At 50.8% G+C, this 243,088-nt stretch overlaps 2 protein-coding genes across 3 annotated transcripts; one reads left to right on the top strand and one right to left on the bottom strand.

Moving 5' to 3' along the window:
* Positions 1-37,340: 37,340 nt before the first annotated feature.
* Positions 37,341-81,603, top strand: CTXN1 (cortexin 1). 2 transcript variants are annotated; one of them, XM_076359520.1, is made up of 4 exons: positions 37,341-37,466; positions 73,290-73,407; positions 79,313-79,441; positions 79,979-81,603. In XM_076359520.1, the coding sequence occupies exon 4, from the start codon at positions 80,112-80,114 to the stop codon at positions 80,397-80,399; it is 288 nt and encodes a 95-aa protein (XP_076215635.1). In that variant the 5' UTR covers positions 37,341-37,466; positions 73,290-73,407; positions 79,313-79,441; positions 79,979-80,111; the 3' UTR covers positions 80,400-81,603. The 2 variants fall into 2 exon arrangements, with proteins under 2 accessions (XP_076215635.1, XP_076215636.1); XM_076359521.1 differs by lacking the exon at positions 73,290-73,407.
* A 3,984-nt stretch (positions 81,604-85,587) lies between these two features.
* LOC143170643 (fibrillin-2-like) lies at positions 85,588-196,559 on the bottom strand. Its single transcript, XM_076359091.1, has 64 exons — positions 196,390-196,559; positions 179,104-179,186; positions 176,787-176,885; positions 172,018-172,113; positions 169,839-169,934; positions 150,122-150,319; positions 148,579-148,704; positions 137,122-137,247; positions 129,440-129,592; positions 128,581-128,778; positions 127,741-127,884; positions 125,127-125,246; positions 123,234-123,359; positions 122,597-122,719; positions 121,601-121,876; positions 121,156-121,209; positions 118,644-118,769; positions 118,139-118,264; positions 117,159-117,278; positions 116,236-116,373; positions 116,105-116,155; positions 114,698-114,823; positions 113,863-114,090; positions 113,590-113,715; positions 113,091-113,219; positions 108,325-108,450; positions 107,867-107,992; positions 107,381-107,503; positions 106,945-107,070; positions 106,677-106,802; positions 106,097-106,219; positions 105,217-105,339; positions 104,715-104,840; positions 104,157-104,279; positions 103,610-103,732; positions 102,739-102,900; positions 102,138-102,206; positions 101,707-101,832; positions 101,269-101,394; positions 100,616-100,765; positions 99,923-99,994; positions 98,702-98,827; positions 98,115-98,240; positions 97,468-97,593; positions 97,113-97,229; positions 96,755-96,883; positions 95,990-96,109; positions 95,494-95,619; positions 95,255-95,407; positions 94,733-94,798; positions 94,314-94,439; positions 93,965-94,084; positions 93,389-93,511; positions 93,001-93,132; positions 92,254-92,379; positions 91,808-92,014; positions 91,429-91,554; positions 90,144-90,266; positions 89,324-89,440; positions 88,932-89,060; positions 88,185-88,304; positions 87,465-87,696; positions 86,759-86,927; positions 85,588-85,962 (listed from the first exon to the last, which is right to left on the bottom strand). The coding sequence occupies exons 1-64, from the start codon at positions 196,557-196,559 to the stop codon at positions 85,588-85,590; spliced, it is 8,622 nt and encodes a 2,873-aa protein (XP_076215206.1).
* Between the last annotated feature and the right edge of the window lie 46,529 nt (positions 196,560-243,088).

The raw sequence follows: 243,088 nt of genomic DNA, 5'->3' as shown, positions 1-243,088 counted from the left end.
GATGGGATGGGAGTGGGAGCCTAGCTGCTCGCCAGGCTTTTGAAACCTCTTTACCCACGTCTTGTGGGTCATGACAAGCATCCTCTATAGCGTGTGGGAAGGTGTGTCTGTGGGCAGGATCCTGCCCGAGGAGGAACCCATTTCCCCCTCGCCTTGGGAGATCCCTCGTCCCCAAACCCCGACTGCTCTGCGCTAAAGGGACAGTGGAGAGATTTCACTTGCTGCGTCTCAGAGGGGAGTGTAACTTAATTATTTTTTTAGCTCTTGGGATAATGAATTACTTGGGATTTTTTTTTTTTTTTTTTTAAGTAATTGCAAGTAGCAACCTCCTGGGAGGTACAGATAGTTTGGATAGAAAGGCAGTGCTCAGCCTGCACATAGCAGGAGGAGGATTTTAAATTATTTTTAAATACTTCTCATGAGTGAGCAGATTTACAGTGGGCTGTAAATATTTTGCAGCACTGAGTTATAGTAGCACCGCACAGGCCTGGGCTTGCTGGCAGCCACCACAATGGCACTGCTGTAAAGGCATTGTTGTGTGGAGAGATCTTGGTGGTGCTTATAAATCTCTCCTAAAAAAAAAAAAGATAATGAGTCAAACTGGTACAGGGAGAGCACCCGGGACGGGGAGATCTGCACCCATGGGCTGCATCTCGGGGCTCAGCCTCTCCAGCCTGTTCCACTGGGGATTAAATACGATAATAGTAAGTTTCGTGGGGATGAAGGTCTTGCACGGGGCTCTCCAAGGTGGGGCTGGGGTTGAGACGGAGCCAGGTTAGCAGTGGTGGGGCAGGACCTCTGGAAGTGCTAGTCCAACCTCCTGCTTGGAGCAGCCTGGTGCAGTTTTGGAGATGCCAAAGGATGGATGTGGGACCTGGAATTGCTTAATCCTGGGGCCACGGGATCACCGTGGCACACTTGATCTGCCCGATGCCTTGCAAGCCTCATCTGTTGAGTGAAGTTGCTGGTACTACGCTAACCCTCCCCTTTCTGCTTTCTCCTACAAGAACCAACGCAAAGCCAAAAGTATGTACACGTAAGTGTCACCGTCCCTGGTTTCCTTCAGCGGTCACACGTGGGCTGTGCGTGGCATCAGGGGGTGCAGGGTCTGAGGGAAGGGTCACTGCAGAAATCTGACTGCTAAAAGAGTGGAAATACCTGGAAAGCATCGCATCATCCTGCCGAAGGGCTAGAAATGAGGCTGGGGGTGGCTCGGGAGGAAGGCTGGTACCCCGTGCCAGCACAGCGGTTAGGGCGTCCCTGTTGTTGCTTTGAAGCACCAAAGGTCCCTCTGCCCATTAACTACGAGCACGAGGGTCGTGGTGAGACCCAGGCACGTGCTCCCGATCCCGCAGCAATCTGTCCCCGCACGTGGGAAGAAGCCTTCCTTAGCCACAGGTTCGGTGTTTGGCTTCTAACATTTCCCTTATTCTTTTGCACAGAGGCGTTTTGAAAACTTTTCTGCTTGATAAAGAGATTTGGGATCATTTGGGATCATTGCGACACCACCGTGAATCTCCGAGTCAATACCACGTTACGCACTTCAATAATTTTACCACCACATTGATTCTGTATATCGAAAAAAGAGATTTATGTCTTTTCCTGGATTACCTGCTGCAGAGAAGCTGTCATTACTGCTGTTTCTCGCAACAAGACTCTTCCCTCAGCCCCAAATTTTCTTGTCCCTCCTCCAGCACTGGAGTCCCATTTCACAGGTCTCGCCGCACTACAACTTGTGCAGGGGTTTAGATAATTGCTATTTTTCTTGGCTACGCTCTGCAACCATATTTAATCACTTGCAGTAGTATCTTTTGCCAGAGTACCGCATGCGTGTTTGCGAAGCCTGGTTTAACTCCGCTTTAAATATTAAATACCACTCGTCGTGTAGCTGGTTACTCGCTGTACTCTGTCAATATGAAAACGTGCAGCTTGCTTGACGAGCGCTTTTCAAGTCGGAGACGCGTCGGTCGCTGGCTGAAACCGCGTGTCCCCGGCTGCTGTTTGCGTAGACGCACGTTCAGCAGCCTGCGTTGGTGGGGAAGCGGCAGTGATGGAGTCCTGGGAGAGACACTTAGCGGTGAACCCCTTGTGCCGGCACGCGAGACAATCATGGTGGCAACGGATGCTCTTCAAACCCTCCTTCTTGGGGAGAGGACCCCAAACCCAGATCACCCCGGCCATCACACTGGAAAGGCCAGGGGGAGCGGGTCCTTGTCACAAAGGATGTCACACCCCCAGGTGGCCACAGCCAGGGCCTCCCTAGGTCTTCGTGGGGCTTCCCGAGACGGACCGCCCTGGCACCGGACGGCGCTTGTAGGTGTCCTCGGCTCCCCGGAGTGATCGCAGCTCATGGCGATGGGATGCTGGAGCCAGTTTTTGCGGTCTTGGCCGGTCCGGGGCAATGTGGCTGTGGTCGCTAGGAAGCGTTGGAGCGTGCTTTAAACACGCCCCCTCCACCTAGGCTCTAGCTCCTGGGCTGAAGAGCCCGGCCGCTGCCTGAACACCTTGCTGAGCAGCGGCGCAGGGCTCGACCGCGGGACCCTGGCCCAGCAGGGACGAGGCAGATGGAGAAACAATTCTGGCCGGTGGTGCGAGTTCCCCGTTCCTCAAGCAGGGATGGGTTTGCACCCGGGTCAATGCTGACCCACTGGTGCCTTGCGGCGAGGGGCAGGCCTGTCCCTGCAGCGCACTGAGCTGAGCCTGTCATCTGCTTGAAGGTTTTGGCCTCGCAAAGGGCAACTTTTTCTCCTTTTCCCCACCGAGGAGAAGCAGCTGGCAGGAGAGGATGCTCGGCGGTGGGACGCGTCTGCTAGCAGCGGGGTCAGCGTGTCGCCAGAAGCACGTGAGATCTAGCATTGTGCAGCCCGTGGGGATATTGCGAGTGAATGAGGGTGAATTAACCCAGCTCCAGTGTCTGGGGACACTGCTGTCCTTGTCGCACGCCAGCCCCAAGCCTGTTCTGGTTCCTGGCAGCCCTTCGGAGCTGCCGCTGCATGGCTCGGCGCAGGGGGTTATTTAACGCGTGTCTCTCTATTAACAGGGTGTCAGATCAGGGCAATGGGAGTTACAGCCTCGTGGGATGAGCCTGCTGTGTCTGGGGGCCGAGTTCTGCTCCGCTGAGCCTGTTCCCGATTACCTGGACGTGATCTGCGCTGTAAGATGCTGGCAGACATGTTCTCGCCCTGTTCCCCGCCGGCCTCTGCGGCGGCACCGCACATCAGCTCCTTCCCGTGCTGCGGTGCGGGGGAAGAGGTGGCTGGAGGTGCTGGGGGGCTTTGGGCAGGCTGTGGGACAGGGGAGCAGGGTCTGCCCTGGGCAAGAGCTGGCAAGCTTGGACCCGTGGGAGGCCTGGGTGTATCCGCTCTGTCCTTGATAGAAACCCCCAGGCAGGAGGGTTGCTGCTGGTGCTGAGGATGATGATGGTGGGACCTGTTTAACCAGCGTCCAACCCCTCACCAGAGACACATCCGAGGAGGCCGTGCATCCTCTCTGGCCCTGAGCAGCACCCTTCTCCATTCTGGATGCTGTCTGAGGATGCTCAGCCAGCCTCGCTGAGAGAGGGAAGTCCTCCCTCACCTGCCGAGCTCCTTGCTCGCGTTCTGGGTTGGGGTACTTCGTGGAGCAGCTGCAGTGTTGCGGGGGACTCACTGACAGAGCAGCTTGCGGGGCTCTTGGGGGCCTAGCAGAGGGAGCGCTGCATTTTGGGGGCCAGTACTATCCTTCTTTGGGGAGAGGGAAGCAGAGAGTTGTTGGAGCCCGTGGTGCCATCGGCTCTCAGAGGACCACAGCTGAACCCCTCTGCCAGTCTCAGCCAGGCTGTGTCCCAGGCGCTGGATTTGCCCTCGGGGAGGGCAGTGCCGTGGCATGGCAGAAGGAAGGCGGCTTTGAGAAGGCAAAGCCCAAACTGGAAAGCGGAAGAGGGACTAGAGCAGCCCAAGGTGTGGACAGAAGGATCCGCGGGCGCCAGCCTGAGGGGATGGGGTGGATGGCTCTGGGCATGGAGCAGGGTGCTGGCAACGCTGCCGGGCCGAGCCTGGTTCCCCAAGCCTGGCATAGCCCCATCCAGCTGCCAAGATCTGCTGTGGGGAGAAGACCTCCCTTCCTTCAACGCCCTGGTGAGCGGCACCAAGACAGCGCGGCCCCAGCAGCCTGGCACCATGGCTCGGTGGTTTGGGGACACTAACCACCCTTCCCACCCAAGAGCTGGCATTAGGAGACACCGCAGCCCTGCAATCCTGAACCCCGGGGGACTGTTTGCTCCTGTGAATTTGCATTTCATTAATAATGAATGAAGGATAATTTGCTGTAATTAGGGCCTGAACCCTGCCAAAGTGGAGGGGTTTTGGGCTAAGCCAATTAACGGCGGCGCGTTGCAGCGTTTAACAAGCTTGGGGAGGCCGTGTGCTGCAGGGCACGAGGCAGCACTGAGGTTGCTGGGGGGGGGATAACAATTACCCTGGGTGATGAAGCGCTGCCCAATTACTCATCAGGTACAAACCGGCTCTTGCATTTATCCCGAGTGACTTCTGTAGGGCCTGGGCAGCAGTGAGGGGGAAGGAGTCTGCAGCAGACCGGGCGTGCAAGAGCCCGGCGGGGCTGTTTGACACCCTGGATGAGCTTCCCCCCCGCCCCAGCAAAGAGCCCCATCCCCAGGTGGGGGAGTCCTAGTCACCCCCCCCCCCCCCCCCGAGCCGGGATCCAGCCCAGGATGCAGCTGACCCTGCTGAGGACGTGCATGAGGGGCGCCCACAAACTTCTGCTCCCCATCCCTGAGCAGGGACATGGGGTGACTCGGTGCTGGTCCATCGCTCCATCAGCTGCAGCAAGCAGCATCCCGCAGCGGGGAGATGCAGGACTGCAGGCACGGCCCCTGCGCCAGGCTCTGGTTGTTGGTTTGTTTTTTTTTTTTTCTCCCCAGTATTTGCCAAAACTTTCAAAAGATGGCTCATTATTTTCAGGAAATTAAATAATTTTTATGGGCAGAGGCTCTATTTAGAAATCATAAAGAAACAAACAAATAAAAATGTGTCACTACAGCTGTTTGGAATTAGCTTTTCATATAAAACTTTGATGGAAGTGGCAGCATTTGTTACAGACATTTTGAGTGGAAAATTTCAATCTTTTGTAGAAAATAAACCCCACTTCCCTGCATGGATGTATTTGACCCAATACGGGAAATGTGTCGGTATTTTCTTGAGAAATGTTCTCATTCAGATACTCCCATGAGAACTGAACGATTTCAAGGCAAATAGGAATTTCAGGAGATGACATTAGGTTGGTTAGACCCCCCCCCCCATTTTCTGTCCTTCCCCAAAACGTTCCCTTGGCGCAGTCGGTTCTCTGTGGTGGATGCAGGTCCTCCTGCCCGGGCTGGGATGTCCCCGCGTCACCCACAGTCCCTGATGGTTTGGGCTGCTCAGGCGGCGGGCGCTGCTCGAGCTAAACCCTATCCAAAGCAAGGGGCGATGCTTTCCCCTGACCTGGGCCGTCTGGGGGAGGAGGACGGGCTGGGGCTGACGCCGGTCCCACACGACGCTCTGACCTTGGGAGGGAGAGGATGGGGCAAGACCACATCCCGCGTTAGCCCTGCTCCTGCTCAGAAACACCGCTGGCCTCTCTGTGAGGAGACCTTTTGCTCCCCAGTGTTGCCAGTGGCCACCGATGTGTGGAAGGAGCCGGCCGCTAATTAGACAGCTCGGGCAGATTGATTTGTGGGACTCATAGAAGCAATTGATTTCCTCGCTGGGAGACAGCTGGGATTGAAGCAAAACGCTCCTTGCGATAACTTCTCCACTGCTTTTCTCCCAAAGTAAGCTCTCTGGGCAGCTCACCCCCCTGGCTGTGCCTGCGCAGAGGTGTGTGAGCACCCGCCACCCCCAAAGCCCTGGGCTGGAGAGGGAGACCATGGCTGCAAGATCATAGAATCATAGAATCATTGAGGTTGGAAAAGACCTCTAAGATCATCGCGTCCAACCGTCAACCCAACACCCCCATGCCCACTAAACCATGTCCCTCAGCGCCTCATCTACTCGTCTTTTAAATACCTCCAGGGATGGGGACTCAACCCCTTCCCTGGGCAGCCTGTTCCAATGTTTCACCACTCTTGCAGTAAAGACATTTTTCCTCACGTCCAATCTAAACCTCCCCTGGCGCAACTTGAGGCCGTTTCCTCTCGTCCTATCGCTTGTTACTTGGGAGAAGAGACCGACCCCCCCCTCGCTACAACCTCCTTTCAGGGAGTTGTAGAGCACGATGAGGTCTCCCCTCAGCCTCCTTTTCTCCAGGCTAAACAACCCCAGTTCCCTCAGCCGCTCCTCATCAGACTTGTTCTCCAGACCCCTCACCAGCCTCGTTGCCCTTCTCTGGACACGCTCCAGCACCTCGACGTCCTTCTTGTAGCGAGGGGCCCAAAACTGAACACAGTATTCGAGGTGCGGCCTCACCAGTGCCGAGTACAGGGGCACGATCACTCCCCTGCTCCTGCTGGCCACACTATTGCTGATACAGATCTCACTGGGGAGCCCAGCTGGCACCAAACCCACCGTTCCCTCGGCAGGGGGTCTGCCAGGCTGCAGCCCCAACCCCTCTCTGGGGCATGCCGCGGTAGGGAAAAGCTGGGAAAGGGCTTTTCCCCAAGGCGGTGGTGGAGAGTATCGGTGCCATGGCTGGAGTCCCAGGTGGGGGGATTTGGCAGCCCCTCGTTCCCCTCCGCTGCCCATCTTCTGCCTTGGGCTTCTGCTGGCTTGTGGGCCCCATAACCAGGCGTGGGGTCGTGCTGAGCAGTAAGGGCACGCAGGGTTTAGACGGCAACGGTAGAGCTTGCGATGCTTGTCCCCCAAAGAGTGTCCTGGCTCCACCCCGCCTCGAACCCTGGCCAGAGGCGTGCAGGGCAGATCGACGGGGGAGGTTGATGCTGGAGGACCAGGCCTGGCGTCTTTCCTGGCTTGGCCAGAGCACAGAGCCCTGGCTGCTCTTCCATTTTCCTCCCTGATCCCGCCTCTCCGTGGCTGTCTCTGAGCCCGGCGAGAGCTGCTCTGAAATCTCGCTGCCCGACAGGGCACGAGCTTTGTGTCCGTTCCCGGGCAGAAGACAAACGCGCACTCAGGGAGTTTGCTGTCACACTATTGATCCAGCCATAAGCTGGCCCTGGAAGGCTGAACTTGACTTATTCCTGTTTTTTCTCATGACAGCAGGGTGATCGAGAGACCCTCCGGTAGCAGTGAGGTGGGAAGAAGGTGACAGTCATCCAAAGCGCCTTGGCTCCTTGGTGCTCAACAGGCTGTGGTGGGCTTGTTCCTCCACGCAGCTCTGCATTGCTCCAGCACGGCAGGCAGCTCCCTGCACCGCACACGGCGTCGTGCTTGGCAAAGGCAGCGGGGACCGAGCTGGGAGCGATGGCCTCATCCTCTGCATCCCCTGCACGGTCGGGCTGTCAGCGTGCGACTCCTCCGAGATGAATGGAATCACTTTGGCTCATCTCGGCGGTGTCAGAGTGATAAACACATCCCTTCGTGGCCTCTGACGAACCCGACCCCGTGAGGCGTGCCTGAGGAGCCGGCAGGATGGAGAGGAGGGTATTGGGTTCATCGGGAAGCTGCCGTCGTTTGGAGTAACTGGTGCCGATGAAGCTGGTCTTTGTGAGGGCCATAGTCAGAAATAAGCCAGGCTCAGGAGGTGGGATCACCTGGGGATGCGATTCCCCCACGGGGGCTCCGCGTGAGCAGGAGAGCTGGAGGAGTTGTACGGACACAGCAAAGCGTCGCAGTCACTTTGGACCTGGGGTGCCCTTTCTCCCTGGCACCGGGTTGCCAGAAGTCAGGCCAACGTTCAGGGACTTGGGACTCTGGCCCCAAAATTCACATGTGAGATTTGGTGAATACGGTCTGACTTTCAGATGCTGGGCGCTTCCACCTGCCTCCAGAAGTCCTTGCCGTCCGGTATCATCAGTACAGTTACAGCCTTCCATTCTTGACGGCTTTCTCTTTGGTGAAGATATTGAGCTTCAGGATGAAAACTTCCTTAAGAAATGAGTTCAATATTCTTTTTTATGCATGGAAAAATCAAACCCAAATTGGTTACTCACAAGCCATTCCCTCAAGATTTTGCTCTTTGGCCCCGGGCTATGAGGTTCTGCTATGAATATTCATAGCTCATCCCATTCCTCCTGCTGTTGTAACTCTGTGATTACCGTCGTTATAAATAAATCCCTCATTTGCTGGAAGCGGTGGCTTGTGCAGGATCCAGGACTGCCCAGGGAAGCTCTGGAGTTGTGCTGGCTGGATGCTGGCTCGCGTCTCTGGACCGGATCAGGGATGCTCCTGCCCTGTGGGATGGGTGTGAACGCCTCGGCTCAGATCTTGCTCGTGAGAGACTTACAAATCCAAAAGAAAACGGAATGACTGTTTCAGTGAGGTGACTTATCTCGGTCCTTGCCCCTTCCCTGTGGCACTCAAATCTGCTGGCGTTGACTGATTTCCAATGTTTAGCCTGATCTATCCTGAAGCTGACACACAGCGCTGCGGGGTTCTGGAAACTGGGGAGCTCTCGGCCACGTGCTGCTTGCTGGGACAGTCAGCCACGAGCTCCTCAAATAACTCCTCTGGCTTTCCTTGTGCGTCACCTGAAACTGAAAAATATTTTCCTTGGTCATCTCCAGACTCTAATCTTTCTTCATTTATCTTTGCCAGCTAATTCTTAGCCTGCCTGCAATGGCTCCTGCACTGTATATTCAGATCAGACACAGTCATGATTCACTGTAATAGCTCCTAAATACTCATTTAAGCCAGTTAAGTGACCATGACTGTAATAAACAACCTCTCGTGCTGTTTCTGCTCTGGCTTGCTACAGATCCAGCCATGCCTTGAGCCTTGCAAGGTGCTGCCACCACCCAGCGTGTGGGACCATATCCCATCGCTGAGTCAAGGGCTTTGGTGGGCTGGCTGCCGTGGGAGGGGAGGTTTGCCCTGACTCCGTCCGTCCTGGGCTAAGCCTGTTCCCCGCCGGACTCCTGGCTGTACGGGTGGGATAGCAAGCCCTGCGCTACCCTGGGACAGCGGAGTACACGAGCCTGCCCCTGGGTGAGAGGTCCCTTCCACCTGCTCCTCAGCCTGTCCTGCACCAGAAGATGATGTTGCTGCAGTGCAAGCAGAGCAGGGGCAGGCAGCAAGCTCAAACCTTTTCTGTCTGGCTCCTGTTCTCCCTTCTTGGCATTGCCACCACGTCCAGATCCTCTCTCTGTGGTCACAATCAACCTTTTCCAACTTCTGCAGATGACAGGAGACACTTCTGCTCTCCGAGATGAAGAGGCCAAGCAGGGGACCCTCTCTGCAGCCAAGTCAAACCCAAGCCCTTTGGGCTTGTCCTTTGCCTTTTCAAAGAGGGAGGAAGAGGATCCATTGCTGAAGGCAGTCACTGAGTCATTCCTACGCTGCCAAGGCTCATTCGAGGGCTGAGTAGGGCTCTCCTTTTTCTGTGTGCTCTGAGATGCTCTTCACACCCTACATCCCAAAGGTTTCTCTCTCCAAGCGGTGTTTGATGGTAGGTGGCTCATGGGCACCTCTCCTCACATGCTGCTCTACAGCTCCTCTGCAAAGGCTGCCGTGGCAGCTGATCCAGCTTTACGCCATCCCCCAGAGCTTTCTTTTTTCCTTCTGGACAGCTCTAGAGAGAATAAGCTCCTGGCCTTTGCAATGAATCTCAGTGCTCGGGACGGATTTATACCATTTGACCTTTCATATTTTCCTCAGTTCTTTGTTTTCAGCAGCGGTCTGACGTCCACCTGCACCTTTGGTGGGTTTCCAGCCTTCTCGCCATATATTAAGGTAGAAATCACATTAGAGATGAACAGTCACAGTTTGCCCTGTAAATTACAGATTTTCCATGACCAAATCAATTGAAGATGGTGGCTGTGGCTGCCCTTTGCTGGAACGTGGCTGGGTTTCCTTCTAGACATTTCCATTGACTGAGATGTTGTGCCAAGTTTCATGACTCATGAAGGTCAGTCCAGCTCCAATGACTGAGAGCCTACTCAGTGGTGTGATCTCTCCTGGTGAAGTCCAGCCTGGTCTTCTCTTTGATGTTTTACCTTTATTTTGCTTCAAGAAATGTTCAGAGGAGACCGTGTGTCCCTGCCAAGAGCCTGGTGGTCCCTGCTTTCACTGTTTCATTTTGCTGTTTGACGTCATGGTTCCTCTTGCTGTTGTCAGGATGTTTCGGGGGGGGGCGAGGAGCTCTTGCCATCACTGGTCTCATTGTTTCCAAAATGCTGACTTTGCCTTCCCATGCGACTTCCCTCAACCCCCTCGTCTGTTGTTTGCCTCGGGGTCAGTGTGATATTCCAGCTCCTTCAGTCCTCTGCAAACACAAACCCTTATCTGCAGACTTGGGGTCTATCACCTGGGGACACTTACGGGTCCCTTCCAACTTGAGATGTTCTACGATCCTGTGACACTGTGGTGCTGCCATCCCACAGCCAGGAGCAGCGTGGTGGGGCAGTGACTCTTGGGGCCATGGCCAAGCATCTTCTGGGGGATCTCTTTTTCACAGAAGGCTTCTCCAAGTACCAATGTCATCCCTGAGCCCTGTAAAGACAAAGTAGCTTTGGGACATCTAGTCTATTAGAAGAGCCCCGAGTTAAAAAGCTGTTCTCTGGCTGGGGGGACAAGAGGCCCAGTTGGACGCAAGGAGGTTTCGGTGGCCAGATGCCAGCTACCACACCAAGGCCAGCACCAGTCATTGTCCAGCAAGACTTGCTCTAGATCTGTGTCTCCTCTTAGATTGATCAGAAAGTTTAATTAAAAAAAAAAAAAAAAAGGTGTGTCCAAAACTGTTGACAGTGCAGTTGGGACAAAGCGCGAACAACTCGGATAGCTATGTTGGTGACTTGAGCAGGTTATTTACATCCCAGTCAGCCGTGTAGGATGTTATTTAATATACATCAACATGAGAGGTGCTAGGGACAGGAGGCGTGCACTAAAATCAGTTACTGGCTTGTCCCGGCTCACGCTGTGCTTGTCTTGGGAGTTGGGAGGTGGCGCCTCCCAGGGTCGCTGTGGGCTGAGCAGGGTGCTCCAAATCCTCACTAGCAGCCCCCATGGGGAGCCGTGATGGGTCAGGCTGAGTCTACCTGCAATGGTCCTTCTTTAGGCTGTGCCAGGTGTCTCAGAGCTCATTACTGGGACTCTGTTTAGCTCGACCACTCCTAGAACCCAGCATGGCCCAGCCAAGGAAATGTTAAGGTGTTGGGTGTCCAGGAGTGATACCGCGGCTACTTTAGTGCCAAGGCATCATGGAGGGGAGATGATGGAGTCAGGGAACTGGAGGGTGACTCTGGGAGGGTGAGTCCCCTTCCCAGAGCAGGCCCTCCGTGCCACTTTCTCAGCCTCCTTGGGTGAGTGTGGAGGAAACTGGCTCCAGCCAACGGTGCTCTGAATTCAACCTCCTTCGCGCTATAAAGAGTATCCTGGACTGCAGAACTGCTTCCCACGTGAGTGCTTCAGTGCCGGGGCCGTTGCTCTAAAGGGTCGGTTCACTGGGACGGCATCGCCTGTGCCAGGGGACTCTTGCTGGCTGTGTGCTGGGTTTGGCAGAGACGCTCAGGCTCCTGGAGCAGAGCAGAAGGAGACCTGGGCACCTCTCTGCCCATCTCTGGGGCTCAGCAGAGGTTAGTGCCTATGTCCCTAGAGAAAGACTGTCCCAAGTATATGCAGAAGCCTTCAGTTTTGGTCCTCAGGGAATTGTGTGACCCAAAGTGGAGGTGCCACATGATTTTAGAGGCCTCCGGGGCTAAATGATGATTGTGTGTTGGTGGTCCAGGTTTTTCTCTAAGCCTGAGGTGCCATCACCTGCTTGGGCTGAAATCTAGGTGAAGTGGTGTCTCTGGGACATGGCTCGGAGGCTGTATCTGGGGTGATGGTGGGAGCCCGTGTTTCAGTGCTGGGTCCCATGAGCACCTCGGAGCTTGCAGGGGATCTGTGTGGACCAGTTCATGTCTGGTGGGGGCAGGTCAAGCCACAAATAGCAGCACCAGCAGCAATGCGGCTTCTATCAAGAGGGAGATTGCCTTGAAAGCCATGCTGGAGGCATGCTTGAAACTGCCGAGCGCTTGGGCAGAGCTGGCAGGGACTGACGGAGGCTGGCAGGAATGGAGCTCTGGCAGGGACCTGCCAGCTGAGCCTGGGGAGAGCCAGGCTTGAGCTGCTTCGGAAAGAGCATCCAGACTCCTGGGGGAAAGCGAGGCCCTAGTCAGCCAAGACAACTATTTAAGTATGTGGTTACGGTTAAACAGACCCGGAGCAGGGTGTCGCTCGGAGGAGAGCAGGCTGAGTCAGTGGCTGCCGGCTCGGCTGGTGGGATGCCTGGGTCTCATCCCAGGCTTGTCTGTCTGCGAGCTGCGAAGCCTCCCCGGGGTTTTCTCTTCCTCTCTTTCTGCCTAGCAGACTGTAAGGGCTCAGCCCAACTGCCAAGTGTTGGACCAGGGTATCTGGGACATCCCTATGAGGCAGGTGGTCACAACAAGAGCCACCTGCAGATCCGTGACTTGTTGGATGGGCACCCGGTGGCTTGGCTCAATGTCCCAGGGCGTGAAGTAGCACTGAACCGTCGTGCTCAAGCTACTGCACTGAGTCCAAAGCTTTCTGTGAACACACCCGAGCCAGGGTCTTCATCCCCTTCCCAAGTGCTACAAACGAAATGGAAGCTGGTGGAAGGGCTGTTACATGTCTTGACGCAGCATAGCCCTGGGTGTGAGCTGGGGCTCTCGAGCACGCGGGGACAGGAGCCTGAGCAGCCACATCGGTGGTCCCTGCTCAAAAACGGTCTTTGCTCCTGGAGGAGCTCATGGGATGACCCTCCCGCCTGGGATCAACCATCTCCTAATGGATACAGCTCCTGTGCCACCCAATTCTTCCTCTGCCCGTGCAGCACCAGGACCACGGGCCCCGTTCCCGGTACCGACCTCGACACACGTGACACCAGCGCGTGCCGTGATCAGGAAGGGGAGGCATGGATAGGGAGGAGTATGCTCAGGTCTGCAACCCTTGCTGATTGTGCAGAACTGTGCCTGCACCCCACTGAAGAGCCATCGCTCTGCAAGGTACAGCGGGACCTGGAGAGCAAGGCTCCCCAGCGGTCAACCGAGTGGAGTGTTCCTGCAGAGCACAGCTTTGAAATTGCCTGGTGAGAGAGAAGGCACTGAGGCCTCTCTCCAGTGGGAATTTATGAAACGGCTCCTGATTGTTGTAAGTCAAAAATAGTGCCTGGAACCCAGTTGGAAGTTTGAGAATTTGAGCGCAATCCAAATGGTTTTCCAGCACAGAGTAACAGATTTATCTGATGACGCTGCATTGCAGCTCACGGCTGCTGCACAGAATGTGTTGCAGAAATGTCTGTGCCTCTCCCCCGTGATGTATGAATCAATTGGCTGCACATCCACGGCTCGAGAGCTTATTTTCTTTCATGGAGTAACAACAAATGAGGAAGTGTCTAGAGCGCTTGTGAGCCTCCATGAGCCAAGCAAAGTCCTTGGTGGCTCGGAGATGTGACCCCTTGTACTGACTAAACCGGGACTGAGCTGACAACGGTTGGGGTCCCCTTGTGTTTCCCATCCAGGAGACAATGATGCGTGCAGGTTAGTTATCGCTCACCGTGGTGGTTTACGTTGTCTCCTGTCCTGGTTGTAAGAGTGTGTTGCATGCTTCGGGTTCTTCTTCTGGTTTGAAGGTGTGTAGAACCGTGCTGTAATGCAGTGGTGCGGTGATGTCTGGGAAGTTCCTCTCCTCTGGGGTAAGACTGGTGATAAAATGAGATCCATTGTGAGCTGGGGGTCTCAAACACGACGTTGTAGAGCTCTCCCTGGGCAAGTGGAGGTATTTGAATCAGGATATTCAAAACCCAGCTGGGTAAAGCCCCGAGCAACTTAGTTTTAACTTCAAAACTGGCGTTGCTTTGGGCAGGACGGTTGGACTGGACGCTTCTAGAGGTTTCTTTCAATCTGTATGATGCTCTGAGTCCAATCCCAAGATGGTATGATGAAGTGCTCCCTGCTTTGAAGTTCAACTGACTGGTGGGCAGGGACCTTGCAATGTCGCACCGCTGCTGACGGTCCAGTTGGGCCAGGAATTTGTCATTGCGCTATAGCATCACAGCTCCATCACAGCTGTACTTTCCTGGCTGTCCCACGAGGTGTCCTCTGCTGACCACGGGCAGGAGCCCCAGCTCTGGGGCAGGTCTGGGGGAGCTATGAAGAATGCATTGAGAAAAAAGTGGGGGAATTGTTTCTACCTTTTCATTTCAACACTGAACTTTTCACCTCCTAACGAATTCCCATATGCAGTATAAAAGAGATGAAATAACGCCGGTGCAAGTTCAAAGTGACTTTTCAGGCAGGTCTAGGTGACATCTGGGGGGCTATTTCACAAGGAAAAGGTTTTTATTTTTCCAAAGTGACCTCGATCCTTCGTAGCCCCAGACTGGGACTGGGTTGGGAGCCCTGGGTTGCTCAGGGCCACATGCCTGCAGGGCGGCACTGTGCCTGTAAGTGGTGCACGGCCTGGCTCCTTAAAAGCATCTCACAGCCCTGGATACGCATTTAGATGACATTTAGACATTGCACATTCAGATGCCTTCTGCCCTGGATTGTATGCGCGTCACTTGAGCAAAAGCTTTGTCCATAATTATTCCATGCCCGGAGACTGAGAGACACCTGAGCCTCGCCACCCCGATAAAACCACGGGTAATTTGAGCAGGAAATATCTGATATGTCAGAATAGACCCATATCATCCGATGGGCCTGCGTGGCAGGACAGGATGCTCAAGGAATTTGACAGTCACTCTGCTGAGCAGTCTGTAAGATCCGGGGACGCTGGGAAAAAAGCTAACGCAAGCTTTTTGTGTTTGCTTTCAAATGAAAAAGGGAACAAAACCAGTCTCTCAAACTGCAGGCCCCTAAGTGTCATTTCTGTTACTGGCAAAATAATGGCACAAATATTAAAATGCAAAATCTCCACAAATAGCAAGAGTAACAGAAGCTGGAGCAACAGGCGGTTCAGGCCAACTGGGATATATTTTGCCGGAAAGCCCAAATACTTCAGTGAAACAGCTTTGGGGAGTCTGTGAGTGAGGAAAATGCAGCAGACATGGGAAATTCAGATCTGAGAAAAGCATTTGGTACTTCAGATGCAGAACACTTAACTGAGAAAATATTTTGGGCAGGAACCATTTGGAGTCTAAATTGGATGGAGGATGGCAAAAGGAAGGGAAAAGGTAATGGCAGCTTTTCAGGTGCTTGCCGGTGGGGTTTGGACTCTTCTCAGGCTGTGTCTGAAATCGTGGTACCCGGCCATCACCAGATCCACCATGAGAGACTCCCCGGAGGGAGAAGCTTTCCTTGGAGTCTCTGTCCATCTGCTGGTATTCATCGTCATCTCTTGTGTTGTCCTTGAGCATCTCGGTACACAGGTCAGGCACGCGTTTGTCTTTCTGCGCCTCTACAGTGCCCAGTACCGCGTGCTCCCATCCACGTGTGTGTGCTCCCGTCCATGTGTGTGTGCTCCCATCCATGTGTGTGTGCTCCCATCCGTGTGTGTGTGCTCCCGTCCATGTGTGCTTCCACCCGTGTGTGCTCCCATCCGTGTGTGTGTGCTCCCGTCCGTGTGTGCTCCCGTCCGTGTGTGCTCCCGTCCATGTGTGTGTGCTCCTGTCCATGTGTGCTTCCACCCGTGTGTGCTCCCGTCCATGTGTGTGTGCTCCCATCCGTGTGTGCTCCCATCCATGTGTGTGTGCTCCCATCCGTGTGTGCTCCCGTCCGCGTGTGCTCCTGTCCGTGTGTGCTCCCGTCCATGTGTGTGTGCTCCCATCCGTGTGTGCTCCCGTCCATGTGTGTGTGCTCCCGTCCGCGTGTGCTCCCGTCCGTGTGTGCTTGCATCACCAAGATGATGCAAATATATGTAGCAGTAAAAGACAAATAACTTGGATGCAGCCAGGAGAAGCTGCAAGAGCAGGAGCAAAGGGAGGACGCAAAGGCTGGTGTGAGGCCAGGCGGGAAGGGGAGGAGGAGCAAACATGATCCAAGCTTGATGTGTGAAGCAGCCGCTAAAAGACTGTGAAACTCTGATTATTCCTTGGCTGGGTTACAGAGGAGCAGCACGTCTCCAGCCCTGCCCTTGGCACCATCCTCAAGATCCCTGCTGGGAACTGCGACTCCTCCCACCTCCAGTGTCCCGACCCACAAAAGCTGGGGGGTGCATCTGTTGTAGAAATAAGGCGAGAGAGAGCAGCTGCCTTCCCGGCTCCCTTACGTGCTCCAAGTGCCAGGTCTGACCCGCTGGTGGGAGTGGACCAGCCCTCCATGCCTCTAACCACGAGGCCAGCTTACACAGCAACTGGTGCACTTGACGTCCTTTGGGCTCTCTAGATGAAAGACTTTTCCTGCGTTTGGCCGGGCTCAGCAGCAACTTCAGGGCTTGCTGCAGGAGTCTCTGCGTGTGGTTCTCCAGCCTGGCTCTACAAGCGAAGGGCAGACTTGGCAAAAAACTGGCGGCAGCAGTTGCCCATGATGATGGACCTACCTACAACCTACCTGAAAGGAGGTTGTAGCGAGGTGGGGTCGGTCTCTTCTCCCAAGGAACAAGCGATAGGATGAGAGGAAACGGCCTCAAGTTGCGCCAGGGGAGGTTTAGGTTGGACGTGAGGAAAAATTTCTTTACTGCAAGAGTGGTTAAACGTTGGAACAGGCTGCCCAGGGAAGGGGTTGAGTCGCCATCCCTGGAAGTATTTAAAAGACGAGTAGATGAGGCGCTGAGGGACATGGTTTAGTGGGCATGGGGGTGTTGGGTCGACGGTTGGACGCGATGATCCTAGAGGTCTTTTCCAACCTTAATGATTCTATGATTCTATGATCAGGTGGAGCAGTGTGCCAGCCCTGCCATCCCAGGAGGAGCATCCCCGTCCTGCTCTAGCCTGACCTCAGGTGTCTGGGGAGTTGGGGGTTCATCGCTCCTCCTGTGGGTATCTACAGCTGAGCTCTTTGCATGTGGCTCCTCCACCTTCAATGGAGGCCTCACTGGTGGAGTCTAGCTGTCTAGCCAGAGGTGAATCCCAGCCAACACTTACTGGTCAGGTTGACTAAATCTCACTGGTAAAGGCCCTGCTCCCTACATCCCCTCACTACTGGACGAGGAAAGATTAGGGAATCCGGCTCACACGCTTTGTAGACATCCTTGGGCGTCTGGGTGGCTCCACTGTTGGTTCCCAGGTGTGGGCTTGTGAATCCTATGCTCCCCCAGCTCTCTTTCATTTGAAGTAGCCCGCGGACTACCTTCCTTCCCCTAATTCACGTAGAGCCGACGGCTGCATTGTACGTGGTAGTAAGACATGCCTTGGCTGCATATAGTCAGGTGGGAAATGGGCAATTTAAGAGTTGTCCCAGGGACTTAAACCCCAATTCCCATTGATGTCCAACAGGAGATGCATGTAACGGCACAGGTTGCCGTGGCAGAGACTGACCCGAGCCAAGGAGCACAGGGGCCAGCTGCACAGAGCCAGGGGGTGTAATTAACTCCGGACAGCTCAGAATTCAGCATAGTCACTGACACTTAGCTTATTGATTTTTTCTTACGAGAAATCTAGTTATGTTTCATGAGATCAAGCAGGCACCAAGCCTGGGAGAGTGTAATTTGATCAAGCTGAGCCTTTCATGCCTGCTGTGCCTAAAGCTCTGTCTCTGGGAATTGCAGCCGCTGTTCTGCTGGGGAGGGAGAGGAGAGGGCTTGAGACTGACACGCTCTTTGGGGAGGATGCTTGGGGACATCATGCTGCACCCAGAAATGTTTTAAACCATTTCAGACCTACATCCTTCAAACGGTGCAAGAGAAGTCCTTTCATTTGTCATTGAAAGAGACTTCCCAAACTAAGGGCTTGTCCACCATGGGTTGTTGGGAACGATGTCCTGGCCATCGGTAGGTGTCTCTGGAAGAGGATATCTGTGTGTAACTGCTTGCTCTGGTCCAAAGGAGCTGCTGTGTTGTTGCATTGAGTGCTGTATTGCCTCAAAAGGAAGCCCTCGGCTTTTGGATCAAGCCCCTGAGTTGCTCGCTGGGGTGCAGCTGATATATGGAAAGAGAGCAGCGGTGGACTCACACCACCTCGTGCTCAGCAGCCTTCCTTAGTGACTCTGTTCAGCAGGAGAAGGGCAGCAGCTGCACACAGATGAATCTCGGTGTTTTCTGGAGGTGGTATCATGCCTCTGGACAAATCAAGGGCTTAGCGAGAGATATTCTGGGTCATTCTGATCTAATTAGCCCCATCTCTCCCTACTCTGGCACCTCCCTGGTGGCACGTAGATGCTTCAGCTGTAAAAGAGCTCGAGGGAGCCTGGCATCTTGGGTACCAACAGCTCCGGTGGGCAGCCAGGATGTCCAGTCTTGCAGACAGGGATCCATCTTTGGGAAGACTTTCGAGCCAAATGCCAAGAGCCAGGAAAATGCCGAGCCACAGGACACTGCCTGGGCTTGCTCCGAATCCCTCTTCAGCAGGTGCAGTGGCTGTGAGTGGGTTTCCTTGTTTTTCTACCCTGTGCCAGGCATTTTCTGCAGCAGAACAGCCACTTCAGAGTGGTATTTTTGGAGTCCATGCTGGGGCAGTCCCGTAGTGGGACACCAGCTGCTCTCTGTGCAGGCAGAGAGGCACTGAGCTGTCCTGCGCCCTGGATGTACACGCTGTACATCCTCCGTGCACATTTTGCACCAGCCTTGGCCTTCTGGCAAGGACAGGGAGCTCTGCCAGGAACGCCTTTGACATTATCCGTGCTGACAGTTGTCCCTTTGGCTGGGAGGACGCTCCTGGTAGGGATAAGGGCACTTGTGACCGCAAGAAGTGGCTGAGGTGCACGGGGAACTCCCAGCCTCCCATGTGTTTGGTGTCCCCTCTGCTACAGAGGGCTCTGACAGTCCTGTCTGCCTCACCCGTGGGAAGTGGGATGGGCAGCTGTGTGGGACGAGGGACGTGGGGTCGGATGCTTCCCCATCTGCAAGTGAAGGCAGGGCAGAGGTCCTAGTGAAGGGCGCAGGGGAGGGGTCCCTTGGTTGATGGGTGGAGGGGTTCCCACATCGCAGCTGTGAACTGTGCTTGACTGAATGTCCCTCGGTAACGCAGGTCCCTCTTCCCACCCTTCAGCTTCTCCTGCCTGTCTTTCCAGGATCTCTTCCCAGCTGCTTGGGCACAAAGATGGGTGAGGGAGGGGCCATCCTCACAGCCTGCATCCATCAGCATATCCCCCCCCCACCTATGCGCCCATAGCTTTAATTCTCCCAACTTGCTGACCACAACCCCCTGCTGCGTCCACCCTCCCTGCCTGCTCTGGCGGTCATTTTGCCTTTTCATGGAGGTAGCTGAAATCACGGACACCCTTTTTTTGTTAGGGGTCCTGAGTAGCTGTGCACATCCTTGAGCATTCCCCACCTCCCTACACTGCAAAGGATGCAAGAGCCACCAGCCACCGGCCCAGACACCCTTGGCAAGATGAACGGCCTTCGCTTTGCCAAGCTTCGTCTTTCACTCCATCTGCCTGGTAATTAAATAGCATGGACTTGCCACTGAGTCTCGTCTGGCCGAGACGCATGCGTCACAAGCATTTTGGCCTCTGCTCCGTCAGAGACAGCTCCGTGGCCAGATTTATCCCTGAGCAGTCCCAGGCAGAGGTGATCTCAGCAGGAGGCTGTTCAAGGGGACAACCAGAATAGGGACAGAGGGAGGCCGCAGGGATATGCTAACCGTGTAGACCAGTTCTTGGGCATTGGGGGTGTCAGATGAGAGAAAGAAGGGAGCAGGGGAGCCAAGGAGACCAGGGCTGTGAGACCCCACACGGTGTTCAATGCCGTGTTAGCTCTCCAGGCAACGCCTCTCCATCTCCCACCCAGCTTCCCAGCATCCCTTCAGTGCCTCCAGCGCCTGTCCTGGTGTAAATGCTTTGCTACAGCTCCTTCTTCCATCCCACTGCCCCTTCATCCCAAGGAAGTCTCCCCAAGTCCAGACTCAGTTTGGTAGAGGTCCCATAACCTTGCCGGGGTCCTGCTCTGTGCCTTCTGCTGGGTGGGACAAAGCCCGGGGGTGGCCGGGAACATTTCAGGAAAAGGAGCTGTCTCCGCATTGGTCTCAAGGACGTGCTGTTCCAGGAGTGGCAGATCCCGCTCGGTGGCTGAGCTCTAAAGGGTCCCTGGTGACTCCCTCGGATGGCTGCTCTGCTGGCAGTGCCTCTCTGTTGCCGTTAGCCTGGTGGGATGGGAATTGCTAGCTTTATGTACCGGCCGGTGGCTGTATCTTCCTGAAAAACGTCCTGCTTGTGACTTGCCCTGAGGGGGGAAGCACTGTCCAAATATCGTCCTGTGTTTGTAAGACTGCTGCCAGGGCTGCTGCCTGGGAGATGACCAGCTGTGTTGGTCCTAGCCCTCCGTCTTTCCTGTTGCTCTTCGTTGACAGCATGATCTGGCCTCCTCCCTGAGCAGCCCCCACGGGCCCCAGCACCATTACAGCATTACAGGTGGTGATCATCACCACCGCGGGACCCTGCCCTGCTTGCTTCTCTCATCCCCAGCAAAACCACCTCAAGCTTGAAACTGCAGAAGCGCCGGGTGCTGCTGACTCCAGGGGCTCCATCCTGGGGCTGCCTCCTTCTTCCCCAGCCCTCTCCCAGCAAAATCACAGAATAATATAGGTGGGAAGAGACTCTGGGGTCCCTGATCCATCCCCCTGCAGTTGAACTTGAATATCTCTGAGGATGAAGACACATACACCCCCCCCCCCCTTGACCTTTCTGGTCTCCCGTCTCAGCGTTTGGCCATTCTCACAGTGAAAGCTTTTTTTATATATAGTGAGAGTTTCCCATGTTCCAGCTTGTGCCAGTTGCTTCTTTTCCATTCACCCTGCACCTCCTCACCCTCCCGTTAGGCAGCTGAAGAAGCAGCAATCATAGAATCATAGAATAGTTTGGGTTGGAAGGGACCTCTAAGGGCCATCTAGTCCAACCCCCCTGCCGTGGGCAGGGACATCTTCAACTAGATCAGGTTGCTCAGAGCCCCGTCCAGCCTGACCTGGAATGTTTCCAGGGATGGGGCATCCACCACCTCTCTGGGCAACACAATCATTTTTGTGTCCCTCCTCTGGACCAGCTCCAACAGGTCCGTGTCTTTCTTACGTTGGGGGCCCCAGAGCAGTGCTCCAGGTGGGGTCTCAGAAGAACGGAGTAGAGGGGGAGAGTCACCTCCCTCGACCTGCTGGCCACGCTTCTTTTTTTGCAGCCCAGGATACGATTGGCCTTCTCGGCTGCGAGCGCACATTGCTGGCTCATGTCCAACTTTTCATCCACCAGTACCCCCAAGTCCTTCTCGGCAGGGCTGCTCTCAATCCCTTCATCCCCCAGCCCAAATAATCTCATCTCCTGAACAAGCCCGTTTCCCTCAGCCTTTCCTCATCCTTCCTGTGCTCCAGCCCTTGACCATCTTGGTGGCCTCAGCCAGACTCACTCCAATTTTTCACTGTCTGTCTTCTACTGTTCTTAGAGCTGCATCCTCCCAGGAAAAGCCCATGGCAAGACAGAGAAGAGCAACTCTGTCGGGATTTTCCTGCTTTTCTCCCCACGGGAGAGTGAACCTTGCAGCCCCTGCCCACCTCCATCTGCTCCCCCCTGGACCCACGGGTCCCCCGTGCTACAGGGCTGCGCGGGACCAGCCGGTGTGTCCTGTGTTTGCCCTCTGGTCCCAGCAGCACTGGGAGGAAGGGGTCCAGCTCCATCTTCCAGGGTGCTGGGCATTCACCGATCCATGATGGTGGCTCCCATCCCCAGGATGTCTTTAAGGTTGCCATGGGAATAGTGACTCACTGCTTTGCCAGCAGTCGGCTGCTAAAAAGCCGCTTCATGCAGGGGTCTGACATTCCCGTGGGCTGTCTCCCAGCGTGGGGGGGTGCCTTTGGTCCCACACACGTCACCAGTGCTGTGGGATTCGCCTGGCTGCAGAGGCTTGGTTGCCCCCCTCAGGGCTTCTGGGAGCAGAGGGCTTCCCAGCTTTGTCTCCACCTGGTTGCCCCATGCTCTCTTCCCTTTAAGCTGTGGGGTTTCTCCAGCAGCACCCCAACTGTCCAGGCACCCTACAGGGGTCTGCAGACAGCTGAGAGGGGGTGGAGGGACCAGCACAAAGTCAGGGCCAGACAGCGAAGTAAACCTGTTTTTTTTCCCTTAGCACAAGCTCAATGTGGCTGTCACTCCCGCTCGTGTGAGATGCCTGAGGCGGTGGTGGGATGTCAGCGTGAGACCAGAGGGCAGAATGAGAGACAGTGAGGAATGAAACACGGCCGGAGCAGTGTGGTAGGCAGAAGGTGGCCAATGTGACACACGTGTTCATTGCTGCGAGCAATTGCTACCACCTTGAATGGGTTGGGGAGCGTCAACATGACTGCCAATTCATGTGTCGTAGATGTTTGTGTGCTAGTCAAAAAGGAAGGAGAGACCTGCCACAACCCCTGGAAAAGAGACCAAAGCCATTGTGGAGGACACAGGCTTTGAACCTGGTGTACGTCCTGGGGACCCGTGGGAGCTGTGAAGGTCGGGTGGTCCTGAGCAGGCTGCCCTCCTACTGCTGGCGGTGAGGTCGGTGCCCAGTGTCTACCAGGGAGGCTTTGCCCTCACCTGCCTCCTGTCTTCAGATCGATGTTTGAAGCTGGATTGGTGACATCTCCCCTCCGAGTCCCAACAGCCTGCAGAGGGGAAAGCTCTGGGGTCTTCTGCATGTCCCTTGCAGGGACTTGTGGTTGCTCTGGCCACACTGGCACATCAGCCCAGCAAAGCAAGAGTCGGAAACCAAATAGAAGAGAAGATGACAAATCTTCAAAGCAGCAGAGTGTTCCTCTAGCTCCATGAGATATAGCTCAGCCACAGGAGCCAAAGGAATGACTCAGGAGCATTTTTCCTCCTCAGTGCTGCTCATCAGAGCCATGCTGGGCTTGGGTGGGTGGCTGGGGAATACGTCCTCATGTCCTGAGTTCTGATCAGAGCACCGGTCCCATCGCCTCGCCCTTTTGCCTGGCAATTAGAGAGTCTCCCCACCAGCCACCTGTACCCTTAGGTAGTCTGACACCTTTGAAAAACCCTTCCTCCATCTCAACCTTTTGAAAGGGTGAACCTGTCCATTTCTGTCCGCGCGTTGAACAGTGCAAGATGTTTGATGACCTCGAGCTCGGCTTTCACCCCAAGCAGCAGCTGCTGTTGGGTGCCTACCACAATCAGGCACCCAGTGCATGGAGTGTGGCCAGGACACGGAGGGTTTCTGCTCACGTGAACAGAGCGTCCTCTAAAATCTGCTGCATCGTAGCAGTGGGAGGCAGATGGGGACCAGCCCAAAGCAATGACATTCATTTGTTAGTGAGCCAAGGGAGTCCGGCTTGTGCACCTGTAGGCACGTGTGGTGTGGGAAACAAATGCAACGTGCACGGAGAAGTCTGAGGCAAAATCATTTGGGGCTTGGGGCCAGAATGGGGCTGATCAGTGAAAGATCAGGTCTCTTGTCACCGCGGGGGAAGGCTTGGCCTTGAGGGCAATTCTCCCCTGCAAGAAACTCTAGTTAAAGGAACTCCAATTAGCAGAGCCACTCATTATCCTGCCAGACTCCCAGTGCTGAAAGCAAGAATCATGCAGTCACCATGATTATAGACACAGTCGATTGCAAATTGCGAGCAATTTGCAGCAGGGAATTTGCCTGGCTCTGTAATGCGATGTGTATATTTACAGTGCCGTATACAGCAATACAGTCATTACGTGTTATTAATAACATGGCCTGCTTTTATAAATAAAAGTGAATCTCTCTCTCTGGGTTTTCTGCTTTGCAGTATAGCTTGAGGCATGGAGCTCTTGTCCTGCTGACGTCAGGAGTGTGGGGGGCTTTCCTGGTGCCCCCCAGACTCCCTCGGTGGGGTAGCCTCAGTTTTCTGGTGAATGGAGAGTCATGTACCATGTGCAGGGTTGGCAGATGGCTCCAGGCGTTGATGTGGGACGGTCGGGGCTGGCCGTGTAGGTGTCCGACCTCCCAGCCCCAGCCCCTGTCCTCCCAGCTCTTCACCTGAATGCTTCCTTGGATTGCCTCCTCCTCACCTCACCCGTAAGTGACGCTTCTCAGCCTTAGCTCCAGCCAGGCTGATCCCCGGGAAGAGCCATCCAAGGCGGGTCCTCCTGCCGCCAGGTCCTGCCAAGCCCCTCACCTGCCTCCCACCCCTCTCCAGAAGGTGCTGGGACTGCTGAGACCTGGGGGAAGATGTGGCAAACCTCCAAGGGGCAGCACTGTTGTGCATCACCCTCCCGGCCGTAAATGCCAAGAAAACCATCCCCAGCCATTTTATGACGCTGGTATTTCCTTCCTTCTCTGTTCAGCACCTCCTGTTGGAGCAGTTTAACTTTATTTGAATAGGGAAATACTCCTGGGACAGACGGAAAGCAGCTCTGTCACCGGTGCTCCTGTTCACACAGCAATGACTGATTTAGCTGTGCAAAGAGGAATAGTTCCAGCAGGACAATATATCCAGTGGCTGGTGCCTCGGGCGTGCCTGCAGACTGGGGGAAACGGGGAATATCAGTTTGGCAACAGCTTCACAGCAGGTTACACTCACACCCTAACCAAGCAGGTTAAAATCGGGGCAGACCTTCTCCCTTCTGCAAGCAAGAAGCCTTCGTGGCAGTAAGTTGGATTTGGTGAATAGCTCTTCTCCTGAGGTCCCAGGGGAGGAAACTTTTGAGGGTTATTCCCCGAGTTTGGCATGCAACCTTAGGTGAGGTATAGAGTAAGAAGTCTGGTCTCTGGAACTGCTACTCCTCTGCCATGGCCTGCTCGTGCAAGCGAGCTGCTTTGATAGCTCCTCCACACAGATGCCAACGCAGAGTGAGGAGACTCTCCAACGTGGAGCAGCTGCCCATGGGAAGACCGTGGAGGTTAACTCTCCCTTAGCTGTGCCCTGCTGTGGGCTGCTCCGGCAGTAATCTGCTCTCCAGGCCAGAGCTGAGTCTGTGGAGCTGATGCTCCTTGACAGTCCTCTGAGCACGTGGGCACTCGGACTCGCGTCGGCGGGGAGGAGAAGGGGGGTCGAGCATCCTGGCTTTCTGTGGTAGTTACAAGTAAATGAGTGGTTGTGACCTGCTGGAGAGGGAAGCCCCAGCTCTGCTTAGGAGCAGCTCGTTTACATGCTAATGAGGCCTTTCAGACAGGGTGTTTCTCTGCCGCAGGAAGACATGTCGGTGATGGATGATGCTGTGCTCCCCAACCTCCCTTCCCTGCTGCCTGCAGAGCAGCCTCGTCTCTGGGCGAGCGCGGGATGGTCATCCCGGCTGTCCTTGGTCGCAGAGGGCAGCTGGCCCTGGGACCCTCAGGGGACACAGCCCACGGGCGATCCTTTCCCACCACCCACGGAGCCACTTTCCTTGCACAAGAGGTGTGCAAAGCAGCCTCAGCCTCCCCAGCAGCGCTGTCCACAGGGAGACTCTGCGCCCCGATGCCTTGAGGAGGGGGGGGTGTGTGTATGTGGCTCTGAGAGCTGCCCCCACCCTGGTCTGGTATCACAGAACATCCCTGGCCAGCAAACACCCGCCTTTGGCACTGCAAGGTTGCGAGCAAGGCTCTTCACGGCTCGGGTGGGCTCCATCTGGGTGCGGCAGACACGTCGAGTGCCTCGTTGGGTCGGCACCCATCCCTGCTGGGTATCCCATGGCACGTACATTGCTGTGCATGTGGCCAGATGTCCTCTCATCACCCCCTTCCAAGGGAAGTGTAAATAATGATGGTTATTCAATAAACACGTAAACATTTCTCATCACATCAGAGCTGGTTCCTTTGTCATGTAGAACTTTGGAGCAGGTTTTGTTGGTTTTTTGGGTTTTTTTTTTTTAGGCTGCCTTTTTTAAGGCTTTGACAACAATTTGTGCACCCTGAACACAAATTAACCTGTTTAATATTGTACTCTTTAGACAAATATTGACGCTTTTAACAATCAAAATACTGTTTCTGCAGTTGACACCCAAGTCAGCAGATCCCAGCTGGACCTGTCAGCCAGTTTCTAGAAAGACCACTTCTGGGTTCTGATTACAATAGACCTGAAATAGGATGTAATTTTGTTTTTCTCTGTCAGCCCTCTAGCAGGGATCAGAACATGCGTATGAGCAACATTGCTTTTGCACTTTGCCCTTATTTTCCTTTTTCTGTATTGCCTCTTTCAAGTACCCTGAACATTTTCAGCCTCAGAATAGCTTTTTCCTTTCCTGAAGCCAAAGCAGGTCACGGTTTTATTTTACCTTCCCGGCTAATTCACCTATGCATGGCATCCCAGGGTATTAGTTAAGGTTTAGTTGGAAGATTTCCATGCGACTCTATTTTCTTTCTAGTTTTCACAGACTAACTTCAAGCAGGCCATTGACTCGAGCACCAGATCTAATGAGAAGAGTTGGTCTAATTTTGTAAGAATTATCCCATTTTTATTCAGTATAATTGTCCCTGAACATAGACATCTCTCCACCAATTCCAACTAATGAATCTTGTGAGGTCCTGCTGCTGCCACACCTCTCCGCATATTTTACAGGTACATTACACCCTCCTCTGATTTATTTCTTCGTATGTACCATCTGTTCACAACATCAGCCAGAAGTCTATGCTCTGTACGTGCTCATTGGAAATCTACCTGGACTGGTAAAAAGAGAAGACGCTGCTTCCATCCAGGTTGCTTCCCCACTTGATGCACTCTTTAATTCCTGCAGTGTTATTCCATTTGCCTTCATAGTTTTGTATTGATTTCTTCTTCAAGCCCTGCTTTTGTAATTCCGATTCAGGACCTTAAGTTGTCCCCCCCAGATTTGTCTGGCTCAGCTTTACGTGGCAGCATGCTTCTTTCTCTGCTTAAATCTGTCATTTCCCCCATCTCCGGTTTGTTGGGTTTTTTTTCCCAGTTTGGAGGTCTCTTGATCTGCATTACGATGTTGCCTTGAGGGTGGGATTCTACAAGTTATCTGAAATCAAGTATTCTACTCAAATCTCGTGTCCATTATGAACACTGTAAAATTTTTTCCTTTTTTTCTGGGAGCACGGTGTTCTCACTTTCTATAGCAAATACCAGTAATAACCGGCTTGTTTTTCATCACCTAATCTTCTGCTAAGCATATTTCATGCCCCAATTTAGGGATTTGATTAATTTTGACATTAATTAATTAGCAGACCTTGATAGAAAATCTATCTTGTGACCCTTGGTGTTGTCCATTTTGCTGTACTTGCTTTCACCCAGAGACAAAAATCTCATTTGAATCTTTTCTATTTAGCAGCTGCGTTCTTGGAGACCTTGACTTGCAGCAGAGTTTCAGGCGGCATCTCCACGTACTCGTCTTGATTTCAGACGCTGCCGGTTTCTGATGATTGATGGTCTCTTGAGTCTGTAGTTAATGTCAAGACTATGCTGGTGCTTAGAAGTAAGGTGAGTGCACATGCACTGGAATACAGTCTCGGGAGAGGGGACAGAGAGCCAGATCTCTCCATCTGGTCTTTCAGAGACCAGCAAATCTCTGTCAACAGCCCAACTTGTGGTACTGGGATGGTACTGGAGAGGCATGTCCCAGCACAGTCTGCTAGGCCAGCAAGCTGCATAGATGTGCACGGGTCAGGCACAGCTTTATCCTGCTCCGTTGAACTGTCCTAACCATGTACCGCCTTTTCAGCTTTTAGGTCGGCATCAGTCTTCAGGCTCAGGTCTCCCTTTGCTTAACCGGAAGGTTCTCCTGGCCTGTTTACTCTTGGTCCATGCTCACCCACTCTTTTGGCTCTTCTTCTTCTCTCTTCTCTTCTCTTCTCTTCTCTTCTCTTCTCTTCTCTTCTCTTCTCTTCTCTTCTCTTCTCTTCTCTCTTCTCTCTTCTCTCTTCTCTCTCTTCTCTCTCTCTCTTCTCTCTTCTCTCTTCTCTCTTCTCTCTTCTCTCTCTCTCTTCTCTCTCTCTCTTCTCTCTTCTCTCTTCTCTTCTCTTCTCTTCTCTTCTCTTCTCTTCTCTTCTCTTCTCTTCTCTTCTCTTCTCTTCTCTTTTCTTTTCTTCTCTTCTCTTCTCTTCTCTTCTCTTCTCTTCTCTCTCTTCTCTCTCTCTCTCTCCTCTCCTCTCCTCTCCTCTCCTCTCCTCTCCTCTCCTCTCCTCTCCTCTCCTCTCCTCTCCTCTCCTCTCCTCTCCTCTCCTCTCCTCTCCTCTCCTCTCCTCTCCTCTCCTCTCCTCTCCTCTCCTCTCCTCTCCTCTCCTCTCCTCTCCTCTCCCTTCCCCTCCCCTCCCCTCCCCTCCCCTCCCCTCCCCTCCCCTCCCCTCCCCTCCCCTCCCCTCCCCTCCCCTCCCCTCCTCCCTCCTCTCCTCTCCTCTCCTCTCCTCTCCTCTCCTCTCCTCTCCTCTCCTCTCCTCTCCTCTCCTCTCCTCTCCTCTCCTCTCCTCTCCTCTCCTCTCCCCTCCCTCCCCTCCCCTCCCCTCCCCTCCCCTCCCCTCCCTCCCCTCCCTCTCTCTCTCCTCCTCTCCTCTCCTCTCCTCTCCTCTCCTCTCCTCTCCTCTCCTCTCCTCTCCTCTCCTCTCCTCTCCTCTCCTCTCCTCTCCTCTCCTCTCCTCTCCTCTCCTCTCCTCTCCTCTCCTCTCCTCTCCTCTCCTCTCCTCTCCCTCTCCCTCTCCCTCTCCCTCTCCCTCTCCCTCTCCCTCTCCCTCTTTCCTAAGAACGGAGTTTGGCTCAGGGGTGTACAAGTACTCTATAGACAGGACAGCGTGGCCTCTGTCCCACCCATTGAACACTGAACTCCTCTATGTCACTTCCCTAGAAAGGGAGAACCGTTCCCCGCACTGTGTAAATCCTAAGTGGGGTCAGAAAATTGGCCTTTCCCAGCAGGTCCTGAGCAGAAGTTAGACACTACACAGCCTTAATCACGCGAAACACCGCGGGTCTGATGGGGAATGCCAGAACTGGGGATGGAAGGTCTGCCAGGAGATGCCGGGGGAGCCACAGGGAAAGCAAGGGGCAAGGGACTGGATTGCTGTCCTTGCCGGGCTCAGTCCGCAGCGGGGGAGCATGCTCCCAGGTACCCTGTATCCCTGTTCCGTATATCATTGCATCACATACGACACCTGCTTGAGGAAGAGGCGTTTGACTTCCCACTCACACCCTCCTGAAGGCAAACCAGGGGCCTGTGGAGGGGGGAGAGGGTCATACTCCAGAAACATGGCAGAAAGCTGGGCGAAGAAATGGAGAAGGGAGCAGAAACAGGGATGGGGGAACTTTCTGGAGCAAGTGAAGGTGAGCCTGGGAAGCCTGCGTGGAAGCAGCAGCAGGCCAGGCCAACGCGGGGAGGCAGCAGGCTGGATAGGGAGAGGTTTTTTCTACGTTCTGTTTGCCTTTCACAATATTATAAATTCAGGTCCTGTCTGGACCCGGAGATTGTCTGGAGGCCAGAGGGCACCGCGGCTGCCAGCAGACGTGAGGTGAAGGAGGGGCAAGATGGATCCTCCGTGGTGAGCCAGGTGCAGAAGGCGGCTCTGGCAGAGCAGATGAAACCCAACCTGGTGCCCTACTACGTGCTCACCCTTAATGCAAGAAGGGGCTGTCTCGGGAGGGCAAAATCCCTGGAGAAGAGGGTTGGGAGCGAGGGATATATGGGGCAACCAGAGGGCTCAAGGCTGCACAGAGGAGCGTTGGCCATGCCGGTCTTGGAGCCTCTGTCTACGTTGGGGGGAGTGGAGAAGCAGGAGGACCCCAGGTCTCTCTGCAGACCACGTCTCTCCTAGATCTGCTGCTGCCAGTCCCCAGCTGAAGTCTGCCCAGCTCAGGCCATCTTGGCGGGAACTGTCTGCCTCACTAATTTAATGAGCCCCTAGCTTAATGCATGGCAAATCCTGACATAAATAAAATAAAACATGTCAAAGTGGAACTTCTTTCCAATTACAATTCATTAGCGAGCTCTGAGCCGTGGGCCTGACCACAATCAATACTCTCGGTTGGGGAAAAAGCAATTTGTATCCGTCCCTGGGGACCTCAGGAGGAGGCAGGTCCACCCCACACAGGCACGGTTGGAGCAGGGCCTGCCTCCACAGTGGGGTCCTGCGTGGGTCCCATCTGGCCTGGGACCCCTGTGTGTGGCGCAGGGACAAGGACGTGGTCCTCCTTCCCTCACCTCGCCCCTTCATGGTGCAGGAACACACCTGCCGTTGGGGTCTTGGTGTGACCTGGGGTGGGTTGGCCATAGAGGACGTGAGCTCCTGACAGCTTAATGGGGACCTGCCTGGGCTCCCCACATCCCTCTTTTTGTAGGAGCTGTTACACGACTGAGGAGCTGGTGTCAGGCACTGCCCACCCCGATGCCTGTCATCCCCTGTCCGCTCCCTTCCCGGAGAGCCCTGGGAAGGCTTTTGGCCATTCTCCATTGCCATGGCCACTGGGTGAGGAGGACCCAGTGGCCTGATCTTTTATGAGTGGGGCCATTGCGTGCAGTGGCTGTGGCATGGACCTCTCTGCTTACCCGGGTTATTTGGAGGCTTTGGAGATCAGAGATGGGGCCAGAGGACCCAACGCTGCTCCGGCCAGGAGCTACTTGTTGCCAACAAGTGGGGATGTGTCTCCTTCTTGGAAAGCTACGGTCACTCTGTGGAGCACAGCGTGCCAAGGTGGGCTTGCGGACATGTAATTGCTGCCTGTCCCTCAGCGAGCACTGTCCCTGCAGACCAAGAGCAATGCTGGATCCAACCGAGGGCATCGTGCCAGTTGTCCTGGCTGTCCCCTGGGGTTCACTGCCCAGGGAGCTGGCATGTCTCTTGCCTGCTCCTGTCTCTCCTGCCTACAGACTCCACAAATGTTCCCATTAAATTCAGGGACAAAGTCCTTGGGAAATGGTGGTATCTCCCACTAAAGAGGTCTTCAGGTCTGGCTTAGATGGCTTTTGGGAACAGACATCTTGGCCAGTCATGAGATAAGTGGGTACCTGGCCCACATCGTATGGGAGGTCAGACTAGATGATCTGCCTGTCCCTTCTGGCATCAAGCACCATGACACCGTCAACGCGTAGGGGTGGTCTTGAGAGCTTGAGGGGAAACGGGATAGGTGGTCATCTCAGAGCTTCCCACGCTGTTATTTCCAGGCACTTGGGGCTTTGCCCCACTGACCCCGTTATCTTTGAGTGTAGACAGTGTATTTGCAGACCAAACGCTTCTCGCTGAAGATGTTGTTCAGCCATTTCCAAGGTTTATGCTTGATTTTGATGAAATGTGATGATCAGGATAGGTCTTGAACACGTCCCCAGTGACGCCCTCGGTGCACTTTAGTCCTCTGTTCCTCCACCAAATGGCATATATTAGGGATGCAGCCCATGCTGCCAGATGAAATTGTCCTCTCCGGGCTTTCTGGCACAGAGTTGTTTCTTTCCAGACTTTAGCATACAAAGCGTTCACTGCCAAAATTACAGCTACAAGGAAAGTGCCGTGCCAAGACCAATGCATCAACCTCGTTTAAGAACAGTTCATTAGAGGTGGAAGTTTTTTTGAATGAGGTGTATTTCATCTCAGGAACGTACCTGCCTGGCCCAGGTACAGGTCCATGGAAGAGAATTGTTCCGTGCCGCCTCTCAAGATGCTCATCTCATCTGCCAAAGCCTCCGAGATGGGTTCATTTTTGCGGTGAATGACTCCAGAATGATTCTTCTCCTTTATTAGATCAGCCCAAAGTGCTGTGAGTTCTCCCTGGGTGCTACTGAAGAGAACAGCAGTAGGTTTAGCCAAGCTCGTTGGAGGGATGAGTTACTGAGAAATGTGTGGATTCTTCTGACGGCGACTATACCCCCACATTTTAAAAAAAAAAAGCTTCTTTAAGGCAAACGCTGTAAGAACACTTTCCCCCTGCCAGAAAGCATGGAGAGGAAATACCACTTTGGAAGGTTCTTTCTGAAATGAAGCATTAGCGTGGGGGAACAACTTGAGGTGGGACGGTGTCTGACTTACATGTGGCTGAGCTCCGTGAGTGCAGGGAGACGGTTCCTAGTGCACCAGGGGGTTTTGAAGGTGCACGTGTTAAACGTGCAGGCTCTTAAATTGCCGAGTGACCACTGTGACTCCGGCGTGGCATCAGCAGAGAGCCGGTAGCACAACCGAGACACGGAACATCATTAAAAAAATAGCCACACTCCAATTGTCAGCTCTGAATTATGATCTGGGCAGCAGCTGCAGATGCCATCAGCAATTTACTTTCCAGAAGGGAAAGTGCTCAGCGCTTCCAAACAGCACATCCACGTTAAAGCGTCTGGAGGCAGATGCCCAAAACCAAAAGCATCCTGACACAGCGTGCCTAATCTGACGCAGGTTAGAGCATGTGGCTGAACATGCCGCAGCCGGTATCTGTCAGGAACAGGACACAAAAAGCTTGCGGACACCTTTGGGAAAACTCTCAAGGATGTCCCGGGAGCAGAGAGGAGGGTTGGAAGAGACTTGGAAATCCCACAGGGAGGCAGGATCCAGCACATCCGCATTACCCCTTAAAAGCCATCACACTTGCATGTAATTTTTGTCCTGCTGGTTTCCAAAACAACCTTTAATAGAGAAAATGACTACAGATTAATAGAGGAATACATTAGTTTTATTTTGTCCTTGATCTAAATCTTGTATTTCCCTGGTATGCTTTCAGCTGAGGTGTTTTTTAAAACGGCTTTCATTCATTTTCACTCTGCTGCTGCAATACTACCAATTGGTAACTGGAACTATTTGATGAGATTTACATATATTTTGAAAGAGAAAAAGAATAACACCCAAAAATATCACAGTTTTTGAAACGCAAATGCAGCAGAAACTTAATGAAACCATTTTCTTAAAATGTACTGAAAATATCCTATGATTTTGGAAGAATCCTTTCTCCCAGAAATGTTTGCTTTTGGAAAGGATGCGACGCTCGATTCAAACATCCTGACAAGCTCTAACTGTAGCGAGGTCTGTAACTGCGCAATAACTGCCCGGGCAGGAGCAGCTCTTCAGCACACGCTTAAATTTCCCTGGGAACACGTGCCAAGGGTTTGCGGCAGCGGGTGGTACTCGCATTTCCCTGCCAGGCCCACCTCGCTCTCTGTGTGTAGGACGGCTTCTTCTCCAAATGGCTGGCATTTATTTTTATCCCCATCGGTTGCTGTGTGGGTCTGCACCGAGGATCCAAACTCTGCCCTGACGGAGGATGAGGTCTCTATTGACACCATCACGTCTGATTTCCCCGGTAACGTCTTACATCCTCTGACACGATCTGTAACCATAGATACACATAAGCGGTGCACAGCAACACTTTTCCACCTTCTTCCCCCCCCCCCCCCCCCTTAGATGCTGTCAGCCTCCTCGGGTATGCGATGACTCGGGCTGTTCCCAGAGCAAGGGCTGAAAATTTTAAGCAAAAATACAAATGGTGATTTTCTTTTCTCTATGCAATGGGGGGGAGCACCCTATTAAAGCTTATCTTTACCCTGAGCACCCCACTGCCTGTGAAGCGAAGGTCTCTGTCTCACCAGTGGGCACCTCTTCCCGTTTAATAAGAAGTCTGTAACGAACTTCTGACCCAGGTTCTGCTTTGACACATGCAGCCCGGCAGCTTCTCTCCTGGGAAGCCGGTCCTGAGAGCCTCAGGGCAGGATGAAAGAGAGGATGGGGGAATACGCGTGGTGGGAGCTCTGCTGTGCTGCACGTGGGGTTTTAGGAGCTGCAGACAGCTGCCTTCTGTGATTTGAGGGGAAAATATCACCAGCGTGTCCCAGAGCTTGTGCCAGCGAGAACCTCCCCTCAGCTCTGCACCTGGGTCAGTCCCCTAAGAGCTTTGGAGGGTTTTCCAAAAGACAGGGCTCTTCGTGGTCCTTCCAGTGTTGGGGACAGAGGTTAAGGCTCCCCAGATCCCAGCAGGAATGGTTTCTCTTGGATATATCATGTGCCAAAGTATGCTCATTGGGTAAAAGCAGCAGGGACCCGCAGGAGGTGTGAATTTCGTAGCAGCTGTGACTCATCCTGACCTTGGCAAGTGCAACGGGGACTGATCTCAAATGGCTCCAGAGCTTGCGTGGAGCAGGTGCCAGCCCTCGAGGACACCTGCGAGAGGAGCCACACGGCTCTGGCGGGGTCCTGCCTTTGCTGTTTGCCAGTTATGTCTCATCCCCGCGCCTTCTCCTGAAGGTTGTGCAGCCCCTGCAATGCCTGGGAGATGCAAGAGGAACCACAGGAGGGGAGTGGGGTATGATTTGGGCTGAACACATGATGGTCACTCCTGCCCGTGGCTTCAGTGCCAGCCCCAGCCTCCAGACCAGGTTGGCGTGGTAAGTCCTTTGCAGCATTGCAGGATTTTCTTACCCTTCGTGGCACAGATGCAACCGTGTTGCTCTGAGATCATCTATTTTCAAAGCAGACCCTGGGGCTGCATCTACAGCCTCTGCACCCGGCGGGGGGAAGGCGAGGAGCTGGTGCTTTTGCCCACTCTCAAAGCTGCAGGAGTGGGAGGGAGGGAGACGCAGCCCGCCTGTCCTCCCAAAACCAAGGGTGCCCTCTCCGCTGAGTGCCCAGAGCATCCTTCAGGGAGCACCCAGGACCCATCCTGGCGAAGGGACCGACTCTGGGGAGCTGTGGTGCATCTGGCAGTGTGAGCCCACACCTCCCTGGGAGCTGCTGCTTTACAGAGGGGAAGCAGAGAGAAAGCGGCTCCCCTGCGACAGTCCCCTGCCAATGCGGTTGTGGCTTCATCCAGGCGCTGGTCTGGGAGGGTTTCAAACCCCTCCCCGTCCCAATTCATCTGCGCGTATCCTTCGGTTCCCCTGAGCTTGGTTGGCCGGACCAGGGGTAACACCCCACAGGTCCAGCATGCAGCGAGTGCTTAATCTGCTCTGCAGGAGCGAAGAGCTTAGAGAAAAAGGACTTTGCAGGAAGGCGTCTGTGCTAACATCAGAAGTGTCCCAAAAAGCACTGCACAGGCTATTGCAGCGACCTTCCCTGGGCGCAGCTCAGGCCCTCAGCACCCAGCACCACAGGGATAACCCCTGCGGTCCCCAGAGCCAGCGTCCCCCCGGGAAAGGAGCCGGTGAGAGGGACCATCGTCCACTGCTGTCAGTGGTGAGTCCAGCACTGTTGAGAGCGCTCGGACGGGCGCTGTGGCTGGGGGTCCCGCTATGGGGAACGTTAGAAGAAACTCGAATGTGTGTGTGCGGGGGACAGGCCCACAAGTGTGGACTGAGCAACAGCAGAAGCTATGCTGTCCCCATCCTGCCCACCAGTGGTAGCCCCAGCTTTGAATGCCCCTCTGACACATTTATTGCTCTGTATATCTATTCTGTACCATTGCAGAGGACAAAAGTCCAAGTGACACGTTCCAGCCTGAGAAGATGCCGGGACAGGGGACAGGAGCATGCACAGGAGGCTCGAGGGCTCAAAGCCCCTTTAGGCTGAAACAGAGAAAAGGGGAGCACGGTCACCTTCCCTGTGCTCTGCTCCTGCGCTCGTGCGGGAAACCAGAGCTGGTGCATTGCTCAGGAGAGCAGGAGGGATGGATCCAGCCAGGGGATGGCTGTGGTGCAGTAGCAGCAACTGTGCTTGGCTGCAGGGATGGTCTGAGGGTGTGTTGGTAGCACTTAGCTAGAGAGGACCGGCAGCTCCATCACTGCTTTCCTGTCCCTGCTGTCACCCCGTGCTGGCCCCGCAAGTCCCCTGGAGATGCCCCAGCGGGACAGGGCAGCTCTGCTAATCTTTGACAGCAAAGCATGCTCCCAGCTGTGAGGTGGTGCTGAGCACAAGCAGCAGCAATGCTGCAACTCCCATGCCGGCATTTGACAGGGATCTTATCCTGACCAAAAAATCCTGTGGGGCCTTAGCCTGGATCCCTCCTGCCTGTCCTAGCAAGTGGTCTACTTCAAGGCTGTGTCCCCCTCCCCGGCATCCCCTTGGCTCTGCCTCCTCCCTTGCCCCTCTGCTGCCCAGGGGTGCCACCCTCACCCTCCTGCTCTGACCTCTGGCAGCGACATCACCCGCTTTGGTCCCACAAATACTGTGGTACGCCTGGGACACCCCTCTGTGGCTCCCATGCACTGTCCACCTTGCACCGCCGCCCCTCCTGATGGCACCCTGCTGCCCTGCACCCTCCCTCAGGGCCACCATCCTCTCCACAGCACCATTCCTTGTGCCCCCCCAGCACCACCGAAATTCCCCTGCATCCTCAGAGCAGAATACACCCCCCAGCACTGCTCCCTGCTCCACAACCCCCACACCTCCCGTGTCCCCACAGCAATCCCTCAAATCCCCAAATCCCACGCTGCCCTGCATCCCTCCTCCTGCGCATCCCCACAGCGCTGCATCCCTGGCACCCCCAAGGCCATGCCTGCCTCCTGCATCCCCATGGTCGCTCCCCGTGGCACCGCCATCCCCCTGGGCATCCCCCATAGCACCGCATGCTCCTGCAGCCCCCTTACCCCCCCTGCATTTCCACGGCAGCCCCATGGCACTGCTCCTCCCTGCAGTCCCCACCCCCCACCCCTGCATCCCCGAGGTCCTCCTATGGCACCACACCCACTGCAGCCCCCTACCACCCTGCACCCCCCCGGCCCCCTGTAGTATCACATTCCCCTGCATCACCCCCCGCCCCCCCCCCCCCCCCGCATGATAGCATGTCCCTTTGCATTCCCCACACCCACTGCACCCCACCAGGGTACCACATCCCCCTGCATGTCCCACATCCCCTGCAACCCCCATTGCATCTCATCCCCCTGCATGTCTACACCCCCCCACACCCACCCCCCCCGCATCCCCCGGGTACCACATCCCCCTGCATCCCCAACATCCCACACACACCCCCTGGGTACCACATCCCCCTGCATCCCCAACATCCCCCCCACCCCCCCCCGGGTACCACATCCCCCTGCATCCCCAACATCCCCCCCACCCCCCCCGCATCCCCCGGGTACCACATCCCCCTGCATCCCCAACATCCCTCCGCATCACCAGGCGCCCCGTGGTACCACCTGCATCCCCCCCGGCACTACATCCTCCACACCTTCCTGCATCCCCACGTTATCCCATCCCCCTGCCACCCCCACCCCCCCTCCCCCGCATCCCCGCACGGCCCCCACACCCTCCTGCCTCCTCACAGCCGCTGCATCCCCCCCTCCCCCGCCTCCCCCCGCATCCCTCCAACCCCCCGCATCCACACTCCGCCCTCCCCCCCCCCTCCCCTCCCCAATCCCGGGCCCCACCCCGGCTCTCCCCCCCCCCCCCCCTCCTTCCGCAGCCCAATCAGGGCGGGTTGGACGAATTCAAACCCCGGCCCCGCAAGCGCCGGCGGCGGCTCCGCTCCGCTCCCCCGACCGGGGAAGGCTGCGCCGTTGGGCGGCCGGGAACGGGGCCGGTCCGCATGGGCTCGGGGAGCCGCGGGGCGGGCGCGGCCCCCCCTTGCCGCCCGGAGCGCAGGTGAGCCGGGAGGAGGCGGCGGCGGGGGGGCTCCCGGGAAAGTTTGATCGCGGTACCACCGGGGCGGCGGCTGAGCGGAGCCCGGGGCTGCACCGGGCGCCGCCCGCCAGCAGCTCCGCAGGGGCGGCGCGGGGGGGGGGGGGGGGAGAGAGCGCTCCCGGTGCCGGCTGCCGCTGCCCCCCCCCCCCCCCCCCCCCCCTCCGCCTCCCGCCCAGGTCTGAGCCGCCGCCGCCGCCGGGTGGGGCTCCCGGAGGCTTCGCCCGCCTGCGGGGCACCCTGCGGAGAAGGGGGGGGGGGGGGGGGAAGGTGGGGTGTCCCCGGGGTGGATGTGGTCCCGGGGGTCTGTGACAAGCCTGGGTGGGGGGAGAAAATAAAAGGGTTGGGGTTTGGTTTGGTTTTTTTTTGGAAGAAATGTGAGAAAAATGAGATGAGAAAGAGGAGAAAATCGGGATGGGCGTTCTGGGGAAGAAGAAGTCGAAAACAGGGAATTTCTGCAGCTGCTGCAAAACTGCTGATTTTAGAGTTCTTGTAGCAGGGAGTGATGGGGTGTCTGCGAAAGACCCCTTGTGCTGGGGGGCCTTGGAGGATGCCCACCCCCTGGCCGGTGCGGATTTGAGAAACTTTTGAATTAAATTGAGCTGATTTCTCCCTTCTGGAGCTGTGGGTCTGTGCAGAAGCAGGGGAGAATTGCACAGAGCCTTGGGACAAAGGAACAAGCCAAAGAGCCAAAGCAGCCCCGCGAAGGAGCTGGTGTAATTTAAATCTCAGCCCCCTTGGGAAGAGTTGGAGCTGCGGGAACTCTCCATGCGATGCTGGGAGTGTCGGTGAGCCCTGCCCATGGCAGAGGGAATTCAGCTCTCCCGAGCCCTGGGAAGACTGGGCTTGCCGGAGACAGTTTTTGGTGCAGAGCCTCATGTTAAACATGAGGATAAAAGCTGTTAGCAGCAGCAGGTGTGGATTTGACAATGGTTAGGGGCTCCCCAGCACTTGACTCCCATCTTTACCTTCCTGCCATTCCCGGAGATGTTCTGTTTTCTCCCAGCTATTATTATTTGCCATAAATCTGCCCACAAGCAGAGGAGGTAAAATCCTTAGGCTGGCAGGGCAGACCTGTTTGCAGTACGTGGGGAAGCATGACTCCGGTTCTGTCTACTTGACGAGTCGCCCTCCCTCTGCACGTACCGCAAGTGCCTCATCACCCCGAGCTCAGGCTGTGATGCTGTAACAAGGCACTCAAGGCCTCCGATCGCTTTGCCCAGTTTAGTACCTGTCAGCTTGGGGCACAGATTTTGAGCTGAACAGAACCACTGCACCCAGTGGGAACTTGTTGTCCCAGTAATGCTCAGTTTGGGGCTAGGCGGGCAAGGCCCCCTGCAAGATAAAAAAAAAATAATCAGTCTGGTGATGTTCCTCGCTGTTAATATCATTAGGAGCGTGCCGGTCCTTGGGTTTGCAGCTGGGAGGTGGCAGAGTTGCAGATATCCTCCGGTTTTGCTCTGTGGGTGGTTCTGGTGGTGCCTTGGTAGGGCTGGCGCATGGGATGGGCGGTGGGGAAGGTTATCGGGGCAGGTGGACTGGGTGGAAGCAGGTTCTGTCTTGCTGCACCTCTGGTCTTGCCTTTAGCAGCACAGCCCCAGGCCGCTCCTTGCAGGCAGTAAGCGTGCAAGTCTTTGGGCGAGGCTGTGCTCTTCCCTGAGCTCCAGGGAACCCCTGGGGACCCTCTGTGGGACATGTGCTCAGCACTGCTCCCCATGGCTCTGGTTCCAGGAGGGGAAGGGAAGAGACCCGGCATCACCTCTGCAAGCTGTAAGCACATTGCACGGGTAAGATGCCCGACCTGCAGGTCCCTCTGGAAAGGCTTTGGCACCGCTCTGGGAATGCACAACCATGCTGCCTGCCTGCCAACCTGCTCCCCAGGCTGGGAAGAGGCCGGCTGCTCTCGTCAACGTGCCGTTCACCTGTTGCAGGTGGCACTGGCAGGGCAACGTAGGCAAGTCCCGCTGCCTTCCTCGCTGTGCTTCTGCCAGAGAAATCTGCTCTTTTTTTTCTCTAGCAGTTGGCCAGCTCTGCTGCACTGTCTGCAGCGTTGCTGGGGCAGCCTTCCCAGTCCTCAGCGGGGATGAAGTGGGCTGCACACCAGTGACCAGCGCTTCCTTGCTGAGGAGAGGGCTGGAGCAACGGCAGGCCGTGGGCGGATGCCGGAAAGCCGGAGGGTTATAGCGGCAGACTTGCTCTGTCGGCTCTGCGGTTTGTTCATGGAAGCTGACATGGGTGACAGAAGCAGGCGGCATCCTCTGGGCTGTGGCTCTGAACTATCTCGTATTGCCAACTGTCAGTAAATCCTGAGCCGGTGTGTTTTCTGAACAGCTGCTCTTAGGAAGAAAACACTGTTGGGCTGTCAGGCGCCTGGGAGCTGCTCTGATTTTACTGCAAATATTCTCTACAAAGTAAAATTGATGGATCGGAATCTAATATTCTGAAGGGGAACTTAATGGCCATTAGGCTGTTTCTTTCCAGCTTTGAGTGCAGAGCTGCACCATTTAACTAAAGGATTAAAGGCATGAAGATGAATGAAGAGGGCTGCCAGATGGGTGGAGGGTGGCAGGGGGCTGGCTGCTCCGGGGCACGGGGCCAGGAGATGGAGCACAAGGACCTAGAGCAGAGTCGGGGAGGCTGCTGCGAGGTCTGTGGCAGGAGCGCTTGTGTAAGGAGGAGCTGCTACCTGCCAGGGCAGAGCTGTGGTGACTTGAAGAATGACCTGTAACGTGGGTCTGAAATGGCCAAGCCTCTAGGGAGCAGCATCCCTGAAGTCCCCGGTCCTGGCTCTGCTCTCAGCAGCGTTCTGCTTGTGGCTCTCAAGCCTGTCGACCTTTCTGGGGACAGGATTCAGCCCCAGACCTGCTGCCCAGCGTTGTCCTGAGGTCCTTTTGATTGCACTGTTGCGACAAGCAGACCAGCTCCTTGGGCAGGACTCGGGCTCTGCGTGTGCCAGGAAAGCCAGCATAAACTCTCTGTCCTGACCTGTCAGCTGGCCCCTTCCAGGCTGTGCTGTGGCTCCTGGAGCTGCTGTATGGTCGTCTTCCCTGCTTGGCTGGTTGCCGTTTAACTGGCTTCGAAGCAGAGAGCTTAGCCCAGTGTCAGGCATGTCTTTTGCTCACTCCAATCTGTCCCTGCTTGTTGACATCAGGCCGGTTCTTGTTTGTCCTTCCCCAACTAGAACTGAAACATGCTCCTGCTCCGTGAATTTGCTGTTGTCCCTATAAGTGTAATTGGGGGTCTCTGTCTCCCCTTCTCTCTACAGCATCCTGCAGTCAGGAGCAGACTAGCAGCACCCCATGCTCCTCACCTACCCCTGCGGTCACGCTCTTTCCCCTGGGGCTCACTGGCAGCCCTTCCCTGCACCCCTCCATCCCTCTGGGCTGCCGACCCTGCTGCAGCAAGTGTCCTGCTGGCAGGGCTGCGGAGCTGAGCTTGCAGCAATTTCTCTCCTGTTTAATCAGGAAGGGGCAGCGGCCATTCCCGCTGCAGCCTTTGCCACCCAGCGTGGTGCTCACAGCATCCATACGGTCGAGAGAGCAATGGTCTGAGTCTGAAGCCGGTGGGGAACCTCCGGGGGTCCTTGGCTGCCTACTGCTGATGGCTCTGGTTAGGCAAGAGCAATTCCCAACCCAAAATACCTTTGTGGGCCAAGGGCTGGCCTTGGTGGAAGGGCATTTCCCCAGCATTTCTGGTTGGGCAGTTCAGAGATTTGTGCAAGTTCATAGAAGCGCCGCAGGGTCATGTTGGAGACCTGGACATGGGGGGACTCGCACCCTGTACTGATGTCACGTTTGACTAGTGCGATGGAACCTGCCCACTCACGCTCCAGCAATGCGTGATGCTGGCTCCCAAACAGTTACACCTGTGATAATGCTACTGTTGGATCTGCCTTCTCCAAGGTCTGTCTAGAAGACCACTGGGCGCACCTTGGGCATCCTGAGTGGGGGACTTGTCAGACCATTCTGCACCTGCCCTCCAGCACAGGCTGAAGGTATTGCGCGGGGAGGCAGGATGCTGCTGTGAAACTGGGACGTAGCTGAGCCTGGGAAGCTGCCGGGATCCAGCAATACAGAAGTAGCCATGGATATCGACGGCCTCTCAAGCCCTTATTTGCCTTTTTCTTCCTATCCTGGCAGGGCTTAGTGCCTACTGGGTCTCTACATCCCAGACACTAAGGCAGAGCCTCCTTCGGGGAGGATTTTTGTACTCTAGAACACTGTATTTGGAAGCACACTTAGCTGCTGCTTGAATTACTCGGTTAATGTAAGTGTTTAAGAGCAGAAGGGGTTTGAGCAGAGATCACTGTGCCCACAGGAGAGCGATCACTTGAGCCCATGGAAAGGAACAAACAACTCCTGGGAGCTCCAAAATAGGCAGGACATGATTTACTGAGCTTCTCTTCCAGCCTTGTTTGGGCTCCGCAGCTCTAAATGCCTCTGAACAGCGTTAGCAGGCTGTAGAGCAAAAGCAAGCTCTGTTCTCCTCCCACGTTCCAAGGGTGTCACAACTCACATGCAGGATCTCTGGGAGAAGGGAGGTGCTTTGGGCATGGGATGCTGTTGGTCTGTCTGGCAGTGTGCTAGCACTGTTGTTGATCTGTTTGTCCAGTCTTGCTTTCCAACAGAAGGTGCAATGATGTGAGTGCACTGAGTTTGCTGCAGCTTCACCTGCTTTTCTCTACCTCTGGGTGGGATCTGAGGGTAAACTGCATCTGGTCTGGGTCCTCAGAGCTGGGGATCTGAGGAGTCTCCTTCACCTTTGGGTATGATGGGCTTCCTGAGGAACTTGGCCGTGTCCAGACCTGCATTAACGCTCCTGTCCCTTGCTGCAGCGGCTCTGAATGTGCAAGGTGGCAAGGCAGTGTGCGTGCTTGACACAGCTCTGGACGTGGTGCCATCAGGATGCTGACCTTATTCTGGGAGTCCCTCCAGCCCCACTTATGCCCAGAGGCTCAGGGAGCCATAGGGCGGTGCTGCTCACCGCTACTGCGATCCAAGGCTCTGTTCCCAGTGTATTCAGTATAACTTGCTAGAGCCTAAAAAAGGAGACGTCGCAATTGGGAAGGGATTCACGCCACAGTATGTCCTCTGCGAGCTGATGGTTGTCTTCAGACTCCTCTTGACAGATGCCGTGGGCTGGAGCAGCCTGCCTGATGGACGGGCTGGCGCTGTGGTGCTGCAGTGGGGACAGGCACAGAGGTATCAAGGACACTTTGAAACAGAAGGTGGTAAAGTGCTGGTGGAGCCCGAGATTTGGGGCAGGACGTGCTCTCCTGCCCTTCCCTGAAGCAGTGTGGCCTTTGAGAGCGAGGACCTGGGGATGCTCAGCCCCACTTCTGAACAGGGCCATGGATACCACACTGGCAGGACACCCACTCTTCGGCTCCACAGTGTCCCGGACGTGGGGTGAGGTCCAGGTCTCGACTTGCCTCTTTTCTGCCTGCTCAGCCCCATCTGCTAACGATGCTGTCCCAAAGCATCACCGGTCAGTTGGCACCGGGGCAGTGGTTGAGGGGTAAAGGGACGATGCTGGCCATGGGAATGTATTCCTAGCAGTTGTTTCTCTCCACAGCAGAGATCAGGGTTGGAGCTGCGGCTTGATGGGCTTTGGAGGAACAGGGCAGGAGTGTGGGACCAGGAGCCTGTGGCGGTGGGAGTTTGTCCTGCCTGCAGGAGGCTGGAAGATGTTGCCCACACGCTCCCAGGGGCTGGTGTCTGCACACCTTAGTGCCAATTTTGCAAGGGAGAAGGGCATGAGCAACAGGACCTGGATCTCTCCGTCTGGCCTCCAGTATGGAGATGCTGGACATGCCAGCACTCCTGTCATGCTCATCCTGGACGTGGGCTGTGCTGATCTCATCTTCGGGCTCTTCACTGAGATTCTGGAGCAGCCTCCAGTCAGAGCGCTGCTTGGGGAGGAACAAGCTGGTTTTAGGCTGGAGTGTGGAGTTCCCAGGAGGGATTACAGGGTATGGTGGCCGGTGGCCAGCAGCCCCTTCCAGGGCCAAATTCCTAACTTCCGACCTGGAGAGTGACTCGCGCTGGGATAGTATTATCATAGCACCTGGATCTCACCATGGGCCTCGTCTCCGTGGGCATTTCATGTGTCCTGGCTGACTCCTGGCAGCAGTAGCCCTTGGCCAGCTGGACTGGTCCCCTGGATGTGGGCTTGTGACCTGTACCCACCACTTGGGGAATGGGCAAGCTCTGGTAGCATCACATGGATGTCAACCACTCCCTGCCATGAAGTGCTTTATGCTGTGTGGCTTCACACAGTCGGAGCCCTTTGCCTGGAGGAGCTCTTCCTCCTGGTTTGTGGGGAGTGAGCTAAGACAGCGGGGATCTGGACACAGGGAGAGTCAGAGCTGTCACCCCTGGGCTGCCCATGCCAGGCTTGTGGTGCCTTCTTAACTGTGATGCTAGGAACTTTGCCTGGGGACGCTAGTGGCCAGGTTTGTGGTAAGGGGGACACCACGTGTACCCCGGGGACATATGAGGTTGGGGTCTGCGTGCATCTCTGAGGAAGGGCAGGGTAAATGACAGGCAGAGAAGCTCTCCTCTATCTACATTGGCTTGGCATAGCACTCTGCAAGCACAGCCTGTGCTTTGAGACAGGAACCTGTCCCCCTTTGGCCCCAGGTGCATCTGCAGGTTGCCTTTCTCCAGCACCAATGGTTGAAGATAGCACCAGCTCTGAGCAGTGCCAGCAGCTGCTGCTGCCCATGCTGAATCTGTCTGGGAAGGGTGCTGTCAGGCCTGATCTTTAAAGTAAGCAAGTCTGTAGAGCTCCGCTAGCTTCAGCACAGCTGGGTGGATTGATGGAGGAAAGATGCTCCTGACTGCTGGATCTGCTGGGATGGGCAGAGAGACCCCCATGGGATGACAGAGGGTGTGGGTACTGAGAGAGATGGGGTTAAAATGCAGCCAGTGCCAGGGATCAAACACGATGGGTTCAGCTCCCAAAATCCTGGGATAGGCTTAAAAAATCCTTTTACCTACAGAAGCAATCCAAGCAGGGTCTGCTGTCTCCGGCTGCTGCGATCATGCTTTTCTTGCCCAGCCATGAAACCCTCACTTTTGTAATGACAGTCGATATTCTTAGTACCAGGAGCCAGTATGGATGCTAAAGCATCAGCTCGATAGTCCTGGGAGCTGTCGGAAGCAGCAGGCTGACTGCTGTGTGGGGCAGATACGTGGGCTAAAGCAGCCCCCTCCTCCTGCTTTACGATCCTGCAATTGCCGTGGAGGGATGAGTGTTGGCCCAGCCTGTCCTTGCAGTTGCTCTGGTTTCTTGTGTTGCTGGAGTCGGGGGGGGATCCAAGTGACTTGTACCTCTGAGAACAAAGGTTCTCCTGCATCCTGTGCGATGCCTGCTGAAGGTGTGCCTACATCCTATGCTTCATGTGGGGACCTTCCCAGATTAGTCTAGGCTCAGCAGTGGGCTTGGAGCTCCCCGTGGGAGCCGCTCCACTGCACGGCATGGGGAGGCATCCCTTGGCATGACTTTGCACAGCCAGGCTCTTCTCCAAGCAACTACTTTTTGCTGTGCTGTGCCTTTTCATGTCCCAGAGGAACAATGATATTTCTTCCCCAGGTGTGTCCTTTCCCTTCAGCAGATGTTGCTGCTTCCCTGGAAAGGCAGGAGGGATGGAGGTGGGTGCAGGGAGTGAAGCCACAGAAGTGAGCGCGTCTCTCTGGGGATCCATGAAGACACAGGGCTTAATGCCGTAACAGATCTTGTGCAGCCTTATTTTCCTCTTCTGTAGATCCTGTGGGACCTGCTTGCTTGATTTTTTTTTTTATTTTTTTCCTTTCCCCTCCCAAGATCTGCAGTGATAGCAGCTTTGGTTTGTTAACTCGGATTAAATGCCTCTCTTTCACCTCCAAGCTTCTGGGTCCCCCGCAAACAGCAGTTACCTCACAGGCTATTTCTCCAAGAAAGGAGACCCGGAGGTATTTCTCCCCATAAGTTTTATCACTCACAGTCCTCATCTCCATGCTGTCCGACTACCTCCAAAACAGGCATCATCCCTGTTCACATCTCACGGGGGTGTGTGACCGGACAGTGCCGCTTCTTGCGGCAACGACCGCCTGTCCCCGTCACGCAGCTCTCCTACCCCAGCAGCAACAGCAAACCAGACCTGCCGCTGCAGCCCGCACAATCATCCGGCAAGGTGGCTCTGAAAGCATCTCTAAGTGCCGATGCTCTGAGCATATCAATTCTTCAATGCATTAAATAAAATAAAGAAATAAATCCAAGGGGATAATAAACCAGAAAGTGATAGGCCAAGAACAGCAACAATAAATGGATAAGCACTCAGCCTTCGGGGAGAAGCAGAGCCATTCATTGCTCTTCAGCGCACATCCGAGCAGAGGCAGGCAGGGCACGCGGGCAGACATACATACCCATAAGGATGTATATATGTATTTGTGGCAGTGCACGCGTATGTGGTCGCTCACCGCCTCAGCAGCGTGTGCAGAGGTGGCTTTGCCGTTCCCCCCTCCTTGTCCAAATTTGCGCTGTGGCATTGAGCTCCTGGGTGGCCCAGCTCAGGGGGATGTGGGATGAAGGCTCTGCTCGTGGGGTGCGAGGTCTTGGGGCGGTGCCAGCTCTGGCAATGCTCATGGAGTGAAGGTGAAAAAATCACTGTGAAGCCCACAGTGCTCTGCCTTGGAGGAGAGATTTTTGCCTGTCTCGCTGCGTCTCCCCCTTTCCTGCAGCCTGGTTTGTACCTCACAAGTCTGGTTCATGTTCATGCTCCCGCCTGCATATGCAATGAGGTGGACACAGAACCAGCCTTGCTGCTGCAAACCCGCGGCCTCGGCACTGCCTGGGGCTGCGAATGCCCAGCGGCACCCTGTTTCTAGCCCCTGCCAACATAAATGGTCTCAGATGGCTCTGCCCATTGAGCTGGTGGGCACCTGGGCGGGGTGGGGAGCTTGCATGGGTCAGCCAGGGCCAAAGGCTGCAGGTTCTTGGTGTTTTCTACAAAATGTGGTGGTGACGGAGTTGTTGGCACAGTTGCTTAAGGTACTGGGGGATGTGCTTGCTGAACATGTGATGCTTGGGTAAGGGGGGCCATGGACCCATCTCCCACCTCCTGGCAGGGACTGTAGGAAGATGCTGAGGCGAGATGTAAGGGCACTAGCTTCAGGCTGGGATAAACCTGCCAGCAAGTCGTTCTGGATCTTGCAGGGTTGCAGATTCTTAAGGCCACGTGGGGCTGCCCCAAAGAGCCGTTGTCTTTTGCTGTGGTACGTTGCTTTTTATTGTTGGTGTTGCCATGGTGTTTGGAGACTTAGCCGCAGCACAGGGTCCTACTGGGGAAAGCGTAAGATGGAGGCACAGAGGAGGCAGTACACCCTGGAGAGCTGGTGATCTAGAAGAATGGGGAGACCTACAGGCCACGATGGCAGAGACCACAGAGAGACCAAGCGACAGGAAAACCATCGCCTGCAACCCCCACCAGCCCCAGCACCCAGTCTCCTGTCTGCCCCGTCCTCATCGCCCTGTTCGTTTGCCCTGGCCTGTTCCCACCACAACGCCATCTCTCCTGGCGTTGGTCACACCTTCTGCATTCGTTGCCTGTACCTTTGCTCCTGCTGGTTGTGTGTAACCAGCTCCAGCTCTGCTTGCTCCAGAGACCCCCTGTGGCTCGGTCAGCCTGCTCCCGTCCCTCCTCAATGCTCGGGGCTCTTCCACAGAGCCCAGTCCCTGAGCGTGGGGGACAGCTGGACCTGGGGGCCAGCCCCATAGAGCTGCACCACATGGGAAATGCTCCTCGGCTTGGGAGATACCAGTTAATGCAGAGACGAGTTCGCAGGACCCTTTGGCGCAGACGGTCTGCATTGCAGATTTGGGAGTTTGTCTTTAATTGTATCGGGCATGTGTGCTAACGAAGGGATTAAGGCCTGGAAGGTGAGCAATGCAGGCCAACTTGTCCTCACCTGTTTCAAGGTCTTGCGTTTTATAATATTCTCCGTCTCTCCTCTCCTTGCCCTCCCTCATCCCTGCCCTCTGCCTGGAGCAGCCTCCTGATTTCTCCCCCCCCACTGGAATCCAGTGATGCTGATCCACGTGCTGGATATGGACCACTTGCCCCAGACCTCCTTCCCCCACCAGCTGGCCAAGCCTTCCTCCCATTGACAGAGGGCCGTGGGGCCACTTTGCTTGACTCTGGGCCCTGTGTCACTGGGGTGGACGTACCTGTGACGGGGGAGAGCAGGGTACAGCCTTGCTGTGGCTGCACAGTGGGTCAGAGCAAGGGTGAGAGAAAGGATTTACCGGACCCACCTACAGACAAATATCAGTTAGAGGAATAATGTGACCAAAAGGGTAAAGCAGGGAGGACGGAGGCTGCTCGGGCTGTCCTGCGTTACCTCCGCTGCTTCTAGCATGACTGTATTGGACACCATGCCCTGTTGGCTCCTGCTCTGCTCCTGCTGTTCGCTGTGTGAGCTGGACCTTGTTGTGGGAGAGGTGAGGACTCTCTTGTAGTGCCGCACTGAAGGGAAGGGGCTGTCTGGACGTAATAAGGTTCACAGCCAAATGCGATGTAATTTAGCTCGTCGATCCCTGCTGTAGAGTGCAGAGCAGGGGTCACCACGTCACTGCCCATCTCTGGTTCTGCAACCTGGGGAAAGATTAACTTGGAGCAGTGGCTGAGCACAGAGCTGGTTTCTGTTGGGAGCCACATTCCCATCTGTCCTGGGACCGCTCCTAAAGAATGTGGTGCAATATTTAACTCCTGCTTGGGTAGACCCAAATCCATTTATGTGCTTCTAACTTTGGCCAGCGATAAGCTAGATGTTCCCTTCTCCCTGGTTTCTCCATTGTGCATTGGCGACTTGGAGAACTTCTCCAGCAAAGATCAGGATGTACTTCAGGGCTGGACACGTTCCTGGGAGGGGGAGAAGTGGTCAGTGATGCTCTGTCTCCTTGTGGGGAGCAAGGGCTGCTGCAAAGTCTGCTATCTGCTGTGGAGAGCCGTGGAGCAGGGAGCTCTTCTTATTGTCCAGCCATGAGATCCTCTTCGTTCTGGGTTGGGAGTGCGTGGGATGCAACCAAGGCTAGGGGGAAGTGTCAGCTCCTCCAAAAAACCCACTAGGGAGGTGCATGGTGACTGAGAGCTCCTGCCGTGGGTACAGTTACACTGGTAGACCTATCTCTAGCCTGTCTTTGCTTGATGGGGTTGGCATAAATGACAGTGGAGACTCTGGAGCTGTGTGGGGGACAGGTGGATCAGTAACACTCCCCGGAGAGCAGAGCTCAGCTGATCACAAGGGAGAGAACCTCGTCCCCGTCAGCCAAGGGAACTCTTGTCCTTCCCTGGAGGCGCCAGGGTCTGGGATAGAGACCATGTGTCTCTGGGTTGTGACTCTCTTTTCCAGTAAGAGCAGTCTCGCCAGAGGACTTGGATCAGCCACCCTTCCTGGCGTGCCGACATGCTCCCAGAAATGAGCATGGGGTTGCATTTCTCAGCTGTTTGCGGGGAAGCAAATCAAGAAGCGATGACAAGTGCTTGGCACTGAGGTGGCACAAAGTGTCCTGGCACAAGGGGTCTTGTGCGATTAGCAAGGGGAGTACAGGCAGGACCAGCACTGCCCTGTGAGCTTAGGTATCTCCTAAGGCACTGCCGGAGCCTCGCTCAGTGGCAACCAAACTAGCTGCAGCCCAAAGCAGGTGGGTGGATGGGACACAGGTCTCCACTGAGCATGGTCCTTCTTCAGCAGGACTGATGTTTTGTAGTTGCAGACGGGCAGTCCTGTCTCTCCTGTCTGTCCCTGCCTGTTGTTCCTGCTCTGCACCCACAGGATAAGGCAGGCACAGTGGACGTGGGAGGGGGGAAGTGTTTCAGCAGTGGGCTGAAAGGATTTGGGGTCTCTCTGTTGCCTGAGGCTCTAGTCCTGGGGATGCTCCTTCCCTCCCACTGCGCCTCGTGCCCTGCTTCCCAGGCTCAGAGATGCAGGTTTGACCCTTGAGGAATACGGGACTGGATCCTGAATTTCCCCTCCCCAGTGGGAAATGGCAGCAGTCATAGGACTCAGGATAAAAAGCAGCACGACCTGCAGCAAGGCTCTCTGACAGTGAGTGTTGAACTTCGGGAAAGGGCTCCGGGTGGTGAACCCCACATAGAGGGAAACATCAGGCAGGAGCTAAGGGCCTTTGGGTGTTCTGTGACACGTGTTGGCTCCAGGGCAGGGTGTCCAATGTGATTCTGGTGAGCCTGGGCTCCTAATGTGGACAGCCTATATCTGCTGGGGGTCTGGTAGGCAGCCTGACATGGGGGTCCCTGACTTGTGACCCAGGTGAGAGAGGGCTTCAGCGATCCCCGTGCTGAGCTGCAGGGGTAATATTGCTGCTCTGGTCCCCCAAGCCGGTATCCCTACCCCTGAGAGGAGGGCAATGTAGACCTGTTTCCCCCTGATTTTGTATGCTGAGTTCCAGAGCTGCAGACTCCAGCTGTGAGAGCGGCAGTGGGATGCAGAACTGTTGTCTGTGGCAGCTGGGTGAGATATTCCTGGTGCCAATACTTCTGGGTATCAACCTGGGGAAGGGCTTGGTCCATTCTGAAACCCTGGGTTTTGCAGTGAAGAGCCTGCGTGTCTGCTTGGCTTCAGCGTAAGCCTGCTTGGCTGAGCTTTCTCAGCAGCGCTGACCTTGAAGGAGGCAGGAGGGCTCTGGCGGGGGGCTCAGGAATTGTGCAGGACCTTGTGCGCCAACCAACAAGTACCTGCAGTTTGAAATGTCTTGACAGTGCTCCTACCAGGTCTAGGGCAGGGGGGAGCGACTCAGTTGTAAGGCTGCCTTTGGCAATGGTAACAGGGCAGGAGCTAGCAAACTCTTCCTGCTCTGAAGGTGATCTTTTGGTGCCTCTAGAAGATCACCAGGGTTCATTAGCACCAAAATATCTGCCAACAGCAGATGAATATAGCAGGCAGCATCAAACATCAGGGCTGTCTTTTGTACTGCCGAATAAGTTCACAGGAGGGATTGGAGAGCTTTGCCCTGTGCTGGACATCTGAGCTGGTTCTAGTCAGTGGATTACAAAAGCAAGGTCCTGGGCCTCCATGAGCACTAAAAAGTCATCAGCCCAGGCAGGAGGGTTTAGCCTGGCTGTCCTCTTGTCCTCATCCCACCATTCCAGCACAGATGCATCCTTGGCCATGGTGTCATACGCTGGAGAATTTGTGGGCAGCTTTGCTACAGCCAGGGGTAAGGAGATGATGGATGGGTCAGAGGGATCTGCTCAAGCCCTTGCTATGATCCAGGGCAGTGCTGCGTCTGTAGCAGGTTCATGGTTGCCCGAGTTCTGTACGTCTTGCAGCTGGTTTCTCATGCTATATGTCAGCTGTGTCCACCCCCCAGCACATCCCTGGAGCAGGCTCTGGGTCTGGTTAGACTCAAGACGCTCAACAACCCCAGGGCAGCCACCTTGATCCACACAGTAGCTCCCAGTTCCGTTGTCTGCATAGCTAGTTTGCTGCTTGTTGAAATATAGGTTGGGCTAGGGGAGTGCTTCAGATGCTGGGAACTGTGGCAGATGCTGGGAACTGTGGCAGAAGTGAGATTTGATTAGCACCTTCCCTAAGGGAAAGCAGAAATGGGATACTGTGGCTTCCTGCAGCTTTGTGTCTCTTACTGCTGATGGTAGATAACATTACTTTGAGTTAGTAGCAATCTGCTCCAGTCACGGGAACAGCATCGATTTACACGAGCTGAAGACCTGGCCCTGGAATCGATCTGCATTTTTATCAGCTCATCTCAGCTGACTGGAGATGTTTTGACGCTGCTGCAGAGGAGCTCTGTTCGGGGGTTGCTGTTGTTGGTTGCCTCAGCTCCTCAGGTCTTCTGCTTGGTCCTGCAATGTCATGCACTTGCCTGCAAAAATTGGGAGGGATGTTCTCCAAGTTAAAACTCTCCCAGGGGACTGCAGTTTGTCTGGGCTGCCCTCATACCCAAACTTTGCAGGTCTGTTAACAGTTGTGATGCTTTGTGGAAGAGGTAGACCAGTTCCAGCAAGGTTTTGCCCTCACTTTTCTCCCCTCTTTCTCCTGCTTCCATTTGCCTCTGAACTGAATGGGTAGAGGGGATAAATTTGAGAGCATTCAACTGCCAAAGGCAGGGTGTTTGCTCTTTTTCCTGTGATGTTCTTAATGAGAGCAATTAGCCCATGTTGGCATCTGAAAACTTCATTCTCCTTTTGGATTTATTATTGTGTGGGGATGCTGGGTTGGAGACCACTTGTCGGTCCCATGGCAGAGGAAACCCTTAATATGCTGTTTCATCAGCTTGCCTCTTTGTAGGGCCCTGGCTGTGCAGTTTGTCTGCTGTGCCTCGTCCAGACCTGCCCTTTCCTGGCTGCTGTTTTCTTCTCTTCTCGCTACCTTCTGAGTTTGGCAGGAGCCGCTTGGAGCTGGGTTGAAGCCATTACTGTCCCTGTTGGAATAGATGGGATAGTCCTCTCCAGCGGAGAAGTCTGAACAGGTCTGTGAGCCAGCAGCAGGGCTGGACTTCTCATTTGGAGAGCGGGAGCTTTATGAATTTAATACCAGGAGTCCTGGGTTCAACCAAGGGTTGAACCCTGGCTGTGCCCTTTCTAATGCAGCCCAGGATCCAGGATCTGGATACAGGAGCTGAGTTACAGATGAGTTCCCCAGCACTGTGATGAGCTCTCCAGGTTGGGTTATGGCTTGGCCATCTGAAGATATCCTCAGGACAGGGTGGGCTGCAGCCGTGTGTGTCCTGAGCTGTGGATGTTTATATCCCACCACACCCAAGAGAAATGGTGGGCTGACCTGAGCTCAGTGTGGGCAGGATGGGGAATGGTCTTGGGTATCGGCTCTTCAGATGTCAGGAGCCCCAGGAGATGTTTCAGATACTGTGTGGAGGCCAGTAGTGGCCAGACCATGGCTTGGGCGGATGACATCGACTTCTCAGCTATGAATGTGGTGGAGCTGAGCTGCTGTGGTCCTTAACACGAGGACAGATGTTGAACAGCCCTCACCAGGGCACGTTCCTTCCTCCTCCTGGTGCCTGCTCACAGCAAGTGGCAGAAGGGCCAGCAGTAACCCTTCTAGCTGGAAACCAGCCCATCCAAACAACGGGGATTTGGAACAGCCTTGGCGAACAGAGGCTGAGCTGGGCTTGACAAAGCAGGATCCATTTCTGGAAGGGTTTGTACGACCTTTGATTGCACCAGGCCAGACTGGCTGGCTCCTGGGTCCCTTCCAGTCCCAGGTTCCTTGTCGTTGAGCCAAAGAATTACAAAAAGTCCCCAGGAGCTTGCTCTGTCACAGCCCTTGTTTTCGCCATTACCTCGGGCTGAGCTAAGGGGCGAGAAGGCACAGTCCTTGCTAGGAAAAGCATCCTGTGCAATTCTTCCTTGTTCCTTCTCCTGCGTGCTCTTGCCTGCCGGCAGACGGGAAGCCCAGGGCAGCGAAAGGGGATGGTTTCACACGCTGCCATTGCTGGAACAGATACATGGAGCAGCTTTGGGCAAAGCGTGAGCTATCTTGCCAAAATAGCTTGAATAATTCAAGTCCTCAAGGAGACGTTTGCTGATTTGGAAACATGTGCTGGTGCACAGGGCTGAGGGGGTACCACCCGAGGGGTGCAATGCATTAATTTAAGGCTGCCTCTGTTAATGTTATCTATTTCCCTCTGAAACTGGAGCTGCAGTTGAACACACTGCCTGGCAAGCGCTGGGGTTTAGTGGTGATGCTACTATCTGAGCAGGAGGCTTGTCAAGAAATGATCCAGTTTCAGCCCCAGAGCAGACTCTGCCAGGCTCCAACTCTTCCCCTCTGACTGATCTCGGAAGGAATTGTCTCTCCTGCACAGTGCGGTGCAATCCAGCCCTGCCTGGCTGCGTCCCAGGCAAAGCAGAGTCAGCCGTCCTTCCACGAAGCAGGCTCAGTGCTGTTTAGGATGGGATGGGATACTCCTCTTGCAATTGTTATCTTCTTCTTGGGTTGTCCCACATTCCACCAGACCTGAGAAATATGCTCTGAAACTGAGAAGCAAGGTAGAAGGGTGGGAGCAGGAAGCCTTGGCAGAGTTTTTTCTGGGTGGTCTGGCTCCCTGCCTGAGATGCATCCCTCTGCCATCTTTCTGCAGAGCCCTGTGTGTTCCCAACATTGCTCCCACCCTGCTGGAGAAAGCAGTGGGACTTGAGGGGGTTAAGAAGGACCAGGAGGGCTGACAGAACAAGCTGAATTTGATTAGCAAAGAAAGGGAGTGAACTCTTCCCAACCCATAAAGCTGTTATAAAGTCGTCAATTGTTCTTTGTGTCTGCTGGGACAAGATGAGAAGCGCTCAGTTTAATTTGGAGCTAATGAGATTTAGGTTAGATATGAGTGAGATGCAGATTGGTGACGAGGGGGTTCTGGGAGAATCCCCTTCAGCTGCATTTTAACAAAGCAAGTGACTGTTCTGAGCATCCTTGGCCTTATTTCAGTGCTGGGGGCAGGTGGTTTTTGGAGATCCTCATGTTTTCATGAATCCAGGACGTTCCTTGTTTAAAACCTTCCTGAAGATAGCTCTAGGGTAGCTTGTTGTGATTTGTTGATGCCGGCTGCACGTGTGGTACTGTGCAGAGCCACAGTGCTGCAGGACGGCAAGGGAGCTGGGCAGGCTGGGGTGGGCAACCCAACACTTGCACGTTTACAGCCAGCCTGGATTGTTCTTCTGCGGAATTCAGCTCCACCATCCACAGAAATACCCAGGCACTGCTGTGCGTGCTGTTGCACATGAATGGTGCCAGGCAGGACAGCAGCCCAGACAAAGAAATAATTTAAAATCGCTTAATTGCAGCAATGGATTTCTTTGGAGTAGCGTATTTGCTCACTTGCTAAATAATTCATAGGAGAGCCTGGTAATTAAATGCTAAAGACCGGATTTGCTTAGCATTGTTTGTACTTACATTACTATTTAAATGCAAGAAATTACCAAGTCATTTAATTGCTAATTAAAAATAATACAGTTACTTACCATCTTACAAGAATTAGTCAGCATTTCTGGGTATTGTTTGCACAAAGCATAAACACTCATACTCTTTTTTAGGCAGTTATCTTATAAACTTATCCCTGTATTTGTGCTGACGGAAGGCATGTACCCCATCTTCTTTTAATAGCTATTAAAAACATGAGGAAAAATGCTAGTTCAAAAAAAATGAGCAGCACAGGCTGCCTGTGGGGAATGCCTAGCTTTGTTTCCCATCTTCCTCCTTCATTTCCCTGCAGAAGGTCCCCTGGACACCAGCCCCTGCTGCACCTGCACTTTCACAAGCTCTCTCGCTGCGCGTGGCCTTGGACGGTGTGTAATGCACAGCACTGGGATGAAGGTCCTGCAGAGAGAGCAGTCCCGAGCATCCAAGGAATTGTCTTCAAGTTGGGGGTGACACCAAGGCTAAAAAGGCATTTTCTCATTCCTGAGACCTGAGCTTGTGGGGAAAGGCCCTGGAGGAGGCCGTGAGATGTTCTGGGATATTCTGTATTGTGCAGAGGCGTTAGGAGGGTGAATTAGGTGTAACCACCCAGGGACTGGAGGACTCAGTCGTATGGAAGACCCTCAGAAAGGGAAAAAAAACCCCAGGGCTGCCGGATCAGATGAGGGACTTGGGTGCAGATCAGTGGTGCGTTGGTCTGGGCTGTCCAAGGAGTAAAAATCTGTGCAGGCATACCAGAGCGCGTGTGTACTCATCGGGGTGAGTGGGAGGGAGAGGATGTATGTGTATGTATGTGGAGGTGGGGTATGTACTGCATATGTGTTGCATGCCTGCATGCAATATGGAGGCTGGTGTGCCTGCGTGGCGTATACAGCGAGTGCTCTGTGCATGTGTCAGGGGGTGTCTGGAGCATGCAGGTGCTCTCGGGGGGTGGATTTGGGTATTTGGGTAAGGGACCGTGTCTGTATTTGTATGCGATCCCCAAGAAATAATGACTCGTTCTCAGCTCTTCTGAAGGGAACTTGAGGGATGTGCTAAGGTCTTGCTCCGATGAACTCATCATTAAATATTTGTAATGAGTCACACGCTCCCAGTCACGAATGCTTACTCAATGTCAGTTCGTTACCCAGCTGCTTCAAATGATTCACTCGTAGCTTCTGACACTGGGAGGGGGACAGGCCACATTCACAAGGCCAAAGCAAGGCTGGGTCCCTGCAAGACGAAGTCTCCGTGTCCCCTTTCTGAGGTCTTCCATGCACGTATTTGCAGACACAGTTGGTACGGGGTGGCCTCTGCTACCTTTGAGAAAAAAGGGAAAGTTCATCCCTTCCTAACCTGGGGTGCCGTATGGCTGACCCGCTCAAGGGTGCCTACCCACAGGGCATCTTCCCCGCATTTGGTGGACCCGGTCCTGACCTGGAGCGGTGTCTCCAGGACACAGTGAATTAGCGGTAGCGCCGGAAGAGGGCCTGCATTTCCTTAAACCCCTATGGGTGAAAATTTCCTGGCAATATTTTCATCAGCATCCTGATGTTTTGGTCAATATTTTCCATGGGAAAATGTTAACTTTGAGAAAAAAAAAAATGCTGTTTTCTTTTCTAAATGAAAAAATTCAGTTTCAAATGTTGATTAAGATGACAAGGATCTGCTTTATACAACATTTTATTACAATGTTTCACGCTGAAGTGGAGACCAGTTTTATTCCGGTTAACAATGGGAACGTTTCATTCTGGGATTCTACATCTGGAAATATTTACCTCCCACCAGGCTGATTTCATCGGGGTCTCTGAGGACATCAGCCCTGTCCCCAGATGTACTCTTGTCCTGTCCTTACATGTCCTCCCAGATTCAGAGTTGTCTAGAGCAGAGAACACCGGTATCTGCAGCCCAAAGAGAGGCCTGGAAGGGGCTCTGAGTTGGCCAGGGCTCCAGTTTAGTCAAGGAATCAAATAATCACTAATAACAGTCTGCCGGTTTCGGTTAGGCTCGGTCTTTTCCTTCTGTTAAGTGATAATCAGAAATCTGAGATGATGACTGTCTTTTAACTGCTGCGTGCAAGCAATTTCTGCAAAAGACAGTTTGCTTTCCACCCTCTTGGACTCTGACCAGCAAAGAAGTGACTGTGACTTCTGGAAGGGGCAGGAGAATTGGTCCTGAGCACAGCGAGGTGTGCTGTTGTGTGTTGTCCCGGGGCAGTGGCATTTCTGGAGGTTTTAACTGGTTGTCAGAGTTCTTGGAAATTAGTCCTTTAGCCTCTGGCACCCTCTGCCCTTTCTACTGCTCCCTCATTTCACTCTCCAGTGGAGCTCTTCTCTTCACCTGTGTTTTGGTTGATGGGTTCAGCTGACACCTCCCCTACATCATACAGCAGTTGGCCTTCATCTCCTCAAGGGCATACAGCTGACTCCTGGCCAACTTGTCCACCAGGACCTCCATGTCCTTTGCTGCAGATCTGCTTTCCAGCCGTTCGGTCCTGGTGTACGGCGTCATTCTGGCTCGGTGGCAGGACTTTGTATCTGCTGAGGTTTCTGTTAGTTCTTTCCTTCAGCTTTCTGAGGTTTTGAGATTACATCTGTACCAGTATTGCCCTGTGAAAAACATCACTTGTAATCAACTGCCTGTTCCACCCAAACAATTGACCTTTGAGTCCGACAGTCCATGTAATTTTTCACCCACCCCACCGTCCACTATTCAGCCCACATCTCCTCAGTTTGTTTTCCAGGACGCAATGGGAGACTGCCAAAGATGAACCCTTCTCGTCCGCATTTCGCTGAGATTTAGCCCAGTCGGTGATGGTATCATACTACAGGTATCCCATGCGGTATTGCCTGGCTGCCATAAGAACCTGTGTCGGATGCAGTGAGGTTTAGGCTCTTTCACAGCTGGATCAGCTGGAGGACTTCAGAGACACCCCTGAACACGAGCTGACTGAAAAGAGAACCGATGGGCTTCAGGGGGCTGGGTTGATGCTCTTCTGGTAGGGCACCAAAAGCAGAGGATGGGTAGTTACTCTGGGCTGGACACTTGTGCAATGTATTGATACAGGCTGAGAAATAGGTCTGAGAGGTAATGACCACGGGTGGACCAGCACCGAAGACTCAGCTGGGTTCCGCAGGGCCGCTTCTCCTCGGTGATCAACGGCCTGGAAGAAAACCAGAATGTGATCTCTGAAAAAAATGTCTGGTGGATGTAAAGACTGGAGGAGCTGTATGTGTGTAATTGAGATGGCAGTTCAGTGATACAGAGCGTTGGATCGCTCGTTCAGCAGGTGCACCTAGCCAACGGTGTGTGTTTTGTTAAAAATGAAAGAGGTTTGGGGAAGCAGGGTGAATACTGAACGGGATCTGGACTTCCAGCGTGTGGCCGTGACTGACACTCAAATGAGGTCCTCGGCTGGAGAATTGCGGGCTTGAGCAATAGCGGGGCTATGACTTTACTGCCGTTAGTCACCGGGGCTGATCAGAAAGGTGTTAATAAATTGGAGAAAAATCAGTGAAGAAAGTGACTGATGAGTAAAGATGGGAAACAGAGGCTTTACAGTGAAAGCTTGGGTTATCAGAGGTGTCTTCATCACAGGGTACTAAAGCCTGGCTGGAGAACCACCTTGTTCTACCCAGCAAAGGTGTACCTAAGCCCAGTGGCTGGAAGGTGAAGCTAAATAAGCTCAGGCTAAGTACAGGTGCAGGTTTTAAGGATATTATTCAGTTACCAACAGCACAGGCAGTTTTCAAAGAATAAAGCAATTCTTAAATATCTGCTATGAAGAAGAATTACCTCAGGGCAGGTTAAGCACTTCAGCTTCATGACATTCACTTGGAAATAAGCATATACGGAAAACAATCTATTGAGTGTTTATTTGTGGTCTATTTAAGCTTTGTTTCATATTTCTAGCTGAACTCTGATGGCTGGTGCTGCTTTTTTTTTTGTTTTTAAAAAAACCATCTTCCTGTGACACCAGAGGCTTGGCGTGAGACTTCTGGCATCACAAGAGGTACGAGGAAGTGGTGAGAACTGGCGAGTGCTTCTTGCCTGAAGGACCTGAAAATTGGGAAGCAGCATGGGTGTGATTCTGGGCTTTTGGAGAACCCTGGCTTTGCATTTGCTTCCTCTTTCAGTGAGTTTCCTTTTCCCTTGCCAAGCTCAGCCACGGGCTGAGCAGACACTAGTTCTGCCTTTGGATTCACTCATCCCCTAAGCTCTCTGGATCTGGTTCCATCTCCCCCTTGTCCTCCCCTGCTCAGAGGGCCACCTGCCGAAACACTTTTATTGGCGTTGTGGGGGAGCTAATCTCCTCGTATTGCCTTGATCGCGCATCCCTCTTGCTCTTATGTCCAAGGTGCTCCCTTTAGGTGGGGCCATCTCTCCCTCTCCTCCTAAAAGCTGTCACTGCTGTAGGATGCTTGGGGTTGCAGCCTGAAAGACTGCCTCCTGCACTGCAAATCCGTGTTTCGGGGCTGGCGGGGAAGATCTGAGGTGGGCATCCCTCTAGAGAGCTCCTGGGAGCTCAGGAAGTGGATTTTGGCTCTCCTTATGCCAAGCCTGGGTGCCAAGGAGAGGACACTGCATCAGTTCCTCACCTGCAGTGTAGTGGCAGGGACCTTCCCTGCCAGCATGCTCATTAGGGTGTTTTAATTATTGAGACACTCATTCTAGTTGCGTCCCCTGGTTCCTGTTCTGCTGAGATTACATCTGCTTCTCATTTTCTGCATGCTGGCTCTTCTCCGAGCCACTCTGCCGCACATATGGAGCATGCACAGGGGAAACTCATCCATTAGACCAGGGAGTGGGATGCTCGTTGCCATCCTCCACCTGCAAGGAGAGCTGGAAACACTAGGGAGGGCCCCAATCCTGGGCCAGCAGTTTGCTACCCTGTTTGCAACCCTGGTCGCAGCTTGGTGACAACTGCTGTGTCCCCACAGTGGCCGTGCTAACCCACCCTGTGCTTGTGCATGCAGCAGTATAGTCCCAGTAGAGATGCAGCCATCCTTGAATGCAACACTGCTGTAGTACTAGCAGACCCTCAGGAGAGATGCAGCTTCTTCTGGACAAGGAGATTTTGAAGGTGCTTTGCGTATCCAGCCCTAGAACAAAACCAGGGTGGTTTCTTTTCCTCTGTGACCATCTACATTTTCAGTTCCACTGCTACAGTATTGTCGGCTAAGTTGTCAGCATCTGCTTTATGCTCCTGAGTGCCTTAGCTTTGCTGACAGAGGTTTGGAGTGCAGTCTGCTCTTGGACATTGAAGGTGGATAATGGGGAAACAGCTCAAACCTGCTGTCTGCTACAGGTGGTTTAGATGGGTCTATTGGGTTGATTCAGGATCTTCTGGGTAGCAGCCATCGTCGGCATCTCTGAGGCCTTGGGTGGTAACTAGAGAGACCCAGCAGGGTCCAGACAAGCAGCTGTATGTAACCACTGCTGCCACACCAGAAGATCTTTTTTGGTGAGTATATCAGGCTTCCTGTGCCCAGGTCAGGATGTCTTCAGGATGAGGAGGAGTACTGCCTGATTCCAGCTGAAATATTTCCCTGCCGGCCTAGGATGGCGTGTTTGAGCTACTCTTGGCCTTCATATTTAACAGCAGTTCACCCTCTCTGCTCCTTATTCTCTAGAGGGTTTTTTTTTTAGACGGCAGTCATTACCCCTCTGCTGTTTTTTCACTAGGCTGAGCTCTTCTTGTCTCTTATCATACAACTTCGCATCCCACTGATGACCTGCACAGCTTTCCCTGCATCCAGCCCTGTTTGAGACCATGTTTTGGACCTGCACACACTTTTCCAGCGAAGGGCTTGTAAAGCCTTACCCTTACTGCTTCTCTCACCTCATTATCCTGATCCTTCAGACCCCCTCTTCTTTATGGCTTAGGCTCCTTGATGACCCTATGATCTTTCCAGTGATGTCCAAGTCTTCCATGACCTCAGTGATGCCTCTCAAACGACCATCTTCCATTTTTTTCCCAGCACCTTTCTTACTTGGTTGTGTCTGGCCAGTAATAGAACCTAAATGCAGTCAGTCTTCAGGAATGGGCTGTGAGGAACTCCATTAGAAACATCTCTACACACTCCCTTTTCAGCAACCCCCTCACATCTTCCTCTCTGGCTGACAGCTCATCCTATTTCGTTCACCATCACCCCCAGCCTGACTACAGATTTCTCACCATACCAAGTGCTTTGCTGAAATCCTGGTAGATGACATTAATTGGAATTTCTTTCTATAAACAGTGATCTTATTAAAAAGAACTGTCAGCTTGCCTGGCGTGGTCATACGTTGTTAATGCTGCAGCATTTTATCTTATTTCACATATACGTCTTTGCTTTGTTCCCAGCTTACTTTAGAAACCTTGAGTGCTGTTGTAGCTGGACTATGTGGAGTCTGTAGTTGCTTGTGTATCTATTGTTCTTTCTTCAGTCCAGGAACCATATTTGCTGTTCTCCAGAAAGAGGAGAGTAATCAATAGCCTGTAATCACATATCCTGGCTCAACACAGTCATTAGCAATCCCAACTAAAGATTCCTGACTTTAAGCACTGGTTTTCCAAGGGAGACACAGCATAGATTATCTAGTCCTGCTGATTAAAATGTGTTAGATCTCAGACTGATGCTCAGCTTAACCAAGCTGTTCCCACTGGCCCAATGCCTGTCTCTCTTTCTGAATTGGCATCCTTTTTCTGTCCCTCTGGCTGCAGCTCAGGTTCCCAGAGCAGTTAAGGTGATTGCGCGAGCCCTTTGCTCCGAAACCCAGCAAAGCCAGGACATCTGTGCCTGCCGTGACCCAGCTGGTCCACCTGCCAGTGAGGTTTGCCTCTCCGGTGATTTCTAGGTAATCTGAAGCAAAAGGCAGCACCTTCCCTTCCCTTCCCTTCCCTTCCCTTCCCTTCCCTTCCCTTCCCTTCCCTTCCCTTCCCTTCCCTTCCCTTCCCTTCCCTTCCCTATTCTCTGACTTCTCCCACTGGTGTTGCTGAGCTTCTGGGAAAAGGAACCATAACCCCTAGAGCCACAGTTCTCTGGTTTCTGGAGTCCCCGGGACATCATAAGCAGATGTTGGGTGGATGTGTTGGGACCTGAGATTTTCCCTCGGCAGGAGGGAGATGCAGAGGAGCCCCACGGGAGCAGGACCATCACTGTTGGGAGAAGTGGGGAACACTGGGGCTGTTTCTTAGCTCCTCAAGCACGTTGCTCTATACATCAAGGCCCTTTTGCACGATGATACTTTGGTAGACACGTTCTGCTGGCACCAGCCCTCACTGTAATGATGCCCGCACCTCCCAGAGATGCAGTCCCTCCAGTATCTTTATATTAGGCACCCTCCTGTTCCTGGAATAGATTCCCAGACAAAACTGGGTTATGATGCAATTAAGACTGAGAATATGAATCAGTGATTTAAGGGGGGGGGGGGGGGGGGAGGAATCTGGTGAGGGAGGTGGCAGTGATCCCACACCGACCTTTGCTCACTTAAGGCAGAGTAAACTGTATAGAGAGAGTGGTTGGATCCGAGCACCTTAACTCTGCCCTGGAGCCGCGCCAGGCTATAGCCGGGCAATGAAGGCCACCGGGCTGCAGCAGCGCGATTAGAAAAGCCGTGCCATAACCTTGCGGTTAATGTCAGTGCAGTGAAGGTACGTTGCGGGTACCATGGCAACCTGCACTGGCCACAGGCTTGCTCTCGGAGTCAGGATGCTGTGGGAGCCGACAGGCTTAGAGGTAGATGAGCTGGGAGTGCAATTGCAGTGGTGAAGCGTCAGGAGGGTGCAACAGGCACCGTGCATGGGTTGATCTCCTCCGAGGTGGCTTTGTCTCCCCACTGATGCGGCTGCGCTTCTCATTCAGGCATGGCTGTTAAGTGTTTGAGGATAAATAGTTCAGAGCACTGGACTGGATAAGCCCCAAATTAATAGACAAGATGATGGGAGAGATGAGGCAACGTGGGCAGGTCAGAGCGGCTTGTAGCATGGAGAATGCCCACATGCTCCCCACTGGCAATAGTCCGGCAATTTCCCCCATGACATTAGGAGAGGTCATGAGGTTTTCAAGGTGATGGAATTGTCTCTGCTGTGCCTGAAGGAAGATGCTGAGGTCTCTGGTTGTATCAGGATACAGACAGAAGAAGACAGAGGAGCACAACTGCCAAAGCCGAGCAATTAGCATCAAGAGCTTGCAGTGCTCTCACTCTTCCAGATTGCCAGCACAGCCCCGGGCAGCCAGCTTGGCAGTCAGAGTCCCCGATCTACAGAAGCAGTGACTGTGCATCTTGGTTTCGCCACCGAGTTTAATGAGGCTGAGCGCACCCATCCAGGGCTGGAGCTCCCGTTACCTGGGGCTGGGTGACCCCCTGCTCCCCCTTGGCCCAAGACTTCTTGTTCCCGGTTAAGGCACAGCAAACAAAAGCTTAGCATCTGCAAAGCTCGCTCCTTCTGCTGGGGAACTTGTTAATGAAACGGTGAAGGGCTGTTGCTTTTCAGAGCAGATGTTCACTGGGAGCTTTTTTCAGCCAAGGAATTGCTGAAGTTGTTTTACACAGCCCTGCTCAGGGACATGGAGGTTAAAGGCAGGAAGGCTCCTGCAGGCAATTTACCCGCTGGTTTCAGCCAGCACGGGGTGGAAGTTAGCTGTTTTTGTACAAAAACGGTGGAAGATGTGTTCCTTGGCATTTATGGGGTGTTTCCATGCTTATTTGTGGGTCCTTGCTGGAGATGACACCAGCTCCAACCCTGGGCTGAACACTTCCCCAGGTTCTCATCCCTGCACCTCTAGGTTCAGCAGAGATAGATGCTGGAGCTGGCAGTTTTGATGAGATGTTGCCACAGTTTGTGGCACAAAGCCTGGTTAAAAGCACAAGCTTCCTCATCATGGGCCTCAGAGGCGCTGCTGTGAAGGAAAGATTCATTAAATTGTGCATGGGTTGGACAGGTGTCCTGCAAAAGCTGGCAAACTATCCTGAAGGGTTGGAGATGGCTGTTGTCCAGTGTGCCAGCAGTTAAATTCAGTGAAGTCTCGGAGGGTTGTTGCAATCCGGGCTCCAAGGCCAGGGCAAGTCAGAGGGTTGAGGAGAGTGAAATACATTTACGTAGTCTTGGATGAAAGACGCCTGGGGAGCCTGGAGCTGGGTTATCTTGATGTAGTCAAAGCTGTAGGCGTGAAGAAGAACATAAGTGATGTGCAAGACACGGATAACATTTGCTTATTCCCAGCTCGAAGTTACACTGAGCTGGTTTTTGTGCTGTCTAAGCCCTTCCATCTGCCCTTTTCCTCCTTTCATTCCCAAATAACAGACTCTAGAGGCACCTCAGTTCCTTCACGTCAGAGCCAGAATCTGAATTAATAATGTGCTAAGAAAATAAAGATAGTTCAACAGACTTTAAATTAAGAAGAACAGCGTGTTAAAGAGTTTGAACAAATCACATTACTTTGTGTGCAATTTTAGGGCTAGCAGAAATAAATCTCCCAGCAATTTATTGATGGTGACAAATTCTTTCAGAAAGAGCCTGCTCAGGGAATGCTTCTCTTTATCACTAGACTCTCTGCGTGAATTATCTAGGACCAGATTAATGTGTCCCAGTGAAGGTGTCAACACAATTTGTGTCCTGGAGCCTCCATGTCACCTGGGCTGACGCATCATTTGAATATATCTGTTGAAAACCATGTTGCTTTTCAGATGCTTCTCCTTCACCATTGTGTGGGCCTGGGTTTGACAGAACCATTTCCAGAGCCAGGCAGATGGGTCTCCCCAAGTGGAGGAGGATGGGTCAAGGACATAGCCCATCTTTGACTGGACATGAAACCTACTTGTGTAGACCCACAGCAAGAAAAGAGCAACCAGAAAGCTGGAGGGTTGATGGCTCACATGCTGCCAACGCGTGTCTGACAGAGCCAGTCACCAGGGCTGTCCTCATGTGGCTGGTGGGACCAAAAGCCTGGACCCCGGTTGACGTTGCTGTGCCCATGTCCTCCGGTGCTCTTCCTGCCTCTGCACAGCCAAGACTCAAGGACTGATGGTGGGGCTGGGGTGGGAGACACCCATGTAATATTCCAGCGTGCCACCGGGCACGGGGCTGGCTGGGGAGCAGCCTTGCATTCACTCTTTTTTGTTTACCAGCAGGTCTATCGGAAAACTACCCTGGCTCAACTAGAAAATGGCTGGTTTTGACTGAAAGCTGTAGGAATTTGTTTCGGAGGTTGATTGCAGCCGTGGGTGCATCCCCCCTCTGTTAGTCTCGCTTCAGCTCCTAGTTCCCCCTTAGCAGACTGTCTGAAGAGACCTCAAGAGTCTTCTCCTTGGGACTCAAGGTCTGGATTTCTTCCTTATGTTTGTCTGTGTTGCCTGGCCCCTGGAAATTATCGCTCCAGGACCTCTTTCCCCTTCTCAGCCTCCTCTGGACATCTTCCAGCCTCTCAGCCTCCACCCAGTGCTCACACCCCAGCCCAAGACAGACTCCTAAGGCGGGGACCCTTGCCCATCACATGAGGCCACCTCTGCGCCTCTGGGAGGAGTGCAGGGAGATATGGGGACAGTTTGGGGCAGCTCTCTGTGCTGCTCTAACTGGTGCTGAGCGTTTGGTCCGGTGTCTGAGTAGAAATGGGGAGGTAAACCCCATCTGCATGAATGAGTTTGGGCTGCAAGGCATGAGCTCTCCCGCGGCTTGAAGATGCCTGTTCAGGGTGGTGGTGGAGAGCATGTGTGCATCCACGGTTGTGACAACGAGGGACAGGGAGACCCTGGAGCTCTGTCAAGAGGTGCCCAGGTTCCTGCATGTCTGGACTGCAGACCTGCAGCACGGCTGGCCAGCGAGCTGAGGGAACCCAGCAGAGATCTCCAGGGAGCAAAATTCAGCCTTCAGCTGCTTCAGGGCCTGGCCACGGAGGTCTCAAGCTGGGCACTGTGTGCATGCCCAGATACCTCTATTTACTCAGCAGCTACACTCCAGCTTAACAGGGAGGAAAGAAGAGAAGTTAATTTATTACTGCAAATGACTTTGAAGTAATTAATTGATCTTGTCAAAGGCAAGGGATAATTCCACGGCTGTATAATCCCAGCAGAAAGATACTTCTTGTCCCCTGACAAGGCAGCTTTGATAGAGCTATTTCACTAACACATGCTGAAGTCAGGAAGGGGACACTGTATTTAAGGATTCACGCTAATTAGAGTGAAGCAAGTGTGCTCCCTCTCTGCCCCACAGCACAGCAGTAGCCAGGTGTTTCACCTCGGCCCCGTGGTGCCAGCCCCGTTCCTCGTCCTGCCTGCAGGCACAACGGCGGGTCTCAGCCTGTGCCACACAGCAGGAAAGGTCCCTGGTGACCAGCAGGTCTGGGCATCTGTGTATGGACCTGGTTGGGACAAAACGGAGCTGGAAATGAGAAGGTTCCTGACCATCCGATGAGGGGAAGGAGGATGAAAGCAACCTTCCATCTCGGGAGGAACAGAGCTGCTATTTCAAGGACTTCAGCAGGTCCATTGTGCAACGTGGCACATGCAACAGGGCTCCTGCAGCTCTGTCTTCCTCAGCAGTCACGTGCGCTAGATTTGGTGTAAAAAGACCAGGTCCTCCCTCATTTTCCTGTCTCTTGTAGAGCCAGGGTTGCCTGGTGGCTTCTGTTGTAAAATCATATATTGATTGCTTGTCGCTGTGCCCAGCTCTACCTGTTTACAAGAGCTTGCTGCGGATCTACCGCAGGGTATGGTTTTTTTTTTTGGAAGGAAAATTTTGGCTTAAATGAAATCGGACAAACCTTATGTTTCCTTCTTGTTGCAAATAAAACCTCTGTCTTTTAGAATAGAACCCGAAACAAAACATAGTGATGATTACCTCTTCACTGGCCCACATTTGTCCATGGGAAGAAAATGTCAGTTTATACGTCTGGCGAGATGAGACTGAAACCAGAAACAAATTCCTCCAAAACCCCTGTCTGCCCTCATCCTCTGTCCTGGGGGGTGATTCTTCAGCCCTCCTGGAGCTTGAGTTCACCGTAGTAATTGCGAAGGGGTTTCACGGTCTTGTAGTCCAAACAGGGTTGGATGCAGCACGTGGAACAGCAAGGCCAAACACTGAAAAAGGAAAATAAGCAGAGACATTGAACAGCTGCCCAGGCATGGGAAGAAATAGTGAGTGATTTTGCCATTAATTGCTGTATCATAATGCTGTTGCAGAAGGGGCCTAATTAAAGTGGCCGAGACAACCTTCTGTCTGGCAAATCCCAGCTTTCAAGTGGCTTGACCTTGCAATATCAATACCGTTCCTTAGCTGTGGATCTGGGGACTTAATCCAGCCGCTGCCAATGACCTGGCCAACCCCTTGGCATTGCTGCTTGGTGAGGAGAGCAGAGTCATTTCTCTGGCCACCTTCTGGGGGTGCGGGAAGGGCTGCTTTGGCTTTGGCTATGCTGAGTCCAAGGGGTCTTTTTCCCCAAGGAGGGTCTGCTTCAAAAGACAGCAAACATTTGCTTAAAGCCCGGTCTTTGTCTGGTGACAGCTCCAAATTTGCATCCCAGCCTTGGGTCGGGCACTTACACCGGCCCCATGAGCCCTTGTGCTCTTTCTCTTGGTTACTGGCAGTGGAGCAGTTTATCGTCAAGAGAATTATATGGACCAAGCTGGACAAACTTAGGTGATCAAGTAGGAGATCTTGATAGTCCATCATCAACAGTCTGCTGACCAATGCCAGCCATCAAAGCCACAGCAACCGGTGACACATCCATCCTGGATTTTCTTAAGACTAACTATGTCTCTTAGGCAGAAGTTGAGACGGCAGCAACCTCTGGGAGCAAAGAGGAATGACCTTTGAGATGCTTCTGTCTCACCCGATGCAAACAGAGAGGGAATGTGCAGGCTCGGGGCCCAGGGCAGCTGGTCTTACCACCTCTGCTTTGCACTGCACTTGCCTGTTCACCCTCCAAGACATGGCCTAGGAACCATAACCCCGTGCCCTTTCCCTGGCATGACTTGGTCCTCTCCAGGGCTGACTGTGACTGTTGCAGTCCCTGGCTGCAGAGGACTCAGAGATGACGCTGTCATGAACTCTACAGGTGCTGGAGTATCTGAAGGACCATGGTTCCTCTCCTCCCCTCTCTGTAACGGTTAAGGGAGCTCTTGGTGGCTGCTGGAGCCAGGAGGCTGCGCAGGGAGAGGTCACAACACTTGCAGACATCAAAGAACAGGTCAACTATAAAGCATCATTCATGTTATCCATAATAGCTTTGCAAAGCTGAACTTGGCTCACAGGGAAGAGTAACGAGGTGCAATTCTCTGCTTGATCAGCTGCCATTACAGAGGAGTCAGCTGCTCCCGAGTGCTCTGGATGGGCCCGGGGAAAGGACACTCTCTTCCCTCATTGTCACCCAAGCACGTTGAGAAATGCATCCTCAGCCCTCGGAAGGAAGGTTCAGGTCAGCACTCAGTACTTTCCAGGAAAGGAGGTGGGAGCGTGCCACCAGCCCTGCCAGCCTCAGGGGATTAAGAAAGGGAGTCCGGGCATCTGACCTGGCTCCGTCCTTACCGCCTCGCTCCTTGGCAGCTCAGCACTTTGCCTTCAGACCAGGGAGAGGCGAGAAGCTTTCCTGAGTTGTCCAGCCCTTCTGAAGCAGCAGCAGCGCTTGCTGCAATCCAGCCTCACAATAAGTCAGAAGTTAATTTTCGTTAATTGCCATTGGCAGTTAAATTAAAGTCTTTAATCGGTGAAACCTGCATGAATAAAGAATGGTTTTCACTGAGCAATGGGCAACTATTTTCGCCTTGAACTGAAGCATCCAAGTGTGCGTTTGCAGTCACTGTCCTCAAAGACAAAAACAGTCATTCCATGCCACAGGGTTTTACCAGTGCAACCACTGCAGTATTTTACAATATCACTTCGTCAGCACTAAAAAAAAAGCGCTTAGATCCCTTTCTGAGATTTATTGCTTTTCATAGGTGAATAGATTTTTGATTAGAGAAACACTCCGCTTTTTTTCTTTCAAAAGTGCTTGGCCGAGTGGTGAGATAATGCAAAGGCTGAACCTCATTTAATTATCAATTCCTTTAAGTCCAGGCAGAACAAACTTCCTTGCTGTCTCCACAGTGCAATTAGTTTAGCATAATCTAAAGCCTGGACCACCCCTCCTGGTGCTTTGCTGGGGCAGTGACTGCGCAGGCTGCGGTGCGGTATTAAATCTCTGCTCTGAAGTGCAGTCAGGATCGATATTTCTGAATGCCAGAGTCTTCCATGTGCCTCGGGGAACTTGTGTTCCGAGTTCTGAGGCTCATCCAGCTTTTTTTGTTGTAAGAGGCAAAATCTTCAGCAGAAGGATATCCTCCAGCTCTGAAACCCTTCCAAGAAGTGAGGGCAGAGTGGGAAGCTCCCCACATTACAATTCCCCCAGGCATATACTTTTTAACAGAGACTTAAGGAAGGGGGGAGGAATTTCAAGACAAAAGCATTAGAGCAGTTGGAATTAGGCTTCCAGCGCAGACACGGCTCGTCTTTGTCTGCTCAGGGACAGAGGAAGAGGGTACAGTGCTGGGAAGGGCGAGGATCAGTGTGGGATAGCAAATAAAACTAGGGGAAAAGAGGACTCTGCGCTCTCAAAGCCTGGGACACGTCCTCGTGCGCGCGGGCTGGTTGGGTGCCTGCAGTCGTGGGCTCAGCCGTGCTGGGGGCCGCGGGAGATGTGCAGATGGTGTGAGGGGACTGCCCAGGGGAGCAGGGGGTCAGGGGAAGCTCTGCATCTCTCAAAGCTCGGTGGGCCACGGTCCACATGTGGACTCTGAATGCTCCGGTGTTGCTTTTCTCTCCGTGGGGCTTTTTCCACCTCCTCTGGCACCATGCGGAGGAGCTCCCGGGCAGCAGCTCCCAGGATGACCTTTTTTTCTTAGGCTAGGTGTAGACACGGTGGCATTGTCCGCTCTTGGTTTCCCAGGCTCTAACATTTGCTTGCAGCAATTCAGGCCTTTGTGGTGTGCAGGTGACAGCACACGCTACCTCGGCTCTCAGCTGCAGTTCACAATGCAGCGTGCCTATCGCGCTGGTTCCACATCCTGGTTAAGATGTTTCATTGTTTTATTTCATTATTTTTTTAATGATAATTTTTTTAGATGTTTCCCGCCTGTCTGGAGCGTAGGTGGCCAGCTCAAGCAGTGATACAGCTGAAATCTTTACCTCCGTGCAATCAGTTTACACATATACCCATCCAACTGCCTGCAGGTGTCCTGGGAGACATAGGAGAGATCTCCTGCGTACAGGTCTTGCTCTGTGTCCCGTGGGGCTGGGATCCTGTGTATACTGGACCTGGGATCCTGTGTATACTGGACCTGGGATCCTGTGTGCACTATGGCTTGACTGTAAGGGGCGAATGCGTGACTTGCACAGAATCGTTGGTCTTGGGGTATCCGCGCATGTAGTCACTAAAGCCATTTTGGGCCCGCCCTGCTGCCAGTTCCTTGAAGGAGAGAGATCTGCTCTCCCCACACAGACCCCAGAGCTGGGGGGGTCCCAGCACAAGGTCTATTGCTTTCGTCAAGAAGCCTTGCTCTGATGGGCTCTTTGCCTGCGGTGCTGGAAACTTCTGGGCCAGAGGAGACCTGCTTGGTCTCTGCAAGATGCCGCCAGGCAGAACAGTCAAAGTTCTGTTGCAGCAAGGAGTGACCCCCATGCCTGGCGTGGTTTTGTGCTCCTCTGGGAAGACTCCAGGGCAAACCGGGTTGCAATAGTGAGGGTCTTCACTGCACCCAAGCTCTGCTGCTGCTCGCAGATACTCTATTCCCTGTGCTTTTGGGAAGGTGTGGGCCGGGACTGCTGCACACCTGCATGCTCAGCACTTTTCCTGCTCCTCCTGGCTCTTGCTCAGTGCGAAGAGACCAGTCTGTGTCACAGATGCAGCCTGCTCTGCTGGAGACAATCCCAGCAAGGGAAATCCTGTCCAACCCATAACATGGCTCGGCTCATGGAGAGCCCTCAGCTGAAGTAATTGTGTTTGCACAAACAACCCTCATCAGTTTAAAGGAGATAAAATCAGCAGGAGCTCATCGAAATGCAGCCACAGCCTCCACCATGGAGTAGGGCGGCTGTCACAGTCGGACACCGGAGCGGCAGGACGAGGGAGGATGCCCTGGGGCAGGGCACGGTCCTTTCTGGGCTGGTGCAGGGTGCTGGTTGCAGCCTGGGTCTCGGCAGCAGCTCTGTGCATTGCACCCAGCTGGCTTCTGAGAGAGGAGAAAGGCTGGGGGAGGCGCTGAGGAGCCCTCTCCACAGATTGGGCTTAGAAAGGGTAGCAAAGGCTGGAGCAGACTTCTTCACAGAAAGCATGCAAACTGCCAGGGCACCTGGCGCGGGGCTGGTTTGCGCTCCCTTGTCTTCACAGCCCAACAGCCTTGGGCAAAGGGTGATGGGGAATGACACAGTCGCTGGAGAGAGATGGGGTGATGGACAAATGAGCCACGGGGAAGCCCACAGAAATTTGGGTCTGAAAAACAAGCAACAGCTGGAAATGGTGAAAACTCGTGCCATCATCTCAGGGACCAGCTGCTGCCGTAAGTTTGGACACTGTGCTGGTGTGTGACCAGCTCAGAGGTCTCATCCTGGCTGGGGGCTGTGATGTTCAGGACGTGGCAAGGTTACTTGGCTAATCATGGTGCATGAGACACATGAAAATCACGGCTGTGGGGCCAAAGGGAGGGTTAGACGGGGCTCGACCGGGCTGGACTAGACTGGATTGGGCTAGGCTGGGCTGGAATGGACTGGGCTATACTGGGCTGAGTTGGGTTGGGGTGAGGTGGACTGCATGGAGGATGCTCTGCCAGTGGGTACCCATCAGCAGGGGGGCCCCGAGGATCCTCCAGACGAGCAGGTCCTGTGGCTTGCAGGGGACGCAGCCCCACAAACAGCGCAACCACAGAGCACAAAAGGCTCCCGTGACCCTTCCATGAGTGGATGTGAAGGCGGCCTTTAGGAACTGTTCATTCACGCGCCCCCAGTCCTGCTGGAGGACAGATGACTAGCAAAGCAATATTAATTTTGCAGGGAGGCCACTAATGTGTCCTGTCTCCCCTTTGCCCCAGGCAGTGAGCGTTCCCTGCACTGATTAAGTGTGAGAATGCTCTCTGTAGGCACCTTTCAGAAAAACCATTTCAATTAGCAGCTAGGATGGATCGCGCAGGAAATTGGGTGGTTATTTCCAGATATTTACAATGAATCACCTCATTGTAGGAAGGGGGCATGCTGCCCTGTGCTGAAGGGGCTGGGGATCACAATTATGCTCCTCTGGTACCGTTACACGTAGAGGAGTTTGCTTTTATGGTTTGGTGATTAATTTTTGCAGGATGAATGTTTGCACTGGGGAAACTGCTGAAATTGTAAAGGGGAAGCAACATGGGGAGGGATTGCATCAGCTCCCAGCAGCTACATGCAACCTTGGCATCTAATCCACATTTCTAGGTGCCTCCAACAGCCAGCTGGAGTCTTTTCTGTCCCCTCCTGAGCATCTGGATGAGGAGGGATGAGTCCATTTTTCTCCAGAGCAGGTAGCAGTTGGTGTCCCCCCTGGTTTCCCTCGCATGAAGTCTCCTCTTCCTCCTACTTGCCTCTATCCCCTGGTACACCAGGACCTGAGCTCTCTTCTGTTCTCTCTTTCATGGGGATTTGCGTGTGCAATGATCTGCTGTTCAGCAGGTGCCATGAGCCATATGTGGCCAAAGCAGTGATGACTTAGGGGAGAAACTGCGCTCAAAGGGGCATCCTGCACCCAGAGCTTGACCTGAAAACGTTCCTGGAGTGGCTGGGAATGGCCAAATCCTTCTTGCTGGGGCCCTGGGAGGAGCTCAGACAGCCGGGCTGTGCCAACATCTTGGGGGTTTTGGTGGCGTGACCGAGTAAATTTATTTGCAGGTCATTTTACACTTGCTGACCTCCTCTTGGCAGGGGCCTGGACCCCTTTAGTGCTGCATCTTTTAGCTTTGAGGATGTCCCTTGAAGCTGGGTGTGGATAATGACCCTATGGTCAGTCTGTCCTGGTTGTGGTGACCAACCACCTGGTGCTAGTTCTTCCTCCAAATTGCATCTCATCAGCCCAGGCTCCAAGGCTCCTGTTGTCTTTCTCCAGAGCGGAAAATGCATCCTTCACGTTTGCTCGTACAGATCTGGCTCACCGAGGTGGGCACGGCATGCAGGTGGGAGGCAGCAGCAGGCAGAGCCGGTGATGCGCGCTCGTCCTCCGGGAGCTTGTGCGGGACTGCTGGGCGGCAAGGCTGTGCTGGGTTCCTGGTTCAGGTCCAGGCATGTAGTCAGGTTCCTGGAGAGCTCCCAGAGCCTGGGCACATTTCCCTGTGAGCTGGGTGTGACTCCGTGCAAGCCTGGCAGCTCTTTGCATCCCAGAAGGCTGGATCGCTGCTTGAGCCTGGGGTGGGAAGGTGCACGCGGAGCTGCAGTGAGATTTTGCAGTCCCTTGAACATCTTCACGGCCAGCTGTGCTCCCAACCTCTCTTTGATGCACAGTCCCTTGTCCGGGGTGCAGCAGGCAGTGGCCTGAACAGCCGGGGTGTGCCTTTCCCGAAGGGATGCTGTGCTTGCTCCGGAGCATCTCAGGCTGCCAGGACCGGGGCTGTGGGTCTGGGACGGACACGGGCGCACTGTGGACAGAAAGGGATCTTGGATGTCTTGGAGGGGCAGTGATGCAGGTGCGTTGCCCTGGGGATTAGAGGGGCTTTTGTGGGGGGGACACAGGGATCCAGGAGCCGTAGCCCAGAGGTGGGCAGGCTCAGCCCCCAGCCCTGCGCTCTCCCACGGGCTGGCTTTCCCAGGCAGGCAGCTCACGAAACTTCTCTCGTCTCCAATTGCTGTGCTCCACCTTTTATTATAATTGATTCTGCATCGCCATAGGAACCCGCTCCAGCGTGAGTGAAGAGCAGCTGCCTTCCCTGTGTGTTCTCCAGGAGAGGGGCGGCTGCTCCTTCCCTCGAGATGGCAAGTGATGAAGCTGGGAGTCCGTGCCAGCCAGGTATTGTCCATGCCCCATCCCCTCTCGAGTGCTCACGCTGTGGGGAGCAGAGCTGGGGAGTGCAAAGGGGGGGGGGGGTAGTTCCCTCCGCGCTCGGCTGCCAGGGACCCCCCCACTCCTTGCAGTGGTGGGATCAGGAGATGAGGCTGGCTCTGTTTGTCTGGTGCTGAGGTCCAGTATATCTTCTGATGGCGGTTGTCAGGTCTGGATGGAGAGGGCAGGAGGCTGGGCTTTGGGATGGGACGGGTGGGAGCGACCTTTCCTGGGGGTTTATCTTCTTCCCGGGTGGCTTGGTTTGGCAGTGGTGGGATTTCCACGTGTGCTGGGATGACCCCGGAGAAGAGGCACGTGAAGGGTGTGCTGCAGAGCCCTGCACTTGGCTGGGCTTCCCGTGCCCCCCCAGGGGGACCAGGGATCACAGAGCCTGGGATCTGGGGGCAAGCATCTCTGCTTAGCTGGGGCTGGGCTAAACCTCCCCCTTGGCTGAAGGGTTACCCCCTTCACTTGCAAAAAAGTGGATGGGACGTGCCTCACACTCTGTCTCACGCTCCTGCCCTGGCCTGATCCGCTCAGTTCTCCCTTCCGTGTCCAGGGTCTGCTCATCTTCCTCTACTGCTGGGCTCAGCTGCAGTGGGTGGCTGCATGGGATTGGAGAAGCAGTGGTGGAGAAGGTGGCCTTCCCCTTAGCCGTGGGCTGGTTTAGCGGAAGACTGGCCAAGCTCTTGCATCAGGGTTTGGGGTTCAGACTTGCTGAGCTGGGCTGCAGTCCCAGCCTGTCCTGCCATTCCTTGTGGTGGAAAGTGCTTGAAGAGAGATGTTGCGAGCAGGCTTTAGAGTGTGAGGGGACATCCGTCTGCATCAGACCAACTGGGGGATCCTGCTGAGACTTGGGATCTTCCGTGGGCATGGGTCCTGGCAGCTGGTCCAGACCCATGGCGGGATGTTTTCTGGACCCCATATATCCTTGTCCGTCCACACGCTGAACCCTCACAGGGCCAGGTGATGGAGAGGGGTTCATGAAGGAGCCCCTGGGATCCAGCTGTAGGTAACAAGCATTAACAGACAGGGAGCCCAGATGTGGGCTGTGGTTCCTTGGTAGAGACTGGCACTGCCTGTCCCTGGGCAGCTGCCTGCTGTTTGCCTGTACGGCCGGGGTGAGATGCACCCCGTAGGTGGTTCAGACATGGCCAGGCTGAGGGTGGAGGGGGGGGTGTCTCAGCATCCCCTCCTGGGGTACAGCATTGTCTGTACAACACATGTACCCACCTCGGCGGGGGCAGAAGGGTCTCTTCTTGCCAGGGACGTTCAGTGGAGGGTGCTGGGGTTAAGGCTCAGGTGCCCCCCTGGCAGCAATGAGAGGGAAGCTGGGAAGGAGGGGTTGCAGGCACGGTTCTCCCGGCAGACTGGATTCCTGAAATGGGAAGCAACTTTGCTCCTGCTGGGCCTGGCTGTCTGCTGAGGAAGGACAGAGGAGGTGGCCCCTGCGTGAGCCCTGCACCAGCAGTTGGTGGCAAAGACAGGAGCAGATTTCCAGGGGCAATGCAGCAATTTGGCTTTGGGATGCGTAGGAAGGGAAGACAGAAATACATCTGGATAGTCCCAGCCCTGTTTGCTCACAGGTGCATCCCATAAAGCAGCTGAAGAACACAGCCCTGTGTTCTCAGCATCTGCCGGCCGGGAGGTTCACAACGTGCTTTAATACGGGGCAGAAATACTCTGAGGACACAGTCCAGCTCTTCGCTCCAGGGGTCTGCATCCCGTTGGAAGTTCAGCTTCCCCTGGCAGAGCCTCTGGCTGTGCTTACGCTGGCAGCCGTGCAGTAACCCAGTGGAATTCGTTCGTTTGACCCAGCAGCAACATTTACTGAAAAAGGCAACGTAAACCCTGCAAAGAATTCAGCTGCTTCATGAGCTCCATGTCACAGTGCCAAGCACAAGGGTGCACTTCCCAGAAAGGCGTCCAGCTGCCTCCATCCCAGCAGGGGCGAGCGGACCCGCCTCGGACAGACGGACCCTCTGCTTTGGAAGCGCAGAATTGGGACGACGGAGGGAGAACCACAGCCCTGCTGCACTTGCAAGTAAAAGCCTTTTCCCATCTCTAAGGAGCTTAGGTCCTAGAAATCCTCCTGCTTAGGCAGAAACTCGCTTGCCTGCAATCCTCGCGAGGGCGTTTGCTTTCGTATCTCCCTGGCGATCGCATTTACTGTCTGGTTGCAACAGGCGGTTGTGCACCATGCGCGGCGATGCAATGAATATTCACCAAGGGGAGCACACGGAGCCGGGTCCTGTGAGACCCCCGGCTCCCACGGAGCAGCAGATGTGCTCTCAGCCCTTTGCCGGAGCCCTGTGTTAGTGCTTACGCTACACTGCTCCCCTGCCCTCCTCATTTTGGCCACAGAACTATCTTTGTTAGACATTCCCAGGACCCTGGCTGCATCTATCGTTTGAATTTTTCTCCTAGATGTCTCAAATAGATTTGTATGGGGAGCAACAGTAGGGTTGTGCTTTTCAAAGCAGGGTTATTTTAGCACCGTCCTGATGAATTTGCTCCAGTTCTTATTCCGTGTGCAGTCATTTTATTCTGGTCTCTACGAAAGCTTCATTTGAATTTAAGCATTTTAGCCCCTCCTAGCTCTCCTCCATCAAAACTGGCTCCACTTTCTCCTTTTAAGACATTAGTCTCATTTCTCATTGTTATATAATTGTAAATGTCTATTTTTGGTTATAAAAGTACTAAGTTGGGTATATTTAAAAGTGTGTAAACTGAATAATTCCCTAGTTGTTGGACTGCATCCATGACACCGTGCAATTAAACCCTGCTCCACTGTGGCTCATGTCCTGTCATCTTCCAGTTTCGTTCTTTGTGTGGCACATCAAGCCTTTCTGGTGCAATTCTGCTTTATTGTGCAAATCACGTTGGTCTTTTTTAATTCCTGCTGATGGAAGGCACACCTTTCAGTGCCAGGTGTTGCAAAGCTGGCTTACCCTCCCAGCACCCTGAGGCAAATTTACCCATGACTTGGAGAGCTGCCTCATCACTTGGACCCTGGATCCAGAGCTGGGGGAGCTCACTGTCCCCTGCACACCAGCTGCACGGAGCGTGGACTGTGCACGAGCGCAGAGCGAAGCACGGCTGTGCCGAGGCTCCCGGCTTCATCTTTTATTTGCTGGTGGGAGTAAACTGTTTGAAGGAGGAACAGATTTTCTTGAGCAAGGTTACCCCACTGTAAATTGGAGGTAAGCAATACCCAAAATGTTAGTATCCAGAAATTGCTTTCTGGCTGACACAGAAGACTTTCTCCAGCTGCTTTCCCTAATTAGGCTTTGATTCTGCTTTGGACACTTCTTAGAATCATAGAACGGTTTGGGTTGGAAGGGACCTCTAAGGGCCATCTAGTCCAACCCCCCTGCCGTGGGCAGGGACATCTTCAACCAGATCAGGTTGCTCAGAGCCCCGTCCAACCTGACCTGGAATGTTTCCAGGGATGGGGCATCCACCACCTCTCTGGGCAACCTGTGCCAGCGCTTCACCACCCTCAGCGTAAAAAATGTCTTCCTTGTATCTAGTCTGAATCTGCCCTCTTTTAGTTTAAAACCGTTACCCTTATGCCCGTCTTTCTTATAAGCCCCCTTTGAGTATTGAAAGGCGGCAATAAGGTCTCCCCGGAGCCTTCTCTTCTCCAGGCTCTTGTGCTTTCCCATCCGCTACCTATCTCTAGGTCTTGACTCCTGGTCGAAAACCTGCAAGGGCTTAAAGGGTGGAATAAGCTGGTGCTAACAGAATTGTTTGGGTGTAGTCCAGAGAGCGGGCTGAGTCATGCCAGTGCTGTGCAGCCCCATCCCTACCGAGAGCCCATAACCTCCCTTCGCTGCCCACTCAGATTCTCAGTTTGGAGGTGTCTGCAGTGGGAAGGGTGAGCCCTCCGTACCAGATGGCATCCTGCATCGGTAAACGCCGCTCTGTACTTCTTTTTAAATAAATATCTCATCAGATATTTGCCATTCCTGAATTAACGTTTCATACCCAGAAAAACCTCACCACAGTGCTGCTGAATTGTTGACAGTGATCCTCTTCCTTTGTGAGTTCTGTCCCTGTGAAGCAATTTCCTTGCTCACGTATTCTTTTTAGTTACTAAGGGAACATGAATCTTAATAAAACTCAGTCAAATGTTCCTTAAATAACAGCTGCCTTCATTTAACTGTCTTATCAGCTGTTTTTTGCTCTGCTCAAAATTCCCGGGAAATTAAGATCTGATTCTTCACACAGTAGTGAAAAAGCAACACATCCCAAATGTGAGGGAAATCCTTTATCCTGAATACTATAGGATATAATACTAGGGATAATATTTAGCAGAAAATCTTGTATTTTCTCCTGAATGTGCCTGTTCCTCCCTGCACTTTTGATGTGAGTCAGTTGGGCACCTCCAGATACATGATTTGTGCTTGGGTCACTTATATTGCGGCAGGGCCTTCCCTGAGCATCTCTGGCACCGAGAACCATGGAGGGGGATTTTATTAACGCAGATGCGTCCGTGGGAAGCACGAATCTCCCCTGAGCACAGAGAAGGGCAGTGGAGAGGCAGTGGTGCCCCGGCAATGCAATGCTTCCAAAGCCCAGGGGCTTCCCGAGGGCTCCCAGGGCTGCGAGGAGATGGAGGCTGTAGAGAGCTGCGCCTGTCCCCAGAGACCTCCGTGGAGCCGAGCGGGATGCTCTGGCCCATCAATGCTCCTCCGTGGGTGGGTATTCCTCCCCTAGACAGGGCCACCCGGAGCCATCACCCGCTGGCTGGGGACGAGAGTCCCGAGCGCTCTCCGCCCAGGTGGAAGCTCCTCCAGATCAGTTCGCTCATCCCCATCCTCCTGCCCTCCCAATGTGGTACCCATGCCATGGGAACCTCATTTGACTTATCCCTGCACCCCCTGCTCGGGTGGGGATATATGGGGGGGGGGGAGGGATAAACCCCAGCATGATGGAACCTTGACAATCTGAGGGGCTTCTGGATGGAGTCACACTAGGGGTGGCCGACGTCCCCTGAACGTGACATGGGATGTAGGTACAGTTTCCCTTTGGGGAACTGCACTGGATACTTCCCTGCAATAGCGTAACTATGACAGACCGGGGCAAAGCCCCCGGCTCAGCCCCAAAGGACATCTGGAGCCTCAGCAAGTAACTGGGAAGCTGGTGTTAGTGGAATTGCCAAGACAGCTATTTTGGGGTGGTCAATGTTTGGGGGTTCAGAGATACCCTGGCCAAATATTGATGCAGGGATGCCAGCTCAGGGCTCGCCACCCCCATGGGCACGGGTGTTGTGGCGGCGTTTTGTCCCAAGGGAGGGCAGGGGTGGATGGCTCAGTGCTGTACAGACAGCTGTCGAGAGAACCTTGTTGCTGCTCTTGCCCTTTATTTTGCTGCTGTTATATGAAATTATTTTTAAAGCCTGCAAGGACTGTTTCTCATGGTGTCCCAGGAGCTGCAGATAAAGGAAAGCGAGCAGGTCCTCGGCGTGAGTCAGAGCCGTGCTGAACCTGCTCTGGTCTGTATCTGGGTGCCTTGGCCTTGGGACTGGGCTCTGCCTGTACTTTCCCTCTGATCCTGCTCCCAGGTGGAGACAGTATTGCTGCCTGGGAGGGCAGGGGGACGCTTTGGCTGTTTCCTGATATCTCCCAGTGGGTTGTTTGTTTTTTTTTTTCCTGGAGTCTCCACAGCACTGAGAGCACTCAGGCTCCAGGATGCTGCAAGGGGAGAGTGGTGTGGATGTTTCCCTAGGTGAACTCCATCCAGTGCTGGCCTGACAAGAGACACCGAGAACTTCAGAGGTGCCTTGCAGTGTTTTGCTATGAATCCTAGTGACTGTGGTCCTTTTAACCTCTTTCGCTATCTTTGTCCTTCTGCTTTGCATCCCTAGCCCAAGAAAGCTGGACCCTGGAGATCTTTCCTCAGTGACGCGGCTGTTTGGACACAGCCTCCTCCTCCTCCTCCTCCTCCTCCTTCTGCTGCAATAGCAATGCTAGTGTCCCCATGCAGCTGCAGTGAGGTAGGTGCCCTCCTTCTCCATGGGGACTCAGCCCCTTCTATACCCGGTGCAAAACCAAAGGCAGTCACTGTGCCAAGGGAAATACAGCAGCTGGACACACGTCCCTCAGTAGGAGTGGGCAAACTCTAAGCTTGTGTCCATCTTGGGAGAACTTCAAGACCAGGCTAGATAAAGCCCTGAGCAGACCGCTCCGAATCCACAGCTGAGGTCCTTTTCAGTGTGAATTTTCCTGTGATTCAGGGCACCTGGTCCAAAAGGGTCCTGCAGCACTAGCCTTGACAGGTGGGCACCCTCTCCAGAGGGTTGCTGGGGACTTATGACCGGAGAGGCAAGATCTGCGCCGGTGCCCTGGACTGCCCACCCATCCCATGCCTTCCTGCCCCTTGCGAGTGGCTTCTTGAGCTTGCTAGAAAACCAGGGATCCACGTGTGAACGTTCCTGCTCTTCCCTGCCCTTCCCAGCCCCTGGTTATTTAGCAGAGTTGGTGTAGCCTGTGGCCAGTTTCTCCTCCCTCACCATCTCTGCTTTCCCCTCCAGGAGCTCTTGGCCTGGGCAGGAGCGAATCCCGAGCTCGGCGTAGCAGCGCCGGTGGCTATGGAATAACCTGTGCTCTGGGTGTGTGGGCACAGCGGGAGGCTGAAGCTGGCTGCCCGGGCACCGGGGCAGCTGAATGCGCCCTGCCCATACGCTCCTCGCCTCTGCCATGAATGATGCATCGACAATGGATTATGAACTGCTTTCCCCCTCCTTGGTTGAGCACCCAGCCGGCGCTGCGGGTATGGATGCTGAGCAGAAAACCGTCTTTGCCTTTGTCATCTTCCTCCTGGTCTTCTTGGTGATGCTGATGGTGCGCTGCTTTCGCATCCTGCTGGACCCCTACAGCCGCATGCCCGCCTCCTCCTGGACTGACCACAAGGAGGGGTTGGAGAGGGGCCAGTTTGACTACGCCTTGGTGTAGAGGGCAGGGATGGGGCGAGCCTGGGTGCTCTGTGTGCCTCCCACCCCAGCTGGCCCCGGCCCCGGCCCCCCCTTCCTCTGTGGTGTTGCCCCGGGCCAGCAGGGATGCTCTGGGCAGGGAGGTGAGGTCGGGCTCTTGTCCAGGGTGGGTTTTCTAGGGGTTTCTCTCTTTTCTAAGCACTTTTCAGTTCTCTTTGCAGTCTGCGGGACTCTTGGAGAGATGTGTTGGAGGGGTGATGTGACTCCGCGTGGTCCCTGCTGCCCACCGTGCCCCGGGGCAGTGTCGCGTGCTGCAGTGAGGGGCAGGAGGCGATGGGGCAGGGCATGGCGGGACCTGCCCTCAGCCACGGCCCATGGGGCCTCTGGTCTGGGTGGCTCTGCCTGGTGCCAGGCCAGAGCTTTGACCCCCACCTCCTCCTGCCCCCCATGTCGCCCTCGTCTGTGTCCTTCGGGGAGTGCTGACCGTGGTCCAGTGCGTGCGTGTGTGTGTGCGTGTCCCTGTAGCTGAGCTGTGTCTGTCAGGGGGTTTATAGGCACCAGACCCAAGTGCTGGCTTTGTTTCTCTCTGTGTGGCAGCCCCAAGTGCCCCCCGCCGCCCCCGCCGCCAAGTGAGGGGGCGATGGGGACCCCCCCCCCCCCCCATACGCAGCCCCCTTTTGGCATCCAGCCCTGCAGCCTGCTCTCCGCTTTACACCGTAGCGACCTGTCCCTGCCCAGCTGGTGAAAATGGTCTGAGCAAGGTGCAGTCACGCAGCTACCTGCAGACCTGCCTGGGTGGCCCTGCTGGGATCCCAGGAGGGATCAAAGGTCCCACACAACGCTTGGGAGATGCTCCTCAGCCAGCCCAAGCCTGGCAGCCTCCCACCGGTATCCCACTCTGGCCAGTCTCTGCTCCAGCAGGATCTGGGTTGGCCTCCCCATGTCCAGGGGGGTTGCTGGGGATGGCCGGGCCTTTCCTGGCCGTCCTGCATCTGGGTATCAGAAGGGCTGTGTAAGTAGCCGAGGGGAAAACAAGGCTGTCCTCCTGCCCCTCTGCGGGAACCATGCCTGTTGAGTAGGGGCGCTGCAGCTAGCCACAGGGCTAGCAAAAGCTGTGGTGGGCTATGGCTGTGGGCCAGTAAGAAGGGTTGTACTAAGGGATTTGAGCCCATGGGGGAGAACCTCTTCCCCCGCCATGGAAATAAAGCTGCACTGTGCTAACCCCACACAGCTCTTCCTCTGCTCTTTGACGCGTCCCATCAGGCACTCGGAGGAGGAGTACCGGCCGCTCTCCAAGCAGTGGTGGGCTGTCCCACCTCTCTCTGTCTGAGCCAAGACCCCACATCTCCCAGCACAAGCTCGAGCTGTTCCGCAGGGGATGGGTGACATGTGGGACAGGAGCATCAGCACTAGGCCATGGTGCTGTGGGTGCCCCGTACCTGGGCATGTGCTCTGTCAGGGACATGCAGAAGGTGATCCTCGGCCACAGCATGGCACCTGGGCCAGTGTTGCTGGCCAGGGACAGTCACAGCCTGACCACGTCCGCTGCGGGACCCATGGGCTGTGCCTGGCCGTGTCTTCTACATCAGTCTGGATCTGCACGACGAGCGCGGCCACGCAGGCAGCAGCCTGGTAGGTTCTGCTGCATCCAGCGGGACCTTCTGGATGTGTGGGTGCAGGTCACCCCCAGAGAGTCCCCGGGATCGCATGAGCACTGACATGGAGGAAGGGGCAAGGAGTCACTGCCGGGTGCTGCAGAGAAGTGACTGGCAGGACGAGGGTACCCAAGCCCAGCGCACCCTGCTTCTGCACCTCCGCCGGCACCAGTCCGACACAAGTCTAACACCACTCACCTACTGCCAAGCCCAGGAAGCTGTTTGAGGGACAGTTTCCAGTTGTCTGAGCTCAACGGGCGCATGTTTTCCTTTATCCCTGGTTTCATTGTGTGATTGTCCCCCCCCACCCGGCCGTGCCCCTGCTCTCTCACCACCCGGTAAGGCAACGGGTTCCCTCCCAGTCACAGGGATGCTGCAGCCCTGCCTGCCCTCTTGTGGCACATGGCTCTGCGTCCGGAATGGGAGGCCAAGAAGAGCTTGCTGCAAACGAGAATATCAGCCAGGAACTAGGGTTTGAGCTGAATTCAACCAGCTGGACCCTGACTCCTGGACACACAGCACGATCTCTGGCCAAGCACCCGTATCATCGCACACCCTGCACATACCATTCACTGCACAGTCTAGACAAGCCCCGCATTGCACGGCCTCTGCTCGGCACAACCACGGCTCAGCAAAACCACCGGCAAGCAGCAAGAACGGTGCTGCTCCTCAAAGGGGGATGAGCCAGGAGCCAAGGGTGACCACAGCACAGGCAGGGCCTTCCCTGACCACAGCACCAGGCAGGGTGAGCAGGGCAGGAGCGGTGGTAGCAGTAGGTTTGCCTCCGCTCTCCTGCATCCCCTCTGTCTCCTCTCCGCCAGCCCTTCTTGTGCCCCTCTACCCCTGTCCTGGTCCCTGTAACCTCTCCTCAGCCCAGCAGCAATGATGGACTGGGTGCAGGCAGCCCGCCGCTGGGCTCAGCAATCCCGTCTCCAGCTCAGACCTCTGGCATCACTCTCCTTCCACTCCCCTTGCTGGAAGAGAGCAAAGGATCAGGAGAGACGTTGCTGATGTGTCTGTCCCTCCTGCCTCATCTGCCTTCTGCTCTGAGGCATTGGGAAGGACCCCAAAGCCCCCATGGGTGCCGAGACATGCAGGGGTGGGATAGCTGGGTGAGACTGTGTCCCTGAGGAGTACAGAGAAGAAACCAGCCTGGGCTCCCTCCGTGTTGGAGCTAGGACAGGTCCTGCTGCACTCCCAGGCTGCCTCCGATGTGGCCTCCCCGCCGCACCTCGACCCTGGCAGACGGACAGGGTGCTGCCGCCGCCGCGCCCAGACGAGGACGAAGACACAGAACCATTTAACCCAAAATAATTTTATTGTTGCTGTTGCTTCTGATACAAAAAGGAATTCCACAAAGAGCCACCTCTCTGTGCGGGACAAGGGGGCACAGGTTTTGGGTTTCAACGCTTCCCAAAAAAACAACCAGCAAGAAATGTCAATACAAAAAAAAAAAAAAAAAACACCGCACCAGAGAGGAATGAAGGAAACCTTGAGCTTTTTCATTTGAGACTTTTGGCTCAACACACACACACAAACCCATCTCTGCTAATTTATTATTATTAATAGTTTTTTTTTTTTTTAAAAAAAAGCACCTGTTGGAAAAACAAAACAAAACAAAATAATAAAAAAAACCCCAAACATCAGGCCACCCATCCTGTCACAAGCTCTGGGACTCTTGCAAAATCCAGAGTCTGGAGCTGCATTATGCAAAAGAGTTTTCAAGTTTGACATTAGCCCAAATACAGTATACATACACTTCCCCCACCCCATGCGGCGGCAGCGTACCAGGAAAAAAAAAAAAACAACCCCCCCCAAGTACCAAAAAAAGCTACAGGAATATGCACTCCTCACAACAACGAGCAATCATAACTTTGGTGGTTATACATAAATATGAAAGGGTGGATGGATACAGTGCACTAACGCTGACGATTCAATACCAGCACCAGCTTCTGAAAGCTGAAAGCACCTTAGATTTGTTGATAAGGTAGTCTTGTGTGTCACCAGAGTGAATTTAGCACCGTTCTTTCCTGTGGTGATGCACAGGGTTGATGCAGAACTGAAAACAGATTCATGCAAAACTAGGAAATGGCATTGCAGAGACCAGCTGTGTGAAGAACACTCTTGAGGGAGGAAGAAAAGCCCACCTGGACAGAATGGTCTGGACAGGCTACTTGAGGCAGCAGGGAGACCTCAATTTACTTAATTAATATTTTCCAGACTCTTTTTTAGTGCATTTCATTTGTCTGCATTAACCAGAGACTGTCCATCTCGGTTGTCACCTTGGCCTGACCAAGATGTATGCGACAACCAGAGGGGAGCGACTTGCAGCCCCCGTTTTCAGAAGTATTCCTGACTGGGGGGGATCTGGCCACGAGCACCGGAGTCACACAGATGGGGTGGCTTGGAGTCAAGGACTGTTTGCAAAATGAAGCTCTGGCTGTCCCTGCCTCTTTCTTCCTGCCAGGCTGCAGAGACCCTCCCCCCCCCGGCCCCATCCCCATCTTGCTCCTGCTGGTGGGAAACTTTTCACAGGATTTTCAAACGCTCACATCGGTGGTGGCCAGGAAATCTGCCCCTTACAGCATGCCACATACGTCCTGCCAAGCCCTCCATCCCCTCTGGCACGGGAAGCATCCAGATGCTCTCTACCAGACTCGTGACATTTTTCCTGCCAGTTTAGTTCGTCCAACCACATTCAACAATGCAATTATTTGCCTTTCCCCAGAGCTCCTCCTCGTTTATAGAAGGACACCTTAACCCCTGGACTTGCTGGAGCTCTAGGAAAAAAAACCTTCCAGCTCCAATCTTTGGAGGGCGTGCACGTGTTGTTTAGCATACCGCAGTGTGAAAACCCTAGGTTCCCTACAGGAGCCTGTGGTCCTGTGGCCTGGCTGCTTCGTGATGTGAGGTTAGCAACCTGAACTGCCCCTTCACTCAGAGGTGACCTTTTCTGTTTGACAGAGGAGCCCAAAAGGACCAGAGGACATGGAGAGGACAGAGAGAGACAGAGCACAGCCAGTGTAGGTATGGGATGGTTTCTGCAGCACCATCGTAACAATGCAGAAGCAAAGGAGGAACAAGAGCTGTTGGGAAATGCACTAATACCACACCGTGCCATAGCTCCTTCCAAAGCTGCCCCCAGCCCCCCCTCACATTTCCTGGGCTGTGGGGTGATGTACGGCCCACGACCATGAAGGACAGGCAGCTTCCCCATGGTACTGCCCTTGCCAGCTCGGACTAACAGTATCTTGGTTAAAGGCAGGAGCTGAGCAGAGGGAGGGAGTCCCTGCTAACAAGGTTTGAACCTTTGGCAAAGCTTTCATGAGCTCTTTTGCGGTGTGGCTTGGTTTTGACTCAAGCACCCCATGAAGCGGAGTATCCCTGCATGGCCAAGGTGAGTGCTGAGCCCAGAGGGACATTTCCCATCAGTTGTACAGTGCAGTGGGGGAGGTGGTGGCAGGGGGTGCAGCGAGAGAAGAGGCAGTTGTTTCCAGGTGTGGATGGCAAGGCTAAGGACTGTACTGTCGGTTGGGTGGGTGGGTCTCATGGATGTTAGTAGAGCTGGAGCTGGAGCTTCATCCTCAGTGCTTGGCCCAGCTCCCCTGCTAAGTAGTTGAGGTGGTTCTTGGCCTCTAGTTTCTGCAGTTCCCTCTTGCGGTACAGGGGCACACTCACGATTTCCAGCAGGTAGGTGCCAGGCACTATTTTCTTGCGGCCGAGGTGCAGGTAGCTGAGCCCCTCTTTTTGGTGGATGCGGAAGTAGCCATCCTCATTCCCGTGGGAGATGAGGTACCGCACACGGTTCTCCAGGGGCTCCACAGCTGGCAGGAGCTCCAGGATGTGCTCCTTGTGAGCCAGGTCAGAGAGGTTCAGCATCATGGACAGAGGAGCATCCACATCCATGCTGGCCAAGTTCACAGTGTGATCCTTCAGAAGGAACCAGGCATGTTACTTACAGATACCAAGAAAAGCTCACGGCCAGGTGAAGGAGGACTTGATTTAGAGGAATTCTGCCCCATGGGCCACCCCAAAGCAGCTCTGAGAAGTGGCTACTACTTCTATGGTCCTTGCTTCCCTTCAAGTGTTTCTTGGTACCCCGTTCATGTCTCTGAGACTGAACCAGCCAGTACACAGCCCTCATCTTCAGGGGAAGAACCAGTAACTTCAGAAGCATTTTCCTCCCAAGGCCTGAAGGACCCATAGTGACCTCCCAGCCCAATCTGTCCTGCCCAGGCCTGTGAACTTCTTGGGGGAGCCTTGGACAGAGGCCAGAACTTCCCTCCAAGATATAACCTGTATTTATAGTGACAGGTCCAGTCTGGAGTCAGACAGTAAGTGCTGACAGTCCTCTATGGCCCCGTGGGAACTGCTTCCCCGTCAGCTCCCCTTGCAAGGAAACGTGTGCTTTATTTCTTGGTTGCGTGTATTTCTAGACGTTTGTGGCCAAACCGCACAAGCGTGTGTCACTTAAGATTGCCCTGACCTCCTCTAATGTATTGGGAAAGACCTTCCGTTTCTGCAGGACTTCTGGACTCAGCAGCATCCACAAACACCCAAGCACCCAGCATGGGCAGGTACAGAGAGTGAGCTGCTGTCTCTGTCTGGACTGAGGCAGCCCCACAGGAATGGGCACACTGCATGGGATCCACTCCAGGCAGCTATCCCCCAAGTGACCCAGCTCTTGCCTTGCTCCACCCCGTCCAGGATGCCATGGATTTCTTACCTGGTGCTTCTCAGTGCCGTTGACACTGCGTCGCTGCCGACCCCTCTTGGGGTAGCCATTTATCTTGCACTCATAGCAGGTTTCAGGGGAGAGCAGGTTGTCTTCATCCTCTTCTTGGGGGGCAGGAAGGTAGGAACCTTTCCCAAAACCCAAGCCAGAAATACAGTGTCTGGTGGCAGAAGAGCAGAGAGACCCATCTCAGATTCAGGCTTCAAGAAGGAAACCTTACCATTGCCCTCACAGGTTCTCCATGTGGCACCCAGAAACACATGGAGGATCGTGCCTAGGACACGGCTTGTACAGAATGGCTTGTACACAGGACATGCCTGAGAGAGATCAGGCCACATCTTGTTTAGCTGTGGCCAGTAGGTTTAATCTGTCTGCACCCTGGACTAGATGGATCTGCAGAGCATCTGCCACAGTGCTAGCAGCTGCACTAACCATTGCATTAGTGAAACGGAAGAGGAGATGCACATTAGCATGAGGATCTTGTGATGGGTGAGGAACAGTCTGACACGGAGAAGCTGAGGACTCACGGGGGAATGGGAGCTCACTGGCTCCTGGGGCTCCTTCAAATTGTATTGGCGGCAGAGAGCAGAAGTGTGGTGATGGAGCATGTCTGGGGGCACCATGGACTTGGCAACCTGCAATATCCCCCAGGAATGTACAGGGGCCTGTGGGGACTACCTGCTGGCTGCTCTCTTACCCTTGTCCTGCTCGGAAGTAGCCTCCAGGACAGCCGCAGAGATAGCCTCCGTCTGTGTTGGAGCAGCCGTAACTGCAGGGGCTGCCGCCTGCTGAGCATTCATCCACATCCTGGCACCCCCCAAATGCCTGGTCAAAATCGAAGCCGGATGGGCAGACGCACTTGAAGCTTCCCAGAGTGTTGTAGCAGGAGGCAGAGCCGCAGGCAGTGGGGCTGGAGCACTCGTTTTCATCTGCACCCAAAGACAGCAGAACTAGTCAGAAACTTCGTGGAAGGGAGCTGCTGTGCCGCTGGTGCTGCCCACCCCGCATGGCCAAGGAAAGCTGCCCACAGCCATCGCTAGGCTGGCAGCAGGCTCCCTTCTCCTGGCTCCCCTGTGAGACCTCATCCCATGCAGGTCCCTGAAGGACTGCCTTGATTTTTTTTTTATCCTCCTGCAGTGCAGGGAGCTGCTGGCGTCAGGAGCACTGGGAGCTCAGCACTCTGCAGAGCCGCTTCCTGACGGTCCCTGTTGCAGAGAGGACCTGGGGCAGGGCAGGGCAGGGCAGGGGCACCATCTCTGGGGCAGGGCAGGAAGCTCAGTGCTGGGATTGCAGAGATGAGCCCAGAATCCAGTGTCAGAGACAGCCAGGGGTGGGCTGGTGAGGGACTCGGGGCTTAGCCGCCCTCTATCCTCCATCCCACAGCTACAGGATACAAGAGCCCCCATCCCACACTCACCCACACACTGATTCCACTGGTAGTGCTGCACGTAGCCCTGCGGACAGCCGCAGCGGTAGCCTCCCAGCACGTTCTGGCAGCCATGCTGGCACCGATGGTTTCCATCACACTCGTCCACATCTGCAGCAATGTAACAACAGAGATGGTGGTGAGACAACTTCTCCCTGTCCTGTGGGCAGCGCTGGGTGCAAGGGGACCATGTGCACATGGTACATGCCTGGCAGCCAGCATCCTTGAGGGTGTTCATGTGGGCAGGCGGTTCTTCTAACTAATTATGTCTCTGCAGCTTGGACTTGAATAACACCCTCAGCCCCAAGGTCCACATACATCCCCTTGCAGACCCTGCTTGGATGTTTTTTGATTTAAGGCTTGGCCTGGACCGTTACCAGATCCGCTTCAGGCTCCCTGTTGCTGACCACAGGCTTTTCTTTAGCACAGCACATGGTGGGTTTTGGCCGGCATGAGATCTCCCCTGATGAGATACAGGACCATTCCTTTCCCACCTTTGGCTGCTGTGGTTGCAGCACCACGACCTTCATCTATTTGTCCAAGAGCCAGTGTTTCTCCAGGCAGGTCAGGTGCTGACCTCCTCCTTTGCACCAGGGCTTTCTGTGTGGGTTTCTGGTGCCCCACAGTAAGGAGTAGACCCTTCTTGGCTGGACTGAGCTGCCTTAGAGACTGTGAGTGAGCTAGGAACTCTTCCACGTGGAAGATGTGTCTATCAAAGCCCCAGAGACACAGACCCACCTTCGCAGTTGACACCAGAGCTGTCCAGAGAGAATCCTTTCTGACACTCGCAGTTGTAGCTGCCTGGCGTGTTCAGACACTGTCCTTTGGCTCCACACAGAGAGGGCTGAGCTGTGCACTCATTATTGTCTGCAAAACACCGGCAGCCGCTTGTAAGTCCACCCCCAACGATGCGGCTGTGTGCAGTTTTGCAGAGAGCTACCTTGCATCGTGGAGCTTAGCCCGGTCTGAGTAGCAGACAGACAAGTCAGATGCACAACCCCAGGCCGACTGGAGAGGGGCAGTGCTCTAAAGCCAGAGCTGGGGGGATGGAAAGACTCTCCTGGGCTTAAAGCTAACTCATGGGGACCTTGCCGGTGCTGTATAGCAGAGCAGCGAATGCCTCTACTCACCGATGCAGGACGAGTGGTGCTGAGTGAAGCCTGGGGGGCATTTGCAGTTGAATCCTCCGATAATGTTCACACAGAGGAACTGGCAGTTGTGCTGCTTGGTGGAACATTCATCCAAGTCTAAAGCAACAAGCACAAGAACACGTGTCTCAGTTTATCTCACCGAGATATCTTATCTTTGTGGTCTGAGTCTGACACCTGCATGTACGTGGTGATACACAGAGGTCCTGGGCAGACCAGGACCTGACATGGACCAGCCTCAGGAACAACACACGCAAAATTCTTACGTGGGAATAACAAGTCCAGGGAGCCTCTCCCCACCTCAGCTGCTGATCATATACAGACATATTTGGAAGATGCAGAGATTTTTCTCTGCCCTTCCTGTAATCCACAAATCCCAGACTCTCCCAGGCTCTCAGGCCACCTTCCCTGCAGCCTGATACATCAGCACTGTGCGAGGTGGGCAAAGCCCCAGCCTGGCAGCTGCCAGCACGAGGAGGAGCCCTGATAGTGCCCAGCCCACTTGTAGGAGACGTGCTGGTTCAAGGCTCCTGGAGCTCAGGATATGCTGCACAGTCTGTAGGAAAGGGCAAGGAATCTATTTTTTTTTCCTGATGAGAGAGGTCTAGAGTGTCTGTAGAGGGATGCAACCCTGATGCATCGGTCCACGAGGGTCCAGCGTGGCACCTTTTTCCATGATTAGGCTTGTCCTGTGGCTGAACAGAAAGACTTGACTATTCTGGCACATGTTAACCAGCTCCCGCCATCCCCGCTGCTACCAGAGATGAGGCAGTGTCTCTGCTGCCTTCTCCTGGGTGACTACCTTTGCAGATCTTCCCATCTTCTTGCAGAATGTACCCTCGGGGGCAGGAGCACTGGTAGCTGCCTTCTGTGTTCTTGCAGATGAAGTTACACGGCTTAGGGGACTGGTTACACTCATCCAAATCTAGACTCGAGAGGCAAGACACATCAGCATTCGCAGGTTGTGCTGCTGGATTGGGTCCCCACCATCCCTTGGACCATGCAGTCTACCAAGGGGGTGCTGAATACAAGGTGATCCCAGGTTTCATGGCCCCACATAACTAAGTGGTCAGATGGCCCTATGGATCCTGGTACTCCCTGCCCCAGATAAATGCATCTTTTTCACTCTCCAGGAAGCAGGTGAGCAGAGGCAGGGGCTTTGAGGGAGCACCTTGGTTTGAGCCAGCATAACAAATCTAGGGGATCTCCTGCAGGAAGAGAGCTGAATCACCTCCCTGCTCAGATACGGAATGTTGTGTGACCTGGTGATCGAGAGTGACATCTTTCCCAGCCTCTTCCTAGCTGAAGAGACTGGTGGGTGCTCCTCCTGAGTACTGGGAACATCAGGGATGGGGCCAGCCCTGTACTTCTGGAGCTTTATCACCTCTGCCCAGCAGGGACCAGCAGCCAAGGCTCTGACAAAGCCCGTAGCTTTGAGCCAGGCTGGAGGGCACAAAGCTGGAGAAAGGACAAGGATGTTTAGAGAGGAATCCTGTCCTGATGCTCAAGGTCATATCTGCTCTACTCCTAGGCACAGAGCTTGGTTTCTGGGAGCCAAGACATCCTTTCCACTCTGTGTCTAGGACACACAGCTGCTGGCACGGTCCTGAACACCATCTCAATACTGGAAGTACAGCATATCCTCAACTCCTTCCGTACTGCCCCAGATGCCTGCAGCTGTGATTCCAGGGGTGCCTTTTATGTCAACATCTGGACTCCCAACGTGGCACTCAGGCTGGCTAGAACCAGCTGCCCTGCCAACGCAAGGTTTGGCTGCTCACAGCCTTTCATCTCTGGATCACACGCCCTGCCAGTCCCTGTGACTGCTGGGGTCAGAGGGAGAAGACAAGGAGCCTGGGTTTTAAGGAGTTAAACACCATGGAGTGATGACTGATGTCTAGAGGACCATGCGGTAGGGCAAAGTGTCCAGAGCCCTGCTAAGGATACGCAGGACAGTATGGACAGAGGTGAGGGCAGGTACCAGGTGGGGGCTACAGGACCCTCTCTTTGCATGCTGAAAAGTAGGGATGGAAGCCTGCCAAGGCCAAGGGCTGTCCAGAGGCATGGGCTTCCTTCTCCCGACTCACCCACACAGGCTGTGCCTGTGATATCTGCGGTGTAGCCCAGCCTGCAGTGGCAGCGGAAGGAGCCGATGCTGTTGATGCACTGTCCATTCTTGCAGAGGTTGGGCAGTACCTTGCACTCGTCGATGTCTGCGGGAGGGAGGGAAGGACCTGTTAGTGCCAATGCTGCCTCTGTCCCCATGCTCCTGTGCCAGGGCAGCTCAGACTCTCCCAGGGAGCCAGAGACTACGTTCGGGGAGTTGTAAGATTATGTCGCAGAGGCTTCTTGTCTGCTCCAGGCACTGTGTAGGTCTGTCCCAGCCAGTTCCCAGGGGAATTCTGCCTGTACCCCCATCTCTGCTTTCTCCCCTCTGCATTGAAGGTAATTTGGGCCCCAGCTCACCTCTCCCATCAGTGGAGTACCCTGGCCCATGAGGACACATTTTCTTGTACTGGGCAGTTCCAGGAAGGGGGCAGAGTTCACATTGGGGGCCCCAGCTGCGCCCACTGTTGCAGCAGCACTCAGATTTGGTAACCAGGTTGCGGTTGGTGGAGGACATCTGGCACATGGTTTGCAGTACTTCAGTGAAGCAGAATCCCTGGCGGGTGTCTGGGCAGAGAGAGCGGGGATACAAGTTCAGGATCTGAGTCAGTGTCAGCACCGGGGATAGCCGAGCAGCCTGTCCAGCCTGTGCCGGTTCCAGCATGGAGGGTAGTGTGGTTTGGATAATGCTAAAGGTAAAGGCGATGCCCCAACCACCTTTCCTCTCAGAAACCCTGAGACACCTGAAAAGCATCATCTGCTACTAAAGAGAGGCTGCTCAATACCCACCAGGTCTTGGTAATTACCAATACACTCTGTGCCAGAGGGGCTGACTTCAAAACCTTCATTGCAGTCACAGCGGTAACTCCCCACCGTGTTGATGCAGCGGCCGTTGGGGCAGATTCCAGGCTTGGTGCGACACTCGTTCTCATCTAGGAAGGAAGGAACCGCAAAGAGCTGCGGTGAGGCACAGGACAAATTTCAGCTTTCCATGAGTCCCCACGCTACCGCTCAGTTTGAAATGCCCTCACATAGTCCTTGAGGACTACTTCCACATCCTTAGGCAGCTGAAAAACACATCCACCCGCCCTGGACCTCTCCCAAAGCAGGGTGGCCGAGTACCCGGCTTCCCTGGTTTGCACATTCTCCACCTGCAAGTGGCCAAGCTGCTGGGCTAGGAGTGGAGCTGGGCCCGCTCTGCATTCCCGCTGTGCCTAATACTGTGCAGGTCTGGGCTGTCCAGTGCTGGCCCTTCCAAAAGCAGCTCAGTGCAAAGAAGTTTGACACAGACATGGAAGGACTCGACAGAAAGGACACGTGGCATAATGCTGTGTCATCCTGTGCTGGAACTGCGTAGACCCATGGGTCCAGAGATGAACAGGGGTTTTGTGTGTGTAGGCATCTAGTAGGACATACAGGAAGTTCTGACACATGGGAAACCCTGGGGAGGAGCTGTTTGACAGAAGGACATAAAATAAAGCTACAGGGACAATGCCTAGAAGAGGATGGTCTCCAGCCCCACTGGGAACCCCTCCCAGCCTAGTCCTTGGTACCTGTGCAGCCCTCTCCATCGGGCCTGCGTTGCATTCCTGGTGGGCAGATGCACATGAAGGTGCCAATGAGATTCTTGCACAGCATCCCTCGAGACTCGCAGTCGTGCAGTCCCTCTGCACACTCATCCAGATCTGCAACCGAGAACCTCATGAGACCATGTCCAGCCTGCCGGCTCTGCAGCACTGTGAGTGCTCACATCTGCACTGCTCCGCCAATCCCTACTGCCTTGGTCCAGGCTGGCTGGCACACAGCATAGACACCAAGGTAGGTGAGAGATGCCAGCTCAGAAGTCCTGCCTTCTCTCTGTACAGCACCAGAGACCAGCTAAGTGCAGGGGGCTGGGGAGAGTGTGGGAGCTCGCCTGATGGGTGCGGAAGGGGATTTTACCTCTGCACATTCTTCTGTCTTCTCGGAGGGCGTATCCCGATGGGCAGGTGCACTCGTAGGAGCCAAAGGTGTTGATGCAGCGGAAGGCACAGAGCAGGGGATTCAGGGCACATTCATTGATATCTGGGAGGCAGGAGAGAGGAGAGAGCTCGACTCTGTGCTCTCAGCAGAGTCAGCTGGGCAGTAACAGTGGTGGACCTCCCCAGGATGGACTCCCCCCCCTCCCCATGCATTCATCTCATGAGAACTTTGTTCCACCAAGGCTTCCTGTCATGGCCGCCGGTTGCAGAGGGACAGACACCTGGTGGCTCAGCAGCTTTGATGGGGACAGGGTCCTGGCTCCTTGGTGAGGCAGCTCCTGCATTTAGGCAGGTCTCCAGACCTCCTCCTAGGCTCCAGCCTCAGAGGAAGCCGAAGGGGACCAGCGCTGATGTACGCGCTCATGTGCAGATGAGCCCCAGCCAGCTTTTCTGCACTTTCCATTGGAGGCTGACCTGAACTGCTGCTCACCCAGGCAGTGACCCACATGGCCCAGTATGCAATGGGGGTGAAGGGGTTGCCCCACAGCAGCATTACCTTCGCATGTCATCATGGGACCTGGCTCAAAGCCCTCATCACAGGCGCACTCGAAGCCGCCCACCACGTTGGTGCAGGTGCCGTTCCCACAAGGGTTGCCAATGGAGCACTCATCGGTATCTGGAGGAAGCCGGGACCACGTTAGGTGGATATGTTAGACAGGAAAGGTGCAGGTTGGTCTCTTCTTGCAGCCAGAGCATTCAACCAAGCCCAGCAAAGCCAGGAGCCGGGGTAAAAAGCAAAGGGACAGGGGGAAGCAAGTTCCTTCTCTACACGCACACGCTCATAGCCTCTGACATAAGGAGGACAAAAGCAAGACGGAGCAGGTACTCCCCATGCAGACCCTTACCCACGCAGTTGACTCCTGTGTAGTCCAGGTTGTACCCGAAGGGGCACTCGCAGCGGAAGGACCCATCGGTGTTAATGCAGGCCCCATTTATGCAGACACCCAGGTTCTCTGAGCACTCATTAACATCTAGAAGGGAAACCAAGGCAGTGAAACCTCATGTGAGCATGTAGTCAGAAACATAACCCTGCCCTCTCAGGGCTGACCCTGCAATCCCAGATACTCCCCTCTCCAGAGCCGGGGGCTGAACCTTTGGTGAGCAGTCAGAGACCATGAGCTTGGGAGGGCACCCAGTCCTATGTCCCTCCCCTCCTGCCACTGGGATTCAACCCTACTCTCCAGATAGCCTAAGTTTGGTTGCTTCTAGGCAACCCCCCCCAACCCAAAAACAAATTTCTTGTCATCCCTAGATCAGACCTTACCTTCTCGGGTGTCACCTGGGCCTGGGATGGCTCCATGGCCATATGGACACAGCTCCTGGAAGGCAACTGGAAGAAAGCAGAAAAAGTGAGATATGCTTAAAAGTGCTTCCACTCACAGAAGCTGAAGTGTGCTTTGGAGGCTCCTAGAGCATGACTGAGAGCTCGGCAGCTCACTGCTCATGGGAGGCCACAAAACCCCAGCTGGTTGGAAAACACCTGTGCTTGCCTTGGATCTGGAGGCGCTGAGATGCTTTTGCCTTATCTAAAGGCCCTGCAGAGAACTGAGAGCAGATCCAAAGCAGAAATAAGCCTGACTGTGGTTGCTGGAGACCCAGGGAATACTGAAGTCCAGTAAGGGCTACTAGGTTTCACGGCAGTACTCTCCAGATGGAGGAGCCCACTTTGCTGGATGGTTTGCATTGCTGGTTGTCTTGCCTGACCTGCACACCTTCCCCACACTCTGCGCATGTTGGAGACACACGCAGCCATCTCTCCCGTGGAGCTAGGTCCCAGCACGCCTACCGTTTCCTTCCTGCGGGCACAGCTCACAGGGGTCTCCCCAGCCTTCTCCTGGCATCTTGCTGCAGCAACACCGAGCCTTGGTGGTGTTGAAGGCCTTGGGGACAGAGCACTTTCCGTTGTCAAAGCGAGTGAAGCAGAAGCTCTGGCGAGTATCTGTAGGAGGATGGGGAAATGCACAGGTCATTGCAGACGTCCAGGACGGTTATGCTCCCCTCCCCACCATGATGAGCTGCACTCACCAAAGCATCGTCGGCCGTTATCAGACAGCACAAAGCCTGGAGGGCAGACACACTGGAAGCTGCCAGGGGTATTGGTGCATGTCCCGAAAAGGCAGATGTTGGGCTCCTCTTCACACTCGTTGATATCTGGGTGCACCAGGGACATACTACTTACAGAGCAGCCAAAGGTCACTTCTTTCCTCATTGCATTAAAATCAGCTGAGGCTGTGATGTCATGGGAGCTCCCATGCCTGCAGGACATCACCCCGGCCCTAACCCTTAACCCACCCTCAGGGCGAATGGGACAACGAAGAGGCCAGGGCACAGCAAAGCCACCGAGCCTCCTCCGTCGTGGGAGCAGGCCTTGCCTTGCTCTGTGTCCAATTGCTTTCAGGAAGATATTTGGGGGTGGTGATGCATGCCCCAGCCCACTCAGGAAGAATACGGTTGTTCTGGGAATAGTCCGAGGTGACCACATGCTGTGCTGGAAATGGAGGAGGCAGAGAGCCAACATTACCGATGCAGTTGTCGTTCTGCACCTCGTACCCAGGGGGGCAGATACAGCGGAAGGAGCCCTCCAGGTTCTGGCAGGTGCCCGGGGAGCAGGTCCCAGGCAGGCTCACGCACTCGTTGATGTCTGCGGAGGAGGGGAAATAACCAGCGATAGTGTCTGTGCTCAGCTCGGAGGACTTGGGTGCAGGGTACCTTACTGCACTCAGGCCCTACCTGCAGCTGCACCCTGCTTTGCCCAAAAGATGCAAGGGAAGCAGATAAGACATTTTTCAGGATGTTCTACCTTGTGTACCCTGGGAACATGGACTCAGCCCTGCAGGACCTGGTGCTGCAGGAGGCAGAGCGGTGGACACAAGTAACCAGCGTACAATGCGCCTGTCTGCCCCCACAGCCCCTGCCTGCAGGATAGTTCCCAAGGCATCCCTGGTACAACTCTGCATGCTTTAGGGGCATGGACAGGACAACATTTCTCCTCGCTGCCTGCAGGTCTCAGCATAGGGAAAGGGACTGGTTTGACTGTTCCCTGCATTGCTGGAAGGGAGATGCAGGCATAGTGGGGCCCAGTTCAGCTCTCCATGGGCAGTCAAACGAGCAAGGCTTTGGCTCCAGAGGACTTGGGGCCTTGTGAGCAGTTCTGGATAGTCCACTGCTCAGTTGCCTCTGGTGGGACCAGCTTGGGGACCACGTCTCATAGCGCTGCACAGTGTCATCCGTGCCAACATACAGCTCAACCCACTGAGAAGGGCCAGCCTGCTGCCCGGACACTCACCTACACAGTTCTTCCCATCAGGGGTCCGGTCATACCCCTCTTGGCACAGGCACTGGAAGGAGCCGATGCTGTTGATGCACTGGCCGTTTCGACACACCTGCCCCACCAGGGATGAACACTCATCAATGTCTGTGGGAGGGAAATGATAAGCACAACGGGAAGAGATACGCACAGCATGTGAGTGTCAGTGTGCCGCCTTAACCAGCCCTACACCTCTGACACATTCGGCTACACCCCTACCAGGTGACCCCCAGAACTGACCCCCCCGTATGCCACTGTGTGACACCCCATGCCCCGCAGCCGTTGCCACGTTGACCTCAGTCAGCTATCCGTGTGGTCAGGATTTCATGCAACTCACCCATGCAGTCGTTATTGTGCGTTAGCTCAAAGCCAGGGAAGCAGAGGCAGTTGTAGGAGCCAACTGTGTTCTTGCAGGTCCCGTTTCCACAGGGCTGTCGGTCACACTCATCAATATCTGCAGAGAGAAGGTCACAGCTGATTCAGGGACTGAGTGAGCTGACAGCCACCGTCTTGGGTGTGCAGACAGGGTCCAGGCATCTGCACAACACCCCTGTGGCTTGCAGGGACAGCCTGGGATCAAGAGGACACAGTGGCCCTTGGCTGTCCTTGGCACTACCCAGCAGGTGCTGGAGAGAGCTCACATCCATCCTGATATCTGATTCACACGGCAAGGCTGCGGCAGTCACACTGACCCATGCACATGGTCTGCTCCCCTGTGGCCTTGAAGCCGTTGTGGCAGATGCAGACGTAGCTGCCCTCGGTGTCAACGCAGTCCCCATGGCTGCAGACATTGGGGATCTCCTGGCATTCGTTGCGACCTAAAACAAAGCAAAGTGGGCACTAGTGAGCAGAAGGGATGGACCAAGCGGGAAAAGCTGAGGCACTGGCCTTCCGCAGACCCCTGCCTGCTGGTGGGAAGCTGTGCCTGTGAGCAGCAGCACAGCAGAACGGGGTCTTGGTTTTCTGAGAGGTGGCTTCACAGAGCACAAGATTCATGCACTACCATCTCCAAAAAAAATAAATTTAATTGGAGAAAATGGCCTGAGCTGCCAGACTAAAGCTGCACTTCACAGTGACCTTTTCTCACCCCTCAGGAGCCCACAGTCCCTGGGAATTGTTCCAAAAGTACAGGTATGCCATAATCACAGCACAGCCAGGTCATAGTCCCCAGGCTTGACAAAAGACCAGGAAGCCATGCGTGGGACTGGCACGTCCTTCATCCTGTCCTTCCTTGGGTCCACACATGGTGGTCGGCAAAACCATCTGAAGAGCCTAGGCAGGGGTGTCAGCGCCTCGCACACGTGTCTCTGGAATAGGTAGCAAAGAGCTCCCATCTTACCCACGCAGGCTCCGCTAGGCGACAGCTTGTATCCAGTTGAGCATTCGCACCTGTAACTGCCCGGGATGTTGATGCAGTCGGCGTTGCGCTGGCAGAGGTTCTCCCCACTGCTGCATTCATCGATGTCTGTGGGAGGAGAGCAATGCAAACCTTGACTGTGCAGAGTGCCAAGCGCTCACCAGGCACCATCATCCTGGTAGGGCTGGAGCGGCTCAGTGGAGTCAACTGAATTTTAACCCTTGGTTTGCTCCAACCAGGGTCAATTTTCAACCTTTTTCTATTGCTTTGCAATAAAATAATGAATTTTAGTTACAGCTCAAAACTTTGAAACACTCACATTTACAAACTTTTTATAAACCCCCCCAAAAAACAGAGGAGGGGAAAATCAGACAGGAACATGAATGAAAACGAGCAATTTTTGTCCAACCATTGATGCGGAAAATGACGAAGATTTCCAGAAGGCTGAGAACATGTCTGCTGACAGCCCTCACCCTGGTGCCCCAAGAGGTGGGGAGATGCTAGTGCCACGCTGAGAACCCCCACCCTCCTGGGCACCCTTGGCAGCGTCGCCCTGGCTGCCCCGTTACCTTCGCAGATGAGCAGGATGTTGTTGTAGCTGAATCCAATGGGACACTCGCACCTGAAGCTGCCAATTTGGTTGATGCAGACACCGTTCGTGCAGATAGCAGGGATCTCACTGCACTCATCAATATCTGCACACAGACAGTATCTCTCAGCATCACGGGAAGGCAGCAGGGAGGAAAGCATCCCCCATAGCTGGGAGACAGCTGCCCTTGTTCGTTCTAAAAAGAAGACTAGCAGGAAAGGGCCACCAGACAAACAGTGGAGCAACTCTTGGAGGATTCATACTGGATCCTGCAGATCATGCCAGGCCAGGGCCGCTCTGCAGAGGTCTGGGTACACAACAGAGCCACACAAGACTCCAAGTTGTAGGAGCCACGGGATCGCTGGCAGAGCCTGCACAGCACATGTTGGGAGGGATCCTACTCAGGACATCCGCCTTGTTTTCTCCGAGTGTGTCTCTGCAGTAACACGGACACTTGCTCAGGCTCTGGGACCAGGCTGCAAATGGGAAGTCCAAGGGGTCACTGAAACACTGAGATGGCTCGAGGGTCCCTGACTGTCGCTGCGCCCACCACAATCCACCACCAGCCCTGCAGCCCCACACTGATACCCCTCTGTTGAACTTTCTTCCTGAGAGCAGGAGATGAACTCATCTCCTTCCTCTTCAGTCCCCTGGCTGGCACTGCCAAGGCCAGGTGAAGCAATGATTAACTAGTCTGTTGTCTCACAAACTACCAGCGGGTCCATTTTTCAAGACTGCAAAACATCCATGGACAAGCCCACAAATCCCAGGACTTTCAACAGCACCTCTGGCTTTCCATCTACCAAAACACAAACCTGAAACCCTCGGCTCTCAGCGGTGCCCTGCTGCTGTAGGGCCGGTGCTGCTGGCAGTGTGAGTGCCAGGGCTATCACGGGTCCCGATCTACCTGGCCACTGGCCACCATCTGTGGTCACTGGCCACCTGTCTCTCCAGGTGGGACAGAAACCAAGGGACAATTGCAAACGTGGGGAGGTCTGAGCAGCCCAGCCACTCAGGACATAGGCTTGAAGGCTTGGCCAGCTGCTTGCAGCCTGTTTGCCACCTCTTTTCCTTCTCTCTCCTCTGCTCAGGGCTTAATTTGCTAAGGGAGGGGAAGGGAAGAAGTTCACAGGCACCGTGGGAAGAAAGCAGAGAGGCAGAGAGCAGACCTGGCTCCGCAGGGCATGGGGGCTCTACTCACCGATCGGCTTCCCTGTGTGGATGTCGATGATAAACCCAGGGGCCTGGTTCCCACACAGGATCTGGTACTCGGCTGGAAGGGGAACACCAAGGTCATGGCCATGTCCAGCGGGCAGAGTCGGGTGGAGCAAGGGACGAGAGGGACAGGGGCCAACTATGGCTGGAGTGAGCGGAGAGGGGGTCTGACAGGCAGGAGGGGATCTGCACAGTGCTTGGCCAGGAGTCGCGGGGGCCGGCACATGGGGAACCCCAAGAACACGTATGGCACCAGGCAAAGGGCTTACACGCGCATGCACTGCAGGGCACATACACACACACACTAAAAGGCGTGCACACACATGGCATCTGTGTGCCTCACACGTGGGTACAGACTCCTCCACGCAGCGCACGGCCAGCACTTCCCGCTGCAACGTTGCCACCCGTGCCCAGCCTGCCCGCGCAGCCCAGACCCACTGCCTGCCCACGCATCCCACACATCATTTCCTCTCCCCAGATACTGTCCCAGTCCTTTGTGTCCTTCTAGTGCAACGCATGTCCCCACAGCGCTCACCCACAGGTGCTGCCTGCCAGACATGATGCTCTCCCTTCTGCCCCTCTATTTTGTTAGTGTCTGTGCCTCAAAGTACACGGGATCGCCGGAAAAGCGAGGGGGCGGCCATGGTATCAAGATGCCCTTCCAGAAAGATTGACTTACGGCTGGCTGGTGTGGGGCAGGGCTCACATGGCTTGTTCCAGGCCTTGCCAATGTTGTAGGAGCAGCAGCACATCTTCTTGGTCATGTTGAAGGAGAGCTCGTTCTCACACGTGTCGTTGTAGTTGCGATAGCACACGCTCTTCCTCATGTCTGCAAAGGCAGCGCAGACAGCATCTTGTGCCAGCCCCAGGAATGGGTGCTGCTGGCCCCAGGGCACTCATTGCTGGGGGTACGCCACCCTCTCCTGTCCTGGTGCTCAGGCACTGCAGGTGACACACAGGGGAGCCCAGCAAAGTGGCTGCAGCGATGGGCTGAAGCCCCGCTCTGGTGAGAGCGTTGGGTCCTGCCCCATAGCAGGCAGTGGCAATTCTCTGCTGGGTCTCTCACCGCCCTGTGCCAGCCACTCTCCCTATAACTGCTGGCAGGACAAATGTTAGCCCCTCCAGCACGGGCAACGTGCACGGCGTAGGGGCAGGGATGCGGTGAGGCACTGGTGAACTCAGGCGTCCCGAGTCCCAGCCCCGGCTCCCAGCACTTCTGCTCCGTCCGCTCAGCCACGTTACCCACACCGTGCTGCCCACAGCACAACCCAGGGGTCACGCACAGGCAGGGCACTGCCCGACCCCTTCTTGCAGATTCGGAACATGCCGTACCCATGCAGTTATTTCCTCCGTTGACTTGCATATACTCAGGGGGGCACACGCAGGTGTAGTTGCCGAGGGTGTTGTAGCAGGTCCCAGGGCCGCAGATCCCAATGTGAGCAGAGCACTCATCAATATCTGCCGAATAAAGAAGATTGGAGGTCAAAACACTGGGCACAGGTGGAGAAGGGCCTGACAGAGGGTTGGGGGTAGGCTCGGCACAAGGTACAGATGGGCCTGGCACAGGAACCAGGCTGGCCTGGCACTGGGAAAGGGGACAGGGTTTGTGATGAGGATGGGAAGCCTGGAAGAGAAAGGGGAAGGGATTCTGCCAACCACTCCTAGGGCAGCCCAGATACATGAACAACTCTGTTGCACACACATGCACGCACACACGTGTGCCACACATGCCAGGCACACAGACAAGCACAGGCACCACGGTGTAGCTACCTTCACAGATGCGTGTGTCCTCGTTGAGGTAGTAGCCAAGGGGGCACTCACACTGGAAGCTGCCAAAAGTGTTCACGCAGTTGCCGCCCTGGCAGAGGCCTGGCAGCTCCTGGCACTCGTCGATATCTGAGGAGGGAGAGCAGCCGGGAGGTGTTCACTGCCTGCCAGACCAGCCCAGGCAGTGCCTTCACCCCAGGAATCCCAGCAGGTTCATCTCACCACCTCCAGACCCTGCCGGTGCCCGAGCGGCTCGGCCAGGTGGCCAGGGCACGTCCGAGGAGAGCACACACTTGCTGTTCATCATTTGGTGGTCAGGGGCTCGGCGGGCACCCAGCCAGCCCAGTGCCAGGGCAGACAGTGCCCATATGGGGCTGGGCTCCCCCAGCACCCAAGCCCCTGGTGAGGGGGGCATGGGGGCCGGGTAGGCTTACCTTCCAGGATGACGGTGATGGGGTTGGGCCGGAAACCTTCTCCTCCAGGGCACAAGGTCTTGTACTCGGCTGCGGAAAAAGTCAGTCAGGGGGATCCTGAGCTGAGCGGGCTCCCACGAAACAGAAGGGGTAGGGAGAACCAGGAGAAACCCAGGAGAAATAGGCCATGAGGATGGTGACAGTGGTCCAGCTGGAGCAGCCTGACTCCCATCGCATGCCAAGCCAACTTAGTCACCCTGTCTCTGCCTCTCCACCCTTGAATGGGGTTATTCTACGTCCACTGCCCTCCCCCAGCCCACTGGACTAGGAATGAAAGATCCCAACCTGGATCCCCCAGGCACAACCAGCCTGGTCTCCCCCATCCCACTTCACCTCTCCCCTGCCCTGGTCCGCCTGTCTAGCCCTGCACTGACACAACAGGGTTGCCTTCTCAGATTGCCTCAGCTTCCCTTGCTCCATCGTGATGATAGAATATCCTGGTCCCAGGATCCCCCAGCCTGAGTTGAGAAGCCATAGGGAAGCGGCCCCATCTCTCTTCTCTGCTCCATGCTGCCCATCTGGCCCATGCCCAAAGTTCACCCCAGACATTTTCCCAACTCACTCGTGTTGGCTGGAGGACAAAGCTCGCAGGGGTTGCCCCATGCACGACCCAGCGAGCAGCAGCAGGATGCCCGAGTGACCCCAACTCCGATTTCTGCGCTGCAGGAGATCCCCCCATCTCCTCGATCCTGGGTGTCCAGGAAGCAGTTCCCAACACGGGTATCTGCACAGAGACAGTAGTGGGTGAGCAAAGCCTCTCCAGTAAAGACTTGTGTGCACAGGAGGAATGAATGGCACTATTGCCTCAAGAAGCAGGGAGAGGGATAAGGCCCCAGTCCTGTCCCAGATGTCCACAGTGTCAGCTACCTGTCTTGTAGGAAACCACATCCAGACTGTCCTTGCAGCTCATGACTTTGGGAACCCTTCAAGAATGAAGTGTGCCCAGCTTGTCTGGTAAAAGCCACACTATATCATACAGAGGTGGCCTGTCTTCAGTATGGCTAGGGAGCAGGACCCAAATAATGCTATCAGTAACCCTGGGCCTTTCAAGAAACAAACACTTAAGAATAGCTCCAGAGCAGCCCAGGCAGCTGTTAATGGTGCCATCTCCACTGGCAAGTTCTCCCGCCTTACGGTGCCAGTTTGTACCGGCACTTTGCTATCTCTATGGCTCAGGCTGAAAGAATAACATTGCTTCAACCAGGAGAGCACCCACACTGGTGACACAAGGTGGGCCAGGCTTAACAGGAGGTAGGTACTCTGCTGCCGCTGAAGGGTTAAGCCCATCATGGACAGCCAGGTATTTGGCAGGGCAGATCGTGGTCAGCCACCCCAGTCTTTGGTAGTGGCCAGCTGCAGCTACGTGGGACCAACAAGAAGGACCACCAAGGTCTTGGATGGAAGGTGTGCTCTCCACACAGGTCCCCACTCACCCACACAGCCCACACCAGTGGGGTTCAGCTCAAAGTCCTGTGGACAGTTGCACAGGTAGCTGCCAGGGGTGTTGACACACAGGCCGTTGATACAGTTCACAGGGTCTGCACATTCATTGATGTCTGAAAAGATGGAAAGAAGAAGACTGAAAAGAAAGATGATGACTGCCACAGAAACCACAGCCCCAGCCCTAAGCTCTGCACTGTGCGTTCAGGGTGTATCCCCATGACCACGGTGTTCCTAAGGCTCTTCACGTGATAGTAGGCAAAGCCCTTCTAGAAACAGACCTTGGCTTGTCCTACCTCACACCACCCTGCCCAGAGTCAGAAGAAAGGAGCAGAGCCACACCGAGCTTTCCCTCCTATCTACTGAAGGCCCACCCTTCCAGCAGCATCGAGGCCTTGCCAAGAGCAAAGACACATCACCACATCGTGCGTAGTTGTCTTCAGGCTGCTAGTGCCACTCCCTGTCATGGTTGGGGCAAGCTCATACCAGCAGATCACAGGGCAGTGATCCTCATCCCACAGTCCCGTGAAAGTCCTATACCTGTGCAGTTGCCTCCGCTCCTGTCCAGTTCATAGCCATCATCACAGGCGCAGCGGAACATCCCGGGCAGGTTCTGGCAGGTCCCAAAGACACAGATATTTTGGAAGGTGCATTCATCAATGTCTGCAAAACAGGGAGAGCTGGGGACTCAGGATCTGGCAGAGTGAGGGCCAGGACAGGCCTCTCCTGCTCCCATGTCAAAGCAGAGCCACGGCCTAGCTGTGGGTAACCCATCTCAGGATGGTTCTAGTGCCATGGGGTACCACCTCTTGGGTGAGCAGGACCAGGCATGCTGTGTGTACGCCCTCTCCCCTCACCCCTGTTTGGCTGATTGTCCCCACCTTGCATGGGTCCTTGGCTTAGCCCAGCCTCTCTGCAGGCTGGGAACCAACTCCTGTAAGTGGAAGAGCTGGCACCTCGGGAGCCTTGCACCACCAGGTGATGGTGGGTCTTGCTTAGTAATGGATCAGGTGGCGACAGTGCAGTGGAGAGACCAAGGCCAGGAAGGAGGTGGACACTGGATCTCCAGGAGCAGCAGTCAAAACGCTGGGCACTTACCCTGGCAGGCCTTGCTGTCCTCTGTGGGATTGAAGCCCATCTCGCACTCGCAGCGGTAACCCCCAGGTGCATTGAGACACTGTCCATTCTCACACAGGTTCACATTGTCTGCACACTCGTCCACATCTAGAAAGAGTCAAGCATGAGACTGACATGGTGTTCACCCAAAGATGGGAGCTCCCCTCAGCTTGCCCAGAAAATTCCCACAAGCTTGTTCCCCCCGCTCTGCTGGGAGGCTGTGAGGAGGGAGCTGCAATACTTCTCATTGCCTTGATCCTCCCCAAACACCTGCTGAGAAGAAGGTGGATCTCTGCTGAAGGTATCTGAGCAGGCTATGGTGCAGGGCAGGCTGCAGTGGCTTTTGGGGAACATCTGGTTTGGGGAACCCCAGACACAGGCAGCCAGGTGCTAAGCCAGGCTGGTGGTTAAGAGGGGGTGACACCGTGTCCCCGCAGGATGCCCAAGCCATGTTCCTGCTGCCAATTGAGTCTACAGGCCTCACCTGAGCAGGAGAAGCCATCCCCGTTGAAGCCTTCTCGGCAGGCACAGCGGTAGGAGCCTGGTGTGTTGACGCAGTTGGCATTCAGGTTGCACTTGTGCTCTTCAGTTGCACACTCGTCCAGATCTGGGCAGGGAGAACACCCTGGTCAGTGTTTTGCCTCTGGCCTTTCCTCTAAGCCTGGGTAGCTAGTGCAGGGCCCAGGGAGGCACGCAGATGGCCCAGGAGACGGCAGCCTCCAGGCACTTGGAAGTGCTCATGAGGCTCCAACACATCTCTGTGAGCCTCTCTGGCCATGAGACACTCCCCTGGCAGTGCTGACACAGACAATATGGCAGTGAGACACTTTCACACCCCCGCCCCCCACAATCCCAGTACCTCCCCAGTTCAGACACGCGTATCCATACACAGACCCTTACATCCCTTCATACACACCACACACGTGCCAGTAAGTCCCTGCACTCATATACACACACCAACACATCCCTACACACCTCCCACACGTGTGTATCCCTGCATACATACCACACCGTGCCCCAACTCATCGCCACACAGCTACATTGCCAATCTGACAATGACATTCATCCACGCTCATCTCAATACCATGCCCACACACTCCGCATCCCACAAATACATTCCCTCGCTCCCACATTCATGGCTTCACAGACACGGTTGCAGAGCCTGACAGTGCAACACCCGTATGCCCACACGTACAGTCCCTCTCTGTCACACACCCACATCTCTCCACACTTCCATAAATCCTCATGCAGGGCTCCTGGGGCTCAAGAGCATTTTAAACGCAGGTGTCAGCTCAGCTTAGCCTTCACAGGTGCCCACAGAGCACCTGGACACACGAACGTCCTCTCCTGGGATGAGAACTCACCATTGCACTTCAGCCCGTCTCCAAGCCAGCCTGTGCGACACTTGCATTTGAAGCTCCCGGGCACGTTGATGCAGGAGGCGTGCATGTCGCAGTTGTGAGCCCCGATCTCACATTCATCAATGTCTGCAGGAAGGAAGGACGGACATCAGAGCTGACACAGCTCAGCTCCCCCAGGAGAAGAGAGGGCAGCCAGGTACAATCCTGCTAACGGGTCTGGGTACCAATGGCTCCTGGGAGTCTGAACCCCAGGGGACGGGAACAAGGTGCTTTGGGGAACAGGCTGCCTGGAGTCGTTCCCTTGAGCTGAAGGGCTGATCTGTGCTCACCCCTGGAAGACGAAGACAAAAGGAAGGGCAGGCCTCTGGCTTGGCTATAAACTAGGGAAGTGTCAATTCCTGCCTGCAGCCTGCCTTCCTGGCAATCTCTGCCTGCCCAGGAGGGGCTCCCAGCACACAACCACATCCCTAGGTGTCCACAGCATCCCCCAGTACAGGGATGGTTTTCTCTCCAAGGCAGCCGCAGGAGGTGTTTGTGAAGGCTCCTACCAGCACCCTTAGCTCCAGGTCTGGTGTGTTCCCACCTGTGCAGCCTGTGGTTCCCTTCTTGACGAAGTAGCCCAGCTGGCAGTGACAGATAAAGGAGCCCTTTGTGTTTTCACACTCGCCGTGCAGACAGATGTTAGGGTTGAGATCACATTCATTCACATCTGCAGGAGAAAAAGGACTTGCTTGGAACATCACAAGAACCATGACCTGGCTCTGGGGCAACCCTCTGTATCCCTTCTTCCCTCCAACAGCAGCCTCGTGATGCAGTGCTGGCACGTGCCCAGGGCACAGCCTTGTCCTCACCGATACAGGTCTTCATGTCCAGGGATGCCATGAAGCCATCGAAGCAGAGGCAGCGGTACTCCCCAGGGATGTTAGTGCACTGCCCACCGTCACAGATGTCTGGATTATCCTCACATTCATCAATATCTAGAGAGAGGAGACAATCGCCAAAGTAAAGAGGTTAGAGCCAGTGAAAGGGTATTGTGGGAGCAGGAGGGGGCAGGCGGGAGTCACAGGAGGGGCTTTGCTCCAGATTGTGTAGCTGCAGGACTCTGGAGCCTGTAACGAGGGGCTGGACATTGCAGTGCAAAGCAAAACCATCTGTCCAGGGAAATCACCTCTCTGGAAGCGCCTTAAAAATGAGACCCCCTCACCCTGAAGCCAATGCTATGGCTGACTGGCAGTGGACGCAGAGGTCCCTGAGGCAGCACCTACGAGAGCCAAGCTGACTGCTCACCTGCACACGATCTCTTGTCCGGCATCAATGCGTAGCCTTCGCTGCAGCTGCATTCATAGCTGCCCTCCGAGTTGGAGCAGTGTGTGTCACAGCCGCCGTTGGTTATGGTGCACTCATCAATGTCTGGGGGGAGAAGGGAGAGGTCAGGCAGCTGCTTGGGTGGCGGGCTGGGATACGTGCCTTGCAGCAGAGCTGCTCAGACACAGTGCCAGTAACAGAGACAAGGTGGGAGAGGTGCTGAAGAGGAAACAAAGCTCCCCCAGCCAGAAGAAAGCACCTCTTGCCTTCTCTGCAGCTCACAGTAGTCTCACAGCTGATGACAGCCCCTTACCCGTAGTGCCAGTCTGGGTGTAGCTCAACCAGGAGGTTCCCCCCTTGCCTTACCCTCAGACACCCCACTGAGCATCGTAAGAGGTATGAGGCCAGGAGGGATCTGGATGCATACTGGGGTCTTGGCATGGGTGTTTGGCAAAGGGGAGCACTCACCGACACAGCCCTGCCTGTCCAGTGTGGCCTGGAAGCCCGAATCACACGCGCACTGGTAGGTACCGATGACGTTGACGCAGCGTCCGTTGCGACACAGGTTGTCGCTAAGGGAGCATTCGTTGATATCTGCGGTGGGAAGGAGAGTTTGAGCAGCCAGCCGTGCTGATGCCACATTAGGCATCATTTGATACCCATCCCTGGGTACTCCCCACCTACTGCTGTCTCCAAACTGAATTTGTCATTGCCCCGTTGCCCCTTCAGTGAACAGCAGGTAGAACAACAGACATCATAAATGCAGTGAAACCCTGGGAGTGACCTCGGTCCCTCCTGGATGAGTGTGTTCTACCCACATACGGGATTGGAAGGAGAGATTCATGTGCCCAGCATGAGATCCAAGTCTCCCTGTATCATTACCCTTGAACAGGCTCTGATCATAACATAGCTTTCCATCATCTCACCTATGCAAGTGTTCCCTTCAGAAGTCAGCTCATGTCCAGGGGGGCAGATGCATTCAAAGCTGCCATCTGTGTTCATGCAGATCCCGCCTCGGCACAGCAGCGGGTCCCGCTCGCACTCATTGATATCTGCAGAGAATGACATGAAATGAGGTGGATTGTCCCCTTCAGCTGGGTTTTCCAAATAATGGGGTGGGGCTGGTGCCATGCACCCCAGTCCCATCACCAGAGATATAACCCAAAACAGAGGATTGTATCACAAAATTAACAGGGTAGCGAATCCAGGGCTTGGGCGAGTCCAGTGGACTTACGGTTGAAGTACGCATTTCGGGAAATCACAACTCTTGCCTTGACCTCAGTAGAACGTAAAGCGTAACATCAGGAGGAGAGAAGTTATTAGCTTTGTGCAGATTAGCCAGCAAGGACCAGGAGGACAGTTCCTAGCTCGCATCCCACCTATCTTAGTACATTTTCACAAGTCCCATCAGCAGAGGGAGAGTTCCTCGGAAAATGTGTAGTTTGTTTGATAGAAGGCTAACAGACAGGCTTTCTTGGTAACAGCCTTCGGAGTAGTTCCAGTATCACGCACAGGGCTAGGAAATAGTCTGTACATTTCTGAAAATATCACATATGGACAAAGAGATTGAATTTACTAGGAACTGGAGAAATTGCTGAAATAGATTAAACTGCTGAGAGAGAGATGTGATCCAGCCAAAGATGAAACCAGGCTGCTGGCAGTAAAAAAGAAAAAAAAAAAAAGAAAAAAGAAAAAAAAAAACCCAAGTGATAGAAAAGTTTATAAATGCCAGACTAAAAAACACAAACAAGGGAAACCACTAGAATGGTGCACTGGTGATGGTTGGAAACAAAAAACAACAGAAGGAGGAGATGAAGCACTGCAAGTATCAAAACTGGGAAGCCTTCTTATCGATTCGTTATCCATGGCCCCTGGAGAAAGCTCTTTGTGATCTGCTATGATATTGTACAGGTGACAGTCTTTGTGATACTTGTGGTGCTTCACAGTGCAAGTTATGCTCTTTGGAAGGGCAAGCGCTGGATGAATCTGATCCTCTAACTTTGGAAACAGGAATGTGAGAATGAGGTTCTCTATTTTGGTCCCAGAGTAGATTAAAAAGATTTTGCATTCTTGCATGCCCCTAGAATTGACTCAAGATGTCCTGCACTGACAGTAAGAGAGCAAAAAGAGGGAAGCCTCCCTGGAACTGCTCAGAGATTCATCCGTCCACAGCTGTGTTCTGAGAAACGTGCAAATCAGAAGACAAAGCCGTTGGGTGTAACATAAATGAACTGAGGGAGCTAAAAAAATGCCCTCAAGAACCCCTTAGTGACAGCAGACAAAGGGAGCAATGTCAGATATATTTAAAGAAACCATTTTCTTCTCATATGTTTATTTTTCTGATTCCAACCTTGTAATTAAGAATGGAATCTTTCACCTTACTTGAATAAAACACTGTTGAGATTTTCAGCTTATCTACAGCTAAAGTGGACTGGAATACATCTGACAACGGGGGTGACGGGCCCCTGTCAAACAGTCCCACAGGACCCATGCCTCCAGTTCTCCGTGGTGGGAGACTGTTCCTAACGAACTGCAGGACGCAGGTTCAGTGCTGATGTTGTTTATTGCCAGGGGCTGGCAAGAATTCCTTCCTCATGAGGCTGAAGCCAAGTTCTTTTGCCAAACACAGGTGGGAAGAAGTTAACCCTTGACCACGGGAAATGCTGTAGTGTCACGACACCCTTTGCGGTGAAATGACTCAATCCCATGTCACCTAGAAAAAAGGATAAGGTGGAATCATGCAGATAATAGTGAGCATTAAAAAAAGAACAATGAAACACAGCATCCTTACGTAAAGATAACAGAAATCTCATTGCTGAAAGAAGTTAGCAGGCCACCAGTGGGGACTGTGACATTCTCAGTATCTCAGAAATGGAGGAGGAGGAGGAGGAGGAGGAGGAGGAGGAGGAGGAGGATCAGTGTGATCTGTGGTAACCCATACTACAAATTGCACAGAAAAGACAGAAAAACATGCCAGTGGCAGGGCGGTGATATATTTTAAAGAACCCAGAGACTCAAATATGAAAAATAAATAAATGGTATTGAATCATGCCACAGATTGATGTGGTTTGAAAGTCCAAGCCAACGCAGAAAGAGCAGAATATTAAGACTAGGTCAGTCAGACAAGTTAGTCTGGCTAGACAGATGAGAAGAGGAACATGGTATGCCAGGAATTAGAGGACGGCAACAGTCTGGCTGACTTGTTGGAGACGAACTGAGGTACTGAGGTCATTGATGGGATTTTTTTTTTAAGCTACAAACAAGAATTATTAAATTGAAAACAGATGAGAATCTGACAGAATAAAAACAAGCGTAGGCCAGATGGGAGGAGCTGTAAAGAATTATCTGCGGATAAAGGACGATTGAATGGGCAGGTGAAAGGGAGCCCTTACAATTATAACTGGAAATAGAGTGGGGTAGAAGAATGCAGATGATCTACCAGAGCTTCTCATGAAGGACTTGACCTGTGCAAATGTTTGGGGAACGGGACAGGGGCCTGATTAATGGTTGAGGCTGGTACGAAGTTGCTGCAGATTCAAATCCCAAGGAAAGGTGCAGAAACAGCAACAGCTGATTAGATATCACATGTAAGAGACCAGGTTGAGAGTAATTTTAGAAAAGATTCAGTGGAAAGCAGCCCAAGAAAAATTGGATGAATCAGCAAGATTCAGAGCTAGAAGAGACAAGCTCTCAAAGGTGAGCCTCTTTCTGAGCAAGGTGTATCTCCATGTTTTCATGCCAGTGGCAGTGGAGGCATTTGATTTAATGGCACACGGCTGTAGGATGTACAATGACAGCAGGAGGCCAAGCAGTGCTATAAAGACCAAAGCTTAATATGTCTCCTAATATAGGAGTGGAAATAATAGGTCTACTAATCTCAGCGGTGATCTAACGACGATATAACTGACAGCTACTTGCAAGGAACATACATTATCTAGAAAAGGGACCGTGCTACACGTAACAGGATTTAAATGATTGATGTGGTATGTGAGACATCATTTAGGGCAGGTAGATGAACCAAGTTAAGAAGGTAACTGTGGTGGCGTGGATAGGGTACCACACAAAAAGGTCTACAAGTTGAGAAACATTCCGCAATGGTGTTTGAAAATACATGTAATTTAATGTAAGGGTTGAACATATGATATTAATAATGTCTGGAGATGGATGTACTTTTAGAGTGTGGATATGAAAATAATCAGTGGCAGAAGAAATAATAGATGGGTAACACAAGGCTGAAAAGAAGTAGAAGGAGGTGGGACGTCACACAAAGGAAACGGCCAAGTATGTACGAGAATTGCAGCTCACAGCCACTGAGTTCAAGCTGCTGGCCTGGCAGAGCTCCACTGTGTACTAGCCAATCCCCAGTATAAAGGTTGCCATCTCCCTACGTAGCAGGAATGAAAATACCAGGCATGGATCCTGTCCCAGCTCAGTGGCAATGCCAGGCTCCAGCTGCAGCTCCAGCTGCTGGTGGTTGAAACAAGAGGAAAGGTTAGTGGCCAAGGTTTGGTGCAAGGGAAGGTCCAAGCGAAGGCAGAGTACAAAATGAAGAAGAATGAGCATTGTAGAAGTACGTGAACAAGTACAAGATGAAAAAGGAAATACAAGGCCTTAGTCTTACGTAAAAAAAGGAAGGCAACATTGCACTGGGATTGCAGGGAAATGCCCTTTGGGCACAGCAAGCAGGAAAGGGATGGGAAAGAACTTGAGAAAAGCTGCTTGGTGGCCCCTTGGGCTCCCAGCGTGAGCTCCCCTGTGGACCCCCACAGCTGAGGTAACGGTGGCCAGGAGGTGGCAGGGCAGGACCAACGATGTCCCATGAGTGTCATGGCAGGAAGAGCCCAGGATGCTCCCCTGGGCCTGGCGCTACACCCAGTGTCCTCCCTGATGCTGGCCTGGGCTGCCAGTCTCCTTCCCCAGCTCATGGGGCACCTCCAGCCCAGGTGCTGGGCACAGGCTCTGGCCTCTGGTCCAGGAGGTCCTCATAAATAGAGGTCTCTGAGGGAAGGCTCCCAGTTTTGGACCCACGTCTGGCAACATTCTCATGGTCTGTCCTTGCTCTGCATGGTACAGAGCCCTGGGGCACTGCTAACAGAGACAGCATGGGGCCCGTCACTGGTGGACTATTGGCCCATGTAAGGCACAGCACCCATGCAGGAGGCAGAGGCTACAGCTCTGTCTCTTTGCCCTCCTTCTCTGGAGGGATCTGGGGCTCAAGCCAAACCTTGGTAGGGACATGGCCTCTCCCTTTATGTCCTCCAGCTTTGAGAGCCTGTGCTGTGTCTCATGAACCCCTGACTTCACTTTGCATATGCTTTGCTGTCCTCCCAGGGTTACATCTATGGTGCTCTCAGCTACACACACAGCATTCCTCTCTCTCTCTCTCTGCGTGCTGCCCTTCAGCCCAGCTCTGCCTTTGCAGTCAAAGCAAGGCAGAAGACTCACTACCCTGGGGAGAGCAGAGGCTGCCAGGGCTCCCTGCAGCACAGGGACTCCCACAACTCCCCCAGAGGGCAATGAAGAGATTTGGCTTGATACCAGGGAACATAGAGCCAGACAGACAGGTAGCCGGACAGCCAGATGCACAGAGAGCAGCTTGGCACGAAGCCCTTTGTCAGATCTGGCACCAGCTACTTTATTCCCTGTCGCAAAAGAGTAAGGGTGCTGCCCTGCCCCAGAGACAAGTCCTTACCCATGCAGTTCTTCATCATCATGAAGCCACTCTCGTAGCCTTCGAAGCACTCGCACTCGAAGCTGCCCGGCGTGTTGACACAGGTGCCGTGGCCACACAGGTCTGGTGAGATGCGGCACTCATCGATATCTGTGGGGATGAAGACCAGCTAGTGGAGGCAGGACAGACTACAAGCACCACTACAGCTGGCACTGGGCTGCCTGTACTGCACATCACATTCAATGAACAAGGACTGGCAGGTCTGACCCAGCAGACCAAGGAACTCCTCTTCCTGAAGGGAGAGACAGCAGTTAAGCTTGCTCTCTGGTGCAGGACTGACCCTTCATCCCACCAGCTGGAGGAGCCTTCTGCTCATGGTCCTGCCCTTGGCTTCTCAGTATGTCCCTAAGATAACTGCCACGATTCCTCTGGGTACCACCATCACGCTAAGCATCCCACAAGGCAGGCAAGGCAGCAAGATGGGCAAGAGTGGTCCGGAGGAGGGCTGCTCTTCCCTTACCTGTGCAGTTCCTTTCCTCAGCATCCAAAGCAAAGCCGTTGCCACAGAGACACCTGAAGCTGCCAATGGTGTTTCGACAGGTCCCATGAGTGCACAGGCCAGAGAAGACCTTACATTCATTCACATCTGTGGGTGAAGGCAGAACAGCAGTGTTTCAGGGAGGGGATGTCTGCAATGAACCTAGGGTCCCAGGGCAGGCAGCAGGTTCCTTGGGCTGTAGCTGAGATGGGCTGAGCACAGCCCACAATCAGCAGCTCCTCTCTTTCTTCTCACCTTTGTAGAAGGGCCTTCCTGAAAGCACATCTCCTCGGTTGGCAAAGCCGGGTCCCCTCGGGCAGATGGCCTTGTACTCGCTGGAGCCGATCTTGGGACATTCTTCACAATCGATGCCCCAGGCTGAGCCCACAGAACAGCAGCACATGTCGATCCGGTACTTGCCTGGCAGAGGCTCCGTGCACTCATCTTCATCCCACTTCATGTAGCACTGTTCCACACGCACGTCTGGTGAGAGAGCAGAGCTGAGCCCTTGCCTGCAGCACCTAACCTCTGGTAAAACCAGAGATATCATTTTCTGTGACATAGTTAGCAAGGTTCCTGGAACAGCCTTGGCTGGAGCATCCTCCAAACAATGCTCAGGTATGGGCCATTTATATGAGGCCAACTTGTTTGGGATGCTCCGAGAGATGTAATAGTATGGACATGGCCAGCCTGTGACTGTTGGCAACAGGGCCAGAGAATGGACCCTCCATGGTGTAGTCAGTAGTGCAGATGGCCCCTATGAAGGGCAAAGGTTTGTCACTGTATGCCCAGAAAGCAGCCAGGAGTTGTTTTAGGGCTGCTGGGCCGTGTCATTAACCAGTTGGGTTACCTATTTGGCTACCCCTGAAGTCCACCCAAGGAGAGCGATTGCGTTGCTGGCCGGACCTGGGGACATGAAGTTATGGCAGCCTTGCCTTGGTTAGGCTGTTGGGTTTGGCAGCCCTTACCAGGTATGACGTGCCATCACTCAATTCCCCAGACTGCTGCATGTGGTGGGTAGGGGGTGGTTGGACCTCTGTAGAGAGGGCTGAACAGAGGCCAGGTTCTGGGTGAGATGAGGTGTTCTTACCCACACATGTCCTAGCAGTGCCGTCAAGGGTCAGTCCTTCTGGACACTCGCACCGAAAGGAGCCAGCCGTGTTCACACAGCGTCCGTTTGGGCAGACGCCAGGGAAGACCTCACACTCATTCACATCTGTTGGCACAAAAGCAAGAGACAGGCATGAGAGTGGCACGCGGCCAAGCCCAGTAGGGCCTTGAGGAGGTGGAAGGAGCCCAGAGCTGCCCACCAGACCAAAACTGGCAACTTGTCGCAATGAAAAACACATGCTCCATGCACAGCCACAGCCATGCCCAGGCACTTTTGCAAGGAGGCTGCATTACAAAGCCTTGTCAGAGACAGACAGGCAGGGTGGTCCTGTTGCACGTGTCCATAGTTGGCACAGCACTGACAGAGCAGCACCAGGACTCACAAACATGACTACTGCTGATGGAGCAGCTAAACCTGGAAACCCATTTCCAGGCACACGAATGACAAGAAAATCATCAGTAGTAGTCAGCATGGATTGACCAAGGGGAAGTCATGCTTGATGAACGCAATAAAATTCCGTGATGCAATGACTGGCCTAGTAGATGAGGGAAGAGTGGCAGATATTGTCTACCTAGCCTTCAGTAAGGCCTTTGACACTGTCTCCCAGAAGATGCTCATAGACAAGCTGTTGATGTATGGGCTGGACGAGCAGACAGTGAGGCAGATTGAAAACTGGCTGAATGGCTGGGCCCAGAGAGTGGTCTTCAGTGGCATAAAGCCTAGTTGGAGGCCAGCAACTAGCGGTGTACCCCAGAGGTCAATACTGGGTCTGATCCTCTTTAACATCTTCATTAGTTATCTGGATGATGGGGTAAAATGTGTCCTCAGCAAATTTGCTGATGATACAAAACTGGGAGGAGTGGCTGATACACCAGAAGGTCGTGCTGCCATCCAGAGGGACCTTGGCAGGCTGGAGAAATGCGCTGCCACGAACCTCATGCAGTTCAACAAGGAGAAGTGCAAAAGTCCTGCACCTGGGGAGGATCAACCCCACGCATCACTATACTCTGGGGGTCACCCAGCTGGAAAGCAGCTTGGCAGAAAGGACCTGGGGGTCCTGGTGGACACTAAGTTGAACATGAGTCAGCAACGTGCCCTTGCTGCAAAGAAAGCTAATGATATCCTGGGCTGCATTAAGAGAAGTGTTGCCAGCAGGTCGAGGGAGGCGATCCTTCCCCTCTACTCAGCACTGGTGAGGCCACACCTGGACTGCTGTGTCCAGTTCTGGGCTCCTCAGTGTGAGAGAGAGAGATGGACATACTGGAGAGAGTCCAACAAAGGGCCAGACTCAAAGATGCAGAATAGCAACAAACAAACAATGACCATGTTCTCAATTAAAAAAAAAAAAAAAAAAAAAAAAGTCTTCTGCATCCTGCAGCACTTTACCTTCACACGTGACCCCCTTCATCCTAGCATATCCCCGGGGACAGGCAGTATCTGCAAGAAAACAGAGGAACGTCAGCAAAGAAATGGGCTGCATCCTGCCTTCCTGATCTCTGTGCCAAGCAGAGCCTTACCGATCTCACAGCGCTCACAGGGGCTGCCCCACGCTGCCCCCAGAGTAGCGCAGCACTCCGATTTCAGCGTGGCCCCGTTGATGTTCACCTCGCAACGCCCATCCTGGATGTTCAGCCAGCATGTCCCTTTCATGCTGTCTGTAGGGGCAAAGACAAGGCGTGAGTGAAGAGCTGCTCCTTGGCGGAGGTTCCCAGCTTCATGGCAGCCACGCTGCCACGAGAAGCGGCTATCCCTGAGCCGCAGTGTGACTATGGCTCTCTGGTGTCGCGTTATCTTTTAGGCTGCGGGGCCAAGCACTTTGCAGCACGGACACAGACCGTGCTGGTCCTCAGAGCCCTGTCCCACTGCTGTGCTGTGGAGCAGCATTTCTGTGCTCTGATACAACTGCTGTTGCATCAGTTCTGTGTCCTCCCTTTTCCTAGTCCCAGCCTGCTCCTTTTCTGGGTAGCAATAGTCCCTTCTCTCAGCTACCCCCGTGATGCCTTGCAAGGCCCTGACCATCTAGGAGTGGGAAGTGGGTACCTTCTTATCATCTTGATGAGAAGGGATCTACTTCATCTCGATGTGCCTTAATGTCAGCACACCACAAACCCATCTGGTGAATGAGAACCCACCGTCCTGATGCCCTGCAGGATCCCCTGGGACCCCGTGTCTGTGCTTTGTCTTGCGGCAGCACAGTTGGGGATTTCTATGTCTGCCACAGACTGCTCAGAGCACTGCCTGAGGTTGCAGCTTTTCGGGCTCCCTGGATGCACGAGAGACGTTAATTGTTAACAACAACTGAGGAAACACTAGGTGAGAAAGACAGGCCTCAAAGGGTCCCCATCCCTAAGGCAGGAGCACAGGACTTGCTTCAGATGAACAAGGGGTGCTGGTGGGCACTGCTGATACCAGAGCTGCCTCTAGAAGGCCACATCCTTACCCACGCAGATGGTGCCACTGGGGTCCAGCTTGCTGCCTGGGGAGCACTCGCAAGCAAAGGAGCCAGCGTTGTTCCTGCAGACACCGTTCACACAAGGGTTAGAGGTGCACTCATTGATATCTGTGGGAAGAAAGGGACTGTCACTGTAGTCAGTGCCATGGGAGCCAGTTTTCTGGGCCAGAGACTGGGGAGGATGAGAAGCAAAGAACATGAAGAAAGGAGTTTGTCAGCTGTTCAGGGGATCACCAGTCCAGGCCATAGGAGTCCTGCGCGTACCACTCAAGTATGCACCATCTCAAGGGGGATGGGCACGGACAGCGGACGCCGTGAAATTAGTGAGCTGCTTCAGGATTGAGGGAATGGATGGATTGAGGGTGGTTGGTGCAGCTACTGGGGAATGAGGGACTCGCTCGCTCAGGGCTGCTCCTGGCTAAGATGGGAGCAGCCACAGTGCCGAATATGGCCTTCATGTACCTGTCTGAACCAGATGGGAGGCTACGTAGCATTTGCCATTTTTCACCTTCTTTACAGAAAATAATTTTTTTTCTCTAAACAGACATTTATGTGCAAAGTGCCAGTTCTCAAATGCTTGAGGACTTTGTGGTCAGGAAACAGTTTCCTCCACTCCAGACTGTAAGCTTTCAATCAAATCCCCAAAACTTGCAATTTTGGTCAGGTTTTAGCTAAAATTTTGGGGGCCTAGAGGAAATTGTTCTGGTTTTCAGTCACTGAAAAGCCCAGATGTTCTGGGTTTGGATGTCCACTATTTTGAATGAAGTGTGAAATTTCCCCCTAGGAAAAAAAAAAACAAACAACCAAACCCACAAACCCGAAGCCTGGACCTGCTCCAGTTCAAACCACTGCGGTCAAAAGGGAACCAAAGACACATTAGACCTTGAGCTCCCTTTCCATCAGGACCTCAGGCAACAGCTCTTTACATCTTGTGAAGATGTTCTGCGTTGCCTTCAGAGTCACGTTACCTTCACAGGTATCTGTCTCCGTCCTGAAGACAAAGCCCTTGGGGCAGGTGCAGGTGTAGCTGCCGGGTGTGTTGCGGCACAGTCCATTGTCACACAGCAAACGATTGACAGTGCATTCATCAACGTCTGTGGGCAGAGAGATGGGGTTTCTGAGCTACAACACCAGCGTCCACTCTTCTACCCTGCCAGCCCTACAGAGCTCCGGCAGCCTGAGAGGCGCAGAAATGCAGTACCGTCCTCAAAGCAATAAAATGTGGAAAGTATGTTAAATCACGTATGTGTAGTTTCTCACATAGCACCTTGTGCTCTTCCATGTGGACAAGGCAGCCCTGAACGGGGACAGTGCTCGAGGGCATCAGCTGCTGTATCACCTCAGGCTCCTGTGCAGCTGGAGGTCAGCATCTGGCTCCCAGCCTCATACGCTGAGTGCATGCCACCCTCTCCCCACCAGCACCGAGCTCCTGGTTCCCTATGCCACACCGAGCTTGCGCTGCCCTGAACTCACCCACGCAGTTCTTGCCCGTGGGATCTGACTCATAGCCCAGGTTGCAGATACAGCGGTAGCTTCCTCGCAGGTTCTCGCACATGCCATTGGGGCAGATATCTGGGTTGAGGGCACATTCATTGATGTCTGCACGGAGAAAGAAATCAAATTAGATGGACCATGGCAAACGTAAATACAGAAAGCTTCCAGCCCCTAATTCATTGTTCCTTGGTGTCAATAGCTAGCTGGGGCACCCCTCTGCACAAATCCCTCCTTCCTGTCCTACCTACCCTCCTGGTTTGACCCAGTAGACCCTGGGGAGCCTCGTTCCTCTCCTCTTGGTGCTGTGGAGCTGGGCATCTTTGTCCTGGGGATACACAGCTGATCTAGCACAGGGCTCTGAGCTCAGGAGGAGAGAACCGGATAAGGGGTTGAGATAAGCCCAGACTCAGTTCCATATCAAGGGCTCTCAGGTCCTTCTGTTACGTTCCTGAGTCTCCTTACAGTATCTCTATCCCAGGTACTCAGGTCAGACCACTTAATTAACCCTCCTACTGGAAAAGGTGGGAGGAAGAAGCTGTTTGTAAGGTGTTGTGAGCAGGATGCCAACTGGGGTAAGGGCAGAGCATGATGGACAACCTGCCTGTGCATACACAGCCCTACCACAGGGGACCGCGTTGCTGGGGGCAGAACAGGGCGAGGAGTACTCAGACATGTTGGAGAGCATGCAGCTGGGCTGGCAGAGGGTCATGTCCATGGCTAGATGGTCACAGCAAAGCCCTTCCAATGGCAAAGTCCCTGTATCTCCTAGCCCAGCCATGGTCCCCAAGCTGAGAGCTTGCACAGACTCCTTGACCACGCAGCTACCAGGCTGGAAGAAGTCCTGATCAGGCCAAAGTAAATTTCCTATCCCTATTGCTGACAAAGAACTGCCTGAAAGCAGCCTGGGCAGCCTGGAAAAAGAGAGGTGAGGACCTGTGGCCTCTGCCTGGTTCCTGGCACTGGAGAATGTGTGGTGGTGGCAGGGCAGGGACAGAGGGGAGTGTTATGTTTGGATGAGGGCAGGAGCCAATGCCTGCAGGATGTCAAAACCTCAGCTTCGAAGATTTGCAGAGTGCCTTGGATAAATCTGCCTCAAACAGAGAGTTTTTTGGATGGTTCTGCAGCAAGGTGTGGTGGGTACCACAGCCCCTGCTGCCCATGCGCGTGGTGGTTGGGCTCAGGTCTGCAGGGCACCTGACAGGGAGAGCCATGGACATCTCTGCCATCACCCACCTCCTGCCTGCCCCCCCTGTCAGCAGCACCAAGTGCCCTGTGCACGTGGACAGAAACCCAGAAGGGCGGCAGCCAGCTGGACAGCATCTCTTCCTCTGCATTAGCATCATCTCACTGCCTTTTTGGAGCAAAGCTCTGGTGCCCAGGCAAAAAGATTTTACCCTGGCGAGAACCAGCCTCCCCACAGAATAGGGCAGGTTTGCGTTCGTACAGCAGTGTCCTCGCAGTGTCATAGGGCCAGATGGCAAGCAGCCCAGGCCAGGGCTTCCCAGACACTGCTGGCCTTCGTCTCCACGCAGTTGGAGTTCAGTTACATCCCCAGGGAAATGCAGCCCTGGAGAGCGCTGAGTGCATATAGTCCTGGCTGCAGGCAGCCGATGGGCTGACCAGAGCATGTCTGATGTTAGCTTCTTGCTAGAAAGCGTCTTATCGTTAGCCTGAGACTGACTTCGGCCAAGACACGGTGCCCTGGAAGGAAGCCCAAGAAGCCACCAGGGTTTTGCCTCTGGCTCATTCCCATCTGGAAAGTTTTGAAAGGCCGTAGCTATCTGGCTGCTTTGTGCTCTTCCTGCTGATCCAAGCACTGCCCAGGGCTGGCAGCGCAGCCGCCTGCCTGACCTCTTGCACAGCTGTCTAATTCAAAGCAGCCCCTTGGCAACACATCCCAACACGCGCTTATCACCTCCCTCTCCCTGGGAGACTGCGAACCCTTTTCTCCCGCGACCAAGGAGCTGGAGGGCAGAGGAGGGAAACAAGCAAGAGGATGCAATTGGTCACGCTCTTCATTCCCATGAAAGCGGGGAGTAAAGCCAAACTCTGCGTGTGCATCCCCAGAAACGTAGTTCCCACAGGGTGCCAGGAATCAACCACTTGATTCAATACACAGTCCTCAGGGACGCTTGCTCAACGTTAACTCGCGGTGCTTTAGGGAGGAGAAAAGACACATAGCACTCCTCTCCCCCGTGCCCAAGCTCACGTCCCACGCACAGACACTCACTAACACGGAGATAGGTTCTTGCATGCACTTAACACCCACCCAGGCTATGCAAGCTACCCTGCGCTTACTCACAAACAGCTCTCGCATACACGGGCGTAACGTGCTAAGTCTCCAGCACACCCTCCTCTGCCAAGTCTCTCATGGCACACGCTCCCACAGTCACACAGATGCATGCACACCCCGTTAAAAGCAGCTGAAAGAAAGAGCTGAGAGTGACATTAGATGTGCCTGTCTAGGATATGGTACATGGGATGCACATACCTCTGCCGTCAGCTGTTATTCCAATGCCGCTGCTGCAGAGTGCCTGGAATTCAGCTGTGTAGAAAGCACAACAGAACCATTAGCTTTTCTAGACGGTTCACGCACAGTGACATTAATTCTGGGTAACATTGGATTTATTGTTTGTTTGTTAGAATGTCATCTGTGGGCTTCCACGCAGTGTTTGTTTATACTTATGCAATGTGTATTTTAGAGCTGATACTTGCAGTAGTAGTCCAACACTGTGAGAATCCCTGCAATGAGATCAGCATCAGATTCACGGATCCAACCTACACTTGTTGACTGCATGGCATCCCTTTCCCCCTGCCTATGGCCTTCCCATGACACTGCCAAGCTGCCTAGGTCACCTCAGGGACCTGTCAGGGACCCAGAATGTCTCTGAGCACCTTCCTGGCTTTTTGCAAACTCAGATGGAAGAGGAGCTCACCAGAGTTTTTGGCTGGACAGGGTTGGCAGGGCTCTCCGAAGCCATGGTCTGGGTTAGCACAGCAACACTCGGACTTGGTGACCGCTCCTGGAAAGGGACGAGCACACGTGCCCTTTTTAATGCCTCCATAGCAGGTGCTGCGCATGTGGGTGTCCACGCAGACTCGTCCATCCACCCCGATAGCCAGGCCCCCGAGGCACTCGCAGCGGAAGGAGCCCTCTGTGTTAATGCACCAGCCATTCATACAGATTCCTGGCGTCTCGCACTCGTCGATGTCTGAAAGAGGAAGCACAAACTGGTTGTTACCTACCCACAGGCAGCAGGACACACAGACAGGGGCTTTGGACTACTTTGCAGGCAGACTTGGAGACTAAGAGGGAACTAGAGGTGCAGTTTAGAGCATCACATCCCCTGCATGCTCTGCTGGCTGTCCCTGATGGTTGAAGGGAAGTAACAGGGATCTGGGCTTCTTCAGTCTCCTGAGACCCAGCCCCTTCTCAGAGTAGCAGGGTCTGGTCTCTGCTCTGTTAACAGGCCAGTGACCCAGAGAATTTACCCTGTGTCACAGCAGCATATCCAAGAAATGCTATGTTCTCCTCCTCCTCCTCCTCTCTCCACTCTGCCTTCACATCCTAACCTTCCTGGCTTCGGGAGGTAGCACACAAACCATAGCGGAACATGCTGTAGAGGCTGGGGAAGCTGTGGAGATGACTGCTGCCAGCTCACATTGGCCACACAGAGCTTCACAGCCCTGCTTAACCTCCTTCAGAAAGAGGATTTAAGCTCCAATTTGCGCTGAAGTAGCGGAGGTGCGAGAACATTTTCCCTTGTGCCCATTCTGCTGAGAGGGGGTAGTTTCTGGTGGCAGAGCAGGAGATGCCTGGCAACAGCCTTGGTTTTTCTCAGCTCCCCTTGGCCCCAGTCACGTCGTAAGTCCCCAGGAACGTGGATGGCAGGCTGGGAAGAGGGCAGAGACCAAGCTTGGGTCCTACGCACCGACACAGTACCGCCCGTTGGGAGCCAGCACAAAACCGGGCTTGCAGATACATTTGAAGCTGCCGTCCTCATTGATACACATCCCGTTGAGGCACATGTTAGTCGTGGCACATTCATCATGATCTGGGGAGGACAAACAGAAAACACGAGCTGAGCCTGCGAGCTGCAGCAAGACTCTCCTGTGCTCAAAAACTCTGTCCCCCATCTCATGGTCAAATTGCTGCTTATGGCAGCGGGTGCCAATCCTCAAGGCAGAGTTCCCACCACTGCTCCTGGTGAAAGCTGTCCTGCTGCGTCCCTGCCACTCTCGGTACCCCAGTCAGCCGGTGCAGCTTGCAGCAGGACTTGCACACTGGCTGCTGGAGGCAACAACTCTCAGGGTGATGGAGAAATGTCCTGCAAAACCTACAGGAGCCCTCCAGGAGCACTAGCACCCTTATAAAAATGCCTTCCTATTTCAGTGCAACCGTATCCTCTCCTCTCATGTTAAGATGCACTCTGCCTTAGCAGTGTTACCCGAGAGAAAGGGAGTACAGCACAGATTAAAGTAACCACCAACCCCCCAGGAGGACATAGTCTCAGCTCAGTCCCAACCTCCCCAAGGCCATAGATGACAGCACATCAGGAAATAGCTTACCGACACAGTTCTTGCCATCAGGGGTGATTTCAAAGCCAGCATTGCAGATACACTGGAAGCTGCCATCAGTGTTAACACAGCGGCCGTTCCTACACATTACTCCATTCATGATGCACTCATCAATATCTGGCAGGGAAATAAACATAAGAAAGTAGCAGCAGGTGGAGTGAGAAGCAGTTCCAGCTTAATCTGCTCCATGAGAAAAGCAGGCAAGTGCTCTCAGACACTCAGAGTGTGCCCTGCTCCAGGATCACACTCTTTCCCTCTGTACGAACTGCAGGAGATGGAAAAGATGCGGAGAAAGCTTTCTGCATGCTCTGGAAGCATCACTACATTCGTGAGGTCACAGCTCTGGGATCTCAGGCCCTCCGTGATGTCTTTGTCAACCTCCTGCCGCAGGGCCCACTTCACACCTCGAACAATCCTAGGCCTGTTCAAGTTCATAATAGGCAACAAAAGCCCTCAGATCAACAGCCACGGACTCAGGCCTGCTACGAAGTACCACAGAGGTGTGGTCCCAGTGCCTCAGCAAAATGAATTCCAGGACAGCAGTTGGGGTACCACGTGGCTGACTGCAGTACGGCAGCAGGGGAGGTGCTGTGTTGCGTACCAAGAACATGATGTCCACTTGCTCTGGGAGACAGGCCACTGAATGCCTCTGGGTAAAGACGAGAGACGAAAGGAAGAGGACTATCTCAGGTAGGGGGTTGTTACTGACCCTTTATCCAGAGCTGGGGAAGACGAGATGAGCTATTTTATGAGCAAATTACAGAAAACCAATAGTCTGGCCCCAGCGGCAATGGATGATCCAGACACTTTGTAGACTTCTCCTAATGTGGCGAAGTTAGCTTGAGAGCAGCCTGGCAGAAAAGGGTCTGAATCACAGTTGAAATGGGGCGGCCCTGCACAGAAAGAAACCTCCTTTTGGGCTATATCGACAGAAGAGCTGTGTGTAAGCCACACGGGACAGTTTCTTGTCCTGACAGCTAGAGAGGTCACGGCTGAAGAATGACATCCAATTTTGGCACCACACATTAGAAAAGATAAAGACAAAATGGAGGAAGTTGAGAAGATAAAAACAAGGACAATGAGAAGCTTAGAAACATTATCAATGAGAGGAGATTGAGACACTTGCATTTGTTTAGTCTAGAAGGGAGATGACAGGGGGGTTACAAGTTGCAGTTTCCCAACATGTAAAAAAATGTTGTAAAGGAGACAGCGATGAACTAATTTTCATGGCCAGAAGGACAATCACAAGAAGAATTCAGCTTAAAAGATTTAGTTTGGAAATTAGGAAAAGCCTTCCACATTGTCAGGCAACTGAGGGGTCCTTTGGAAGCCCCTTCATCAGAAGCCACTCGACAGCAAAATAAAAAAACCCAAAGGTCAGGCACTGACAGGGAAATTTGCCTTTCCTTCTTGTTCACATGGGACATTACCTTCCCATAATTCTTTTTTAGCAATCCCTCACCCAGAGCACCATCTTGCTGCAAGACACTGATGGAACAACTTTGCTAGAAATCACAAGCCCCACATTGATACAAAAATTCCTCAAAATCCTATCTTTTGTCAAAATAAAATGTTGTCATCTTTAAATAGAGTTCTGCTCTTGAAAAGGACTCTAAGTTCCTTGATTGCCGCTAGCCAATTTTAAGGTAGATAAGGGTAGAGGAAACCTCTTCTGCTAGACGGATTTCAGGAGACTGCTGGCAACTCAACTAAGTTGTTCTGAAATCCCATCACACACCTGGCTGGGAGGTTGTTTGGTGCTGGGGACTCCTCACTGTTTCCACTTTACAACCATTTTCCTTTGGTACCTAAGTCTCGGATAACCCTGTTGACACTCTTGCAGCACACTGTGTCCCCCCGAAAGGAGAGACAGAAAATACTTACCGATGCAGGCCTGCTTTGTGGGGGTGCTCTGGAAACCTTCGTGGCACTTGCAGTGGTAGGAGCCAGGTGTGTTCACGCAGTCACCATGCACGCAGGGGCTGCTGGAGCACTCATCCACATCTGCAAGAAGAAAAGCCTAAGCCTGTGAGTCACCATTATGCAGAGAATGCACAGCAAGATACCAGGACAGGCAACAAAGGCTGCCTCCTGTGAGCCGCTGAGCCCGTGCTTTCAACTCCGGTGCTCAGCATCCTGACAGCGCGGCCAGCAAGGTCCCTCTGGATGGCATCTCTTCCCTCAAGTGAATCAACTGCACCGCTCAGCTTGGTGTCATCTGCAAACTTGCTGAGGGTGCACCCAATCCCACTACCTATGTCACTGATGAAGACATTAAATAGTATTGGTCCCAATAGGGACCCTCGAGGGACACCACCCATTACTGGTTTCCACTTGGACATTGAGCCATTGACTGTAATTCTTTGGACACAGTCATCCAGCCAATTCCTTATCCATCCAACAGTCCATCCGCCAAACCCATATCACTCTAATTTAGAGGTAAGAATGTTGTGGGGAACTGTATCAAAGGCCTTACAGAAGTCCACATAGATGACATCCATAGCTCTTCCCTTCTTCACTGATGCAGTGACTATCATCAAAGGCCACTAGATTAGTCAGGCACAATTTGCCCCTTGGTGAAGCCGTGTTGGCTGTCTCTAATCACCTCCATCTTCCACGTGTTTCAACATACCTTCCCTTGTGAACAGTTTATAGCCATCAATTGCAGCGCTCCAGTCACGTGATCAGTCCCACCACATTTCAATGTAGCTTTCTAGCTGCACAGTGGCTTCCAGCTCCTCCTGTTTGTTACCCATGCTGCATGCATCAATACAGAGGCACTTCAGCTGGGCTATCAACCCTCTCACCTTTTTAGAGGAACACACCCTAATTCCTTTCAGGCATTTCACAGGTGTTTCCCTGTTGGTTTCTAATACATCAGCAGCTCCTGGCTCTTCTCTGTTGCTCAAAACTCCATCCCCCTTCCCCACAAAATCTAGTTTAAAGCTCTCCTTATAAGTCTGGCCACCTTGTTGGCAAAGACCTTCTTGTTCCACTTGATCAGGTGAACCCCGTCAGCTCCCAACAGACCTGGTTTTTCAAAGGTAGATCACAGAAGCCAAAACCTTGAGTATGGCACCAGGCACGCAGCGAGGCATTCACCTGTGCAATTCCTCTCCTCCTTCCCTGAACCCCTTCCTCTGACTGGGAGGATAGAGGAGAACACCACCCGTGCTCCAGATTCTTTCAACATTGCTCTCTGAGTGACATATAGTCTCTTTTGGTGGTTCTAAGTTGCCTTGTCGCAGTATCATTAGACCCTACATGGAATAGTAGGAGTGGATGATAGTCTGGAGGGTTCACCAGTCTCAGCAGCCTCTCAGTGATGTCGCAAATGCGAGCTCTGCTAGGCAGCAAACTTCCCTAGAGAAATTGCCTGGATGGCAATTGGGTGCTTGGGTGCCTCTCAGTAAGGAATCTCCAATTACTAATACTTTACATGCTTTGCTGGTGGCACTGGTTCTAATGCATGTGGGGGGCTAAATCAAGGTTGCATGGTTGGCTTGTCTTGCATCTTGTCCGTTACTCCAAACCCAGAGCATCGTACCTCTTACGTAGGGGCACTTCAGAGCAAGGTTCTTCCTCCTGCCCTGAGCAGAGACAAGGGTCCAGTCTCCTTCATCTTATGAGTTACTTGGTCAGTCAGCTCAAGGTTGAATTCAGGCTTACCTCCCCACTTGTGCAGCCTTAAGGTAGGGCTGTCACTCAGCCTGGGACAGCACAAAATACCACGTATCAATCTCTCACATTCCCGGATACTGTTGAGGAGTATATACTTGTTTGAAGAGTTCTTCTAGCTGGGCATACTTCCAGCTAAGATCCACCACTGCCTTCAGGTGCTAGAGGACATCCAGGGGCTGGATCTCCATGCAACCTAAGGTCTGGACAGTTATTTCAGCCCTTGGGAGGTCTGCTTGGGTGGAGACGTCAGCAGAGAAAGGCTGTCCTTTGCAGACGCAGTGGGGGGACACCATTTTCTTTCAGCAGGACACGGTCTCCTTATAGTTCTCAGAAAAAATAGCCCACTTACTTACTTCTAAAAGGGTAATTCTTTTGAAAGTTGCCATCCTTCTAATTCTAATTCCTTGGAGACCTCAAGCTTCTGAGTAGGCTTGCACAGCCACCAGCTAGCCGGGGTGACCGTCGGCACTGCAGCCTAAGCCTGCGGGGCAAGCAGAGCAGGCAGCAGCCCGATAACTGGCAGTGCCCTGCCCAGGGGCCGGTTATACGGGGCTTCCCGCGGTGTGAACTGGCCACCACTAAGCCAACGGCAATGCGGTGGCTACCAGAGTTGTCACCCTGGATGTTCCTCAGGGGCAGACATATCCCTTCCATCATGCTGCTTCGTTACCTGACACAAGCCCTCTATCTCCAGCCTCTTGTGGGGAGCTCTGACTGGGATGGGGGCTGTCGGGGCAGCAGCTCGAGGTGCTGTTAAGAGCTGGCATGGGGCACAGTTGGAGCTGACCCGTGTGTGTGTCAAGCAGAGCCTACTTACCAATGCACTCTCCGCGCACGTCCTGCTTGTACCCCATGTTGCACTCGCAGCGGTAGCTGGATGGGGTGGGGATGCAGCGTCCATTCAGGCAGAGGTTAGTGAAATGCTTGCAGATGTCAATGGTCTGATTCAAAGTGGCGGTTCCTGGAAAGCACAGAGACAGCATCAGGTAGAGGATTACAGCTCCCTTCCTTTGATTGTCCCCAGGAAGCCGGGTCGGTAAGTCCAAACACTGATGGATCAGTGGTCCTGCTGGGCCCCGAACAACCATGGGGCTGCAGACACAAACTCAGCTGCCTCAGAAATCTCTGCAGGGTGCTGCGGTACCTGGCATGTCCCTACCCCACTGACATGCGCAAGATGGCACAGCCTCTCAGAAGCAAGGTGGGAATCAGTATTTATTGACATCCAGTACATTTGCACGGGCTTCAGCCCTTAGCAAGGAGCTACACGGGGATGCACATGAGAGAGAGGTGTCCAAGGTGGTGGGAAAAACAGTTTTGTTTTGGGGAGGCAGAGAGTGAGGCGGTGACGTGAAAGTTTCATTCCTATTTGGTAATTAGAAAGATATTCTGCGCTGGAGCCAGCTTCGGCTCCCTTGCTCTGCCAGCAGACGCTGTTTGATCTGCTTCTGGGCTCAGCATCCTGCACAGCATTAGTGTCACATCCCATCACTCCCCCTGTGTCAAAATAAACCTTGTAGCTGGCTAAGAGCACAGGCACTTTGCTCATGTGTGCATGGCTCAGAGAAGCGGGCCGGCACGCAGGCAGACACACTGCCTGTGTTCTGAGACAGGCAGCCAAATTGGGTCAGCACAGTAAGAAAGTAATTTTAATTACCAATGCTTGAACTTCCTGGGCCCATTCCAGGCAGACCTGGGATCCCGCCTTGTCCATTTGCCCCATTTGGTCCGATGCCTCCAGGCCCGTTGAGTCCCGGCCCAACACCATTGGGCCCGAATCCAGGAATTCCTGGAAAGCTCCCAGGGAACCCTGGCACGACTGGGAGTCCTTCGATGCAAAGCCTGCGGTACTCATCTGAAACAAAACAGCTGCCTTAGTGCTTTTCCAAGAGTGCCTGAATCCCCCTCCTGCCTCTGCCAGAGCGTGGAGAACAGAGGGATGGAGGCGGACCAGCAGGGAGCAAAGAGGATGGGTACTGATAGGAACAGGGCAGATGGGTGAGGAGGGCTTTAACACCCTCCACACCAGAGCAGATGCTGAGACACAGCTTGCCAGGGTGTTTGGCAACAGCTTCTCGGGGTGCGTGGGACAGCTGGCACCGTGGGCTCCCTTCATGCAGGAAAGGACAGGACACAGGAGGGTGCCAGACACTGTAAAGCTCTGCCCTGCTCAGAGCTAGTGATGAAGGAAGAGAGGCAGAGAGATAGATCTACAGTGCTGTGCCTTCTCAAGGCCTCCTGCTGCGTGGGCTCACCCTCATTTGGCCCCAAGGTTCAATTACGGTGGAAACCAAAGAGAGCTGAAGGGGTAGGAGGAAAGGGATGAATTCTTGCCTTGGCTGAACTCATCCAGCTCAACTTCAGACGAAACCCAGGCAGGGGAGCCAGCATCCCCATGTGACCTTTCTCTGGGTGTTACGTTGATGATTCTCCACGTCAAGCCTGGGGTACCACTAGGGTCATCAGAGCCATGAGTTGGCCCAGCAGCAGGTGGAGGTCCTTTGTGTTGCACTTACCAGACCCTCGGACAGGGCACATCTCTGGAGTCTGACCAATGGCCCAGCAACGCCCCGAGTCACAGCAGCACTGCATCTTGGTGTACTGGCCAGGGAGGTCCCCGGCACAGCGGCCCCCGATCAGAGCAGAGAAACACGTCCCAATCCGCTGGTCTGCAGAGAGGGAGAAGAGGAGGAGATGCATTCACAGCGTGTCATCACCATACTCTCGGTCAGGTCCTGAGTGCCCGTTCCCAATGGCATCTCCTCCAGCTTTCCAATGTTCCAATCTGACCTCCTTGTTCTGCCTCATCCTCCCAGATCATGAGGTTCTCCAGCACCTCCATCTGGAGCACATCAAAGCTGTAGGGTCAGGCCTTATTCCCCAGTACTAAATCTCACGTTCCCATTTAGGCTCCTAAATACTATAAGCAGCCTGACCGAGAGCCAGAAACAGGCAGTAGGTGGGCTGTCCCTCTCCATTGGATTCTCCATTGGGAGCTGCCTTCCTTGCCCTGTGGGAAGGACAAGCTAACCCCGCAGATTCTAGCTGAATTCACGGAGCAGAAGACAGATGAGATCCCCCACCTCACCCCATGTTTCCTCACCTTCCCAAAGGAATGGGATTATTTACAGGTGTCTCCCTCCTCTCACTAGAGTTTCTGCACTGATGAGAGATGTCGGGGACGGGTTCCCCCACTGACCCAACACACCAGCTGGGAGAGGGAACAGGCTGAGGGGAGGTGGTCTGCATGAGACCACTGCAAACGTTGACACTTCCACTACTGGACAGCCTGACCCATCCCCTCAGTGGGGACAGATAAACTGTTCCGGACTAAATATGTTATTCAACAAAATTGCATCCTGGGGCTGAGATCTCCATTCTTCAGGTTCCTCCTCTGATGTTAGTGTCTGTCTTGCTTATTTATACTACATTTGTGACCAGGGTTGGCCATCAGTGCCGTTATAACAGTACAACAGGCCCTGAACTTGGCCACATGGAGTGGCAGTGTCTTCTCCTCTCTTGGGCTGTTGGACTCAGCATGATATTACTCTATCTTCTGGCACTAAAAACACTTCCCTGTGATAAAAACAATCCAGCGCTGCCTGCTACTATTTTGAGGTTCCCAGACAGTGAGCGGGCATTCCCCAGCCATTCCTGCTCTAGGCTGAAGCTTTGGCTGCAACGGTCCTTTCCCTTGTTCTCACTTGTTGCAGGACAGAGCTGGCAGACCAAGGTGGTCAGCCATCTCCTACACCACTTTGGTCAGGCTGGGGATCCAGGTACAACCCTTCCAGTGTTAGTCAGTGATGCCCGGTGCTGTGCTAAGCAAGGACCTTTCCACAGCCAGTGCCATCCACTGTGGTCCTGCACACCTCAGGCTTGGCAAGGACCTACCTCTACTTCCCAGAACTGATTTAATGGCAAATGTCCCGCGTCCCAGGCTTCCCGTGAGGAAGCATTCCCTGCCAGGTCCCAGTGGTCCCAACATCTCTCGCTAAACAAATGGAGCTGTTCCCAATTCCACATCCCTCCACCCTGATCACTCCCATTCCCAGTGGATGCCTGTTTCAGGTCATGGGTTAGTTCCCACAGCCTGGACTGAGCTGGAAGGAGAACGAGCCCTGGACGGTGGTCAAAGTCCGCAAGCCTGGCCAAAGCCACAGACACCAAGCCTGGCACCGGTGTTTGGTGTGTGTGGCTTCTGGACAAGGCCCAGGAGACTGAGGGTCTTTCACATGTCTAGCAGGCTCCGTCTGGCACCAAGTCCTCTAGGAAAACCTGGAATCTTCCACTCATTCATCTCCCGGCCTTGTTTCTCAAGTAAATTAATGAGGGGGAAAGTCTAGTCTGATTTGTCATCTGTGCCTCTAGACTGACATTAGCCAGCAGGCTGACACTTTCCTGAAATATAATTGAAATTAATTGCACGGAGCTGTTTGATCTGTGGGCTGTGGTTACATTTCTTCTCTAATCACAGCTCAGTGACTTGCAGAGGACAGTGACCCCATTTAAAGCCAGGGTGACTAAACCAGCAGGTCTTTTCCCAGATACATCCTTTCCGCCATTCTGCAGCACTGAGTTCAACATGAACTATTCCCTTTTAGGAAACTTTATCCACCAAAGAGACTTGCAGAAAGACAGACAGACTAGGAGAAGGGAAATTTGAGTGAGGGGATTGAATGCTGCACCAGATTAGCTCCTAATCCTAATGAAGGGAAGTTCTAGCCACATGGGTGTTTGGGTCATCCCAAGTCCTTGATCTCTGGCAAGTGGCAAGAGTGCAAGAGCAACGTCCACGTCTTTGCAGGTTTCAGGAGCTGCTGGAGTGTAGAAGAGGGCTGTGTTTCCACAGCACGTTGACTGGTTGATGTTACTTAGCATCAGCATGTAGCCCACACTTACTCCAGAAAGAAGCTGATCTCTGAACAAGCCAGGGCAGGATAGTGGGGCCATTCGGAAAAGCTGCCCCTCAAACCCTCGATGGGAGTTTAGCTAAGTGAGGGCTTAGGGCTGAGCTTAAATGAACTTCTAGATCTGAGCGTGATAGTTTGGAATAAACCCTTTGGGCATTAGAGAGGACAGATCCCACTCGGCTCCTTCTGTTCTTCTGTGGGACGCTTGCTGTCCCAAAAGCTGTGATACACGAAGACAGCCAGCCAGTTAATGGGCAAGGAGTGATTTGGAGAACGCAACCTCCTTCCCCACAGACAGACATGTGCTGACAAGTTTGACAAGGCAGGGAGGTCACGGCAGTTTGTGTAACGGAGGGAATGGTCCAGCCCTTATTCATTTGGACAAATGTTTATTAAATTCAGCTGTCTTTGCTGCAGTTTGTAATAATCTCCCTCAGAAATGAAGGTCAGGACTAATTGAAACCTCATCTGGAGCTGCCTTGGGCAGAGAGAGGGGTGGATGGAAAGAACAGTGGGTCCCTGCAGTCCCTCTGTGACCTCCTGCAGGACCACCCACACGCTGGAGGTACGAGCACAAAGCTGTCGTGGTTTTGTTCTGTCTTCCTCTGCAGCTGTTAAGGGAACAGGTTTGCACAATAACCTCAGTAAATCAGATAATGCTGCAGGCAAGAAAGGAGGTAAAATTCCACATGAGATTAGACAGCGCACAGAGGTAGGGGATAGAGCCACAGGTCTGTCAGAGGTCTCTGATTCAAAGAAGCTGTGGATGCTTTACAAGGTCCAGCCAGGAGCAGTAGAATCATAGAATCATTAAGGTTGGAAGAGACCTCTAAGATCATCGAGTCCAACCGTGAGTAGGGGATGGAGTTTGGCTTGCTTATCATAGTGGGACAGGAGCAACTCCAAGCTGGACCTTCCTGCTGGGGTCTGGCAAAGTCTGCACCCGTCCGGCTGGGCCATGATGCCCTGGTGTGTGTGTCCTGATGCCCAGGAGAAGCCCCACACCAGGAGCTGCACCCTCTGAGTGACTATCCAGCACGGCTAATCTCTCTCTTCCCTTTCAATGTGAACATTCTCTTCGGAGTCTGCACGAGTTGTCTAAGATCTGTTGTGCACCTGCAAGGGATTTTGCAATTTTCATCCTGATGAAAACCTGGTTTGTTTCTTTGGTGGTGGGGTAGGGGCAGGGAGAGGTGGAGGAATAGAAAGTACCGGTCCTGCTTCCCAGGAGAGAACTTTAAAGGGTGAGTATTTCTCTCACTTTGTGTCTTGTCATGTACAGAAACTGAGAAGCTCAAGTGGCCAAACCCAGACAAACTAGTGGTTGCAAAAGGCAGTTGGCTCTGCCTACAAAGGACCTGAGGGCTATTAGCTCAGGAGGGAGCTGCAACACAGCAGCGTGTAGCCAAAGGTCTCCCACCCAAGATGTCCAATGGTGCTCGGTTTGCAAGGAAGAAGGGTGCAAAAAGGAGCCTCATACTGCGGTGAGGACAGTCAGTCTGGACCACTGACGCCGTCATATGTTCTCTGTGTCTGGAAAACTGACCAATTTCATTCTTGTCTGGGTAAGATTAGATGGTGGTGTCTGTCTCAGTGAAGAGCCATGCCAGAACGAAGGCACAAAGCATCCCTCGGTGCACAGCTCCCACCAAACTGCAATATTCATGGCACACCTTGGCCACCAATGCTTCTGCTGTCTCACCGCAGGAGGGCTGCAGCGCAAACAGGGAAGCTCTGGGTGTTATTGCAGGACAGTTTCTGTGCTGGCAAGTGCTATAATAAGTTCACTCCCTCCCTGGCTGTTCACTCTTCTCCAAATTCACCTCCCAGTTCAACGGTTACAAGGTTGAGGTATAAATGCATCCCTGAAATGATCTGATAAAAAATGATTCTCTCTAGGGGGAAATGTTTTACAAATGTGGACTGAATGACCCAGTTAGCAGTCCAGGTTCCTGCACAGGTTCACACTATGGAGCGACTATGGAGCCCATAGGTCCCTGCAGCTGTCCGGGCAGACCTCTGCTTGGCAGCATCGCCAGCTCCCTCGATGCCTTAGGAGCTGTTAGGGGGCTCTGCTCAGGGTCCCTCCCCAGCTCCTTAACAATCTGTTTTGAGTCTGTGACCCTCACACCACTTCCCTTTTGCCATTTCTTGCCCTCATAAATATCTCCTCATATTACCTTTTTCCTCGTGCTCTTTCCTTTCCTGGATAATGACCAAAGTGGGCAAAAAGGGTTCTCCAGGCAGGTGAAGTCCTCAGTAACCCCCTCACAGCCCTCTCTGAGTCCAGGACTTTGCAACAATAAGCAAGACCTGGCCTTACCTGGAACTTTAGGCAGTAAATCTGCCGATGTTGCCCAAGAAGAGAGAAGACACAAATCTCTCAGAGCTTTGCTGCACTATCAGGGAAAAAGAGCAAAGAAAGCGATGTGCAGGAGTGCTGACTTGCAACACCATGGGCATGTCTGGAAATGCATCTGAAAGGCCATTTTTCTCATTTGAAAATTATTCTTTTAAGCTGTTCTTGAAAAGCAACCTATTGTACTGAAAAGAAAAAAAAAACAAACCCTCACAACCTGCTGGAGCAGATCCTTCTGCCGCCTGCAAAACACCGAGCCTGTCTTTTACAAGCATAAATGAATGAAACTGTTATGAACATGTGTGGAACTGGATTGTTTGTGTCAGGCACAGGTGGTTGAATCATTCAATAAATGTTCATTTCAAACTATGACGGACTTTCTCCAGCTACGCTGCTGTTTGCATTTTACTGAGGCAGGCAGTGAAAGCAGCTAATGAGATTTGGGATCAACTCAAGCTCAGTGTCTTGCTGTTTCAGCTGCAAAAACTACAGGAGATTATTCAAATGCAATAAAAAGGTGTTTACTTTACTAAAAAGGGAGGGGAAAGGGATGGGAATATATCAAGGCTGCCGCCATAAAGTCACCACACAGCCAGTGCTGGTGCCTCATGATATATGAGACACTGCGGTCACTTCCAGTCTAAACATCTGAGAGGTGGCAGCGTGACAATCTCTTCTGCTCTCTCCTGATGCTGTTCATGCTTTAAGGGTGGCCACATTTTTTATTAATTTTCAATTTTACAAACTATTTATTTGATTTATTTCATAGGACGTAAATTGTGGGCTTAAACTACCATAAACTCGCAAAATGAGCACTAAAGCCCCCTCAAATGATAGAAGCAGGGTTTGCAGAATATGGATCCCGGGGCAACAACACCCCAATAGTAACTGTGCATTTTGCCAGAAAAAATATTGTCTGTCCCAAAATGTGACAGCACACTAGCGGCATATATTAGCTCAGGGAAATGGCTAGGGCATGATGTATTGAGTTCAGATGCAGTCATAGTCCACTGCAGCTAACTAAGCTTTGGACTATTTTTAAATTTGGGCTTTCTAATTTTATTTAGTTTTCGTTTCTTGAAGCACTTGGTTTCAAGGAAAGCGGGGAAATGTCCATATGACTCATCCGACAGCCGTCACACCCCTCCGGGCTTATGGCAGGGTCTGGGAAACAGGGAGGAAAAGAATTTCATTCTCATTAAATTCTATCAGATTCCCAAAGAAGGTGACTCGTATGTTATACTTTACAACATTTTTCTTTCCAGGACTAGAACATGATTAATTTTTATTCCAGGTTCTGTGGATATAAAAGAATTTGGAAATTATTTTTTTTCTGTATTAATTTCCAGGACTTTCAACAGGAAGCTGTACCTGACATCTTCCATTGCACTAACAATGATCTTTGCCTTTTCTGTAACAGTTCCTCTTTACAAATCCTTGCATCCTTGCCTTTCTAAGGGCGAATGAACTTTCTGAACAGCGAGACAAACCCTGGGATTCATTCTGACTAAAGTAAGTGCCCCTGCTGAGAGCAAGTAAACAGAGCTGATCTATTTATCACAGAAACTGTTGTCTGTTACAAAGAGAAATGGACCATCAAATATTTACAAGGCTTGGAAAGGAATTTTGATCTGTTAAACACGCAAGATTCACTCCAGGCTCTGTAGTCCGGAGGCAGGACAGCTCGTCAGTCTGGGAAAGCTTGCCTGGACTCACGCCAGTTCTGGGAAGCTTTGAAATACAGACACCTTGAGCCAAACTGAGACAGGGGTGAACAGGTACGTCAGAGCCGGTGCAGCGCCACACACCAGCCCCACCAAGCCCTTCATGCAGTCTGCAGGATGGGGACTGCAAGACTGCGACTTCCACGCGAGCCTGGGAGTCATTTTGTTGCCAGAAATCGGATACCGTGGGAGGACGGTGAGCTACAAGGTAATGAGCAAGAGCTTACACGACAGCCTTGTAAACCTGCAGGTTCAGCATGCGTGCAGGAATGTATATGCTTGTAAAAGTATTCAGTGCCCTGTGCTGCGCTTGGGAAGCACCTCTTTCTCTCCACTGGGTACAGAGGGGATCCAGACAACCAGCTCAGTGCAAAGCAACTCCCTCCTGAAAGGTTGAGTTCAATGAGGTGAAGCCAATTGAGTCCACAGCCCTACTGATTATTAGCTTGGGGCAGTAGGGATTTATGAGCCGTTACCTGTGGTCTAAGCAGGAAGGAGGAGGAGATGATAAAAGTCACCGTTTATTTGCATTGCTTATGCAAACACTTGGAGTAAACCTTTCCCCCCTTCACCTCTGCAAAGCAAGCGGATGAATGTGCCGTTGTGGGATGTTCCCCATCACTGGGTCCCTCCTAGCTCCAGGAAGGCTTGCAAGCCTTCCCTTGGACTTAGACACTCCACAACCACACGCTGTGCCTGCAGTTCAGTTGTAGGGGGAGTACTGGTGTCTCTCCCCGGCTGACATCTAATGCAGGAGAAAAGGGGTAGCGTCTGGGATTCTCCCGCTAGCTGGTGCAGTTCTGTGAGTAGGAGCACATGGATCCTTCCTCAAACAGACCACTAGCCCAGCCAGACACCTTCCACCCCAGTCCTCCTCCTAGTGTCCTCCGCAACCCCTTGTCAAACACTTCAAGCGCTGAGGCACCTGCAGTCCAAGTTATGGAGATGGAGAAAGCCCTGGTCTGCAACAGCATCAAAACCTGTGACCACGTCACAGATCCACCAGGACGGACCACGTCAGCCATGACACATGCAAGGACAGCACGTGGAAAAGAGCATTTTCCAGCTATTCCAGGAACAATGTGCCCTTTGATTTGCAAATCTGGTGATCACCAGATAGCGATTTGCAAATCACCAGGTCTGGGTTTCAGAGTTCGATCTCTCCCTGTATCTGTGGTCCTGAGATCTATTTAGCATCTTACCAATGCAGCGTGATCCGTCAGGGCTGGTCATGAAACCACGTGGACACGTGCACACGTAGCTGCCTGCTGTGTTGGTGCACTCGCCGCCATCACACACGCCAGAGATCGCGCCACACTCATCCACATCTAGAAAGGAACAAATCAACAGTGATTTATGTTTCCCTGCAAACCATCTCCTTTCCTATCTGCAGTGTGGATCCAGGACCAGAGCTGGGATCACAGAGGACAGGAGCTGGTGTTACGGGTTGTCATGGGATGCCCGAGACCACAAGTGGCCTCCTAGCAATGGATCAGTACGGAAAACAAGACTCCCCCAGAGGGTGATACAGAGGGCTTCACGGAGTCCTCTGCTTATCTCTACTGACACTGCAGGTCTTTGGGTAGGCTGATCTAAAACGTTGAGCTCCCTGGAGTACAAAGGAAGCTTCAGGACAGAAACATGTCTGTGCAGGTGCATGACTGGCTGGACAGCAGGTCCCTCCGTCTGACTTGGAGGCCTCTCTGAAAGCAGAGATGCAACATCGGAGACAATATCATGTTTTCAAAAAGCACTGGGCTGACGCATTATTCACCAAATTTCTCCATACAGGAGGGATTTGGTTCGATTTTAAGTACGTTCAGGCATCTAAATCCAGGTGAAAAGGCCTCCGTACTATCAGTTAGGCAAGGGGGTCTGGACACTCTATGGGTTCAGCTCCTCAATCAGCAGTCCTATCGTAGCGTGAACTGATTTTCATAACAATGCCATGAGCATGCCACAGTTTGAACTGTTTATCTCGTCACAGGGAAGATTAGTGAGAGAGAGAGAGACATTGAGTCCTTGGAGAGATCACACCTCATTATCCATGGCGATCAAAGAAACACCATCCATGTTAGCAAGCCCTGCCACACACTGCTTCTGCAGCAGCCTGCTTCTCCCGCAGCGCCCTGCCGTGTGGGTGGCAATGTAACATACCAGTGAGGTGCATCTCTCTGGATTTAAGAGCACGGAAAATAAGGACTTTGCAACAAGATTTTGTCAAGGCGCAACAGCTGGACTCAGACATCAGAGGGACCAGGCAGCCCCAGTGCCCAGACATATGGTAATAATTGCAGAAAGGTTACAAAAGTACCAAAACTCAGAGACAATCACCCCAATCATAGATAGCTTCTGCCATTTGAACTTACGGTGTGCTCTACAAGCATCTGTCTAGTGTGGAGATACAGCAGACCCTCACCACAAGCTGAACATGGAGACTAAGCCCCATTGGCAAGGTCCTGGATGCCTGGGTCTGGATCCTGAAACGAAGCACCTATATTTGAAATCTTGCTCAGAGTTAGATTTTAATCCATGCTGGAAGAACTGAGCTGGAAAGATGAGACGCTATAGGGTTTGCTTGAGAACTGTAGAGTTCTCCAAACTTTCCAGGCCATTTATATTACAACCTTGAGAAAATTCTTGAGTTAATTATTTCTTTGGCTCTTTTTATACTGAGTATTTAAAGAGCTTCATATCCTTGTGAAAGTTTTAGTTAACAACAGATGGGAAACCACACAGAAAGCCTGAAAACTGCAGCTTAGCAAAAGTCAAACTGCAACAAAAAAGGGTGAGGACAGAGCAGAAAATTCAACGAGTACCTATACTGATGATACAGAGAGAGACAGCCTGTAACTTGTGTGCAGCTCTCACCTGGGACCTGAAACTTGGAAAATCAAAGGGAACAGAGTGGCAAATCAGCTGTTTTGAAAAGGGCAATCTGTTTTCAACAAATTTTGACCAAAATGTCAATATAATTAAATGTACAGGGCCCAGCCATGCTTGTGGGGCACTTGACTCTAAGGACTTGTCTGGGAGCAGGGCTGTAGATTTTTTTCTGTTGCCAACTGAAATCTGTTTCAGAAGCTGAGATGGAATTAGATCCAACCTCTAATCAACCCACCCAAAGCAGTTGGTTGACAGTCACGGTCCAGGTGGTGGTAAAAGACAGAAGGAATATTTGCCCGATAGTTTTTACAGTGGCAAAAAATAAAATGTGTCTTGGCAATTGGCAAAATAAATTATTTCTGCTAAGCAACATTATTTATTGTGTTTTAAATCTATCGTGCTGCTGTGAATGGCTAAGGGGAGTTTTATATGCAATTCAGATGCTGCCTGGGGCTGGCAGGAAAGTAATGAAAAGGAACTGGTCAAAGTCTGCTCCTTCGAGGGGATTTTTCTGATGTGAACAGCGTAACAGCCTTGCACAGCCTGATGGCATTAGCATGTGTGGAGGTTAGAGTTGCTGCAGGGCAAGGACTAATCTGCAAAAAAAAAAAAGGCAGAACAGCAAAGAGCTCTCATCTGGGAGTGGGGATGGAGGATGTCTTTGGAAGAGCTCATCTAGCAGACTTCAGTGATGAAGGCAGCATACACACATGGGAAAGAGTTACCTGAACCCACCCCGTCAGGGCAAGGGAGGGACCAGAAGAAATCTGTGCTGAGAGCCAGAAGACCTGGCTGTGATGATGGGTACGAGCCACAGTGACAGATCTGAGAAATGGGCGAGAAATTTCTGTAAGAGATGGCTGTGGGCTACCCGGAGGGGAGGTGAGCTGTGTCCTGTCCAGTGTGAAACTGCGAAAAATTTGAGTTAGGAAGGAAATGTCTGACTGCAATCTCACAGTGCCATGCAGTGGCTAGCGATGCTAGTGCAGCCCTGAAGATGTATGGGAGAAACACTGAGCAGAAGCAGGTAGGTGATGTTACCTCTTAACTAGGATCACTCCTGGATGCCACAGCTCTGTGTGGTGCCAGCTCTTACAAGAGGGTGTTATCAAAATGGAGGGGTTCAGAGTCTAGGGGGATGACTCAAGGCCTGGAAAAACCTGCCTGACGTTAAGGGACTAGCAGGACTTAATTACATTTATCCAAGAAACTGTGAGGATGTGATGGGATCATAGAAAAGAGACACACAAAGATGATGTTGAGAGCGCAGTGCTTTGCAGTCTCAAAAAGAGAAGATGAAAACTGAAGCTGAGACATTATAAAGTCAGGCTGGAATGGACAGATTCACACCAATGGTAAATAATCTTTGGCCTACGTACCCAGGGATACGGCTAGTTCTCCAAGGCTTGGGATGGATTCAACTCACCTAACAATGTCTGTAAAACAGACATTGTGCCCTAGCATAGGCACAAATCCAAGGAAGGACAAGGGGGCGTGAAAACTGGCTGCACAGAGGTGACTCTCAAGGACTAAGCGTTGTCCTCAGTCCTCCAGAACCATCCTCATAAACTTCATCCTTCTCTAAAATTAGAGAGGCTGCCAGGAGCCTTCTGCCATTGCATCCCAGGCACTGTGACCCCACTACACCAGCCTTTGGCTGCAGGGTGGGACAGCCATGGACATCGGATGATGACAGTTAACTTGCATCACCACAAAGCCCCCACCTTGCTCTGAGGGAAAAAGAAGTATAAAAGGGTCTACACTGTTAGACCTCTAGAGGAAAAGTCTGCAGAAATGAACTGGACAGTGGTGCATGTTGAGTTGTGGTCAGATGTGTTAGATGGTTACAGAGCAGGCACCTCCATCAGAGGTTTTTCTAGATGCCATTTACACTCAGCAGAAAGAGATAATCTCTTCCAGGCAGTAATTCATCACATCTGAATGGAAATGTCTAAACAGAGCAGAATAGTTGTGCCGTAACAGTGATGATTTTTCCCTGCAAAGTGAGACATAGTGAAATTCATCCCACTCAGCCCAGCGATAGACACTGACAATGTACATGGTTAAGTAAGATGAGCTGAGCTGCCTTTTGAAGCGAGGCATATGGCATGGACAGAGACCCCCCCATGGGTGCTTCATGTGGTCAAAGAAATAACCTGCAATCTCTCCCCCTTGCTCACGCAACCTGTTACAAATACAATTATCTTCTGTTTTACTTTGGCTGCAACTCTGAGTCCTGAGGAATCAAGTGAGACCTCGATTTCAACATGCACAAAATTAAGCCCAAGTGCATAGGGCAGGTTATACGCTCATATATATCAAGAGGGGAAGATGCATTCCTGTTTGGCTTCTTAGGAACTCTAAAATTATGCTTTCAGCTAGCCAAAGATTTCAGCCGCCTTTTGCAAGCAGCAGAGGTATCGCCTCTGTCCTTGCAGTGCTCCTTTAGCCCTTTGATGCTCAGAGCCCCTCCAACAGACAGACACGACTTGAAACCTCGAAAGGCAGCAATGCAAATCTACAGAAAACACTTCCCCCACCTGGGCCCCTGCAGCGAAAGAGATTTTATCACTACAGCCTGCCCTGTCATTTAATTACAGGCCTGTGTTTGGTTACAATTTGCAGAACACTGGAAGGGAAAGAGCTTTATGAAGCAAAAGCTGGTTGTACTATTAGAAATAACAGCTTAAAACTTCTGCGTATCTCTCCTGAAGTTTGCTGTATCAGAGATCTGGAGGCCAGCTGACAGGCAGGCATCTTATTAAATCAACACTTATGACATAGCATCAGTCATCCAAGAAAAAGTGTATGTGTTTGTGGGGGCAGCAACTACATTCCATTCTTAAGGAAAAACAGAGTTAATTCAAAAGGTTAAATCAAACCGCAACATTTTTCCCCTTGAAAATCCTAGCTCAGATGAGAGCAGCGTTAGCAACCCAAGAAGCAGAAAAAAAGCCAGAGTTCCTCAAGCCTACTCGCACATCCTGTACTTTGAGAAACTGAGCTCTGGGCTTTGTTGTTGTTTCAGTTCTTCCCCACCACATTTGCCTTCTTTATTTTCCCTTTGTAAAGTGTCTCATATTTTTGATTCATTCAGAGCTGAAGTCCATGGAGAGCTTGACACAGTGGGATGGATATGTACACCTCTCATTAACACCCAGCTGCCAGCTCTGGGTAGGGAATTCTTCCAACTCCAACCTGGCTACTTCATGACTTTTCCAACTCTCTGTTAAAAATTAAAGCAATATTCTGGGCGCTCTGCTCTTCAGACAATGGCAGAATTCAATGCAAACGTTGATTTTGGACCTGGTCTCCAACTCGCTGGGTTGGAGTTGGCCTGATTCAGTTGGCTGAAAATGCTGGAAGCCAAAGGCTACAGAGCTTCAGAGAGAGAGTTGCAGTCTGCAAAGCCCATCCAACATGGGTGCCCACAGACATGTTGAAACCCCAACCTTTCCATCTGCTAAAAAAACAGGACTTGATGGAGAAAACATCTCTGTGTCACGTAGCAGAGGTCATGCCTCATCAGCCCTCTCTCGTGCAGCGCACGGGACTCTCAGACCTTCCCTTCCAGAAAGCACAAAGAAACCACAGAGGAGAGTAATGGAACCCTCCAAACCACACCAAATCCATGGAAATGAGCTTTTAATGGATCCAAACAATGAGCTCTTCTGTAGACATTTTGTAAGAAAATTGAAAACACGCTAATAAAATGGCTATCATGTTCCATTCGTGAGGAAAGTGGGCCAGCCTACCCGCTCTGCTCATGGAAAATGCAGGAAAGCTCCCTCCAAGTTCAGAAACATGAATGAGATTCAACAGAGTAAAAAATAGAGCCTTGTCTTCATCAGAAAATTTAGAATTTTGTGTGGTGGTGACAAAAGACTAGCCCGTAGGGACATAAGTAGCATCTAACACGTCACCCCATAAATGCTAAATAGAAAGGGGAGAGTAAAAGGAGGTGAGATTTGTAATTAAAGGATTTGTTCTCCCTTGGCACAATCTGTCTCCTGGAGATGCCGAAGACCATCAAGAAGGATCTACCCCGGACAGACTTGAACAGAGCTTGTTGCACAAAGCATGCAGTGCCTTTCACTCCCTTGCCTGGTGTTCCCCTCTGTACTTTTTTGCATCTTGTATGTTATCATTCTGGAACAATTTTGGATGCGAGACACTTATTCCTTTTGGGGCATTGGAAAGCATACTGGATAAGGTAGTGGCATTACATACTTCACTGATAACGGAGCTGGCTTAGCATTTTGTTATGCAGTAGAGGAAGGGCTATTAAGAAAAGAAGTTAAACTATTGGCAGAGAACTACTAAAATTATGGAAGGAAAAGCTTTATTCAGTCCGTGATTCCACCCATAAGAACATGCCATGGAATTGTTCCCTTGAGTGTAATTTTTATGGCTGCTTCCAGGATAATTTAAAAGTGTCACTCTGTGTCACAACCCCCCCACTTCCCTACGATTTATTGATAAAGGTCTTTGTAGCAGGAAGATGTGTCTGATTTCAGCTTTGATGTCTCCTTTCTTCATTTTGCACCATTATTGCCAGGAGTGCTTTCTTGTGTCCTCCTCAACAATTCTTTTCTTCCAGCAGGGTTAAGAAGTCAGCTGGATATAAGCATGCCCTTCTCTCAGTGCTCACACGCTTCTCGTTCCCCTTGCAAACCTCAACAGATCCTGCGCTTTTCCCGTTTCCCCATAAGCCGAGCATAGTATCTGTCAATTTAGCCGTAAGTTGGCAACTTTTGCCCTCCTTGCTCATCTTTTCATACGAACACAATATAAATGCCAGTCCTTTGGCACTTGCAAAGCTGGCCCTGTCTCCAGTGCTGGTTAAGAGAGCAGCCTTCCCCTTCCCCACCCGCAGTCCACCCCCCCTCCACTGCTGTGCTTCATAGACTGCTTCTATCTTTCAGAAAGTGAGGAGGCAACTCTCTGTGCCAGAAATTTCTCATTATATGTTGCACAGCCCCAAGCTCAGGAACTCTTGATCCCTCGAGCTCCCTCAGAATACAATGAACAAAGGCATAAAATAAGCCACTATTTGAAAGTGTCACATTCATTAGAGATGAGCTGCAGAAATAACTCTGGAACTGAGCAACCCTGAACTTGGAGGATATTTAGGTTCAAATCCAAACTTGATGTCGTGTGCACGTTTTCACATTTTGCAGATAGAAAACGGACAATATTTTCGTTCTGGGGCTGACCAAAATTCATCCAGCGTATCCAGCTACAGCCCCCTTGCATGCTTGGGAGATCAGGGCCTGAGCTGGCCTCCGTTATCAGCATAGAAGATCTTGCATAAGAAAAGCATCTTTATTCTTCAGGGATTCAGGGACTGAAAATGGAGCCTTGATTCCAGGTGCCATTTGTGTTAAGAGATAAGTATCACTATGGGAAACGAACAACATTATCTCTACTTCTGCCTATTCCCACCAATAAACAGCCCGAAGAAGATTAGTGGTACATGCTGCTGCGTTAATGAGGGAGACATCATTAATCAGCAGACACAGTGACACAGGCTCTGACCTTTGGCTCAAACGCAATCCCATCTGCTGACTTCACTCCCCAGGAGGAATCTTCTAAGCAGAAAAATACAAGCTCCTGGGAACTAGGGAAGTATTTAACATAGGCATTTAATCTACTTTTAATATTTCCTGGATGCTAGGCTTGGATAAGGAATCCGAAAACAAGAGGAGACCATCTCCTCTTCCTAAAGCAAGATGGTCTCAGTGCAAGCTGAGAAATCATTCCTTTCACCAGCTATAAAGTTAGCGCAAACAGACTGAACAAGGGAACTCCTGCAGCTTTGAGATTTTAGGCTTGGAGCACACCTGGATAAAGAAAATGTCCTCTTATGGTTGTGGTCATTATTTTGATTAAAACCCTCGGCTCAGTGAGGAGGTTACTTGGACTGATACAGATACCTTGGCAGTACAGACAATTTCAGCAAATCAGGAATTCAGTGCTCTATCAGCTGTACCAAACTGTTTGCTCCTGACTTATCAAAGCATGCAGCAAACTTTGAGACAGGGCCCAGATCTTCCTATGCTTATAAAGCGTCAGCATCAGATTAACCCTTACAACATGCTGCCTCTCTGTTCCCCTATTCACGTAGTTTTAGTGACTCACGTGGGGTACGTGTCCGAGAGGGGAGCGGTGATAACCCAGACAAAGGTATCGTCTTCACCTCCTGACTGCCTGGTGGGGACATGCTGGTGATTCATGTCTGGGAAACAAGCCCTCGAAAACAATCTCAACCCTGTCAGTTTAGAGCATCCCTCATGTTTATGCCATTCTAACAGAAGGACCCCTAGGTCAGTAAATCATACCAAAGGAAAGCATCCTCTTTTGGTGGTCTCCTTAGCAATTGAGGTAAGATAAGTGATGGAACAGACACCGTGGATGCTGGAGATGTCTCTTTTTATGGCCAGCCAGGAAGGAGAGTGAAAGGAAGCTGTTTATGGCCACATCACGCTGCTTTTGCAGGCGTTCTGGGAAGTGGGGACCCACGCAGAGGCCCCTCGCATCTGGATGACAGATTCAGACAATGGATTGTTTTTAATCTTGGTATATAGGAGATTCCAGCTAAACTGATTTCATATGTGCTTTGCCTGGTCCCCGGCCAGCATGGGTGAGGCAGACCAAGGCAAGAACAATTTTTTGTGTCCTGAGGTTGGGCCCGTGGTTCTAGTGCAGTTCAGCCTTCGTCCATTGGCCAGCCAAATTGCACGGGACATCATTGGTTTGGGGGAACTGGTTCTTTGCCCGAGATGCACATAAAAGGGCTGTTTTGGATTCTATCGGTTCCAAGCCCTTGGGTGCCAGAGCACTGCAAGAAATCCTTCTGTTAAAATTTTAGAAAGTCTCGTGGCATCCTGCCAAGGAAGATCCACAGACACAGATGTCTTCTCAGCATAAAAGAACGTCCATCCCCCACCGAAGGATTAACTTCTGTAGCCGGTATCTCACTTTGGAAACGTTTTTCTGAAGAGCTGAACCCAGGTCACACGGCATGCACTGACACAGAGACTGCTAGAGTTATACTAGCAAGGCAAATGTCTGGATTGCAGGAGCGTGGGGGTATGGGAACAGTCACCTGGAAGCAGTGATGCTCCTTTCCCTGAGAACTGAATGTTGGGAGAAACCCCATGGGACTACGTATGCTGTCAAACCCACACTGCCATGGAGGTGCTTTAATGCTAATATGGTGCCTGCTTAAGTTATCGTGCTTATATGGTGGCTGCTTTAAGTGCTCTCTCTGTGTAACAGTTAGCTGCCTGCAGTTCTGCCACTGTAAATAACTTTGCCACCTGGAAACAAATTCCAGGTTAAACGTCTGGATTCTAGCGCATTCATCATCCCTTGTCTTCGTTACAACAAAGCCTTGGAGAGGAATGAAAGGGAGGTGGAGTTCCTGAAGCCCAGCTAGGTGGGACGCAGTCACGCCAGCACAACCAACACGTTTCACCCCTAAAATGGCAAACACAGGCCAGCAGGGTTTCATTAGGGTATGTGGGAAAGAGCTTTAAAAACCAAGGCAGGAAAAGTTTAATGCTGTTTTCCTTTTCATTTGCCAGATGTTTGGAAAATACAACAAACGTTTATTCCCCTACTTCTGAGAGGTGCAGCCTGCCTGGCAAGGTATGCGTCTGGCCCACGAGAACGGCTGCAAGATGCTTGGGGAGAGCGTGTCCTTCCTATAGAGGTCTGCACACCTCTCAGAGACATGCCGAGCAGTGATAAAGGAGATGCTGAGGCTGGACCTTAAGGAACTGGAGCCAGACTCTCATGAAGAGGGCTTCGATTGGTGGCACTGTGAATGTTAATATACTGATTGCACCTAATCCTTGCCTGTGCGCCACACTTTCCTACAGAAGTGTGTGCCTTAAGGCACGGACCAAGACATCGCCTCTCACAGTCTAGGCGAGTCCTGAATTTAACTAAGGAGTACAGTGGACCAACTTACCCTGAGTCCAAGAGCAAAGAGCAGTTCCAGGGGCTTCCAGAACCAGGCAGAGTTCTGCCTTAACTACTACAACCGGTCTTAACATTGTTAAATTTTCATACTCCAAATGAAACTAGTCCTCTGGTCTGAGGATCGGGTATTTGGCTGTTTCTAAGCAACTCCGCTAACCACCTGGAAAGTATTTCCCTTGAAAATGGCAGAGGTCTCGGCACCATCTTACCAGACCCTGCTGAGCTGTTGGGAGCGGTCCTTTCTGTTTCCTGCAGTCCTACCTCCAGACACGGGGATCTGACTGCCGGCACTGCAGATCAGCTTGCCCACATGTTCAGAGCAGAGCTGCACCTGCGCATCTGGGCAAAGCATCTGGGTCCTCTACTGAAGCGTTTTTAGAAGGTAATTAATACTTAAACTCCTCCAACTTCTGTGCTGAAGAAGAGGCAAAGAGGAGTTTCTGCAAAGTTCCCTTCCATCAGGTTGGGAACTTCTCCAGAGAGTTTGAAAGTTGACTGCGCTGCCCGGGCCGCCCACAGCGCCAGGCTAAGGCTGATGCTGAGAAGAGGCAGACTGCATTCCCCCCTGCTTGGCTTCAAACCACAGCAGCTCCGTAGCTACTGCTAAGGCACTGATGCTTTAGAACACCCCTAACTGTAAGCACAAACCATGCCTCTGAAGCACTGTATCATTTCCAGGAGAGATGCTGAGGCTGAAAAGATCACTCCCATTTACAACTCAGTTGAAGATGAGCAAGGTGCATCCCACAAAGTAACCAGAAAGACAGGAAAACCAGGCACAGCAGGCAGACTGTCTGCGGACAACCCTGGATTGGCAGGGAGGTATGCTTCCCCTGTGGGGCTGGGACAGTATCAGGCCACTGGCTCAAAGGAGGGATGCTCGCAGGCGTGCTGCTGACTGGCATTTCGTGTCTCTAATAGCAAATTTTCATTTGTGCCTGCTTTGTATTCAAGGACAAGGTTCAGGTTCTGGCCAACACGTCACTTTGGAATAACATCACCAAGTCAGTGAAGCAACACTGCATTTACTTGCTCCATACCCTCATCTCATGGGACCAGATCTTCTGCAGTGCACCGAGAGCCATAATGTTATTTCTGGTTGTCTTATTCCGTCACCATCCCAGCTAGTCAGACTCTACCCGCTTTACCTTCCTTCAAGTCACTCTATTGAACTAGAGGCAACAAGTTGCAAGCTGCAAAAAGATAAATATCAAGTGGATATAAGGAAAATATTCCTCACCATGACAGTGGTGCAACCCTGAGACAAAAGCCCCAAAAGAAAAGGCTTTGAGTTTTCAAAACTCGGTCAAACTGAGCAACATGAGCAACCTGATCTAGCTTTGAAGCCAGCCCTGATCTAAGCAGGAGGTTGAACTAAAGCCCTCCAGAGGTCCCTTCTGTTCAATGAGTCTGTGTTGGCATTAAAATACCTTTCAGAAAACACCTGCATGAAATAAAAAACTCTTTCTAGTTTAAGAGAAGATCAGACAAGCTCTATTCCTCATTTCCTCGCCTTGGACTGTGGGAAGCAGATGAACAGTTCAGAGATTCATATTGCAGGACATTTTCTAACATGCCTTGATGCTTGCAGTACTCCCTCCTACCTGGAAGCTAGGATCAAGGCTGGCATGGGAGCTCTTTCCCACCTGTACTTTGCCAGCCTTGGAGATGCCCTGTGAGCAGAGAGATTCTCAAGTTTTTAAATGCCCTTGCGCTCTCAGAGTGTGTCTGGGAACCCAGTGCCGAGCAGTCTGGTCAAGCCGTGCAGAAGTCTGCAATCTTACCTTCACATCTGTGGCTGGTCTCGCTCTGCTTGTGTCCCGCAGGGCATTTGCACTCATAAGAGCCCACCGTGTTGATGCAGTTACCACCTTGACAGAGGCCAGGAATGGCTTGACATTCATCCACGTCTACAGGAAGAAGAACAAAGACGTTCGAAAGTGCAACCATTGCTACAGATGAGTGTTCTATCCCAGCATGGTGGGAGTGCTATGAGAAAGAAGCAGCTTTGCTCCAAGTAGGTGGATTTACATTTCCTAATGCAATTATCCATCCGATTACATTAGAAAGAAGGTGAAGGACAGAAAATGGACATAAAGGTATTGCTGGCTTATCTACACAAGCGAGAGGGAGACAAAAGTATAGCAACGTTTTCCATAGCAAACATCAATGTTTCTACCCCCTCGTGGTTCATTCCAGGTTGGTAGCTGAGTTGAGGATGAGAGCTGGTTTGGTGGGATGTCCTCCTGCAGCCTTCAGAGAGCAACGACTGCTGCAGGGCAGAGAGGGGAACCTATGGACTGTAAGCTTTTGCTCTTCAGCCCCGTCCCAGGAAGGCTCATCCTGCAGCCACGGTCTCCTCATCTGTGAGGGGACACTGTGCTTTCCAAAGCACCTCAGGAAGGCCTCAGTACTTGCTGCTAGAACCAGCACGCTCATGTGCTGCAGATATTATTTGTAATCCTGTTCTGCTTGCAGTAACAGTGAGTGACATATTTATTAAATAGGCCAAGCTCTCCTGAAGAGACTGGGGCCATAAAATGCAGATTACAATAGACAGCAAGAGAGTTCTCCTCTTCAGCCTTCCCAATTTTATCCTACAGACACTGGCCAATGTGGGATTTGGACTGTAATTTTAGCTTTTGATTGTGGCAGGTAAAGGCTGAAATTAGTTGCAGATGCAGAAAGGAATTCATGCAACTCTACATGGAGATCCCTGCAACCCATCAGTGGGGGAGAAGCAACAGCAGCTCCGGAACAGCGGCTGCCGATGGGATCTGCTGATGGGAACCCAGTGGACCATTCTGCCATTTTTGCCTGGGTGTCCTAGACATTGAATGCAACCCCTAAGCATGTGATTTATGTATATTTTAATTGCTTGTGTGATCTCAAAGGAGTTACAGCTTCTGTTTTGAACCAATAATACAATTTACAGAGCACTAGTCACCTGATACAAGTGCTGATCATGCTCCAGTGCTGGGACAGAAGCTCCAACAACAATAGCAGCACCACAGAATGAGGCTATATGGAAGGCTGTAACTTAGTTTTAAACGTGGAGAAACACTACCCTGATTCACTGCATCTTGTGGGATGGAGGAATGTCACCTGAGAACCACCAGAATCTTTACGTGAGCTAAGATGATCTTAGGTGATCCCATGAGAGACCCAAGGTCCATGGTGATACTCTGGGACATACAACAGACCTAGCAAAGTTTACACAGAGAACTGTTCTCTGTACTGGGGCTCCTGGCAGCCATTCATTGCTCGCCCTTTCAGTGCACATCAAGATGGATAAGGGAACATCCTTTAGATGTTCATGGCATTTACCTTGGCAGGCTCCAGTACGAATGTTGGGAATGAAACCTCGGCGGCAGGGGTGAGGTTGGGCAGGGCACATCTCACATGGGTGACCCCAGGCCCGTCCAATGGTGGCACAACACATGGTCTTGGTGCAGACGATCCCGCTGAGTTGGCCCTGGCACATCTGGTTATTTACTTGGCTAAAGCAGGGACCAGTACGATAGTCTGAGGGAGAACAATAACATCCACAGGTTAGATCAAGACACAAACACAAGGTTTCCTGTCTAACACACACAGTGCCTATTCCCCTTCCTACCAGCACAGCCATTCAGGTGCAAAGTCAACAAGTTCTGGAAAAAAAAAACCAAACCCTGCATTCATGAAAAGAACAAAAATTTAAACCAAGCTGGAGACTAGTACTGGAAGTGGTGACCTTCTTTCTGCTGTACGTCTCGTGATCATCTAGAGGTTCTCCAAGCCAGCTCTTCCTGGTGTCCCTCAGGCTCATCCCATGAACTATACTTATTCTATGCCTTGAGTCACCCCCTTTAAGTACTGGCCCTAGAATGAACTCAAAATACGAAGTCAGGCAAAGAGGCAATTTCAGGGCTGCGAGTTCACCTCTTCTGTGGAACTGCTGGGGTCAGCAAAGCAATCAAATTTCATTTTAGTTAGGGGCAAAGGTGCATATGGAGATGACATGGTACAAGCGTCTCATGGACAGCCTTAGGGCCTGACAGTCCATGTAACGTAAACATATAGGATGATGGAGATACCTTCCTGCCACATCACTTCTACTTGGCTTGCAGAGGAAGAGTCCTAGATCTTACCCACAAAACGTTCTGGGAGAGAATTTCTAAACCTTCCCCCGTGATGTCTACTGTAAATTGCTCAAAGGGATTTCTACGCACTCTGACAGTCTCTGTAAAGGCAACCTCCGGCAGTCATACACGTCATTGTGATTAATTTCTTCGGTTTAACTCTTAAAGGTCCCCTGGCAATTTTAACTAGATCTTTAAAACCCAGATGCTGCAGAAATAACCAGCCTGTTTCTCATTCCCAACAAGGACCCTCCTATCCCTTAAAACCAAAAAGATTTTGAAGGGCTTGTTTGCACTAAGGAATGTGGTTTTGCCACTGTCTGGGCTCTCATGACCCTTGATTAGGGATATTAGCACAGCAGGCATTCATCAGGAAACAAAATTCTTAAACAAGAGGTTTTTTTCCCGCTACTGGGAATAGATGATTGCATGCAAGTGTTTGATCTGTGGCTGGAAAAAGGACCTTTAACCATGTTATTGTCAGACCAGAAAATTCCACATTAACTGTCTAAGGAAGTTAGGTGTTGGTCAAACAGCCATTATTTCAGATAGTCTGGCTGAGATTTGCAGAGATGCTTATGGAATTTTGATGTTGGAGTGCCCCGTAATTAGTAATTGACTGTGAACCCAAATCCCTGCATCAGTACCCAGATTAGCCCACAGCTGTCTTTGCAGAGAAACATTTGGATTTGACATGTGAAGCAACAAAAAAAACTTGTGCGGAAAGTGGTTATACCTAAATCATGAGCCATGGGCAGCACTGGCACCCACATCTAAAGATTAATAGTTCTGTTTCCAGAAGTGTCTTTGGATAATATAGACACTCAAACCGTCATCGTCCATACTCCATTTCTTGGCCTGCAAGTTATATATATATAAGTATTTCCGCGCATGATCTTTGCAATCAGCTCCCTTCTCTTTACATCCTGACACACGTGTGCAAAGGATGAAAAGCAAGGAAAACCATTAAATAGACGGTTTGAGACAGAAAGCTTTCTCCCATAAGGTATGTTTGCATGACAGCCGCATTGGCAGAACCTACGTTTGCATGAAACCAGGGCAGAGTGCCTTTACCCTGGGCTGTCAGAGATCATCTGGAAATGCTGGTAATTACTGCAGGCTTTAGACCGACAACGCCTGTGCTGATGTGCCTTCCTCACCTCTGTGGCTTGTGCTGAGTAAAAACTGCGTGAGGTTCATCTGTGTTACAATTATCCCACCTGGCATCAGGGTAAGTATAAGCTACACAGAAACCACACAACAAATCCTCCTGTATTTCTGGGAAAGAATCAATTAGCACAATAATTGCTTATTTCCAGCTTAGTGCTCCCTCCGATTTGTATTTCTTGAGCAGCTGGGAGCAGAGTCATACTTGAAAACTAGAAGTGTCAAAAGAAGTTTGGTCTGTGGATGTCACCGAGAAGTAAACAGCAAGAGGGATTTGAGGGGGGGGGGGGGGGGGAAGGGGCAATGATTTTGAAGTTACATTGGTATAAAGGTGCATGATTTCATAAAAGTGCCTTTGTTTGGAAATCAGAACAGAAATATGTACTATGTTTGCAACGGTGAATTACCAAATAATCGTCTTTTGGGTTTTGACCCAAATTTTAACAAGATACCAAAGCACATGGTCTTTATTAATGTCCCCTGCCATGCCAAGTTTAATGCTTTAGTTTGTTCTAGTTTATTCCTAGAAAAGAAATCAACAAAATTTGAGTTGTTTTCTCAGCCATTGTCTTTTTTTATAAAACTGAAAGGCTCTTGCTCAAATTTTCGTCCTTGAGGAAAAGACCAAGGAGAGTTCTTTATAACCACGCCAGTGAACAACTGAAATCTTCTCAAAGATCATACTCAAAGGACTATGAAAGAAATTGCTTTGTGAGCCTACTTCAACAGAGAAATCAACTCAGTAACAGCCAAAAAGGCTAACAGACTGTACTAAAGTATTAGGAGAGGACTAAAGAACAAAAGAGAGAGCATCATCGCTAAACTCACGGGTCGCTTCCATCCTGAGGGCTGCTTGCAGTTCCAGCCCCCAACTCAGAAAGCAGCTAGCAGAATTGGGAAAGGATCAGAAAAGGGCGACGAGGATGATCAAGGGTGTGGAAGGGCTTATGTACGAGGAACAACTGCACTGGTTAGCAGGCCCCAGTCTGAAAAAAGAAACACCTGGGGGAAGACCTGATAGCAGGGTACAAAATCATGAGTGGCCTAAGGAGGAAGAGACTTGCAGAGTCAGAACCAGGAGGCATCATAAAAGGATAAGAAGTGATGCTGGCTCAAGATAAATTGAGGAAGGTGGTTCTTCAGGCAACGTATAAGTTAAGGGGAATTCTTCTAACAGACGATGTGAATCGTCGACAATTGTGAGTTACGGGTGCCTGGAGCCCAGGAGTGTCTTACAGAGGAAGATCATATAGGATTGCCCTGTTCCTCTGCTGTTCCCCAGACATTAGCTTATGGACACTGCCAGAGCTTTGAGGCACAAACTCATCTCAGCCAAGGGCCCTCAATCCAACCTCATACCACTTCGTAAGCCAGCCGGGCAGTTAAATTTTAGAGTCGGTTTTGGTTCAGCATTGTGCCGCAGCATCATTGCAGGGGGAGCCTCTGCGTTAGGTAACTGTGGTCAGGTGGGCTGCAGCTCTGTTGGAATGCGGCAGCGCCTGTGTGCTTACAGTGAAATATCATACATTTTATGAGCTATTCTGAAGCCTTGTTAACCCTAGGACAATGCAGAAACACCTAATAAAGAGGGCTTGCTTTCCCCCTTTCCTAGTCAAAAGGAGCACAGAGAAGAACGTGTGGCTGATGTGACTGTGGTGTGCACCTACAAAGGGCTCTGACTTAGAAAGTCAGATCACATAAATGTATAACCCAAAATCGATGCGTGGCAGCGCTGTACGGAGGGGAAAGGGGTAAACTGGCACCTCCCACATCATCTCGCTGAGGCATGGCTGGATGCACTGCAGCAGGAATTCCTTGAGGCTGATAATGAAAGTGCAATTTTAAGGAGAACACCCCCTTTTAAACAAATAATTGACAAAAATAGATTTTCATATGTAGATTACTTCTTTGGAGGGAATGAAGCCAAGGAAATTGCAGTCTGGAGTCCAGAAAGCCTGGCTGCATTCCAGCTCCCATCTGTTGCTAATTTTAATCGTCAAATTATTAAATTTTTAATGAGGCACCAATCAAATTTTATTAAGGAAGTATGCACGCTTAGGAGATGTCTAAAGCCCTTTTCCAGTCTACGTATGGGATCCCATCTTCCAGGAACCCTGTCACAAGTAGTTGTCCTTCAGAAGTTTGGTCTTTGCCGGTACGTTTCTTAGAAAAATGGAGATGAGGTGGCTTCCTCGCTGAAAGCTGAGATTTCTTCCTGTTTCCTCTTTCAACCTCGCTCAGCCTTACAGTAACAGTGTCCAGTGGTAGGATATGGATGAGCTTCACCCTTCTGTCTGCAGGTGAAGTTCTCATTAAAGAGATTGCAAGGAAAACTGTATCAGGCTTTATTCTGGGAATCAGTCAGAATCTTTTGACCTCTACAGAAGAGACTTTTAACGCAGCAGGGCCATGCATATCTGGGCCTTTACCAGTCATTTGTAGCTGCAAAAACCAACATGCCAGCTCATTGCCTGACTTAACCTCTCCAAATACAGTTCTGCAAACTGTAAATGCACAGCATAGGACAGACATCAGCTTCTCTCCCAGCACCTATCATCAGCCTCGTCCATGCACTGACCTCATTTTTCTTTCTTGCCCTATTGATTTCAAAGTAGACCGTGCTCAGCGCATTCAGCCTGTAGATTTCTTATCGCCGTAGAGTTAGCTATTCACGCCTACTTGTCTTGAGCAGCCAGCAAAGAGAGAGAGCGCTCAAATTGCAAAAGGCACCATGGAATCAGAGTTGAAGCATCAACGTGTTTGCATTAACCACGAGAAATGTGACTCCTTGCTATGCTCCTTGTTTTGAAACCCTCGCCACCCCCACCCCACCGAGGCAGTATGGCTTTGAAGCACCACCTAGCCTGGACTAGGGACTTTTGCAGATGCTGCAGAGTCAGGTTGAGGCTACAGTGAGTCTTACCTACCCAATCCCGCAGCCAACGCAGGCCCCAGATGCGCTCAGAAGGGGAAATGTAACAGGAACAGACCTCGTTCCCAGTTTCCATGTTTGGCTGGTTGTCATGGAGATCGTTAGGAACCCCTATAGCTAACGAATGGTCATTCCTGACAATTCCAAGCCGCAGACCCCTTGGGGAGTTAACGGGTGGGATCTATGCCATTACACATGCTCTTACGCTGAGCCACGCTATTCCACTCGCAAACAGCTTCCTGAAAATATCCCCGTAGACATTTTTAACTTTCCTAATTAGCCTGTCTAGGACGTAAGTGGAGGAACGATTCACGGTTGCTGTGGACATCTGCCTTCACCCACCTGCTGCATGGAGTCCTGCTGGAAGGGGTGGGACGTTAAAGTGGGTTCAAGTACTTCTGGTTCAGCCGAGCCAGCACACCAAAACCTCGTAGTTTCCCTGTTTCCAGCGCCTGGGGTGCTGTGCTGACCAGGGATGCCGCCCGGGCCTTCCCTACCCTACTTAACCCAAGTTCACCTTGCCAGAACCTGTCTCACCTCCTACAAGAGGTAATAAAGAATGACGCACTACTCTTTGCCAACCATGGCTATAATTTATGCCAGAAATGCAGCTTGGTCTTGTTAAAAAAGAATAATCAGTTTCAGACTATTTAAAATCACCACTCTGAGGCTATCAATCATTTACGTACAACAGTTGGAAGGCACCTTCTCTATTGCTCAGTTTCCCCAGTGCTAAATGAAGACAATGGAAATCTTTTGTAGGTAAAGTTTCCCTGGGATTATTTTATTATTATTATTATTATTATTATTATTATTATTATTATTATTATTATTATTATTATCATCATCATCATCATCATCATCATCATCATCATATTATATTATATTATATTATTATATTATTACTATTATTCCCTGCCATTATTTTGCAGGGAAATGTTAATTTCAGCAACTCAGACTGATTTCTTTGAAGGAGATCTCAAAGTGAACACTTCCATAAACAAGGGCATTTTTCAAATGTTTTGTAACACCTGAATTGAAACAGGATCTGAACCTGAAATATTCACAACTTTATTTCATGTCCAATTTAAAGTACTGCTTTGCTGTGGGGAAAAAAAAAAGGCATTTAAAATTAACATTTTACTCCCTTTTAACTGGTTCTTACAATCCCTTTGGGAAAATTGGTATTTTTTTGACAAAGCACTTTTTAAGAGAAGCATTCTGTTTGAAAATTTTCACAAGGATAGCTTTCCCCACTTCTGTAACATCCATCTACCCAGTGGGGTGTCACCGAGTAAATTAATGCTTGCAGTGGGAATTCAGATCCCTGGGTAAAGATGCAAAAGCAGGAAAAATTGCACTGCTTGCGTTGCTATTTAAAACAGGCCTAGAAACACGAATATGCCTGAGCCCAGCCGTGTAAGCAGATCTGCAGGGTCCAGGCTAAAAGGCAGGTGAAGGGATTGAAGAGCTCTCCTCTGCACTCTCAGCCCGTCTTTCAGCCTGTCCTTTCTCTGGCACTGTTTGGCTGGAATCCCCTCGTGAGACAGGCCATGGGCTGGGTGAATTCCTTCTTTACAAAATAAATAAATAGACCAGCAAGGAAGAAGAGATTTTTCTTTGCTAAAAATCGAATTCCTTCTCATAATAAACAATGCTTTCGCTGAAGGCTTTTTCTTAAAACAGTAAGGACAAACGTTGCCTGTAAGTAATCCCCGGGGAGCTGCAGACCTCGCTGGGATGAGGTCACTACAACACATGCCCCAGGCTTTGGCAGGCTTCCACGCTGCTTTCCAAAAGCTCCAGCAACCGAGTACAGGAGAGCAAGGAGAGTGGGTATCAAGCCCGATATCTATTTTTCTATTTTCAATGACTGATTTCCATCAGCAGGAGGCTTGGTCCCCCAGGCCACAGGAGCACAGCCTTGCAATTCTTTCTGTCCGTAACCTTCCGGGCTTTTGGAGCAAGACAAGCAGCCAGCTCTGGGAGCGGGCGAGAGCCGATGCGACCAAGGCAAGACACTAATCTGGCAGATCCCTCTGCAAACTTCTACCCCAAAAAATTCCCACACAAACTCTGGCTGCTTGTGGTGGGGGTGTGCCCTAGAGAGCCCGCGGAGAAGGCTGGCTGTGCCCTCTGGGACCTGCCGGGAGAGCTGATAACTTACAAATTAAATGCTTAATGAAGCAATTCATGCCCTGCTCAAAGAGAGACCATGAACGTATGGGAAAGTACACAGGGGAACAGCATCCAAAAGCCACCAGCCAAACAACCAACTGAAAGGAGCTAACCAAAAATCCGGCGATTATGTCTTGTTGCACTAAATGTGAATGCAGAGATTTTACAACATTGATCGTTGGTCTCGGCACACGACGCAACTCTAAATATCTGCTAAGCCTCTCAGGCTGTGTCGATACGTGACAGCTTTGGTGGGAGGGGGGATGGTGGATCCAGGGAGAACAGTGTGAGGGTCTCCGTAAAGGGCTCCTTTCTCATGGAATACTTTCTCCACCTAGTCATTTCCTTACCTCATACAAACACAGCCGCATTCCTGATATTTAACTGTTTGGACTTTTGCAGAAAAGAAAAAGCTGGCTGCGGCAGTTTATAAGGCCAGACATTCCAAGTGCTGAAAAAACATATTCAAAGGAAATAGTAAAGGGAGAACTTTTTTAAGTTTTCCTGTCCTATTTTTACAGTTTCCTGTCAAAGTCTTAGCCCAATGAAACCTGAGATAGAGCTCCATGCACAACCCTCCTCCAAGGGCTCTCCACTGCAGCAGCGTCTGAGGCACAAAGCAGACACGCGGAAACATGGGGCCAGTAGTTCCAGCAGTTGTAGAAATGTCTGGGAGGGTTGGAGCAGGGGGCTGGCACTGCCACGCTGTGTCCTCCGTCCTGGAAGAGACCACAGGGTCAAAAACGCTGTGGGCTGTTGAATCGCTGCCTGGTCAGTTAGTGCAGAGATGGAGGTGCAGGAATGGAGGTGCTGGGGGTAGCGGGGGGGTTTGATAGCTCCAGACTCTTCCCCACACACACACTTGCCCCAGGTGGAAGCCTTGCACCTCTCAGACTCCTTTCGCAGAGATCATGGCTATAGGCAGGCTCCTGGATATCGGGGGAAAGAGTATCTGGAGATGGTGGCTGGGCTGGGCTGAGCTGTGACTGAATTTGGAGGGATTCCTCCTGGACAGCTGATGGTGTGTTCCTGACAGGACTGAGTAAGGGAAGCAGAAATTTGTGTCTGCCAGGTGGGAAGCATTTTTGGGCAGAGGGTTTGTGAACCTACCCTCCTCCTGGGTCAATGGGCTGGGGGAAGTGACGGCAAGGACACTACTGAGCAAGGACTTCCAAACAACGTGGATGGTTTGTCAGGTCTTGCCTGATTGTGTTAATGCTGCCGTGCATGAGGTGCAGTCATCTGTCTGCTGCTGCATTCAGCAAAGGTTTTGTATTTCAAAAGTGGCGATGCAATGCTTGTGCTAGGGAGAGCAAAGTGTTCTTTGGAAGAGGCTTATCCACAGCTAAAGTATCTTGAAATAGAAGAAAGAAGTCTCAGAAATGACCAAGCAGACACAAACAGCAAGTTATTAGATTCTTCTCAGACTAATTAATGGAAGTGGAAACATTGCACTCTCCTTAGCATCTTCTTATCCCAGTACACTCTAGCAGGCTTTGTCTTTTCATTCAATGGGAAGCGTTCTAGTTCCTTGCCACAAATGGGGTGTGTGGACCCTGCTTGGTTGGACCAGGCCTGGAGCTGCTGTTCCACCATGAGCTGAGCGCCCATTCACAGAACAACCCAAGGGTCTTGAGTAGACAGGGACCAAACAATGCCCCTCCTGCATTCCTCCGCATTCATGGGTTTGCAGAGATCAGAGTTGATGCACAGCCCTGGGTTGATATCAGTGCACCAGAACTGCAGACGTTCATGTGTCTACCTCCAAACGTGCTCTGCTGAGCCTGTCACTGTGATGTGACGTCGCGTTGCACTCCTCACAGTCAGATGGCAGAGGGCTGCTTACAGCCTTTGCAGAGAGAGTCTCCAGATTTGGGTGAAATGTGAATCTTCATGCCACTTTTCTCCCACAAGCATCAGCAGGTTCAACAACATCAGGAGACTCTTACTCATGGACACCCCTCTCCACAGTGAGAATGAGAGAGAGAAAGCCACATGTCACTGCATCCAAGAGCGATGAAGGGTCAGAAGATAAGACAGTCACCTTCCTGCCCAACCCAGAGCAGGCAATGAGGCGCTAGCTGCAGAGACAAGAAGGTCCCAACCCATGCTGGTCCAGCCTTCTTGGCTCACTCAGCTACAGCTGACTCAAATCCTCCTGTGTTTCTTAGTGGCAATGCAAATGGCTTGCCTATGGACAAGGTCAGCTCATGCATCTCTTCACAAAGACCCTCTTTGCTACTACTTGTGCCTTTGCCAAATTTTACCTATTCAGGCTGAAACAGTTTGTACCCAGGCTAAGCAGTTTTGGAAAATTCCAGTCAAAACATTCCTGTCAGATTTAAAGATAAATCTTGGGAATGCTGTTTCCGTGAAGGTCTCTGGAGGAAATTAATTCTGATTCCAGAGGCTGGTTCCCATTGTGCACAGTGAACTGGCCTCTGAGCCACACGCTGAACACCAAGCAGCAAACAAAGGTATTAAGTAGCTGTGCTTTGGGAGTGCTGCCCACCCTCTGGCAGGGGGAAACGTAGTATGTGATTGTCTCATTAAAGACTGTACCATAAAGCCCATGGGCATGCCGGAAAATTATATGTGCAGGATGCGTCTACATCCCACCAGTACTCCCAGCAGACTATGACTGGCTTTCTGCAGGGATCAGAGGGAAATGTGGTTTCACAGAACTGTAATTATTTTATCAAGTAAACCTGTCTGCAGGAGGAAAATGGCAACCTACAATTGAGTACGGACTTGAACTCCACTCATGGTGAAGCTTCTGCCAGACCTTTCTGCATAAATGCAAGTTATAGCAATAGATGTCAGAGCAATCTCTACTCTTTGGGCTACAGCTGATTATCAAAATGCTTTTTCTACCACAATGTAGAGAAATGGGAGCTTATGCCTCATCTTTGGAGGCAGCCTGAGGAGAAGGAACTCTGTCACATACCTCAGCTACGAGTCCTGCTTTATGTCTTAACATCTGGATTAGCAGAGCACTAGGAAAAATCAGCTGAACGCCTGGTTTCTAACGAGGATGAGAAAACTCTTTGTAAACACACTCTTTTATTAAAAAGCTCATCTGGAGGAAAAAAAAATCTTAACCGCTGCCAATAGCATTCCTCCATAAGATTTTTGCTGGAAGTAATTTCAGGCTTAATCTGGAATTGATAGGAAGAAGGGCTTGCCGAGTGTCGGGCAAACTCGTGTCTCAGCTGCGTACTGTACTCACACCACCCAGGCGGCTTTGAGTGGGCATGACAGAAAGGAGCCACCGTAGCCAGCGCTTTCCCTTGTCTTTTTCCTACCCCAGAAAACTGAAACCCAAGAAATGAATAAGCATTCACGACACCCTGGAACAGCCTTGCAGCTCAGGGGATGCAACGTGGAGGCCCAGGCAAAGCAAATTTCAGCTTAGTCTCAGAAGCCACATCCCGGTCCATGTTTCTGGGATGTCTCCAGTCCCCTGGGATTGTTGCTGTGTGTTGCTCTTCTTTCAGGAGAGCAGCTGGACTGGGGCTCAGTTTCACAACGTGCGTGGACCTCAGGCACAGGCAGAGGTTGTACGGAGGAGATATTTTTGCCAACCCGACATTTATTCCCAGAACAAAAATTCTACTGGGCAGCTCAAATTAATGAATTTGATGTATCTTCCTCTGAAACGCAAAAACTGAGATTAAAGACCTTTCCGAGTTATCTCAGATATCATTGAATTTCCAAGAACTGTTTGTGGTCCCTTTCTTGATAGCGTGACGTATGTTCTTGCGTACCTGGGCTCTGAGGGAGTTTCCAGCTAAAGGTATGAAATACGTACATCCCTACTGATTACTTCACTAGGAGCAGCATTTCGGAAGTTAGGGCTGTGACCCGAGTTAGACAGGAGTGAGCAAAGGGACCACGTTTACTGTTGGCTGCTTCTTGCTACGGCTTTTGCATGCATGCATGGGGGTCAGACACATCCTGTGTGGCTGCTTCATTTCTCCTAAGCCTCCAAATTAGTCTGAAAGTTTAGAAATAAAAATCATTATGAAGAGGAAACAGAAAAGCTGAGACAAAGCCACTCTTAATAACTCCTCTCAGGAGGGGGGTTGGAGAGGCCTTACAAGCAAGAATAATGGGGTATTCTGCAATATTCCCACCATCTGGAAATCTGAGTGGATTAAAGTGCAGTTTATGCTGAGACACTCACTAGCATCCATGTGTATGTTACAAGATGGTGGTTTGGACCGTGTATTCTGTTTATATACAGCCTGGGGTGTCTGTCACTAGAAAAGCTACGGCTGGAAGGAACGCTGGAGATCATTTTGGATTTCTCTTTCCCTTAGACAAGACTGACTACCAGAATTAGACCTAACCAATATTTGTATAACCTGCTCTTAAACACCTACAGATATGAAAATCCACAGCCTCCTTACGCAATTCTTCCAGTGCTTAAATATTTCAGGACAATGGATGAGTGGCAGTTAGACTGAGAGAAATCAAATGAAATTATAAGGATGAGGGGAACTGCTGTCCTACACAGTAAGGATCTTTGAGAAACTGATATAGCATATAAAAATATGCTAATCTGAGGACTTGCGTTAGTCTGACTCATTGTTACTAGGAGATTTCTTCCAGGACTGGAACTGTACCAGTTATAAGGAACCCTGGCTTCACTAGCACCCCCCTCCCAAAAGACATGAAAATCCTTTCAAAACTTTGGAGAATCTACAGACACAGACACTTTATGGAGACTCAGAAATCCTCCCTGAGTGCGCGTCAAAGGAGATTCTCATGTTATGTACATGCTAAAACATAAAAAGCAGTATCTTGATATAAGCAGAATAATGGAGATTCAGGAAGAAAACAGGAGCAGATTAGCAACAGCGTTAAAGTAAATGGTATTGACTAGCGATTTAGATGCTATCTGTCCCTTGTCCTATGCACTGTGTCTTGTTTACTAGGGGATTGTGTGGAACTTTGTTTCTGAAGCTGCCTGGGACCTGCTTTTGCCCACTCTGGTTATATCCCAAGGTTCTGATACTTTACAGTGCTTTTGGAGAAGCACTGGACATGCAGAACATGATCTGCTCTTCACTTGAGTGCTCTGTGGCTTCGTCTGGAGACCTGCCACAAAGAGACCAACCAAGGCTCTGCCATGGGATGGGATCAAGCCCCAGACACAGACTCTCAGACTTCCTCTTTGTCATGTGTTTAACCCCTCTAAGCTTGGCAATCTTTGAAAGCCCATGTCCTCCTCACTCAATGGTTGACAGTCCTTCTTGAGGTATTTGGAAAGAAATAGGAGAAGTAAGAATCTCTTGAAAACAGCAGTGAAATGTTGAAAGACATGGATTCTGTTGGTGAGAAGCTGCTGTTTGGGAGCATTTTCACTTCAATCCAACCCAGTCCTGGTTATGGTTTTGGAAAGAGAGCAGTCCTGCAGTGAGGACTGTGGAAGAACAGGAGATACTCGCTGCCTTTTCCATAGACGTTGCATGTCTAGGACCTGCTGTGGCTCTAATCCTTGCTTTTTTCCAAGTGTTTGAAACACTGTGTGCAACTTGGCTTTGTTTACTTGCACTGGCTAATGAAGAGCCAGAACTCAGACACTGGATGCCAGTTTTAAGTTTGCTATTATCTTTACATGGACACAATCCCTTCCAAGGCTCTTCATGGGATACAGGACCTGGGAACAACCATGCAAGGCTTCAAGGGTACAGCTGGCTTTCAGCTCAGCCCAGAAGTGTTGGCACTGAAGAACAACACCCCATGAGTTTGTGGGTTAAACTTCTGGAAACCCTGCACCATTAAGAGGAGAGGACATGCAGACCTAGCAGACTTAGCCAGGGCCTTCTGAACTGGACAAATCATAGAAACCACAGACAGTCTCCACAAAGATCAAGAATGTTACTCTAAAAATCTTTTTTCCAAAGTAAAAGAAGACGTTCTTTCACGAGAGGTAGCAACTAGCATCCACAGTGAAGACTTCAGCATTCGGATGGAAAAAAACCCAAATTAAACCTCATTCTTGGAACACAGGAGGAGCGTCCACACCTTCACCTTAGGCAAACGTTGTCACTTTTTACGACAAATTTTTTCCTACTTGAAGGAGGGTGAAATCAGAGACGTGACATCAAAATGTTTCATTTTTCTGTAAAACTATTAAAAAAAAAATTGGCCTCTCTCTCCACGGATTCATTTTTTCTGTTCTGCAGCTTTTCCTCCAACGCTGATGTAATGTGAGTTCATGTTACCAAAGGCTGCTGCGGTTATACAATATATTCACTAGTTCTTCATCCCTGAAGATGTCAAGTAGAGGGAGGAAACGATGCTAAGATTCTCTGAGTACCTAGCTATTAAGGTATTTACCTCTGAAGTGGAGTATTTCCTGAATGAAGTGTGAAGGTAGTTAGATTGCTTCCACTACAAAGCAGCCTCTTACTGGAGCCCTCAGCTGTTGAACATGCAGCCTGTTGAGTGCATGGCAGCAGAAGGAACTGTTTATTACAGTTTAAAAATAAGATGATCTCTTTTTACGATTATAGCAAAATAAATTCAAAATAAAGTAGAATTAAAACCCTAAACCAATCTGTAATCTGATAGATTTGTGGGGTTTGAACGCCAGCTTTTCATCAACACAGATGGGCACATTTTTCAGTGCTTGCCAGTCTAAACCGATGCCCCAAACCCTGGAGGAAAGCACACCTCCAGAGAGCAAAGGAACAGCTAATGGCCACACTAGAAACAACAGCAATTGTACAAAGCTCACGAGCCTTTCTGAGAATCCCGACCCCTCAGCACAGATATTAGCTGGACTAATGCGGCTCTGTGTTCTTTGAAACAAGTTAGTACCTCTGCATGGTATTGCCTTCCGTACATATAACAACCTGAGATCGTGGCACCACGCTGTGCCTTGCAGCAGAGAGAAGCCTACAGACAACTCTCTTTACACTGTTTGGGCATTTACAGATCATAAATCTGTAAGGATGAATTGGTCTGAAGCCCAGCATCAAACAAGCCAGCGCATGACAACCAGAGACTCTTGCCTAAACTCTACTACATATGGATTAGCCACAACACATCCTGAGAAACCCCTTCCCTCTTGATCTGAAGACTCCAGAGATGGTATTCACTTATTGAATGTAGAGAAGTCCGTAGTCCATATGTGTGTGTGTCAGAACTGATCACCCCTCTGTATACACTCATCCTAAAGGCAATGTCTGCATTTGGTCAGTGAATCCTGCCCCTCAGTGCTGTTATCACTCCATCATCTGTAAGGTTTCACGGCGTGCTGTGCTCAGCTGGACACATCTACCCCACAGAGGTCTAAAGTGAGGCTATGTAGTGCAGGGGGGTCCCAGCACATTCCTGTGGAAGACAGACAGTCGAAACCGACCTCCTTGTTAAAAACTTGATTTGTTTTTTCCAATTCGAACTTGTTTTCCTTCAGCTTTCAGTCCCTTTGCCTTGCTTCAGCAGAAGGACCTGGGTCAGCCCCTGGTGCCACAGGTTGTCACATTCTACAAGAAAGACTTCTCTGCTAAGGGACATCCCACCCCCCTGTGACACTGTCAACTAGCCACTTCCACCAGTGTGTGCACTGCTGATGAGGGTACGGCCCTCAGGATATAAAGTCTATTTGGCCAAAGACTCTTCCTGAAGTAATGGCACCGTTTTGTCCAGGTGTCCTTGGGAAGAAATGTCCCTGAGGAAGACTGGCACTTCAGCTTGAACAAACCACTTAGAGATTTCTCCTGGGTGAAGGAAATCCCTTGGGACTCTTGGTTATGCCTACGCTGAGCTCAAGGGGCTTCTCCTACAGAGATCTTTGGTAGGGGAACAGATGAGTGGCAGAAAGGCAGACAGATGAGGTCCCCAAATATAACAGCAAGTTGCAAGGCCAAAGAGTCAGCAGTTCAGTGTCATCTGTATGCTAGGTACCATCTGTCCTGCTTCTGCTACATGTGAAACACAGATACTGGTGAATTTTGACAATGAGGGGCCCTTTAAAAACCACATTTCCTGGCATTTATTTCAGGCTGAAAATAGTCAGTGTCTTTTCTTAGGTTGAGGTAACATCTCCACCTGTAAAAGCACATCATCAAATATCCAGTGTGTCCATGCTGGCAGGAGGCGAACCAGCTCTTGGTCCAGAACCAGCCAGCCACAGCAGTGCGAGCTGGAGCGAGTCCATCCTTCCTAACGGACTGGTCTCTTAGCACAACTTTTCAGTCTGAGGCATCTTATGGTTTATTTAACACTGTGGCTCCAGCCCGGAGGTGGCTTATTTGGGAACATCATCAGGAGCAAATGCACAGTTGACTGTGTCTCAACACACAGTCCTGCCTCAATCGTCCCCTTATCACTGTTAGCAGTCGACTTACCAGCCCTCCTGCAACCCTTTGGTGACTCCTCACAGTCCTCGTGCTGCAGCAAAATGTCTATTATTTTACAGAGAAACGTAACAGGGTGATGTAATGAGCTGCCCAAACAAGCACAAGCAGTGGGCCAGACTCAGGATGGAGCAGCAGAGCTCATAGTGCTTTGTCCTGTGCTCAGAACATAAAATCTCCACGTTACCCAGCTATGATTCAAACCAACTGCCCCATTTCGGTAATGGGGCTGGGAGAGATGGAGAGATGTATCCTACAACACGTCCTCTCTTCCGCAGGCTGAGCGTGGTCTGATCTGCCAACCCGGATGGTTCCTATCAGTAGACGTCTCACAGCACAGTACTGAGGGAAATGACTGTACGTATCACATCATCTCTGCTTTCTTTCCTGAAAGGCAGTGAAAGCCAGCTTAAACTACCTGTCATTTTCTTTGTACTCTGTAGCCGGGACAGTCTCTCGTTTTGCGCTCTGGAAGCAGCAGACACGAGGATGCTGGAGTGCATTCTTATTGCCTAATGCCAGCATGCCGCATTTAGTAGTTAGCAATGGTTCCCCCACGAGAAACGTCACAGTAGCTACTCTCTGAAGGTGAATGATGTCTCGCTAGACAGCAACTGGCATTAGTGGAAGCTCTCTGCCCGCAGAGATGCAGGCGGGAATCCGAGGAATTTCCAGAGTACTCAACCACATACCCAGCCCTGCTATGAGAGCATCACCACGGAGTCTTGGGCTGAAACCTGTACTTCCTACATATGAAGCCAGTGGGTTTCAGGCTCTGCTTTGAATTAATCTTTCTTCAGAAAAATCTTTAGGAACGAGACTCAGAGCTGAACTGAGAGCTATAGATGATCCATGTTGCTTCCAAGCCTGCTACTTGAGTCTCCTGTTACTGGAGACTCCCAAGGATGCTTGTAAACATGTCAAATACCATGGCTGCTTTAAATGGAGAAACTGAACAGAAATTCAACAATGGTCATGTCTCCAGTAGGTCTGGTGCTTAGGGACTTCATCTTAACAGGCCTAGCGATGGAGCAGGAATTCATTTGCTCCTTGGAAGGGTTAAGTTCTTCGCTGTCACGCTAATTATTCTCGGTAGGTCAGTCACAACCGCCTCACCTGGCTGCAAACTCACAGACTGCCCAGCCAGGAGCCTCTTTGAAAAGTGTAACTTTTAACATCTCTTAGCAAAGCAAGCGCTCTGTTTGTCTTGGCAGGGAAGACCTGTGTATACACAGCTGGAGAGCTTGTTTTGTCTCTTAGTACAAGTCTGGACTAAACCAAATCTCTAAAGGCTTTGTAAAAATGCTCTCTGTATTTAAAGAATTTTATACATTACAAGATGTCTCCAAAGTCTGCCCCTGCTCAGACCCCTTCTTTCCCTGCCTCTTCCACTCTCTCTCCTACCCCCTCCACTACCACGCACAGAGTCAGGACGGTTGGATTTTTCAGTCCCTCCTGGCATTGCTGCATCCAGAAGTTTCTTTAAGAAATTTCCAGCTTTCTTTTCAAACACAGCCAATGTCCGTATCGATTTATGAATCTCAATACTTCAGATCCCCGTGAGCTAGAAAAAAAGAAAGCAGCTCTACAGACACAGTTCTGGAGCACGGGTTTAGGGTTTTAGGGGAAGGAATCTTGCAAGGTAGAGCCTTCAAAAGAGAAAGGTTGTTATCGTAATACCTTTCCATAACTAAAGCAATGGATATCTGCATGTGCATGTGTGTGTGTTAGAAAAAGGCAGGCAGAGGGCTTAAAGAATATATAACTGCAGTGCTCGACCGATATCTGTGGTTGCAGGAGAGTACAAAGAAGGAGGCTGGAACAATGAAAGGTTACTTCAGCAAATGTGTGTGGAGGCTTTTAAAGAGCTTTCCCTTCTCTGCAGCCAATAAATGTGAGGCTCAAACCACAGCAGAGGCCTTTTATGGGGCACCTGCACCATTAGGTTCAGTAGATACTTTTGCAACCCAAGGAACACTGCACAACTACGTTCAGTTCTGCGTATTTCTGCTGGCCGCTGTTCAAGCAGGGCTGACTGATGCCTGGGCTACCGGAAACCAACTGTTATTCCTATCTCACCCTCTAAATCACGTTGCCAAGAATCCCCAACTTGGAAAAAAACATGAAAGGCAAGAACAGTCCAACCCTTGGACATGGAGTTAAACAGAATTAGCCCAATCTCAGGAAAATGAGAGGCTAGAAAAGCAGAATCTTTCCAGGGTGCTTTGATCTTAATCCTGGGAGTTTGCACGTTGGCTTGGTGTTTCAGTTTCATTTCTGCTTTGTGCCACTCTGACCCTTGCCAAAAATCATATCAGAGCAGTGTTGTGAGATGTCCATCTAAGCCAACAGGAAAGGGAGAAATTTTGTGTCTCAGCCAAAACCTCAGTCATACCCACACTGCCCAAATGTAAATCTGATGTAGGCACTCAGCACGCGCTGCCTGGATGAAATACAGCAAAGCCACATGTCACTAAGAGCCATACTCTTAGCTGGTGAAAACTGTGGTTCTTAGTGGAGCTGTTTCGATTCATACTGGATGAGCAGCTGGCATCGAACCGCGTGAGGTTTACAATAAACCAGTTGGCTTATGTTTCCCTTTGAAACATTTTGACTAAAATAAGGTTCTTTCATGGAAAACCTTATGTCTGGCCATAATTTTCAAGGTTTTTCAAGTAAATATAGTACTAAACCATAAAAATAATTTTGCAAAGGTTGGAATAATGACTTTTGGGGTTTCAGGTCCAAGTTCATTTGAAAATTATTGGCTGTTAGCGTTGGTGACATCATTAGTTTTAATTTTTGATGGTACATGGTATTGACCTCCTTCACCCAAAAGTAACTGTCTCCTGAAGCGTACAGGACAGGTCAAATTCAGGCAATAAACTGAGTTGCTGCAGGAATTTGATTCTATATAGTGAGAGAGGCAGGAGACTGCATAAGTGGTCTTACTGATAGGGGAGCTGAGCGCTCGCCCGGTGAACTGCCGTCTACCCGTGTCTGACGGAGTTCCTGTGCGAGCTGGCCAAGTCCTTAAACCAGCATTTTGCACGTGGTCCCTAACTGCGTGTGGTCCCTAACTCCTTAGACATCACTCCTCTGCAAGAGCTGCAGCGAGTCGTACTTGCGGTGCTGAGCAGGATCAGTGAACGCCGAGAGTCCTGCAAGTCCAGCTCGGGGTAACTCAAGGTGGGCACCAAAATTAGCTGGCTGTATTGGGTCTGACTGGGATGGAGTCAACTTTCCTCATCGTGGTGCTGTGTTTTGGTTTTGTAACTAAAACAGTGTGGGTAACACCCCAGTGTTTCGGCTGTTGCTGAACAGTGCTTGCACAGCGTCAAGGCTTGCTCTCCAGCCCCGGTCCGGTAGTCTGGGGCTGGGCAAGAGGCTGGGAGGGTACACAGCTGGGACAAGTGACCCAGACTGACCAAAGGGTTATTCCACGCCATATGACGTCATGTTCAGCAATAAAACCTCAGGGAAAGAAGGAGGAAGGGGGGATATAAGATGATTACGGTGTTTGTCTTTCCAAGCCACCATTACAGGTGCTGAGGTCCTGTTTCCCAGGAATTGGCTGGACGCCTGCCCGCCGATGGGAAGTAGTGAATCAATTCCTTATTTGCTACCACACACAGCTTTTGCTTTCCTTATTAAACTGACATTATCTTGATCCGTGAGTCTTTTTGCCTTCCTTCTATCTATCTTCTACCCATGCCAAAGGAGAGGGGAGTGAGCGAGATGTAGGATGGGTGTTTGGCTGCTGGCTGGGGTCAACCCACCACACTGGCACGTTTGAAAATTTTGGCTTACGTTTCTTTTCCCTTCGCTCTTAGTTTTTAGGAAGGGACTGATGGTGTCACTTTCCCTTCATGAGGATGCTGTGGTAAGGGGCTTCCTGGCGTTTCGAAGCCGCTCCCAGGTTATCAAGACAAGAAACGGGGAAATGCCCAAGAGAAAACCACCCTTTTTGTACTCAGCACAGGGGTTTATTGATGTTTACCAAACAGCTACAAGGGGCCACATGTGGAGTGAGGAGGATCCAGAGACATCGAACAGCCGTGCAGTCAGTAGGCACTTTGCATCCTGCACATGTAATAGCCAAGGATGTCAGAGAGTGCTTTGGGCATGAGGTTGTCGTTACAGGCTGCATCATCAGGCAGGGGAATCGAGCAGAAATTTGCATGAAATTGAGTATCTTTAATACACACGCTTAAATACACAACTCCTGACCCTATGTTCTGTCAGTGATAATATCATGAAAACGTGTTCCTTACCTCTCTCACACTGGGGACCGGTGAATCCATAGACGCAAGCACAACGGTTCGGTCCAATGCATCGACCTCCATTCTGACAGCCGTTTTCACAGACAGCTGTTTTGAAATAGAAAGAGAAATCAGTGATTTCTGCTCTTAGTGAAACCACAGCGTGAGACATGCGGTGCTGGCAGGACTTGGAATATCACCTGCTTCGTGTTGTTCACCCGTCAGGAGTCTTCTCCACGCAGTAAACATACAGAGAAAAGTCTGATATTTTTTCCCAGAAAATTACTTCCTGTTTATGAATGAAGCCATTTATAAAAAGGCCATAAACTCTTATTTCACTTGAGAGGATTTCCTGCACTCTGGCATCTCAGTTCATTCAAGACAGCATTGGGATTTAAATGTCAAGGTCAAGATGAACTGATACAAATGAGAAACTGCATAAAGGCAAACGTTTAACGTATGACAACAGTGAAACGTGAGGAGAGGGGACTTGTTTGCCATTTAATCCCACGTACCCAAAGCAAAGAAGAACCAGTCTGATCAGCACGCACAAGTATTCATTGACTTAAAATTAGACCTGCTACCCTTAGCTGAAAACCTGCAGTCAATAGTCTAGGACTGAAGTCAAAGGAGTAGGTTGCTGATTAGGTCCTGGGCTGAGGCTAAGCTAATTGAACAGGATGTAGGGACACTTCTGCACATGACACGAGCAATTGCTAGTTGTGACAGAGGCCATTGACCTATTAAAATCTCAGCAGCTGTCATGACTAGTGAGAGGAGTACTGCTGTGACACTTCCTAAAGTTCCTATACAGAGCTTCACTCTTTGAGCTACTCAGTTGCCCAACAACACCGGCGCATTGAAGATGAGAAGAATATAATCTCATGAAAGGTGAGGTCCACAGCAATCTTGTATGATACCTCAGTGTGGCCCTCACTGGTCCAGTGCCAGGCTCCGAGCTGCGGAGAGGCCAGGTACCGCTGCATTTCACAGCCTTCAAAGGCTACACCCATCTTAGAGCCGAGGAAGCCAAAATCTGCTCTGCTGGGACGCTGCCAGTGGGACTCTCCATTGTTCCCCACCCTGTCAGTGATGTCTTGCCAATAGCCGAACCATTATGAAAACTCTACTGAGGATATTATAGGTGGAGACGGTAGCAGCACATAATTAAGGTTGCCTAGTGCGTTCCATTATAGGCCCCAGTTTGCTGTTACTTATCATTTTCCCAAGCTTTAGCTGTTCAGAATGAAATTTTCCATATGGTGTGTCTGCCTTTAGTTGAACTTTTTGGAAAGTTTCAGCAAAAATGAATCAGTCATAGCTGAGGATAAGTTTAGGGGAAATACGGTGTTTTGCCCATCTTTAAAAAAATTCTCATAGACTTTGCCGAGAACTTCAGTGATTCTCATATTGATACAAGGATTTGAAATTTGCCTGGAAAGTTCCATTTGATCAGAGATTCTTTCAAAACTATTGTGCATTCTTGCTTACTAGACACTTATTAAAGATGGCACCTAAGTTGTTTGGTTCTCAGTTCTACAAGGTTCACGAGCAATGATTTAAAATTGCCAAACATCTTTCATGGGAAACTAGGGGGAAAAATTAAATTTCTCCCTATGAAAGGTACAGGTGCTTAGACAAAATAGAAAATCAAGTCATAAAACATTGTAAAATTTCTTTCAATGACTATATTGAGGTTTCCCTATAGAAAGTCAGTGTTGTCAAATAAACAGAACTAAAAATTGAAAACCCCCCCCAGATGTAACCAGGCATAATTTATAATCGAAAAATGTTGGTTTGTTTGGGGTTTTTTTGTTTTTCTTCTTCTAATTGAAAGAAGGCTTCATTTGAGCTAAAATGAAGCCCATTCCCAGAGAATATGCTGTTTATCTAAAACTATTTACAGAGAAATGATCTCTCTCATACATATATATTTATATATATATTTTATATAAATTTACAGTGAAATTATAGCTACTATATCTATATATATATATATATAGAGAGAGATAGATATATATTTATACCCCCTAAGGAGAGTGGACTGAGATTCCAATGGAGAGGAGAATATACTGATGACATCAAAGAGCGCATCAGTGTGCGCAAGGTGACCTCTCTAGTCATGAGGCGGCATGAATCGAGCCTTGCCCTTCAGCTCACCGTGTAGACAGCAGGTGTTGCAGGTACTTACGCTGCCCACAGTATGTTCCGGTATAGCCTTTCTGGCAGAGGCAGGACTCCTCGTTGCAGCTCCCACCATTCATGCACCTCACGTTGCAGGTTTGGACTGTGGAGAAGAGCAGGGAAATATGACACGGCGATGCAACAAACTGTCTGTGGCAGGAGGTGAACACCTCACACGTAATGGACGTTCGAAACTTTCTTGTCTCAGTGCGGAATCTAAGGGTGATGTTCAGTGTCCGGTTCCTTGAAGTTAAATGGAGAGACTGCCGACTTCCCATGGTAGGATATGAGCCCATGGTGTGGTTAAAGGCTTGCACTTTTACCGAGGTATAATTACCCCAGAGTTGCTTACAAAAGTAAATACCATCGTCTGTTCTTTATTCCCTAGACGTAAGACACATTTATTGTTCCTGTACCTGGTAGTATTGAACTGTTCATAGGGGAAAGCCATGAACACGATGGGCGGTGTGAAACTAGGAGCGATTTACGGGATGTAATTCTTCCAAGTCCACCTCATACAGGGCAAAGTATCATTGTTCTCTTATGGCAACTAGTTTTTAGAGCAATCTAAATAGACCTCATCCCACAGAGACCAAAGGCACTCGTCATTGTACCTCGTTAAGGAATCTACCCCGATTAAACATCTGCAGCTTTTGTCCTTTCTACAGGACGTCCTGCCATAGCGCGTGTGACTGCGAGTAAGGGCATATTTCCTGCTATCTCCCTTTCTTTGATAACTCTGTCATTCTAAACGATTCTTTCTTTTAGGATACTACACTTTTCAAATATTTTCACACCCTTTTTGTTATTCTTTTAGATTATTGCTCCATTTTAAAAACACGCTTTTCGCATTCTGGGCTCTCTAATCTTTAAAATGCCTTCGTATTAAAAGACCTATGAGATGTTTGGGGGGATAGAATTTCTTTGGTGGAGGAAAACCATCAACTTTTAAGATATTTCTCTTCCTTTTACAATTACTGTGTGGCCTTATTGGTGAGATTCATTTAATACAAGAGGGTTTTTTTAAGAAATCTGAAAAGAAAAGCACGTATCATCTATTCTTCCTCTGTTAGAGTTCAGCTTTCACACTAGATTATGACACGCTGAATGAGACTAATGCTCTGTAGGAAAACAATAGCAATAAATAAGAGTCGGGAAGTTTTATACTGATGTAGACACAAAGCCAGTATTGGCTTTAACTGTTTCATTACTATTCAATGTTTAAGGAATGTGGTATTAAAGTAGAAGAGCCCAAAAGGGGAGGTTTACTGCTAAACATTGAGTTACAAATACAGGTCAAACAGCTTTCATTCTTTAGTGAAACGCCTGGAACAATGCATTCTTCCTTTGTAAGATGTGACAACTCAAATTGCAAGTGCCTGAGGTTATAGCAAGTTACGTGAAAACTGTTTTTCAGCATGTACACCACAATTCATGTCTGCCAGGGATAGGAGGGGCCGTGACTTGGCAGCTTGAAGAAGGTGGGGCTGGAGAGTGCATATGTGAGTGGATGCTCAGCTGTGGCTTGTGTCTTCTCCGTGCATGCAACATCAGTTCCAAGCAGGGAAGAGTTGGGGCCAGTGCAAGTGAAATGTCTGTCCAAAAGGTAGTAGGACTCAGAAGTGTCCAATAGGGATAATTATATGGTTGACGCCTTGTTCATAGGAAGCCTGAAAGGAAGGAGGAGTGGAATGGGAAGTCTCAGAGCTCTGCATTCAGAATGCTCGGCACATGTGCTGTACATTTAATCCATGCATTGCTAGTGTGGTTTGAATTAGTCATGATGTCTACTATTCTTCCTATTGCTCTATGGCCAGAGATCAGGCCAAATTCAGATGAAAGCTTAATCATTAAGGAAACTAAGCTCGAGGCTTCAAAGCATTGCCCAGATTGTCAGACATGAGACCAGTCTCTCTGGGAAAAGGCACTGTTTCCAGCACATGCTTACCCTACACCCCTCGCTACAATTAATCAGCCCTGGGAAAGCAATTACATACAGCAAATCCGGGAGGGCTGCCCAGAGACAGAGGTAGCTAGGAAGCGTCTGTCTGTCAGAGCTGTCCATCTGTCAGACCTCTTCCCTACGCAGCATCCTGAGCCTCACATTCAATGCATTCAGCAAGGGGGAAGGTTTAGTGAAGCTGAGAAATTTTGGGAGCTCAGGGTCTGGACATAAGAAGAACCCTGATGCTCATCCAGAAGCTTTCCAACTAATTGGCAAGGACTATTCCTGGACCTGCACAGAGCCGGTCCCATTTCTTACTTCTGCCATGATCCCAAAAGCCCTGAGGTCCCATCACCATCTGACTTATCTCCAAGGCTGGCACTGTTAGAACCCCCTGCAGATTTGGAGTGCAGAAGAACATCTTTCAACCAAGAATTTAAAGGCCTGTTACGCTTTGTCAGGATTTTCCAGGGTAGCAGAGACCAAAGTTCTAGGAAAAAGAGAATGACAGCTCACCCTACTTAACTTTTCCCATGATTGGATTGGATTGGATTAGTTCTACGATTTATTTTAAAGGATCAGTGGCTGCAGCTGTTCTGCCAGCCATCAGTAGTGGAGTTTGCAGACAGGTTTTCTGTCTGCTTACTGACTACTACTATCTAAACAGTCACTTGCAAATTACTCCTAAAATATCTTTACTCCCCAAAGTAGGAAACCAAGCTTTTTGTTATGACAGAGAGAGGCAGAATGGCTTTTATTGCCTCTGGAATGCACAATTTGTCTGCTTTACCTCCCTGAAGCGTTCATGATAAATGCAGATGCAAACATCCCCACAATGAATGCCAGATTTGATGAAGCCCCTGCAGAGGAACCTACCCCCCTCGAGTGCATGCTGAAATCCACCCCAGGCTCAGGGGAATGCCAGGTCTGTGCCCAAATGTATATACTGCTTACAGCATTCCTTGCATTCCTCCGTGATTGCTAACATATGGACCCTCGCTCCAGAAACTTTTGTGTCTCCAGCACCTTCCTCGCAGCAAAGCACGGGGAAGGTCTGCGGAGCAGTGCACACATCGGCTCTGGTGCTGAGCACTGGCTGGGGACATCTGCAGGGCTGTAGCGCAACGTGGCACTTTGGAATCAGATTCTGGGAATTTCCTTCTTTGAGTCACACCCTGAATGTGGTTTTGAGGTTTGGGGGGGCTAGTTCTCTGGCCTTCAATCAGATGCCTGCAGGTCACTTTATTAACAATAGCTTGCCTGCAGATGGACAATAATGGAAAATAAGTGTCTGGGTTGTCTCTAGCAATGGCCATCTGAGACCTTAAAAGACTCTATAAAATCCCATTAATTTCTGCATTTTACATAGGGCAGAGCAAAATCAGCCTTCTTAAAACAATACCGTGCCACAGCTCTGTTTCTTTGCAGGCAGGACTTTTTTTTTGGCTGGTGTGTTTGAGTAGTGTCGTGACGTATGGGTGGACTGCTCATATAGTCAGGTGCAAACGGTCACCCAGTACCATTGCCCGCGTCTGGAGATCTGGAGTGCAGGCCAGCCCCCATTCACACACCGCTCTCGCTTTAGAAACAACCAAAGCCCTTTCGGGCAGACCTGTTGGCTCGTGCGTAGCCTGCGCTGACTCAGGTGGGTCTCTGTGCTGGCTTACACGAGCGTGGGTAGAAGGGCTTGCTGGACGTCTCCATCCAGCCTCCCCACAGATCAGGCTGGCTATGACTTTGTCTAGCTAAGTCTTCAAACCCCCCAAGGAGGGCGATCCCCCACACCTCTGGTTACCTGTCCCAGCACCGCACCACTCTCCAGTGTAAGAAAATTTTCTTCATGCCTGACGATCCCAAGCTTGTACATCCCAAGCGGCAACCTGTGGCCATCGACCTCTGTTACGTGACTATTGACTCATCCAGCCTGGTGTCTATCATAACTCCCAGGTCCTTTCCAGCAATACAACCCAGTGGAAAAGGGGGCACAGAGGAGCAATAATTCCCTTCCAGAAAGTACACAAGATCATTAGCTATCAGGATTTAGACTCAAGCAAAAGGAGTGTTTTCTGTGCAGAGCCATGTGCTGCAGGGTAACAGAGGGGTTGCCAGCAGGATCTGGTCTTGAATACGTCCTGCGGGGATTACCAGAGGGATATGGGAATTGCTTTCTGGATATGTGACTGTCACGCTGCTGAGTCCTCCATAGTCTGTTTTTCAGAAACCTCAGCCACCCAGTCCCCCTCCCAGAGCTTCTCAGATTTTTGTCCTGAAGGTCTGAGATGGGAGAACAAAGCAGAAAAAGTGGCAATGCCGTTTCTGCATTCCCAGCTCTGCCAGTGCGCAACTTCATCGTGTCACTGCAGTTTGCTAAAAACGCTGGGCAATTCTCCCTGACATCCAAATCACAGCCTAAGAAAAACTTAGTAATTTTTCCATTGGAAAAAAATATTTATTTGGTTAACAAAAGCAGTGACAGATTTAATTCCACTTCAAAGAACAGCCAGGGGTGGATGGACTCTTTGGCAGCAGTGTCGCTATTTGCTGCTGTGAGATGTGGTTTCTGAGCTGCATCCTGTAGGATTTCTCATACCAAAGTAGCAGAAATTGCAAGCAGGTTGCCACTTTTTCTCCAGGTACCAGGGGCAGTGAGGACCCTTAGTAAAAGCGCCACAAGAAATGAAAGATTTCATGACTACTGCCCAATTCAGATTAGAACCTGGCTGCCAAAACACAAAATATTTCAGAGATTTTCTTTCATTGTGACTGGGAAATTTTTAAGAGAGCACATAACTACTCCGGAGGAAGGAGAATTACCAGCAATGTTCTCTTACCTCCACCTGAGCCACAGTTGGGAGAAAGTTGTCCATTGGAGCACGTACACATGTTTGGCCGTGAACAAAATCCATCACCACAAGAATTCCTGCAAATTGCTGGAGGAAGAGGAGGACACAATGATTAGCACAATGTGCTAGCCTGTGAACTTGCTCGCAGATGTGTTTTTGGCTGTCGAAAGGGTGTGAATTCATCTCTTTTAAGAATAATAACCTGGGGAGGAAGCTGGGGCACCTCTTGAGGACCCTGGCGTGGGCAGTGCAACAGTGGGAAGGCCCCACTTGTACACAGGGAGTTGCTGGAGACATCTTCCTTTTATCACAGACTGTGGCTGGGCCTGCTACCACATTGCTTTTTCAGCAGCAGAGGATGGGGAAGGCACATTTCACTACTTTTGCCTGCTAAAAACGTTTCTCAGCAGCGACAAGTGACGTTCGCGCTGAGCCAGGTTGTTGTTTTCCTTAAAATTTTTGTGTTTCCATGAAGCATTTTGCAGTCCGTGGTCTGGCATTGGGGAAACTGGCTGTTACTGAGATAGGAGATGCATCTCCTGTTGAATGAGGGGCTGAGCATGAGTCAGCCAGAGATGCATCAGCAGGATGCCTTCATATCAATCCCCATCCTTTCTTGCCTGGGACCCCTGCTAATCTCTTCCCCTTCCTGTGCCATGGGAGCTAAGAGCGTAGCTGGCAGTATTGTTCCACCTGTGTAAGCACAGATTTTATTAGAGCCCCATGAAAGTATCTCATCTCTGTGTGTTTTATAAATACAATTACAACACACAGTCCCCTGAGGACCTCCAGCCCAGATGGCATGTTTTACAGTTATGAGAAAAGTCAGCAGACAACCCCGAATGTCGCTAACCCCGCATGCCACTGAGCCGCTATTTGGCTGTGAGTTCCTTAACCCTTCGCTGCAGCCAGCATTAAACTCAAGCCTTACATCCTTGGTGGGGCATCCACTGTCCACGGGACTGTGAGTTTGCCTGTCTCTTCTCGCGGGGAAAGGAGAGGGCACAGAACTCCACGTCTTACCATCACCCGGGGTGAAGTCGGATGCATTTAACTCTTGAGTCATCACACCTCTTTATTGCCCTTCTTAGTGAGTAAAATGCTGTACTCTGGTGTTGGTTACTCCTTGTGCGCAAGGACACATCAACTGGCCCCATCGCTCATAATACAATAGACACCATCTCCTTTGAGAGGAGAATATTTGCAGCTCTGGGCTCAGTTTTGTACATCTGAGGTCCCAGACAGCTCTATATTAGGAAACACGAGGCGTTTCTCTCTAAGATGGCTGAGTTTTAGACTCTGAAGGTGGAATTACTTCTGAAATATGTGACCTGTATTATGTGGGAGATCCCCTAGAGGAGCCTATTGTTTTCCTCAACTTGAAACCTCCCACTGTCAATTATTTTCAGGAAGTTTTGGAAAAGGGCATTCACGTACAATTCCAAGTGTGCTCTAATGCAGAAGATTTATGCAGAAAGCTAAAATACTGGGAGATACAAGCATCCCATAGTGCTGTCTGCTATTTTGTATGTCCGGGTTATGGTTAATATCTCCAGTACACCACGTATTTACTGTGTTTCAGTACGAAGCATGACCACATGCAGGTACAATTACCCCTATCGTCTCCAATGAGAATCTCATTTATTTACTCCTGAGCTGACTTTCACTTCCCATGGGAGTGTCGTCCAAAGGGCAGGCTCCTACATCTCCCTACAGCTTATGCCTTTAACCTACAGAAATGCAAAACATCAGCCCCTTAATGGATTTTATAGGTGTATATCAGCACTTGACAATGCTCTACTCCAAATAGGAGAGCTACCTGCCAAAACAGGGGTGTGATTTATCTAAATCAGCATCCCGCTTTGGATGGCCACTCCAAGAAAGATGCAAATTCCTGCTTGTAGACACTGTCTCATGACATCATGTTTGCAACGTCAGCATCTAGCTGTTGTTCTAGCAACTAACTAAATTATTTCATCTAAACAAGCAGCTCTAAAATAACTTTCTCAGGAGTCACCAATAGCTTTCCTTTGAGGCTAGACTTCTAAAGCAGGCACACAAACGGTCAAGCAACAAGGAACACGGTGGCAACTTGGCAGACGATAAAAGGCCATGCACTGAATGGGACCAATTGCAACCACCCTGCTTTAATCAAGACTAGCAGAGATGAGAACTCCCAGCAATCGCTGCTGCCGTCCCAGTGGATTATGAAATGTCCTGTCATCTGCTGAAGTGTGAGATATGCATTCTTTCCCACATGGCAGTCAGTTCCCTTGGTGCCCTTAACAGGAAAATGGATACTCACGGACAATGCACTGGTTCCCTCCGGGCAGCGTTTTCCAGCCGGGGCAGCAGTAGGAGTGGAACCTCGAGCCACAGACATTGGGTCTGAAAATTAAAAACAATTTTTTCCCTCTGTTTCCATGCAGTGCCATTGGATAAATTCAGCATGTATCAGCACTGTAGGAGAGCAGTTGAATAACCTCTTGCGTGACAGTTCTCTGCCAAACTCCATTCCCTCACTGTGAGTTTGAACAAGCCACGTTTAATTCCCACCAAAATGAGCCACCATACGTTATTTTAATAACTGACTTCTGACCTCCCTGCGCAGAATGCTTTGGGGCTCTGATCTTACAGTGACCCTCTTAGGACCATACGGAGGAGTGAGGAACTGAGGCACAGCCAGGTCTACCCTGACACGAAGCCAGGGCATGGGGCCATACCCACAAGGTTAGACACAGCCAGTTGGAGACCTGCATTTCCATGTGAGGAGAGAGAGACCTAGATACCAGACAACCCTAGAGACCACAGGCAAGTGAATGTCTTGATAATCTGAACAGGAGGAGGACATCTGTCCCTTGTGAACGTAGCTTAGCAGTGCTGTTTATGCATAAGGTGGACAAAGTCGTGCTCTTTCCTGCTCCAACTTGTCCATCAGACAGGCTACCCATGGTTTTCTTTGTCTTCATCTGTTTGTTGGATGGTTGTCCAACGAACAACGTCACATAGCAAAGACAGCGGTATATACCAGACCCAGCCTGAGCACATACTTCAGCATGGCATTTACACCGTGTTGTGCCATGCTACACATCCGTACGTGAACTAACAGACTTCCCAAGAAAAAATCCCCCCCAAAAAACATGAAAACCATACACCTATGTAATGTTCATGCTCTTGTGACATTGTCAAGTGTGGAGTCATGAGAACGCAGCCCCTTGCGGTCATGCTGGGGCTCTAACACAGGATCAGACAGATGGGGGAAGGCAGTAGAGAGGTAAGCGTAGACGGAGAGTTTAGACCTTGCCTGGACCCTGGCCAGCAACCCTCCAACCTCTTCTTGGAGGTTTGCTGAGGGATCACATCTTTTAGAAAAGCATGAGAATTTGAACTAAAATCACCAGCGAAAGAGCACACACTTTGGAGTGTGTACACACTTTCTAGTGAGTAATAATCCCCACTGTTAAAACTCTATGCTTTATTTTGGGGCCCGAGTCTATCTATCTTCTACTTTCAGCCATTGGATCCGAGGCCCGCTATACTCCAACTGAAAAAGAGATATTAGCAGCATATGAAGGGGTTCGAGCTGCTTCGGAAGTGATCAGCACTGAAGCACAGCTCCTCCTGGCACCCCGACTGCCGGTGCTGAGCTGGATGTTCAGAGGGAGGGTCCCCTGTACACATCATGCAACTGATGCAATCTTTGCTTGCTGGATTGAAGAACCATTTGTTAACAAAGTCTCTTCACCCAGTAGACCTACGTAGGTTGTTACATCACCCTTTCATTTTCTCTTTGATAAAAGAAGGAAAATATCAGACTAGTTTGTCAGGATCTATTGTCCAAAGTTTCTATATCCTCATTCTAATTTTCACTAATTAAGTTTTACATCAACCTCTTCAGCAGATTGCCTGGAGCTGGTGATAGTAACTGTCATCATCATTGCACAGACAGGACGGGATTACGTGAATGAATCAGATTTGGCATTTTCTGCTACGCAGTTTGGGATGTTTCTGAAACACAGGAGGTTCCACCTGAACATCAGGAAACACTTTTTCACTGTGAGGGTGACTGAGTTCTGGAACAACAGGTTGCCCAGAGAGCCTGTAGATTCTCCATCCTTGGAGATATTCAAAAGCTGTCTGGACATGGTCCTGGGCAACCAGCTCTAGGTGGCCCTGCTTGAGCAAGGTGGTTGGACCAGATGACTTCCAGAGGTCCCTTCCAACCTCAACCATTCTGTGATTCTGTAATTCTATGTTCTCTGTAATTATTTCATTGTGAAATACACCCCCACAACTATCAGCGTATCACAGCTACCGGTAGAAATAGCTCTAGCTACATGGTGCATGGGAGCAAACGTATGGATTTGGCAGACTGGAGCAACAACAATATCTGATTTTTAAAAACTCCAAAAGTATTGGTTGATTTGTTTGGGGTTTTTTTTATTCTGAAAATCTGTTGATTCATCCCTGATCTTCAGCTAGATCAGCAAATTAATTTTGTTTTCCAGGGAACAGTCTCTTATTTCCCTGTTATTCTGCCACCAGCAAGGAACATGCATAAGGCAGGTACTGTCTCAGCTTCCCTTCATTCCTTTAAAACAGCATCCCAACCATTGCCTGTGGCTGTGGAGAAACTGCTTTAACCATGGATGTTTCTACTTCCCTCCCATGTCATGAAGTGCTTACTGCAGAACTTGTCCTGCTCGTCCTTCCTCAGAACCTGAGGTCTCTGTTATAGCAGGAGTGCCATTAGTCTGTTTTCCTGAATTTGCCTTTGTTTCTGCCTGCAGATTTTACCTGAGTGGTGGGGATTTTTTGAAGATTTTCTTCCTCTTGTTGCCATTCTCAAGTTCCTGCAGCGAGCCAGGAGTGGGAAGGCGGAGGGTGCTGGGACGGCTGCGCACCCTGGGCACAACAGCCAGTCTCAGCAGCAGTCTGTAAGGCCCATCTACCAGATTCCAGTCTGGATTTTGGCGAGACCTCGTAGCGCTTTAGGGCAGCAGATTCCTTTTCTGGCTGGGAGAGGCTAGTGTTCAGAGAACACCCTGAATGGGTTACCCAAGACTCAATACAGGAGTTTTCCACCTTCAGCGTGATTGCAGTAGATGCACAGGAGATACACAGAAGACATGCAGCAAAGATGAAGCGTACATACAACACGCGTGCAGAAAACACACAGCAAACATGAAGCAGACACACAGCAGATGAGCCGCAGGTATACAGAGGATGCGCAGCAGATGTAACAGAAACACAGTGCATGTACAGCAGTCGCACTGAAGACATGCAGAGCACATCCAGCAAACACGCAGCAGAGGCAGAGCAGACACAAAACAGGGACACAGCAGAAGTGCTGCACACGTGCAGACATATACAGATGTGCAGCAGACACGCAGCAGACACGCAGCAGACATGCAGCAGACAGGCTGCAGGTGTACCTTTCCAAAGTGGAAGAAATAGAATGCTTTCCCATGAAAAAAGGAACTGGGCAGTTTGCATTAATGACAAAAACACGGAGCTGGACTGAGAGCAAACTCTAAGGAACCTTCTACTGAACGATGATGTTCCCATGTAAAAGCAATCTTAGCTTCTACTCTTCACGGTGACTAGAAGATCCCTGAGCAGCACAGGCCATGTTGAATGACTTTTTGTGCAATGAAGGGCGCTGCTCTGCTTCCCAGTTGTAATTTTCCCAGAGCACACAATGACCCGCGTAGAAGCTGTGGCAACTGTTTTTCTGTATGCGCTGCATTTGCCCAGTGCTATGTAGAGCCTCCTTCACCAGCCCTGCAAACAGAGTCAAGGGCTCTGCTAAAACAATTTGGTGCTATGGTTGGAGGTGGAGAGTAAATCCGTAGTTCGATTTCAAAAGCGCCCACGTTTTCCAAAAGCCTGGGCATCTGTTGCTTCTCTTGTGCTCAGAAGTTAAAAGGAGACCTTGAATGCAGAGCTGTTTCTGCTGGTATGGATTAAGGCTCCCTGCAGATGGGGGAACATCTTGGGTTGCAGCTCCTGGTTGCATTAGGTTGGATAAAACACAAAGCTAGCTAGTACTGCCACTGATATTCAAGTGTAAATCTCCAGTTAGAAGTAGACATATGTCTGTGGTTGGCGTTAACTGGGAAGATAAGTTCACTCTGAGCAGATGGAGGTCCTGTAAAACCTAAGTTCCAGCCCTCAGGTTCCCAGCATGCAGGATGGATGGATGGATGATCTTTTTTTGGTATAGGACTCTCCATGCAGTATGTCGGCAGCCCAGACAACTCATGGCCAGGCACCAAATATTGCACTTTGAGTTCCACCTGAATCTGTTTGCTGGTCCCCCCTTTCCAACACATGGATGTGAACAGCTATGCAAGGAAGGCAGCCGTTAACCTTAGTACCCTAATGATTTCCACACCCTGGCCTCAGGCTACTTCAAGCCTTGTTGAAGATTAAAGAATATTATATAGTCATTTTATCAGGCAAAAGACTAAGAGGGTTTTTTTGTCAAAATCAGTGAAGGAAGAGGTATCTGGCATCAATCCCATAGACTAAGACAGAAGAAAGTGGAAGTTCAATGAAACTGATAACAAAGTGGGTATTTTTAACTATGGTGGCAAGTGCCACCTCTTTCTAAAAGACAGCCAAGGATTTCATCCAGCTCTGTGCAGGGATCCTGGGAGAGAGGTCCTGGGCACCCTGTTACACAGTAGGCTAAACTACAAGATCACAATTGTTCCTCCAAAACCGAACCTTTATAAGCATATGCTAAAAATTAGCAGAGTTTCAAAACAAAACATGGGGAGAATCCATTTTGAATGGGTTGAAATTAATGGTGTCACAGAAATGACCTAGAGGGAGAATGAAATTAGATTCCAAAGCAATAACTCAATAAGGAGAATGCTGTTTTTTAAGAAAAAAATAACATCTTTAGCAAAGTTGTGACAAAATTGCTTTTTAAAATTAATAGCAGTTATCTTGATGCTGGGAAATACAAGCTGGAAACCCATGTTCTCATCAGCAAGAAGGTGTGGATAAAAGGCGTGTCATTTAGTTGTTAAACAGAAAACTGCAATCACGGTTTGTGGTGAAGAGCTCCTAAGAATGGGAAGGTCAAAGTTAGAGGAAAAATCATTTAAATTCAATAAACTTGCCCACAACATTCTGATTATTACTGATAATCAAAATCCACAGACATTTCAGAACTGTCAAGAAACTTCATGACAATCAGTCCTACATTAAAAATCAAGAGGTTTTTTTTTACCCTACTCACTCTCAGCTTTGCCTCCTTGCTAGCCAGCAGTAGCAAGGGGGTCTTATCCAGACGTGATGCCGTCCTGGAGACACACCGTTGTACTGCTGAGATGGTGCTAATGCCTGCGCGACTTTTCCTTTGGGCGTTAGAGCCAGGGAGATGAGAGCTGACATATTTGCGCCAGTCCTTTCTAGCAATGCTTTCTGGCAAAGGACTGCACTGCTGGTCCACCCCCACGGTTCAGCTGATGCAAAAATAGACCCGTCAATATGAGGCAGATCTTCCCTTATCACCTTCTGTGCAGCCTAGGAAGAGGCTGAAAGAGCTCAGCTGCTAAAGAGAACTGTTTTAATGAGAGTGAATATGGCCAAAAGAGTGATGCTAAGAAAGGACAGAGGGAAAAGCAGTGCTGGCCATAGCGTCTTCTTTGTCCACTTTAAATAAACAATAGGATTAGAGAGCTAAGCAGGGACAAAGTAAGCATGAATTTCAATTGATGGCACCAAATGCTGCCTGCTGGCGGTGGCTCCATCTGAGAACTGGGAGATGCCAAGAAAAAACCACTGGAGCAGAGCAGAGCTGTGGCCGTGTGATGTGAAAATGCATGGCTGTTAGCGAGAGAAGCCTTTCTCCCAAATCCACAACGGAGTCGGAGGCATGAGCAAGGACTGGGAGAGAGTCCATACTGCAAGACTGCCCACAGGCTCGAGGTGCCAGCCCGCCTGTGGGGACAGAACACAAGCGGCATCTGGCTGGTGCTGCACCAGCCTGTTCCCGTTAGCGGCCTGGGAAAGACAGCCTAGAGCACTGAATTGTTGCCTACTAGCTGAGCAAGCAGCCGAAAAGGACTCGGTCCTGCCAATTATTGTCAGATGCCTAGTGTGACCCCAGCAGAATTGTACTCATTGTTAAAGGTAGGAGAGGGCAGACAGCACAGCGTGTGAAGTCCAGGCTGAGAATGCTCTGCAGACTCAGATGCTAGCCAAAAAACTAAGTCAAGTCACCCTGAGCTTCCTGCTCACCCACAGCTACGTCCTCAATACACGCGCACGCACGCAGGTCTTTGTCCGCTCCTCCAGCCGTGGGAGAAAGAATACCCAGCTAGAATGAACCCTCCGAAACTTCTTCAGAAAGCTCTGTGCAGTCACTAAAGGGCTGATTTGTGTAATAACTGCAGTGTCCTGCAAGGAGCACTTCTGCCATCCAGCAAGACCCACCAGCTAATGAACCCTTGGCTGCGTATAGCGTGTGCTTTCCAGACAGCAGGAACAGCAGCCCAGGATTTGTCTCCCCTGTCGCGAGTAATCAGTGCACCTCAGTTGTCACTGGCCTTCAGAAGTGGTATTTCCATTCCATTAAATTAGAGGAAGACAGAAGTGAATGAAAATGGGTGGCTTGCCAGGGCTGGGGTAATTCTCGGAGATGCTCTGGTCTGCACAGGGATTGCTCCCTGGCTGCTCACACATTCTCCTTCTCGCTGGCCTCATCCAGGGGGATTCAACATATTAATTCAGGAAGAATTCACTATAGTTCACTATTTTGGGCCAATTTCCTGCTCTTCTCACCAAGTGGAGACCTTTGTCCAGGGATTGAGGTTCCCTGAGCTGTGACCCTGCAACTAGTCTGCTTTGGTGCATACTCAGTGGTCCAGCAAACACTTCTCCCAGCTCATCGCTTTTTTTGTGTCTGCCTGGAAAAGTTTGAGCTGGGTATCTGCTGCCTGAGCATGGAGACCCTTTTCCTTATTTATCACAGTCATTCTTTATTTCCCTCCTTGATACAACCTAAAGCTTCTTCCTGCAGGGTGAAAGCAGGTCCTCAGTGCTGTGACTGTCTCCTGAGCACGACTTTCCAAGACATTCCCTGTTCAATGGGAAAAGGAGTCTGAGCTAAGAGGGTCCAGCCAGGATCTGCTGCACTGAGCGATGGTTCCCTGGACTGGTTTGAGCCTCCTTGTAAGGGCAGAGGTACCAACACTTTACATCTCTTGCAGGTCATCTCTGCTTTCTTTAGGATGATGAGAACAAGTCGAGGTTACAGAGTAGGTGCTCTCAGAAATTCATACTGCTTCGTTTTTTTGTAAACTAAGACTCTGTTAATAAAAGTATGGCTTGTACTTTTACCAGGTCCCAGATGTAAGTCAGGCAAGTGACCAAGCACAAATTCCTTTTTCCCTAAGTGTTTCAAACAAAACACTCAGTAAAAAACACCCTCCTGCCCTGCCAAAGTACAACTGTGCAGACTAGTAGTAGGGCTGGAGGCCAGTGTTTTATGAAAGGGTGAGCAGCAACTTTCCCACCAACACACGGGATCAACACCTGGTGATTTCAGGATGAGAAGCACCGCAGCTTAACTATCCAGCCACAAACCTAATGATCAAGAGATAAGAGACTTCATCCGTGCCACTCGTCCTCAAAATAGGTGGGACACATTCATCACAGGAGAAATCCACAAGTAGACCACATCCTGGGCTAGATTAGGAGAAGCATCGCCAGCAGGTCCAGGGGAGCTATTTCCCCCTCTTCTGCTTGAGCACAATCTCCTCATTTTGGGATTCTATTAAGCTTGCCCAGTCTCAATTTTTCTCCTGTTCTTCTCTCTTTGTATTCTCTGGGTATCTTGAGAGACATGAAAAATCTCTCTTCTGCTCTGCACGCACATCCAGTTTGGGGTGCAGCAATTCTGACAACTTACAGGGGATGAATGGAAACCCCTTGGCACGCTTATAGTTGCTACCTTCCCTGTCCCTTATTTTCAGGTTTTTTTCTGTCTTCAAGTTTCAGCTTAGAAACATTTATGGGGAAATCAAATCATCCAGCAACAGATTTGGCCAATTCTCACTGCACTTCTGCTTGTTCAGCTTTAGGAATGGCCATCAGCCCAAATACTGCTCTAGATTTCCCCAAACCGTTCAGAGTTACCCTTTGCTGTAAATTCACCAACTCGGTGACAATCCAGCTAACTCCAGGCTGGTGAGGATTTCTGATTTGATACTGCAAAAAGGAGGGCTGTCTGGTATCCACAGAAGAGCTATTTTTAGGGATGGGACACAGAAGTTTCTTTTTAGATTATTTACCCCCTGCAGCCTATTCTCTTATAATGATATTAATGCCTGTGCAAACAGTCAAATAAGATGAATTTGTATCAATACCACCACTACATGCTCTAGTCTTACATGACTTAAGCATGTGGCTTTTCCAGGGACGATGATCCTACCTCTCCACCAGAGCTGGAAATTTTTCCTGTAATTCAAGATTCATTTTGGTTTTGATCTTAGCCCGATTCTTTGCTGGGCCCCAGGGATCATCTCTCACAATAACTGGGGAAAACCATTGCAGGCATCAGTCACCCTTGGCCTCAGTGGAGATCACCAGGGGGACAGTAATTACTGCCAAATGTGACAGTGGTTTTTGGTCTTGCATCTCCCCACCCAGAGGAGAGTGGGGAGAGCGTCATGGCGTGAGAACAGATTTGAAACAATGCTGACTTTTGGATCCCCGGCCTAAAGGGGAGCATATTTGTGTCCTCCTAGTTCTTGACTTACCAGATCCCTCAAACATACTGCCAGTATTTATTTCAGTGATTTATCAGTTTCATGAGTCTACGTTGACTGCATACTTCCCCAGGCCTATGTGTGTTCATGCAGCAAATACAGTTTGATAAGTCATTTGCAAACGGGAAAGCAGAGCAATACCACTGGAGCAGCCAGCCGTTCCTATCCAGGCAACCCCCTCTCTAATGTAAGGATATTGACTCGGTCCTGCAAAGGAGGTGCTTAATTCCTCCCACCTGAAACATCATCCTCTTGTTCTGCAAAGCAGCCCAGCATCTGTTTAGCTTTTAGGAAGGAGTTCAAGTCCCGGTGATTTCAATTATTTTTGGTTCTAAGAGTTCGGTTTTAAAGGTGCAGAGATGCTAACTTTCTGTTGCCACCGGTAGAAGTCACACACCTTAAAACTGCTAACAGCTATTTTGCTGGGTAATACTGCAAGCACAAAAGTATTCAGAATTCAGCACATCCTGAAGTTTGTTTGCTGAGCTGAGCTATAGATCGCTTTCCTAAGACTCTCGGCAATACTGGTGAGACTCGACTCAGTAATACATCTGTGACAACAGAAACCTTTTTCTCTAATCTCACCAAAGCCCCAGACTTACGGTGTCTCTCACATTCCTGCTGGAGACCCTTTACTTCCCCTGGCCGCTGGAGCACCCCCACGTCCATCCCCAGGGATAAAGGTGGTATGAACTGGTGCACAGCTCCCTCCCGAGCAAACCCTCGTAGCATCACTGAACATCTCTCTCATCTGTGCTGGCCTGGTCTCCGCTTGAGCCCAGACTGAGTAGGTGGGACTCAGAAGACCCTGAGATAAGATGCTCAAAGCAAGCCGGACCTTTCAAGCACCTGAATTCAGGTGTTGATCCTGCACCGCGGCTCTCCTTAAGGAAACGGGGAGGTCTGGGGAGAGGTGGAAGAGTGCATCGCCGACCGCTCCTCCTCCCAGAACCAAGGAGGGACTCTAGACAAGAAAGATTGATTGAAGTGAACAGAGACTACTTTTTCCTGGTTATTTTAGTGAACAGAAAGGAAGCCTTAATTTAAGTAGTTATTTTAATTTCTGTTTTTATGTTTGAGTTATTTTTTCCTAGAGAATGGATGATCTGAAACTAAAGATAGCCTTGACACCTAATTTAGCACTTTCTTTAATTAACCAGCAAAACGTACGATATCAAAATATGTGCCTTTTAACCGAGCAATTATGTAGTTTCAAACAAAGTTACTCAGGTGTTTGCTGTTTTCTTTTTTATGTTATTAGAAAATGGGGAGAAATTAACTTATTTTTTCCAGATGGTTATTACATTTCTACTCCTAATACATATTAAATTGTCTTTGGATTGAAATTGAAACAGCATTAAATGGGCCTTTTTAATGTCTGACGGTACTTCTCCTGTCTCCGTGCCCAGGGCTGAATTTCCTACCATAATTCAGAGCAGACGGCAGCTTTGGGTGCCTTGGGGACAGGCCATCTCAAATACAGAGATGCGGTCTTGAAAGATTACAGATCTCTCTATCTCAGCCCCCTTTCCTTCTCCTGCTGAGATGCAGCTAGCAGTAAGGTCATCAGTAAGGTGATGGAGCAAGAGAAGACTACAATGAAGGGAAGTCCCATCAGGGACCTCTGGATCCCCAGTACAAAACTGCAGCCCCGGCTCAGAAATCCTCCCTGCACTCAGGCAGGGGTCTCCCAGGACCCCTTGCACACCTGGACTCCAAACACACACACACACAGAGAAAGCCAAGCTGAGAAGGTCGCCTGGCTGCCACCAAGGTGACTAGCTTACAACAAAGCACTGCCCAAGTTTAGGTGACGCGAGCCATGCAAAGCTGACCCCAGGGTAGACACCTGAATTTCAGCTGAAAATTATGGGGTAAAAAAAAAAAGAAGAGATGGAAATAATTTTTAAAAGATGCATGATTATTATTCAGTTTCATAAAAGGAATAAGCAAAATGCAAGGAAAGTCTTACAAAGACTGTAGAGGTTTTGGATTCCATTTACTTAAGTTAATGCCAAGTTCAAGCCCAATAATGTTTACAATTTTTTTTTTTTTTTAGCAAAGGGGTTCTATAAAATCTTTTGTTATACACCTTTTCTTTGTCAATAATACTATTTTTCCCCTTTATTCAGATCTTCACACATTTTGTATGAGTGATGGTAGGGAAAATCTTCCCTTATTCATGCACATTTAAGTTTAAAACCTATATATCAGCAAGGAACCATAGAGAAGACTTTCCTTTGAAAAAGACTAAAAACGCAACTGATTTCCAGGAACTGCTTAACACTTTCAGTTGGAAAGCAGCAATACCAACTCTTCCATCTTTTTTTTCCCTTAAATTCTGAAATAAATCAAAACTTCAAATCCAGTTCTTAAAACTTCCAAACAAAACCCATATAACCTATTAACTTCTACGCCAGATAATCCTTTGCCATGCCAATACTTGCCTTCATGTTTCCTGCCAATAACAAGAGAAACCAGCCTAGGCCAGAAGTCCAAGATCAACCATTGCACAATATAAATCAAGACACAAGGAAAACTTAGGAACAAGAGTCTTAAGTCAGAAGTTTCCAGCTACTGCCTTAATTTTTTTCCTTCTGTTGTTTGTAGTATTTCAACTCTGGCTTTATGAATAAATATCAAGGTTTACACGTGTGGAGTATGTGGACCTGGAAGCAGCCGAGATGTGCTCAAGAGGTGACCGGATCACAGTGACAGAAGCTCCAGCTGCACCTTTACAGAATTGATGTACGCTCACTCTAAACTCAGCTTTAGCAAGCCTTGGAGCACGGAGACCCACATCCTGCCCAGGGCAGGAATGTGGTGGGAGAAGGCAAGAAAGCTTTGCTAGAGTTTGACCACGCTCTTCCCTGCCATGTTCTTCCTCATCATTTCTAAGTGCCCCAAAGCACTCCTCCTTGAAGACAGAGAGTCCTCTATGCCTCCATGAACATGTAGTTCACCGTCTTGTAAGGAAACGAGTATTTAGAACAGGATGGAATAGAATATTTCGGTTGGAAGGGACCTACGACGATCACCTAGTCCAACCGCAATGACATGTGGGCAACCACAAGCAGCACAGTCCATTTCAGAGAGCAATTTTTAATAAGTACTGGAGCCCTGTTGTTACTCTTTGGCTACACGCGCGTGTAGTTTCAGTTGGTGTAGTTAGTGAGGTACCCCACAAATTTGCTTTTTGAAGTATTTAAATCACCATAGTTACAGGGTCTTTTTCACAACCCACACAATCAGTAGGATCAGTCTGCTTGCCTAAACTACAGGATTAAGTTAAGAAATGGGACATTTCAGCTTCCGCTGCCTCTTAGTAGCACCTTGGTTCTTACTCTAAACAGGATTTCATTTTCAAGGGAGTTTTCTACAACTTCGAGGTCAAGAAATCAATTTTTTTTTATAAGGAATAAAAGCTGTGCTTCTGCATTTAAAGGACTCCACTCGGACTTTGAGGAAATCAATACCTCTCACTAGATTTACAGTAGCAGCAGAGATGGTCACACTGCAGAAAAGATTTGCTGACTCCCACTTACGGCTTACTCCTTTCAACGAAGTCAACTAAAACGTTACGCTTTGAACTTGGCAGAGGCAGAACCAGGGCCTGAATCATGAAACGTCTGACAGTGCTGGTTGTGCTCTGGGCATCAGCTCTTTTTAAAGGCACATGTTTCCGATAAACCTAAAGCGAGAGTGAAGAAAATTACAATTGCTGCTGGTCCAAAAAAACCTTTTGTAATTCCTGTACTAAGATGCTTGTGGAACTGCAACACCAGGGATGGAGTCGGATTAAAATGCTGATGGAAGTCATCTGCTCTCTGTGCACATCTCAGAGAGAACCACGAAAGTGGTGAAGCTCATCTCTGCTATGTCCAATCTCCCCTTGACGTTAAACATCATCCCAGTGTCAGCTCCAGTTTAAATTGGTGCCACGTGGCCCAGAATCACAGCCCGTGGCTTTCCCTCTCCACTGCATCTGAGCTTCCAAGCTTCGGGTGGTGGATGGAGAGTTCATCTACATCCCCGCTGGTGTTTGGGATGGTCCTCTGGAGCTGGTCAGCTCCTCTGCTGGTGTTTTGCAGTTGCAATGGGCCTTTCCTCTCCATTCCCCAGTGTCAAGCTGGAAACTAAGGTGTCAAAAATCTATGGGAGAGCAGCTTAGAAACTCCTCACCTTCCCCATTCCCCACAATTAATTTAGACACCTCTCTGTCTTTTTGTATAAGTCAGAGCAATGGACAAGGTATGACAAATGCCTCCCCAAACGTCCCCTCTTCATCCATCTTCTCAATTGCAGTGGCCGCTTCATAATTAATGGGCTTGACATAATTAGTTGTATTTAAAGTCAGGCTATAGCTGAGCCTTTATTCTTGCTTGAAAAAACAGGCAGCCATGAACTTACAGGAAATCATACTGCCAGCAAACAGCTCAGCTGGCTGCAGACTAATCATCTTTTCTTTCCCCTTTGTTAAACACATTCTTGCTCTTGGAAACTGTTCAACAGTTCATTAAACTAATAATCCCATTCAAATCCTGCCTCATAAATGGATTTGTCAGTGCCGTTCCTTTCAGGAGACAGTCATTTTAAATTGTCTCTACTTTAATGAGTTTAAGGACAGATTAAATCATGGCTTGGGCTGTGATTTATTGCTCCCCATTACTTTATTAACTGTTATTTGTAAAAGCATTGGTGAATAACAGGCTTGTTTATTTTGCATTTATTTCATGCTTTGCATTTATTTCATACTTTTCCCTTCGTAAAAGGAGACTGGCATGGGAACAGAGCTCCAAATAAATACGTTTCCAGCAGAAACATACACAATCTTTCCTCCTGCATTGCTGAAGCCTCTTTCACCAACAAGACATCTACAACCGTCCTCGTGCACAGCCAGCTCACTCCAGACATCAGCAAGGAGAGCTTGCGGTGGTCACGTTGGAGTTACTAGAGAGCAGTTTCTCACTACGAGCTCTACGATATTAAGTAATTCTGTGTATTTCTGTTAGTATTAATTGACTAAGACTTCACACAAAGTAACTTGCCACCAAAAGAGCAGATGTCCTGTGCTGCTTGGGCTTACCCAAGACTTTCCTGAGAAACCCACAGGAAGTTGTGTGCTGTGTGCAGGAGTAGAAGATACTTAAGAGAAAATGAAGGAAGGAGCACTGAATATGTTTGGGTATTTGATTCTTCCAGAGTTGGTAAAAATTTCCCTATAAAGACATCTGAGTCACACTTCTCTGTGCACTTCTGGTGCGATTCTATTTTCTTGTCCAAGTTGTGATATAACACAATTTAGAGATGGAGGGAATCTGTGGTTCCACCCACCCAAGAGAAAAGGAGGCACATACAAGAATAAATGGTAGAGCAAAAGCCAGATCTAGCTTGTCAAGATAGGTGGCTGTCCTTTAAGTCCTTTAATGTCTGTCTGTCATATTCCACTTTGGGAGCAAAAGTATTTCTGCCATGGACAAAATGATCTGCAAGTGGCATGTTAATGTTGTAAAAGGCTTTGAGATCTGGCAGGATAGAAGGTCTCAAGCATAGTGTACGAAAGGAAGACACTAACTTGTGTTGGGGAAACAAATTATTTCAAGGGACAAATAAGGCAGGGCTACAGACAGTCCAGAAGCCCTGAGCAGAAGGTTTCCACAAAGGAGAAGCAGCAGCAGAAGTTAGGACTCTGCACTGCATCATCATTAGATCTAACAAGCGAATCCTCAAAATCTGCTTGTCCGCTTCCTTCCATTCGGAACGATATACAAACTTTTGCACATTCTCACAGAAATCAGAGTGTTCAGGACGGTGGCTGGGGGTGGTGGCCCAAGGCTCACCAGGCCCGTGTGATGCTGCTAAGCTTTGCTGTATTTTAATTCCAGTTCTACTTAAATTCCACTCATGCAAGCCCCAGAACCAAAGAAAGTCTCAGAACCAAAGATATTTCAGATGAAAGTTGAATTGAAATTAGTGTATCTCTCTGAAAAAGAAAGTTGTGGGTCTTTGAAAGCAAACGCCAAAGCAAATATTTGAAATGGTGTCATAAGCTGTTAAAATAGACACCACAGATAAATGTGTTTAGAGATTCAGATGTGTGTTTAGAGGTGTGGCATTAGATGGTCCCACAAATCACAATAGTCAAGATAAGCCACCTGCATGCCCACATTGTAAAATAACACCAAATTTAAAAAGACAACCCTACCTTCCTTCACATTTAAAGTTGCACCAAGAAAACTCACTGTTCGTTCACTTCTTCTGCTGTTGCAGTGCTAGTCTGTGAGTAAACCAAACCTTAAATTATGACTTATCTGATTTTCCCAAAGAAGTGGATCAAACTCAGTTACATTTCACAGCAGCAAAGAATCCTGGTACCTTAAGGCAGCAAAACCCAGGTCAGGGAAGATGTTGATCCACAACTGCAACTCTCCAGAACTGTTTCAAGGCAGAGCATAAAGGATGAGGGACTAGCGCTGTTTGGGGAATCTACAACAAAAATTACTGGGTCTGTGGCTCTGCAGGAGATGGTTTTCACTGGCTGCCAGACCCATCTACAGCATTGCAGCTGGTGACATCTGTAGCTGCTTTCTAAGCCCAGTAGAACATTATTTAAAACATCACTCTTGAACAGATTTCTCATCTCAAGTGGTTTTTATCTGCTTGTAAAATACAGTTTTTTAAAGAGAGAGATTGCTGAAGGGCTGGAAATCCTGAAGGAGAGATTTGGACACAAAACCTAGGAGACTGTCAGGGTCACTTGACACAGAGCATGGGAAGCGCCTGGGGCAGAAGCTCCAGCCACTCTGAATTTTGCCAGCTTCCCCTGTGTTGCCACCATGAGTCCCTCCTTTGAAACAAGACTGTTCTCCAAAGGGCCAAGAAACAATGATTCTTCAGTTGTCTTAAATTATAGTTGCACAGACTTCCTTAAACAGACCTTGCACTTATCCCAGTGGGATTTCTTCTTTGCCTGCAGCAATTGCTTCAGAGGGCACGAGGAAAGCAGAAGAGAAAAATGAAGGAGGTAGCAGTGTGGTCCTCAGCTCCCTGCAGGGGACTGGGAGCCAGACACTTCAGGCCTGATTCTGATCCTGCCTCAACCTTTCTGTGTGGCCTTTAGGAACTTACACAACCGATAATTTGGTATTACTTTACTTAAATGCTGGTCCATGCCTGAGGCTTTAGAGAAGGGTTTTCAGAAGTAATTTCTAACTTGGGAACCTGGGCTTCATTTTTAAAATGCACTTGGGATTTAGACCCTTCAGACTCACCAGAAGTCAAAAGGATTTAAGCTGTAAATCATTTTTGAAGACAGGATCTGGTCACCTAAATCACTGAGCGCCATAAGACCACTGGACACCAGTGACTTTCTCTCAGGTTCCGGGGGGGATGGAAATACTCATCATTTCCTTGCTCTGCCCTTCCTTTCTCTTCACAGGGCTGCGTGACACAGGATTATCCATGCACATGTCAACTCCTTCCAATCCTTTCTATCCCCGTTATGAGCACAGTAATCAATCACATACAGCCCTGGGCAGCCAGGCAGAACAAGAGTCTCTGGATCTGGTAGACTGTCATCCCATCCTTTTCAAGAAATGGCCTTCATCCCCGTTAGTCATAAAGATTTGGGATGTTTTAGCTGAGGGATGATGGACTCAAAGAGAGGAGCATGGCAAAAGTACTTATGCATCGTACTGGGGGAGGCACAGGGTGTCCCTACCCTGTGAGTGAGCTAATGGCTGCTTTTGGTAGCTAGTTTTAAGACCACCAAACCCCCAGGACAGTTGCTGTCCATCTTTTCCGAATCTGCTGGAGCGGGAGGGAGTGGCCACGCATGTTTGAATTCCAAGAGCAGATGCGGCCAGCCCCACGGCCCTGCCCCTGGCAGCTCAACGGCCAGGCTCTGTGTTCCAGCTCCAGCCCAAACACGGCACATTTGACTGTCTGGGCTGAAAGCACGGCACTCCGTCCCATTCAAGAAGCATTCCCCAGCAAGTGCCGGAGGACTCTGGCACAGCCCAGGCCTCGCGCGTGTATCACGTTCTGCTCTGATTCTGCCCACTGACACAGGAACACTTTCCAAGAACTACAGCCAGGCAGACTTAAAATAACCAAGAATCAATGCCGGGGCCAGGAACCATCTTGAGAGCATGCAAATACAGCTGAGCTCCAGCACAAGCTTCAGGATTTTCTAGCCGAGCCCCGTCTCCCTCCTCAGGTGGAAAACGCTCACGGGTCCAGCTCTCGCACTGATTTGTCTATAGATGAGACCACAAGCCACAATTATGCTGCACAACAAGGGGCTTAGCGTGACAACTTCCCCTTAGCACCGACCATCAGGTAAAAGCAGCCATCAGAGGCAATAACCTCTCAATACAGCCCAGAGCATTGACAGGTAGCAGAGAGCTGAAGGCGACTCTAGGGTCAAAACCTGAGTTGACACCATCCCCACTAGTGATGGTGGAAAGCCCAGCCACAGCCATCCCTCCGGCTAAATGCCCAGCATCCCTCCCACAAACAGGCAGGGTGTGGATGGCTCTTCACAGTTCTGGCAGGTGAGCCCTAAGGTTGCTGCGATCCGCTGAACAAAGCGGCAGAGCTCAGCGCACAGCTCTCTGCTCGCGTGAGAGTCTGCTTGGTTGTCCCCTGTGGCATGAGCTTTCCTCCCACCGTAGGTCTGCAGAGCAGACTCCTTCCTGAGCTCAAGGAAAGGACAGAAAAGGCAATTCTGCAAGCATGTCTCTGTGCGCTATGATAATAAATCAAGTTCTGCTTTGTAAAATAGAAAAGAACATTAAACGTACCCTCGTAAAGTGTCTTGGCCTCTTCTTCTCACTCTGTTTGCTGGCTGTCTTTCCTCGTAGCCTGCAAATCTGTCTGTCTGCAAGTCCCCTTCATATTGACCCTGGGCTTGTTCCACATACATAACTGCTGTACATCCCAGCATGAACCTGGCCAGCCATAATACCCCCATGATGGCACGGATTCCTCAATTCCCCCGGCTGCCCCGAAAGCTTCTTCCAGCTGGAGGGTCCCTGCTGCCTTGGCGGAGGATGGTTTTTGGCAGCAGCCCCTAAGTGCCAAGGTGCCGTCCTGCCGTTCCCTTTCTAGAAGCAAAGACAGAAGAAAGAGAAAGAGAGAGACACAAGTGTTCTTAAGGGCTTTCACATTTTTAAAATGTTCGATCATCCCAGGCAGCCCCTCCCCGGAGCTAATACAGTAGGGTCATACAGTCACACTGAGTTTGGCTCCTTGAACATGCAGCCAACACGTTCACGCTGTCATTCCCTACCACAGCATTGCCAAACCTTTCTTTCCCAAGAGCTGGAAACCAAGAGAACATCTCCAAAAGTCATGGTTCTGCCCTTGCATCTATTTTCCTGCCCTCCTGATGGAGAAACGAAGAGTGACAAAAGCACGTTTGTCCTGGGCCTGCCCATGGCGGTGGGTTACGATACTGACCTCAGCATAGTGCCTTGCTTCAGAGGAGCAACAGGAGATGCAGGGCTATGAAGCAAGAAGAGACCAGAACTTCAAGAAAGAGCAGATCCTATTTATGGACCATCTTGCCAGGTCCCACAGCTCTGTTTTACTGCATCGTACTCCAGACAGGCCATGGCACAGAGATCAGTTGCTGGAAAACAACCTCCCAGATACCTGGTAATTCTAGCTGGCTGAGGGGAGCGATCTGCTGGCAAACCCATCAGAGGGACATGTCCCCCAGTGCCGAGGTAGGCAAAAGGGTCATTGTGGGCTGGAGTGAGATGGAAGACTGTGAGCTGGGGCTAAGAGCATGAAGACATGGCGCATTAAGCTAAGCCTGGTTTCCATGGAGGGTGAAGGGACAGAGGAGAAAGCGGAGGGCTGGGCATGCTGGAGGGATGTAGAAGGAGAGCCCCCGAGCTGAGACAGGCAGCAAAGCATGAGGGGCCATGGGGAGGGGGATGATACGGGGTCCAAAGCCTCTGTGGAAGGGGGGTGGAATGGGCCAATGGAGGCAGCAAGGAGACCCCTCACACCTCCGGTTGTGGACACACCTTGGGGCAAGCACAGCGCGGCCAGCTCTCCGGGGCTGGGGCCAGCAACTGGGCCTGTGAGATGGCCGTAGCCGGGCAGGGGCCAGATCCAGGGCTTGGCCCCGAATCACACCAGGGCAGGTCCTCAGCCCCCAGAGACTTTCTGCCCTGAGCAAGCCCGTCCTGATGAACAAGGCCCCTTCCTGGGAAAAAAAGGCACCAGCCCTGCTTCCCCCCGGGGGTAGGTGACATGGCGGAGGGGTCCCGTGGGCAGGCCGTGGGCCCTGCTGGGGCCAGCGCGAGCAGAGCCGAGGGGCAGAGAGAGCCCAGAGGGAATCTGGGGGTCAGCCCGTGCCATGGGGTGCTGAGGGGAGAAGGAGCCTACAGCAGCCTCTGGAGCAGCTTTATTTTAGTCCTTACAGCCGTCCTGGGTCTGAGAGGCTCCAGGCACTGGGGGGCGAAGGAAAACAGCCCTGGGCAAGGGGTACGGACCCCGGCACAACGCAGACCCAGAGTGCCAGGGTCCGTACCGCAGTCACAGTGCCACCCGGTGACGCCCTGGGGTGGCTGCCTGCGACGAGGCAGGCGGCCTCGGCCTGAGGGTGCTAATATGGGGTGCCAGGAGCAGGCAGGGCTGTGAGGCCAGGCTCAGGGTGGGAGACCAGGGAGGCGACGAGAAAGCCCGATGAAAAGGCTCTGTAAAACAGATCGTGGAGGAACGTGCTCCACAGACTGTACCCCCTTCTCCTGCTCCCTCTTCTTCCTCCCCTCCAACCCCATCGCTCCCTCCCCCCCCCCCCCCCCAATTCTCCCAGCCCTGCCTGTGAAAATGGGGCTGGGGAGCCCTTCCTTCCTCCCCCTGGCCGGCGGAGGGTCGGAAAGCATCTCTCACCTCGAGACCCCAAAAGTTTGTTCCTTCAGGGAGGAATCCTCACAGGTCTCCCCTCTCCACCCCAGAGTGGAAATAATCTGCTGCTTCTGCGAGAGGCACGGGCTCCGAGTCCGCTCCTGCGGGGAGGGACAGGGCCCCCGAGCCTCCCCTAACTGTCCCCCTTGCTTTCCCACAGCAGCACTTTCCCGTTCCAGCCCAGCCCCAAAGCAGGCAAAAAATCAGCCCAGACAAGGCAGAAAATGTGTCTGAACCAAAAAAAAAAAAAAAAAAAGAAAAGAAAAAAAAAAAAGGAAAAAACCCCACTGCTCCCAGTGTCCCAGCTGGGAACCTCTCAGCTCTGGAGGGCATGCATTTTTCAGGCTCTAATATTTCAAATGCAGTGAATGAGAAAGACAGAGTGGGAAGGAAAAAGGCAGGGCTGGGAGCAGAGGCAGAGACAAAGAAACTGCCCTTCCCGCAGCCGTAAGAGCTCTGCTACTTCGCTACACACGCCTGTCTGCTGAAGGCTGGGATATGATTATCTTCAGCGAGACAAAAGGGAGAGCGTTTCCTCCGCTCCCAGAGCTCCCGAGGTAGATGGAAAAAGAAGTCGTAAAAAGCATAAAGTTTTGCACTCCGGGAGATTTCCAGCCTTCGTGCAGAAATTTAAACTGAAGAAAAGTCCAGATGCATCCATTTCCTCAAGGAGAAGTTAGAAGCATGACAAATGATCGATACACAGGCACGTACTCTGAGAGCGTTCACACAAGTCTTACTAAGAGAGTATGGAAAAGTCATTTACACCATCAAAAGAGAGTTAAAAAAAAAGGCTCAAAAATTATTTTCAGCTCTGAGAAATTCCATCAAACACCACTTGTAAGAAACACACTGACAAAGCAAAGAGAGAATCAATCACTAAATCAGATTTTAAACTGATTTGGAAGTTTGGAGGGAATCAGGAAAGACATTTCAAAACCATGCCTTTGAGTGTGCAAATTCAATCAATCAATAAAAAAATAAAAATGTGCAAAACGCAATAAAATACAATTAGGCAGACAAACAATTAGGCAGATAAAGAGAAAGAAATCAGCTCTTAGCTATGCAGCTCTGGATTTAGTCTGAAACTGTTTAAATACCTTTACGTCCTGGAACTGGTGATGTGCCCAGAGCTCCTTTGTTTAGTGGAGATCTGGGCAGAAAAGAAGGGAATAAAACCCTCAACTCTTGAAGGAGAGAAGAAAAGGTACAGCCTCATCCAAATTGGACAGGGGGAGGGCCTTGCGGCGGAGAAAGGGGTGCAGGAGGAGTGGGAGTAGCGAGAGGACAACCCTACCGCATTCTTCAGCCAAAAGTTTTTAACTTCAAGGAGGGGCTGGGGGAGAGGTTGGGTTTAGCAAGAGACGTCTGAATGCAGACATGATTATCACCTAGCCGTTCCTTCTGAGCCGAGGACTCGTTTGGTTCAGTTAATTAGGGAACGCTTTCAGTTCAGCTGGATGCAGTGACTGCTTGTCCCAAATTTAGGTTGGAGCTGCAGGAGGCAGGAGGGCATTAGTAACAGTGACTTCACATCAAAAGAGCTGGTGAAAAATAATTCGTTTTCAATTTGGGACTTATTCTTCTTCTTTTTTTTTTTTTTTTTTGGAAAAATGATGGTGTGTTAACAGTAGCAAAGAAAAAAAAAAAAGATTTCAACTAAAAGGCACTTTTCTCACCGATCATTTTCCTGTACTTAGTACAACTAATGTGAAACAATTAAGGAAAGACAGATGGCTTGAAGGATAGGTGATCCAGCCCAGGACCTTCACGCTCAAAAGCTACCTCGGCTCCAGAGGAGAAAGTCTTTGAAGTTACAAGCATTTTCTCAAAATAAATAAATATATTTTTTAAAAAAAGCGTTGGTGATGTTATGTCTTTCTTCTAAGGAAGAATTTTGTCTGAATGTCAGCTCTGAGTCTAATTCCACTCTTTTGCTCCGCGCAAAAAATCTTTCCTCTGCCTCTTGCTTTAGGAATCATTACTGATGGCTTTTCTTTAAATAATATATAATAAAATGCACATGGCCCTCCTCCTCTCTGAGCTCCCCCTGCTCTGCGCGACTGCACACCCGCAACCTTTCCGGGAGGTGGAAGTCCCCCAGCGCGGACGGACGGCATGCCAGAAGGCTCCCCGGAAAGCCCAAATCAAGCTGCTTTTCAGGTCAAAGAGGTTCAGAGAAGTTTCTGCACCAAACGGAACCCAAACGGCCGCGCACAACGCACCCGGTGAGGTGAACGCCTCCTTATTATCCCACCATCTGGCTTGGAGCTCAGTTACCTCTTTACACCCAGAGGATGAGGGTTCAAATGCAGCTATCGGATCAGTTCACAGAGGTGCAGAAATTCCAGGGCAAGCCCCAAGCTGACAGGGAGACTGTCATCTCTTCTTCTCCTCCTGCCTCTCTTTGAAATGTCCTCGCTGCCTTCTTTGTTCTTTTCACTCTTCCTAATCAACCCCCTACTAGCTTTATAGAAGTCAGGATGATGCTCAGCCTAATTAACAACAAACTTGTGGAGACTAACAGGGAAAAGGCAGAGCTCGTTTTCACAAGCAGCCAATAATGGAGCAGTGCAAGGAATGCGGCTCTGTCAACACGTCTGCAGTGCTCTGTAGAGCTCAACGAGATACAAAAACTATTTCCTGGGCCCGACCCTGCAATACCTGTTTCAGATTAAAATAAATGTGGACTTTAACTGGTTGAGAATGGCAGGACTGGGACATCGTACGGAGCAGAACAGCAACGAAAGCACAAGAAACTTTCCTCCCTCTCAAGGGCACAGCACGTTGGTGACAACTGCTGAGGCAAAAGATTCCCTTTCCAGTCCAGCCTAGTTTAATCCTTGCTAACTCCTATATTGTGAGCATCACACTGTTTATGTGGATGGTTAAAGGTATTCTGACGCCTAAAAATGCACACAGGGTCTTTGTTATATTTGCAGAAGCTCCCAGAAATCTATCGGTGACTTTTGAGCACCAAATATTTTTAAAAACAGACTTTCAAGTGTCCAAAGCAGGTGATATTACATAAATGGAGAAGTTTTCTTGTTTCTTTTCCAGGTGCTAAATCAACCGCAGATCTTTACTTTTGGAAAGCATTTGTAATGCCAGTTAGATTTTATTTGGGTCTACAGTCTAGGGCATCTGGGCTAGCGAAGACTGTTCTTTGTGCTTAGAATAGATGCTCTCCTGCGCCTCACCTCTGGCACGATCCCGCTCAATCCACTTCCTCTGTTAATTCACACGTAACTGATCTCAGAGAACACATTTAATTAACGTTTCCTGGGTACATTTGCTCTCCTCCCTCTGCAGCCTCTCTGTGAGGGCTGCAGTGGGACACAGCCCTACAAATGACTGGCACACGAGGGAAACAGACTCTTGTTTTTTTCTGTTTTTCCCCCCGCATTCCACTTTGGAGGGTTAAGAAGCATTTTAATCCCTCCAACATATGCAAACCTCTATGAACACGATGCTTTGAGCTCCCTCCCCGCTTTTCTAGAGCGGGGTTTTTCAGCACAGCTGCATGTGATTAGGGCATAGCAAGCCCCAGGATTCAGGCATCCCAGCAAGATCTCCTTCAAAGTCTCATTCAAGCCTCCAACCAGCTCTTTATTTCCCTGCCATCAAATGCTCGTTGCTGGCCACAGGGAGTTACAAGCACTTGTACACGTTTGTCTAGCTCCCCATCTGTTTTCCCCCTGGGTGGCTGGGTGTTTCGGCGTGGCTTTTGTGCACGATGATATATTCACGCCAATCGTTCCTGGGTCTACCTGGTCCCAGGCAGCGTGGAGGAGGCAGCTGAATGCCTGGAGCGTGCAACCTACCTCTGCTGTTCGCATCCAGTATAACTTCACAGCAGACCTCAAGTACTCTCGAGGGAGGGGGAGTTGGAGGAAAGTCGTCTTTCTTTCAGGCAATACTGGGGTGCGCATCGGCCCCCTGAGAAACAAGAAGCGGTGGAACGGTTGATGTTTCTCAGCTGGATTGTTTCGTGGTCCAGACAACTCCGCGAGGGAAAAAGCTCTGACTTCCAGGGAAAAGCTCTGAAGCGCGAGGAGCAGGAGGACGGCTAAACGCACTCCCAACCAGCCCACGTAAAATTACCTTAAATAAAAAGCAGCTGCCCTTCTGTAATTTTTAAGAGTCAAATGGAGAATCCCTGTTTGTAGAAATAAAGGCAGGTAAGTACCAATCACACGAGAGATCCATCCGGAGCAACGTTTGCTATAGGACAGGAAGAGCAACCACGATTTTAACTAAGGCTGCCTAACTGACAGACATAATTAAGTTAGAGAAATTCTCTTAACTTGGCCTTCGCAGCCTCCAAATCGTACCCAAAGAAAACTCCAAGGGCCCAAACTTTTTTGAAAGCGCATGAACTGCTGTAAAATTAATATGACAGAAAAAAAGCAGTTGCCAGCCTCTCAAAATTAGCAAATATTTTTTCATGCCTACTGCACTGCGTTTAAGATCCCTGCCTGTAAAACAGGATAACGCCTCGCCTTAGGTCACAGGGCTGTCATGAAGATAAACGGCTTGTGAAGTGTTTCAGTTTTAATATGCGAAGCACAGTGGAAAAATGCTTGTAATTAATTATTATTATTAATTATGTGCTTAGAATAGAGCTGTACAAGTAATTGATTTTTTTGCTGCACTGGACAAACTGAAAAATAAAGGAAGAGAAAGCAAGAGTCACTTAGGGTTGATTTGATGAACATTTTAGCTTGACATGAACATATAATTTGACTTTAAACAATGCACTTACTTTTGGTTTTTAATTAATTTTAAATTATTATATTTATTCAAGCTCCTAAAATGTTGTTTTGAAAGGAAAAAGTACAGCGTATAATTTTACAATTAGTGAAATGAAAGATATGCAAGTAATTAATTATCTGTCAAAACTATTTGACAAATTCAGTAGAGATTTACAAGTTTTTCGTAGTATCGGTCCAGCAATTTTTGCCATGTCTCTTGTGCGCCGAGGCTGGACCGTGGGTGATAAATAATGCATATGACCATCTGACGGGGTAGAGAAAAAGATCACATCTCTCCATCTCGATGAGCTCCAGGTATCACATGCACTGCATGGGACATTCCTATGGAAAAGTAGCATGAGACCCTCACTAATTAATGTCATTATAATCATGACCATGCGCGGGGGAGGATGTTTAAAGTTACCTAGACAGTTGTTAACGTCAACGTTTTCTTTTTAATGCTGGACTTGGCTATCTCGCGGCTCTTTCTCTGGGCAATGCATGATACCAGGATCTTACGAATATAAATATAACGAGAGATGGGAATTTGGCTTTTTCCGTCTCTCTCACCAGTGTCAGTTCTGATGTTACACCTCCTTCCTATATTTCTGCACAAAAGTGTAGATGGTGTCTTCAGTCATATCAGTGACTGTCAAAAGCATATAACAAAGCTGAGTTAAAGCAGCTTTAACGTCTCCATTTCTGACTTCGTTGAGTGTAATCTAAAAAATGCATTCACTAAAATTAGTACATGCTGCTTCTTGCGAGATGACACAATTGCTGTCAGGACAGCAACAGTTCTTAATCATGATGTCATTTAAAAAAAAAAAAAATCAAGACCAGGCTCTTGCGTTCAGATTCTTGCTGAGAACTGAGGTCAGGGAATGTGGGGTTTACGCTGCTGCTCCAAGCTCCCTGCAAGGCTGTGTCCTGGCAAGCCCACAGCTGCTGGCTCTAGCTTTGAAACTAAGAAATTAAGAGATTTTATTTAAAGGGAATGGTGTAAAATGGTCGGAGGCGGATACAGGGAAGCGGACATGGCTGATAAACCCGCACTACCTGAGAGCTTTGTGGTGCCAGGGCGCGGGATGCTGCCAGTGGGCAGAGCTGTCATCACTAGGACCAGCTGCTCAGATGACGGTGATGGAGGAGGCCAGGAGAAGGATCCTAAGAAGCCAGATAGCTGTGCCTGTGCAAAGGTGACTGAGGGCTCCACTCCTCCTTGGTAGAGAGCCAAAGATGCTCTGTCCTCGACGGAGCTGTGACCCCCAGACTCCTCCTGAAAGACAGGTGGATGTTCCTTGGGCCCAGAACAACCTCAGAGCACCCCTTCCTCCTGCAGCTGCTCCAGAGTGGCGGAGTGTGGCCAGAGTCCCGTCCCTCTAAGAACAGGACTTGCCCAGAGATAGGCCAGGCTCAGATGAGCTGGGTAATGGAATGGGAAGACACATCCCTTGAATCTGCTTCGCTGCAAGCTAACAGAGCTCCAGGGTTGTCTTCCAGGCTGGGTTTGCCGGCAGTACAAACCAGTAACCCTGCAGTTCAGGCTCTGGCATGGCAGGAGCCATGCAGCAGTGCATGCAGGGACCCCTGTCCAAATAAACCTGGCGAGGTAGCAGAATGTCTGATAGTCTGGGCAGATGGCCTGTGGGCAGTCTGCAAGGCAGACACGTGGCAAGGGACACGTGCTTCTCCTGTAGCAAAAGGCTTCTCAGCATACCCCAAGAGCATGAGTGCCACGTAATCTTAATATTACCTAGCCAATACACTTTCGATGCTGTTTCTGGGTGTTCTACAATATAAGTGATTTTTGTGAGATCAGGAAAGTTCCATCTTTCTCCAGGTCTGCTGAGGGACAATCGTGACATCTCTCTGCACTTCAGCTTCTGTGCCCCCAGATGGGGGCATGATGCCATCTTCCTTTGAAACATGCTTCTGCAGTGAAGAGGAGTCAAAAACAGATGCAGGGAATTTCCAGAAACTTCTCACCAAATTTCATAAATTATTTAAGATCAAAAGTGGAAGCCAGCAGCACCACATGAAGCATTTAAAGACAGTCGGGAACAAATTCAGACAAAGGTTTCCTCAGGGAAATTGTTCTACAGCACTAACTGTTTCACTTGCTTTCCAGTTTAGCGTACAGTCTAGCACGATCAACAGGTTTTTAACATCAAACCAGACTGTTTTATCACCTTATCTGACATTCTAAATAATGCAGCCCGGATCATTTTGCTGCCTCACCTTTTGCTGAGTCCAGTACCATTTGTTTGCCTAAAACATAGAGTAAAAAAGGTCCTGTGTGGACATCAAGGCACAAGGATTCATGACATGAACTCCGCTCACGCAGCCAGTGGAAGGGTTAAGTGATGTTCCAGTACCTTGCCTTTGTCATGAAAATGCGACCCTCTCTGATCTCCATAGCAATGAATCTACTGCCACCCCCAGAAATTTTCTCCCTCATTAATCACCCTCTGATCTGGTGGACAGTTAACAGGAGCCAGTCGTCTGCCTAGGTCAGTGACGGCTGATGCCCCAAAAAGATTGCAAGTTAGCCCGTCTACCGACAATGGGAAATAGCAGTGGCTTTCACCTCCTAGAATACTGCGTATCTCCACTCCTGCACGTTGTCTAGATGCCCTTTAAAATTCACCAAAAAACCCCAAACCCCAAACCGTCCCAAAGGATCACCCTACAGCTGATACCTAAAATAACCCAGGTGCATTGCACCCTGGCATGAAACAGCTCTGTAAAGGCTCCGGTTCCAACCATCACTGCCTGGGGTGAGCCCTGGAGGAGCTGCCCTCACAAAAGCAAGTTTGGGGTTTTTTTTCCTGAAAAAATGCTCTTCAATAAGATCTTCTCCAAGTAAGGTAAGAGGGTCTATAGCAGGATTTATGGGAGGAGGGGAATCTGTTATTGCCCATGTCCCCACTGGGCACACTTTACCATTAATCATTGTAATTCTAGGAAGCCAAAGTTTGCTTGGTGTGTCTCAAGGGAAGCCCCAGGCACGAGGACAGGCATTTGACTTCCAGCACAGCAAGTGACAGGCAGCAGAGGGACAGGGGAAGGGACTAGCAGCCACCTCCTGCTGCACTGAGCAACCCAGTCGCTGGGGGCATTGGTGGGGGGTGTTATTGCAGGTGCTGGAAGCTGTGGGAGATGGGGGGAGAGGGAGTCAAACCTGAGGAGAAAGGTTAGGGCACCAGTGGGAGAGATGCAGGACAGTAACGTGTTGACTACAGCTCACAGCCATCAGCCTTGCTGTTGCTCACGGTTCCCAGAGTGGGACGTGAAGGGTCCTGCTGCTGCTTATGCAGAAAAAACAAGAGCATTTTAATAGTTAAAGTGGACTTTTGTTTCATAGATTTCCAAAAGCAGAAAGGCCTGATAAAACCGGAGTTGCTGAAATGCCAAACACAGAGCAGTGGATGGCACTTACTTATTTTCTTTGCCCTTTGGATCACATTGTCCAGATTTTATGCTCATTCATGATGGACAGAAAAGATTGAGGTCGGGCAGAAAAGGGCGGCTGTCTTCTAGACATCCAGAGCAGGAGCAATCCTCTGGTCTCTGTGATGCTCACGCTGTCAGCGCTCAGTTGCAAGCTGACAGAGGAACCACCACTATTTTGGATGGCCCACAGACACCAGTGGAGCCTGGAGTGGCCTTGCCCTTGCCGTAGGGCTGGTCTTGCTCGGGTCCTGCTGGAGTCATTTCAGAGTGATGAGAAGAGCCCAAGTTTCCCTCTGCAAAAGGACAGGATCCCACCTGGGGAGTGTGTGCTGGCTAGCAGGAGACAGCCCTCTGCTCTAGATGCCTGGGCAGATGACGCTCGCCAACTGCTTCCCTCCCAGGGTTTTCCTGGTTCGCTGCGGCAGAAGCCTGTGACACCTGGAGGAACAGAGCCATAGGGCAGTGGACGTGCTGACACTGCTGTCACACTGCTTTGCACAAGCCCAAAGGGTAGCATTACTTCTTTGGTGGGAATGAGGTTCTCATTACCAGCTCCACCTCTCTACCAGCGCCCCGCGTGAAGCCGACCTGCCTGAATCAGCCTTCTGGGGCAGATGGAGGAAAGCTGGGTCCAGCTGGGCTGGGAGCCACTGCCCGCGCACCACCGAGATGCATCGTGGCTCTGTCAATCAGCTTTGCCTGAGTCCAGTGTGGATTAACTTGGATGAGAGCCTGATTGCCATCCTGAGACTTTGGGTTTCAGGCAGGGGGCGTTTAGACACCTCAGATCCAGGTCCTGATGGGTTTGCCACTGGAAGTCACGGGAAGCTCTGACTTGACCTCAGGGATGGGGGCAAGGGGCCAAACAGAGGCTATCAGATCCTCGCTGCTTTCTGCCTTTCCCAGGGCTGTAGAACTATTCCCTAGTTTTGCCCACACGTGTGAGGCATGATGTTCCTGCGGGAACTGGGATGTGTACTGAACCGGACAGACCCGTCTGCTTCGCTGGAGCCAACGGCAAGGATCAAACCCAAGGCACCCACTCATGATAAGCTGCTATCAGTGTCCTGCTCAAGCCAAGGCTCCCGTCTGTGTGTAAGATTTGCAGTCTTAGAGCTTGTGACCACAGTTGCAACATTCCTTTTGTTTTCTAGGAATTCGACTCCACCAAGGAGGGAAACCACAGGGAAATTGTTTCAGTGTGCGCTCTGGATTGGGAGAGAAGGGATGGGGCCGAGGCATGATGTATAACACACAACTCAACAGCCAAGATGTTTAAAAAAACACACTTTTATTTAAACCTAAGGAAAGTAACTTTTTTTCTCTTTAGCTTGGCAGGCAGCAGCAGCCGTGCTGAGCCCAGGCAAGTGTAGATCAAAGCCAGGCAAGTCTGCTGCGAAAAATCAAGCACTGGACATTTATTAAGATTTTATTCATAAAAAGCCATGCAGTGAGTGCAGTGGGATTTCACTGTGGAACTTTTGACATGGGAGCTGCCTTATTTAGAATGAAAATTGCCTCTTTCTCCTGCCAGGAGTAATGCGATCTCCCCATTTCCTGTGAAATTCAAATCAGGGATACAAACACCTTTCTTGTTGCCCTCAGGTGGGCTGGAGTCTGCATCCAGCCCTTGCTCGTGGGGGTGGGGAGTCTCACAGCCATGGAGTGGTCATCTCCAGGCAGATGTGAAGTCTCCCCACCACAGCTGTCTGCTCTAGCCCCAAAGAGGCCCACGTTATTCTCTTTTCCCTTGGTTAAATTCAAAGTCCCCCATTTTCAAACCTTTTTTTCATTTGTAGCTCTTTTCTCCCCTTTGTGCAATCTGTAGCACAGAAGTTTAACTTGGCAACGGTGCTGGAACAGATGGAGAACACTGGACCAACTCCCCAGATCCCAGGAACTTCTGCTCAATGCTGTATGCAGGATTTCCAGCCACTTACTGCTTAGATCTGCCAAGGCAAAGCCTAAAAACAATTTTCAGATAGAGAAGCTGGAATTTTCTTTAGGACATCAGCAACCCACGAGTCACCGCACGAGCGTACTTCCCCAGTAGAAGGTCCAAAGTCTGCAAATGCCATGTGAACTAATTTCAAGTGAAAACAAGAGGATAATTTTAGGGAAAGCTGTAATACCCCTTCCTACGACTCACTTCATAGAAGTATCGGCGTGGTGAAATCCACAGCTAAGTTATCTTGAAGACGAAGATCAGGCAGAGCTCTGCGCCTGCCTGTCACGCACATCCACACACTTCTGAGCCCAGCCGTGAGCAAAGCACAGGTTGGAGTCATTCCTCAGGGGAGAGAACGTCCTTCTTTTTTCTTTGAGTCCAAACAAATGAGTAAAAAACGTGTTCATGCTCACGCACAATCCAAGCCCAGAGCAGTCAGTTGGCGCAAGGAGACAGAGCAAAGGAATGAACCCACAGGGACTGGAGAGGTTCAGGAGGGGAGCAGAGGGCAAGAGCTCCCTCTTTTCAATTGTAAGGTGGTTACTTGGTCTTTTTACAACAAGCAACAACGGACAGGTTAGTTAAAATAACAATAAGCACAACTTCATAAAGTTCACAAACAGATCTGAAGTGGTGATGGGTAGAATTTTCCTGTGGAAAGCAAATTTTCTGAAAAATATACTGTTCGAAGTTCTGGAACCATCCACAAATTCTTTCAGTCAAAACAAAGAAGGACATATATTTTTTGGAAAGTGAGAACTTCAAGTTTTGATATTCCTTAGACTTTTTTTTTTTTTTAATCCCCAAAACAAAAATACGCAGGGGACCAGATGGGATGCATCTGAAGGTGCTGATGGCGCTGGCCGAAGTCATCGTGAGGCTGCTCTCCGTCATCTTTGAAAGACCAACCACATCCTGGGCTGTATCAGCAAGAGTGCAGCCAGCAGGTCATGGGCAGTGATTATTCCCCCTCTGTTCGGCCCTCGTGAGACCACATCTGGACACTGCCTCCAGTTTCTGGCTCCCCGGTACACGGAAGACACTGATGTACTGGAGTATGTCCAGCAGAGGCCACCGGGATGGTCAGGGGGTTGGAGTACACCATGTATAAGGAGAGGCTGTGGAAAATGAGTTTGTTCAGTGAGAAGAAGAGAAGGCAAAGGAAGGAGGATCTTGTTACTGTCTACAGCTACCTAACAGGAGGGTACAGAGAAGACAGAGACAGGTTTTCTCAGAGGTGCACATTGAAAGGCCAAGATGCAACGGACACAAGTTGGAGCAAGGGAAATTCTGCTTAGATATAAAACCTTCTTTGCACAAAGACTGGTCAAACACTGTGAAGAGGCACAGAGGGATGATGGAATCTCCATTCTTGGAGGTAGCTCCCACTCAACATGGACTGACAACGTGCTCAAACTGGACTTGCTTTGGGCAGGTGGTTGACTAAACATCTCTGGAGGTCCCTTCCAACCTACACGAGCCTATGGTTTTAAGATTAAAATGACAGTTCCATCTCAAAGTTTGCCTGTCTTATTCAGGGCTGATAAAATATAATGTGAAACCGAACGCATGATTTCATTTTAGGTCAAAGGGCAAATTTCAGGTTGACCTAAAGTAAAACTTAGGGTCAATAAAAAAGTAAGCAAAAATGTATGTGCAGTGAATCAAAATGACTGCATTTGTTCTATTTTGCGGAACAACTCCCTGGTGTGGGTGGACTCTGAAGTACTGAAGGGTCTGAAAGATCACCCAGCAAAACCTGGGTAAGAGTGCGTGATGAAGAACTAGACAATGGCCAAGAATAATATTCTAGTATTACTCATGAGGGTACGAGAGAGGATACCTGGCATCTTCCCAGAGCCCTCAGCTGAGAAGGGCTCAGTGATGAAGGAAAAATGGGAAAATTAAGCAGAAGTGCTGGAGAAAACCTTGTTTCCTGTGTGCAAGAGTCCTTGCTTTCAGAAGCAGATGAGCTGGTTTTGTATCTAATTAATTCAAGCAGGAAGGCGAACACGGAAATATTATGGAAAAACAAGACACATTGGACCCTCCATGTGAAAAAGCTGCGGGGTTTTTAAGCAGGAGGGGTAGCCTGGGGGATCAACTGGTGAGCAAAGGCTGAAGAGCTGCTGGAGGTTTTGGGAGAAGGAGTAAGTGAGAAGTCTTGACCAAACTATGTGTCCTGTCAGGGTTCTTGGGGTCTGGATAAAACTGCTCGGTGAGCTGGGCCCAGGTCCAGTCCACCACTGTGTTATGGTGACCTGTGCTATAGAGTGGAGACTATTCTGACATCCCTGTCATGAACATCACCCATGTTGGAGAGGCAGGATTTTAGATATTTCAGGACCTTCGTGGTATGGGGGAGTTCTCACCAGTCTGCAGTCCTGAAGGCACCTGCTGGAGGGTGTCTCGCAGACATCTCGGTATTGAGCAAGAGTGGAGCAGAGATAACCACAGATTCCGGTCTGCTGTGCATGTCCTGAGCCAGGTGCTCCTCTCCCCACTGGCTTTCAAGGCACCATCAGTCTGTGTGACTAATGAGTGCTCCCCAAATGAGGTGCCTCCTCACACATTGTCCAATCCCACTTCCAGACTGAACTCACCTCCTCACGGATTGCAGAGAGGCAAATAACAAGCATCCCATTACGTAAAGGTGAAAGCAGCTGGCTTAACTGACTCTTTATTTGGAGAATAAAAGATGTCCTGTGTATGATCTTTTTTTTTCAGATGGAAAAGACCTGTGAGGTCATCTGTTGTGTTCTCTGCCAATGCATGATGTTATATTATATTTGGTTTTCCTTTCTCAGTAGACAAAACAATTCAGGTTGGTTGAGACCACTGAGCTCTGAAGGTTTGTTCTTCAAAAGCTGTCTAGGTTTGGTGCTGCACCATTCCAACAAGTGATTCTTCAGGACTCCCAAAGCAGGAGCAGAGCATGAACCATGCAATGTGAATGACGAGCCATGAGGGATGCTCCCACTATCCTTCTTGGGACTGGCAATGGGTGTTTCAAATGCAGACATTTTCAACCCATCTCAACCTAGTAAATTCTGTAAATGTCACTGAAAAGAAGGTGTCCTAACACTCTGACCCAGCACTAGAGCTTTCAGCTGACTAGCAAGCCAAGGTCTGTAAAGGGCTTTAAAAGCAAATATGAAGCACAGTATATTTATGTTTATTGATTTTTGCAGTTATGCAGAACGCTCTGTTAAAGCAGCATTGTTCTTCCTTGAATAGATCCCGCCCTGTAACACTAACTCTTTCTTGGGACCTCTATTCACTCTCAAGCAAAGGCAGGCATTAAAATGCCTTTTAATAATTTTCTTTCACATGATGCCTTCTCGAACTCTGAACAAGCTCTACGCAAAGCAGAGAGTTTTAAAGAAACCATTTTTGGAGCTCTATGTCTGCACGGGGATGCACACTAGTGAATCCCTGGGTAGAGATGTGGATGTCCTGTGAAGGTTTTACACAGTGCTTCCTACGTGTTCAAACGTGGAGGAGTCCCCATGTGCCTATGTTCTGTCTTCAGTCCTGCCCAGTTCTAACACAGAAGATGGGAAATCCTGTGTGTTTTCACTCAAGTCTTCCCATCTCTGAGCAAATTATTTATACCAGAGATTTCAGCTCCCTGACCATGGCAAGCTAAATAAAATCATACTTGTAAACTTCTATTGCACATGTGGCCGCCAGGCTCCCACATAACCACCAGGACTGTCAAAACATGTTAAGAGTCATCCTCCTGTACCCAACAGGCAGTTGGTTTTCAGCAGCATAAGTAACGTTGACCAATCATACTAAGAGTGGCCTAACCACAGTCCAGCTTCGCTATGAGCACCTGCTTTTTTCCCAAGCACTTCTTTCTGCGTCTACTTCTAAAACTGCAGGCAATGATCTATGCTGGCTGTATTTTAAGGTCAGATTAAAGTATTTTTGCATACTGCACGGGGCAGTAAAAAGCACTGCAGGCAAGCACTAAATGTGTGAGCCTATTCTTTGAAAAAGCACAAAGACGGACTCATCCTGAACTATCAAATATTTAGTCCAAAAACTTCATCTAACAACGTATAGACGGAATGGGATCATCTCTGGTTTTGCTAGGGGACCTTTTGTTTTCACCAGCTGAACTATCATAGCATCTCAGCAGCTTACAGCTACAGAATACAAGAGACAGGCCCTTCCATAATCTTCCTGAATAATTAGAAAATTAAGACACGTCAAAGTGGAAGTACGGCTGGGTTACCCTCCACAGGTTTGATGGGAGCAGGTTTAAATGTCTAGTGAGGAAATGTAGGAGAACAGAAGGGCAGTGGCCAAGTTTTGCATGGCATTTCAGTGACGGAATTCAACTGCAGTGCATTTTGCTTTATGTGGAGAAGGACTAGTCCAGAAGTTTCCATGTGAAATTTATGTCAGTTATTTCTTGCAACTGGAAACTGTATGTAAGTTCTCAGAGGCTATGTCCCCGTATTAGCAACTAAATAGACTAGGCACTATCCTTTGGCCCCAAGGCTGAGTGGCGTGGCGTGGCTTGTGTCGAGCACTCTATTTCCAAAAATTGTGTGGCTGCATCCAAAGGACCTGTTGGAAAGGTTGCTGGACAAGTTAGCCCTGTTGAGAAGCACGGTATGTTCATTCAGGTGGAGCCCTGCACCAAAGTGCCCACTGGGCTTCCCACATACAGCAGGGCCTGTAGCAATAGGACAAGGGGTAACGGTTTTAAACTAAAAGAGGGCAGATTCAGACTGGATATAAGGAATAAATTTTTTACGCTGAGGGTGGTGAAACACCGGCACAGGTTGCCCAGAGAGGTGGTGGATGCCCCATCCCTGGAAACATTCCAGGTCAGGCTGGACGGGGCTCTGAGCAACCTGATCTGGTTGAAGATGTCCCTGCCCACGGCAGGGGGGTTGGACTAGATGGCCTTTAGAGGTCCCTTCCAACCCAAACTATTCTATGATTCTATGAGATCCCAGTCAGCTCGTTCGTCACCGACTCAGGTGGCATGCATTGCTTCTTGCAGCTGCATTGCCCTGGATGGATCCTCTTTAATTCTCCTCCAGTGACACGTTATCTGTAATACGGCAGTTGGTTTGTTCTGTTCAAAGGAGGTCCACAGATTTTGATTTGTCTGCCTGTGCAGAATCAGTTGGTAAATGCAAATTCCTCTCAGGTTTCATACTGCCCGGGCATTCTTTTCTTTGCTTCTTGTCCCAAGATTTGCCTCCGCAGAAGGTGCTGCACAAAACTGCATCTGTATTGCGAACGTTGCCAGACCACACAAGCAACATTGGAGCTGGAACAGTACAGCGTGTGCTGGAAAAGTCTTACCATCGCATAGCTGCAGTCCAGTCCAGACAACAAACCATCCCAAGCAGCAAATTCAGCCCTGTGTTCTCCCTGCAGTGAACTGCAATGCTTTAAGGGAGATAGATTGGTGGAGCCGCACCCTACCATCCCTGAGGCAGAGGCAGCAGAAGGAGGCTCCGCGAGAAGCAGAGGATCCCCTGCCTTCTTGCCACCAGGTAGAAAGAGGGGACCTAAGCGACGGGGGGGGATGGAAACGGGTCCCTGCTCGGCGTGCCAGGCGAACCCCTGCCCGGCCTCCCTCACCTTCCCGGTTGCCTTTACACAACAGATATGGGGCCCTGGAACTTGAGGGCGAGGCAAGCGAGGATGTAGACGAAGGTCCATCCGGGGGGTCGCCTAGGGTGAGGCAGTCAGCCCCACGCATTACGACTGCCGCTGCTAAGAAAAAAAGGAGGGTAATTGTCATAGGCGATTCCCTTCTGAGGGGAACAGAGGGCCCGATATGCCGACCGGACCCGTCCCACAGGGAAGTCTGCTGCCTCCCTGGGGTCCGGGTCAGAGACATCACTAGGAAGCTCCCTGGTTTGGTACGGCCTTCTGATTACTACCCGCTGCTGGTTATACAGGCTGGCAGTGATGAGGTTGTGGAGAGAAGTCCTGCAGCGATCAAAAGGGACTTCAGGGCACTGGGGCGACTGGTTCAAGGATCGGGAGCACAGGTAGTGTTTTCCTCTATCCCTGCAGTGGCAGGGAAGGATACCGAAAGGAGCAGGAAAACACACCTGATCAACGCGTGGCTCAGGGGCTGGTGCCGTCGGAGGAATTTTGGCTTTTTTGATCATGGGGAGGTTTACATGGCACCGGGCCTGCTGGTGACAGACGGAGTCCAGCTGTCTCACAAGGGAAAAGGATCATGGCTCATGAATTGGCAGGGCTCATTGAGAGGGCTTTAAACTAGGTTCGAAGGGGGAAGGGGATAAAACCAGGCTCGCTAGAGATGAGCCGAGGGGTGGCGTGCCGATGCCGGGGGCGAAAATCGATAGCCCAGCTCAAGTGCATATACACCAATGCACGCAGCATGGGCGGCAAGCAGGAGGAGCTGGAAGCCATTGTGCAGCGGGAGAGATATGACTTAGTCGCCCTCACAGAAACATGGTGGGGTGACTCTCACGACTGGAGTGCTGCAATGGATGGCTACAGACTCTTCAGAAGGGACAGGCGAGGAAGGAGAGGCGGTGGGGTGGCCCTGTATGTTAGGGAGTGTTTTGATTGTATAGAGCTCAACGATTGTGATGATGGTACGGTTGAGTGTCTATGGGTAAGGATGAGGGGGAAGGCCAACGAGGCAGATATCCTGCTGGGAGTCTGTTATAGACCACCCAACCAGGATGAAGGGGCGGATGAAGCGTTCTATAAGCGGCTGGCAGAAGTCTCTCAATCGCTAGCCCTTGTTCTCATGGGGGACTTCAACTTCCCGGATGTCTGCTGGAAATACAACACGGCAGAGAGGAAGCAGTCTAGGAGGTTCCTGGAGTGTGTGGAAGACAACTTCCTGACACAGCTGGTGAGTGAGCCTACTAGGGGAGGTGCCTCGCTCGACCTGCTGCTTACAAACAGAGAAGGACTGGTGGGAGATGTGGTGGTCGGAGGCCGTCTTGGGCTTAGCGACCATGAAATGATAGAATTCTCGCTTCTTGGTGAAGTAAGGAGGGGGGGCAGCAAAACTGCAACCATGGACTTCCGGAGGGCGGACTTTGGCCTGTTCAGGACGCTGGTTGAGAGAGTCCCCTGGGAGACGGTCCTGAAGGGCAAAGGGGTCCAGGAAGGCTGGACGATCTTCAAGAAGGAAGTCTTAAAGGCGCAGGAGCAGGCTGTCCCTGTACGCCGTAAGAAGAATGGGTGGGGAAGACGACCGGCCTGGCTGAACAGGGAGCTCTTGCTGGGACTCAGGAAAAAAAGGAGAGTTTACCGCTTGTGGAAGAAGGGGCAGGCGACTCAAGAAGAGTACAGGGATCTCGTTAGGTCGTGCAGAGAGGAAATGAGAAAGGCAAAAGCCCAGCTAGAACGCAATCTGGCCGCTGTCGTTAAAGACAACAAAAAAAGTTTTTACAAATATATTAATGACAAGAAGAGAGCCAAGGAGAATCTCCATCCTTTATTGGATGCAAGGGGGAACATTGTCACTGAGGATGAGGAAAAGGCTGAGGTACTCAATGCCTTCTTTGCCTCAGTCTTTAACAGGCAGACCAGTTATCCTCAGGGTACTCGGCCCCCCGAGCTGGAAGACGGGGACGGCGAGCAGGATGAACCCCCCGTAATCCAGGAGGAAGCAGTCAATGACCTGCTATGCCACCTGGACGCTCACAAGTCTATGGGGCCGGATGGGATCCACCCGAGAGTGCTGAGGGAGCTGGCGGAGGTGCTCGCCAAGCCGCTCTCCATCATTTATCAGCAGTCCTGGTTAACGGGGGAGGTCCCGGAAGACTGGAGGCTTGCCAATGTGACGCCCATCCACAAGAAGGGCCGGAAGGAGGATCCGGGGAACTACAGGCCTGTCAGCCTGACCTCGGTGCCGGGGAAGATTATGGAGCGGCTCATCTTGAGGGCGCTCACAAGGCATGAGCGGGACAACCAGGGGATCCGGCCTAGCCAGCACGGGTTCATGAGAGGCAGGTCCTGCTTGACCAACCTGATCTCCTTCTATGACCAGGTGACCCGCCTAGTGGATGAGGGAAAGGCTGTGGATGTGGTCTACCTGGACTTCAGCAAGGCCTTTGACACTGTCTCCCACAGCATTCTCCTCGAGAAGCTGGCGGCTCACGGCTTAGACAGGTGGACTCTGTGCTGGGTCAAAAACTGGCTGGACAGCCGGGCCCAGAGAGTTGTGGTGAATGGAGTTACATCCAGTTGGCGGCCGGTCACGAGCGGTGTTCCCCAGGGCTCAGTACTGGGGCCGGTCTTGTTTAATATCTTTATTGATGATCTGGATGAGGGGATCGAGTGCACCCTCAGTAAGTTTGCAGACGACACCAAGTTGGGTGGGAGTGTTGATCTGCTCGAGGGTAGGAAGGCTCTGCAGAGGGACCTGGACAGGCTGGATGGATGGGCCCAGGCCAACTTTATGAGGTTCAACAAGGCCAAGTGCCGGGTCCTGCACTTCGGCCACAACAACCCCATGCAGCGCTACAGGCTTGGGGAAGAGTGGCTGGAAAGCTGCCTGGCGGAAAAGGACCTGGGGGTGTTGGTCGACAGCCGGCTGAACATGAGCCGGCAGTGTGCCCAGGCGGCCAAGAAGGCCAATGGCATCCTGGCCTGTATCAGAACTAGTGTGGCCAGTAGGAGTAGGGAAGTGATCGTGCCCCTGTACTCGGCCCTGGTGAGGCCGCACCTCGAATACTGTGTTCAGTTTTGGGCCCCTCACTACAAGAAGGACATTGAGGTGCTGGAGCGTGTCCAGAGAAGGGCAACGAGGCTGGTGAGGGGTCTGGAGCACAAGTCTTATGAGGAGCGGCTGAGGGAACTGGGACTGTTCAGCCTGGAGAAAAGGAGGCTGAGGGGAGACCTCATCGCTCTCTACAACTACCTGAAAGGAGGTTGTAGCGAGGTGGGTGTTGGTCTTTTCTCCGAAGTAACAAGCGATAGGACGAGAGGAAATGGCCTCAAGTTGCGGCAGGGGAGGTTTAGATTGGATGTAAGGAAAAATTTCTTTACTGAAAGAGTGGTGAAACATTGGAACAGGCTGCCCAGGGAAGTGGTTGAGTCCCCATCCCTGGAGGTATTTAAAAGACGTGTAGATGAGGCGCTTAGGGACATGGTTTAGTGGGCCTGGTGGTGTTGGGTTGATGGTTGGACTCGATGATCTTAGAGGTCTTTTCCAACCTCAATGATTCTATGATTCTATGATTCTAAGTGCTTGAGCAAAGCCCGATTCTGCCACCCACGAGTCATGTTATACCAAAAGAAGGGGGAAGCGGCTCCATTCAAAATTAGTATAACAGGCACTGTTCTCCTGCCCTGAAAACAACTATCACATCATGGATCACGTCCAGATCCTTAAACTCCCTTCCTGCCCCAGAACAAGGCAGTGACATCTAAACTGGACCATGACCTCACTTACCCCCCTGGAAGAGTGTTCATTGACTTGCTCCAAACCTGGGTACTAGCTGTTTATCAGCTTGGACCATCACGGACCAATGGCCAGCCCCATGCAAGGTCTGTTTGGTTACCGGTCTAACCCTGTTGTCGAAGAAGAATCCAAAATCTTCATGATACATTTGAAATGAATTACTGAAAAACACAGAAAGACGAAAAGTGATGAGAACAAATTTGTGTCCGCCAATCACTCCATTACAATGGCCATTTACGAATGGCTAGCACCATAAGGATGCAGGATTCCGGTCTTAAATCATGAGATCAGTGCAGCCTTTAGCATCCTCACAAGAAACACACACAGCAGACGTCTTTGTGTCTTGGGCTGTCTGGCAGGAGATCATTCTGTGTCTCTTGGGAGTTGCATCATTATTTTGTCCTCTTGCAAATATTATTAATATTTCAAGGTCTGGGGAAATAGATTTTCCTTTTCATTCTTTTGGCTCATTAACAGACTCTGCTTGTCAGGGTCATGTGCGAGTCACCATCACCCTCTGTTATGAGTTAGTCTATCAGCTGATGTCATTGTTTGGCCATAGTAACCTGAATGTCTTTAGTCCATCGCCTGCAGGGTCTCTTTTCCAGTTCAGTGTAATGAGAGAATAAACCAAGAGCCAGCAGCAAATCTGTTTCCTTTTAACATGTATAGATTCGAGCTAATAGTTTAGCTCTTACTTCTTTGCCTTCCCTGGGAGGTGCAAAACACCCTCTTTTTTCTCAGCTCTCTCTGCCTGGTGCCAGCTGTGAACTAACAGTAGAAGCAAATTTTCCTCAGTGCCAACACCTACATGACTTATTCCCTTGAAAAAGGCAGTTCATGGCTGACGTCTGACATGGTGCAGGCGGTGGACGTTGGCCTCAGAGGGCTGGTGCAGCTGGTGGAGGGACCAGGAACTCTGCCAGGAAAGGTGCTGGTGTGCGCTGACACCGCTCCCATGAGTCTTTATTTTTGGTACATGTTCCAGACTTTCACCGAGATGGGGAATTAAAAGCCTGAAGGAACAGAATGACAATGAAATTTGGCTTCCTGAATAACACAGGCTTAACCGTATGGCCTGTGTTGCTCCCTATACTGTCTATAATAAAAATCTGTGGGAGTAATTTGATGACAAGTTAAAGGCTAGTGGCTCAGCCGGTATCAGTCAATACGGCTGAAGCTTGCTGGACTAGTAAGGTTTCATAAACAAGTTTGATTAAAGGACAGTGTGGATGTAACAGGGAAGACGCTGCCGGAGCAGATACCGCACAAACGGCATCGGTAGGGTGTGTACTCAACAGGTGAAGAGTCGTTTAAGACAGTTATCGATATGGACCATAAGCATGCAATAATATTTAAGGCCCTGCGACCTTTCATGCTTTCATCAGCGGCACAGAAATAAATGTAAAAGTACTGCTAGGAACATTTGCAAACCCCAAATTGGACAAGTTTTCAACAAGGATAAGGACAGGGCCATCAAAGGGAGTGAGCTGAGCCACAGCGGCTGTAAAACAGAGCTACAAAACTGATCAAAGGCCTGAAGAAAGTCCCTGGCCACGCGGCTGGGAAGGCTGATCTACTTGGTTTATCAAAACAAAAGGACGTCTGAGGGATAAATTGGTTGCCATGCATGAACATCACTGGGGGAAGGGGAGAACGCGGGATAGAAAAGAGTTCTTTACCATTGGGGAAAAAAACATAATCAGCTGGATGCCGACGTCGGATGACTACGAATTAGAAATAAGGAAATCATTTTTAATAGCAACGGTGATTTGCCATTGCAACAAGCTGCCAAGGAAGTCGTGGATTCCCCAGTCCTTGATGCCTCTGCAGCAAGCCTGGATGTCTTGCAGGAGGAAATGCACTAGTCAGATTGACTGATTAGGCTCAGTACCGGGATAAATGGGTGAAATTCAGTAATCTCTGATACATATGAGGTCACTCTAGATGATCTAATGTCCCTTCTGGCCTCTGGCTCTGTGAAGCTGTATCACCATGCAAACGTCATCACACCTGTATGTGTGACGACTTCCCAGTCTTTCCCCAGGCTGTTCATCCACATTAAAATGACACCTATGGCACTGACAATTTCAGCTAAAAATATCTGAACACCCATTTCCCCTGGGTTTCCTCCTCTGAACCTATTTCCCTGGGCATTCCTGTCCAAATCTGTACTCCAAACTTTCTCGGTTTGTTTGTATTTTTAATAAAAGACTAAGACCAGACTCACCAAAGCTGCTGTTGTATCTACGATAGCACAGCGTTGCTCAGTGAGTGTTCTGCAGCATGCAGTGGAGCCTACCAGTGCTCATGAGCACCCCTCTACTGTAGCACGGAGCAGGGAGCTGAACAGGCAAATTACCAGCAAGTTACCCACAAACGCTGTTGGCCACATCGTGTGCTAATGCCCCAATGGCTTCAGAGAGATTGAAGACCTCTGTTAAAGACCAGAAATTCCTCTTTGCTTGTGCTACTGAAGAGTGTACAAGGAGCTCCACTGTTTTTTCAAGGATCAGCCTCCTCATTTAAGAAACGATATTCCATGTGTGTGCATTTCAGCACAGAGGTCTGAGATACTTCCAAAGCTGCCACCTACATGGCCCATCACACCCGGCCTCAGCAAAAAGCAGAAGTCTGAACCTCCCCTGGCGCAGCTTTGACCCATTCCCGGCCGTCCTGCCCCTGCATCCCAGGGAGAAGAGATCAGCACCTCCCTCTCCGCGTCCCCTCCTCAGGAAGCTGCAGAGAGCGATGAGGTCGCCCCTCGGCCTCCTTCTCTCCAAACGAGACGAACCCAGAGTCCTCAGCCGCTCCTCAGAGGACATGCCTTCCAGCCCCGTCACCAGCTTTGTTGCCCTCCTCTGGACACCTAACGGGTGGTGGAGACCCCAGAGACCTGCTGACTCTCCTGTGGGTCCCAGCAGAAGGTGAGGGTGATGTGCTTAAGCCATAAGTACGCACAGCCAGTGGCCCAAGCCATCTCTATGCCTCACTAGGTGAACCCATACTGGACAGGATTGCTGCAGATTCACATGAGCCTTAGCGGACATCTCCAGGGAAGACTCTCAATCCGGAGCTTGAATTCACACTTTCTGCAATGAGCCAGAGGACAAATTTCTCCTCCTTTTTTCACCCTGGAATCTTCTCTTCCCCCATTTCCTTTCAGTCCAGTCACTTGTGTTTCCTTGGCTGTTTCTGCAGGGACACAAGCAAAGGCCACTCCGCAGGAAGTTTGTGTCTCTCCTGCAGCTGCATATCACCCAGTGTGTGCAGGGTTTCCTGGTCCTACTCACTGGAGACATGAGTTCATTCAGGCTCCCTCCGGCTAATCACTAACAGGCATGGAAAAAAACCCTCACACACCAGAGGAGAACATAAACATCAATGTGATGTGCACAAGCTTATGAAGACGGGACTGTGTGAAACACATGGTTCCATTTTAATAAATACTCTTACATTTCCAGTGCTTTTTTTTCTTTTTTTTTTTTTTTATGGCTTGTTACTGAGCTGTGAATAGCAGTGCTTGTTTTGTTGTTATTGTTGTGTTTTATGAGGACAATACCATGTCCATAGCCGCAGACATCAGATATTTTGGTGGGGAAGATAAGCTTCCGGCAAGAGCTCTTGGCTCCTGCCCAGGTCTCTGTTAACTCCTTCTGGGACTGCTCAGGGTCCGACCGCCGGAGGTGGGCAACAATGGAGTGGTCAAGAAGCCCCACATGAAATATTTTATCTAATCTTCCTTCTTAAACAATTTCAGCCCCTACAGTTGGTTTCTTCAAAGTCCTTCATCCTTTCTTTGTGCTCACAAGCAATTTCCTGACAGCCTTTGGTGTGCAGAGAAGAGGCTCGTCTGCCCGGCTGAGACAAAAGAAGGTGGATGTGTGTAGCATAAAGGCCCATATAGCTCATAAATCTCTGTGAGCACCTGCCTCGCTGAAATAGCATTTGATCAAATGTGAGTGTGGATGGGGGAAAGTAACAGGGAAAAGATAAACTTTTCTCCTTACACAAACATATGTAACTTCATTAACATCCTCTGTAGCTACGGAGGTGTTGGAAGGGCAAACTGCCACAAGGCAGGACCAGATGTGTGGGCAGGACTCAGCCCCCCTGAGCATGGGAGACTTCATGTCTCCAGGTGTGAGAGTGGTTCTGCTCCCCTGTCCAACACACCCCTCCAACACAGCACCCGACACCTTCCTCCCCTGCGGGTGCCCCAGAGTTTATTGCAGGCATGGGCTGGGACCGGGTTCCTCTGAGTTCACTCCTGGATACCTGGAGACAGTGCTGGGAAAGGGAAGATGGCAGAAACATGGGCAGAGGCCAGTTCCGTGAGCTGGACGAGCAGTGTGCCGGAGCCCCAAGCAAGGCAGCTAGACACAGCCCTGCTTGGCTTGTCCCAGTAAACCTTGACCACAAGGCTCAGGGTGATCAGGCATCGTCTTCTCCAAAGAAGAAGAGACACACCTTGTAGCTGCCTCTGTCAGGGAGCCCAGGCAGGAAGGCAGGCTATTTTCAGGTCATTTGCTTTATCAGGTTGTGAACTTTAGATGACATAAATGACTGGGTTTTTTTGGGGGAAGAGAACTCAGCACGCTGACGTTCAGGATGGCTATTTGGGTACAAAGCCATGGGACTGGCCTGTTTCTCCTCCTCCTCCTCCCACGCGTCTGGCCATTCTGTGTTTGCCGACCTTCTCCATCACAGCAGCATTGTTTCCACTTCAAAAGCCCCACCAAATACAACCCAGCCTGCATGGGCCCTGGTCTACAGCAGAGTGTAAACAGGCAGACCTCCTTCCAGGCAGGGCCAGGAGGCCAATTTGTGAAGACATCCCAGGGATGAGGAATCCTGTCTGAGGGCTAAAGCATCCATAGCTGGAAGGGTGGAACCCCAGAAAAGTCACGTTCTCTGAAATGCTGTATTAATCGTTGTTGCTTTTAACACTGGGGCATGAAATATTGTATTTCTGGGTTGAGATTAGACAAGAGTTTGCAGATAACGACCAAATGGAGAAAGCAGTTATACTCGGCGGAGCAGAACCGTGGGACAGAGGGCCAGTAGCTTTACAAAGGTAAAAAGGCGATCAGACTCATCACCAGCACAGCAGAAGAGGGCATATGCAGGGCGCAGCGAGCCTCGCATATGCCTGATTACAGATTCCTGAATATCCCTCCTTGCCATTTCTTATTTAGCAGCCAGCCTCCTACCGTGTGCCCGGGATTCCAGCTGCTTGGTGAAGTGAATGAGCATGGGCGTTCAACAGAAAGAAAGAAGTAAAATTCAAGCTAGGTCTAATCCCACTGCTTCAGGACTGTCTGAATCAGCTCTGCCAGGGGTTTTTAGAGGACCATGGGTTATTTCTTCATAGTAAAGGCTGAACCCACTTTTCAAACCGTTTATTTTGTGTATATATATTGCTTGGGGAATGGAATCAAATTAGGCAAAAAGCAAATATAACAGCACGATTTTAATCTTTCCCAGAGGGTGGATGAAACCCAGACCAACACAGAGAGAATATTCAGATGCCCAGAATATTCTTGGAGATTTCTGCACACCGCCACTCCACTGCATGCGTCTTCTGCAAGACCTTTCACCCCCACCAGCCTCTTTTTCTGCTTCCTGTTTTATTCCCGTTACATTTTCTTGTTCGTAAGTAGGGAACTGAATCTGCTCTAATTGCTTATGTTTTCCCCCTCACTAAAAAGAAGTGCCCTGGAACAAACCCCAAATGCTCAGCACTGATCATATAGTGTGTCTGCCCAAGTGAAAAGGAAGAGAAACCCCTCAATAAACGCTCCGAAGGCTGTAGGAGCTAGAAAAGGACTCAGGTCCCGTCCCAGCTCTGCTGACTCCTTTGGTATTTTATCGTGCTGCACCACCTCCAGCACTTGCTAGGCTGGGATATGCAACCCTCTCCTTCTGTGCTCCTTTTACAACTGAGCCCCATGCTCTCCCCCTTCTCTCTTCCCTCCCATGTTGGACAGTACTATGCTTATTTTGGTATTAACTAGAAAAGCCTGTTTTCTGCCGGCTGCGGGGGAAGAGGCTTGGTTGAATGAGAGGGAAGGGGATAAAGAGAGGAAAGCACGCAGGTTAAATGGGGGGTAGCAGGTCTCCTAGCCCTAAACATCATCCAAACATCATGGGCTGCTGTGCCACACTGGCATTCTGAGAGACCGCAGGCAATCTCAAGGGGAAATCAGGCTTTTCCAGCTTTCACCAAAATCAGTAGGATTCTGCCCACTTCCTAGAACATTCCTGGAACTGAGGATTGCAGAGGTGCAGTTCTCCAAAGCCATCACGTTCCATGTGGACAGCTGCCACGGTGTCGAGCTCAGGGCTGCGCTCCACTCGGGCTGAGGGCTGGAGCCCAGGACTGCTTCCAAGCTCTTGGCCACTTCCCCACTCCGCTCGTTTGGATCTGCTGGGGTTAGTCTAAGCATTTCTCCCTCAGTGCTAGGGACAAAACACAGAAGTCCCGCTTTTTTTCCAACGGGCCACTGCGACATGGCAAACCAGCTTGCAAGCGATGCACAAGCAAGTCCCTTCACAGCTCAGGTAGGGAACAGCCTGTTGTGGCTCAAGGGGCAGCAGCCGCAGGTATTGCCGCCTTGCAATTACGCTACAGAAACTCTGCAGCGGTGCACGCACACAATCGAGGCGGCTGTTCCTGATCCATCGTGACTTCAATTTAAAATAACCCTGTCTTTAATAATTCACACAAAGAGAAGACATCCTGTTGTATATATTGGGAATTTGAGAAAGATGACAAATACACATTACAGCCTGACACTTCAAGATGTGTTCTGCATTTCATTTGCTCTATCAACATACTTTTAGACACTGCTCCAGTGGTAGAAAATGGGCAGGTAAGAAATTCATTCGGTGTCAGTTTGGGGTGCAGAAGGACTTGTTGCGTCTATCCAAAGTCTCACAAGCTGGTGAAAAAATATTATAGGGCCGATCTCTCACTTCCTTTGCCATTTCCACATCTCTTGCATTACTGCATCGTATTTCAGCTTCCGTTTGAGCAGGCTCTGGCAGGCAGTTTACACTCAGCCACTGCACTGTCTCCTTTTTTTTCCTCAAGTCACCTGACGGGAAATTTCCAGTGTTAACTCTAGGCACCTCTGCCAGCCCTGCCTATAAGGCAACAAGAACATTTACCAGCCAGTGATAACCGCAGCCCTGGGCAGGAGCAGACCATACTAGAAAACCCGACAACTGTAGCTACCCTTAACAAAGCAAAGGAGGCTTTAGAAGAACGTGAGGGAACAGGGGTCCATGAAAACCACCCTGACAAAGCAGTTTAATTGCCTTCATTCACAGAATAAAAGCTTAGAAGAGACAAAATGCACTGGGAATCATATCTCTCCACTTTATTAGAGCGTTTGATATGGTTCATAGCCTCGGATAGAAACCAGAGAAATATCTAGCTACTGTACAAAATATCTAGCTACTGGATACGAAAGAAATTAAAAGAGTGAACACAGAGCAATTGTGAATGGGTCAGTGTGATGCCAGGAGAGGGAGTCGGGACAATCACACTGCTGGAGGGATCAGAGGATCTTGAGAGTTTCAGGTTCACATATGATAGAGCAACCAAAATCCAGTTGGGTTTAGCGACTGGCTTGGACATCTCCCAGGAATCTCTGGTTTCCGGCAAGTTGGAAATAAACCAAACCATTCTCATGGTATTTAGCCTCTGCGTTCAGACAAAACTAAGCAGCAAGAGAGCCTGAATTTGCTATTTGCATAGCGAGTGAGCAGAAGTTTTTCACAGCCCAAGAACGCTGCATTTCTGGTCAAAGCTTATGCCAGCTTTTGGACTATTTATTCTGATGGAAATTATCTATTCCAGCTACCGTGCTGACAGACTCAGTTATTCTCTAGAAGGAAGAGCTGGAATCAAACTCAGGCTGACCCGTGGAGGCGGTACTAAGAACACAAGAAAAACACAAAACCCCACTGCATTCGGTACAGCTGAGGCATGCCAGAGAAATGGGAGAAGTTGGAGTCCAGGAAAGCTGGGTAAGTCATGCCCACTGACCAGGAATATCCCTATGAAAGTAAACCTGAAAGTAGCTACTAGCCATGTGGCCAGGATTGCCAGAAACCACCAGCTGGCCACGTCTTGCCACTGCACAATGTAGCTGTCAGGTCTGGAAGAAGCGATAACATGAGCAACACATCTCTTCTGCCTGAAGTGTTGCCTTGCTTCCTCCTCGGTTCAGGGTCATCTTTTGATTGACTACTTATACTGGTTTTGGCTGGGATAAAGTTAATTTTCTTCATAGTAGCTCACTTATGTTTTGGATTTGTGACTAAAACAGTGTTGACAACACGCCAATGTTTTAGTTATTGCTGAACAGTGCTCACCCAGCATCAAGGATGGATTTTTTTTGTATGCGATAACCAGCCATGAGCACTGCTTGGTTCTTCACTTACCCTGGAATTTCTAAAACACTGAGTCTGTCCAGTTGCACTTCTAATCTCTTAACGGGACAAATTTTTCAAGTGGCATGATTTGGGGAATGGGGATAAGATCATCTCTGTAAGGCCGGACTTCACTTGGTTAATCTATGACTGTGGCCTTTCTTTTACTTCTAGTATCACTGGTTCTGGTATCAACTGGCTCACAATGTAAAGTTAACAAGCGTTGGGTTTGCTCTCAAGCTGATGGTCCTGCAGTTTCTGATGTTACGTTTTTCTTACGAAGAGTCACTCTTCCAAACTTTGGCCTGTGATCCACGCTGTGCACACCTGCATATCCCAAAGTTGTACAAGCCACTGGAGTTCCCGCGTATTTGCAAATGTTGCACTTTGTCTGGCACTGTCAGCCACAGCACGATCCATCTGCTATTGACTTTGAGTCACTGATGGTTTTGGTGTCATACCCCTTTTCCTGCTATACTGGAGTCACCCATCATGTCAACCAAAGTGCTGCCCACCCTTTTGAACCCTTAATGTCCATTGGAGAGTTTCCTTTGCATCAGTTCTAATGACTCTATTAAATGTCCTCCAGCAGTCACTCTGTCTAAGGTGCAAGCCATCGCTTAAATTTCCTGCCATCGTCCTTCACAGTCCCTAGACCGCAGTTCTGGCAATGCTTCTATCCATGGCCATTCTTGACCTAGAGCGCTGCTCTAAGTTGCTTCTAATTAAAGAGAGTTGTGTTGAATTCAGCAATTGCTCAGCACCTGACAGGGCTGCTCCGTTCAATACCTAGGCTCCAGCTCATCTTCATCACGTTTCATGGGTCACTTCACCCCCTAACGACCTGTTTCCAGCTAGAGAGCACCCGCCCTCCTCAAAGGCCAGCTGCAGGGTGGGAGGCTGCAGGGTAACGTGTCCAGACAGTCCTACAAGATGAGGAAATGGTGCTCCCAAGAGGCTTGGGTGAGACACACCTTCAGAAATATGTATGAGCAAGACTAAGGTCATGATATATTGTACACCTTAGCAAAAGGCTGATGAAGGAAAATCTTGGCTCATACTTAAGACACTTTTTCCAAGGCGTTTGTCACTGGCACTCCCATCAACACATAGTCAGGGTGGAAAATCTGTCCAACATATAAAACAACGCTGCATCCCCTCTCTGTGTTTGTTGTTACGTTGTTCTGCTTTGGTCTAGCCCTTAAATAATCTTCTCCAGTGAGAGAAGCTTTTATTCAGCTTCTCTTATATACAGAGACCTCTATTCCAAGTGGAGTCCAGATCTTTCAGGAGGGAGAACTCATACTTGACTAACTTGTTTGGAAAAAAAGTAAAAGCTATAACAGTCTTGGAAATTCTGAAATGCAATCACCACCCACACACATACACAGATGAACACACACTCTGAACCTCCAATCTGGAGGAAAATAAAGACATTTTGGAAATAGCACTGGCATTTCCCTCGGTCTCTTTAGCGAAGGCACAATTTTGTTTGAACCTGGTAAAAAGAAGAAGAAAAAAAAAGAGAGATCTGAAAAACCAAGAGTTACAGCTACACAAAAACGACCACACTGAAATCCACCGGGATCCTCCTACTGATGGTGAACAGATGCCACAGAGAAAGTGCAATCAGAGGGATGAAATACGATGTCTCCTCAGTGCCTCACCCACTATAGCTCTAGAAAGAGTTAAATCCTCACCCGCTATAGCTCTAGAAAGAGTTAAATCCATTCATGGACCCTCGGAATCTGTAGGTTACACTATTTCCTTACTAAAATGAGAAACAGCCTCATCCCATGCCCCAGTCATGTCTTCAGAGCAGTCACCTCTAAATTGACTAACAGATGCAGTCAAAAAACGCTCAGAAATTATATTCCAAAGTCTCGGCTAAGGGATGGTTACTAATGGTGAAAAGAAACTCAACAGAAATTCATTACTGGCACCACTCGAAATTCAGCGAGATCCTAGCTCACATATAGAAGGTTGCAGCAACTTGTGACCACGAAGAACAATCACATCTCCAAGACACCCTGAACTAAACAAATTTAATGCTGCCTCCCGCATGTCCCCACTGCAAGAAGAACATCTGTTTCCTATGCAATGGGGAGATATCCTACGATCTAAGAGGTTTTGTAAGATTAGAAGGATAATAGAAGACATTTGCAATTTCTGAGTTTCCTAAAACTTTACATTTTAGTTTCAGGAAGCCTGAAAGGAAGGGGTTGAATTTAAGTATGAATGCATGCCACACGCAATAAAATTGGGCTGAATAAAGATCACCAGGAATCACAGAAAAGCAGGAATAATTTACACATCCCTTATCAGTTGGAAAATACTGCATAATCTGGACCTTTCTGACACCATCATTAGCTTTGATCCAAAGTTTCTGCACAAGGAGAGGTGAGCTCAAATGTCACTCCATGTCTTGGGAATCGTAACAGTTCATGAAACATAAAGCGAAGCACCAAAGGTTGGGAGACTTGCCACCGATTTGTGCAAGGTATCTGTCCCTAACCACAACCTCCAGCAGGAAACATTCAGCCTAAATTTGGAGATGTCCTGGCAACATCCACTCCACTCATTCCCTAGCTGACCCTTGAGCACCCACGTCCCCACATCTCCTGTCCTCCCACATGTGATCACAGAAATGAAATCTAAGAAAATATGGCCCCTTGAGAACTCTAGAAGGGGCTCCATGAGGAACAGCCGTCTCACTCACTACAAGGCAGGGTCTCCCCAGATCCCAGCCCAACCTGCAAGTTGGAGGAGGACACAGCTCACTGGATCACTGGAAGCTAGAAACTCGCACAGACCTGCAGTGCTTGTGGACAGCCAAAACTTGGCTGTAAGGGCAGTTGTTCCTGTTGCTTCTGACATGCTGAAGGATCAGAGCTCCTGTGTGTGGGGACACTCATACTGTGTGGTCTTACTCGGCTTCCAGCTCTCTTTGGAAGATGGGTGATCTGCAGAAGATGGGTATGCAGAGAGAAGAACCTTACCTTCCTTAGGGCTCCTTGGACTCTGTGCATTTCACAATGATCTTAAGGGTCTTCTCCAACCTAAATGATTCTATGATTCTCCTCATCTTAGAAGAGAAGAAAGAAGCTGGGAATGGAGGAGACATCAATGAAGTGGCAGGTGGAAGCAGACCATGAACAGGAACGTTAGAGTAGACAAAGCCCAGGTCTGAGGCCAAGCCGCCTGTATTTGGACATGGCTGGACTGAGCTGACATATGTAGCCGCATTAGAGGAGCAGAGCCAGTCCTGCAGCCATGCCCCCAAAAAGTCAAGGAAGTCTGTCAGCTTGTTGGGCTCCCTCCTTCTGCCCGTGGCCGTGTGCGGCACACCCTGGGTCGAACAGCATGTGGGAGCTGAGTGGGGTCCTTGCCCCTTTCCACTGCTTCTCAAGGGTCTCTCTGGCCTCTAAGCGATTGAGGCTGCCATTAGAGAAGGGAAAGTTCAGCTCAAAGTGTGTCCAGACTGAAGCTGGGTGTTGTCAACTATTTCTCTGCTGAGCCCCTTTCCAGAGACATCTGTGTGGGTGAAGTGGGTCCTAAAGAGCTGTTAGCTCTGCTTATTCTCTGGTTTGTCCCATGCACCTTCCCTATTTGTCTGCCTTTTAATAAGTAGATGAGCTAATTTCTGCACTAGAAGGAAAAGCCTGGGTGGAAACCTTGCGTCAGAGAGCGCTGAACAGAGCAGGAAGGGATGTGGCGTCATTCTTGCTGGTGCTGGACACCAGTCTGACTTCATGGAGCTGTCCATGTGTTGGAGAAGATGCTGGCTGTGCATTTTCATTCCTCTCTAAATATCAAAAACAGATTAAACAAGCTAAGTCTCATGGCATCCATAAACCTAATCTTGTGAGGGCTGCAGAGTTCTCCCGGTGCCCCAGGCAAGGGGCTCCAGGTCTGATGAGCCTGGTCTACTACCCAAAATGCACACCAAAATGAACGGAGTCCCAAGACATTCATCCCCCATCGAGGCCGGGGCAATGTCGCCTTATGTTTCCATGTGCTGGGTTCAATTCCGAAAGGAAAGTATGCTACTAGAGCCACACTGCCCTTCTGCTCCTTTTGGGACTGAACCAAAAATGTACCTCCCCTCCCCCTGCATTTCCCCCCAACACACCTTTCCTTCCACTGGAACATAACCCCAAATAAGATGTTGGCCTGACATTAAAGCAAAATGTATAAATATTTTTAAAAAGAGAAGAATTCCTCTCTAACAGTTTGCTCCAACTAATAGGTTTCAGATGTCTCACATACTTCATTCATTCAGCCCCATTCAGTCTCCTAGGAGCCCCCGCTGTATTTATTAAACACAGCAATTGTGGAATGTTCAGCACTTACAGAATAAAACACACAATTTTTTTTTTTTTTTTTCCAAAAAAGCATAATTAGAAAGCTTTGTGAGTGACCTAAAACTGTCATTCTGGTTCCAATCCCAGTGCCCACTCCAGCATTCTGCAGCTGTCCCAAACGCTGTGCCACAGCTTAACCCTTTCGGGATTGTGCAAGCCCCCCAGAACACATCTTTTCTTTTTTTCATCCTTAGCAGGATCGTTTCGCTGCCTTCCCGGAGCACCTCCTTTTCACCGTGTTATTATTAAGCGTGTACTTTCGGACACTTGGCTCTCAAATACATCTTGTCTCTGCAGTTTCAGTAACTCTTCCCACTGCTAGATGCAAGAGTCAAGCCCTGAAATCCTGCAGGATGCCAGTGCTAATTTCAGCAGCAAAGAGCTGGAGAACACGAGATCTTTCCTAGAGGGATTCAAATGGAAGCAGACAAAATAGAAGAGCCATTTTTCATTACAATGCTGGCAGTAAGAGCAGAGGAGGATGTCTGGACTAGAAGCATTGTAGAGAGGCAATAGATGGAGTTTGTTCCAGCAAAAGTAACCTGCCAGCACTGGGTGACTGGTCAGAACGGTTTGCTGGAGTCTGGCATCGTCCCAGCCCTTCTTTGGGGAGAGACACATGAAAAGCAGATCTTAAAGGGTATATGAGGCCCTGAGTCAGGGCTGGGAAGATCTGGCAGGAGCCAGCAGCAGAGAAATGGCCTTTGCTTAAGGCCACATCCAGTTTGCGTAACCAATGCGTTTCTGTCAGGGTCTTGAGTGCACTAATAGGACTTAATGGCCCCCAACCAGCCTCACCTGGGGCGCCTGGGCCAGGAGCTCCATTTCAGCTCAGTCCTGCCTGAGTTACGTCCAAGGTGAGCCTGCCTCCAGCTCTGTCACTGGTGGTCTGGACTCTGGCGACCATCTCCGTCTGGGCCCTGGTGGGTGTGGACCCTGCCTGGCCAGCTGCCTTGTCCTTCTCACCTACCAGCTCTCTGTACCTTAGGGAGCAGCCAACCCTCTCCCAAGCAATTTGGAGATGCAGAGGAGGCAGCCTGGATGGGCAGTGCAAGAACCAGGACATGGGAAAGCTGGCGTCTAGGAGCGAGCGTGGCTGGGATGGAGCAAAGCACTCGGCTGAGACTCACTAGACCTGGGAAGGCATCAGCAGTGACAAGGGGGCTGTAGGCACTGCCCTAGGAAAGACTCATGGCTACACAGCTTCTGGTTCTTGCTGCTGTCTCCAGACCCCATGGAACAGAGCAGGATTTTGCCACACCATCAGCAAGACCTGGGGAAGGCAATATGTACAAAAGGGTTTAGGAGAGCTGCGCTCTCCCTAGTCCGCAAGTTGCTGCCTGTGAATGTCCTTGCAGAACTGTGGAAAGTGCCTCTCTGCTGTCCTTCTTTGTGGGACTGGAGGAGACTTCTCCATCCCCTCCACCTCCCCTTATACGAGCTCTGATCACCACATACCGTGCCACTGCTCTGGGCTTTTTCTTCCTGCAGTGGCAGCAGTATTGCAGTAACAGCCTAGCCCTAAACAAACACATCATGGGAAGACTGACCTCTCCCCAAAGGTGTTATGATTCATTTTTCACCCTTTTTTGGCTGAAGAGCTCCACACCCATGCCCACATGGGAGACCCCCTCGTTCATGGGAACTGCACTGGTGTCACTCTTTCCACATTACTACCCACTTCAAAGACCCCAGCGTAAGTCTTGTCCCAGACACGTTCCCAAGGGAGTCGTTGGTTTAGAGTCAGGATCCTTGATTATTAGTCCCACTGCAGGAGGTTATACAGGAATAGATGAATACCAGTGTGCTATAAAATGCACCAAATGTGGCGAGAGTCACTTCAGAGCAACCTTAATGCTTCATTACAGCACTCTCTATGGAAAGTACATCTGTCACAGCTCTCTCCTTGGGTAGAAGGACAACTCCTTGCTCTGACCACTTCCAAGGGTTTCTCATCTTTGCTATACTTTTCACTATCTAATTGTACAGAAGGCAAAACACCCCCGGGAGCCCTGGTTCCTGGAGTATTGCAAATGCTCTGGCTTGCTGCCTGTCCATCTATTCTGTTTTAGCACTGCCTGGTAGCATCATACCAGCAAACCCTTCATTTCCCCTCAGCCAGTTCCCTTCACATCATCTTGGAGTGTTCCTTTTCCTAAATTCCACATAACTATAAGTCAGATCTCACCTAGCCACCGCTTGCAGTCAACGTAAAGGAACTAGCAATCCAGATTGGTGGGTTCAGACCCTTCCAGAGGCACCCATTTCTACTTACACACAGTATACACCCAGGTGCCTAGCTAAGACTGGGATATCTCAGGTAGTGCCATGTATCCTGCTCCTCCCATCAGTATTCTTACCCCCATCAGACACTGTCTCCTCTCTTCAGGGCTTTGCCTATTTACAAATCACTCCCACTCCAGTGGGAGTTATGGTGTAACCTGAGGCAACTCGGTGTAGCTTTCTGTGAGTGTAACCAACGTCACATGCTTAGATTAAACTCAATTAGCTCATGCTCTGAAAGATGGAAGCAGTGCCACTACTATCTCTAAGTGCCACAGAAACTAAGCCCTGGAAGAAAAACCTAGGGCTCAAAGAGGTTAAGAAAGCCATAGAGTGCAACATCGCCCTGAGATCCCTGAGTGACAAGGATGGAAACACGCAGCTTGTGACCTGTTGCATGTTGCAGGGAAGAAGCAGCAGGAGTCAGGGAGACGTTCTTGGGGGAGAGAGATGGCCTGGGGATACACCAAGGCAGGATCGTGGGGCTCAGAAGTATTTTCCTCTGGAAAGTGGATGTGGCAGGAGAGTAGAGGGTTGGCTTTTTGCAGCTGAAGCCGGAGCAGGGAAGATGTTGCAGACAGGGTCTTTTTTTAAAGCCAGCTCTCCGAGGACCCCCTTATTTCAGCAGTCTCTCCTGCCATGCTGAGATAACAGCTGTGCGCAGGGAAGAGGGTGGCATGGTTCGCAAGGCGGTTGGTTCACAGGCAGGTGAGATGCACAGACAGAACCGGGAGTAGTTCCCAGCTTCCTGCAGTCTTGCATTTTCCCTTCCTGGCTGCCCCCCAGCTCTGCCTCACTGCCACCAGGACCTGGGAGTCCAGCCCCTTCCAACAAAACGGACTGGAAAATACCAGTCTTCCAAGTCAAAGGTTCCCACACTCAGCTCGCAGAACACAGTTCTCCAGAGATCTTCTGGGGTTTCCACTGAAATTCAGGTCCGCCTTAGCTTCCCAGAAGTGCACTTGGCAGGCAGCTCCAAGGATCTGTTGCCACAGAGCACACAGGCGTCTGTCAGAGCCTCCACGCCTGGGGCTCCAAAAGCTTTAGGAAACCCCAGGCTAGCTTAGGGATCCGAGAGTCTAGATTCAAGGATCTGGAACAGGAACCCATGGAGCAACCCAAACTTTCAGCTCCCCATTTCAAAGCTGCTCCATCTTGAATTGTTCCCCGATACTTCAGTGTCAGTCATCTATGTGCTCGTGGCATATTTACAGATTTTCTGGAGAGATGCCCAGTCCATGAGCTTGAACCGGTGCCCCAGTCCAAGCATCTGACCGTGTATTGGAAAAACCCCTAAGGAGGATTCCTGCCCATTCCTGAAATTTGGTGCCTCTGGGACAACAATACTCCCCATCCCATTATGGGTTTCCAGCCTGTTTTGTGAGGCTGGCTAAGCATCTGCTGGTGATTAAGGGTTTTGTCATTTGGAAAGAGCTGACAATTACCTCTAATTATTCAAACTAGGTCAGGTTCTTCAGCACAAGTTTATGTGATGACTGTTAGCTGGAAATTAGGCTTTCAAACCCCAGTGGTCACTGGAGAGCAGAATCCGCCTCTCCTCCCTCACATTCAGGAAAAAATTTCCTCCCATAAGTAACAGGTCCTGGTCTCACAGGACCTGTGTGTGTGTCCCTGACCTCCTGAGTTGAGTTACCAACCATGCTTTTGTACAAACCCTTCAGGTGTTTTGGAGTTTACCTGTAGAATTACTGGTGAGAACAGATGACAGGCAGCGGGACCCAACAGATGAACAAAGAGCACACCCTTCCTCGTCAATGGCTAAATACCTGGAGAGATTATGCAGAGCCTGGGCAGTCAGGACAGTAGGTTTCTGCCCGATTTGCGGAATGACTGCATGTATTGGGTCTGGCTGGGATGGAGTTTACTTTCCCCACAGCAGCCCTCATAGTGCCGCGCTTTGTGTTCGTTGTCCTGGTTTCAGCTGAGACAGAGTTAATTTTCTTCCTAGTAGCTGGTACAGCGCTGTGTTTTGGATTTAGGGTGAGAACAATGTTGATAACACACCGATGTTTTAGTTGTTGCTGAGCAGTGCTTACACTAGTCAAGGACTTTTCAGCTTCCCATGCTCTACCGACTGAGAAGGCTGGAGGTGCACAAGAAGCTGGGAGGGGGCACAGCCAGGACAGCTGACCCAAAACTGGCCAAAGGGACATTCCATACCATGGGACGTCATGCTCAGTACAGAAACTGGGGAAAGCTGGCCGGGGGGGCCGCTGCTCGGGGACTGGCTGGGCATCGGTCGGTGGGTGGTGAGCAATTGCATTGTGATCACTTGCTTTGTATATTATTATTATTTTCATTTTTATATTATTGTTGTTGTTGTTATTTTATTTCAATTATTAAACTGTTCTTATCTCAACCCCCGAGTTTTTCTCAGTTCTACTCTTCCGATTCTCTCCCCCATCCCACCGGGGGGTGGGGAGTGAGCGAGCGGCTGTCAGGTGCTCAGTTGCCGACTGAGGTTAAACCACGACAGTTGTAGCTAGAAGGGTGTTGATAACACGCCGATGTTTTAGCTGCTGCTGAGCAGTGCTCACAGCATCAAGGCTGTCTCTCCAACCCCCCCTCAAGGGCCAGGAGGCTGGTGGTGGGCAACAGGATGGGAGGGGACATGGCCAGGACAGCTGACCCCAACTGGCCAAAGAGATATTCCATACCGTATGATGTCATGCTCAGCAACAAAAGCTAAGAGGAAGGAGGAGGAGGAGGAGGAGGGGGCATTCATTATTAAGGTGTTTGTCTTCTGAAGCAACTGCTATGCGTACTGAGGCCCTACTTCCCAGGCAGTGGCTGGACATCACCTGCTGAAGTAGAGAATAATTTTTTTTGTTTTCTTTGCTCCTGCATGGCCTTTGCTTTTCTTTACTAAACCACTTTTATCTCGACCCAAGAGTTTTCCATCTTATTTTCTTCCCGCTGAGGTGTGGAGTGATAAAGCGGCTTGGTAGGCACCTGGGGCCAGCCAAGGTTAACCCATCACACTAGAGGAGCTGCAAACAGGTCAGTGTTCACCCTCTGAGCACAGGAAAAACCTGGAGAGAGTTTTTGCTGCACCCCTTCACTGGGCAGCCTTTGTTACATGTCATTTATCTGCAAGGGAGTCCTGAACCTCGGCATTTCAGACATTGTAATGTCTGAGATGTCCACAAATCCCTTTGGGGACGAGTGTGTGTGCCATGCACATGTGACTACGAAGGCTCTGCACTAGGACACAGGAGACGGACGCTCCATTCCAAAGGCAAATCATTTGATTGCACGAAAGAATGTTATCTATCTGTGCCGCGCTCTGTGCGTACTCACATCCTCACATGAAATTCAGTACCCGGGGCCACAGGAGAAGAATCATCCATGAAATCGGCATTGTCTCCATGGATAGCACAGACTGGGAAACCTCACAGCTGGGTATCGCTTATGTTTACGTGTGTGATTGGGTTACCTAGGCCTGGAAACCCCAATGCTTTAAAAGATGTCTTTGACTCTCCAGGTAGATCCACCAAAGGACTTGGCACCACACTGACCCTAAGGGATGCTGGCGCCCAAGAGAACTCCCTCTTGCAAGCCCATGCTCCTGACCTGGAGGAGGCGGCGCCTCAGCGTCCCGTGCAGGTTGAGCAGCCACGGACACTGCCAGCAGGAAAAGGTAAAGGAGCAGGGTATGTCCCAGTTCAGGCGTTGAAATGAGCTGCAGCGTCACTGCCTGGGTCCCTTGGCATTACTCTACCTGGCAGGTCCTGCGGTGCCAGTCCTACCTAGTCTCCTTTGGCTGCACTATCCTGACTTGCTGCATGGACAGACCTTCCTGGTACCAAGCACAAACCAGGGAACACTTCCACCCTGCCTGTCCTCTCTGCTCCAGGCACCAGCCTCCCACTACCGACGTACAGAGCAAGAGGGCAGTAGCCGCAGCCCATGCCTGTAGCAGTCCCTCCCCAAGTTGGTCCCACAGGCTGTTTCAATGCCGCAGGATTTGCCTGGCAGGTTGTGCTTACGCTGACTGCTCAGCTTCCCCTTGCTCCTGAGGCAGCCTATCTATCATCTGAGGCATTCCTGCTGTGCCTGTCGAGTTGCAAGAGAAGTGGTGTCCAAGGTGGTGTCTTCAGAAGCTCTGTACACTGCCCTGGGAACTGCAGAACAGGTCTAATTCTCCAGACCTAGACAAGGCAGCGAAGCGAATTTCCAGGATGCTGGAGGAATTTCAAGGACACTTTTGTCATCAAACTTTCCATGTCAAAATTCCCAACTTGCTTGGAAATGTCCTCTGGGGCCTCAGGTGCAAGGTGAGAGCATGAAGACTGCAGTTTTAACCCCATGTGGACAAAGGATACCTCATTCTTTTTTCTCAGGGATCTACCGTCCCGGACGGGCTCTAATTTCCCCCTAAGCTGGGAACTTCTTTTTACGTGCGCAGTGACCATTTAACAGTTCTATTCGCCAGTCCTACAGGGGCCTTGCCAAGCTGCGTGGCTGGCCCCCTCCTCCTGGGAAAAGACCTCCTGCACAGTAGGATGAGGGAACAGATGCTAGGGACAGCACAACAGTGTCACGGGGGAAAGGTGTTCTTGGGTGTTCCCTCGAAAAGCTACGAGCTTTTAGATGCTCCCCGTGCTCACTCAGGGCTCCACATGCCTGAAAAGCCTCCTCAGGAACCTTCTGCACACTGGAAGGTGGAGAGAGAACCTGAAAGACCGTTTGGGGCACTGCCTGTGCCAGGCTCTCTCCTCTTCATTCTGCCACTGACCAAGGAAAAGGAGTGATAACCGGGTGCCCGTGCTGAATGCAAGGGAAACTAGCTGAGCCATTTACTGACTGTCATATGTGTGTGATGTTGATTATCCTGCTTGACTGAAACGCTTTTATTCCATCTTGCTTTCAGACACGAACAAAGTTCTTCCCAGAAAGGGTATGGCCATCAGTTGATCACAGTCTATTCTCCGACTATTCCCTCCGAGAACTGTGGCGGCCCCAGGGGAGTATATGAGGAGTTCCTTATATACTTACTTCCCTCAAAAGTCAAGCCAGTGATGCCGTTTGGGCACAGCTGCAGGAACAGTCCAGCACAGGTATCTCATATCCACATCCCAGGCAGTTTTTAGACAGGTTTTTGGCAGTGCTGTCTACAGAGAAGATTCCTTTGAAGACAAGAGCAAGTCACACATACCCCAACACGGAGCACAACCCCAGTTAATGAGATAGTTAAAATGGTACAAACACAACTGGAAAATATGCTGTACTGAAAGCCCAGTATATTCAAATTCCTTCTCCCTAATTACATGTGATTGCTTTTTGGCAAGCGCTCAACCTGCCAGAGCAGTGAGGTTTTACAAACATTCACACAGGCATTAGATCATTGTTTGAATGAGTTATTGGCAGCCCAAATCTAAAGTAAAAACATAGTTTAAAGAAGACCATATTGAACAGGGTGAAGCTGTCTGCTTTCATGTCTCCTGATCGCCTCTGGACACCCAAGATCCCCTCTAGCTTCATGTCACTCACATCCCAACAGCATTCATGGGTACGGATGTCATGTTTTTGTGGGGTTCTGACACAGACTTGTCACTCGTGCGAACAACAGGCCACAGAGGGATGGATTCCTTTGCCTTATCGCAGAGTGGAAAGGGCAGGTTTGAAATTTATGTGGTGTTCAGGGAGGACGCTGTGCGCACCCAATACCTGAGATGGCTCAGAGCACAAGCGGCTACGGACAGCGGCTGTAAGCGCATGCCGACGTACATTGGTGATCTTCGCTGATCTGCCCGTACGCACCTGCATTATACCAGTGGTATGACCACATTAACACTTAAGCCTTCTCCGTATTACTAAATACGACAATGCACGTGTCCTCCAACATCACTCACCACTTTGAGGAGGACGATGGGAAATATGACTGAAATCAAATGTCATTGTTGGGAAAACAGATTTCTCTATATCAGACCTTCCCACACCCAAACATTGCCACACATTCCAGAAGAGGCCTTTTCCCTCTGTATTTTAATAGAGACTTTTTACTTTGCCGTAGTGAACCGCATCCTTGCCTCTGCTGGAACAGTTTGACAACAAGGGACCAAAGTGTCTGAGCTCTGGAGAATTATGTCATCCTCTAGCAAAACCTTTGAGAAAAAGCAGGTGGTAACTCAGCCCCACGACAAAGGGAACTAACGCAGAATCCACCGGTCCCTCAGGTCAGTACCAATGCCTTGAGAAAGCCACCCGAGGCAAGAGGATGGAGGACCCACGGAGAAAGGAGACTGCAGATCCAGTGGACCAGGCTGAACAGGGCAAGCTGACATCGTACCAGAGCTGGCACCAGAAGAGCTTTGTAGCACAAGGCTTGGGCTCAAGCCTTTGTTTGCAATGCCCGGTCTGTTCCACTACCAGTGCCTGCTGCTGGCTGCTGCCATCAGGGAGTCCCTGCGCCACTCAGGAAGAATTAATGCCTGTTGTAGAGGCGAGTCTGCCCTCCACAACACTTAGGTGGTGCAGAGCTTGAGGAGAGCCTCCGACAGCTTGGCTGGTGGATAAAAATACTCTGAGCTCTGGCAGCTGACCAGCCTGGAGTACTGCATGATGTGGCTTCCACCCCAGAGGCCCTTGCAGGACACCCTTGCCTTACATGTGCTTCCTAAATTAGATCTCCTGAGACCGACGTTGGCTTTTTAAGAGGGAGGTGAGCTTGTTAGTAACCAACGTTATCCATTAAACGGGAATCAGCAGCTTTTATTAGACTTCGAAGTGCTGTAAAAGGAAAAGAGGGAGGGTAGAACATCATGCACCCGCTCACCTCCCCACTGGAGCCCCTTTGCCAGGCACAGAGGGGTTTTCAGTCAGGCATTCTTGCAGGTTACTGTAATTGTTAAGTTACCTAATGCTGCTACGTTACATCAAGCCCCAGACTAAACACAGGAGCCTTGTGAAGGTGCAAGAAGATAGAGACAAGGTTTGTAAAGGGCAGTTCCCCAGTGGGCCCCTTCTCCTGAGGCCAAAGAGAAAGAAAAACCCAAGCTGGAAAGGAACTGTCTGAGGACTGCCAAGCTCTCCACCCAGGAAAGTCAGGGTATGGAGGCTCCTTTCTTCCCAAATCATCGTTTTAGTTACACACTCCCTGTCTGCCACCAGCTGCGTTGCTGGCGTACAAAAACCCAGCTAAATCACATTATGACACAGCAGCAAAAAAGCACGTGCACTGTCACAGTGACCCTAGTGATTCCCTTCATGCAGGTCCCTTCCAGAACACGCTCGGAGACAATCTCTACCTGTTGGAAAGGGATCTCATGAAACTTTGGTCCACGGTTTCGTTGACTAAGAGGGCTGGTCTTGTAGTTGCGTATGTTATCACGTTCCCAGAGAGCTACCGTTCCAGCTATGGAGATATGATAACCGAGCACGCACCAACTGCCTGAAGTCGCTGCCTTGTATTCCGAAAACTCAGCTTCCATAAAGAAATTAATAAAGTGGTGTATTTTGGTTACAGAGAAAACTGCAGAAATAGAATCTGAATGTAAGTGATGGAGAAACATCTGTGAAAGTTTTGAGAGCTGCCAGGCAACAATAAAAAACTGCCCTGCCAAGGACATTTTTTAATCAGAATCCAAATTCAAGATTTCTTATTAAGAAGGTATGAGGAGAAAACAAACAAAAACTACACATGATGTTCAGATGACAGGAATCATCCTGTAAAAGATCTCACGAGTTTGCCATCACATTTCCGAAAGAATGTGGCGTTCATGCCATTTTAAACTGATTTTAGAAAGCAAACCTTGTGTTGCAAGCCATGGCTTTATTAAGATGTGAATCAACAAAAAGCTTAAAGATCTTTTTGAATATTAACTAGTTCCACTCCAGCATCCTGTGAGGTATTAGGTATTATCGTCACCCTAAAGATATGGAAATTTCACAGCAAAGCTGATGTCCTTCCTAAGGCCATACACTGATGCAAGTGACAGAGCCAGGAAGAAAAATAAGTGGTCCTGACTTTTAAGTATTAAGCAACTCTGCCTCCCTGAAAAAAGTAATATAAATATTTTTTTTTTCTTCTTCAAACAGCAGAATCCACAAAACGCGAAGAAAATCAGGAGGTGGACCTTTGTCCCCATACATATAATCAGTTGTTGCGATTGCAAGACCTTGTGAACGTGCATTTCCTAACCTACACACGTTACTGAGCCATTCGTTGCTCTAAACTGCACAGACCTCCCATCCCAGAGACCCGATTTCACTCCATACACCACAGGACTAACTCAAAGGCTGTTTGGCTTATACAACTGCACCAGGAAAGCCCAGGTGTTCAGCCCAGCCAGTTTGGAGTCTCTTTTAGTGCGCTTTGGATCACCGATGGACGCACAATGGCCGATTGTCAGCATGAGGCCAAAGGGAGCTGACACTTTCCCAGAGAAAAATGCCTTTGCTGTGTGTTTGGAAGGTTACACAGCTGTAAGTCAGACACAGAAGGAGCTGAAACCCTGGAGGGATTATTGCCTCAAACACACATGTGCTATGGAAGGAAGCTCTCCTGTGGACTGACATACCATTAACTCCTGCTGGTGGGAGCTCATTCCTATGGCTGGAAGTCCTTTACAGCCTCAAACTGCTGGTTGCTTGTCCTGCAGATAACTCTTGTCTCATCTCTGACCTAGTGACTTGGCCTGGCTTGTATTTATTTTCTCATTTTATAAGAAACAGGCTCTTCTCTGAACTCATTATTGGTGGGAATACTGGCATGGTGCGAGGCTGAGACCCACACTGTACAATATCAAATACTCGAGCGGGAGAACTGGGACTTTGTCCAATATGCCGTCTATCTTCCTGGGAAAAATCTCTGCTTTACACGCTCCCAATCGTGCCATCAGCTGGAGCAAGATGGAACTTCACTGCATGAGATGAACGAGCCCTTCTCCCAAATGCCCTTGAAGGACAAGGCAAGCGCTGCCCGGGCCCAGGCAAAGCCCGGTGAAGGCGCCGGGGCTCTCTGGAGGGCAGAAGGACACTGCCCAGGCCCCTCCAAAGGCTGGCGAAGGTGCCAAGAAAATCTGGAGGGCAGCAGGGCTCTGCCCCGGCCTCGGCAAAGCCCAGCAAAGGCTCCGAGTCACTCTGGAGGGCAGCAGGGCCCCTTGTGCATCCCAGCAAAGTCCGGCGAAGGCCCCACCACACACTGGAGGGCAGCAGGGCACCCTGAGCAGCCTGGCAAAGCCCGGCGAATGCCCCAAGGAACCCTGGCTGGCAGCAGGGCCCGGCCTGGGCCTTTGCAAAGACTGGCTAAGTCCTCGGTGCTCTCTGGAAGGTCTTGGCAAAGCCCAGTGAAAACCCCTGGGCTCTCTGGAGGGAAGCGGGGCCCTGCTGGGGCTCCGACAAGGCCCGGTTAAGGCTCTGCCGCTCTCGGGAGGGCAGCAGTGCGCTGCCCGTGCCCCAGGAAAGCCTGGATAAGGTCCCCAAGGCACTCTGGAGGGCAGCAGGGCCCTGCCTGGGTCCTCAGCAAAGCCCAGAGAAAGCCCCGGGACTCTCTGGAGGGCAGGAGAGCCCTGCCCCGGCTTTGGCAAAACATGGAAAAGGACCGCGGCAATTCTGGAGAAAAGCAGGGCTCCTCGCAGCAAAGCCCAGCAAAGGACCTGGGGCACTCTGGAGGGAAGCAGGGCCCTGCCCGTGCCCTGGCAAAGCCCACTAAAAGCCCCGGAGAACACTGGAGGTCAGCAGGGTTTCTTGAGCACCCTGGAAAAGGGCTTTGCTGGGGTGAGGGTGTTTGTGGGGCTCTGCACTTGCTCTACCACCCAATCCTCGCCCTCACCTACCCCCTCACCCTCGCCAGAGCCCAGGTCCAAAATGGAGACCCACCACCTAGGGCCTCCCACACAGAAGCGGCCAGGACCGAAAGCTGTTGGTGGCCCT

Source organism: Aptenodytes patagonicus, chromosome 25 (genome assembly GCF_965638725.1).
Source record: "Aptenodytes patagonicus chromosome 25, bAptPat1.pri.cur, whole genome shotgun sequence".
Lineage (NCBI taxonomy): Eukaryota > Metazoa > Chordata > Aves > Sphenisciformes > Spheniscidae > Aptenodytes > Aptenodytes patagonicus.
This window is presented reverse-complemented; position numbering and strand designations above follow the sequence as displayed.

Bases quoted from the DNA above. Each gene is read 5' to 3' on its own strand.
- CTXN1 (XM_076359521.1), top strand. From the start codon at position 80,112: ATGCGCCCTGCCCATACGCTCCTCGCCTCTGCCATGAATGATGCATCG.
- LOC143170643 (XM_076359091.1), bottom strand. From the start codon at position 196,559: ATGGGGGTATTATGGCTGGCCAGGTTCATGCTGGGATGTACAGCAGTT. The intron at 103,733-104,156 runs GTATAGGACTTT...CCATCTTTTCAG, and splicing joins GAGCGGAGGCAACTGCACAG to ACATCAATGAATGTGCAGAC. The intron at 94,085-94,313 runs GTAAGGGTCTGC...GGCTTCCTCCAG, and splicing joins CACAGGAGTCAACTGCGTGG to ATACCGATGAGTGCTCCATT.